The following is a 230,809-nucleotide window of genomic DNA, read 5'->3' as shown; positions in this document are numbered from 1 at the left end:
GAGTTTTTAAGGGGTTTAGGATCTTTAAAAGGATTTTAAGTTATTTTATAAGGGGGCTTAAGGTTTTTTAAGGGGTTTTATTTAGGGATTTTTAAGGGGGGTTTAAGAGTGGAGCTTTTTTGGGGTGTTTCAAGGGGTTAGAGGTTTTTTTAAGGGGTTTTAATGGGGTTTTAAGGTTTGAAAGGGGTTCTAAAGGGGGTTTCAGGTTTTTCAAGGGGCTTTATTTAGGGATTTTTAAGGGGGGGTTAAGGGAGTTTTAAGGATGGGGGTTTTTGGGGGTGTTTCAAGGGGTTAAAGAGGTTTTTTAAGAGGTTTTAAAGGGGTTCTAGACGGACGTTAAGGTTTTTTTAAAGGTCTTTATTTAGGGATTGTTAAGGGGAGTTTAAGTATGGGGGTTTTGGGGGAGTTAAAGAGGGTTTTTTAAGGGGTTTTAAGGTTTTCAAAGGGGGTTTAAGGTTTTTTTAAGGGGTTTTAAAGGGGGTTTCAGGTTTTTTAAGGGGTCGAACACAACTCCAGGACCGTTTCCCACCCGGGGCCTCTTTTCCTCAGCAAAACCCGGGAGGAATTTGGCCTCTCCATCCCCCAAAGCCGCAGCGGCGGCGGCTCCGGCTGCGCGGAGCCTGCAAATCACCGGCTGCAAAAACGCCGGAAAAAAGGGTTTGGAGGGTTTTTTTCCTGCCCCAAACCAGAACGGGGAGTGGGGCAGGGTCGGGGACACCGACTTTTTGGGGGCACCGACCCAAAAGCTGCCTTTTGGGCGGGTTTCACCCCGTTTCGGGGCCGTTTGGGGCTGTGGGTGCCCCGCGTGTGTCACGAGTTTGTCGGGCTCAGCTCCGTCGTGTCCTTGAGCGCGGCTCAAAGTCCGGCAGCGCCCGGGGAGGGGCCGGTGAGGGGGGCACCCCCCGGTTTGGGGGCTGGGCTGTCCCGGGTTTGCTCAGGGTGGGGCCGGGAAAGGGCGAGGGGCACGGGGGGAGGGGGCTTTGGGGCGGCGGGGATGTCACCCCGGGGGGCCGCCCCCGAGGGATTTGTGGGCCCCCTCCCCGCGCTCCCCTCCCCCCTCCCTGGGTGCCACAGCCCAGCCCGGCCCCGCTCCCAGTGCTCCCAGTGCTCCCAGTGCCCAACCCAGCGCCCAGCCCAGCTCCTGCCCCACTTTTGGGGTGTCTCCCTGGCGCTGACCCGGCTTCACCCCTCCCGAGCCGGGCCCGGGCATGCCCGCCCTGCACAACCTGCCCTGCCGCCCTTAATTACCCCCCCGGCTTAATTAGCGCCCGATGTACCGCCTAAACAGGCTGAGCTCCGGTCCGGGGTCACCGAAGGGCTGGGGGGGCTCAGCACCCCCATTTCCCGCAGCCCTTGGGGTCGCTGAACACCCACTACCCTTACTAATTGTAATTAAGGACAATCGAAATAAGGATAATTATGTGCTGACAGTTGGAGGAGGGGCCGGGGGGGGTGCAGAGACCGGAGCACTTCAGTGCATGTCCTGGGGCAGTTTTGGGGGGGTTTAAGGGCTGTTTGTTGGGTATGGGGGGGGGTGAGCCCCCAAAATGAACCCCGTGGGGCTGGAGGAGGAGGAAGAGGAGGAGGAAGCACGGAGGGATCGATGTATTTAATGCACAGCACACTCTGCTGGGGAACCGCCCCCCAGCCAGGACACCCTCCCCCTGGGGGAGACACCCCCCTATCACCTGGGGGGTCAGGACCCCCCCCTTTCCGTGGGTGACATCCCTGGGGAGGGATCCCTCGTGGTCCCAAAAAGTCATCCCTTGGGGTTGGAGAGTTCCTCGATCCCCTTGCGCAGCTGCAGGACAGAGCAGGTGGGACAGGAGCTTCCTCCCCCTTCCCCCCTTTTCCCCTTGCCCCCTCCCCTTTTTCCTCCTTCCCCCCTTTCCTCTCCTCCCCTTTTCCCCCTTTTTCCCCTTTCTCCCTTTCCCCCTCCCCTTTTTCCACCTTCCCTCCCTTTTCCCTCATTTCCCCCCTTTTCCTCCCTTCCCCCCTTCCCTTTTTCTCCCTCTTCTCCTCCCTTTCCCCCCCTTCCCCCACTCCCCTTTTCCCTCTTTCCCCTATTTTCCCCTCCTTTTTACCCCTTCCCCCCCTTCCTCCCTTTTCTCCCTTTCTCCCCTTTCCCCCCTTTTCCCCCTCTCCCCCTGCCCACTTTCCCCCCCTTTCCATCCCCATCATTCCCCCCTTTCCCTCCCATCCCTCCCCTTCCCCCCATTCCCCTCTCACCTCCGCCCACCCCACGGCTCCCACCAGGTCCCCACAGCGGGTGACAAACACTCTCTGCAGCTTCAGCAGCTGGCACAGGTGATAGGCCTGGAAGGTGACAGCAGGGACAGGTGGGGACAGAGCCACCCCGGGGGTGACACACAGGTGTGTGTGTGTGGGGGGGTCTCCCAGGACACGCGTCCCCCCCAAACCTGGTGCAGGGATGTCCACGGGGAGAACTGGAGCATGACGGGCTCGATGGCACAGTCGTCCCCGAGGGTCCCCGCCGGGGCCACCTTGGGCAGAGCAGGAGGGTTCGTTTTGGGGTGGAAAACCAGTGTTTTGGGCACGTCGGGTGCTCCCCCCCCGTTTACCTTCTCCCCCGGGGGGGCCTGGGGGTGCTCGTGGCTCTGCAGGAAGGTGACCAGCTGGGCCCTGCTGACGGTGCCCACCAGGGTGGGGGACTCTGGAGGATGGGGACAATCCCAGTGACACCCCCGTGGTCACAGTGACCCCCCTCCCACACTCCACATCCCACCTACACTGTGACCCTGGAGGACAGGGACAATCCCAGTGACACCCCCGTGGTCACAGTGACCCCCCCTCTGGTCACAGTGACTCCCCCCTCCCACACCCCACATCCCACCTACACTGTGTCCCTGGAGGACAGGGACAATCCCAGTGACCCCCACAGACACAGTGACACCCCCCCCAAACCCTAATTCCACTGCACCCTGACCCTCGAGGGTGGGGACAATCCCAGTGACCCCTCCCTGTCCCCCAAATCCCACCTGCACTCTGACCCTGGAGAAGGGGACAACCCCAGTGATGTCCCTCATGGCCACAGTGACCCTCTCATTTCCCAAATCCCCCCTGCACTCTGACCCTGGAGCCCCCTGGTTGGGGGTGTGTCCCCCCCAGCCTGGGGGTCACCGCGGGGGTCTCGCCCCCCTTTGGGGGTCTCCCCCCCACTTTGAGGTTCCCCCTTTGGGGCTACCACCCTCCCTTTGGGGTCCCTCGCTGGGGTCCTGCCCCCCCTTGGGGTCTCCCTCCCCCTTTGGAGGTCAATCCTGGTGACATGCCCCATTTCCCAAATCCTGCCTGTACTCTGACTCTGGAGGATGGGGACAATCCCAGTGACCCCACCCCCCCACCCCCCAAATCCCACCTGCCTTCTGACCCTGGAGAACAGGGACAATCCCAGTGACCCCCCATCCCCCAATCCCACCTGCCTTCTGACCCTGGAGAACAGGGACAATCCCAGTGACCCCCCATCCCCCAAATCCCACCTGCCTTCTGACCCTGGAGAACAGGGACAATCCCAGTGACCCCCCACCCCCCAAATCCCACCTGTGCTCTCCACCACGGGATACTCGGCATCAGAGGAGGCGTCCAAGGCCCCCAGCACCTCCTGGAAACCATCCCCCTTGGCCAGGGCCACCACCTGGCGCTGCATGAACTCCTCCACCACACCCTGTAGGAGCTGGAGAGCACAAAAAACCCCCTAAATTTCTATCCGACCCCCCGGACCGTGTTTTTGGGGGCGGGGCGGGGCGGGGGGGGGCTCACGCGGTGTGGCGGCTGCGGATGGGGGGCAGGTAGGGCAGGTTCTTGACGATGATGCCGCCGTCGTAGAAGGACGGCTGCTGCTTCTGCACGATGGCGTTGGCCACCAGCACGGCCAGCACGGTGGGCAGCAGGTGGCCCAGGTGGCCCGTGGCCTCGCACACCAGCAGCGCCGTGGACACCGCGTGGGTCACCGAGCCCGAGAAGGCGGCGGCGCCTGCGGGGGGGGAGAGCCCCGGGGGGGTCAGGGGTCGGGGGTGGGTGTCCCCCTCCCCGCCCCCGGGGTCGTGTCCCCACCCCCCGACTCACCGGCCAGGGCGTATCCCGCGGGAATGATGGGCCGGGGGGGGCCCTGGGGATGGAGCCCCCGCGGGAAGAGCTGGGCCACCCCCTCCCCCAGCAAGCGCCCGATGGCGGCTCCTGAAATGGGGAGGGGGGCGAGGGGGAGATACCGGGAGTGCCCCCCCAGAATAGCTGGAGGTGATCACCCTCCTGCAGCCCCCCGGGGCTGGATGCACCCCCCGATCCACAGGGCTGGATGCAGGGCTTGTACCCCCAGGATTGGATGTGGCACCCCCACACCCACCCCCAGGGCTGGATACACCCCCACACTGGATGTACCCCCTTCCCAGGGCTGGATACACCCCCACACTGGATGTACCCCCTTCCCAGGGCTGGATAAACCCTCTATGCCCCCCAGACTGGATGCAAACCCCCCCCCCCCAGGGCCAGATACACCCCCTGCACCCCTCTAGACCGGACCAGACTGGATGTAACCCCACTCCAGAGTGGGATATAGCCCCAGACTGGATGTACCCCCTTCCCAGGGCTGGATACAGCCCCAATACCACACCCCCCCCGACTGTGCCCCACTCCTTGCGAGCTGGATACACCCCCTGTGCTCCCCAGTCTGGATGTACCCCTGGATACACTCTGTACCCCTCCCAGGGCTGGATGTACCCTTGGATACACCCCTGTACTCCTGGATACACCCCTGTACTCTCGGATACACCCCTGTACCCCTCCCAGGACTGGATGTACCTGCCCTGAGGGCTCGACACCCCCCTAGTACTCCCCAATCCAAGGACTGACTGCCCCCCTGGTGCCCCCCTGATCCACCCCCAGCTCACCGTAGACGAAGATGGGCATGAAGTACCCGGCGGGCAGGGGCAAGGTGGTGGCCAGGATCAGCATCCAGAACTGGGGGGCAGCACGGACACGGGGAGGGGTCACCCCACGGGCACACCGATCCGGGGGCACACACAGAGCTCGGGGGGGCACGGCTACCTTCATGAGCAGGAAGAAGGCCAAGGTGCCGAAGATGGTGGCCGAGGGATGGTCCCACTCCTGCCAGAGTCCCCCGGGCTGGGCTGCCCACGAGGCGTTGGGGGCCTGCACCCCCCACGTGTGGTTGTCGAAGAGGGAGGTGAGATATTCCTTCATGGTGAGCTGGACGGACACGGGGATGGACAGACGGACACCCTGAGCGCCCACCAGGACATTCTGGGGTCCCCGGGGAGCCCCCTGTGCCCCCCACTCACCCTGGAGGCCATGAACTGCCCCAGCCCCGGCGGGAAGGTGATGGAGGAGAGGAGCAGCACCACCAGCGCCGTGTACACGGGTTTGCTGCGGGGGAGAGGGGCTGGACAGATGGACAGGGGACACAGGGAGGGACAGAGGGACAGGGGGAGGGACAGAGGGACACGGGGAGGGACAGAGGGACACAGGGATGGACAGGGGGGTGTGGGGAGTGACCCAGGGATAGTCGGAGGGGATGTGTGGATGCCTAGGATGGATGGGGTGGGTGGGCAGGATGCACAAGGGAAAAGGGGCACTCAGGGTGCAGGAGGGGACACAGGGACACCCAGGGTGCAGGGGGGGACACTCAGGGTGCACAGGGGGACACTCATGGTGCACAGGGGGACACAGGGACACCCAGGGTGCACAGGGGGACACTCAGGGTGCAGGGGGGGACACAGGGACACCCAGGGTGGACAGGGGGACACTCAGGGTGCACAGGGGGACACTCAGGGTGCAGGGGGGGACACTCAGGTTGCACAGGGGGACACTCAGGGTGCAGGGGGGGACACTCAGATTGCACAGGGGGACACAGGGACACCCAGGGTGGACAGGGGGACACTCAGGGTGCACAGGGGGACACAGGGACACCCAGGGTGCAAGGACACACACACAGACACTCAGGGTGAAGGGACAGGGTGCAGGGGGTGGACATGGAGGGTGCATGGAGTGAATGCTCAGGATGTAAGGGGTGGGTGGGAAGGGGGGATGGGGGTACATAAGGATGCTCAGGGTGCACACATAGGGTGCAGAGTGGACACACAGACAGTCAGGGTGGGTGGGATGGGTGGATGGGGGGGGAGGGGACATAGGGACACTCAGGGTGCATGAGGGGGACACATGGACACACAGGATGTATGGGGGAGGGCATGGGGTGGGCATGGGGTGGGGTAAAGGGACACCCAGGATGGGTGGGGTGGGTGGGCAGCAGGCATGGGGTGGGATATAGGGACACCCAGGGTGGGTGGGGTGGGTGGGCAGGGGGCATGGGGGGGATACGGGGACACCCAGGACATATGGGGTGAGTGGGCAGGGTGAATGGGGTGGGACATAGGGACAGCCAGGATGCATATGGGGGACACACAGACACCCAGGGTGCATGGGGTGGGACACAGGGACAGCCAGGATGTATGGGGTGGGTGGGCAGGGGCATGGGGGGGACATGGGGCCACTCGGGGTGCACAGGACGGACACACATGGGGTGGCACATGCAGAGTGTGTGGAATGGACATGTGGATACCCAGGATGCATGATGTGGGTGGGCAGGGTGCAGGGGATGGGATGCAGGGACACCCAGGGTGGGTGGGATGGGTGGGCAGGGGACATGGGGTGGGATACAGGGACACCCAGGATGTATGGAGTGAGTGGCAGGGTGCAGGGGATGGGATATAGGGACACCCAGGATGTATGGGGTGGGGGGGAAGGGTGCAGGGGGTGACACAGGGACACTCAGGATTTATGGTGTGCGTGGGCAAGGTGGGTGGTGAGGGACACACTCAGGGTGCATGGGGGGGACGTGGAGGGTGCATGGAGTGGACACCCAGGGTGGGTGTGTGGGGTGCAGAGGGTGGATATATGGACACACAGGGTGCATGGGGGGGACACAGGGACAGCCAGGATGTATGGGGGGGTGGGCAGGGGGCATGGGATGGGATATAGGGACACCCAGGATGTATGGGGTGGGTGGGCAGGGGCATGAGGGGGACATAGGGACACCCAGGGTGGGTGAGATGGGTGGGCAGGGTGCATGGGGGGGACACAGGGACACCCAGGATGTATGGGGGGGTGGGCAGGGGGCAGGGGATGGGATATAGGGACACCCAGGGTGGGTGTAGGGGGGCAAAGGGACACTCAGAGTGCACAGGGGACACACGGACACTCGGGTCAGATGCACAGGGGACACAGAGGGAGGACACAGAGTGCGTGGCACAGACACACGGACACACAGGGTGCAGACAGACGGATGGACGGACGTCCAGTACGGACTCGGTCGCCAGCAGCTTGGCCGTCAGCCAGTTCCTCTTGACAGCCACCATCGCCCAGCGCTGGCAGAAGAGGTAGGCACAGGCCACGAGCCCACACACCACCCTGCGAGGAGAGGGCAGGCAGGGCTGCAGGCAGGGCACGGGCAGGGCACAGGCAGGGCACGGGCAGCCCCCCAAACGCCCCCTCCATACCCCAAAATCACAAAGAAGAAGGTCTCCAGGAGGTCAAAGGGGAAACCAATTGTGAGGTCGACCTTAAAAAGAGCCACGATGGTTTCTGGGAGGGGGGAGAGGAACGAGTGGGTGGGTTTGAGGGTGGGCACCCCAGAAATGCTGACGGGGGGGCTGGGGGGGGCCCATCCTGCCCGCCCTGCCTTGCCTTGCTCGCTGCTGAGGACGGCGAGGAGGCGGAACATGAAGGCGCCGCAGGTGGCGGCGAAGAAGCCGCGCCAGTAATCGCGCACGGCAAAGTGGGGGGACATCACCTCGATGCTGAAAAGAACCCCTGGGAAAGCAGAGAGGGGGGTCAGGGCGAGGTTTAGGGGTCCTCAGCGTGGGGCTGGGGGGGATCCTCACCGCTGACGGGCGCCCCGAACACCGTGGCCACCCCGACGGCCTGTGCTGCCACCAGCATCTCGCGCTGCTTGAACTTGTTCTGTGGGTCAAGGGGGGGGTTTAGGCACAACCCCGATTTTTTGGGGGGGTTAAAATAAATCCCCCCCACTAGTTTTTTTAGGAGGTGGCACCCCCACCTCATACTCCCTCATGACTGAGGTCCTCATCTTCCCCAGGTAGGCCGCAGCCACAGCGGAGAGGTGGACGTAGGGACCCTGGTGCCAAGGGGGGGACGCGGCACTGAGCGTCCCCCCAGCGCGGCACCAACCACCACCACCGGCGATTTTGGGGGTCGGGGGGGATCCCTTACCACTTTCCCAAGGAAAAGGCTGCTGCCACACATCAGGGTGCAGGTCAGCCCCACCACCCTGGCTCCGAAGTTCTGGATGGCCAGGTAGTCCTCCAGCACCACACCCATCAGGATGGTCTTCAGCTCCGGGACGCCAGAGCCTGGAGTGGGGAGAGGGCAGCATCCAAATTTGAGGGGTCGTCCTGATTACCAAGGGGGAGCTCTGGGGAGCCGGGGAGGTCGGGGTGCAGCTGGCTCACCTGCGGAGTGCGGGGTGATGCTCTGGGAGAAGCCAGTGGAGAAGGTGGCCAGAGCCGTGGGGTACAGGGTCCACGAGAGGTACTTGAGCACCCCGATGTCCCCAACCTCTTGGTAGAGCCAGCGGTGGGCTGGAGAAGAAGTGTCAGCAGGGAAAACACACCCCCACTCCAAAGACACCCCCTATATCCTCGGGGAACCCTCAAACACCAGGTGAAGCACCTCATGGAGCCCCTCATTCACCTGCGTAGACCCTGGAGACGAGGTGGTCCATCATGAAGCTGATGGTGGCCATGAGGACTCCCAGGATGAAGAGGAAGTACCAATCCTCCCCGACACGGAAAAGCTGCCGCTTCACCCACTCCAAGCACACTGTGGGAGAGGAAAACACAGTGCTGACCCCCCCCAAAAACACTCATCCCCCAAAAAAATCTCCCTTTTTTGGTGGGGGTCTCACCTCGGAGCCTTCTCCGGGCCGTGGGGCAGGGTCTCCACATGTGCTCCGACACCAGCACCCTCTCCTGCTCCTCCTCCTCCTTCTCCCCCCAGAGCCCCCCAGGGACAGGGTGCTCCATCCCAGGGACCTTTTTGGGGACAGCACCCCCTTTTTTCTCAGCACCCCCTCACCCGTCCTCCCACCTCAGCCTCCGCTGTGGGACTGAGGTTGCAAACGAGCTCATTAAAAACGACCTTGACGAAGCCGACGGACCCGCTGGGGCCGGAGCGAGCCGGGTTTTCCCCTCCCTCCACCACCTCCGAGCTCCCAATCCCCGCGTACATCCCGCGGCGGGGAGGATTTAATAAGTGTTTTAATTAATTATCCCGATTATTCCTTAATAATAGGCACCGCATTCCATGGCGTTGAGGTGTGGGGGGGGGACGGAGCGGGGAAAAATTTCCACCGTCTCCGGCGCAAGACCTAAATTTAGCCGGTTTTACGAGAGGTCTGGCAGGCGGCCGGGAGCTTTAACGAGGCTTTAAAAAGCTCGTCAAGTCGAAACATCCCGAAATAACCGATCCGGCGTCGCCTTCGCCGGGAGGAGGACGAGGAAGAGGCTTCTGCTCCTCCTCCCCCGCGGGAGCTGGGGGTCGCAGGTGGGGGGGAAGCGGCGGGTGAAGGTGAAATGGAGCTTTTCGGGAGCTTTGTCCGGCCCCACGGTGAGCCCTTGGGGTTCCCAGGTGAGTTTGGAGGCACCCAGGAGGTGTCGGGGGGGGGGAATCCTCAGCAAGCCATGGCTGTGACTCCCCCAAAACCTCTCCAGCAGCTCGTTCCGGCAGCGCGGGCGCGGTGAAGACTCTGGGGAACACTTACCAGTTCACGGTGGACGTCAGCGACTTCGCCCCCGAGGACATCGTCGTCACCACCTCCAACAACCAGATCGAGGTGCACGCCGAGAAGGTGGGTGCTCCCTCCCTGCCCTGCTCACCCCCACGCCGGGGGACCCCAAAATCCTCAGCTGGTGGACGCGGGGACCCTCCAGCTCCCACCCAGCAGCCACAGCCCCAACGTGGTTTAATTCACCGTTAATTAATAATTAATGGAGACCACAGGGAATAATGAGCCCCCATCCTGCCTGCACCCCAAAACCACCCCTTTTTCACCCGTTTTTCCCCCCAGCTGGCTGCAGATGGCACCGTCATGAACACCTTCACCCACAAATGCCAGCTGCCCGAGGACGTGGACCCCACGTCGGTGTCGTCCTCCCTGGGGGACGATGGCACGTTGACCATCCGTGCCCAGCGCCGGCCGGCCAAGCACTCCGAGCACGTCCAGCAAACCTTCCGGACTGAGATCAAGATCTGAGGGGTCGGGGGGCTCTTTTCCCCCCCTCCCCTCCCTCGTTAATGATTTGGGTGATTTGGGAAGGAAGTGGGATGTGGGGTAGGGAATGGGAGCGCTCCCTCTGCCGTGGGGTCAGACCTGTCCTGAGCTGCATCCCGTCACTCACTGGAGAAACTCCGGAGGGGAGTCCCAGCTCCAGCAATTTTTAGCTGGCGCGTGTTGAGGGGGAAGATCCAGCGTGCCAAGAATCCTGCCGGGAGCCAGGTTCCCTTCCCAACCCTCCGCCGGAGCTTGTCTTTGTATATACAGCTTGGGATAAATTATTCGAGAACGTCTGCCTGCTGCCTTCTCCGTTTTTTCACGTTTCCTTGATGTTTTACCCCCAACCCGGGGTGTGGGTTCGGCCCTGAGGGGTGTCTCGGGAAGGGGTATTCCGCTATCCCGACAAAATCCCGCACCAGGAGCCGCTCCGGCGCCCGCTGTCCTGTTTATTTCCAGCTCAGGGTGACTCATTTCTTCCCCACCGCTCTATTTCTGAGCCATTCCCTCAGCTGCTCGGCTGCCGACCCACCTGGAAGGGCACCAAACCCTCCTTCTCCCCTCACCCACCCTCGCCCACCTGCCTTGGGATGCCCCACACGGGCCGGGATGATGGTCCCGCTGTAGCTGTCAAACCCAAGGGCTTCTTTTTGGGGGCCCGAAATGTCCCCCACGGGCCTGGCTCCATCTCCCTGTGTGTACAAACAACACCGAGGCGCCAGTTCGGGGCGAGGGACTGTTTATAGAAACCACAGAGCGCCCAGCTCGTGTTGCTGCTCCCGCTCCAAGGGCAGCTCATTCCTGTTCATCCCATAATGACTCGTGACTCCCATTAAACACCTGCAGCGTCCCAAACACGGCTGCTCCTGCCATCCCCTCCTCGGGAGGCTTGGCTCTCGCTCAGGGGGACTCCCCGCCACAGGGAAGATGGTTACAAGTTATTAATAAAGTTATGAATAAAGTTATTAGTGGCTATAAAAGCTCGGGAGATGCACTGCCGCTGATCCTCAGCGATGGGACGGGGCTGCTCCGTCCCAAAATGTCACCCCGGCACTCACTGCCGCGGTCACTGGTTGCCATCTAGTGGCCCTCGCTCAGGGAGATGCAATGGAAGGAGGAAGGAAATGGAAAAAACACGTTATTTCTGCTCAAATCGGTTGGTTTTGGATAGGGGAGATGTGGAGAGGGCGAAGGGATGGGTTAGATCCCAGTGCCGAACACAGCCTGCAGCAGCTGCGCCCCACTTGGGGCTTGTTTGTGGCAGGAAAGCTGGGAAAAAACCCCTGGGATCAGTTTTGGAAGCAGTTTAATATCTTTATGAAATGATCTCGATGATCCAGGGGCACCCTCAATCAGTTCCCAGTGGGCACCAAGCCGGAATGTGGATGTGCCGGAGGGCAGGAGCTCTGCAGAGGGGTCGGGACAGGCTGGATCCAGGGACAAGGGGGAGCGTCAACAGGGCCAAGTGCCAGGTCCTGAACCTGGGTCAGGACAAAGCCCTGGAACGCTCCGGGCTGGAAAGCCGGGAAAGCCCCGGGGGTGCCGGTGGCAGCGCTGGACACGAGCCGGGTGTGCCCGGGGGGGCGAGAGGCCGATGGCCCCGGGCTGGGCCCGGCCCAGGGGGGGCACAGGAACAGGGCAGGGCCCGTCCCTGTGCTGGGCACGGCCGGGGCACCTCCAGCCCCGGGGGCACCGCTGGGACCCTCCGGACAAGGAGGACCCGGAGGGGCTGGAGCGTGTGCAGGGAAGGGAACGGAGCTGGGAAGGGGCTGGAGCAGCAGGAGAGCTGAGGGAGCTGGGGGGGCTCAGCCTGGAGAAAAGGAGGCTCAGGGGGGACCTTCTGGCTCTGCAACCCCCTGACAGGAGGGGGAAGCCGGGGGGGGGGTCGGGTTCTGCTCCCAGGGAACAAGGGACAGAACGGGAGGAAACGGCCTCAGGAGGAGGCGTAGGTTGGAAATTGGGGAAAACTCATGGAAAGGGCGCTCAGGCACTTGAACGGGCGAGCCGGGGCGGTGGCGGAGGGGACATCGCTGGAGGTGTTTACAACCCCTGCGATGCGCCCGATGGGGACACGTTTAATGATGAACACGGCGGTTCAACAAGGCGACCCCGACCCTTCCCCTCGGGCCCCTCCCGCCCGCACTGTCATGGCGGCGCTGCTGAGGCGGCGGGAAGGGGGGAGGTCACGTGACCGCGGGCGACGCCGCTTCCGCCCGGCGCCAAGATGGCGGCGCCCTTTGTCTGGTCGGTGTCACGGTGAAGGCCGCGGGTCGCGGGCGAGGCCCCGCCGGGCCCGGCATGGCAGGTACGGTCGGGGGGGCCGCCGGGGCCCGGGGGGGGCTGCAGGAGCTGGAGAGGGGGTTTGAGAGGGGGCGGTTGCTGCGGCCCGGCTCGCTGGTGTGCGGTTTGGGGTCACCCCGGTGCGCGGCCCGCGGGTGTCTGAGGGGAGGCTGCGGGGGGGTCCTGCTGCCGGGGCCTGCGGGCCGGGGTCTGCCTGCTGTCGGGAGGGGAATGTCGGGGGACTGTCGCGATAGGACTGGGGCGCTGCCAGCTCTCGACAGGGGCGTTGGGGGCCGGTGGGAGGAACGGGGGGCTCTGCGTTGTCATGAGGGGAACGGGGGCTGTCTGGAGGGGAGCGGAGCGTTCCTGGCTGTCGTGAGGGGAGCAGGAGAGTCGTGGTTATCGTGAGACCAACCGGGTGCTGTCGTGAGGGGAACGGGGGACTCCTGGCTGTCGTGAGGGGAGTGGGGGGACTCGTGGTTATGGTGAGGGGAATGAGGGGCTGTCGTGAGGGGAATGAAGGACTGTCGTGAGGGGAATGAAGGACTGTCGCGAGGGGAATGAGGGGCTGTCGTGAGGGGAATGAGGGGCTGTCGTGAGGGGAATGAGGGGCTGTCGTGAGGGGAATGAGGGGCTGTCGTGAGGGGAATGAAGGGCTGTCGTGAGGGGAATGGGGCTGTCGCGAGAGCAGCGAGGGGGTCCTGCCCATCGTGAGGGGAACGGGGGCTCATGGCTGCACCCCCCCCTCCCCAGGGTGTCCGTGCCCTCTGTGACCCTCCCCAGCCATGGGGGGACCAAACCCCTGTCTCCCCCTCGGGGAACAGCCCCCACCCCCTCAGGACGCCCAGAGACCCCCGTGGGGGACAGAGAGTGGGGCTCAGACACATCCCCAACCGCCCTGGCTGTCACCCACACCCGAGGGACGGGGGAAACCTCAGGAAAAACGGGAATTCTCCCGTATTGTGGCGTTTTTGGCGTTGGGACAGCCCCCCCCGCTGTCCGTGCCCTGGCACCGATGACACGTTTCCCGGACAAGCTGCATTTCTTCAGTGTCATTGCTGCATCAGAGGCTTCTCCCAGAATTCCAGCCCTCAGCCAGCATCCCAAGGGCAGCTTTTCTCCGAGGGTTTGTAGCTCATTCCAGGGGGTTTTCAGGGCAGAGCTCAAACTCAGGCGATGTCTCAATGTCCAGAGCTGCACCAGCACATCCCTGTGCCTGAAATCCAAACAACCAAGGGATCTTTGAGATGTCTGTTCCCTGTGGAGTGTCCACAGTGTCTCTCCTCATCCCCCTCCTCATGTCTTTCTCATTTTAGTTCCTTTCCACCACATTTTTTCCCTGTTTGTGCTTATTTCCCCCCTCCTCACAGCTTGCCCTCCACAAGCTCCATAGCCCTTCCCTATTCCATGATCTGTATTATTACCACCTCCTTGGCTGCTCTGCTCGGATCAGCTCCTAACTTTATTTTTCCATGGAAAACCTTGCAGAATCCGTTCCTGGAAATGAGGACAGACCCCTGTGGGCAGAGGCTGCGAGGGTTGGGGCCACGTTGTTCCCTGAGCTGACACACGAGGAGGGAGATGACGGTAGGCAGGGAATAAACCCCCTCTTCCCTTTCATCTCCCCGGGAATGGATGGCTGGGTGGTGACAGCCTTGAAAGGCAATGTTTAAATCACAATTTTTTCCTAATTTATTGAGGTTTTGGGGTTTTTAATAGGTGGATGTTCCTGTGGCAGGGATGGGGAGAGGTTGATATTGTTAATTAGGGAGAGCTTAACGGAGCTGGCGTGGGAAGCTCCCTGGGACTGCAGCCGCTGTATTTGCTGTGTGTGGTGGGCGTAGGTGTGCTCATAATGAACTTTTCCATGATTAATTGGATAATGAGACACTCGACAGCCACGTCGGGAGAGGTCGGGAGGGGAATTTGCTCCCACGGGGTGAAATCCGGGGGTGCCCTGCCCTGGGTCGGTGACTTTGCATCTCAGTGCCTTCAACACACAAGGCTTGGGGGTTAAAATGGAGGTTTTCATCCCATTTTTCCCAGGATGGCTGCATAGAGACTGAGCTGAACACCTGGAAAGGGGGAGTCTCTGGAGGAGAGACACAGCCCTCTGGCCCTGGGTCCTCTGGATTTCACAGGGGTGAGCCCGTCCCTCCTGGGGGTTTGGTCCAGGGGTTTGGGGTTTTTAAAGCTTGGAGGCAGGGGTTTTAGTGGATGAGGGGGATCTTGGCTCTGGGTGAGGGTGATACAGAGCTCACCCAAACCTCCCTGCTGCGCTTCCGAGGAAGCTGGAACGCGAAGCTGTGGAGGAGACCACGGAAAATAGGAAGCGTTTTGGGAGGAGTCAAATTTCCTGGATTTTTACTTCCTTCACTGGGAAGCGAAGCTGAGGCGAGTCCAATCCTGGAACAACAAAAATCATCATTCAGATGCAAAATGCCTCCCACAAATTCCCAAAAATAGGCTTTTAGTGCCTCAAACCATCGTGATTCCTCAGGTCCTGCTGCGCTGAGCTCTCCGAGCACGGAATGCGTTGTTTATCCTGCTGGGAAAATCCTCCTCCTTCTTTCCAGGGCTTTGCAAACCATAGAAGGCCATACTATGTGGCAGTATTTTGATGAGTATTTTCATCCAAAGGACTGATTTTCCTGCCTCTCAGGGGTGCATTTTGGGACAGGCTGGGGGAGTTTGGTTAACAAGGACTCTGTGGTTTGGGGAGAAAGTTGTGCAACGAGTTCATTGCAACAACAAACAGGAGTGGAAATTCCTCTCTCCATGTGTGGTCCGATGCTGTTGGAGATGTCCTGGCTTCTCATCCATGCTGGGAATGACTTTGGAAGCTGAACCAATCCTTGGGTGGAAGATCCTTCCCTCAACATGTTGCTGGCACCCGCAGCTGACAGGAGGAGGCTCCCTCTGACTGTGCTGCTCGTGCTCCCACTCATCCAGAGGAAGGGACAGGAACTGGAAATGCCTGCTTTTATGGATCCAAACCTTTTCCCAGCTGGAGACTTCCCATTTAGGAGCTGGTGTAGTGGAAAAACAACTGGCATGGGCTGGAAGCTTTCAGAGACACACCGAGCATCGACTCCAGGAGTGCTTCCCCAGCCATAACCTTCCTGCTGCAGCATCCAGGGCTCTGGGGACTTCCTGCTGGAACAATAACTGGATAGTCCCTATTTCCTTTCTCCTCCCTACTTGCCCAATCCCTTGAAACAATCCCTTCAGCACGGGAATCATTGTTGGAAGACAAAGCCAAGTGAAAACCCTTCATTCACTTCCAGCCTGCAGGAGCAGCCCAGGACAGAACCTGATGTGTTCTGCTGACAAGGACCTGCTGGAAAATGGGGCTTTCAGAGTATTTCCAGGAGTTTTCAGCATTCCCTAGCCAAAGCCATGCTCTGAGAAGGGAGAACTCCCTCCAAACACATGGTAGAAATAAGAAACTCCTCAGTACCGTGACATGAGCAGGAGCTGGAAGGTTTGGATGAACAGCCCTCACACTGTGTCCTCAGCAGGAGCGGTGACACCAAAGGGACCATGGCACTTGTGTTTGTAGAGGTGACAGGGCTGGACCGGCTGGAAAGCAATAAATGTGTTTTAAATGCTGTCAGAGGGCTACAAATCATGTTGACTGTTCCATGAACTCCTTCCAGCCCTGTGTTGGCGTTGTGGCTGTTCTGGGAGAGGATTTGGGGTTGGGTTTAGTGGGGGACGAGCTGAAATTCACCTTTTAGGGCCCTGTTTTGTAACCAACAGGGCAATCACGTGGTGCTTTGTGTCCCATCCTTTGGACACAGCGCTGGGGGGTCTCAGCACCCCCCTGACCCTCCGTTTCCCTCCCCACAGCCATGGATTTCCCTCAGCACAGCAAACAGGTGCTGGAGCAGCTGAACCAGCAGCGGCAGCTGGGGCTGCTCTGCGACTGCACCTTCGTGGTGGACGGCATCGACTTCAAGGCCCACAAGGCCGTGCTGGCCGCCTGCAGCGAGTACTTCAGGATGCTCTTTGTGGACCAGAAGGACGTGGTGCACCTGGACATCAGCAACGCCGCAGGTGCGCCGGGAATTTGCATCCCGAATCCCGTATCAAACACGCTTTGGGTGTGGGGCTCCTCACCTTGTTGTTCCAAGCGCTTGGAGCGCTTTGAGGGTGAGAGCTCATTTCTGGTTGTGTCGCCTCCCTCGCAGGCCTGGGCCAGGTTTTGGAGTTCATGTACACGGCTAAGCTGAGCCTAAGCCCCGACAACGTGGAGGACGTGTTGGCCGTGGCGGGTTTCCTGCAGATGCAGGAGGTTGTCAGCGCTTGCAACGCTCTCAAATCCCTCTCCGTGCCCCCAGAAAATCCCCCTGGGAGCCAGCAGCCCCCCGGGATTGGTACGTACCCTCCTGCTTCCCCTCATCCAGGGACACCCAGAATTTATCCACTTCTGCTTCATCCAGCCCAGAATTTTTCCAGTCTAAAATTAATCTGTTCATGCTCCCTGGCTGCCATCCATACCCACGTCCCGGGTGTATCCGGTGTGCCTGGGTGGGGTTTGATCCCCTTGTGCAGCACCAGCAGTTAAAGAATTGCTGCTTCCATGAGTTTTGTGGGATTTGGGAATCTGCAGAAGCTGGATGGCTTTGCCTCTTCCCTCGCAGGAGCAGAGAAGGCCGTGCTTGATGACAAGACCTCAGTGGCAGAAGCACTGGGGGACCTTGACAAAGTCCAACCGGCTCCTCCCGACGCCGAGGGGAAGGAGGAGAAGCCGAAGGCTGCGGCACAGCCCGAGATGCCAGCCGAGCAGCTGCCTGGCCAGGAAGGTGAGTCACCAAGGGATGGCATCCCAAATCCTGCTGTCACCCCCAGCACACCCTGTCCTGACGCTTTGGTGTTCGTAGGGACAGAATCTGCCATCCAGGAAGGTCCCAAGGCCGAAATTCCCGGCCTCCCGCAGCCGTCGGAGAGCGTGGTGGGCAGTGGAAGCCCCACAGCGAGGGATGGCACCGGCACAGGAGGTGTGTTGGTGAGCAGGGCTGGGACAAATCAGGCAGGGCTTGATCCCTAATTTCCCTTGGAATTTTTTGTGCTAGTGTGGGTTTTGCCATGCACATGCTGCATGGCACAGAGCTCCTGGGAGCAGCTTTCATGGAGCAGAGTGAGGGGAGTTGGGAAAATGCTCCTCTGTCTGTAGAGGCTTTTGGAATTTAGGGCTAATCCCTTGCAAACCCAAAGTGATTCCAGGCAAAGGAGGCAATGGATGAGCTTTCAAGTCCCTTCCTACCCAAATATCTCTTTGATTTCCATGAGGCCCAATGCCAATCTCCTTAAGTTAGGAAATACAGATGGGTTTTGTTTCTCTGCTGCTGCTCCCAAACTTCAACATCCCCATTTTCTACCTTCCTGCAGAGATGAAGCTGGAAAGGAAGGAGGAAGAGGGGGAGATGATGGTGGAGGAGGAGGACGAGGCTAAAATCCCCGAGGAAGAGCCGCCCCAGTTGGAAAACGGAGAGAACGCCGAGGATAACGAGTCGGGGAGCACGGATTCCGGGCAGGAAAACTCGGGAGAGCCCCGGCTGCTGCGCTCTGGAACCTACAGCGACCGCACCGAGTCCAAGGCCTACGGCTCCGTCACACACAAGTGTGAGGTGAGGCCGGCACGGCTCCGAGCGGCACCTCCGGGAGCCTCGGGGACACCGGAGTGACAGTGTCCGTCTGTCCGTGCCAGGACTGCGGGAAGGAGTTCACCCACACCGGCAACTTCAAGCGGCACATCCGTATCCACACCGGGGAGAAGCCCTTCTCCTGCAGGGAGTGCAGCAAGGCCTTCTCCGACCCGGCCGCCTGCAAGGCCCACGAGAAGACACACAGGTGGAGGATGCCTGGAAAACATGGGGTTTGCTGGGAACGATGGGATCCTTTGGAAACACATCGCTGTGTTGGGGTGTCCAGGAGATTTGTCCTTCTGCCCTCGTCCTTCCCTTTGGTGGTGGTTTGTGGACTTCCCATCCCTGGTTGGTTCAAGGTTGGATGGGGCTTGGAGCAACCTGGTCTAGTGGGAGGTTTGGTTTAGTGGGACCAACCTGATCTAGCTGAAGGTTTGGTCTGGTGGGACCAACCTGGTCAAGTGGAAGGTTTGGTTTAGTGGGAACAACCTGGTCTAGTAGAACAAGATGAGCTTTTAAGGTCCATCCCAACCCAAACCATTCCATGGTTCCGTGGCATCCTGTGGGTCCGGATGGGTCTGGCTGGGGCGTGAAGCTCAGACTGGGGTGCTGAGACCTTGTCACTGGTTCTCCCTGTGGTTGTGACGTTCCCGTGTCCTCCCAGCCCACTGAAGCCCTACGGCTGTGAAGAATGTGGGAAGAGCTACCGGCTCATCAGCCTCCTGAACCTGCACAAGAAGCGGCACACGGGGGAGGCCAAGTACCGCTGCGAGGACTGCGGGAAGCTCTTCACCACCTCGGGCAACCTCAAGAGGCACCAGCTGGTCCACAGCGGGGAGAAGCCCTACCAGTGCGACTACTGCGGGCGCTCCTTCTCCGACCCCACCTCCAAGATGCGGCACCTGGAGACCCACGACACCGACAAGGAGCACAAGTGTCCCCACTGCGACAAGAAGTTCAACCAGGTGTGTTGGGGAGAGGGGGAAAGGGAGGGGTCTGTCCCAGAGCTGTCCTGAAAGGGAGGGTTATCCATGGGGTGCAGTTTGGGGGGCCCAGGAATCCTTTCACAAGGGAAGCTTATCCATGGGGTGCAGCCGGGGGTGTCCTGGAGCTGTCCTGAAGGGGTGGTTTATCCATGGGGTGCAGCTGGGGAGTCTCAGAGGCCATCCCAAAAGGGATCCACAGGGGTTGGGGTCACTCCAGAGGGCAGTGGGGTGATCTGGGGCTCTCTGCATCCCGTTCTCCATCCCCAGGTGGGGAATTTGAAGGCTCACCTGAAGATCCACATCGCAGACGGGCCCCTGAAGTGTCGGGAATGTGGGAAGCAGTTCACCACGTCAGGTAGCATGGGGATGGGGGGTCTGGATGGCCTGGAGGGGACAGGGAGTGCTCTGGTGGAGGATCAGAGCCCGAGGAAAGATTTCATCTCAGGTTTAAACCTCTCCCTGTGGTTGTGCTGTGTGAATTCCTGATGTTCCCCATGGGGTCACAGCCTGGGAAGGAGCTTTTGATCCAGACTCTGGGGATGGGGATGCCTCCTTCCATCTCCTCCCAGTCTGCTGCAGAGCCAGAGGGTTGGGATGCTCCCAGTGGACTCTACTGATCCCCTCAAACACTGGGTGCTTGTCCTGGCTGTCCCCACTGACACAATCCTGTGCGGCCACTTCCCTCGATCCCTGTGCAGTCCCCGCTCACTAAACAGCAACAGGCTTTCCCGAGGGAGTGCTGGGAAGGGGGAAAAGAGAGAGGGAGGTGCTGTGTCCTGCAGCTGAGCCTGCCCTGCTCGCAGGGAACCTGAAGCGCCACCTGCGGATCCACAGCGGGGAGAAGCCCTACGTGTGCGTGCACTGCCAGCGCCAGTTCGCCGACCCCGGCGCGCTGCAGCGCCACGTCCGCATCCACACCGGTACGGACACCCTCCCTCCCTGCCCCCTGATCCATCCTTCCCACCGCTCCCCACCACCTCTGCCCTGGCTGTTTTCCCCAGGGGAGAAGCCGTGCCAGTGCTTGATCTGCGGGAAGGCCTTCACGCAGGCGAGCTCCCTGATCGCCCACGTGCGCCAGCACACCGGGGAGAAGCCCTACGTGTGCGAGCGCTGCGGGAAGAGGTGAGGATCCACCTCGGGATTACCGGGATGGGCACGCCTGCCCTCACCCTCCACGCCCGGGAGGGTGGTTGGTTGGAGGTGCCAGGGGTTGGTGTGACCGGGGTGTTGCTCCCAAAGGTTCGTCCAGTCGAGCCAGCTGGCCAACCACATCCGTCACCACGACAACATCCGGCCCCACAAATGCACCGTCTGCAACAAGGCCTTTGTCAACGTGGGCGACCTCTCCAAGCACATCATCATCCACACCGGTGGGTCCCACTGGAGCAGCCCGGCTGTGCCTCCCAGAATCCCAAACCACCCCCCAGGTGACCCCCAGCCCCCAATCCCCCTCTGCTCCCCAGGGGAGAAGCCGTTCCTGTGCGACAAGTGCGGCCGGGGCTTCAACCGGGTGGACAACCTGCGCTCCCACGTGAAGACGGTGCACCAGGGCAAGGCCGGGATCAAAATCCTGGAGCCCGAGGAAGGCGACGAGGTCAACATCGTCACCGTGGCGTCCGATGACATGGTGACATTGGCCACCGAGGCTCTGGCTGCCACCGCGGTCACACAGCTCACGGGTGAGCTGGGGGCGTCCACGGGGGTCCTCAGAGCCATCCCAGAAGGGAAACTTAACCATGGGAATGCAGCTTGGAGGTCCCAGAGCTATCCTGAAAGGGAGGTTTATCCATGGGGTGCAGTTGGGGGGTCCCAGGAACCCTCTGACAAGGGAAGCTTATCCATGGGATGCAGCTGGGGGATCCTGGAACTGTCCCAAAATGGAGGCTTATTTATGGGGGTGCAGCTTGGGGGTCCCAGGAGCCACCCTAAAAGGGAAACTTGTCCATGGAGTGCGGCTTGGGGGTCCCAGAACTGTCCCAAAAGGGAAGGTGAATCCCTAAGGGGCAGCTCGGGGTTCCAAGAGACACCCCAAAGGTGAGATTTTTTTCCATTAGGGGCAGCTTAGGGGTCCCAGAAGCCCTTCCATGGGGAAAACTTACCCACTGGGAGCAGCTTGGGTGTCCTGGGGCTGCCCTGCAAGGGAGGTTTATCCATGGGGTGCAGCTTGGGGGTCTCAGAGCTGTCCCAAAAGGCAGGTTTATCCACAGGATGCAGCTTGGGGGGGGCCCCAAGAGCCACCCCAAAAGAGAGATCTGTTTGTGGGGGCAGTTTAGGGCTCCCAGAGGCCACCCCAAAGTGAGGCTCATCCACGGGGGGCATCTCGGAGCTCCTGGAACATCCCCCAGTCGCCAGAGGTTTATCCAAGGGTACAACATCCCGAGGCTGGGAAACCACATCCCACGGGAGCCCTTCCCGGGCCCAGGGAGGGGGGTCCTGCCCAGGCGGGACCCCAAACCTCGTCCCCTTGTCCCGCAGTGGTGCCCGTGGCGGCCGCGGTGACGGCGGACGAGACAGAGGCACTCAAGGCTGAGATCACCAAGGCTGTGAAGCAGGTGCAGGAGGCAGGTGAGCTGGGAACGCCGGGAATGGGACAGCGGGAACACCGGGAATGGGAACATCGGGAATGGGAACACTGAGAATAGGACAGCGGGAGTGGGACAGTGGGAACACTGGGAATGGGACAGCGGGAACGGGACAGCAGGAACACCGGGAATGGGACAGCAGGAATGGGAATGCCAGGAATGGGACAGCAGGAATGGGACAGTGGGAATGGGAACACTGGGAATGGGAACACCGGGAATGGGACAGAGGGAACACCGGAAATGGGACAGCAGGAATGGGAACACTGGGAATGGGACAGAGGAAATGCTCCCACCCCCTCCCAGCACCCCGTGGTGCCTCTTCCAGCATTGCTGACATTATCCCATGGCTCTGGTTTCCAGAAAACCTTTGACATTCCCAGCCTCTCAATTTTTGGGGGAGGGATGTTTATGTTTCTCTTGAGAGTAAAACTTTTACTTACGTGAGACGAGCGTCGTGTTCGAGCTCAGGGCACCTTCAATGGGATCATTAATGTCAACAAATACCAACATTTTATATTATATTAATTTTATATATTTATCTATAAAAAGAATTGTATAATATAAATTATAATACAAAATTAAACTGTAATTATTTAAAATAAAATATAAAAATACAAATTGATATTAAAAATATAAAAATAAAATACAAAATGTATGATATATAAAATACATATAAAATATATAAATAAAATATAAAATATGTATAAAATACATAGTATGTGTAAAATACATATAAAAATAGTTATAAAATATATATGTAAAATACATATAAACATAGATATAAATAAAATAAAATATATAATATATATAAAATACTTATAAAAATAGATATATAAAATATGTATAAAAATAGATATAAAATATGAAATATATATAAAATATAAAATATAAAAAATAAATATAAAAATATATATATAAATAGATAAATATGTATAAAAATAAACTATAAAATATATGTAAAATACAAAAATATAAATAAAATATAAAATATCTACATATAAAAATAGGTATGAATAAAATATAAAATGTATATGTAAAATACATATTAAGTACATAAACAAAATATAAAAATAGATAAAATACATATAAAATATATAAACAAATTATAATATATATAAAAATATATAAACAAAATATAAAATTTATATAATATGTAAAATTATATATAGAATGCATATATAAAATAGATACAATACATAATATATAATACATATATAAAAATGTATAATATACATTAAAATATTAAAAATGTAGATTAAAGGTAAACTATAATTATTACATTATACAATTACATTATAAAGTTTATGTTAATACCAATATGATTAATATATTTTATTATTATTATTATTATTAATAATAATAATAATAATAATAGTAATAATAATGTGGACTTAAAGGAAAGAAGCAAATATGAAAGAGCATCTAAAAGTTAATTATAAAAGGCAAGTGCTGCATGTTTTCCCAAAGTGCTGCCAGTGAGTCCCGAGCCAGAGCCCTCGGAGGGTTCAGCACCCCTGTCCCAGAGCCCGTCCCTGCAATCCCAGCTCCGATCCCAGCTCCAATCCCAGCTCCGATCCCAGCTCCGATCCCAGCTCCAATCTCAGCTCCAATCCCAGCTCCAATCCCAGCTCCAATCTCAGCTCCAATCTCAGCTCCAATCCCAGCTCCAATCCCAGCTCCAATCCCAGCTCCAATCTCAGCTCCAATCCCAGCTCCAATCCCAGCTGCAATCCCAGCTCCAATCCCAGCTCCGATCTCAGCTCCAATCTCAGCTCCAATCTCAGCTCCAATCTCAGCTCCAATCTCAGCTCCAATCCCAGCTCCGATCTCAGCTCCAATCTCAGCTCCAATCTCAGCTCCAATCCCAGCTCCAATCTCAGCTCCAATCCCAGCTCCAATCCCAGCTCCAATCTCAGCTCCAATCTCAGCTCCAATCCCAGCTCCAATCCCAGCTCCAATCCCAGCTCCAATCTCAGCTCCAATCCCAGCTCCAATCCCAGCTGCAATCCCAGCTCCGATCCCAGCTCCGATCTCAGCTCCAATCTCAGCTCCAATCTCAGCTCCAATCTCAGCTCCAATCTCAGCTCCAATCCCAGCTCCGATCTCAGCTCCAATCTCAGCTCCAATCTCAGCTCCAATCCCAGCTCCAATCTCAGCTCCAATCCCAGCTCCAATCCCAGCTCCAATCCCAGCTCCAAACCCAGCTCCAATCCCAGCTCCAATCCCACTCCAATCCCAGCCCCAATCCCACCTCCAGTCCCAACTCCAGTCCCACTCCAGTCCCAGCTCCGTGTGTGTTGCTGTCCCGCAGACCCCACCACGCAGATCCTGTACGCCTGTGATTCCTGCGGGGAGAAGTTCCTGGACGCCTCCAGCCTGGCGCAGCACGTGCGCATCCACACGGCGCAGGCGCTCGTCATGTTCCAGGCGGACGCCGACTTCTACCAACCCTACGGCTCCTCCTGGCCCCCCGAGCAGGTGCTGCCCGCGGGGGAGCTGCTGTTCCGCGCCCGCGACGGCCCCCCCGAGCCGCCCCCCGCGCCCCCCGCCCCGGAGCAGCCCCCCCCCGAGTGACCCCGGCCTCTATTTAACAGACAGCTCGGCACCGGTGTAAAAAGTGTATTTCTGGCAGGACAGAGATGGAATAAATGGCAATATTTTCTAACGCTGATGGTCGGGGATGGACGCCCCCCTCCCGGGTGGTGTTTTGGGGGTCTCGCAGAGCTGGAGCCCGCGGGGGGACTGAATCCAGTTCATCACTAACGAGGGCAGTTCATAGAAATGGGGATAAATGAGATGATAATGAAAAAACCCAAGGTGGTCAAAGGTTTGCAAATGGTGATTTTGGGGTAAAGCCCAGGGCGACCCTCCCCCTGCTGCCCCCTCACTGAAGGGGGAGGGGAGGGACAGGGGAGAGCTTGTTTTGGGGTAAAAAATGGACAGAAACATGCTGCGGGATGGAAGGGGGAAGGGAGACTGTCCTGCCCCCCCAGGGCTCTGGGGGCTTGGGCAGGGACACCCCACAAGGACCTCCTGGCCTCGCAGCTGGGAATGGGGCAGGGGGCTGTGTGTCCATCCATGTCTGTCCCTGTCACTGTCACCCACCCGGGTTTGGGGGGTCTGGGGGTTGCCCCTCCCCCCCCACGGGGGGCTGGGCTGAGGGAGGGGCTCTGGGGGGGAAGGGGCAGGAACCCTGGAATGTGTCCAACTGGATGGGCACCCCCTGCTCTGCTCCACAGGGGGGCTGAGGGACAGGGGTGTGTCCAGCCGGGAGTGGGGGTGAGTGGACAGACAGATGGACACACACAGGTGGCTGTAGGTCCAGCTGGACACACAGACAGCTCCGTGGGGGGGGGGGGTGGAGGGTTGGATAGTGACATGGACACTGCTGGGCACACAGTTCCACAGCCAGCTGGACACCTGGACACGTGTCCATCCGTGTGCCCACCCCTACAACCATCTGTGTGTCCGTCTGTCTCATCCCCCTTCCTCAGTCTGGGGCCCTGTGGGGGTTGGAGTATCCAGGGACAGGCTGGACACGTCCAGCCGGACACACGGACGGGTCTGTGGACAGGGACATGTTCAGCTGGGAACAGGGAGGGTGGCCCTGACTGGATGGACAGACGGATGGATGGATGGATGGACGGACAGACATGCAGGCAGATGGCCCAGGGCTCATCCAGCTGGACACACGGACAGTCCCATGTACAGCGGGACACACAGACACTTGGACGTACAGTTGGACAGACAGACACCCACCCAGCCAGACACTCCTCCACTCACGGACATAAATGCCCCTAAAGCATTTTTTTGCCCCAAAGGCCCCTCCGGAAAATCAGCAATTTTGCACCCCTGCCCTGCCCCCCCCACACCCCACCCCACCCCCGTCCATGTGTCTGTCCCTGCGTCAGTCCCTGTGTCCATCTCCCAGCCCGGGGTGCTGGGGGTGCTCAGGGCTACCCTGGCTCCAGACAGACAGACGGACACACGGACAGTGCTGGGGCTGGGAAGGGCCTGACCCTGCCCAGGGGGTGGCAAGTGTCTGGCTGGGTGGGTGTCCGTCCGTCTGTCCAGCTGCACATCTAAGTGTCCAGTGGATGCACACGTGTCCAGGTGTCTGTGCAACTGTCCGTGTGTCCGTCCACACATCCAGTCATCCACACAGCTGTCCACGTGTCCGGCTGGAGTCCAACTGTCCGTGTGTCGGGGTGGCCCTGACACCGACTGTACATCCAGGGGGACTGTCCGTGTGTCGGTCTGTCTGTCTGGACGTGCAGCTGTCCCTGAGTCCAGCTGGACCTGCTCCTGTCCGTGTGTCCATCCCACCCCTGTGACCCCAAGAGGGCACTGGAGCACAGAGCAGGGGCTGCACATCCAGCCAGACACACGGGCGGTTGGACAGATGGACACACAGATGGCTGGACATGCAGACACACGGACAGGGCATGCCCAGCTGGACAGACACCCACCCAGATGGACGCCCCCTTTCTGCATCCACAAAAGCCCCAAAAATGCACTTTTTGCCCCAAAGGCCCCTCTGAAAACCCAGCACCCCTGCCTTGCCCCTCTCACAGCCCCGCTGTCCCAGTGTCCGTCTGTCTGTGCCCCGTCCATGTGTCTGGAGCTGCGATTGGGCCCAAAACCCCCTCCCCCAGCCCTGTGACTGGGGGCTGCCATGAGGACAGACAGACAGATGGACACAGCTGTGGGGCGGGGGTGTGAAATCGCTGATTTTCCAGAGGGGCCTTTGGGGCAGAAAGTGCACTTTTGATGCATTTATGCCTAGCGCTGGAGGAGCAGTGTCTGGCTGGGCGGGTGTCTGTCTGTCTGGCCAGCTGCATATCCAGGTGTCTGAGTGTCTGGCTGGATGTACATCCGTTCTGTCCGTACGCCTGTCCATCTGTCCATTTGCAGCACAACCATCCCCATTTATAACTGAACCCCGTCCGTCTGTCCAGTTCCATGTTTGACCATCCACATACCCCCCTGTGCCTCTGGACAAACAGCTGTCTGTGTGTCCATCTGTCCGTGCAGCCATCCGTTCCCCTGGCTGGACAGGCACTGTCTGTGTGTCCGGCTGTCTGTCCATCTGTCCGTGCATCCACCCACACACCCATCGTCTGACCGTCCATGTGACCAGTGGACAGACACCTGTCTGTGTATCCAGCTGGACGTACAACTGTCTGTGTGTCGGCACCACCAAGACAGTGTCTGTACATCCAGGTGGACTGTCCATGTGTCCGTCTGTCCGTCCATGTGTCCGTCTGTCTGTCCCTGTGTCCGTCTGTCCGTCCATGTGTCCGTCTGTCCGTCCATGTGTCCCTCTGTCTGGACATGCAGTCATCTGTGTGTCCAGCTGGACGTGGGAGTGTTCACGTGTCCGGCAGCTGGACACAGGGACAGTCACATATCCAGCTGGACAGACAGACATTTGTGCATCCAGTCGAAACAATGGATAGACACTTGTACATCCAGCTGGACAAACAGATACCCCCCCCTCCATGGACATCCCTCCATCCATCCATCTGGATGTGCCCCATTCATGTTTCCAGCTGGACCTGCACCCACCCATCTGTCCCATGGAACACACAATTGTCTGTCCAGTTCCACATGCAACTGTCCATGTGTCTGTCTGTGCATCCATCCACATGTCCTCATGGCTGTCCACCCATCCATCCTTCCATCCATCCATCCTTCCTTCCATCCACCCACCCATCCGTCCATCCGTCCGTGTCCCAGTGCTCTGGGTGGGGTGGGGGATGGGCCCAGCTCGATGGCCAGTCCAGGCCCACCAGGACAGACGGACACTGCAGGAACACCCAGACACACAGACTGGTGCCCCCCACACCTCTGGAAAAGCACCCAAAAATGCCCTTTTTGCCCCAAAGGCCCCACTCCAACACCAGCAGGCTCAGGCCCTTTCCCCCGCCCCAATAATCCACGTCCATCTCTCCACGCCCCATCCTTGTGTCCGTGTGTCCATCTGTCCATCCCACCACAATCCCACCTCTCTGGGGCAACGCGGGAGGTCCGAGGCCCCATCCTGGCCCCCCCAGCAGTACCTGGGGGGATCCCTGAGGTGTCCCTGGCTGGGCTCCAACACCCACCTCCACCCGGGGGCACCAGCAGCACCTTTTTGCGCTGTTTTTACCCCAAAACAGGCTCTGTTCTGCCTCCCACCCCCTGCCATGGGCCTGCAGGTGCAGGGTGAGGATCTTCCCTGGCTTTGGGGCCCACACCCCAAATCCTCTCCTGAATCTCCTTTTTTACCATATCTGCTTGATTTTAACCCATTTGCACCAGCATTAATTAACTGGGGGGTTTGGTGGCTCCCACCGGTGCTGCTTCAGGTGGGAAGGGTTTGGCAGGATTTTGGGTGGGAAAGGAGTGAAGAACATCCAGATTGACTCAGTTTTGAAAGGCTGATGTATATCAGTAATTCAGGGATAATTTTCAGTAAGGAATTAGTAGTGAGATTAAAAGTGGGGTAAAATCCTGCAATTCTGATTTTCAATTATCCACGACACGGATGATAATAAAGAGAAATCTGGCCTAGTCCGGTAAAATTACCACTTTTTCTTCTGGTGCTTTTTGCAGAAGAAATGAGGTGGCCCCTCCTGGGGAGCCCCCAAACCTCCCTTTTGCCCTCTCCCCCCTCCCAGGCAGCCGAGGGACGAGGTCGTGGCGCCGACGTGTTTTGTATTTTTTAATAAAGTTCGTAATCCAATGGACACACAAAACAAAACTGCGCTGAGAAAAAAAAAAGAACCAAAATAAAACAAAAAAAACCCAAAACAAAACAAAAAAAAAACAAGAAACCAAGTTCCATAAATTAATTAAGTGTTAGGGGAGGCGAGGGGGCCGGGCAGAGTCTTTGTACAAGTGTATAACACTTCCACAGCTGATGAGACGAGGGGATGTTTAAATGAAGCGCACTTACAAATGAGTGACAATACAAAGTCTGAGTATGAAAATAAGATTTTTTTTCTCTGAAAACACATTTTTGGCACAGATTAAAAAAAAATGTATGTTGTGGGGATTTGATTTTTTTTTCTTTTTTTTTAAAGTCAGTATTATATATATTTATATATATTATATATATATTTATATATACACACACCCACTGAGTTCTGCATATCCCACCAGGAAGGAAAAAAAGCTCTCCCTTTTGTGTTTTTATTTTTTTTTTTGTTTGCTTTGTATTTTCTTGCTTTTTCAGTGTAAACTGTACATCCCAGATGAAGAGAAGACGGCTGCAGCAGGGGCAGGTGGAGGAAGAGGAGGGTTCAACATCCGGACAAAATAACCCCAAAAAGAAAAGAAAAATCAAAAAAAAAAAACAAAAGAAGAAAAAAAACCCAAAAAACAATGAAACAACCAATAAAATAAAAAATGCCTGTGTGAAATGCTCCTTGACCCACAAATGTCAGCAGAGTCCCTGCGGAACGTCCACGCAGCTCAATGTGTGTCAAGACATCCAGAACGTCACAGCGTCTCCAACTGTGCAAAGTCCGAGTCACTAATTTAGTGCAAAGGCAGTTCAGGTTCTTTTTTCATTTTTTTTCCTTTTTTTTTTGTTAAAAAAAATAAGCCATCCTTTTCTTTTTTTCTTTTTTTTTTTTTTTTTTGTGGTTTTTTTCGTGGGTTTTTTTGTATTTTTTCCCCAAAAAGGAGGCACAGGAACCCAAGCCCAGTCCACCTGCTGAGTGCATCAGTTGTCCATAAGCTAAAGCAACATGTAAACATACGGTTTGATCGAGGCCGGTCGGGCAGGAGGCTGGTTTCTGGCAGCATTTTTCTTGTTTCATAACCTTCTCTCTCCTTCTTTTGATTTAGTTTTGATTTGAAAATTAATATTTTTTTTTTTGTGGGCTGTTTTTTTTTTCTTTTTGGTAATTTTTTTTTTTTTTTTGCTGCAGGGCCTTGGATAAAAATTAAAAAATAAAAATAAAAATAAAAAATTAAAATAATAAAAAGTCAGTAACTGGTAAACAGCTCATACCGACGCGATGACAATCATGAGGTGAGGAGAGATGTTGGAGATGCTGGCGAGGAGGTCCGGGGCGAGGCGGGACAGGTGGCTTTCCGAAAATTCGCAGGGTGGGAAGATCTGCAGAACGTAGGCAGGCTGAGGGGAGGGGAAAAAACCACAGATTAGAGCCAATCCTAAAGCCAGGCCTAAAATGTTTAAAACTGGGACATTCAGGTGATTTTTTTTTGGTGTTTAAAGGCTCCTCGATTTTGTATAAAACAAAAGACAGGTGTGGTTTCCCAGGTGGGGAGTTTTCCACATGTAAGATGTGAGAGCTGGTTGGTTTTACTGGGAAAGGGAGAAAAATTCCAAATAATTAGTTATTTCAGTGGTTGCTCTGAGCGCTGACAGCTCATTCTGGGTTCTTTACACCCAGAATTAAATTACACACACAGGTTAAATTTGATTCGGGGCAGCAACACACCGGGAATAAACACTCCACAGCAACAAACTCAAATGTGTTTCCCAAGAAAACAGCAGGTGTCCTGGAAAAATCAGGATATGGGGAAGAAATAAGGACTCTACTTCAGAGTTGAAGAGGTAGAAAAGGGGTTTGGTTGGTTTTCATCCCAAGATGTTGGGCTGGGAACAAACTGATGGTTTTCATCCCAAGGTGCTGGGCCGGGAACCAACCAAACATACATTTGGGGTTGGTTTTCAGTGATTTTATCAGTTCCATCAATGTGTTTGACTGGGGATGTAAACGGGGGGGGTTCACTGCTACCAACAGGCAGCTCGAGCAGAACCCCAACCGAAGCTGGAGGGGGGGGAAGGACAGACGGACAGACAGACGTCCTGCTGTGGACTGGTCGGTTAATCCCTGGTGTTCCAGGGGTTTCTGTGCCGGTACCTGGTTGGAGCCGGGGTTGGGGACGTTGATGATCCCTGCAGCCTGTTTGGCCTGCAGGTAACTGATGAAGGCAGCCTTGAGTGACTCGGTCTGACTGACCACGTCCTCCTGGTCGCGGCCGCAGGGCAGGGCCAGCAGCAGGCAGTAATCGCTCTCCACCTGCCAGGGAGGACATGGGCTGGGTTAGATGCTGGATGGACACGTGTCTTCCTGCCATACACCCCCTATCTGGGGGGAAAATCCTGCCTTTGAAGTCCCTGATGTTACAATTTGTTCCCCAGAGAAGCTGTGGCTGCCCCATCCCTGGAAGTGTCCAAGGCCAGGTTGGACGGGGCTTGGAGCAACCTGGGACAGTGGGAGGTGTCCCTGCCCACAGCAGGGGTGGAACAGGATGAGCTTTAAGGTCTCTCCAACCCAAACCATTCTGGGGTTCTGTGATTTCAACACAGCAGGAGATGGTGAAAAGGACTGAAAACACATTTCCATGGCCACCCGAACTCCACGTTCCACCTTTCTCAGACACGCTGGAGCCAGCAGGAATTTGTCCCAGGGCTGAGGGATGAGTGACTTCAAAGGTTTCCCAACTCCACCATTCCTTTTTCCATAAATGCAGAGTAAGAGCTATTGCTCACCACTTGCAATCCACGGTACACACACTCTGGGATGAAGGAATCCCAGTACTATTACCAGAATCCCAAAATAGAATCACAGCATATCCTGAGCTGGAAGGGACCCCCAGGGATCATGGATCCAACTCCTGGCCCAGCACAGACACCCCAACAATCCCCCACCGTCCCTCAGACTGTTGTCCAAACCCTCCTGGAGCTCTGGCAGCCTTGGGGCTGTGACACTGCCCTGGGGAGCCTGGGCAGTGCCAACCACCCCCTGAGCGGAGAAAACAACGTGACAGCAGCTGAACTTTGTGGTTTTCAGTCCTGCAGCTGGTGAGACCCACCCAGTTCTCAGCTCTTCCCAAGCACACCTGCCTGCCCCCCCCCGCCCTCACCATCATCCTCCGTGCGACCCCCTCGAGCTGGGAGGCCTCGAGCCGCATGCGCTGCGCGATCCGCAGCGGGGGCCCCCCCTCGGGCGCCGGCAGCGACCGGTGAGCCAGGACGTTGTTCCCGGACACAAAGTGGAGCTGGACAGCGGCCGTGTCGTTCTTGAGGGCCAAGAGGCCCTGCCAGACAATGGGGTATTTCTGGGAAGAGAGGGAGAAGGAGTATTACACACAAAGGATGGAGAGGAGGATCCAAAATCCCGTCTGAGCTGCTCAGCTGCCTCCGATACTTCCATCGGAGCTTTATGTAACACCTGATCGTTCCTCTACATGTCAGCCTTGGTTTAAATCCTGCTAAACCAGGAATTCAGTCCCTTTCCTTCCAGCTGGCCAAGCTGCCTGGGTGGATCCCGTCATCACAATCCCTCAGTCTCCCACTCAGCACGAGGCTGTTGCCAAATGCTCTTTTCTCTTTTACAAATGGAAAAATTGAGAAATAACAGAAGAAGAGTAGCTTGAGGTTATATGGGAGGTATTTGGTGCTGGACACAACTCTTGGTTCCTCATCAGTGCCTGTTCCTGTCTCCCTCCTCTTCCTCATTTTCTAGGCTTGGAAGAACGTTTTTTTCAGTGAAATTAAATACACCGTCACTCTTCCCTGCCCATGAGGAAAACCTTTCCAGGAAACAGCTGACTGTAAAACTGACTGGGAACAGTGACACGGGTAAAAACCAGCGGGGACAGAACAGCCCAAAAACCAGACAGATGAAGCATTTGATGCAAGACAGGTCAGGTTTAGTGCCACGGGTGAGACAGAACCTCGTGGTTCCTCCCTGGACGAGCCGCACGAGGCTGCTCGGCCGGGAGGAGGTGACGGACGGACACTCACTGTGAGGAGCTGGACCATGTCCACAGGTCTCTGCGACACGGGGTGAGGCGACGGCTCCTGTTTGAGCCCGGCCTGGGGCTCCGGGCGGCTCAGGGGTGGCCCCGACGTCGTGGGGATAAACATGGATTGCTTGGGAACCGCCTGGGGCTGGTGCGGCGACGGAAGCTCCTGTTTCATGGAGACGGCGACAGGTGAGGGGTAGGAGGTCTGGCCCGTGTCCCCCTGGGCCCTCTGGAGGTGGACGTGAGGGTCCATCTGTGCCGCGTGTCTGTTCACGGCAGGGTGGTGACTCTGCTCCGGCCCCGCTGCCGGAGGGCCCTTGGGATCCTGCGGGATCTGAGGAGTCTTGCTGCGGACCGGCTGGCTGGGGTGCGAGTGCTCGCCCTCCGACAGACCCTGGGAAGCAGGAGGGGGGAAAAAGGGAAGCTTTTAGGCTGTGGGTGTATCAGATCTCATTAATTTAACAATAAGGCTGCCAGGACATCATCACATTCTAGGTGGAGATGTGTCTCCACACCCCAGACCTGCTGTGGTGGTACCTGGGCCTGTCCCCCACTTCCAAGTCCACCTGAGCTGAAATCCCACCCCCTGAATTCTGCTCCAAGCCCATCCTTAGCCTCACCATCCACCTGAGGATGCCTGACCTATGCAGCACCTTGGTGCTGACAATTCTCATGACAGCTCTACATCCAGAAACCCGCAGGCAGCTTCCCACCTCCTGCTTTGAGACCCAGAGTAGTTAAGGAAGGGATGTCTCAGCTTCCTCTGATGCTGAGCAGCGTTTGAACCCCATTTCCCAAAAAAACAAGTTCCTCTTGTACTGTGAACTTAAGCAGGGCCTGAAGACTAACCAGGGAGAGTTAAGCTCAGCTCTTATGACCACAGAGAGCTGTGTCACAGCCACAGTTAGCTCAGAATGCTCCAGATTCCAAGGAGAATCGAGCTCCAGACTCCAGGGAGAGGTTTTATTTCTCACCTGAGAGGGGGTCATGCTGCGGGAGGGCAGCCCGATGGGCGAGGCGCCGGGGAACTGCGGGTGCCCGAGCTGTGCCGCCGTGTGGTAATTCCTCATGTCGCCGTACACGGAGCGGTAGTCGTGGAAGGAGCTGCCGGCGGGATGCATGATCTGCACTCCATGTGGGACCACCACCGGCTGCGTCAGGGGCAGCCCAGGCAGTTGGGTGCCCGAGGGCACGCTCAGGAGCCGGGGCTCGCTGTGAGGAGAGTGGGCCACCTTGCCTTCGGAGGATTTGGGAGTCTCTTTCCCGGGCTGCGGGGTCTTACTGACGGGGGGAGTTTTCCCGGCCCCTTCGGGCGTCCGGGACTGCCGCGTTTCCGAGTGGTGCTCGCCCACGGCAGCCATGTGCGGGTGCATGATCATCCGGACATCCCGGGGCACGTTGTACTGGTCCAGCCGGATGCTGGTGGGGTGCATGCGGTAATCCGGCTGCATCACCAGCACGTCCGACTGCACCGGCGCCGGGCCCCGGCACACGGCCGAGTGGTGGAAGTGCAGCTCCTCCTCGGGGGGGTGCTGGGAGGACAGTGGAGGCATGACAATGTCCCGGATGGGGGCTGGCTGGGGCGTGCTGGATCGCTGAGGTTTGATCTCCATCTGGGGCTGCAGAGCAGCACGGGGCGAGTGGAGCGCTTCTGGGCGGATTCCGTACGGGATGCCGGAGAGAGGAGGGGTGTTCATCCTCACCTCACCCTGGGACAGATGGCCCAGGGACACAGTCTGTGTTACGCTGTGAGGGGGCATGATAACAGATTGCTCGGGATGCATGCTGGAGATGTACTGAGGAACGGGAATTCCCGGCGCCAGCATCACCGGGGTGCTGCTGGATAGAGCCGGAGACGAGGTACTGCCGGGATGACAGGCCCGGGGGAACGGCGACGGCGAGTGCCCGCTGGTGCGCGGCGAGTGCGGCTCCTGCTTGGCGACCCCCAGGTGGGAGATGGCCCGGTCGGTCGGGGTGCTGGGTCCCGAGCTGACGTGGTTTGCTTCCGAATGCATCTTCCCAGAGAGGGAAGAGTGGTGAGGACTCACTCCAGGACTCAAGTTGGAGGGTTGCAGAGTTTTGGTCTCCACTTTCAGAGCAGCTGGGTCGGACAGTTTTTTGTTCACAACCATCTGGTTATGGACCAGTACAGGTGGAGTGTTGACCGTCTGCGTCAGGACCTTGCTGGGCTGCGACGCCGGAGTCTGGACAGTGAGGTGGGAAGAGTCCGACTTGTCCAGTGCAGCGCGCTCCTGCTTCACGGAGGAGATGACGGGCGATGTGTTGTAGGGCTGCGTTCCGAGTACCAGCGAAGAATGGGTGGAAACAGTCCCGTAGCCCGTCGAGGTCTGGGAGCCTTTTGGCGCCGGCTGAGACGGTGTGATGGGCTCCTGTTTAATCTGAGACTTGGACACAGACTGCTGGAACTCGATGTCCACAGCACTGGCTGGGGGAATCTGGCTGATCTTGGCACTGATTCGCTGCGGGCCTTCCGTCTTCTGCCCCGAGTAACTCAGGAGCACCACGCCTTCCGAGGTGTTCACGCGCAGCCCTGGGCTGGACCCAGTCTCCACAGGCCTCTCCTCGATAATAGACATTGATCCTGGATGGAACCTGCTGTTATCATTTGTGCTTGACCTCTGCTTGAATTTCGGTGAGGGAGCGTTGACGAGGCAGGTCTGGGTTTGGGGAGCTTGTTTCACCAAGGTAATCCTGGGAGCCTCCTCCAGATCCACACTGTGGGGCATCCTGCTGATGACAGAAGTGGCTTTGGGAGCAATCACGGTGCTGATCTTCTCCTTCTCGCTGAACACTGGCGCTTCGGCCACTGGTGGGTCCAAGGCATTGGTGATGGGAACTGCCGGCTTCTCCTCCGAAACTGCCTTGATGGCCTCCACGGCAGGGTGGAGAGGTGCCTCCTCCAGACAGGGCGCACTCACTGGCTCGGCGTGCGTCGTTGTCACGTGTGTGGAGGTTATGCTCGTCGCAGAGACGTATTTGGGCTCCATGAGTATCTTCCTCAAAGTGCTGGAGTTTGTGTCAATATCCGACGCCTTTGTGTCCGGTGGGAGAGCGGGAGGGGGCGTGGAACGGGCACGGGGTTCCTCATGCCTGACCATCCACTCTGGCACCTTGGCAGCGCCGGAGTGAAGGGGGACGATGGCGGAGGGCACCGGGGTGGGCAGCTTGGCCACTGCCGCGGGGACAGTGGGAAGGGCTGCATTCGGGGCGCTCGGCGGCGTGATAGGAGCGTTCTCCAGGGGTGACCGGATCTTGAATCCGCTCTGACTCCCCTCATCTAGGGGAACCGGCGGGCTGCCCAGGTCCAGAGGAGCCGGAGCGAGTGCTTTTGGAGAGGTGCCGCTCTCAGCGACAGCCTCATGGGCAGCCACAACGTCAGCGGCCACAGCCTTGGTGGGGTCAGAAGCGCTTGGCTCCACGGATGCTGAGGGTTTAATTTGTTTCTCCTCCTTTGAGACTTCCTCAGGTTTTGCCTTTACCTCGTTGGCAGGGGGTGACCTGCTCTGCACCCTCTCCGGCTCAAAGGCATTGACCTCGGTGGCGTCGCCCTTCCTGCTCGTGCTCTTCTTGCGTCTCTGCCGTGAGGTTTTCTGACGGCCCTTTTCCTTCCGAGCAACTTCAGCCTCCTGCAAGGTCTCGGCCTCCTGAGCAGAGTTGGAAGATTCGCTGAAGCTGACTTCGGACTCCTTGCTCTCCGTCTCCAACGGGACAGAGCCGGGCACCGACTGCACTGCAGGCTCGACGGCTGCCTCAGTTTCCAGGATATTGTTCACTGCCTGATCCGTCTCAGGCTCCATCTCCTCCCGAGGCGATGGTAACACCAAGGGCTCTGTGGGGATTTCGGCTTCTGATTCAGCGGGATACGTCGGGGGTGCAGGGAAGCTTTCAGTCTCCCCAGAAATGTCATTGATGATGGAGCCGATGGCCGCTGCCAGCTCCGTTTCACTCGCCTGGTGCGCGGGTTTATCTGCCTCCTCCTCCTGACGGACTTCAGGCACATCTGCTGTCGGCTCTTTGTAGGCAGCAATTGTTGGAGGAGTTTCAGTGAGTTTTGCAATATTCTCCACCGCCTGCTCAAGCTCAATCTGCTTTGCCAACTGGGCGGCTTCGGGGGACTGCTTGGGCTCCCGTGTCACCTCCTTCTCCATTTCTGGGAATGAATCTTCTACCTCATTCTTAGCGAAGTGGGGTGGCAAGATGTCCTCTTTTGGGGGACTCTTCATCTTGGGCGGCGACACCGCCACCGGCTCTGCCTCCTCCTCGGTGGGTCGCAAGGCGCCCTTGACTTCGTCCACGTTCAGGCGTATTTCCACGTTTTTCAGACACACAGATGCTTTATCGACAACAGTTTTGGTATTTTTGTACCTTCCCCTTTTGGATTTCGTAACCTTTTCTGGCACTGGCTTCTTCTCAATGATCTCAACTGTGGGGATTTCGAGCTGGTTTTTCTCCACATCCAGTTCTTTCCGATCCCGTTTCTGCTCGCTTGCTGCTGGCTCTTTCTCAGCAGCTTTAGCTTTATTGCTGTTGTCTCCCATGCTCAATTCCTGACTGCTTCTTTCAGCAGCAGCATCTTCAGACTCAGCTGTGGTATCGGCTTTCGGTTCATTCTTCCCTTTCTTCCCCTGTTGGCTGGTAGCAGCTGATGAGTGACTGTGTGTGAGCTTCTGGGATCTAGGGGACCTCCAACCCTCTACAGGCTTAGGAGCTTCCACGGCATCTTTACTTTCAGCCTCCTCCACCTCTTGCTGTACCGGTTCAGTCTTTATTGGAGAGATGTCCTCCTCTGGCTTACGGCGGGTTTTCGGAGGTCTTCCCCTCCTCGGGGTCGTGGGAACAGTTGTTACTGTTTCCTGTGGTTCCTTTTCCCCTCTCTTCCTGGTGGATCTAGTGACCTCCATGGAGTCCTTCACTGGAGATGGGCCTTCATTGTCCCCTGTGGTAGCGTAGACTGACCTCACATTTCTGCGCCTGGTCCGGCCTATCGGCAGGCTTGGCTCCACATTTTCCGGCTCTGCAGCAGAACTCGGGGATTTAGCAGCATTCCTCGAAACCTTCTCCGCCTCCACTTTCAATTCAGACAGTTTCTGGGCCTCCCCACGAGGAGAGCTCGACCTTTTCAGCTTTTCACGGTCAATTCTTTCGCTCTTCCTCGTGACGGGCTTTTCCGTGACACTGGCTGCAGCCGACTGCACGGGTGTCTTGGAGCGTTTACTCTTGTAGGATTTCTTATCTTTTACAACCACTGGAGGTTCCACTTCCATATCATTGTCAGAAACAGGTGGCAGGACCTCAGCAGCTGCCTCCACTTTTTGACTCACGCCAGCATCAATGTTGGCAGAAGGTGGAGGATTTTCCTCTTTAGGTTCAGCAGCCTCATCCGACTTCTGAACCAGCTTGGGCGCAGGAGGAAGCAGCTGGGCAGCCTCAGGTTCTGGATCTACACTGATGTCTGCATCGGAAAATGAAGCCCCAGGAGTAGGAGGTTTGGTATCCAAGTATGAAGGATGCTCTGTTGCCACAGCATCTTCCTCCGGTGCCAGGGTCGTAGCAACAACTTCTTTACTCGCTTCTACAACCGGCAGAGGTTCCGTTTGCTCAGGAGGTTCCGTTTTGACAGAAACAGCGAGTTCAGGAAAAGGTTTTTGTTCCTCTGCTGCAGCAGCAGGTTCAGAAGGTTTCTCTTCTTTGACAGAAGGTGGTTCCACCAGGACCTTTTCGCTTGCTACCTTCTCAGGCGCGATGGGAGCTGGTTCCTGTGGCAGCACAGTGACCGATGAGGGACCGACCGAGGAAGTTTTATGTTCTGGTTCTTTACTATCAGGAACCGTTTCTGGTGTTTTCGGGCAGTTTTCTTTATCTTCCTGTTTTTCCACTTCCTTTGGTTTCTGATCTTTCTCCTTTTCTTTCTGCTGCATTCGTGTCAGCTCAACAAACCTGCTGTGGAAGAGAACCACTGGCTCTTGCACCAAATCGGCCGCGCTGTTCGTCCCGTCGGAGGAGGACTGTCTCCCATACAACCTTCCAGAGATGAAGTCCAGATCATCATCTTTCCTCTCTAAATGCTGCAGGCGCTTGGAGTCCTGCTCAAAGATTGAACTGTGCAAAAACCGAGACGCGAACAGTTCCTGCCGCTCTTGTTCTTCCTCTTTATGATCTTCTTTCTTATCATCCAGTTTTCCGCCTTCGGAATCTGTTCTGATTTTTTTCTTTTTCATGTACCAAGATGGAATAGGCCTCGGAGCCGAGTCAACCTTCTCTTTGTCTTTATTGTTTCTAAAACTAGCAAACCTTGAATCCCAGTCTAGAAAGGACCAGTTTTCCTCTCTGGATGAAGAGAGGGATTTAGCTCTTTCGAGCAAGGCCTTTGTGTCTGGTGTGATTGTCTTGTCCAATGCAAAAGAGTAAAATTTGTTTCTTTCTAAGGAACTGGACAGTCTTTCCTCTCTTTCACGTAACTTTTCCTCTCTGTCCCTTAATAAAAAAGACAACCTGGAACTCTCTAATAAGGACGAGGCTTTCGGGGAATGGGGTTTGTTTTCTCCATCGTCATCTGAATCCGAAGGCACCTCCCCAGGCTCCAGGTCCCGGACAGACCGTTTCCGGATGCTGTCTCTTTTGACGATGCTGCTTGGAAAGCTGATGTCAACTCTCCCAGGCTCCTGCTTCACCTGGGTTTCCCACCTGCTTGAGTCTTCCTCAGAACTCAGCACGGAGAGTTTTATTTTAGCCATTTCTGCCATCTGCTCCCTTCTGCTGGAATCGTAAGGATTGAATTTCAGCGAGTCCTCCCTCACAGTCATGTTTGAGTATGAAAGACCCTTTTCTTCTATTTTAGGTGACTCTTTGGTTTCCTTTAATGGCATTAGCCTTGGAGAATCGAGTGTGTCGTCATCCTCATGGAACGGGAAGTGTCTGATGCTCGGGGAACAGGACATCCTTTCTGAGTCCTCACTCACCTGACGAGAACTTCTGTAGTTCCTTTCTCTTTTAGTGCTAATTTCAAAGTCGAACTGGTCAGTCTTTTTCTTTTTACTCGGTGGAGAGTCATCAGTGACGTCTTGAGGAGGTTTTCCTACCTCGTGGACCAGGCTCCGCCTTTCATATTCATCCACATCTTTCTTTGGGCTGCCGAACTTCTCCGACTTCGCGATCTCCATTTCCAGCTGTTGTTTCAACCTGCGGCTTTGCTCCATTTGTTTCCGGTAGCTCTGCGTGTGGTCAATGTCGATGCCGATTTTCTCCTCCGTGTCAGCTGACTGAGGTTTCTCTTGGCCAAGTTTATGGTCTGGTATTTCTTCGGGAAGACCGGAGTAATTCTTCCTTGTGTCCTCTCTCTCCGTTCCCTGTTCGTCCAGCAACTGGACCTGTTTATGTTGGGGTTTCATTGGGTTCAGTTTTTTAGACGGGAGTTCCTGAACTTCCACGGATTCATCAGGTGCCTCCATCAGCCTCGTCTGCATATCCAGGGTGGGACGCATACCAATCCCACCAACATTAAGAGTGTCCTGAATTTCTTTGGGACTAGTAACAGGAATAAGTCTTTCCAGTTTGAGCTTTTTAGATTCCCTTTTAATCATCTCCTTCCTCGGCGGTTTCCTCTCCAACTCTCCTTCCCTTAACATCGGTGCTTCTCTGGACGATGCCGTCGCATCAAGCTGCTTTTTCAAGACCATGCGTGCATCCTCCTCATCCTGGCTGCTCCTTTTGACATCCAGCTTTTGCCTGTCAGGCTTCGGATTTGCATCGGCAAAACGCCTTTTACGAGCCTCCAGCTTGTCTAAATCAACTGTGTTGGCCCCCTCAGAAGTTTGCTCTGTCTTCAAGTGCTTTTTGGATTTCATTTTTCCCTCCTTATCCACCACTTCGATGTGACTGGCAAGGGCTTTCTCCTTCTGTACCTTGGTTCTGACAGGTTCCAGTTTAGACTGCTCAGACTTGGCTTGCTCAGCCTGGGATGTCTGGGTTTTCTGTTCGAGCAGTGGGGATTTCAGAGTGTCATTATCAAGCTTTGCTCTCAGTTTCTCCAGCGTGGGTTGATCGATAACCTTCCCTTCCTTTTCCTTCACGCGGGTCAGCACAACGCAGGGCATCAGTTCCAGGCGGTTTTTCGCTGTCCCTTCTTTGTCACCCCTCTCTTTGCTTTGTTTACTGTTGCCCTTCAGTTTTTCTGGGCTAGGCTCTCTCTCATTCTCCTGATCTGTTTCCGAGGACTGGGAGCTGGGCGAATGGATTTTCGCTTTTCGTTTTTGCTTATCCATTTTCTCCTTTTCAATTTTTTCCGGCTTCTCCTTCCTCACCAAGCGCTTCTCCTTGTCCACCCTCTCCTGCTCGAACACGCGCTCCTTCTCCACCTTCTCGTTTTTTGCGTACCGTTCCACGCGGGCCTTGTCGAGCTTGTCGTAGCGTGGAGGGGACAGGGAGCTGCAGCTGCCGCTGCGATCCGATGACCTGCTGTAAATCCTCCTCTCTGAGTCGCTCTGCAGCCGCTCCGACTGCGAGGGGGACGCTCCAGGGCTCTGCGGGCGCCGCGAGTGCGTCGGGCTCTGGCTCCGCTCAATCGGTCTCCGCTCATGGTCTCTGTCTCGATCGGATTCGAACCGTTCCCTCTCCCTCTCTCTCTCCCGTTGCCTGTAACTGTACTCCCGGATGTCCTGCTCATAGGGATCGCCCCGGTAATCCCTGTACTCGCGCGGGTCGTCATAGTATCGTGGGTCGTAGTAGTCTGCTTGGTAGGGATCCCACTCGGCGTAGAATTCCCTGCCCCGGGCCGGGTATTCTCGCCGAGGATCTTCGGGATATGTCCCCGGGGTCCGAACAGTCTCGTAGTAAGTACGATCAGGGGCGTATTCGTAGGATCCTCTTCGTTCGTCTCTGCTAAACATAAAAATAAACAGATTCTAGTTCTCCTCCTCAGCCAACATGCTGTGTTACCACCATCCTTCCTAGGTGAGAGAATGGTTTGGGTTGGAAGGAACCTTAAAGATCATGGAATCATTAAGGTTGGAAAAGAGCTTTAAGATCACCAAGTCCAACTGTCAACCCACCAGCACTACCACCATGTTCACCATCAAACCATGTCCTCAAGTGCCACAGCCACATGTAAGGGAATTTCAGGATCCTTTTTCCTAGGTGCATCAAGGCAGCTGCACACAGAGATTTAACAATGAATTGGTTTCCTCCTTTTCTATTTTTTCCAGTTCTCCCTTCCTCACCAACCACTTCTCCTTGTCAATCCTCTCCTGTGCAGTTGACTAAAAACTTTGTTAACTTATCAAACACCAAATGCAGTTAATTGGTCATTTCATAACAGCTCTCTCAAGTATTGTTTCACCACCCTTCATTTTTGTCAAATTCAAACCTTGCATGAAATGAAGGTAAAACCGACCCATGCATGGGCTGGGCAGGGTGAAGACACCCCATCTTCAGAACCCGAGATCTACCTCTGAAAACATGAGGCAAATCAAAATTCAAGGGTGGAATCTCTCTGTTATTAAGCAGTAAAGTGGCAGTAAGATTTCTTTAAAAACCCTAAGCCCTGTAAGTGATCCCTTAATTCCAAAATTAGCTCTTGTGCTGCATGTGACTTGCTGGCATTGCCTATTTACAGTAAACCCAAGTCAACATATATCAGGTTGTTTACGAGATCAAGTGAATTCATTCAGCAAAGTAAGTCAAGCAATTAATGTCGTTATCTCAATACCTCCAAAGGGCAAAAATAATTCATTTATAACACTAAACAGGGCAGGGAGGTGGCACAAAGCTGGAGCTCCAAACCCCCACCATTACAGAGTGTGTTGCACCTGGGGGGGGTTGGGCTCTGCTCCCAGGCAATGAGTGACAGGACAAGAGGAAACGGGCTCCAGCTGTGCCAGAGGAGGCTCAGCTTGGACATCAGGAGGAATTTCTTCATGGAAAGGGGGATTAAACATTGGCAGGGGCTGCCCAGGGAGGTGGTGGAGTCCCTCCCCCCGGAGGTGTCCAAGCAATGACTGGCTGTGGCACTCAGTGCTCTGGGCTGGGGACAAGGTGGGGATGGGGCACAGCTTGGACTCAATGATCTTGAAGGTCTTTTCCAACCTTATTTATGCTGTAATTCTGTGATTCCACATATTTGGCTTCACAGTTTATGTTTTATGTTAAAAGCTGGCAGCTTCCACCTTTTAAGAAACGTACAAAATAGAAAAAGAAACAAAACACTCCTCACCCTGCAAGAGAAGTGGGATGTTGTGGAAGGCAGCTGTGAAGCTAAAAACATTAATCAGGGATTTTCTTTGGTTTTTCATGCTTTTTTTCTCCGTTTGGGTCTTATTTAACCACAGCCCTGAGAGGTTTGTGCAGATCCCAGCATCACTGCAAGGAGGAGCTTGGAGGGGCACCAGAAGCTGCAGAATTACAGGAGTCACTGCAGAGCTCACTCTGTATTCCCAAGGATCTCGTAGTGACCGTGTGAGCAGAGTGACAGAAAAGGAAAAACCAGACTAACGTGCACCCAAACACCAGAAATCAACATTCTGCTAGGGATTATGACGAGCCCACCTGACTCCTGCATGCTAAAAACCATTCAACGCTTCTCTTGTCTGAATTCCACGTAGTTCTGAGGACACGCTCACTGCTGGCACATCTGGCAAGGCCTGGGAAAGGCACACTTGTATTTCTGTTATGCAAATCCCAAATTTCCAACCCTTTCTTGCTTTTAAATCTGGTCATATTGCATATGTCACACCGATGTATTTTGCTGCAAAACAAGACTGGATTTATCCAGCTCTCAGGTACAACTGGCGCCACGCTGGGCTGACTCCGGGGCAAACAGAGCCCTGACAATGAAGGCAACAAAATATGGGTGGTTTTTAAGTCAGTGGAGGAAAAAAGGCTAAAATGTGGAGTGTTTCTGTGCCAGGTCTGCAGGGGTGAGCAGGATGTGCATTGTGGTTCCAGCTGCTGCCGAGGGGTAGCAACACAGGACACACCTTTCATGTCAAAAAACAAACCAAAAATGCAGCCTCGCTCCTATTTGCTTCTTTTCTCAAGTTAACAAATTAATCTGCTGGAAAGGGGGAGGTGGAGGATCAGATTTTTCTCTGTGCTCGAGGGCTGAGCAGCAGGAGTTTATCAGACTATATTTACACCCACCAACACACACGTTGCTCTGTTAGAGATAAGCTGCTCTCTGCATTCCTCAGACGTGATGAACGACTCCCAGCTGTGTCCTGGTGACCCACCACAGAAACCGGACACTAAAATATGGATCACACAGACAGCTGAAACCTCCACCTCAGCAGGAATTCCAGTAACCAGCTACACTTGGATGTGTGAGATCCTGCCTGCCTTAATCTGCCCAGTTTAGGCCGACCTAAATTTCTTTTAAAAAAACAGTGAAAAGGTAAAAAAACATTTTAAAAATGCTGAACTGCTGTTAGGAAAACGTAAAAAAATAAGGTTAAAGGAACAAAAATGAGTGCTTGTTTAAGAATTATGGTCTGAAGAAGTAAAAAGATGTTTGATGATGATTGTAAGAAGATTGTGTAAGATGATGCCAGAAAAATAAAAAAAATTAATAAAGATATTGATACGTGCCTCCTTTCTGCCAGCATTTCGTAGAAGTCTCTGATATCTTGACCCGTTTTCTCCATGGAATGATAAAATGCCAGCTGGCTCTCCCGATTTGCAAAGTCCACCTGAAAAATAAAGGGGAAACCACGTTCAGTCAAAGGAACATCCCATTCTGCCAACATTTCCCTGCCTGCTGCAGGCTGAGGGTGGGAGCAGAACTGAAAATGGGGGTAATATTTAATAAAAAAGTCAAAGACTTCTCAGTTCTGGCCCTGCACATCCCCAGGAATAAAGATCTCTCTCAGCTCAGTGGAACTGTGTAACCACCTCCTTACTCTGTTGTTGTGGCTGCCAGCCCAGAGGCTTCTGCTCAGCAAAGCAGCAGGAAAAATACACATTATTATCATGGTATTGACGTTTTTAATGCCAGGACAGTTCCAAAGTCCCTGTTATCTCCAGGCACTGCTGCAGCAGGTCAGAATTACGAATCTATTCCAGACTCCACAGTGGTTTTCCAGGGTTATAGAGCAGGGAACAGAGCAAGTCTCCTGAACTGCAGCTCCCTGTTCCAGCTACTCCAAGAACTGGTGGTTTATAACCAAGGATGACAATATTAAGAAGCTAATGGGATAGGTAATGCAAAAAATTAAGGATTAGAACGGATTTAACTACATGTATGTCCTATACTGCTATGTTTTTAACATTCTAGATCCTATTATTTTTTAAATCAGCCCAGTCCTGTGTGTCACCCCAGCAGTGGAGCCCAGACACGTTGGGTGTTGCTTATTCCAAAGTCATTATTAAGCAGCAAGACCCACACAAGGCATGAAACTTTTAACTGACCACACATTTTCCTGCATCTTAAAGTGACTGATATCCAACCCCCGGGCATAGGAACTCCAGGATATCCAACTCCCAGCCCTGGGTGAAGTGTGGATTTAATAACTGAGATCATGTGTGACATCAGTGCCACTCTTTAGGAGAGGAGAAAGGAGGAGGAGGAAGGTAACTAAGAGGGTTGGCTGACACCTCCCATCCCCAGTTAGTGGCACTGATGGGACAGTCGGAACAGGTATCACCATGTTCACCCAAATCCAAGATATCCCTGCAAATGTCAACTGTTGCTCCAGGAAAAAAAGTATTTTCTGCATATTTTTTTAAGTGGTGTTTTTAGTTATTTTTAAAAATCTGTTGCGAGGAAGGACAAGATGATCTTTGAGGTCCCTTCCAACCAAAACCGTGCAAGTTTGGGTTGCTGTACCCCACGACCACAGTGTGCAAGTCACCTTGGCCAGGTCCAGAGCCTGGAGATCAGCACAGAGCCACTGGAATGCAGCCACATGTTATCCTGGAGGAACTCACACTCTCAGATCTCCCTTTTTTAACACAAAAACAGCCAAAAGTTTGCCTTGGATTGGGGTAAACGAGGCAGGGACACAGACACCAACACTCAGGAGCTCAGAGAGACAAGTTCAGTGAAACGAATGGTAGAATACTGGAAAAGGCTCTATAAACGACACTTCAAGATTCCCTGACATCTTGGTAAGCCGAGTATAAAATATAATTTAAGCCTTTGGTATCTGGGACACGTGTCCCGCTAAGAATTCCTCGAGTCTGCAATGCCAGTGTTTACGGGGGGAGGCCTAAATACAATTTGCTTCTCTTTTTTTTTTTTGCCTCTTTTGCTTTGCTTTGGAGGTCATTCTGCACACCTTAATTTTATTCCCACCGATTTTCCTCCCCTTGGTCTCTTTTACAGCTGCTTGTGCATATTCAATCTCATTGTAGAGAACCAGGGCCATGCCTTTTAAGCGGTCAAACACCACCTGTAAAAAACAAAAAAACAAAACAAAAACCAAATAAGAGCCTCATCCACAGGACTTAATGTCAGTCCCAACAAAATCCTAAGTCATGAGGATACCAGGGAGGAAATAATTTTTAGCAAGGTGAATTTCCAGGCTTTTCTGATGAGGCATATTGGAATGAAGAGACAATCGAAGGACACGGGACTGCTTTGAATTGTGGATATTGTGGCTTGAGGTATATTATGCCTTTATTTTGTTTTTCTGTGTTTTACTTTTAATGCTTTTTCTTTAGTGACTGAGTTTTGTAGTTTCTCTTTGTGTATTTTCAGATTTTTTTTGAAAAATTCTCAATGTGTTTTAGGGGGGAAAAAAGGTAAAGGGAACATTTAATCCCGAAGTAGAACCAGTTTTTTCATCAGTCTGCAGTACCACTTGCCACTTCCTAAACACCCAATTTCCAAATATTCCCTTCCTTTAGCAGCATAAATTTATCATTCAAAGCGACAACAGCTACAATAAAGAAAGTCAAAGCTGCAACACAAACCCACAAAAATTCTTTGGGGAGGCAAGACCTTGATCTTGAGAAGATTCACACACGTTGCTTAATTTTAAGCACATCCATGTCCAATAAAAATACACGGGACAACTCCCAGGCTCAAGTTTAAGTACGTGATAAATCACTTGCACTGTCCCCAGTGGGCCACGCGTTGCACCATTGCTGACTTCCTCTCTTCTTTCATGTGCTCTTTCCAACATGTCTGTCCTGACTGCTTTTAAAAAGTCATTTTCCTTGGTGTCATGAACTGTTTTTAAAAAGTAATTTTTCCAGTCTGTAGAACTGCTTTTAAAAAGTCATTTTTTTGGTCTGATGAAAAAAACCAGAGTTATGTCTAATTATGTAATCAGCAAGTATGAGCAACTACATAATTAGACTGCTGTTCCAACTAACATATAAAAAATTTTGTTGGGGAGAGACTGTACTGCACAAGAGCAACAAATGGTTTCCAATATTTAGTGTCTCGGCTCGTTCAAAATACTTATTTTTAGTTGCCTTCAAACCCCAGAAGCGACTGCTCTACGTCAGCCAAATTCCACCCCAGAGAGAATTTTTCTACCTGAGCTAGAAAGCCCTGGACAGTGGGGGTTGAAAGGACAGGATGGGAAGAAAGGCAGACAGTAACAGGGCCAGAGCACACGGCGCAGCCTGGCACGTACCTTCACCACGGGCCCGTATCGGCAGAAGTGTCGGGTCAGGTACTGATCCGTCACGTTGGTGGAGAGCCCGTCCAACCACACGCAGTTCGTAGGCATGCTCTTCCCAAACCCCAGCTGGACACAAGAGGGCAAAACTTCCATCAGTACAAGGGTTAAACTCCCCGAGCAGAGCCTAATTAAAGAGCTATTTGGAGAAAGCTGTTGTTTGTATGGATTTTATAAAATTAGCGTCTCGTGCAGGTGCGAGACAAAAATCAAAGAGCAATTAATGAAAATAATTCTGCATGTTTAAACAAACACAGTGTTTGACAACATTTGGTTCTTGTAGGGTTTGAATGTCTTGGAAGTGACAGGTTGACAGCTCTGGGGCCCCACAGGCTGTGTCTGCGGCGGGGAGCAGGATGGATTCCCAGCACAGCCTCGTAGGGCTCAGGGAATGTCAGTCTCCGAGTGCTCCATCCCAGGGCTCCGCGCTGAGAAAGATGCTGATTAATCCCAATTAGGTGGTGGTTGGAAGCCTCACGCTCTGATCTGATCTCACATTAAAAACCATCCTGCTCCCACCAACTCTGCTGCTGCCGAGCGACGCCGTGAACGGAAGGAACAAGGATACAGTCCATGGCAGGATTTCTTTACCTTGAGCCGGTTATTTCCAAGATATTCCCCATCCATCTTCTTAATGGCTTTGCACACACTGGCAATGTCACAGTACTGCAGGAAGGCGTACTGAGGGACCCCGTTCACCTTCTTAATGTCGATGTCCTGGCGACAAACACAAAACACAACAACCCCCAGTCAGCACTGTCAATCCCATCCGAGAGGGCTTTTTTTTTGGAGAGACACGTGGCACAGAAAGCTCTCTAATTAATACTTTCTTCACACAGAGGATTTGAACAATAGTAGACAGTTAGAACTTCACTGTTCTGTTGCATCTCAAAACTAAATCCTTACTGAGGCAGGGAAAGCTCTTCATCAGGCAGATTTAAAATCCAAGCCCACAGAACTAAGCCTGACCTGATGAACAAACAGCAGCTTTAGGCTGTTAATTCTCTATCAAGAAGAGGCAATTCAGGATCAAAGAAATACAGATTAATTTTCGCTCGCAAAGGCTCAAGAGAAAACAACCTGCTCCAATCCTCTCCTCTGAGCCAAGCAGGGCTTCTTTTCCAAATAAACATGATCCATCCTGTTCCTAGAAACACGGAGTGATGCTGGACTCATCCCTCGAACCAGGCTGGTTCACGGCAAGGCAAAAAGATCCTCAACTTCCATCCCTGCTGCTGTGTGAGCCCAAGCCACCCCGGGGCCCATCCACAAGTGCAGCCAGAGGCTCCCAAAGCCCAATAAATGTTGATTTTCCTTGATTTTTAAAAAAACCAGCAAGCCTGAAGCTGACATTTGGTTAACAAACGAGCTCAGCACTAGCACTGGAAAGGTACCCAAAGCCTCTGAACAAACTCACGGTGTTATGATTCATTCTGAGGTGAAAAAAGGAGCTGGAAGGTTTGGCTTTATTTGTTGGAATAGCAGGAGCTGCCTTTGTGAGTTGCACATGGATCTGAGCACAAATGTTCCAGCATCCAGGACAGCCTAATTTCATGGCTAATAAATTTAGGGACAAGGCAGCAGTTTGATATGGTCTCACCCAAGAGCTCTTTATCTGGGAAAACAGAAGTAAACAGGGAGATTTACAAAACTATTAAATTCCTACAGCCCTGGCCTAATGATTTAAGTGGAATACTAATAGGAAACTACACTTCCAAGTGTCTAAAGTAGCACAACTGCAACCACGGCAAATTATACTTGACCACTCACCCTGGGCAAGCAATTCCTTCTGACAGGCAAATAAAATATCATTATTGTGTTCATTACCCCTCAAAAAGGTTATAAAGCTGGTCCCTTCTGCACCTGAGCTTCCAAGCTTTCCTGGAAACTGCAAGGCAGTGCTGCTGCCCAATTCTGAGCCATTAATAATGCTGACAGGGCAGCAGCATGGCACACAAAAGCCAATTTACACTACCACTGATAAGCATCTTTATCAGGAGAGCTCTGCTGCTGTAACGCTGCAAAAGGGTTTAAGCCACAGACATGGCAGGAATTCATAAATCAGCACTGATGTCAAGGATGCAGTGCAGGCTGGATGCACAAGGGCTGCTAGACATCATAAAATGAGGGGTTTATATTTGTCCACATCGTTTATGGAAGCACAACTCCCCTTGTTTTGTGGGGGAGCAGGACTGGGGCTCCTGGTGTGTGTGACTGATCCCTCAGTGGTTACAAAAGCCCTTCAGAGCAGGTGAACAAGGCACAGCACGTTCACAGGCAGCCACAGCTTCCAGGAGAGCATGAACTATCACTGCTGAAGCTCAGATTCAACAGGAATCATAGAATGAACCCCAGAATGGTTTGAGTTGGAAGGGACCTTAAAGCCCATCCAGTTCTACCCCCTGCCATGGGCAGGGACACCTTTCACCAGCCCAGGTTGCTCCAAGCCCCGTCCAACCTGGCCTTGGACACTTCCAGGGATGGGGCAGCCACAGCTTCTCTGGGCAGCCTGTGCCAGGGCCTCACCACCCTCACAAGGAAGAATTCCTTCCCAATATCCCATCTAACCCTGCCCTCCTTCAGCTTAAGGTCATTCCCCTTGACCTGTCACTTCATGACCTTGTGAAAATTAATTAAACTGGCTGTGGATAGTTACACCACTTTTCTGTAAAATTTCTCTTAAATGCAACATTGATATGATTTGATAGAGAGTGGTGTGAGCAGAGCAGAGGGGGTTGACTGCTGCTCTGCCTCATCCAGATACTCCCTCTCAGCTGGAAACCCAAATTCCCCACGTGCCATCACTGATCCACCTGCTCCACTCCCCTTCTGCCTGGGCACGGGCTCTGAGAGCTGAGGTTGCTTCCACATGCACCAACCAAACCCTCTGTTGCAGCAAGAAACTCAAGATTCACACAGTTGTACTGATTCAACATGAAAACAACACCCGGCACATCCACATCCCAAAGAGCCCACCAGGCTTTTCTGCAAACACTGAGCTACCAGCAGAGACATTTGTCCATCTCCTGGCCCTGCACAGGCCCAACCCCAAGAGTCCCACCCTGTGCCCCAGAGGATCATCCAAACCCTCCTGGAGTGTCTGGTGCTGTGCCCACTGCCCTGGGGAACCTGGTCAGTGCCCAGCCACCCTCTGGGGGAAGAACCTTTCCCTGAGATTCAACCTGACCCTGCCCTGACATAACTTCAGGACATTCCCTGGGTCCCCACAGAGCAGAGCTCAGTCCCTGCCCCTCCTCTGCCCCTCCCCCCAGGAAGCTGGAACTGCAGTGAGGTCTCCCTTCAGTCTCCTCTTCTCCAGCTGAACACACCAAGTGCCCTCAGAGTCCTCACACGGTTTCAAATCAAGGCCCTTCCCCATCTTCATTGCCTCCTTTGGACACTCTCTAAGAGCTCGATATCCTTCTTGGGGATGGTCCTGTGCAGGGCCAGGAGTTGGACTCAAGGATCCTTGTGGGTCCCTTCCAATTGTGATTCTGGGATTCCTTGCAAACACTCCTAGCACTGTTTTTACTGCTAAGTTACCCCTCAATATCCATGTGCTGAACTCTGAATGCAAAGAGAAAGCTTTCAGGTATATTCCAGCAAGAAGAATGACTCAGATTATTACAGAAAGACTGAATAATCTTTGACACCATGATTTATCACCTTTCTTAGCATCTCACAGATCTGTACAGGAAGAAGGGCAGTGCCACCCCACCAGGGCACAATTCACATACCACTATTCCCCCGAAGCGCTGGAAGATGTTGCGAAGGTCGTGGTAGGTGGTTGTTTTCTCCAGGTTGCCAATGAACAGAGTTCTCGTTGCTTTTGGGTGAAACTCATCTATCCTTTCATCCAAAGGACGAAACTCGTTCTCACTTTCTGTTTCTACAATAAAAGAGAGTATGAAATTTGTAATGCCTGGAGGTGCTTTTCATGTGGGTTCAGTTCATGTTGGTTTGCTCAAGTCTCCTTCCTGATCTGAATGAGAATAACCACTGTCTTGGACAAAAATACCCAGTATTTCACTTCTGACTTGTTATTTATGTGTGATTTCAAATCTCTATGTTCCACTGAGGCATCTGAGCATCCTCAGGTGAAAGGGAGCTTCATCCTCCAACTGCTCCTCTGGAAATTTACTCTTAATGTGTTTTATTGCATGATTTCCAATAAGGCTTCAGTGGGGGAACAGCATGTGGCAGGAGTTTGTTTTCATGACTCAATTTTTAAAGCCACTGAAGTGCAGACTGAGAACTTCACCACATGCTCAGGGCTACAGCTCTCACTGGTCACTCACATGGGCTGTGCTGCCACAGTCTCAGAAACGGAGCCAGCGTTGGTTGTTTCCATTCAAAGGAGACCCAACGAGGCTGTGAGGACTCAGTGCTGTGCTTTCACCACCCACTGGCCTCTGCTCCACCAAGACGTGCTGGAGAGATCGCTCCTTCCAGCACATCCCAGTGTTTGGGAGCATGGCAGGTTTCCTTCTCTGAGGTTTAGGACTGGACTCTCTCCCTAAGAGCATCTAAATTTAGCAATCAGGATTCTTGCTCTGAATTTATTCTGGTGTATTTCTCTAAAATGTGTCTCATACTTCTACGCTGCCTCTTCACAACAGAACATGCCCAGAGCGGTCCCACATCCCACGGGAGAAGGGCACGGACTTACCTGGTCCTATCCAGGCTGTGACTTCAATCTGCATGCCAAAGAAAAGTTTTCCTTTGGAGGCATTTAGTGCTTTCTCCTGGTCCTCCTGCTGTCGGAAGAACACCAGGCCATACCGCTCCTCGGACGCGCCGTGGATCTGCACCGACGTCACCTTCCCGTACTTCTTGAATTCATGGAAAAGTCCATCTTTAAGGCTTGTATCTAAACCAACAAAGAAACATTAGTATTCCAATCTTTACCACCTTAGTAGCACCATAATAAACATGAAGACTCTGACTGTCCTTCTGAAATGTGACTTCGCCCTGTTTAACTTGGTCCTCACCCTTTTTTTAATTTGGGGTGTTAATTTTGCCAATGTCCCAAGTTTTTGGTTAATCTTTCACTTTGCCTGGATTTTTAAACCCAAGAAAATACAGACACAAGGCTTTACACCACTGAAGCTGGTGGTGGACAGTTATGGTTTCCAACAGACACCCAGGTGTAGATGAAGAGGAAATAACCAGTGATACTTCATTAATAATCCCACAGGGATACTGAGTACAGCAGGTTTCCAAAGCTGGGATGAGGCATCTGGAATGGAGACTGGAGTCATACGGCATTCAGTTCAGTCAATTCAGAAATACAACCAGGCAGAGCCATCAGATTTTGCAGAATCTAACTCAGGCCCACACAATCTGGGATCTGTGGGATAATCGTGTCCTTCTAAGGAATAGGACAGGAATAAAACCTACAGGAAGAAAATCACCACGTGAGGTGTGCTGCTCACAAGCTTAACAGGTATTTTAAATCAGCCAGTGGTTTTGCATCCATGAATCCTGTCACAACTGTTCCACAACTGATCCCAGGCTGTTCTTTCCTGTGGGATCTCTCTTGTTCTCAGCACAGGTTTCCTGCATTATTTTCCAGGCAATATCCACTGCCTTTATAAATATGCTCAGGGGTGTTCAAAAGCACTCAAACTTCAACAGAAAACCTTGAAGTTTTTGGATTAAAAAAGAAATTGAAGGAGGGTGAGAATAAACAATCCAAGTTTTAAATGAAAAAATAGAGATGGCTTCATTTTTTTCCCTGGGGAAACCCCCGCTGCAGTTTGAGAGCACCGGCTCCAGGAGCTGGGATTGCCCAAGTGCCCAAGACTCGGAGCTGGGACCAGCAGGACTCCTCACAGATGGTCACTAATTAAGCAATTTTCCCACTGTCACACAGGAACCGAGGCAGAAGCGGGAAGAGAATCCCGTCCTCGGAGGCCCCGCGTGGCTGCCGTGTCATGACAGGTCACTCTACTCACTACAGGTTACATAACCAGCCCTATCCCTTTTCCCCCTATTTCCCAAGTGCATGTACCTGTTGAGCGCACTGGAAGATTTTGAACCTTGATCCCAAAACTTTTCCGGGGCTCATCCTTCTCCAGCGACGGGAGCAGCTGGGAGGCGGGCGCGGGGACGGCCGTGGACTGCACCGACCGCGCCGGGGACTCGTCGCTGGAGCTGCTGCTGGAGTCACTGCTGGGGACGGCACGGAGGGAACCACACGTGAGTCCACAGAGGGGCAAAGCCACCGAGGGATTGGTATTTGATTCAAAATGCAAAATATCAGAGCTTCTGCTTGGCTACAGCCTCCCTCCTGTGCCTGATTCCTGCACCACAGCCTGGTTTTTCACAGGAATTTACAGTCTTTCTACACATATTCTCCTCCAAAGCCCTCAGAGGAGACAGGCAGGGAAGCAGGATATGGGTGAAATGTCAGTGAGAACCTGTTACAAGCCATGACAATGGTGGAGATTTAATGGAGTGTAACACCATGTTGGACCAGCTTGGGAGCTGGATGGGAAGACTGGAGACATAGAGAGGATGCACAGGTCTGATGGAGCCTCAAAATCCATCCCAGAGCTCTGATATGCAGAAAAGAAGTATTACTGTGCTCATGATTGTGCTCTCAGGCATCTTTCCCAAAAGGGGCTGTATTCTGAAAAGATCTCGCGTGTCAAAATCGTGGTTTTTTGGTCAACTGCTCAGGAATGGCCTGGGTAGATGTGGATGTTCACGACCCTGCCCATGGCAGGGGTTGGGATGAGAAGATCTTTAAAGTCCTCTCCAACTCAAACCATTCTGGGATTCTCTACGAACCAGCAAACACCATTCCCAGGCTCAGCCTCAACCTCCAACTTCAGGGTATGAAGAATCCAGCCCCAAGAATGCCTTTTATAAACAATAATTACAAGAGAGGAGGATTTGCATATTAGATCACAGAGGGAGTCGATCTAACGTGCGGCCTCGTGCCGGCGCGGAGCGTTGGATGCTTTGAGGAGAGGCAGAAATACAGAGAATAATGTTATTAAACTTGCCCAGTGGGGACACGTCATCCTGCTTCAGTGGCTCATTCCTTCCCCGAGGCACGAGGGCTCAGAACTGCACTAAAAATAATTTTGTCTGACATAACCCCAGAGACTCTCGTTCTCCATTACACGAGCAGACTTCGAAAAAATTCGGCTGGAATTTCAACTCGGAGGCTGGAAGCGGGGGGGGAGATGTGCCACGTACTAAAATAACCCTGTCAGTCTCGAAATTCGCTGCTTGATTGAATTTTTATGTTCCTCTCCATGTCATATTAGAAAAAATGATACGCAGGTTTATCTTTTTCTTATCTTAAATATTTCATAGGCTTCTTACAAACCTTCTTGCCATTAAACCACTTAACTTTTCCATTTCTTTTCTCAGGGAAGCCATTTCAGGCTTCTAAGCATTTCCATGATTTGATTTTGTGAGCTCTTCTATTACTTTTTTGCCTGTGTTTTCCTTCAAGCATTCAAAAAACCTGCTTTTCTTCCTGAACCTCTTGGTGTAATGGAGCACTGTGGAACGTTCCCAAAGCCCCTGGGCTCTGTCCCCAATATATTTGGAGGCGTAGAAGGGAAATCTCTGTCCCAGAATACTCACTAACAATCCAATGGGGATATAAAAACACACCAGACCAAAATAAACCACAACAAAAAAGGGCCAAAATGCAGATGTAATAATAAACACGAGAAACTCTCCTCCCGCTCTCACCCTCATCACGACCCTCCCATCCATCGAGTCACTTCACACGTTGGTGCCTTTCCCACACTCTCCTCCTCCTGGAGGAGGAAGTTCAGTGCTGCTTTGGGAGAGGAGAGAAAATAAAGCCATGCCAGGAATGGAGTGAAAAGCTGAGCCCTTCACCCGCCCTGCACCACCCAACCCCTCATTTCCTAGATAATAAATAGCATTTCCCTTCCCATCCCCTGTGTTTCCCAGCAATGAATCTTCTGCCACCAAGATGCCCCTTCACAGCCTCATTTTTCTGCTCAGTTTGTGACCCACCTTTATTTCTGCCTCACCTGTGCATCCTCCTTTTGTCCCCTCTTTATTAATGAATTATTTAACCACTAGAAGTGAAGCATGCAGCAATTCCCTCATCTTTATCCCACTCCCTCTGCTTCCACCTTTCTGCTAAAGCACCTCAAATCCTCACTAAATTCAAGTTCTTCTCTACAGCATTTTGGGAAGAGGAGGACAAACCCAACCCCAGGTGAACAGGCCCCCAGTAATCTCAAGGGGTGACATCAGCCATCGCCTGCTGCTGGGAAATAAACTGGCAAAGGACAGAGAAACGCCTTTAAACACACAAACACAGGGCAGAGAACGTGTGGGGGGAGAAGCTGAAAATAATTCCCAAGCTAGCAGCAGCTCCACGTGGTTCACCAGCCCCTGGGGGAGGCTAAAATAGGATTTTAGGGCTGTAGAAGCCTCTGCCCCGTGTGCATTTTTATTTTCCCTTCTCACACACCCTGATGCTCAATATCACAACCAACTCCGTACTCCTGAAGCCTTTAAAATATTACACTGTGCTGACATTGTATCTCTCAAGCAAGAGGTAGCACTGAATTTCTACTTTAACAGTGCTTTTGAAGGGGAAAAGGTTCTTTTTAGGTTTTTTTCTTTATGAGGATGTTTAAAATATGGAACACACTCTTAAAATCACAGCACTCCATTGGGGAAAAATATTATCTCAGGGTAACACCCTAAGACATCCAAGTGATGAAGCAGGAGTGGAACAGGGTGACAAATTCTACAAAGGAGTCTGAATTCCACCCAACTTTGGGAAACCAGGATTATGCTGAAAATTCCCCCTTCCCCAGGAAGTTTTAGGGATTCACATCCCTAAGCAAAGCAAGACTTTCTGAGACATTCTAGGAAAGAAAAAGTCATTATTTCCTGACTATTTTTAGAAAGGGAAAAAAAAAATGGCTGCAAGAACAATCCCCCTTTCTTCAGGGAAATCCCCATCACTTTTCCAGTTGAAGAAACATGGATATAATAATTCAAAAGTAAGTCAAAGGTTTGATGTTCTGTGAATGGGAGAATGATGGAAGAGTTAATTATAGCTGCCATGTCACCCAGTTCTAGCTCACAGCACAATCAAAATAAAGCATCTGACAGGGAATTATGTGGAGTCTCGAGCAGCAAAACACAACCCTTTTTCAGCTTTAAAAATATACAGAGCTGAAGCCCGAAAGCTGCTCAAGGACATGTTCCCAGAATATTAAAATGAGAATATGGCTTTGCTTTTGCCTGGGAGTAATTTTGAAAACAGCCGCCCGTTGCCAGCGCAGAAAATAAGTTATTAAAAATTCTTCTGGCAAAAGTTGGTCCATAAAGCTTTTAGAATGAGCTAGGGAAATTTTAACATGGGAATATAACAGGATAAACAAACAGCTCTGATAATCTCCTCCCTGAAAGTATTTCTAGTGTCAATAAGTTTTGGGGCAGGGGAAAAATGGTGCAAAACCAGCTTTCTTACTTGATTTTGTGTTTCCGCTACCAGCCTTAAACCAGGGGTGATTTTCTCCAGAGCGTGCTCTGGCACACGGCCTTTTCCCAACATGGGGAAACCTGCTCTTCCACATCCCTGTAAACTCAGTGGAGCAGAATGCCAGCATGAAAAACTAATCTCCTGAGCTGTCACAACACACGCGGCGCCGAGAGGGAGCCGGGAAGCGGCTCCTCCAACACCCCGGCTCCCATCGCCTCCTCCGTGCTTTGCTCTTCTCCTGGGGATGTGGGATCATTTGGGAATAATTTCAGCATTTCACCAGGATTTCAGATGCTCTTTTGTCCAGCTCAGATACTCCTAAACTCAGTTTCACTCCACGGCACCAAAGCAATTGAGAATAGAGATTTTTGGTTTTACTGTCAGCAAAATGAGATGGAAAAACGGAGCTATAAAGGAGATTGTTCCCATTTTAACAAGGACATGAAATCCTTCTCTTACACATGCCCTTTACTACAGGTGTAGTTTACAAGGCCTTTTATTTATCTGCACTCCATAATTGCCTGTGAGTATATAAGGATGTGTGTGTTCTTACTCGCACTATTTATGTATCTGTTTTCCATCAATCAAGATAAAATCTGTTCATAACTTACAGTATTTATCTATGGATCTATTCTCCATTAATCAAGATTAAATCTATTTGTAATCTAGTCTAAATTTTATCCATATGGGCTGAGTCCCAAAGACTCACCACACAGGAATCCAGCAATGGGGTTGAAATGCAAAATACACCTGGTTTCATGGAATCATGGAATATCCTGAGTTGAAAGGGACCCACAAGGATCATCGAGCCCAACTCCTGCTCTCAGTCCCCTGCAGCTGATTTAGCACACGGAATTTTCCTTTTCTCAGTTATAACTGTAAAAACGAGATTTCAAATCCTGACATCCCACCAACCACTCCTTGTTTCCACAGAAATATCTCATTTTCGAGCAATTACAGCTGGCAGGTCTCAGTAACGATGAAGTTACGCTGCGTTTATGTATGACAAATGAAAGCACAGGAGAACACAAAGCCAGCGTTCCCTTTGTTCCCACAAAAAGGAGATAAAAGGGAGACTCCAAACCCGCCGATGGAAGGGGAGACCCGCTGATTCCGTCAATGGCAGCGGCGCTGAATCGAGGGATCAAGGGAGCTGAATCAAGGGATCTCACAACCTGCCTGCACCCTTCTGCCAGTTCCAAATGTGGGACAGTTCTCATTTCTGCCCATTGATTTGAGAGCCGTGAGTCAGCTGCAGGCTGGGGACTCCCCATGGGAAACAAAGAGGGAAACAAAGTGGGAAACACGGCGGCCGTGGTGGAGGGCAAAGCAGAGAGAGGCATTAACACACTGCAGGGGCTGAGCTGCAACTGCAGCCTGAAAAACGGGTAAAAAAGGCAAAACAAAACCGGCCTGGTTTTGCCCAGAGAAGCTGTGGCTGCCCCAGCCCTGGAAGTGTCCAAGGTCAGGTTGGACAGGGCTTGGAGCAGCCTGGGCTGGTGGAAGGTGTCCCTGCCCATGGCAGGGGGTGGCACTGGATGGGCTTTAAGGTCCTTCCAACCCAAACCATTCCATGATTCTGTGATTCCATGATTGTACCTCTGACTGCTGGAGTAAGTTAAAAACAAAGCCACCTAAAATCAGTTCAAACCCTTTGCATTTTTCACACCAAAATTCAGCTGGGAAAAAACTAAAAATTAAGATTTTAAATTTTTTTTTTAATAGCTGCCTTCAGAAACTGTTTCACTAGACCCAGTAAATGATACAGGGTTTTTTTTTACAGAAATACGCAGTGATCACTTTTTCCCCTGCCAAAATTAACTGAAATCAGGAACTCTGCCTGGCTCAGCTCAGATTCAACACCCTGTCAGAATAAACTCCGAGTGAAGATTATCTCCTAGAAAGATCTACTGAGGACAGGCTCCCGCAGCACCATCCCCGGGTTATTCTCACGCCTGATGTCAGCAGCACGTTCCCAAGTCGGGTCAGGAAATCCAAAGTCAGCTCCGAACGGAAGCAACGGGAACCCTTGTTTTTCTCCTTGTCCCTCCCTTTCCAGATTCCAGTTAAATCACTGTAGATGATCTCTGTGCACAGAACACCATGTGCTGTATGATCAGCTCTACCCAAAAGACACAAATCCTTGGGATATTTCAGAGGTTTGGGGAGAAAAAAATGCAAGGTAGATTTTTTTCAACACCAGAAAATCGCTCCAATTTATCCTGAATGTACCAATGAGTTGTTTGGGAATAAAAAGTATTAAAAACACCTGATTGCTATCAGCCAAGACCCAGAGAAATCTGATGGCAACTGCTTAAAATAAAAGCTTAAAAAATGCATCTTATTCCATTCCAGCAATGGATTAAAGGATCTTTGCCTGTGAAACACTTTGACTTCTGGATGGAAAATGATATATTGAAATAATATGTGCACAGGGTTATTACAGGCTGATATTTCTGACCTGCTGCTAAATATTACACGAACCTAAAAAGGTATTTAACCAGCATTTCCCCCGTTCTCTACACATGTGCAAGTCAAAAAGGCACGGCACATCCCACATTCCTTATGAAGAACAGCAGTAACCCATTCCCACAGAACTCTGACACCACCTCCAACAATCCAATTGTTGGCTGCTCCAACAATCCAGACGGCTGTTCTGCCAGGTGAAAGGAGGAGATTTTGAGGAGAAATCACAGGATTCCAGAAGGGTTTGGGTTGGAAGGGACTTTAAAGCTCATCTCGTTCCAATGCCTTGCCATAGGCAGAAATAACCACGATGAAAATTCCAGAGGTCTGGGCACAGGGTGAGCAACTCGTTGTTGGAGCTGATTCCAACGCTGACCTAAATACCCACGTGAGCAGCAGGCAGTTGCTCTGCACACAGGATGTGTCCCACACCAGGGTGTTCCTAAGGGAAAAAAACACTTCTCACACCTGCGGAAACAAACCTGAGGGTTTTTCCTGGTTCAAAGGAGTTGCTGAACCTGAAGTTGAAGATGTCAGAAAACCCAGCCCAACCTCTAAGGTTGGTTTGTATGAAGAGATCAAGAGGTAACGAGTCACTGCCGTGTTTTGCTGACTGCGGATGAGCAGCGAAGGGGCTCAGCCCACGCACAAACCACACAGAGCCTCGTGTCACAACAAAGCTTTCCACTGGAAACATGGATAGAAGAGCAGGGGTGGAGAAATGCAGCTGGGGAGCACAGAGCTCAGACTCACTTGGTGTAATTACCCTGTGCCCATCGCCCTGGTCCCTCGGTCCCTGCGGAGCAAAGCTCGCCGGGAGGTGACTCCAGGACATTCCTGGCACCCGTTCAAGCCACTGAGAACTTGTCACCCAAGAACTTTGGTTTGTGCCTGTCACATGCCCTGAAGTTTACTAAACAATCCACTGAGGGAGCAAAAGACCAAACTTGCTGCATGGAAGCAGCAAACAGCCACAAAAAATACACAACAGATAAAACCAGCACTTACTGCTCTGATGAGAGATCATTAAATACTGCAGACTAATGAAACGAGGACATCCTCCTTCCCTGAACTCTTTCTGTCTTATCATGGCCAGAGAGGAGACTTCTGCAATCTCCTGTTGGGCTGGAATCCTAAATCTGAAGACATGAAGTGAAGTGATGTTTAAAGGCCAGGGGAAGGCAACACAAATCGGTGTCCTTTAGCTGGCCAACTAACAGAGCCTGTTTGCAGAGTTTATTTCAGTCTCTGACCAGTAAGTTTTTGAAGACACAGCCTCCAGGTACTATTTACCATATATTTACCCCAAGGCAAACATCCCATTTTCATCTCCGTGACAAGCCATACATTAATATATATAAATATATTTACATCAGTTGTTTTATCCTGACGTCTGACACCTGATCTTTGATGAAGGCTGGAACGCATAGTGGAAAAGATGGAGATGTTGCTCAGAAGGCCAGACTGCTCCCATCCCAGAACCACCTTCCCCTGCAGCCACATGCCCTTCGAGTTTCCAGACAGCCTTGGGCTCCTTTCAATTCTTCCCTGCCATTAAATAATCCATTCTGATTGCTAAGAATATGTGTGTTTGTATTAATCCCTGTCTGGCTGAGGAGACTGTGCCCAACCCACAGTTGGTGTTGACACCTCGCTCCTCGACCTATGTCCCTCTGTCCTGGGGCCTGAACTTTGTACAGCCAAGAATTAAAAACATTAACCTGGGGGAAAAAAAAGTGTTGGTTACAAACACATCAGACTATCTACGGAGCAAAGATCCAACTTAGCAACAGCAACAGCTTCCTACCGCTGGGAAGATGCTCCCAACCCCCTGCTCCCAGCGCTGGGTTTGGTGTTGAATTTGGGAGCAGCTGGAATTCCCTGCCCTCCCACCCTCTGTGAAATACGGATGCTCCCTGGGAACAGTGGGATCACTCAGGCTCCAAAAGCAGCTCCGGGAAGCCGTAGGAAATGCTTTCTCAGCAAACGGCCACGGTGACGGAGCTCGGCGCTGGGAAAGATTAAAGTCATCGAGGCCTTGAGGGTGAAGTACAAAGCAGCTCCTCGGCGCAGCTTTCCCACAATTAAACTTCCACCGATGCAAAGACGGAAGAAAGAGGGTGGGTGTGAGAATGGGAGAGCCCAAAGAGCCTCTGTTTAACATCACAGAGGGAAGCCCTGGGTCAGGAACCCTGGTGAGAAGTCCCACTGCAGTCACCCCCAACTCCCACCTCCTCCAGCCGCGCCAGGATTCAACCAAATTATTCCGAGCGCTGTCAGGACGTGCCTGAAGAAGAGCAGCACTGATCAGTCTGTGCTCGCAGCAGCTTTGAGAAGCAAACGTGGGGCAGACCCCACCGCCACAGTCCAGCAAAAATGGCTTTCAACCCTTTGGCCAAAAGCAGCGTAGTCCCATGAAAGCCAACAGCCTTTGCCAGCTGCCGGCAGATGATCTAAATCAGTATTTTGCAAATGACACCTCAGAGCACATGAAATCTTTAAACAAACCCCCCATTTTAGTCCCAGATTCATGGGAGGTTGGTATGTCCTAACATCCCTGCATTGCAGAGGGAGAAGTAAGGTAAGAAGAGCCAAGGGCTTTGCCCAAGGTCATTCCGTGAATCACCGAGGGAACAGGCTCAGGAACTCGATCTCCCGGCTTGTGGGAGGCCAAATCTTTTCAAAATACCAAGAGAGCAACACAGAATCATTAAGGTTGGAAAAGAACTCCAAGATGATCAAGCCTAACATTTAAAGGCAGTTTCCTCAACAACAACAGCTTTCAAGAAGGGACCTACTCTGCATTTTAGGAAAAAAACACCAAAACTCTACTCCAAGTGCTGTCCAGGAGCCAGGACAGTGAAATGCCATTTAAAATTCAACCACCACTGTGTCCAAGTAGGCTACTAAAGGCTTACTTGTGGGATAAAAAGTAACTTCTTTGCCTTAAAAGCCCCGTCAAATGATTTCCTGGGAATAAACACTTTTAAATACAATTTTAAACCCATTTGGCATTAACTAAGAGTTGAGCACTGGGCATCTTTCAGAAGAAAAGTCTTTTTCATACATATGCTAAAACACAAAAAAGCCCCAGCTCTGATTCACCCCCAGGTTATTTCTGCAGTTATTTTTTAACATAAAGCTGTCGGTAGATCCCAGCAAACAGCCCTGCAGAATTAATTCTGTCTTCCTGTTTTGATAAAGCATCACACCTTGTCTTAAAAAAACCCAAACCTGGCACTATCTGTCAGCTCTTCTTCCTCCTCCCAAGCCAAGGCACTGGGTTTTTTAGCATCACACAAAACACCATTTGCTGAAATTCCTGATTTGGAGCAGTTCTGAAGTGGTGCATCTCTCCTATAAACAGAATTGTTCCTGGGATGGGAGTTGCAATGGAAGGCATGCCAAGATACACAGCTGATCTACAATGCTGCTTAAGTAAATTTGGGAGCCTGCAAAGCTTAATATAGAAATTCCCTTTATGGCAGATAATGCTGGGGAAGTTTAGCACTTCTAAAAATGGTCACTATTGTCCAAAGAATGAAATCCAAAAGAATACGGACAGAGTGACTCTAGTTCTCCATCAGAAATAAATCCATTAATCAAGGGTGTTTTTCCAAGATAATTTCTATTCTCTTACATCTTAGATCATAGAACAGTCCCTCTGATCTAAGGTTCTAATAGAATCTTCTACAGCCTTTCAAGGAAACACCAAAGAGATGAAGGGAACAATCATTTTTGAGGTTTGTTTTTGTTTTTCACGCCCCTTTTTAGACCAACAACAGTAACTGGAAGAAGCACAGGAGTGCTCTGTAGAACCGGAATGGGAGCTGCTGTTCCGGAGTAAAGGACTACTTAAAATGGAAGGCCTGGGAAAAAAATGTCATTTCTGTGATCTCAGCATACATTAGAGAAGAGAAGACATTTGATGAGTTGTATGCTAAGGATTAATTTGCCATTTAAAAATGCAGAGAACAGATGGATCTCTTGGCTAGGACTATATTTGGGAATTACTTCATTTTGCTGCCCACATGCAAATAAAAATACAACTAAAAGTAGAACTTTTTGTGAGATTTCACATGGGCAGAAAATACTGATGTCATGAAAATAAAATAAAAAAGAGTGTTTGTACGGAACGGGTACAGTGCCACAGCCTGGTGAATGTATAAAGGGCTGGGGGGGAAGAATGTATCTTTATGTTGAGCAACTATGGGGAGTAATGCCAGGCCTAGAAATTAAAAAACAAACAAAACCAACCCAGGAAAACCAGTATCATATGACAGTGTTTGTCACTTAAGAGTAACTTCTGATAAAGCACCTTATTGTAATTTAATTCCGTGGTGTTTGTTACGATTTAGTGATTAAATCTCCACACATGGTCAAAAGTTCGCGGATTTTCCTTCCCAAAAGCCTGGGCCGGTTCCATCACATTGACCAGGGATTGTAAAGCATTGATGAGCAATTAATTTGTGGGGAAAATAGAAAAGTAGGGAAAAATACAGAAAACAATACCTTACACCCCCCCTAGATCCAGCGCCTGCATGCCCCTGACCTCCACAGCACATGGGAGCAGCTGGGAAAGGAGGAGCAGTGGAAGACGACAGGATGGAAGAGAAGTCCTCCAAGGAATTCCCACAGGCAAAGCCTGCGTGCTTCCCTGATGGGATCTGGTGCTTCAAGCCCCCAAACCCTGGCAGCCACACGTACAGTATTAATTAAGCACCTTCCTTTTTACGCACGTGATTTCTCCAAGTCGGAGGGAAACTGAATATTAAAAAGCAAACCCAACATCAACTCCTGAGACAACTTAGATACCATCTCTGTTTCTCCTCCAGCAACACAATGAGCCTTTCTGCTCTTCCCTCCACCTCAAAAACAAACAAACAAACTGAAAACTTCACCCAGCAAAGCCCCGGCCGGCGAAGGACGTCCCGGCGTATTCCCAGACTCCGGAACAGGGATAAGCACAGCTCCACGCGTTTAGAAAGCCAAGAGGAACAGAAAATCTGTACTAACCCAACAGCTCCCTTTCTGTGACTAGTCATCCTTCACAATCCAACAGGACACACCAGGCAGTAAACAAACATGGAAGGGAGGGACCAACTTCAAAGCAAGTGTGTAAATCTTACATAATTTGAGGGTTTGAGATCTTGCAGCAACCTCTTACCCAACGAGGTGTCAGATGATCCAAGGAGGTCAGACCTGTAGCAGCCACAGTAAGTAGGACACTTTGCATCTCCCTGAGCCCAGCCTGGCACTGTTTGTCTGCAGTGCCGGCATTCCTGGGAATTCACTTTCAGGGAGAACAGTGCCTTTCTTTCACACGTTATCGCTCTAGAAAAGCTCTCTACTCCCAAACGGATGAAAGATAATAAACACGTGAATGCCCTTAGTGCCAGGATCTGCTGGAGATGTGTCTTAATTACTCCTGATTCTTGAAGGGCTTAATGAAGTTCTCGTATTTTCGCCCAAGTATAAAAATGATGAAAATTTCTGGATATCTGTGGAGAATATCAGGCAATCATGAAATGAGATGGCCCTGAAAACCACTTCCCTCTCGTAGGAAAGATTCTCCAAAAGGTACTTTTCCTGCCATCCTGGATTTCAGAGTGTCTTCGAGTCAAAACCATCACTTTGAGCTAAATAAAGCAACTGCACATGGAAGCCCAGACATTTCTCAGAGAGAAGGAATTAAAAGGCTCCGCGTCTCACTTCTCCAGACAGGAGACAGCACTCGTGGTTGGAAGGACCAGAAATGAAACAACAGCTCCCTACCTTTGTTACGGGGCTGTTGCAAGGAGGGATCACAGAGAAGTCTTGTTTCCTAATGCCAGAGCTATTTTTGCTCTTATATTAGGTACTTAATGAATAATTATGCAAGGACTTGATTAACATGACATCTACATAGTGCACATTTCATTCTTCCTCCTTTTGGAAACTCCACTTTACTTCAAGGTTTTAAAAAATTAGGACTACATCCCAGCACATAAATTATTTCTCCACACAACACTGAAGCCCTCGCCTCTCTCCAAGTCTGTGATTTTCCACTCAGTGCCGCACTGCCTCCTCCTCTCCGAGTGGCATTACCAGCTGATGATCTGGAGTGGGATCCCTAATCTCCTGCTAAGAAGCTTTTTCACTTAAAACCTTGATGCCATCATTAGTGGTTTGGGCACTTGCGACGTCGGGAGGATGCCTGGACGTTAAGGACAAAGCTAAGCCCATCAGGTACACGGTTAATTCAACGGGCAAAGATTAGGGGATGATACTATTTTTTATTTTTTTCCCCCAATAAGGCTTATTTGCCATTAATTCTCATCCCTGTGACCTTATTTAAGCACAACCTAAAGTTGTTTTTAAGGCTAATGCCAGGTCGCTGCAAGGAGAGCTGTTCTCCCAGCCCTCAGGTTTTAAGGGGAAGGTTCTCCTGCATCCAGCCTCTGGCAGAGCCAGCAACACCCTCTTTGGGGGAAAAAAAAAAACCCAACCAACAAATCGCTGTATTTGCAAATCCAAAGGGACGCTCTGTCTAGGCTTTAATAGGAACACCATAGGGCTGAGCCCAGGCGGGGGCTGGATTTCTCTTTGATCACCGTAATGACGGGTATTTTTCAGGAAGCATTCAATACAGCCTTCCCCTTTTGCTATTCATCCCACCACGTGAATATTCATTAGAAATTATTAAAGTGCCCATTATTCCAAAGGTCTTTAGGACAGGAATGCTCTCCCCCACCTCTGGTGCCTGTGGTGTGTCTCCATGTGAGCTGTCTGACTCCAACATCGATGCAGACAAACACTTCCAGGCTCCGATCCCTCTAATCTATTTCAGCGATGATTCACATCCCGGTTGTGTTTCTCCCAAAGAAAGGACAATCTGGACCACTCATGCAGAGTGAGGGAGCCATCACAGCCTAAGGCACCCCACGTTTCCCTGTTTTCTTTGGCTTTTTCAGGCTTGATTTCCCCTTGCTCTCTCGGTGTACAGCAAATTTCTTCCTGCCTCCAGGATCCCTCAGACTAAGCCCAGCTTCTGAGCAGTAACACGGGCAGCTTCAACTTCCCTGACCTCAGCTAATTCTTTCCTTCCCTCAGCCTACTCAAGATGATTAAGCAAAATACTTGGAAGGAAATCAAAGCCTTAAAAATGCAATTAGAAGTGACCATTTTGTTAATACGCGCACGCACAACCCCAAAGTCAAACCCAATCCACCGACAGCACCTGACCTTTGGGGAAAACAGCAATTTTTAGCAGCTCCCACGGATTTAAGGAATAGCCCAAAGTCTCCCACAACGCTGGTGAGAGCAATGCCTTCCATACAGCTCAGGTTTTTCCCACCATTCCTAAATAAGGAGGTTAGGAAGATCTGAAATCGCCAAATCTCACACCAGATACCAGCTCCCACAGACCAGCAGCTGTCCAGGGGTGACTTAAAAATGTTATTTTTAACACACAGTGGGTCTTCCTCCCCCAGCAGAGGAAAAGGCAAGTTCACATAAGGATCTGGATTCAGCTGCCAGAAATCCTCATATTCACTACCAAAGACTCTGATCTCATTGCAAGAAACCTTTACAGCACTGAAAATAAAATAATAATCTCTTTAAGAGAATGCAAAACAATAAAATCATTTTAGATTATAAAAAGTTATCGTTGTAATAAAACAAAAGATATTTTTCTAGAGTAATTTCCACTTCATCCATCCCTAACATTATGCATTTTTAAGACTCCTTTCCTGAAATAAATTTGAAAAAAGATATGATTTTTTTTTCCTCTGCTTGTGAAGAATCAAACGCCACTTTGAGAAAGCAGTTGAGCTTCTGGGCCCCAACACAGAAACAAAGCCTGACAGCCCAGATTTAGATAAACACCTACTTCTGAACATTTAGGAAGCTGCTTAATTGCTTTGTCATTTAGAGCCAGCAATTACCAACAATTACTGGGAGTGCGGCGAGGGGTGGGGGTATTAATTGCAGCCAAATGTCCACTCTTCTTTGGGCCGCTCATGCCAAGAAAACGACGTATAAAATAATTAAAAAACCCCACTCGGTTATAATTTTTCAAAGTATTATTGCCAATGTATTTAAAAGATGGGGGATGAGTTCTCCCAGAGGGACTAACAATGTTAAATGTCTATTTTATTTTGAAATTGTGTGCTTTCACGGCAACGGTGGTGTTAGGATATGAGGACAGGCTCCAAAATAACCCCTTTTGGGGATTTTTGGGGCTCAGCCCTCCAGCAGGGAAACCGGTGCTTAACTTGTAGAGCATTGAAAAAAATAAAATAAAAAAAATAAATAAACAACCTAAAATTGGAAGGTTGAGCGGGAGAGAGGGCGGTTTCCTCCCTCAGAGCTGGCTCTGACACAGGCGCTGCTGCTTCCCTTCCCCGCGCTGTGTGAGGGAAAACCTTCACGCAGGAGCGAGAGCTGCTCCAGCGTTAAGGGCTGGGGGGTGTTCTGTTATAATATTTTAATTAAAAATGGAGGTTTTTTGTGGCAATCGCGGTGTTTTTCCGCGGGGTTCGGGCGGCCCCGCCCCGGGGGCGGCGCGGCGGGTCCGGCTCCCGCCGGCTCAGACCGGTTCTGAGCACAAACAACCGCCCCCCGCCCGCGGGGACACCGCGGCGAGAAACACCCGCTTCTCCCCCAAAAACAGACCTTCCCCCTCAGAAACACCCTATTTTTCGTCAGAAACACCCGCTTTCCCCAAAAAAAACACTCGCTTTTCCCCAAAAAACACCCGTTCCCCCACCCCCCGCCCAAACACCCGCTTTCTCGGGGAAAAGGGAGTGGTTTGGGGGGAAACACGCTTCCCCCCCCCCAAACACCCTCTTTTCTCTCAGAAACACCCGCTTTCCCCCTCAAAACACCCGCTTTCCCCCAAAAAAACACCCGCTTTTCTCCCCCGAAACACCTGCTGCTCTTCCCTCAAAACCACAACGTTTTGCCCTCAAAAACACTCGCTTTGCCCCAAAGAACACATTCTTTCCCCAAAAACAGCGGCGCGAGGCGCCCGCGCCCCCCCGGCCGCGCCGCCATTACAGCGCTGGCCGCGCTCCGCCGGCCGTGAGGCGAGAGAAAGCGGCGGGGTTTCTGAGCGAGATAAAAATCTTATTATGCAACGCACATTTTTAATAGATTAGTGCCGAGTCCAGGGGTGAGGTAATGCGGGCTGTCGGCAGCTGGGGCGGAGGCTGAGGGACGGGCGGGTTGCGCTGGTCCCTCCCAAGGGCACCGAGGCACCATTTCCTCACCGCCCGTGAGGAGATCTCTGATATATCGCATTTTTTCTACGGGAGGATCTATTTATGTGGTTACACATGTGCGGGTACGTCTTTTTCGCCAGATCTCATGTATAAAGGTTTGCTTTCCGTATTCTAGTCTCCAGAGCCATCTGAAAACGTTCTGCCTGTGCTCAATCTCAAGAAACTCGATACAGTCCCAAGGGTAAAAAAACCACATTTAAAGGATGGTCTCGGTTATATTTAGCTGAGCAGCAGCACAGGCTGAGACGAGCAGAAACACAAGGAAGAACAAAGTGGAAACGCTCGACAGTTGGTAACAAAAACCTGCGAGTATCTGAGGTGGATTTTTTTTAATTTTCCTTTCCCTAATTCACATTTCGCCGTGCACAGAGAACATCAAAGCAGCACATGGGTTTATGTGAACAAAAGGTAAAGATGAGGTTTCACCTGACTCTAACAGGATTTACTGTTGCCTTTGTGTAATGGAAAAGGCTTCCTACTCTATGAAGTTCTTTAATTTTCATTTTTAAATCTTAACCTAATTCTTTTCCCATACAAACAGGAGCGTGCTCAACCCTGTCGTTCTAACCAGAAGACATGAAAAATATGCAGCTCATCTCTACAGCGCAAAATTTATGTGGAATTACTGAACCTCGACAAAAGCCATCTCACAAATTCTTCAATAAAGACTAAACAGCTACATTTAACCTCATTTTTCCCGATTTTTCATCTGTTCTCAGCACAGGCATCTCCAAACCCTCTCAAAATCCCAAATCCCAGCTAAGTCAGTGATTCATCACTTCTGGCAGCGACGAAGCGGGAAGGAGGAGATGAAGACAATGGTAGGGAAAGGTTTGCATTATGTAATGAAACTAAACTCACTTTTTTCTACTTTCACTTCAGCTGTTGACGCAGGGTAAGAAAGTCCCATACAAAATAAAATACACAGGAGGTTTCAGGGAGCCTGTTTTTCCCATGATTAAAATTCTCTTGGCAGTATTTTCCATCAGTTTATTTCAATATTAAGACACACACGTATTCTATTCCAACTGTAACTCCTTGCTCCAGAAAGAATTTCATCTAAGAGAAATCTAAAATTAAAACCAATCTCTAATTACCTTATGCCTTGCCCACTTGTCATGAGAACTTTAAGTACAGCTATTAGAATTACTAAAAAAATTCAATTTTCAAACATCTATACATGCAACTGCTTCCCACTGCCTGATTTCAGCAGGGCTGGAATGACTGTGCTCACCTAGATCTTGGTGAAAATAAAATCAGTTTTGTGTCTAAGCTGAAATTGCAGTTTTAATTCCACAGTATCTATTTTATATTACAAGCTATAGGGAATTATTCATCCAACTCCAGAATCCCTGACACGACACAACCAAATAAATACTCTTAAAAATAAATTAAAGGTGACTACATTGCAAACTATATGAAATTATTCATTTAACTTAGTGAATCCTCCAGCACCCTTGAAAACGGACAACTAAGTAAACATTCTTAAAAAATAAATTAAAGGCAAAAGGAAATCTCAGGTCGCTCATCTGTACATTTACACACAGGGTGTTTCCACTTCCACATTCTGGACTTCACCTATAGGAAATCAAACGCTGCCAGGATTTTGTAAATAATTTAAATCTCATCCCAACATGGATTTTGGGAGCGAAACGTCCCACTCTGAGGTGGTTCAGCACATCCCTGCAGCAAAGCTCTAAAGTAATTACTAACACATGGAGCAGCAAGAGATGTGTCAGGCCATCTGACGTTACAAAACTGGATCAAAAAGCCCAGAAATTATTTTTAGTGCACTAGAGCACCTCAACAAGCAGCCTAGAAAAGAGCTTTTTCTACAAAATAAAAAAAAAAGGAGGCTGGTTGTTTTTTCCAGGAGGTTGGGCAGGGCACAAACAAAATCTGGTTTGCTTCCTATGGGATCACGCAGCTTCCATCCATATCCAGCTTCTTCCATGACACAGTGCAGAAAATATGTTTGCTAATGTATCATTTGTGGTCTGCGTCTGAATCACCAAAACGGAGAAATTGAGGCTTCTGGTGGCGGAAAATTATAATTTTCAAGGTTTTTTTACTCTTTCAAGGTGATAAAAAAATTCCATCAACCCTTCTGCACGATATGGGTGGGGAATGAGCAATCTCCTGTTAAGAACATTTCAAAACACACATTCCTCCTCAAATCCACACAGGAACCACCCACATCCAGCAGCTTCCCCACCTCAGCCCGGTGGGCAACTTCAGAGAGGCCACAAAATACCCCGAATAAAGCCCAGCTTCACAGAATATCGGTTATTTTTAACATGTTCTTTTTGGTTTTAGTTTCTCAATTACTCCCTTGCAGCTCCATTACCTGCAAAGGCCTCCAAATAGCAATTTAAATCAAAGCTTAGTTGAGAGCCAACACAACAAACTGTGAACACCTTTATGAAATAAAGGCTTTCTTTGGGTTGTTTTTTAATTTTTAAGCAATCTGCAGAGCAATTTTTCCGACGTTACTGTCCAGGAAAATCATCCCCATTTAATCAAAGCGTTATTTCCTTCACGCAGCTCTTGAGAACCACAAGCAAGGAAGCCCAAACTTCTCCTTTGCCACCTTTCTGCTCGTTTCTCACAGCTCACACAGGACAGTGCCAGGCACAAAAATTCCCACCGGTGTTGAACACCCACCGTGTGTCCCAAACACCCCCGGGGGAGAGGCAGGACCCACCTCCCTGAGGAAACACAACTTTGCCTTTTCCACCTGCCAGCTGAGACCGGAGTGACCAAGTTCTTCTGCTTCAGAAGAATTCAGTGCCATAAAGACCTTAATAATTTCATAAAATTGGACATTTCCACTTATAAAAAGGCCATAAGAATCTCCAGCTTGCTAAAATCCCTGAGAGTACCACGGAAATTGCAGGAAATAATTATTCTCCTGACAAATGAAACTGGATATATTGCACAGTGAGTGGGAGCAGAGTGAAAAGGGGGTGAGGCAGCTTTCGCTCGCCACAGGGTATGAGGGGCTTAATATTTACGTGGCAAAATTCAGAATGTGCTAAAAATTAAACAGAAAAAAACACTTGTGCTTTGAAAGGCTTCAAGGCCAGGTGGGGTTTTGCTTCCCAAAGTAAAGAGAGGTTAAATGTTTATTAATATCTCACCGCTTGCTGAGCAACATGTAAAACTGCTCTCTCTTCAAAATTAAATAGACAATCCACCAGATTCTGTTACTTGCTCAACTGAGCTTGATTTTACTATATTAATAAGAAAAAAATGTTTATTTCCTCCCTGAGTATCGTCTACTTTTCCATTACTACAACCAGAAATTGCCAAGAAAATGAAACGCTCAAGCACAGCAGACGCTGCTTTTCTTCTCATTAAATCTGAAAACTGAGTTCCAGTGGGATTGTATTTAGTCCTCTCAAATCCAGAACAGGATTTCATCCTGCCTTGACATCCCAACAATAACATTTTACAAATATTACAAGTTTCTTGGACTCCCTTCTCACTCTGCAAGAAGCAAAGGAGCACCAGAAGAGATTTCCCCCCCCCCCTCCTGCTTGGGATTTTTTTATTAAACCTTAAATGTAACCAGCCCTCCTTTCAAATCCATCTTCTCTAGGATTTTTTTTTTTTGAGACCTCTGGAAGTCTCCGGGATTTTTTTAAGTGATAATAAGTGTGAAAAGTCTTTGACAAAGGGTTGTCTTTATCCAAGTCTTAAGCTCTCATTGAGAGAGGTGTCAGAAATAAAAAACCAGACGCTTAAAGCAGCCTAAAAGTCATCTCAAATCTTCTTCACCTGCTCTCCAGCCAAGACACCACCTGGATTTCTAAATCCAGGAAGAGAAAACAATAATTAAAAGAAGTAAATAAATATTGGCATGATTCTTTACACATGAGGGGATGAGGAAATCAGACGATTTCCTCATCTTCCCTTCTGTTGGCTCTGCCCTGTGTCAGCCCATATCACCCTTCCAGAAGGTCCAACGTTCAAGCAGGAAAGATTTGGTGAGAATAATTACCTTGATTTATACCACTGGTAAATTCCATTCATGGTGATAATCACAGAATCCCAGACTGGTTTGGGTTGGAGGGACCTTAAAGGTCCCTCTTGTTTCACCCCCTGCCATGGGCAGGGACACCTTCCAGCAGCCCAGGTTGCTCCAAGCCCCGTCCAACCTGGCCTTGGACACTTCCAGGGCTGGGGCAGCCACAGCTTCTCTGGGCAACCCTGTGCCAGGGCCTCCCCACCCTCACAGGGAGGGATTCCTTCCCAATATCCCATCTATCCCTGCCCACTGGCAGTGGGAAGCCATTCCCTTGTCCTGTCACTCCAAGCCCTTGTGAAATCGAACACTAGGTATTTATTCTACTGATACACTTATTTACTCAATGAATATTTTCAGTTTTAGAAAAGACCTGGTATGCAAAGGGAACGCTGCCAACTCTGCAAACCCTCCTGAGGAGCAGAGCTCTTCACCAAAGAGCAGAAAACATTTATGGGTGCAATTGTAGCTTCATAGTTTCCATCTCAGGGTGAATTTACTCTTAAAAGGCTAAAAATCAGAGAGGCACTTCAACATGAATTTAAAAATTATTAGAAGAAATCAGGGATTACCTCTAGCACCTTCTTTCCACCCTGTAGGTATTTTATGAAGCCACACAAATACAGAACTATCACAGAACCAAGGACAAGGGTGCATCACTAGGAAGAGTAAACTTGGATTATTTCCTTTTAATTCTTCCAAGTCTACAATTTTTGCTGCGAGGCAACAGGGGAAAAAATGGGAAGGCGACAAATCAACCTTTTAAATGTCAGCGGTGACAGGGAACGAGAGGAGATGGAACAATACCAGTCACCTTTTCCCAAAGTACCTTCAACTGTGGCCTGTAAAAGTAGCTGACCTTAAAATGTGCTTATTCCCTCACTGAAGCACATAACAGTGACCCTGTTCTCCAAGTACCTAGAAGGCACACCGTTCTCCGAACACACCGAAGTCACACCATCCCCCCAGCTCACGGGCAGCGTGTCCGTACATCCCTGTTTTGCCCAGCCAGTGCCTTATGGACGCTGCACAGATCCACCATGGAAAACAATCAGTGATGCCAGCAGTGTTCCCCTCAGATCCATCTCATTCCATCTGAGCCTTTTTACATTTCACTCCAGTTCACTTCTCCATCAGTGACTGACGCTTTGCCGTGGAACACCCCACCATTCCACAGCCCGGGCTCACAACTCCTCGCCGCCTCGGCAAACGCCCCGCGCGCCCTCGGCACAGGGACCTACCTGTCGCTGCTGGTACTGCTGCTGCTGCTGAGGGAGTCGCTGCTGGAAGATCTGCTCCTGGAGCCGCTGCCGCTGGGGGAGCGGGCGGGCCGGGCGGCCTGGCTGGGCAGCCGCTGCGGGGACTGCGTCCGGGACTGCGACGAGTGCGGCGACCGGCTCCGGCTGTGCTGGTAATTCCGCTCCGGCCTTCGGCCTCGTACCTCCCGCGTAATATCATCCCTGTAGATATCCCTGTGTACCACACTGGGCAATGTAAACTGCTCCCGGGCCCTAGGTTCGTAACGGGGGTCGTGAGCGTCAAAACGGTTCGGACTTCGACTCCGAGAAGTGTAATAGAGCCCGTGTTGTAAGGTCCGCTCCCGAGGGTCTCTATAGTAATCCTGATCGTAATGTCTCGTCCGATCAAATCCTCCCGTCCCCCGCTCATGGTGTCCATAGGCACTATGTTCATAAGCACGCTCCCTGTTATCTGAAGCCCTGCATTTGGGAAGGGGGAAAAACATGGCATCAGAAAGGGGCAGGCACAACTAAAAGCAAATCATGCAAACATTCACGGCAGCACTCGGCTCATTGTGCGACTGCTTCTCTGCTAACCAGCAATGACCTACCAAGCAAACACTGACAAACTTCAAAACGTTTTACTTGACTCCAAAGTTATATTCATATACGATCAAGCTGAGCAATCATTTTGGTTTAATCACAATATGGGGCTTTCATGACCAGCATCTTGCCTACACAGGAAAAAAATTCTGCTTTCCAGCGCAGAATCCTCATTTCAGTTGTGTTTGGTTTTGGTTCTTTTAAGTTCAGTAAACCAGAAAAATTTCATGTTTGTGGAGATCATCATAACTTCTTTCTCCCCCCCCCCCCCCCCCAATTTTTGCTTAAGAGCTTCAACATTTTTTTTTCTGAGATTTGGTAATTACTGGAGCTCTTGTAATTATCCTTCTGCAAAAATGGTGTGGCAAACCAGGCTGTAGCCATGAAAGCCTCCGTGCAAAGCATGACCCAGAGATAAGAAGCTGCTTTCAAAAGGGGTGGCATAACCCATAGAGAAGTCCCAGAAAATCAGGGGTTTTCTTGTTGCTGTTCTAAAGTATTTCACCCTCTTGGAGGGAATTTTGGCCTCACCAGACTGCTACACTCACAGACATTCCATTACTAATGTTAGAACTGCAAGGATGCAGGTCCCCTGCACAAGGAGTAGGAATCCAATTTTCAGGAGGTGTTTTTGTTGCGATTGCTGCTGTTGCTGCAATCACAGAATTTCTATCTCCATGACTACACTGCTTTCCAGCAGCTACGGTCCACTTGGTTTCAGTATTTCCAACATTTTGGATGTCGACTGAGAGAGGCTCGGTGATGTTCTGAGTTAGTGTGATCTCTCAAATAAAGAGATAGTAAAACTGACAGATAAAGTTAAAGGAACATTACGAACAGCTGAGGAGTTTAATTTAGAAGTACCAGGATGGTACGTCTCAGTTACATCCACAAAATGGAAATCCAGATTGATTATGTTGAACATTTAAAAAATACTCGTAAAATTCTAAATATGTCAGGGTAGCCAAAGTTAATTTAAAAATTAATTATCCATCTTATGAAGGACACTTCAATCTTTTTTTTTTTTTTCAGCCCTCTCTCTTGGATTCTTCCTTCAGAATCAGTTATGATTCACTTCAATCCCCCTGAATCCTGATAACCCAATTCTGCCTAGTGCCTCCTCCTCCTCTCCTGCATCACAGCTCTAGTTCAAATGGCAGAAATATTTCAGGGATATTTTATAAACTGAAAATTGGATTTAAATCTTTTTTTGATTAGCATCTCAGGAAGTTCCTTCCATTCCTTCTCCAATGAATCACTAGATCCTTAATCCTCTCAATATATTCACCCTCTGTTGTAGTATCAAGCTTTCTATGGAGCTTGCTCATGTTTTGCTTGCATTTTTTCTCTCCAATTATATATAAGAAACTACTTTACTACTTTACCCATGCAACAGAATGTCATTAACTTTACATCTGCTTGAAATTCATTGTTGCCTTTCTACTTCCATTACCTCTTGCTCGCAACAATGGAATTTGGAAAGATATTTCAGGATCTGGTACAGAAACTTGTCTCTGTTTTTTTTCCCCCCTTTTGAAGGACCAAGATCAACAATTTTATAAACGATTGCATTTAGCATCCTAGGAGGTGTTAATCAGTGAGAGCTGATTTAATGAGGTCAGAGAAAAAGCAGTATTTTCTAGCGGGTTACTGCTACCGAGCTGACAGAAAGAACAAATCCTTATCCGTGAGAAGGACACAGAAGACAGACAGAGGAAGCAGAGCTGAACAGCTACTGGCTACAGTGCTTTCTTCATTTATCTATTAGTACTAAGTGCTACTGGAGTTAGTGGAAAGAGAGGGTTTGACTTGGGTTAGGAGAGGGGCTAATATACACAGGGCAGGACATACCAACCTTTTCCAAGTGTGGAAACACGACCTATATTCCCAATTAAATCTAGGGAGAGAATTGTGAACATAACTTCCCCAATTTTGGCCCCTCTTACAGGGGTAATCCACCTTCTTAATGGGCAAGGGTGTCAAATGATTTTTTAGATGAACCAACAAGAAAAAAAAAATCTTAGTGACAAGATACAAAAAAAAAATTCCACTGGACGGAAGTAGTCCCAGACTGAAACTGTAACTCTGAAACCCCCAGACTTCTTTCTTGAGACAGAAGGCACTTAAATAGATCCATTATTTTAACTTCCAGCCCTAAGTCTGAATCAAGCAGCTGGTAGAAGATTCCCCGAGGCCCGAGGGCCCTCACGCTGCTGCCCACAGGCATCCTCTGGCCGCCTTGGTAACCATCCAGCCCAGTCACTTCTCACTGGTGTATCCACAAATGGCATTAGCACCACGTCCTTAAAGCTAAAGTATGTTTAATGTGGAGCAGCAGAGAGCTTTTTAAGAGACTAGATAGTAATCCACTCCCCATGGCTACTGGCGTCTTGACTGTATACCATCCAATAAATTCAAGGCAGTAGTTCTTATCCCAGCATTAAAAAAAATAAAAAAAACAAAAACACTATAATTTCCAAAATTTAGTAATGTCCATCATCTCTTTTTGCCAATACCATCAGAAGGAATAATCCCAATAACTTGGAAATGATGTAGATCCAAAATGGAACCATCACAAGCAGCCTTCGGTCTTCTCCATCCAAGCGTTATTTCCACGGCTAAGAGTTGTCGGTAGAATCCAAGGGGCTGCATCGTTAAAGTCTTACTAGAAATTTTGTGGTGACAATCCAATTAACATACCCACTGCGTATAGTGAGAACTGAGGACTAGGCATCAAGCTTTCACCGAATTTTAGGTTCTAGTATTCCGAAGATACTCCACAGAGAACTTCGCCACGTTTTGTAGAGTAAGATAGCTCCATCTGGCAGCAGGGATACATCCAGCAAGGCCTTAATATTATCCAAGAAATGGGATCGTTACTTCTAGAAAAGAGTAACTCCAATATCGATGCTGGCCAAAGGAAATCTTCCATCTTAAAACCACCTTATTGCAAGTGTAGGTAGATATCCAACCAGCTGCAGGACACATCCTCTATGGATCCACAAGGTACCAGCCACTGGGATAGAAATCACTTCCGTTTCCAACCCAAAATAGGAAACATAGATAATTCCCAAAATTTTAAATCCATCTGGGGGCCCTAGATACGAGTTTGTGTTTCTCACCATATCAAATACAAAATACCTGCCTAGAGAAACCTTGGAACTTACCCATCAAGTCTCCGCTCATAACGTCCTTCCCGTGCATGAAGCGATGGGGGGGGGCCGTAAGTGGGCCCCCCACCACCTCCTCTGAACCCAGAAACCTCTCTACTACGAGATGCTATGGAAACTGTATCATCCAATCCCCGTGCAGCACTGGGAATGGTTCCTGGTTCATTATAATCCGTCCGTAGGTCTCTATCTCCCATTTTGTTGACAGAGTTGTGTGCCTTCTGCGCACTTTTGATGTCCACAAAATCCACAAACGCTGCCACTCCGCCTTCCGACCCCCTCTTAGGGAGGATTTTGACACTTTCGACACGTCCATATCTGGAAGAGAAGCAAAGCAGAGCACACAGGTTAGTGCTGGGGGGAAACTACCATGTTTAATAGCATTGTCTCCTGCAAAAGCAACATCCAAGCCTTTGCCCTTCCCACGCAGCAGCAAAATCAGTCCCTGGGAGAAGCTTTTCTAAAAAGAGGGGGAAAGGCTTTTGGAGAGGGGAAAGGGCCATTTAAACTTCCCACGGTTACATCTGAACTCCTCTTCTGGTGTGGGGAGCCGACCATGGGATCGCCCTTTTATAGCAAGAGAGCAATAACAGCTCTGAAGAAACAGAGAGGTGTTCAAACCAGAGCACCCTGTGTGTCACCAGTCTGACAGGAGAGCCACAATTAAAACAAAAATGGGTCACGAGGAAAAATACAGACAGCCCAGCCACCTTCTTAGGAAACAAATAACCTTGACACAGCAATTCAGCTACTCCCATCTGTATTTAATCCAGCCTTCACTGTGATCCTCATTCCTGATCTCTACTTCCAACACCTCCTGGGACACACAGCCCACACAGCACCCCCAGACTGGGTTGTGATGGGGTTAAACTTCCCACCCCCAGCATGGACCAAGCCACACGAGGAACACCGGTGGGAATGTGACACCACCCTACATAATGTGCCTTAAGTAACTGCAACACCGGCACTTAGGGATGAGTAAATGTCTATGTAAAATAAAGATAAACCCAAACATGTTTGTGTACACAAGGAAAGAAAGATGGAAAAACATATTTGAATAACTCGCATCAACTCACAGCAGAAAGGACAAAATGGGAGAGATGAGTATAGTGATGTTTTAACAGCCAACAAATGCACGTCGCATTTTGGGTGCTCGGTTCTCTCAGCCAAGAGATTCAGAGCAAACCAGGGAAAGGCTCTGAACTGCAGTGGGTAATCCAGGACAAAAAGAGGCAAAAAACCTTGCATTTTTGAATGTACTGACATAGAGGAAAGGGACACACAAATAAAAAACCCAGTCAGGAAGTATTTGTAAACTCCATGAAGAATTATTACAAGAATTTTCTATTCACAAAGGCAGCACAAGGCTGAACAGATGTAAACAGACCTTACACAGGCAGAGTTTTCAGCCACACACGAAGGGAAAAGGGAATCCAAGGGCCGGGCTGAGGCGCAGCCGCCGTCAGATCCCGCAGCTGCCTCGGTTTCATGCCTGGCTTTCCCTGCACCTCACAAGTTCATCATTGTTGTTGGATGACTAATCCTTAAATACGATCTGAAAGCCTGCCTCACTCACTGCTGCCTTCTCATTCCAGCCTGACCTACTACACTTACATATAACCTGGTTTGGATTTAGAGCCCTTTTTCCCCTGGTTTATACTCCACTGAACACGGATGTGTGCAAACAAGAGCACCTTTTGAGTCAAAAAGTGCCCTGTTGGGCATAAAAAGACACGGTTCCATATGGGGCACGTTCTTGCCTCTCAGCTCTCCAGAGCAGAGCTTGTCACCTTTGTACTCCTGAGTGCAAAGGGTGACATTAATTCTTGGGAGATTCTCAACCTGTGACACCAAACTGATACCCTGGTTATTTTTTCTTATTTATTTCTATTTTATTTAATTAAAAGTTTCAAACACTGGCAAATGGAACTGCTCTTCGAAGTTTGCACCCTTTGGAAGTTGGATATTGCTACCTTGCCTTGAAGGCAAGATTTAGAAAGCTCAGAAGAGGAGATGGTTAATAAAATCTGTGTGAGGGGAAAAAAAAATGGCCTAATTGGATGTGCCAGATGTAGAGAGAGAAGGAACAGGAAAGGAAGGAGGGGGAAGGAAAACAGGAAAGAGCCTATTTGAGCAAATGTTCATGCCATGAATGAACGTGACAAAAATAGGAAAATAATTAGGAATCCTAGTTAGGACCACCCTTTAACACATGTTTCAGCACTGGTTCTCTACAAATAAAGATGTAAAAGGACAGAGGGCTCCAACCCTCACATGCAGTGAGTTCTTCTAAACCACGTAGTTCCCAGTGTGACCGGGTAGAACACGTACTCTCCTTTTGCTGTTAACACGTTCAGTTCCTGGCAACACGAGCCCATGTTTGCCTACAACCTTCAAGGGGGGCAATAGTATCCTAAATGGTACCAAAATCCCTAAAATCCCAACTCCCTTTTACTGCAGTGACCACAGCAAACCTCATATGAAGTGCTGCCTGTGCTGACAACAGAACTGGGCTCTGACCTCAACAATTACTGCCCCATTCTGAAATCCTGACCCCTACATGTTACTATACATACACACAGTCAGACCTCAGTCAGTTTTCTTTTGCTGCAGAAGATCCAGAATGTGTTAAAACGTTCAAATATTCAAGGTAATGCTACCCAGAAAGAGGAAGATACAAAATATCCACATAATAAGGTTCCCATATACCATAAAAATCACCCGTCAAACGCACAACTCTTCCCAGTGTTAATGTTTACATTGGGAGAAGTGTATTTTGGTAATTAAAAAATTAGTATTATTTTTTGTAACTAAGAAATGCATGGGGGAGGCTACTCCTGTACTCCACTGCAGCCATGGTACTACATCACTCCCCTCGGAGATGGCGCCTTTTAATCCCCCTGTTGTTATCCAGACACACAAATAAACGCTGTGCTTTGGTGTCCTGCCCGTACCCTTGACGAGCCCTCGGGATAATCTGTGACAATCGTCTTTGCTGAGAGCAAGGGAGGCAGGCGGGGGGAGGAGAAAGGGAGCAGAAAGGGGGGGATGAAAGAAAACCGGCCCTGAGTATTCCAGGCCAGCTGCTGGAAGAGGAAGGTTGCATTTTCCCTGCGATCACAGACACCCTTGGGTCCCCACCGGAGGATGCATCTGCCGAGGGATCCGAGGGATCCGGCCCGGCCGCACCCATTGGCGTCTCTCCGAGCTGCTCCCGGCTTGGCAGATGCTGCCGGGAGGAGACCGGGGGGAGAGGAGGGAGATCTGCAGTGCTGCATCACCACAAGGCTTCACTGCAGCACAGGAACACGTTACAGGGAAAAAAAACACGCTACTTTCTGGAGGGCCGGGGGAGGAGAGGCGGCGACAGCCCCGCACTTCCTCACAGCGAAGCGAAGGCAAGATGGAGGCGAACGCACCCCGAGGGGAGACCTTTGTCCGGGCAGAGGGCTGGGAAGAGGGGACAAAGCCCAGGGGAGGCACGGCCGCGACCTTTGGCAGCGCTGGCAGAGCGGCTCCTCTCAACCTTCGCTCCACCTGCGCCTCAGCCCTTCCCAAGGCTGCGTGTTGCAATCGCTGCCAGACCAACAGAAACAAAGAGGCGCCTTTGCTCGGCTCCGGCTCCGCAGACTGAGGAAAACGAGGCGTTTTAGTGCCCCTTCCCGTCCGCGGCTCCGGCCCATTAATCATTAGCTCCGGTCACGGCGAGGGCCGTGTTTTCGGAGGGCTGAGGCGCAGCAGACGAGGCCGTGCGAGAGCTGTTATGTCACCGAGCCCCTCGCCAGCGCAGCCCCGGCTGTGAACACACATCGAGCGGCCCTGGCAGGAAAAAGTTGCTCAATAATCACGGCCCGAACAAAGCCTCGCTAATCCAGCTTTTCAGACAAAGAGAAGGAATTCATAATTTAAGCATTATCGGTTTATTCACTGTAGATCAAAGCACCTCTATATTCAAGCAGCTGAAATGTCCCTGGGCTCTTGGCACGGCTGCTCGGCGTGTTTCCCTCGCTCTCCAGCCCTTCCTCCTCCCCGGCTCTTCCTCCCGTACCGGCCGGGTTGGGAAACGCGCCTCCGCCAGCGCAAGGCCGGGCTGGTTCCTCCTCCCCAGGGGCGACGTGTCACCCAGACACAGCCAAAGCCAGCCCCCAACCAAAGCCAGCCCCCAACCTGCCCCACACCGGGGTATCAGCACCCCCGCTTTCCGTGTCCAACAGACCATTTCAGCTTTGCTGCAATATTCCATAAACTCATTAGGATTTTTACAGGATGATCTACACGTGATAAGAAAAGGTGGGTTGAAATCAGGGAGAATTCATTTTTTAATATAAACCAAATCCCACTTTAAATCACGGTACCTCCCGATTTCTCGCACTGAGCTCCCCCCAGGCTTGTGAACACCTTTTATACCCGACCATCTCCACCACTGCAGAGTTCTGCAGGTCAGCTCCATCCCAGCCTAAAAACCTTCACTGCATTTTAATTTCGAATCCGACACAACGCTACGCTCCAGATACCACTAACTGTAAGACACCCTGCAAGACCCAAAATAACCCAGCAGCTCTTTGTGCACGTCCTGCGCCGCTCATTACGAGCGTGATTAGACAAGACGCCCCGATACAGAAGGACATCCGAGTATTTTGCATTCACTTGGGTTCCCTTTGGCTACATCCAGATATCTTTAGCCATCTGAAAAGCTCGGCTGATTTTTCCGTGCCACGCTCAAGCTCCTTCTTCCTCCGTGATTATATAACCCCGGCAAGCCCCAGCCTGCATTATTCAGTAGAACGCTCGCACAGCTTGAAGCTTTCCTTGGCCAATCACGTTCCTCTGGCTTTGTTGTTATTTCATAACAAAATAATGTGACCTGAAATAGTACTTTGCCAGATGTCTGTGCCTCTTCTCCTTACTCCCAACTCCGGATGAATCCAAGTACCCGTGGTACTCCAGCCCTGCATTCCCCCTGCACAGAGCAGGTCTGGCTCCACATACGGGGAAATCCAAGATGTGGAGATACTACAGCTCCATAAAGCAGGATCCACCACCAGATCCACAGGGATTTCTAGCCAGGCTATGGATGTCTCTTGACTCCACAAACATCATTTCTAGGGTCTTCTGCTATCATGGATGTTCATTTCACAGCCTGAGAACTTGGCCCACCACAACAGCATGAGCAGCCACTTCCCAGTACAGAAAATAACGTGCCAAAGAGCAGCAGAACCCACAGCCATGCAGCCTTGCCACCAGCACCCACCACACTGGGATCTTACCAGAACACCCACACACTGGGATCTTACCAGCAGCAGGACATCGAGCCCTGGTGACAGCTGCCCTGCAGAAATCCTGCTCAGAGTTAAGCACCAGCTTCCAGCCCCACCAGCTCACAAAGAGCATCTCCGCCTGCACTGCTCACAAAAGGTGGTTAATATTCACCACTGTGAGTTCCTGAGCCAGCAACACAAAGGGAACTTTTGGCTCTTACACGGGTGTTTGCAAAGCTCATGGCACCAAAAGTGATCACAATGAGGGCAGTAATATAATAAATGAAATACGGAGCAGGTAAAACTCACTTATCTCAAGAAAATGACACCCTACCATGATCCAGGCTTTGTATTCATTCAAGCCACATGCTTTACTTGCCATGAAATATATTTACATACTTATATTTTTTTTTTATAAAGGGAATTTCATATCAAGAGTGATATGAGGTGGTATTTCACCACCCTCAGACGTGAGCAGCACAAGTCTTTGGAATTATACTCTGCCTCAAGTAACATAGAGCATTACTCAAAATCCACTCAAATCTGACTATCATCACGTGCTTGGCATGGAAGGAGACTTGAGGGCTGGCAGACACAGAAGAATAAAGGAATCTAAACAAAAAGTATTAAAAAATGCGCTATTTTATAAATACAGTAGCTGACCTGTAGAGAGTAAAACCAGAGACAGACTATCAAGAATAGTGTGCACAGGGCTGGGATGAAAATCATTCCAGTTCATCGAGATGGATCTCGATAGAAACAACAAGCCGAATTCCACAGTTCTGGAAAACTACACTTAAAATTAACTCAGACAAATGTGGGGAACTGTCACCTGTTGAGCCATGACCGCTTCACTCTGTGGGACTGTCGCTGAGCCCTGGTGAATTTGTCACACGATATCTCAAATGCTTCCAGACAAACACGGCCACGTCCCCGCGGCCGCCAGCCCTGGCAGCAGCTGCGCCCAGGGCACACCAGGAGCAGTGTTTACTACTGACAACTGGACACAGAGGCCACCAGGGCACCGGCCCCGCTTGGCTCCCTCACAGTGTGTCTTCCACACACTCCACAAGTCTCAAAGATGCCTCCTCTCCACTGGGTTGGTATTTCCAGCAGATGTGGGGTAGGTTGAAGTCCCCCATGAGAACAAGGGCCAGCAATTATGAGACTTCTCCCACCTGCTTAGAGAATATTTCATCTGCCTCTTCAGGACAAAATGGATCTCCTGGTTGGGGCATCCTGGTTGGGTAGTCTAGGAGAGACCCCCACCAGGATATCTCCCTTGCTGGCCTTCCCACCATTCTTCCCCATAAACACTGAACCCTGTCACCACCACCATGAAGCTCTAGACAATCCAAGCACTCTGTACTCCTACCATCTCTCCTTCCTTGCCAATTCCTTGTCAAGAGGTTACAGAACTCCAGTTGTGTCAGTCATCCCACCACGTTTCCATGATGGCAACTATATCATCATCTCCTGCTGTGCAATGGTTTCCAGCTCGTCCTGCTTGTCACCCATGCTGGGGGCACTATTGCAGATAAATTGCTGTGTCTGTAAAGGTAACCCCTGGTGAGCAGCTGGGACAGAGCTCTGGGCGACCACAGGTAGGAAAGCTCACCAGTAAATGATAAATCCACACGATGTGCAGCTTTGAAATCCTTTACCTTCCCCAGTCAGGCAGAATAAAAGCTCCTCGTATCACAAGGAGCGCTGGTTTTCCTGCCGCCGCACCGAGAGCAGACCTTGTGACAACAATGAATCAGAAACATGCCCTAATTACCAAGCTCCCATCATTTTCTAGATTGCAATCTGAGATGCTTTAAAACCTGTTTAGAGTGATCTTTATTGGCTCTGCGACCTTTGGGGGGAGAAAAACGATGTTCTTCAGGGCATTCTCTGCAGCTCTTCTCCAAGTAATAAAGATCTTCAGGGAAACGTCAAAATTCAGGAGCAGAAACAACCAACCAGGTTACAGAGCTCAGCCAGACAATCCTGGGGTGAATCCTGAGCACGATGCTCATATTTCTACCCTCCTGCCCCAGCACCCAAACCACTCAACCCCAGATCCCTCTGGACTTTGCAGCTCCCTTTACCCCCAGCAGCAGTGAACGGGAAATCTCCCAACTCCCAACTACAAACGGGGGTTTTGTTAATGAGATACAGCACGTGTTCCAGCCACGCACGGAAAACAGCCAGGGCTTTGTCTGCACTCGTAATCCCTCCCCGAGAGATGACAAAGTAGGAAATTAAAAAGCGAGCAGAGGCACATTCACCGATACTCCTGATCCCTCTGGTATTCAGGAGCAGATAGTCCGGAGATAACTCCATGTGGAACGAGCCCTCGCCTCTTGCTTTACAGCTCAGCTCCATTTTAAGACCCCAAGTAAGACTGATTCCTAATTAAGACATTTTGTTTATGTCTCTGTTGCAAAGTGACCTTTTGGATGCTGCTGAGGTATTAATATACAAATGGAATTATTATGTGCCACCAGAGAGGGAAGAAACAGAGTGTTTAGAACTGTTTACTCATAGTTCCCACTACCAGTAGCAACAATTTCATCCAACAGTCAACACACTGGGAAATTTTTCTGCAACCCCCAGGACAACCAGTTCTGCCACAGATCAGCTGTTCCAGCACACACACCAGGTGATAGGTGAATATAGGTGCATCCGTTCCTGAAATATCAGTTCCACTGGGACACCCCCACAACACAGAACAGCACTCAGGAGGAGTCCTAGTTCAAACCAGGGTGAAGATGAGGGAGGGGGAGCTGAATCCATGCTTTGGACATGGGGATTACATGAAGCTGGATGAATAAGAAACCCTCTTGGCACTCCATGCAATATCTCGCTGGGCTACATTTAATATCATCCTCACCCAAGTCAGCAGTTCCGCTGCCGGCAGCGTCAGGAGAAGCCAGCATTGCATCAGCCCAGCCACAGCCAGACCTCGACCTGGAATAAGGGCTCAGCCCAGCATTACCCACTGACAGCTGCCAGTGTCACTGCACGAGGCATGGCCACCTCAGCCACCCAGAAAAGAGGCGGTTCTGTTACTAAGGAACTCTTCCTAGTTGTCTCTTCAGAACAGTGAAGGAGAAGCATCCACAGCTCATTGGTATAGATATTATTTGGGGGGGGGGGAAGAATCAAAGTGGCTTTGTGAGCAGAACTAATGAAGACTCATTTCTTAGGGATGCGTGTCTTGAGGTCGAATTCTCCGGTGTCCAATAACTGCCAGTTCCCACTGCAGCTTTTCCCACGGTCAGGAACACCTCTCTCCCATGTGGATTCTTTAATGTCTAATAAGAGCTGCACTCTCGCTGCAGCTTTTCTCTCCATGGGGCCACTAATCAGTTCTCTCTCCTCTATTAAAACCGCTTGTTTTCACAAAACTCAAAGGAACGTCGTGTCTCTGAGACTGAAGATCCCATTCGCCCTCAGGTTTAGCTGGAACTGGCAAACAGGTTCAAAATTGATTAGGGAAGAAATGTATCCATGGCAGGAACACCTCAATCTTGCTCTCCAAGCAGATCAGAATAACTATCACTATTAGCAGAAGCATGAAAAGGTTACAGAAACATGTAGGAACTCTGCATGTTCAGCTGTGTTGTATCAAGCACGACGAGCTGTGATTCTTTATCCCCAACCCACACAGATGCGCTGTCACGTTCCTACACGCCAGACATGGAGCTGCCAAATTCCATCTCCAGGGCATTTTTTTTTCCTTCCAGCTTAAAGCATAATCTGCAGATTTGCTTCAGAAGCACCGGTGGTGATAGGCTGCGTTCAACGCTTTCTGCAGGGGAATTGCTCAAGCCTGTTCTTTTGCATGACTGATTTCAGGATTTGGTTGGATTTGATGTTACGAACACGCTGCATCGCAACCGTGTAGGGGAATCTCTTGATTAATCGAGTTTTTTCATTCTTACATGAAAGGGTAATTCCCCATCTCGATTTTGCTTCTCCAAGCTCTGCTCTGCATGTATTCAGCAGCAGATGGAGGAAAATGCAGAGTCACAACATTATGGTGTCCCTGCCATGCTGCAGAGCACTTGGAATGTGGATCATCTTAAAGCTTCCCAAGTCTTGGTGTTCGCTGGTTCAGACTCCTCCAATAAAGGACAAATGTTACAATCTCTTCACCAAGGTTTTGTGCATTTTACAGAAAATGGTATTTCAGAAGAAAATAAAATTTATCTTGTCCGCAGTCTCTGAGACCACCCCAAGTGATGGAATTACTCTTCCCCCTTGAACCACAACTTGGTCTGAACAAGCGACCAGTTTCACTAAGTTTGACAATTTGAAATTAACTTCTGACAGAAATCAGCCATTGCTCCAAGGAATCACAGCCCCAAACCCCAAAGTTCACCTGCTGCAAAGAGGTGAAACTGGGGAGGACAAACAGCCAGTTCCCAGCCGCTCCCGCTCTGCTGCACCAGCCAGTCACCAAACACAGACGTGTAAATGTTATTTCGTTGCTCTGTGACTCACCGTCACCATCACCCTGGAGAAAGTGCTTGTCCCTGTGACTAAACCAGCTCCCACAGTCCTCGGCAGGAGCCAGGTGTCAGCCCGTGGAAACTAATATTCCCCACTGATGGCCAGAGCCCGGCACACACTCGGGTGTGTTCTGTCTGCAGTGACTACCTGCGCTCCAGGCGCTTTCTCCACAGGCAAGAGCTTGGGACTTTCCACAGCTGAGCTCCTGAACCAGCCAGACTTTAATGGCTTTTCATTTGCTGCAACTCAAAGTCAAGGTTTTGCAAAGCCGAGCTGGAAATTTGAGTTTCATCGCAACAATGGGCAAGGTTTCACACCTCGGCTTTATGAGCCAGCCTAAAGGAGGCCTCACCACACCAAAGCCTTGAGCAGAGCCATATCTGGAGGTGTGCAGGGACTACCACACTGAGAGGGCTCTTCCTGTGGTTCAGGGATACATCCAGGTACACCAAACCACTACCACACAACCGGGTACACCAACACAACCACAGGGAAAGCTGCTCCCTTGTTTCGTGCCAGTTCAGGGATCAACTTCACCTTCGAGTGCTCATTTTGAAAGATCAGCCTGACACGAGCTAGGCAAGAGCACGAACTGCAGCACAACCCGGGGGCTGTAACCTCAGAAAGGATGTAGAGGAAGAGATGCTTCCTGAGCTCAACTGCTGCCAAAAAACGGTGAATCTCGCTGTGCCCACAACCAGATTATCATCTACAACATCGGTACTGAAGCCACTTTTATTTTTTAAACGTGGCAAAGCTTCTCTGCAACTAATTCTCCCAATGAGTTGTTTCAGAGTTAAGAAAAACACCAAAGGTTTATTGAGACTATTACAAGGCGGTGCCTGTGCAGACCGTTGGCTGTCTGGGTGCGTATCCAGCTGCCTTCCCAAGAGCAGCATCTCACAGACCCCCTGAAATTAAATCAGATGTTGATTATGTATACAAGGGAGATACTCATCCACCCTGAGCTTTTATTCCCCTCACACTTAGGATGCTAATGAGGCCGGAAGACTTTTTTTCCCTCCAAAGACGACTTCTTTAAATGTACAACTTGGCAATTTATTTTTCTTATTTTGCCCTATTAACTATTACAGGTGCCCCATAGCTGCCACAAAGAGCCTAAAGAGGGAACTTTGAAACAAGCCTCTGTGTCCTTTGGCAGCCATCACTGTCAGTGAGGATGGGAGGTATTCACCCGGCTGTGACAGGGACACCAAGTTACTCTCAATGAACCCCACGGACAACAAACACAACCAGCTCAGCTTTGTACTTGGAGGAAAACTGGAAGTGATTCACCATTGCTAAAATAAAGTCATTTACAGTCTGGCAGTTTTTACTGAGCTAAAACATCATTTCGAACCCAGCTTTGAGTGGGTACCTGACCACCTTTGTGACAGGAACTTGGTTTGAGCCCAGCTCTCATTTCCTACTGCACCTGAGGATAACAAAACACACGGAAGCTCTTCTGTTTGGATAAAGGGACATCCAGGAGGAACCCACACACAGGTCAGCACTGTCTCCATGCACAGAGAGAGCGGGTGGTATCCAACAGACAGCCCTGCAAATCATCCATTCACACTCCCAGAGATGCTGGACTTCCCTGGCTTTTCAGTGGAGAGGTGAGAGCACGTTCAGGGCGCTCTGGTCAGATGCGGAAGCTCACACTTCAGATCTAAGTGTGCTGAAACCAAAAACTGCTTTCGGTTTTACGTTGCTGAGCCTAATTAAAAAGGGGAAGAGAAAGAAAGCAAAAAAAGCTTCCTTTTATTCTTAAAAATACCCGAGCCTTTAAGCAGGACATTGTGACAGTGCTGCTCTCCTCCCACGATCAGTTTGTCTGAGTGGAAAATTGGTGTTCCTTTCACATCCAAATTCTGCTGCCTTCTCACCCAAGTCACCACGAATGTCTGGGCCTCAGACGAGGCACGGACATCCCAACTCTAATCCAGAGCCAAACACATGCAGCAGGACACGCTTCTGAAAAATCCATCCCCATGAAGGATGTTGATTCAACCTAATTCAGTTCAGTCCATCCTGCTGCCAGACCAGACTGCAGCAGGCCCTGGAATATGGCCTGGTGTATTTATGAAAAGCCTGGAACCATGTTTATTCTTTTACTGAAGGTTGTTATCTTCACACTGCAGGATTTCCAGATTGCAGGGGACGATTACAGAGCATCAGCAGGTTAAACAATAACTATGGAAATGCACAAAACCAAAGTAGTTGCCGTGTTTTATTCCTCATGCAGGAGTCTTCATCACGTTGGAATGCACTGCTGCAGAGCAGCTGTGGGGATGGGTTTCAGGAGATCTGAGCTGCCATCACTCCCCAGGCAGAAAGGTGAAACCTCCAAACGAGTGTGTGTAGAATCACCAGGTGGGAAACACTGACTTGTATCCTGGGCAACGACAGAAACAGCTTTTGTCTGATTTTCATTAACTGTCCAAGCAGTCTGCAGAACACCACAAAGACTCCAGCAAAGGTAAGCAGCAGGGCTGGTTGTACACTGTGAAATTCCATCTTCAGGGTCCTAATTCCTCCCACGAGATTCCTCGCAATGCCGAAGATGCAGCAACTCAGGATCTTATGGAGAGTCATCAATTCTTCTAGTTTATTCCTCAGTTCATTGTTTAGCAATGTTTGTCTGTGCAGTCTTCAGTTTCAGGGTGTTCTCAGACCTCAGCAAGTTCACTGAACTTAACGAAAAACACAAGTGAAATATCTCACTGGTGCTTATTTTTGGTATCTACCAAACCCAGAACAGATCCACCCCACTGGCAGCTCCACGACTCACACCCAGCAACTCTCCCGAAACCTTCGGCAGCCTAAAAGCAGCCAGGAGCAGAGACCCTCAGTTCCACCCCTTCCCAAACATCCTCAGCAGACTGTGTTGAGGTTTATTTCTCATGTGCAGAAGGCGTCTCCTCCTCTTCCTCACAAGCCAACAACAGTGTGAAACCACCACGACACTGAGAAGACCAAGGCTGTAGTTGTGACACAGCAGCTTACGAAAACAAAACTCCTGAGGAGCCCCAGGTCCATCCTGACTCACCTCCCCATCCAAGATCTGCAACCTGCCCTCTACTCATCTGGATATTTACTTCCTTTTTTATGGAAAGCCAGCAAGTGCCTCTTTGCCCTCAGCGAAGACAAGGACCTAACTGTGGACACACCTTAACATGGCAACAAGGTCACTTGCTCAAAGAACTTGGTGTGACTTCCTGGCCTATAAAAAGCAAGAAGGAATAAAAAAACCAGTCAATGAGGCTTTTCTCATCCCCTGTTCTGACTTCCTGAACGGACTCAGTACCTCTGTACGTCTCACAAGCACTGGTAGGTGATAGGAATCAAGACAGGAATATGTTTTGTTGTGCTCTGCAAGGATTATTTTATCCCTGTACCAAAGGAATTTACAGTAAGGGCAAGAAATACCAAAAGCCAACATCGTTCTGGAGGGGCTCAGTGACAACAGAGGCCGTTACATCAAATCACAAATAATCACAACTAAACACAGCCCAGACCTTTGAAGAAACTTCAGAGGAGAAACAATGCCAGCCAGGCTCAGCAGTGACAGAATTTTGTGACCAAGTGACATCAACTTATCTTTCTACCACAGCTCAGCATGTAAAACCACTTAATAGAAGCTTAGTCCAAATCTACTCTCTTGGCAGCTTTTCATCAAGTTTCTTTGAAATAATTACCCAGGCATTTCCTCGGCCAGTGTGGCGTCAACCTGCACCTCAAGTGCAGGCAAAGAGCAGCAGCCAGAGCAGCCAGAGGATTCCTGAATCTCCTGCTGTTGAGGAGCCATCCTTGGTGTGACTTGGCCTCGGGGGAAGGAGGAGGCGGCTGCAGACAAACAGTGCTGGGTGACACCCTGGGTACACCAGGAGGTGATGCCTGGGCTGCTCTGGGGCGTTTGTGGATTGATATTAGGAATAGAATTATTAAAGATCTAATGGAAAACCACCAGTGGAACCAGCAGCACCATCACCTCAATCACCCGCCTGACTGACGACCCTACACCCAGAGCAAGGCTGCCTTCCCAAAGGAGCCGAGCAAGGCTCCCTCGTGCCTTCCACACCCTCCCTCCCCTTCTCATTCTGGGCAATTAATTTAATCCCCCTGCCCCAGTCTCCCAATCAAACATCCTCCCATGGTGTCTGTATTCCACAAAACTACGATTACCTTATGGAGGTGTTTGTAAAACCAGCACAGACAAGTCCTGATGCTGCCCAATATTCCAGCAAAGCACACTGTACCCTCTCCCTTCTCCAAAGCTCTGAGCTGGAAAGGGCAATACCTCATCTGTGAAAATACTGTCACCTAAAGTGACACAAAACAAGAGACAACACAGGAACAGTTCCTTCTGCAGCCTTACTTCTGTATTTTCCTACAGTAAAATCACACCTGGGCAGGGATCTCTACAGGCACAGCTGAGTTCGGATAACCCTGTGTTTGCATCCCAGGATCATTGTTAATCAATGATCAACAATAAAAACCTAGGAACCAATTTAAGAGTTTTACTGGAAAACCAGGAGCGCTGTTCCTTCTGCCTCCAGCCTGTTCCCATGGAAAGCCACTGCCAGACCTCCCGGTGTCAGATGTGGGAATTAGGTTTTTCCTGAGTGCTCTACACTAGCAGTGACCAATGCTCTCCCTCCCACAGCCCGTATCAGAGCTACCAAAATCCCTCTGCGCCCCCTCAGCCCACTGCATTTACACCCCCAGCCATCAAGACAGAACATGTTGTCCCAAACTGACCAAATATTCTCTAGAAATCACCAAAATCAAACAGGCACTTGCTGTCAGGGCAGCTTTTCTGCAGTTGTGTTTCATATGCCGAGCACTTCTCCAGGAGGTATCCAAAGCATCTCCTCAGAAACAGACACTGGCAAAACCAGACAAAGTCCATTTCCCCCCCAAAAAACCCCTTAAAAGCTATTTGTCTTCTCCAAGATTGCTCCAATCCACAATTTATTTCTGTCAATTTTAAAGCAGAAACTTGTTTCCTGAAATCCAAGGTTTCTCCTGGGCTTGGTTACCACTGTGAATGTCCTAATTCTTCCCCCAGAAGAGGAGACAGCCCAGCACAATCACATGGTCCATAATTAAGAGGCTTTTACTCCTCTTTGCCCTCTAAAACACCGATAAAAGGGACAAAGTCACATTCTTTTGGATAACTGGAAGAAAACACAGGGAGGAAAAAAAAATATGGAAGGGCAGAACTTGTGCTGGGGACAACTGTTACTATATTTAGGTGCCTTGTTCTCCAAGCTGCCGAGCATCTGTTTCAGTTATGGTGAACGACGGGTTTTTTTCCAGCATTAATTAGGAGAACCCAAACCATGGCTCCCACTGCTTCCCTGAGCTCACATATCCCAGATCCCAACTCGGATTCACTGCTTATTCCACCTTAACAGTGGATCTCCAATCCTGGCACTGCCTGCTTTTCTATTTCAGGGTGCCTTAATAGCTCAGTTGAAAGAAAATATAGAGCATTAGTTTTTTAAAAGGGAGTATTTAGGTAAGAAACTGAAAAGCCAAAACAACTTCAACTCTTTAAAATGCAGAGAAAAATCTCTCCTTTGCAATCCCCTTTAATATCAAGGAAATAGATTTAGAAAAGGATGATTAAGGAAAAAAATAACACTGCTTTTAAGGAAAAAATAACACTGCTCACATAAGCCAGAGCTTCTTGAGACCAGCTTCAATATTCTCTAATTTGAGAAGAGGATTCATACGTACAGTGTTATTTCCATTTGCACTAAACTAAACCAATCAAGGAGTATTTGGGGGGGAAAAACCCCACATATAATTTCTTCAAAATGCCTCTTTTATCTTAATTCATCCCTTAAAAGAATTCCTTGTGAGGCTGCAAAGTCAATCAAGGTTCCCACAGCCAGCGATTTAGTGAAGGGGGAAGGAGAAGCAACAAACCCCTCACACTGAACACTCCTGCTGGGTTTGAAGTTCCAGGAGTTTTCCCTGAATTTTTACTTCTTCAGAAACAAGATGGTTGTTTCTCCAACTTGCCCCTGGCAGGGACTGAGCAACAGCCAGGGCTCCCATCCGGGCAGGGCAGTATTTCCCAAGCTCAGTGGAAAAACAAACACTCCAGGGGGTTGCACAGAGGCTCCGGGGTAACGCCGGGCCCGGCCCAGCGCACATTTCAGGCGGTATTTCCCCAAAATCTTCCCCGCACCGCTCCCATGGCTCAGCCTCTCCGCCCTATTCCCAGGCTGGGGGATGGGTGGGAACTGGGCTCTGCCAAGCCCCGCTCCATCCGAAAAGGCTTTCTCTCCCAACGAAAGGAGAGGGAAGCCTTCCCCATCCCACCTCCACGGCCTTCCTTCCCTGTGGATGAACCCACGAGCCGTGCAGTCCCCGAGCAGCGCGTGTCCCTTCCCCCAGGCGAGCCCGGGCATACAAAGGAAGCCTCGCTCCATTGTCCACCTCCAGCACCTACACAGCCAGAGCCTCGAACCCGGCCCCGCGCTCACCCCTCATCCCTCTGCCAGCCGCAAATACTCCCGTGGCTACACCCCAAAAAGGTCTGGAGGCAGCGTGTCACCCCCCTCCCCCCTTTAGTACCCGCAGCCGAAGGGCCGAAGTGTGTTTTAACTGTGTTTACTGGCCTGAGATCAGCCTCACCCAAACACACAAATCCCGGGTAAAAATCAGTTTGGAAAACCAGGGAGAAACTGGGAGAAATGCCTGGCTGCAAATCTCCTTCCCAAACCTCGGATCGCAACTCAACGAGGTAAAAACAACCAAAAAAAGGTAATTAATTCAGCGCCTGCCATTTTTCCCATCCATCTCCAAGCAACAGTACCATAGCAACTTTTTTCCTGCCTTAATACATCTTACAAAAGGAGGACTGGACAAAATAAAACCCAGGAATGTCAAATTTCCACTGTGGAGCGCCTATTCCCTCCACTAGTTATGGCTGGAATTAACCCAACAACCCCGGAGCAGAGGTTTTTCCCCCAAAAAACCCTGCCTTTGTAAAGCACTGGGTCACGTAACCCGGACTGAGGGACACGACAAACCACCTTGGATACAGATCCACCATCCGGCACGGACCGAGCGGGCAATCTGGGCTCGGGGGGGGCGGATAATAAAGGTGGAAAAAGGTGAAGCTCGATTAAAACAGGGCAATCTCGGAGCGATGAGGGTGTGCAGATGGGGTTTGGCTGCTGCAGCAGCTCAGGCCAGGAGGACGGAGGGGGATGTGAGACCCTCGGTCCCTTCACAGCGCAGTCGATCGGGAGCCAGGCAAGAGGCGCCGGGACCTTCCTTTTCGCCCCTCGGTGTCACCGCATCTATTTTTCCCATGGTGACTCATTATTAAGGACGCTCCGTCATTTTTCCAGCGCAGGAAGATTAAAGGAAGCTTCGAAATCCATTTTTTTCCTGACGGTGGTTAAACCAACCCGTCTGGAGGGGCCGTGAGCTGAGCAGGGCTTCTTATTTCCTTTTTCCCCCAAAATAAAACCAGCTTCCAGCGGGGGGTGCATCAACTTGAGAGCATTTCCCGAGGAAAAAGGTGTTGCTGAGGCGGCGGGGGAGAAGCCTCTTCCTCCTCCTTCTCCTCGCAGGGAAAGACGGAGGGAGGAGGAAAAAAAAAACACAACCATGCAAACAGCTACTACTTCCTTATGAGCGGGATTAACCTATGCAACAACAACAACAAAAAAAACCAACAAGGAAAAAAACAACCCAGCACGATATGAGTCCAAGGCGCTTCCCGCGTGGAGGATCCCGTGTTTTCTCCGTGGGTTTGTGTGATTTATTTATTTTAATTATTTTTGAGAGTCACGTTCTCGCAGCTGCAGGCGCTTTGGTTCCCACCGCCCGCTGCACCTCGGGGGGAAACGCAGCATCATCCAGGGGCTCCACACGGGAGGGAAACGCGGTGAAATGAGCGAAAATAAACAGAGAAAACTCCAAGCGTTGAAGAATAAAAAAAAAAAAAAAAAAAAAAAAAAAGGACTGGCGAACAAGCTGGCTCGGCGCTGCCTCCGGGCACTGGGATCCTCTCCGAGCCGGCGGCCGAGCTCCCCTCTCTGCCGCTCCGCCGTTTCGGGTCCATTTCTGGCCGTTTTTGTATTTCCCCGCTGCGGCCGCGCCGCCGGTCCCGCCATGGCGCGGGTTATTTACAGCGCTGTTTTCCTCCTCCTCTCCACGGGAACCGCCGGCCCCGCGCACTCCTCCCCCCCTTTCCCACGTTCTTCCCCCTCGTTCTCCCCACACCCCGCGGGCCGGCCGGACCCCCCGTCCCGGTGCCCACTCACCGCTTGAAGTGCTCGATGATCTTCTCCTCGCGCACGTTCTCCGGCAGGTTGCCCACCCAGAGGTGCCTGGTTTCCCGGACCATGCTGCGCGGCGCGGGCCGAGCCCTCCGCCCGTGCCCCGGCTCCCGGCCGCCGCTCGCCGCCCGCCGCCGCCTCCGCCGCGCCCTCCGCCCCTTCCGCCGCGGGGCCCGGCCGCCCTCAGCGCCGCCGGCCGCCGGACCGCACCATCCCCGCCGGGGGGGCCCCCTGCCCGCCGGGCCGGCTGCCGGGCGCCGGGCTCGCTCTCCGCCGCGGCCGCGCTCCCTCGCCGGCTGCCCCCGCCGCGCCGCCCGCCCGCTCGCTCCCGCTGCCTCCTCCTGCTCCTCCTCCGGCAGCGGCAGCGCGGCGCCCCCGCCGCCTCCTCCTCCTGCTGCTGCCCGCGCCCCCCCGCGCTCCCGCTGCTCCGCCGGCCCGGCCGCGCTCGCTCTCCCTCTCTCTCTCTCTCTCTCGCTCGCGCTCCCCCCCCGCTCCTTCCCTTTTCCCTTCCCTTGCCCGCGCCTCGCGCAGCGCCACACGGGGGCCCCCGCGCAGGCGCACTGCGCCCCGGGGCGCGCGCCGCGGGGCCGCCGGAGGGGGCGGGGCGAGGGCGCGCGACGCCCCACGCGGGGGGGCGGGGACGGGAGTGCGCGTGCGCGGGGGGGAGCGGGGGGGGTGAGAATCGTAATGGGGAGAAATGTGAGAAATAAATACAAGGGGGGGATATAATGGGGGAGTGTGAGAAACATAATGGGGGAGAAATAAATACAACGGGGAAATATAATGGAATGTGAGAAATAAATATAAAGGGGGGAAAGGTAGTGGAGGGATGTGATAAATATAATGGGAGAGAAATATATAATGGGGACACGAAATAAAATGGGAGAATGTAGGAAATACGATGGGGGAATGTGAAAAATAAATATAATGGGGGAATGTGGGAAATGTAATGATGGGTGAGCCACAAGGGGGGATATCGGAGTCAGGGGGCTGTGAGAAGCATAACGGGGTCTGCAAGAATTATGAAGAGGGGCTCTGAGAACTGGGATGGGGGCTCTGAGAAGCATAACTGGGGCCTTTGAGACATGTAATGGGGGACTCGGAAATGTCACGAGGGGCTGTGAGACAGAATGTGGGGCTGTGGTAGCTGGGGGGGTGAGAGTCATAATGGGGACTCTGATAAATGAAACTGGGGGCTGTGAGAATTGGGATTGGGGGCTGTGAGACTCTTAATGAGGGGCTGTGAGGAACATAATGGGGCTGCCCTGCCAGCACCATCTGCAGCCTCAGGGCACAGTCTGAGGAGCTGCACCCAGCCACGGGGCCCTGCTGACCCCACACTGACAGCCCCCGCCCTAAATCCCATCAGGATCCCCAGATCTTGAGGCACAAACACCTTCACCCAGAGGTGAGCACACAGCCAGCTCCTGGCCACTGGGAGAGCAAGTAAGGAATTAATTGAGGTGAGGGCCCCCTGTGGCTCTGGGATCTGTGATGGCTCCAAAGCCACAGCAACAGGAACCCCGAGTGGGGCTGGAGGGGGCTCACTGAGCCCCCCACGGCTGCCCCAAACACTCCCCTCCACCAAACTGGGGCAACCGTGTCACCTCGAGACACTTCCCATGGCCAAATTCCAGCTCAGAACATTGGTACTCTGTCAGTGCCCCTTATTAAATGAGGGAGACCACATTGCCCTGAGAACTGCACGGAAGAAACTCCCACCATGGGGAGGATTCACCCCCTGCTCTCCCACAGGGGTTTGCAGAGTTCGTTAATTAAGATGGGGTGAAGAAATCACCTGCTGCCGGTATCACCCTGCCTGGTGTCACACCATCCCTGCTCAAAAGGCAGCTCTGCAACATAGAACTCGATGGTTTTTAACCCACAGGGTCCTGTTTTCCACCAAAACGTGCCTCCACAGGGATAAAAGCACCTATTTCTAGCCCCAAAAGGAAAATGCCCAACAGATTCTCACTGTGAGACTCCGAGCAGTTTGAGGTAGGATAAAACACGCATCCACAAGTTTTTCAAGCCAGTTCACTGCTTTCACCACAGAGCAGACCCTACTTCAGTGTTTTCCATGGCCAAAGTCTCCTGACTGAGTTTTAATATTGATCAAACCCACATTTTATTTGTCAGAGCTGCCTTTTGCTTTTTGGACACTGCAACTTCCCAGCAACAAGTCCACCTCGCCAAGTGGTCAAAGTCACCGGGCTGCAGCGGCTTAACAAACATGCAAATCTCTTGATTTAATCACAGCTCTGACGCAGGGCCACTCCAGCCCAGCAGCCCCGAGCCTTATCCCGGCTCCGAGCCCACCCCTGGCTGGCCCCATGCCTCAGTTTCCCCAGCGATGACAGGCTCTGCCCAACTGGAATCTACTGATTAAATAAAAACCCCAACAACTCCTTACGCCCAAACCATCTATTACTTAAACATGTGATGGAGCCAACGTGCTCCACCGGTGCTTCCAGTGTGGGATTGGGCTCAGCTTTCCATTTTAACTGGTGGAAGCACGAGGAACAGTCCCTAGGTGTCTCTGCCTTTAACAGGCTACCCATTCGAGAGAGGAAGAACCCAAACCATGCACCAAATGGCTTTTCCATGAGGAATTCTCCCTCTCCAATGGAGGGTTCTTGCTGCGACAGCATTTCCAGCTGTTCCCCCTCCCTGCTGGGGCAGCATCTCCTACGGACACGAGGGAACCACGCTGGCTCCCAGGTCCTTCCAGGGAAGCTCCAGCAGGGTCACTGCTGTCACCCAGTGATCTCACAGGACATCGGGGCTGGAAGTTGTCACAAAGCCATTGACTCTGTTGACAGAAGAGAGGGTTGAGAGGAGCGCCAGGAGGGCTCCGTTTACACGACAACCAGCTGGAAGAGGAGCACAAAACCCGGCTGGTGACGCAAAACAAAGCGCTGGACCATCCCAGTGCTTTTCAAACGCTTTGTGGGGAAACTGTTCCCTGTTGCAACACACGAGCGATGCCGCTGTAACCGGATCCCTCCAGCTCGCTCGAAGATTTCAAAGAACACAGACCCAGGCTGGAGACCAGAGTGAGCAAAACCTCTCTCTCAGCAAAGGGGCCGTGATGAAGGGCTGGTCTCCTGCAGTAGCAACCACCACCACCCTTGTGACACACATTTGTGCCACTGTCCTGCCACGAGGGACAGCATGATGAGCATCCTGGGGGGAGACGTGGATGCACATCCCCGGTGTGCTGCCCTTCCCAGGGGCCAAACAGCCAAGGACAAGGGGACTTGAGCTGCTCTGCATCACCTGATGACCTTCAGCCTTTGGGACAATTTAAATGACTCCTGGCTGGGTGTAGCCAAGTGCCCGCAGGCGATCTCGGGCCATCTCGGCCAACCCCGTAGTTAACACATTTGGATGTTTCTTATCAGCACTTGCAAAGGATTAAAGTTCCAGGCCATATATTAGTGAGGGAGCAGGTTATAAACCCATCTCAGCTTGAACACCGTGTTCACATGAGGAAAAGCAAAGCAAGAACAGAACAGATCAAAAGAGAGCCATTAAAGGCGTGAGAAAATGGGGCTGCCATATAAGGAGCTAATAAAGTTAGCAGTTCTCCAGTTTGGAGGAAAAAAAAGGGGCAGGAGAAACAGGAAGCATCCTTGGGGTGTACACAGCAGCCTCACTTTGAGGAGGAAACACTAATAAACAGGAGTGAGCAGGAAAAACCCTTGAAAAGGCGAGTTTGCCCGTTTTTAACATGGTGTCTTCCCCGGGTGGCGGAGCTGCCACGTGTCGCTGGCACCACTCGCCAAACACTTCCAAAAGCAAAGATTAGATACTGAGCAAGGACAGCAACCAGGGCTCTGTTTGCTCAGGCTTCCTCCCCTCGGGTCTGGCTCAGCAATAGCTCTGTGTGTTGTGCTCCCAGCGGACGTGAGGAAAGGATACCACAGCACCCCAGTGGGCACATGATGATCGTCCCCACCAGGGTCCAGGGCACAGCCAGTATCTCTGCTTTTTATAGGAAAACAGGAGGTTTCCCAGCCAAGAGCCCCCAGAAACACTCGGAATGTTTCTTTGTTGGAGCCAGCCAGCTCCAGCCACCCTCTTGTCAGGATAAAATGTATTTACGTGCCTTCCCTGCTCATTGACTGTATTTATTAAAAGAACACTATGGCAGCTGAATATCAAATTCCCAGCTAGGCTTTTATCTCCTTTTTAAGCCAGCCTAAATTATTGGCCTAATTTTATTGCTTACCCATTCTGTTCTATGCTCATTTTCTCCAAGAAGGCACTGGTGTGTTTGATATTTGGGCTCATTTGTTGCCAAGACAGAGGCTCTCGCTTGGAACACAGAGCTGGGTTCTGGAGACTTAAGCAACACAAAGCACAGGATTTAGATTAATAAAGCTCTTGATTTCGGTTCTTTTTAGGGTCAGTGATCCAAATCTTCACGACAAGATGACTTTGTGCAGAAAACTCCCTCCCTTTTTGAAACCTAGCATTTAGTAATTTATTTTCTTAAATAAATTTTTCCCCGTGGTGTTCTTATCCACACAGTGCTGGGGATGGAAAATGCCACAAAATGCCACCAGTCACCTTCTGCAGCCTAGTAAACACAGCTCAGGAGCCCCTGGAATTCTGTTGACACTGAACCCATTTGGATCTCTGTATAAAAGCACATTTCTGTTTTCCAAATCTTTGCTACAGAAAACCAGAGGTTTCTTCAGCAACAGAGCACAGTGAGCTGAGCCATGCAACCAAACCCCAAGTGCCATCGCAGGACTGCAAAAAAAGCTTCCTCTCACTTTCAGTACAGCAAATATATGGAATAAATACCTTTTTTCTTGCCTGTTGTTGGGAAAAATTAGAGATATCCCCGTGCCAGCTTCTGCTCTGCTTCCCCTTGCCCCCCAACTTCTGTACAACCATGTGCCAGAGAGCAGTGTCCACTCATCTGACAAGGATTCTTCCCAAATCCAGGGCTTTCATCAGCTAGACAGGACTATGGTCTTCCAGGCAGCAAAATATTACATTTCAGGGGAAAACCAAAGAAAACAAATGTAAAAAATAAGCCATGTGATTTGATACCCAAACAGGAAAACTGCAAAGGATATAATCTGGTTAGATCACTGAATCCTGTACTTTCCCATTTATAACACCGAATTGTTGTATTAATTCACATCAAAATGTAATTTTTTCCTGTGTGCAACGCCGGGGAGGGGGGGGGGAAATCACAGAAATGAGGCTGGAAATGTTGCAGGACAAGGCTTTAACACAAACCCCCAGTCCAAACCTGTGAGCCTTAGGCTGCTCTTCCCACATTCCCCATTGGACTGATCAGCACACCCAGCACAAAATAAACACCGAGCCACCACCATCAGAGCTTTTGTTTCATCAAACACCATTTTGATACCGCAGCAACACGAGGGTGTTTAAAGGAAGCAGAGTGAACCCGTGTCCTTGCAGTTATCGCTCCTTCACTCCAGAGAAAGCACAAAGGGAAATATTTGTCCATCAAGACCTCTCAGAAGCCTCTCCAGCAACACAGCACAGAAATTTCTCATCTGCCTTTGGAGTTCATTTCACCTCTGCAGATCTCACAGTGCAGCATTTTAACTCTCTGGGATAACAGGAAAGCTTGCAAGACCATGGTTTCCCCCAGTACAGAGAAGGAGAGGAGGTTTGTATCACTTTTTGGCACCAGAAATCCAGGTTTTGTTTAGCTTGGAAGTGCCATGGATGTGGCTCAGGTAAGTCTTCAGGGTGGTAAAAGTTCAGTACTCATAAGGTAATTCTCACTCGTTTATCCTTAACTGCCAAAGGAAAGTAATTCCAAGTCCCACAGGGTGTGCCAGGCTGAAAAATGTGGAATCATCCCAACAGCCAACTTCTTGCTTCTCTGAACCTCCCTGTGATGAGCACGAGGCGTATTTCCAAACCAACACAGCCCTAAATGAGGGAATAACAATAATATCCTTGTCCATGCTGACTTATTCCAAGTACAAATGAGTCTTTAGGCACAGGAGCTACTGATGGTGTTCACACACCAGCTCCACCACAGGGAGCAGGGGATGAAATCTGGCCTGGCCACCTCATCCTCCCCCTCTGCTTAATTTTGGCCAAAAAAGCATAAAGCCATGGCTGTGCTACAAAACACTACAGCAACCAGGCAGTGAAATAATTTCTCATAAGGGGCTGCTCCAGCATGGCAGGGCCTGGTCTGCCAGAGGCATCTATGCAATCCTGATGCCGATATCCTCATTAAGGGCTAACGACCCCCAGCACTCCCTGTGCACTAATGACCACGGGAGCTGCGCCTTGAAGTCATGTGTGACCTGGGAGAGACCAGCACCAGGTGCCTTTTATTACCTTTGCAACACAACAAAAGGAATTACACCCAGTAAGGAAGCGTTTTCCTTCTTCCCAGGGAGTGAGGAATGGAGTAATAAACCAGCAGCATATTGTGGGAGCGAGTTCACAGAGAAAAAAAAACATAGTTCAAGGGGACCCTGATCTTCACCAACACAATTTAGGACATTCGACACTCCCTCCGACCTCCACTGCCTTCGCTTGAGCAAAATTAGGAGGAATAGACTATGGCACGTAGGTCTGTTGGCTTGGAGGGAAAGGGGCCCCACAGTTTTGCTCCCTGGAGGCACCCGCTCTCCCCACCCCTTTTGTGTGTATTTTTTTTAATGTGCCACACATCAGCACAATGCTGACAAGGGCTTTGTATGTTTTCTGCCTATGCAGCAGTTCAAGACACACAACTCTGGATTTTTTGAAAGGGGAAAGGGGGAGGGAGCTGCCCTTTGCTGTGCTGGTTAATTGCACGGTTCGCTCTTCTACGTGACCACAGGGAAGGGAAAAAGCACCGACGTTTAAACACAGAACCATTTTTAGCAGCCAAAAGGGTCAAACTCAGTCTTCTCACAAGATGCAGCAGAGCTCAGAGTAAAATCTACCACAGGCAAGAAAAGAATTATAAATCACCAGAGTTTCTTCTCTGGAGTTGGATGGGACCCCAGAAAACAGCTCATCCATCCTCGCTCACTGCAGTTACAGCCTTCACGTTTCCACACCTGCCAACGCAGGGATTCCAGCCCTGAAAAAATGGAGGGAAAGGGTCTGGAAAGCTGGACTGTCGGTTTTTCCACCTGCCAGGAGCAGCTCAATGGAGCCTGGGTGGCTCAGCTCCAAGGAGCAGCGAGCAGAGCACGTTACCAGCCTTCTGGAGTTCCCATCTCACACGCACATGCGTGATACGGACAGCGCTGGCAAACAGCTTCCTTCAAAAATAAGGATGACTAATCCCCAGCAGTGCCACTTCATTTATTTATTTTTTTTAAAAGGCCACAAGGCAGAGCTTTTTCCAGAAGCATCAGCCTTTGTGAACCAGCAAGTGGTGGGAAGGGGAAGCCCGGGGACCCACTCATGGTCTCCAGACAGAACTAACCACAGGAATACTGTGGGGTTTTGTGGCCTGTGTACGACACACACAGACACGGATGGAGCCCCACACTCATGGAAAGGCTGGATCCCACTGCCCAGGAGACTTGCAGATCCCTGCATGGTTAGCAGGGATCTGATGGGGAGAGGGGTTACACCAACAACCCACTATTTCCCTAGAAAATAAAAAAAAAAAAAAAGAGAGAAAAAATAAGGTATGAAACAGCTTTACCCACTGTAACACTGTAACATCCCCCCGGTGAGGGAAGGGATGCATGGAGAAAAAGGGGTGCAGGGATCTGGGATGAAGAGGAGCATCTGCATTGCCTGGTGGGCCCAGTCCCCCCAGCAAGGTCACTCTGGCTCCCAGGGAGACACATCAGTGCTTCGATGCAAAGCTGTGGTCGAACTGCAGCGGAGGCAGCGCTGCAGGAGGTCACTCGGGGACTGCAAAGAGGGAATGGATTAAAAAAAGGGAATAAAAAAAAAATCCATAAGCAGATGTTTACTGACGTGCAGCAAATCCACAGCTTGGCTCTGGAGAGCTGCGTGGTGGGAGGGAGAACTGTCCAGTTCCCAGGACGCAGCAAACAATCTGCATCTACAGATTTAGGTTACAGCTTTTAACCAGCCTCCCTCACCACCCCCCCTTAAAAAACCCCAAATTCGTCATCTTTTTAAGCTCTTAGAAATGTAGGTTTGCCACGGAGGTGATTTTGGGTGGTGGCACCATTAAAATACTTACCCACCTCACAGCCAAGGGCTGCGCAATCTGAAATTTGTGAGTGTTTGCAAATGGTTTGGAAAGCTTTCCAAGGAAGGTGCTGTAGGATTGTAAATCCTTCCCGTTATTAATAAAAGGGAGTTATTGTTCCAGCTCTAATCAAGCCTTGTCTCCAGCTGGGCAATTTTAAAACGCAATTCAAAACACACACAGGGAAAAAAAGATCGTGAGGAAGCTTCAAAAAAAAAACCCAAAAAAACCCACCAAAAAATCAGTGAGGGAGCAAGGGGAGGGGGGAAGGAAAATAAAAAATAATACTCCTGCTATTTAAAATGAATTCCAAGCAGAAGCATGCTGGGGTGGGAGGGGAATCCTCCCTCCCACCGCCTGGGAAAGGTCACTTGTGCCATCGGTGCCCTGGCCACGCTGCCAGCCCTGCCCTCATCCATCTCCATCAGCAATAGCTCTGCTTTCCATTTATTTAGGAAAAAAAAATAAAAAAAAAATCAAGTTGCAAACACCTCCCAGCGCTCTGTTTTCAAGGCTGGGGGAACGGAGCGAGAGGGAGAGGCTTGGAATGAGGCTCCCAGCCAGGGAGAGGTGGTGCATCCTCCGCATCATCCTCCTCCTCCTCCTGCCCGGCGCTGCGGCAAAGGCGCCGCAGTGGGGGCTCCCCGCCCCCGTGGAAGCTTCTGGAATAAGCAGCCAAGCTGGAGACAGGAGAGAAACCTTTATACCCGCAGAGGGGAAAAAACACGTAATAAAAGGGAGAGGATTGCACAAGGCCGGGGAAAAAAACAGAGATCTCTGTAAAAGTGAAGCCCCTGAGCAGCTCTGGCAGACCCGGCTCGGGGGTGGTGCAGCCCCGCTCGGCTGGAAACAAAACGCCCCAACAAACCACATTAAACAAAAAAAAAAAAAAAAAAGAAAAAAAAAAAGAGAGAGAGAGAAAAATGGTGGCGTTTGGAGCGCGAGATGGTGGGATAAAGGCGCTGATCCCTCCTCCCGGATCTACAGCAAAGCCGGCCATTGCAGTTCCATTTATCCTCTTTTTCTTGTGCAATGAATTGTCTGATCCGGACTATTCGGTTGCATTTGCAGCTTCATTTACAAGTTTGGTTTTGTGGTTTTGTTGTGCTTTTTTTTTTTCCTTTTTGTTTCTTTTTTTATTGGGTTGTTTTGGGTTTGTTTTTTCTTTCCTTTTTTTTTTTTTTTTCTTTTGGTGTATTTTTTCCTTTTTTTTCATTAAAAAGTAATCCTCCCCAAATCTCCCAAGGAAAATCTACCTCTTTGTGGAACAAATAAAATATTCAGGCACAAACTTCCGCCATGGACTGTAAAAAAAAGAGATGGGTTGTTTTTTGTTCTTTTTCTTTTTTAATTTTCACTTTTTTATGGCATTTTTTTCTCCTGCTTTTAGGATACATTGTAGTAGAAAGCCAATGGAGGAAAACAAAGGTAATATATATATATAAAATCAAAAATATATACGGGCCAAATGATAGTGATTATATATAATTAAATCATAGTTTTTAGGTGTGTGGGTTTATCTTATATTTTAAGCAGTCCCCGTAAAAAGGAGATATACATATAAATATGTAGTCAATATACAGAATATTTATATGTGTATGTAGTAAATATATAGAAATATTTCTATATCTGTAGAAATAATAGAGCATCTACATGGGCCTAAATCTGAAATTCCATGGGGAAAAAAGCAGTATTTTAGGCATGTAGCTTTTAACAAGGAAGGGGCAACACTGTAGCCTGTGACAACACTGTGATGCAGACAAAAAGGTAAGGCAACATTAAAAAAATATTAAAAAAAAAAAAAAAACAAGAAAAAAAAAGCGTATGTGGTACCTTGGCTGCAGCCTCCAACAACGAGCATGTGGATGTTACGGGATTTTGGTTTTTTATGGTATTACCACGTCTGATCACACCAATATATGATTTTAATTAAGCGAATGGCGGGCGAGCTGTCGTGGGGAGCAGGCAAGCGGCGATGGCTTCTTCCCACACCACTCCGGCTCCGAAGATAAATCAGTCCTCGGGTGTTAGGGGATTTCTCCTTGGTTTGTTTTTTTTCCCCCAAGCACGTTTGGGTATTTTCCATGCCGTGAGGAAAGCGGGAGATGGCGGCTCCGACCCCTGCGAAGGAGAAAAGCGGTGCAAGAGAACAGAATTAGGCATTAAACTACCCACCTCGGGGTGCTTGTGGTGATGATGATGGGGGACGGGGGTGGGGAGGGGGCGCGTGTGAAAAGCGGAATTTTGGGCCAAAAATGAGGCAAAAGATACAATATTTTAGGGGTAACGGCAGAGCGGGCGGGGAGGGGGGGGAAGGAGCGATGGCGCCTGAGGCGGGGGAAACTGGAGGGGGGAGCTGAAGCGTGAGGGGGAGACAGAGGGCTCCGCCATGGACGAGTGAAAATGCGCATTTCTGGGCATTTTCACATCCTTTTGCAAAGGCGGCGAGGAGAAAAGGGGAGGAGGGAGGGGGGGAAAGAAGAAGGTCAGGTTTCACCCGCAGCGCTTTCGCTGCCTGCCCGGAGGGAATTCGCGCAAGATCAGAGCCCCTCCGCCGTGCTCCTGGCACGGCCTCAGCCCGCGCCCGCCACCCCGGCCCCGCAGCCGCCCCTCGCCCATCCTTCCCCTCGCTGCCCGCTCGCCGCCATTTTGTCGCCTCACACCGCGGGCCCGCCGGGCGGCCATTTTGTGAAGCGAGGCGGGGGGGGGCAGCGCCTGAGGCGGCCGTGAGGGGCAGCCCCGGCCGCCGCTTCCTTTTGTCAGCCAAAAACCTCCTTTTAGCATTTGTTTCTCTTTTTCTTCACAAAACGTGTCGCCCTTAATACGCCATCAGGAGCCTGATCACTTCAGCAAGATCCGTCCTCGGACGAAGCAATCCAATAAATGAGATTAAAGCATATTCCCCAGGCTGGGCTGTAAGGGAAAGTTTAGCTGCCCAGAGAATTAGGAGATACATTATTATTATATATTTATATATGATATATTGATTATATATTTTATGCTTAACTCTTTGCTTTTCCACCGCTTTTCTCCTTTGCAGGGGTTGAAGCTGCCATTATTTATATACTCATCATCCTTCTCCTCCACCTTTTTTTCCCCAGTGATGAGCCCCCAAGGTCAATAAGCCGCCTTGACAAACAGGATAACCTCTGCGAGAAATATCTGGGATTTTTAATAAAACACCTCACAGGCTCTACTGGACAGTCCAGCAAAATAAAGATGTAACTTAAACTGCTCAAAGCCAAATCTGGGTGAAAATTGTTAATTTTCAGGAAATAAGGCTGCGGGATGCTGTAAATTGCTGATATGATGAAGGAAATCTGGGATACAAAATGACAAAACCTCCTTTGCAGGCATGTGCTGTGTGTCTATTTTCAGAAATAGGGTGGGTTGGGCTTTTTATCTGTTGGTTTGTTGGTTTTGTCGGTTTTTTTTTATAAATAAGCAGCACTTGCTTATTTATAAATAGCGCTTGCAGCCTGGTAACGCGCTTGCGCATCAGTCTGCATCCTTTTCCCCTTGTGTTATCAAAACTGATGTGCTTTAAAACTACATCAGTGGGTGGTTCACTTTTGCAAGGAAAATGGGGGGGGGAAGAATATTAGAATATTGCATTTTTCTTCTTTTTAATATATATCCCACCTGTGCTGCATAATGAAGCCGGAGAAATCTAGGGCTTGGCTGCTCCCAACATAATCCCTGCTGGTTTTCCCTTGTCTCTCTTACCCAGCAGGATCAGACTGCTTTTCATTTAAGAAATGTTGGATTTTTAGGTTGTGTTGGTGACAGGAAAGTGCAGGAAATAGATCTGAACAATCTGTGGGGAAGAATGTTACTGCAGCGAGCCAGCTGGGATGTGGCTGCCATTAACCTGGGACATCCAAAGGAAAACCCCTGTTTTCCTGTAGCTCTTTCCATCCTATTTGAGAAAACCAGCACCCAACCCTGCTCCCAGCGCCTTTTCCAGCCAGCAAAGCCCTGGGCACTGTTTCAGCTGCAGTTTCCCTTCCTGCAGTGTTTCCCTCTGCTCCAGCTCCTTCCCAGCACCCTGGAAGTCATGATGGCACAGCAAAGGCACACAAGGAATACGACTCATCCCTCCCTCTCCAGCTCATCCCTCCCTCTGCTTTTCCCATTTCTCCTAGCTGACCAAGGGGATGCTGGGGGGAAAGGCACTTTCCAGCCTTTTCCCTTTATCATCTCACATTCCTCGTGCCACACCAAAAATCTCCAATTTGCCAACAAAACCTGCAAAAAGGTCTTTTTTGCTACGAAGCCACACTTTAACCACTGATTTAAAACCACTGCACCCATGCCTGGCAGCTCCTTATTTAATTTAAATCCTCTTTTTAAAAGTCCAAGTTGCAAGAAGGATAATCTTTGGAGGTTTCTTATGGGATGCACCGTTGTATTCCCGGGAGCAACTTGGCCTCGCAGCAGAGTAGGATATTGGATACCTTTGCTGGGAAAGCCCGAGGAAATTTTATCCGCAGCCGCACCCAGCCTGGAGTGAAGAAATATTTGCATTTGCTGCTCCTTGGAGGGCAGCCAGGTCCTTCCCGCTCTCCTCAGCCTGCCAAGAGGGATTGCAAGGACTGCCGGGCTTATCCAGCAGCCGAGGGAAGGGCAGGGCCCAGCCAGTGGCGTTAAGAGGGGTGGGATCCTCTCTGCCCTTGTCCACTGCCACTGGGATGAGAGACCTCAAATGGTTTTTAAATCTGGGTGGTCTTGGGGGGCTCCACAAGGTTTTGGGGAATCCCAGCCCCCAAAAATCCTATTGCTCCACGTGGGATGTGTTCAGTTTACTTTTGCCAGCAAACCTGGGCACTGGCAGAAGTGCTCGTGACAGGGTGAGCAGCTCAAGGGTGGGCTGAGCCATCGCAGCCGGCGAGGGTTTGCTTGGCAGCAGGACGGGATCCAGCTCCCGCAGCCTCACCCCTGCAGGATCTCTCTCCTGCATGCAGCTTGAAATTCCTCGAGATCCTCCCGAGGGAAAACACGAGGTTGTGCTTTCCATAGTGACGCTCCCTGTGCCTCGGCTAGTAACACTTCTCCTCTTATCTGGGAAGAAAAAGGCTTAAATCAGCCTTTTATCCTCTTACCTCCGTGTCCATCCATCCCTGTCCCTTGTCATCCTCCGCTCTGGGAAAAACATGCCAAATCTGACCATTTCTGCATCCATTTGTTGCACTGCCAAACTCTCCAGTTGTGCCTTTCCTTTCTCCTCGCTTTCCAGGACCTTCTCCAAGGCTTCATGTCAATAAAAGCATTTCCCTGCCTCCCTCCAGCCAAAACTCACCACAGTCCCACTGCCAACAGTGCATCCCGGGTTGCTTTGTGGGGGAAATATCCAACCCCTTCCCACCATTCCTCTGTGGAGGGATAGCACAGCTTGGAATAACACATCCAAAACACCTCTCAGCGTCAGCACTTCCATCCTCCTCAAAAACCTTGCTTGGAAAAATACCCTTATTGCACAAAACCAAGCAACTCCTGGGGCTTCCCTTTCCTGCTCCCTTTGGCCACCACCACATCTTTTTACTTTTTTTTAGCATCATTTTGATGCCTGGTTTTCTCCACAGAATGACAAACTTTGGAAAGAGAGTGAGCTGACTTTGAGCACAGGAATTCCCTGGCATGGGACACAAGGTTCCTGCCCAACGAGACCCAAAGCCACCAACTTACGTGACCGGGACAAACCGCAACTTTAACATCTTATTTATAAATTTGTTTATAGTGAGTTATGAGCTGATTGATGGGCTGGAGACGCTCGTTAATGAACGCTGAGTAATCAGCTTTGTAGACTGGGAAGAGTCGTCAGGAAATAGTTGTTGATGTGATTAATTAACCATCATTAACCCCTTCATTCATAAATACAGCACATGACAGAGAGATGTCGGAGGTTACCAGGAGCCCAGAGCTGCTGCTCTGGTGGTGGTTTTCTTTGTTTACAGCTCCCTCTTTCCATCAGGAAAGCATTAAACATCATCTCCCATGCTCTTGCTATTTTCTGCTCTCAATTTGTGGCTTTTTAAGCACTTTCGGTTAAAAAGAAAGTTGAGATGTTTCTCTGCCTGGTTTGCAACGCCCTCACGAACAAAACCACCGAGCACCGGCAACATCGGTTGTGCAGATGTTGGATGTGCAGAGAAATGGTCTAATTTCTGCTGGTTTGGGGCTTGGACTAAGAGAAGATCAAAAAGTTTCTGATGACAGAGTGGTATTATCTCGAAAAACGTGCAGAAACGGGGCTGTTGGATGCATTTAGCTGGAGTTTTGCTGCCTGATGGAGGAATTTGCGCTCCAGCTGCCCTCTGCCGGCTCCAGGACAGACAGACAGCAAAAAAACCCCAAATCACCACCTAAAACCCTTTTATCAACGCCATGAAATCACCAAATCCCAAATACACTCCCAAAAAACAACCTTGGCTCTCCCCCGGGTGACAGTGGCATCTGCCAAATAGCCGTACCCCAAAATCAACTGTTATGGACCTGAATGACCTGACTTGCCACGCCTATAAAATCCAAAAAGTGGCTTTTTTCCCTTATTTTTAAACTCAGATTTGATAGGTTTGGAATGCAGGGCGGATGAAAGGAATGAGAGTTTTTAGACTCGGGGTTTTATTTAACTGCGAGTAACTAGATCAGTGCCCACTCTCTACAGAGAGAAATATTTCAGTGAAACCCCAAAGAAGCTCAAGAAGGAAGAAAAAACACCCCAAGAAAACCAAACTGGCCTTGAAGAAGGAGTTGTAAAAAAGAAATAAAGAATAAAACTTCTGCTCTGCCATTGCTGCTCTGTGAGGGCATTTCACGTTCATGGTGAGCGCAGAGCTGTGTCGGGACACATCCACGCTGCTCCCCTGGCCAGCCCTGGGTGTCAGGGTCCCAGGTACATTTTGGAGATGAAAACACCAGTTCTGCAGGAATCTTGAGGTGCAGCAGACACCCAGGGTCACCCTCAAAACACCCCCTTTCTGGTGGCTGGCACTGGAAGACAGAGATGGATGAGGCGTGGGGTCTCAGCAGGACGACTCGTTCCGCCAGCGGATGTGGCAGGACTTGCAGAGGAGGTGGCTGTCCAGGGGGTAGCACCCGTCCTCCGTCAGCTCTGGGGACAGTGGCGTCCCACAGCTCTGGGGGTGAGAGGGGAAAGGAATAACATGTTTTAGGGGGTCCTCACATTGCATCACATCCCGTTTTCCTGCAAAACCCACCAGCGCTTGGAAAAAGCACAAACTACATCAAAATCCTGCGAAGCCGAAGGTCTCCTCCAGACACATCATCACCACCACCACCTGATTGATTGATTTATTTCCCCCTCCCCATTGCTTACAAGATAAACTGTGGGATAACAAATAACCCCGGGGGCTGTGGACCCTGTGCCAGCCAAGGCTCAGTGCCCCCCCCCCAGCTTTGGGGGCCCCCAGCCCCGCCAGGGCTGTACCTCACAGCGGTAGCAGCTCTCGTGGAAGCTGCGTCCCAGGCACTCGATCTTGTAGGTGTCCTTGTCCTCAGAGGGGACGATGGGGCGCTGGCAGGCGCTGCAAACTGCGGCATATTTCCTGGCGGGGGCAAACAGCAGTGGTGTGAACCCTGTGGGGTGACAGGGACAGCCAGACCCCAGCTCCGAAACCCCAGCTCCCAAGCTGGGGGACGCTCCCCCGTTGCCAACCTGTAGAAGTCGGGCACGCAGTACACGTCGCCCTGCTCGTCCACGGCAAAGCTCTCGGCGCCGATGGCGCGGCCGCAGCCGGCGCAGGAGAAGCAGCCAGGGTGGAAACCCTTGCCCAGGGCACGGACAATGCGCTCCGTGATCAGCCCCTGGCACTTGGCACATTTCTCCAGCGTGGCCTGGGATTTAGGGAACACACGGCGTGAGATGCCAGCTCCCACCCCGAGGGTGCTGGCTGTCCCCAAGAGAGGATGGTACCTGGTAGCAGGTGTCACACATGGGCTGCCCATCCCTCTGGAAGTAGCGCTGCCCGGCCAGGAGCCGCTGGCACGTGCGGCAGGTGAAGCAGCCGGGGTGGTACTGCTTCCGCATCGCCTCCACCGTCGGCTCCCGCGGCCCCAGTGCTTTGTGGCAGAAGGCACAGATGTCTGTGGGAAGCAGGGACAGGGGTTCAGAGCTGCCTGACTCAGTCTCCCTAACTCGGGAGCTTTGTCCCCCTTACCTCTGGAGCCGTCCCGCTCCGGGTACCCGTTCGCATCCTGCCGCTGCGGCTTGTCCACTTGCTCCTGGCAAAGTTTGGGGGGCTTTAATTCAGAAGGGGCCCAGAGAGCAGGGGAAGGTGAAGCCACATTATTTATGCTCCTGCAGGTGGGGAAACTGAGGCACTGGGGGGTCTGCACCCCATTATCCTCACCTGGAGGGTGGCGGGTGCCACAAGGTCCAGTTGCTGCAGTGCCGGACACAGCGACTCCGCGGACAAGGGCTGGGGGGCTTCAGAGAGGATGAGGACCGGCGGGTATGAAGACACAGGCACAGTTGGGTGGGTTTCTGCAGCGAAAGACAGATGTGGGGGGTTTAGGGGAGCGATAATGTCCCACCATGGTAACGCCCTGTCACGGTAACGCCCCGTCACAGTAACGCCCCAACAGCTTTGCAGCAGCGCTCGCTGACCTGCCCCAAAAGCAAACGCCATCCCGGACAGAGGGGACAAACAGCACCGATAAGTGCCCGGCAATGGAGAGCAAACACAGCCCTTCCCTGCCAGCTGGATCCATCCCGGGATGGGTGCAGGGATTTTGGGAATAACTCCCAAAAAACCCCCACACACCCCCTCCTGCCTGCGTGCCCTTTAGCAAAGCATCTCCACAGCATCCTCAGCACCATCATCATCCTCTCGGCACCGCTCGCAGCCCCCCGTGGACACCCCTCACCTCCGTTGGGCAGCGCGGGGGGTGACGGCGGGATCCGGGGGCAGTGGGTGCCGGGGACCTCGGTGCACTCCGGCTGTGGCTCCTGGTGGGTTTTCTCCTTGGTGGCCACGTCCCTCCGTGGTGGCACCAGAGTGATGAAGATGGATGAAGCCATCCTCTTCTCTGCCTTCCCTGGCAGCATCCCTGGAGCCGTGGAAGGGCCGGACCTGGGGTTGATTTTAGGGAAAATAAGATAAAGCTCCCAGGCGCACCAGCAGCTCCTGCAGCCGTGCTGCCCTTCGGCATCAACCCGCCTCCCTCCTGCCGGAAAGGGAGAAGGAGCGACCGTCCCCGTCCCACGTCACGGCAGTAAAAGGTCTCGTGCCTGGGAGGACACAGGGCAAAGGGTCCTGGGGAAGCAGCAGCTGGAATCTCCCATTTTCACGCCTCTGTGGCCAAATCCCTCTCTTTTATAAGTGTTTTAACCCCCTTTATTTCCTCTTATTGCTCCCACCTGGGCTTCCACTCCCTGTGGGCAGCAGGAAAAACCCCACCTTTCCTCTTAAAAATGGGGTTGCCATAGGACTTTGCCTTTGCAACCCCTTTTTTGGAGTGTCTCTACATCCCTGTTCCCTCCCTCCTTATCCCTAATTCCCAACTAATCACTCCCAGCTCAGTGGAACCCCTTTATTTTTCCAGAAAATTTTTTCCCCTTTATTTTTGGGAAACTGAGGCACAGTGCCATGAATGACCACATCCCTGTCGCCGACACAGCCCCCAGCACAGCCCCAGCAGGATGCGCCCGACCCCGATAAACCCCGCTCAGGAAGGAACAGGGCTGTTTCTTCAACTTCCCAGTGGGAAAAACAGCCGGGGCGAAGCTTCCCCTTCCCAAATGGAATGGTTTGGAGGGGGGGAACCCCGAGGCTTTAGCCAGGGCACTGCATTGGTGAAGCAGGATTTGCCCCTGAGGTGAATCAGCAGCTTGATAAATACCTGTGTGATGAGTTGCCTGCTCTCATGCGGCTCCGCTCCCCCAGAATCCCGCTCATGGGGGTCAGCACATCCTCTCAGGGGGCAGCCAGTTCCCCTCGAGGTGAGGGAACAGCTTCAGGATGTTCCCGCCGGTGACTTCAGCCTCTGACTCAAGCAGGGAAGGGATTAAAGAGGAAAAAGAACCCCGAGCGCTTCTCTTTCTCCTCCCCTCCCTCCCCACCGGCGAAACCCCGGCCGGGCTCCGGCACTACCGGCCCTCGCCCAAATCCTCACCCTCCAGAGCTGCCGCTTTTCCTCCTCCCCAGCCGAGCTGCGGAAAATTAGGGGGAAAAAAGAATAATCTTAAAAAAAAAAAAAAACAAAACACTAAAAAGAAAGAAAGAAAGAAAGAAAAAAGATTTCTCCGGGGTTAATGGGAACCATGTGCTCGTCGCATTCCTCTTTGTGCCGGGGCTGACGGGATCCTGGCAGCCCCACGGCGGCACCCCCCGGGTCCCCCCAGAAGGGGCCGTCGGGCTGGTGGAGGCTCCAGGGGTGCAGTAATGGGGGTCCTGCCTCCGTTTTTATGGGGTTCCCACCCCTCCCCACGTAGCTCCATCCTGGTTTGGGGTGGCTGAGGCCACATTAGGAAAGGCCCCCCTGGCTTCCCCAAAATCTCCTGAGGTGGGGACTGAGGTGGGATCGATGAGGGGCCACTTTTGGAGCATCCTCACGCCCCCAAAATTGGGATGGGGCACAGCTCTTTACAGCTGTCCCCCAACTCTGTTTCCTGTCCCAGGGACCTCTGGGAGGGTGCTGCGAGGATGCCCAAGGAAAAAGCGATGGGGTGGGGGGACAGAGTGCTTGGTCCCTTTGTCTCCCCTGTCCAGTGGTCCCACTGTCCCCTTGTCCCTGACCCGGGGGTGGCCTTGCAGTCCCCCTCACTTATCCCCGGTCTCCCGCCGTGCAGCCCCACAGCCCCCTTCCCCTACCTGGGCGTGCCCTGTCCCCTATGGGGCGGTGGCCCTCCGTGACCCCCTGCCAGGGAGCCCCCCGTCCCCTCCCTGGGAGCGTCCCCAATCCCCTCCTTGGGGGTGGGTCTTGGTCCACTTGTCCCATCCCAGGATGGCTCTGTGGTCCTTATCCCATCACCTGGCGGGTCCCGTGTCCCATTTGGGGTGTCCCCTCTCCCCTCTTTGGGGGGTCCCCAATCCCGCACCTGGGGTGGTCCCTACCTGGGGGTGGCCCCAGTTCCCTACCTGGGAAGGTCGTACCTTGCGGGGGGAGGTTCCCTGCCCAAGGGGGTGTCGCCTGCCCGGAGGTGGCCCTGCAGCCCCTCAGGGGGTGGCCCTGTCCCCGTCCCTGTCCCGTACCTGGGGAGCCGGTGCGGGTCCCTCCGTGCGCTCCGCGGGCGCGGCGGGGGCAGCGGGGAGGCAGAGCCGCCCGGCATCACCGCCCCTTCCTCCCTCCTCCTCCTCCTCCCTTCCTCCTCCCCCCGCCTGCCCCACAGCCCCGGGCGGGGGAGGCACACGTCCTTAGGGTGCCCGGTGCACCCCGGGGTGCCTCACAGGTCCTTAGGGTGCCACATGTACCCCCTGACTGCTGCATGCACCCCAAAGTGCTCCATGGGACCTCAGGGTGCCTCGTGGACCCAGGGGTGTCCCATATGTCCCCACGGTGCCATCCAGCTGCCCCGTGCCCCCTCGGGTGCCCCTCTGTGCTCTGGGATGACCCACCTCCCCAGTTTGTCCCACGGACTGCCCCTGATCGCCCCAGGCACCCTCAGGGTGCCCCATTGCCCCCCCTCCCCGGGGCACGTGTGTGCCCCAATACAGCCCCATGTGCCCCCGGTGTCCCCACAGACCCCCAAGGTGACCCCTACATCCCTATACATCCCCAGGCACCCCCAGTGGCCCCCATGCAACTCCATACACCCCCAAAATGCCCCATACTGCTTCTCTGTACCCCTGGGACACCAATGTGCCCCCATAGAGCCCCAGGGTGCCCCATAAACCCCTATACACCCCCGGGTGCCCCCTGTGCCCCCAGCCAGCCCCAGGATGCTCCCAACACCCCCACCCCCCCTTCTCCTCCCCCCATCCTTTGGGATTCATGCCCAGGCAGCCAGAACTCCCCTCCCCAAACTGCACCCCACCTTCCCAGAGCCCATGGCCCCCTGGCATGGCACATCCATGGTGAGGAAACTAAGACACGAGGGCACCTCCCAGTCAGAGGGTGACCCCCCACTCTGTGCCTCAGTTTCCCTTTCCAGGAGGAACTGCACCACCCACCTCCTCCAAAAAGCTGCACCGTGGCCATCCCTGAGCCCCTCTCTGGCACAACAGGACCCCACCTCGCTCTGCCCACAGATTTTGCTGGAAAAAACTTTATTTTCCAAGATTTGGAGCCCGCCTGGAGCCCCTCCGCTGTGACAGTGTGGCGCCACAGCCAGTGAGGATGGGACATCCATCAGCATCCCGCGATCCCAGTGGGACCAGGGAACAAACTCCAGCAGTGCTGCAACCTCACGGGGTCCCCAAAAACCAGGGGCCACATGAGTCTTCCCCCCCGACCTCCTCTATCCCATGGGATGGGGTCGGGCACCTTCTGGAAGCCCTTTTTCCTTAGTCCCCACGGGGAGGATTTTGGGGGTGCCAGGCAAAGCCACCCCGGAGTTTCTGCTATCTGGTCACACCCCACAGCTCATCCAGATGTTTCCTTTGATCCGGATCCCGACTGTCTCTCCCAGTGAGGCTGCGGGATGGAATCCTGAGGGAGAAGGAAGAAGAGAAGCAGGAATGCCCCTCCCGTGGCCCCGGGGCTGCCGCCCGCCCCTCACACCGCCGTGGTGGCCCCGGGAGGTGCCCCCGGCTCACCTGCCCCCGGCAGGCCCGCAGCAGCACCCGGGCGTGGAGCAGGCACCACAGCTCCCCCAGCAGCGACACCAGCACGTGCAGGATGTCGCTCCACCGGCCCACGGTGAGGAGGAGGATGAAGAGGCCGCCCATCCGCACCAGGACCGTCTGGAACACCGGCCCCCCATCTGTGCTCTGCCGGGCCTCCTCTGTGGGGACACGGCGCTGGAGACACACGGGGGGACACTGTGCCCTCCCCAGACCCATCCAAGGGGACACTGTGCCCTCCCCAGACCCATCCAAGGGGACACTGTGCCCTCCCTGACCTCACAATGGGGACACCGTGCCCTCCCTGGCCCCACAAGTGGGACATGGGGCGTTCCATGGGGGAATATGGGGTGCTTCACATATACCACCCCCTACACCCCCAGGATGCCCCATACAGCACTGCAGACCCCCAAAATACCCCATAAACTGCCCCATATACAGGATCCCCCACTTTCTGACACCCTCCATTCACCCCAAACCCAATATATGGGATACCCCATATATCCCCCATACAACCCCAAAATACCCAAACAGCCCCATACACCCACAAAATGCCCCCCATACACAGGATCCCCCATCCTGTGACACTCCCCCTTCACTCCAAACTCAATACATGGGAAGCCCCATATAGCAACTATACACCTCTGGGACACGCCATACAGTTCCATACACCCCCAAAATACCCCATATACTGCACCATACACAGGATCCTCCATCCTCTGACACTCCCCTTCACCCCAACCCCCCCACCCAAACCCAATACATGGGAAACCTCATATATCCACCATACACCCCTGGGATACCCCATATATTCCCCCTACAATGCCGGGGGATGCCCCATACACCCCCATCCTGCATATGGCAGACCCCATATGCAGGATTCCCCACTCTCTGACACCCCCCTTCACCCCAAACCCAATACATGGGATGCCCCATATAGCCCCCATACAATCCCAGGATGGCCCATACAGCCCCAAAACAACCCCACTGCCCCATTCCCAGGACCCCCCACCCTCTGACGCCCCCCTTCACCCCCGGCCCCTCTCCCACCCTGCATGTAGACCACCAGCAGGGCGTAGCAGATGGTCAGCGGGGTCCAGAACCGCACGGCCTCGGCGGTCGACAGGAAATCCCTGTTGATGAGCTCCACGGCCGCCAGGTCGGCCACGGCGAAGGCCACGGCGAGGGCGCGGCGCAGCAGCGCGGGGACGCGGTGGCCGTCGGAGAGCAGCAGGATGCAGAGCCCGCAGTAGCGCTCCCGGCTGTGCAGCCCGTACAGGGCACACACGTGCCGCACCAGGCGCCGGCACTGCAGCGCCAGCAGCCCCGCCAGCCCCGCCGCCAGCAGCAGGTTCCAGCTCCGGTGGGGAGCCCCTTCCAGCAGGAAGCTGAGGCCGCAGGACACCCCGCAGCCCAGGGAGTACTGGCACAGCAGGTAGAGCTGGCTGCTGTGGGCACCCTGCGGGAGGGGACAGCTCGTGGAGTTCGTGGGATCGTGGAATCGGGAGGTGGGGAAAGACTCCAAGACCATCGAGTCCAACCATCCCACCGGCACTGTCACACCCACCACTAAAAATGTCCCCAGGTGCCACATGCACACACCTACTGAACACTTCCAGGGATGGGGACTCCACCACTGCCCTGGGCAGCCTGTGCCAATGCCTGAGTGCCCTTTCCATTAAGGAATTTTCCCAATATCCAATCTAAACCTCCCCTGGCACAGCTGGAGGCCGTTCCCTCTCCTCCTGTCCCTTGTTCCCTGGGAGCAGAGCCCGACCCCCCCCCAGCTCCCCCCTCCTGTCAGGGAGTTGCAGAGCCAGAAGGTCCCCCCTGAGCCTCCTTTTCTCCAGGCTGAGCCCCCCCAGCTCCCTCAGCTGCTCCTGCTGCTCCAGCCCCTTCCCAGCTCCGTTCCCTTCCTTGCACACGCTCCAGCCCCTCCGGGTCCTCCTTGTCCGGAGGGTCTCAGCGGTGCCCCCGGGGCTGGAGGTGCCCTGGCCATGCCCAGCACAGGGACAGGCCCTGCCCTGTTCCTGTGCCCCCCCTGGGCTGGGCCCAGCCCGGGGCCATCGGCCTCTCGCCCCCCTGGGTTCATGTGCAAAGTGACACATGGACCCTCCACAGCCTTTCCATCCCCCATGGGGGTTGAACAAATCCACCAGGCTTCCACAATTTCCCAGCTCCCTCCACACTGTGCCTCAGTTTCCCCCATCCCATCTCACCTTGCCGTGGGACAGGACGGTGGACACGGCGCGCAGGGAGAACTCCAGCACCACCAGCGCGGCCACGCGGGAGCCCACCAGGGCCAGGACCCCCGTCAGCACCAGCACGTGCAGCGGCTCCAGCACCGCCCGCTGCTCCTGGATCGCCTCCTTCTCCGCCTGCCTCTCCGGGTTGCTGGGGACAGCGAGGGGGGAATGCTGAGCCAGGTGGCACGTCACCCAAAATGGGGTGACAGCCCTAGAGACACCCACCCTGTGCTTCCCAGGCCCTGCCCTGCACCCCTGGGTGCCAAGAGCCACCCCCCTAACAGCAGATCCCAATATCAGATGCCCAAAACCAACCTCCCCCGCCCCGGGCGGCGCTTACTGCAGGCACTGGACGTAGAGATAAACCTTCAGGAGGCTGAAGAGCACTGAGACAGCGCAGGCACCCACCAGCCCTGTGGGGAAAGGCAGCAGCAGGTCACCGGTGTCCCCTGGCCTGTCCCTGAGCTGCCCCCGTGCCACCCCCAGGGCTCTCACCTTGCAGGAATGCATCCAGCAGTGCCCAGCCCCAGGCCAGCCCAGGGAATGCTGGCAGCCAGGACCCCAGGGAGAACATTTTCGATGGAGAGGAGCCACGGCACGGCCAGGCCAGGCCCCGGCTCCAAGGTCCGTGGGGCGGAGGCTGGGAGAGGCCACCCCAGCTAGTAAATCATTGCTGGGGCAAACGAGAGCAGCTGGAGCTCAGCTGCTCCGGCCACAGCTCCAGCTGCTCCATGGAGGTGAAAATTAGGGCGAGGAGAGGAAGGCAGTGATGGGATGCACGTGGAGGGGCTTGGGGACCACCAGCACCTTCAACCGCCTCCACCCCGGCACTGCCGTTCACCCCGAGGCATCGCAGCGTTTCAGCTGCCGTCCCCCCCCCCGCACCACCCCAAAAACCCCAAAACGACGCTGAAAATAGAAAAACCCCTTTATTAATGTCTTTGGTGGTGGTGGGAGCCCATCCTTTGGCCCCGGGGGCTGCTAGTCCCGCACCAGGTCCCTGAGCTTGTCCCAGAAGAAGAGGCTGAGGACGGTGTGGGGGCCGAGGCGGAAGTAGACGGCACCGATGCCCTTGTACAAGCCCAGCAACCCCTCTTTGTGGGAGATTTGCAGGATACAATCCAAAAAGCCCCGGTAGAGCTTGCCCTAGGGAGAGAGGAGCCAGCTGTGCACTCCTGCCAGACGCAATCCCGGCAAAAGCCATGTGTTCCCTCTGCCGTACCCGGAACGGCCTTACCGTGCCATCGGCGTCCACTGGCTGGTTGTAGAGGCGGGTGCTGATCGTGTCGAAGGGCGTCATCGCCACGGCCACAGCCACGCTGCTCACCATCCCCCCCGCCAGCACTGCCGACCAGCTGCCCTTCCTGAACCACTGCGGGGAGCGCCGGCGTCAGCTCTGCCCGAACACCAGGGGAGCGGCGGCCGGAGCGGCGCGTCCCCCTCACCTGGCGCTCGCAGACCCAGTCCTTGGCGGAGGCGAAGGTGGCGAGTTGCACGGCCGAGCCCACGGTCACGCGGGGGATGGCGCCCGTCACCCCCCGCCACAGCCCCACCACCCCGTGCTGCCGGTAGATGCTCCTGAAAGCGGTGGCGATGTTCTGGGGAAGAGAGGAAATCGGGGAAAAATGGGAATGGTGCGTCCCACACACGGCTAAAATTTCCCACCCTGGCAAAACTTCCCACCCCAGCGTCCAAAAGCCACGTTGGTTGTTGGTGACACGAAGCCACCAGGGCTTTGAAGGCACCGCAGGGGTTCTGGATTCGGTGTCCCAGCCTCACGTGCCCGTCACACCCCCTCTGTCCTCACACTGTTATTTATAGCATCGTTACGGGGCCAAGCGGCCAAACAACAGCTTTAAATTCCTGCTGACCAAAATAGCATCGTGCCTGCTGGGGCCCGGAGTGTGCACAGATAAGGGGCCACCAAATCCTGGGTGCCCCCTCAGCCCGATCCCCTCCCCACTCACCTCATGGTGGTGCTGGTAGCCCACAGCCATGGCCGCCACTGTCTGGGATTGGAGGTGGGTCTTGACCTTGGAGGGGACAATACCAGGTGACAAAACCCTGTTCAGCCTCAGCTGGGACCAGCTGCGGTCCCCCAACTCTTCTCAGCACATTTTGGGGGGTTCAGCCCCTCTGACAGATGTGGGGGGCACAGATGTGTTGCCAAGTGGCACCTCTGGGCCTTGAACCCCTCCCACCCCAGAGCAAAGGGACCCTGCAAACATCCACTGCTGGGACTCTGCAACCCCAAAAACTGGGGAGACCCCCTAGAAAGGGAGGAGGGAAAACACCCTAAATTTCTTTTGGGAAATTTTCCTTATGGGGGAGTTCTCTGGGTTTCAGGGGGGAGGATTTGGGGGAGATAGCGAGGGGAGAACATGCACAGAGCAGCCCCACATTTTGGGGAGAAGGGATGCACCGGAGCCGGTGTTTATAGGATGCAGCGAGCTCCAGGATGCCAAACCTTTGGCGGGGGGTGTGTGTTTCCCCAAAACACCCCCCCACACGAGGGTCCGTGGGGGCAGAGCAGCACTCACCAGGTACGCGGGGCTGCCCACGAAGGCTCCCACCGCCCCCGCCACGGCCCCGGCGGCCACGGTGCCGCCGGGATACCGCGTCCAGCCGGCGTCCTCGGCGTGGGAATAGCAGTAGAAGCGGAAGCCGTTCATGAGCGCCTGGTAGAGCAGCCCGGCCGCCAGCCCCTTCTGCAGCCCCCCCAGCCCGTCCGCCCGGCACACGGCGCCCACCGCCCGCAGCACCCCCCGGTAGGGCCGCGGGTACGTGCCCGGGGCCTGCAGCTCGCCCTGCAGCTGCAGCCGCGTCTTGACCACCTCCAGCGGGTTGGTGAGGAAGCAGGCCAGGCACCCGGCGGTGGCCCCCAGCACCAGGTCGGTGGCCGGGGGCACCCCCTTGGCCGAGGAGCTCCTCTTGGGGGGAGGGGGCGCGGGTTCCTGCGGGGAGGGGGATCCGGGGCCGGGGGCTCCCATCGCCATCCGGCACCTGCCCCAGGGGCGGCCCCGGCTCCACCTCCCGGGGGGACCGCAGGGAAAAACGCCCCGAGCCGGGGGGAGCGAGCGAGCGAGCGCCGCCTCCCGCAAACCAACACCGCCCCCCCCCCCCCCCCCAATCCAGCCCCCCGTTTGGGGAAGGGATGCGGGGCAAAGGTCGGGGCCGGGGGTGCGTGTCCGGCCCCCTCCCCCGGTACCGGAGCGCCCCGGCAGCCGCGTCCAGCCCGGCCCGGCCTCACGTGATGGGGCCGCCCCGGCGCAAATAGGGAAAAACAGGCACGAAAAAAAAGGCGGGATAAAACTGGAACAGAAGCCGGGGGAGAGCGGCCTCAGGGGGCACAGGCAGCCGCCCCCGGCCCGCGGGCAGCCCGGGCAGGGACGGGGACGGGCGGGCTCGTTGCGCTCGCGGCCGCCGTTCGGGGGCTCGCGGGGGTCTCACCGCCTCTCCCGGCGCTGATCCCTCTCGGGGTCGCCGAAATGCTTTGAAACTGGAGCTTTCCAGGGCAAAGAGCTCCGGGGGGTGTGTGGGGCGTGTCGGTGTCCCTCCCCCCCACCAGGGAGTCCTATTTTTAGGGCTGCACAGTGACCCCCTGGGACCTGTTCTCCCCCAAGGCCGAGGCACTCCGGTGGTTACTGAGGGGGTGGGGAGGTGTGAGTACTCACCGCGTACCTGGTGAGTCCACCCCAGTGGCTCCCCCATCCCTGATATACCCCCAACACCCCTGTTTTGATCCCAAAAGCAGAGGCAGGGTTTACAGGCAAGGTGGGTGATGCTGGGGGCTGGCCCCATAGCTGTTTATTTCTTGTCTAGACTAGGAATATCTCCTGGATCTGGGGATAAACGGGGACAGAGCATCCAGACTCTGTGACCTGACGGATAATTCTCAGCTGAAAAAGAGAACGTGCCCCAGCACAGGGTTAACACCACTGGGGTTCAGCGTCCTGCCCCAGAGCAATTCCACAGGCTCTGAAGTGACAACAGGATGAGGAACAGCAGCCTCGGCTCCTGCTCCAGAGCGATTCCACAGGCTCCAAAGTGACAACAGGATGAGGAACAGCAGCCCCAGGTGCCAGAATGTGTCGCAGGGCCAAAGCTGAGTTACCAGTGACTATTTATTTGGGGAGGGGGGAAAGGAAGCAGATGTATGTACATATACATTCAGTCACGTACGTTTCCTCCCAGAAAAAGGCCCCATGAACGTATATTACATGAGAAGGTCTCCGGATTATTATTATTATTATTATTATTATAATTCTTCTTCTTCCTATTATTATTTAAAAGCAGGGGTTGTGCCCCAAAGTGCTCGCTGTGGAGCGCAAGCGGCGATGGCTCCACGCCGGCCTCGGGTGCAGGAACCAAGGAGAAGGGGATGTGTTCGGTGGCAGCCACGTGACAACATCCCTCAGGATGCCTGAAGAACATGGGACTCCATCTCTTCACCCCCTCCCCGGCACACAGGACCAGCGTCCAAACCTCAAACCGGCTTCTGAGCTCTCCTAAAACCACGCTGGGATGTTTAAGGCCAAATTTTTGGCCCTGTTCCTTCTTAGCCTCAAACCTCATGGACAGGCTGATGTGCGGAGGCCCCGGGTGGGTTCTCCAGGAGGAGGAGGAGGCGGCGCAGCGGTGCCGTACTCAGTGATTGTATGAGCAACAAAACATGCACGGTAGCGATTGAGTGTTCCTGTCTCGCCCCCTCCACGCCCTGACCCTGTTCTAAAATGAACAAGTCCTCAGTCCTGTTCCCCGCCACAACGGGGCGATGCTCATCCCAGCCCACCCCACTCCCACCCTCTCCCTCACTACTAGTGGGACATTATTCCATGAAGGGCAAATCCTTTGCCCCGTGGCAGCTGGACGAGGAGGAAGGCGCAGGAGGAGAAGTGTCCAGCTGCTCCCAAAACGCGCTGGACGTCCTTGGCTCGGCGGTGGGCATGGGGTCCACGCTGCAGGCACGTCCCTGGTGGGGACTGAGCGATGGCAGGAGGTTTGGGCTGCCAGTTGGCCAGACACAGGCCCTGCTTCCCCCAAAAATGGGTCCCCATGAGCTGTCCTCCCCCGGGCAGGGTCAGCACCAGGGGTCCCGCTCGGCCCGGCCGCGGCACAGGCTGTCGCTGCGCTGCCACGCGCTGTCGATGAGGCTCTGGGCGTCCTCGCACTTCTTCTTGACAGCCACGTCCAGGATGGCCTTGTGCAGGAGCTCGACCTGGAACACACGTGTGGGGCGTCAGGAGGGGAACAGACAACTGTCAATTCTCCCTCTTGCTGTAAAACCACCTCAAATCCACACAAACTGGATCGTCTGTGTCATAAATATGGGCTGCCCCAGGTCCCTCCCACTCCCTTCGCCAGCGCGGGATGCTCGTGGCTTGTCTTGCCAGGCTCCAAATCCCACATCCTGTGCTTATATGGACAACAGAGAAGCTCTCTGCCCTTTGTGGGAAAGCTGGGTTCACCCTGCAGGGACGAATTCACCCCTCTGCCCTCCTTCACTGGATGAAGGGTGTGAGCCCCACGTGCTCACCTGGTAGATGTTCCTCCACGCGGCGTTCAGTGCCGACAGGAACCTCTCCAGCTCTGTAGTGCAACTAAAATAGAGGACCCAGGGGGGCAGAAACTCCTTGCTGTCCTGAGCAAACTCCTAAACACCAAGAGAGAGGCCGGATGTCACCGCTGGACCCTTGCCCAGCCCTGGGCCAGCCGGTCCCAAAGCCCCAAGCTCACCAGGATACAGTACTCCTTGCCAGCCTCCGTGGAGACGGCGGCGATGTCCGTGAGCTCGGCGGTGCCCAGCGAGCGGAAGAAGCTGGTCTGGCAGTCCTCGTGGCATGTGAAAGCCTTCTCATCCGTCAGCACAAGGCAGCAGGGAACACAAGGCGTGGGGGCAACACCCTGGGGGATCACCTGCATGGGGTGGGAAACGGGGGGTTAACGTCTGGCATGGTGGAGCCCCATCTCCATGGGGTGCCCCGTGGGGAAGCTCTCCTGGCTCAGGATAAAGCTGCCTGTTCCATCCCTGCCAGGCATCCATGCTCCCTTCAGCAGCTCCAAAGGGGCTCCAGGCAAAGGAGGGGGTCGAAGCACCCACGCTTGGGGCCCGTCCCCAGCTCACCCCTTTGGAGACAGCCTGGCAGAAGTACTGCATCCAGTCTGCCATGTCCTCCTCGTTGTCGGCGCTCAGCTCCAGGGAGGGCCGGTCCGTCAGGATCACCTGGAAGGAGTGGGGCCGGTCGGTGGCGTTGGAGCGTCGGCATCCCCCGCACTGCTCGCCGCTGGGAGAGAGGGGAGGATGGAGATCAGTGGGATGGATATGCCAGCACCAGCCCGAAAACAGCCTCTGCCTGCCCTCCCTGCACAGCACCTCAACCCTCTTCCCACAAACACTCGTTTCCCCTCTGTGACACCCCCTGGGATTGCTCCAAGGATGGCCTGTCTCTGCGTATTGTGGGAGAGCTGGAGTTGAGCACAGTGGGTCTCCCAGAATGGCTCTTAGAGGGGTATGTCACCCTTCAGAGGCCAATTCCCCATCCAAGGATGGGCTTAGTGTTCAAAAACTAGGAGGAAATGAGGCCATCTCCCACTAAACCTGGCACCAGCCAGGAGCAAGCAGGGAGTCCTGCAGCATTGGTGTAGGTCATGATCTGCCCCAGAACACCTCCCTGGACATCCCAAGGAGCTCCTGCTCCCCAGATCCCCACTGAGTCTGGGTGCCCCATCCCACCAGCCACTTACCCCATGTTGATGGAGAGCAGGGGGGTGACGTCGGTGCGATCCGGGTACTGGTACAGGATCCCGTTGCTGCCGTTTGGGAAGATGAGAGACGGAGTCACCGGAGTCAGCTCAGCTCTGGTATCCCCTGCCTTCAGTCCCGTGGCCAGCCCTGCCCTGTCCTCCACCCACACAGCCCCGTGGGGTCATGTTCCTGCTGCTGGGCACCCACAGCTGGTGGCTTTAGCCCTCCTGGTGACAAGATGGGTCCTCACCACCTCCCATGCAGCACCTTCTCCAACGGGCCCTGGCTGCCCCTGACCTGCAGCCCCAGCGCCCACCTGAGCACCACGAAGCAGGTCTTCCACTGCTCCTTGCCCAGGTAGGAGGTCCCTGCCTTGTAGTGCAGGATGCCGTCCTTGGTGACAGCATTTTCACTGGAGGAGTAGCTGTTGCTGGCGGGTCCCAGCGCCTCATCCATGGGGTCTTCCCAGTGAACGAGGCCGTAGAAGCGCACCACCACGTCGCAGGCCTGTGAGGAGCAGCAGAAGTCAAGGGAGTCTCCCGTGAGCCTTCGTCACCCGCGGTGATTGCGGCGATATCCAAACTCACCTCACACTTGGACTCCTGCGCCACGAACTTTGCGAGCGCCAGTTTCTCCATGGTGGCATCCGTGAGGATACTGGGGTACGGGGGCTCCCGGCACCCTTTGATCATGGCTGACTTCAAGGAGACCAGGAAGAACCTGAGAGGGAGGCAGAGATCTCTGACAAGGCCAGGGCAAACAGCCCCTCATCTCCCTCACACGCTCTGGTGCCCAAGGGGCTCCCCTTCACTGTGGGCCTCTGGGTCCCAAAATCAACCTACAGACCAGAGGTGATGGGGGGTTGCAGAGCCTGAACTCCAGAAAGGAGCTCACAGAACCACAGAATATTCTGAGCTGGAAGGAACCCAAAGGATCAAGTCCAACTCCTAAGCAAATAGCCCATACTGGCATAGACCCTGCAGCCTTGGCATTATTAGCACCATGCTCTAACCAACTGAGCTAATCCCAGGGCTGTGAGTAGGACTGGGAGGTGGACACATCCAAAACAGATCCCAGTATGACCATCAGCTGTCATACGTCCCTGAGCTGACCACACAGGCCTGGGGATGTGCCTTGGAACTCAGAGCTCGTCCCTGCTCATCCCAAGTTACACAAGGGACAAGGGGATCTGCATTGCCCAGACCCCTGAGGCTCAGCCTGAGGGACAGGGTGACTGCTGTGTTTATCCAGGGAAGATACTTTCAGTGTATGCATGCCTGAGGCAATTCCAGCTGCTTGCAGGGTTCAGCCAGAGGCATCAAACCAACCCCAAACCCCAACTGGTGGCAGGACTTTGTTGTGCAGGGCTGTCAGCGCCGTGTCCTGCACTCCCCACGTCCCAGGTGCCGCTCAGGGGTTCTGTCCCTGCGCTTACTCGGTGAGAGCCACGTCGGCGGTGTCCAGCAGGAACTGCTTCCTCCGGTTGGTGCACACCAGGGTCACTGTCTGCTGATCCAGCCCCACCTGTGCCACACAGGGAGGGTTAGGGAAGCCAGGCATGGCATGAGGGGCAATGGAGCAGGGCTGGACCTGGCTCCTGGCCCTGGGGAGAGGGTCAGTGGTCACTCCGCTGCCCACAAGCAAGGTGGGCACCCACAGAGGTGGCATTTGAGGGAGGATCACTTCCAGCTCTCTCAGTCTCAAAGACTCACTGGCCAAAACACTCCCCACGGACACAAGCACACCCCACCGTGATGCTCCTGGCACCCTCATCCCTCAGGCAGGAGAGGACTGTCCCAGCTGCCCTCCTGCTCCCCAGCTGCTCACCGAGATGTAATCCAGCTCGTTGTAGGACACGGCCTCCTCCACCATGTACGGCTTCTCCGCTGCCCCTGGCACAGACACAGAGAGCCACGTGAAGGGGGGCAAAGGACCCCCTTGGCAGCAGCAGCAGCGATGGACCTGCAAACCGAGCCGTGTCCCAGGCAGCACAGAGCCACGGGACACGTGTCCCAGGGCTTCCCGGGGGACAGGCCAACCTGAGCTCCCTACTGGGACATGAGGGAACTGGCAGGAACTGCCCTAATTCATGGACAAGCCTCCCTCCCTGCTGCTGAGCCCAGGGGCTGTTGGGATAGGGTACCTTTCCGGATCAGGTACACGTAACAATCCGTCAGCAGGACGTAGATCAGCTGCAGGTTCCCCTCCATGTGCCCGGTGCTCATTCGGATCATCTGCATGGAGACAAAAGAGCTCTCAGCCCTGGGCTGATGCAGGCACAGAGCTGGCCCTTCAATCCATGGTGACCCCCTTACCCTGAATAACTGTTCCTCGTTCTCCCGAAAGACATGGATCATCAGCAGGAGGAGATGGTTGTTATCCACCCTGTGGAGACAGACAGCAGAGGATGGACACAGACATGGGGCTGGGTGAGTCCAGGAAGGGCAATCCCCTTCCTTATTGAACATGTCCATGATTTGGGCACTTGTTATTCCCCCAAGACTTTCTCCTCCTGACCCCTTGTGCCTCCTTTTCACCCTGGAAAAGGATGGGCTTTGCCCCCCAAACCAAGGACAAAGGGGAAAGCACCAGCTTGAGCTCAAGATTGTTTGGAAGACGTTCTCCCTGCTGAACAAAGCCATCCTCACCTGAACTCGGAAGGATGGGTCAGCTCTGAGGGGCTGCCCTGCCCCTCCTCCACCCCAGAGTCCTCGGCACTGCTCAGGGAAGGGCTGGGCTGCTCCTTCTTGGGCTCACAGGGAGCCTGGGGCTTGGTGGTTTCTGTCTGGCCAGTTTGGAGTTCATCACTTGCCCTTCCAGACTCCTCTACTGCCCCAAATGCTTCTCCCTCTCTGCTTTCTTCTTCTTCAGGAGCCTCAGGGCTACCAGAAACATGTGGCGGTTGGCCAGGCCCTGGAGGGTCATGGTGGCCACCACCTGGCGCAGCAGCGTTTGGACTCTCAACGGTAAATCGGTAGAAGTCCATGGGGGCTGAAATCCCCTCGCTAAAGTCGCCAGAGGACGATCCATCCGGGGTCTCCCCTGGCGTGCCGGTCCGAAAGGGCTGCCCGGGGGGCTCCAGGGGAGCGTTCCAGCCCCCGGGGTCCAGTTGCCCGTTGAGCCTGTCCATGACCTTGCTGAGGGGCTGCCCCAGGCTCTCCATGGATGTGTCCTTCATCTCGGGGATGCGCAGGGCCAGCTGCCCGAGGGCCGGGCGCTCGCCCCCCTCCTCCGGCCCGCGCAGGGCAGCGGGACCCTCGTCCCTGGGCGGCTCCTCCCTGTCACTGAGCCCGTTGACGCCGCTGTCCCCGCTGGCCTCGGGCGCTGTGGGGGCCGGGCTGCTCACCACCTCCTCGGCCTTCACCTTCTTCTTCTTGCCCGTTTTCTTCTTCTTGGCCAACCTGTGAGAGACAGGAACGTCACTCACCTGTGCCTGCTTAGACTCTGCGATCCCGCCCTTTCCCAACAACATTCCTTTGCACTTTTCCCTATTGCAGGGAAACCCTATCGAGAACATCACTCGATGTGCAGTCACATAGAGCTCCCATCTCTGTGCCAGTTGTCACGAGACACAAGGTATGGACACTTTTTCCTACTTATCCCCAACAGAAGAGGCATCACTGCTGGATGCAGCACCTTGGGCTTCCTTTGGCTGCGAAGGGATCACAAATGGATGCAGAGCTAAGGTGACACGGGAGAAATCCCTGGCTGAGAGCAGGCAGCTGGGAAGGGAGGAGCTTCCTAGAGGTGGGACTGCCGTGTCCCCACCTGCCAGAAGAGGGAGATGCAGGCTGGAGCCTGCTCCAGCCAGTGGCACACCGGGATGTGCTGCGGAAGTGTTCTGGACACCCTTGACACCCAAACTGCTGTCAGGTCACCCTTGTTTGGGAAGTGAGTGTGCTGCTCCCCTTCCCTGTGTCTGATGTGCAGGATGCCACGTAACCCAGCTCCTCTGCTCCTCCCAGGAAAAACTGGGCACAAGAACAAAGCCCAGGTCTGCTGGGCGGGTTTTGGGGTGTCCCCATGGCTGGGAGTGAGCAGACAGAGCCTTGAGCTCTTTGTCTGGGTTCAGGGCTCCAAGGAACCCCTGGGGATCTCCTCTGCAGGAGTCAAATGCTGGCTAGGAACTCTGTGGAGACATCTCCCACAACAGGTTTAGCCACAGCTTGCTGACAAACAGGAGGAGGGACAGACCTCCTGCTGCAAACCTGCCATCAGCTGGAGAGAGCTCCAATTAAAAGCTCACAGGTTACTCTGACACACACTGAAAGGTGTTGATATGGAGTCAGCCCAAGGGACCCCAGACCAGCCCAGACCTACGAGACGAGCTGTGACACCTACAGAGCATCTGCTGGGGTCTGGACTATAAACCTGCTTTCTTATGACAGCTACACAAAGGCTCCAGCACAGACACCATCTGCACTGGGCTACAAGGGGTGGCACATCCTCCACATCAGGCCAGCAGCTCTGTCCCTACCTGATGACCTCCAGCTCCGTGCAGCTCTCAGACTGGTCCGTCCCCTCGGGAGTGGCCTCTGCCTTCTCCCGGGCCGCCGTGTGCACCGGCGTGGTGTCGCTTGAGGACGGCACGTCGGCCCTCTCCTCGTTGAAGGGGTTGTGGCGCTGGGTCGGGCTCTTCACCGGGGCCTTGCTGCCGTTGGCCTCCGAGGCGGTGGAGCGCGGGCAGCTCAGCGTGTCCGTCAGGTCTCCGTCTGCAGAGACAAGGTGGGGAGGGCGGATCAGTGCCCGCTCGGGCACCTGGATGGAGGCAGGGGAAGCCAAGCTGCGTGCTGGGGGCCAGGGCACTGCGTGGGCACTGCACTGCTCGCAGTGCCAGCGAGGAGGGACAGACTGGCCAGAGGTTTAGAGAGTGCCTGGAAACAACAGCTCGGCCACCCCAGAGCCGGCAGCCGGATTAGGGAGTAGAGGGGAGGGGTTTGAGGGGTTTTGGGGCCATGGTGTTTCTCAGCAAGACAACAGCGAGCAAGGAGGCTGCTGCTTCTCCCCCTGCCACGGGAAGGTGCTTGCCCAGCTGGAAGGGCAGACATGGAGCCAGCCATGGAGCAGCATTCCTTATGGAGCTGACTGCTCTCCTCTGCTCACATGGGACACAATTGGGGAGCTGGAAGTGTGGTGGAGGGGGACACAGCATTCCCAGGGGTCTGAGGACAGCAGGCAGCACAGACATGTGGGAGCACAAACAGCTTGGCCCGTGTTAGTCTTCAGAGGGAAAAGGAGCAGCAGGGAAGTGCTGCAGGAGTCATGCTCAGAGTTATCCATCCAAAATCACGGTTAAAGGAAGGTTATCCATGCCCTCCTCTTCTCCAGCACCCTTCCTGGTCTAGTGGAAGGTGTCCATACCCATGGCAAGGGATAGGAACGAGATGATCTTTAAGGTCCCTTCCAACCCAAACCATTCCATGATTCTATGATTCAGCCACCAAGAAAGACCCCTTGGGGAGGGAACCACAGCCCTACTTGAGAGGTGTAGGATTTGAGGAGGAAAATTAAACCTCTTCTAAAACTCTAATCCAGGCAGTTGGTGAGGGATGATGTAAAACACCACTTTGGTCCCACTGAAACTCCTGCCCCGGAGCGTGAGGGGTGTGGGCTCTTACCAGGGAAGTCAATGGGGTCGTTAATGTTTGCATTAAAGGGAAATTCATGGAATCACTTAAATTGGGAAAGACCTCTAAGATCATGAAGTCCAACCATTAATAAAATAAAACATTTAAAAGCTATTTCAGCCTGCACCACCAATCCAGTGTTACTACTTTGGCCTAAATCCTGCTGTTTCTGTGGAGACAAAACAATCTTTGTCCAAAATACAGAATTTTACCCCAAAATGCATTTGCTGAAAACAGGGAATGGCACAAACTTTCTTAACCTCTGCTCTGTGTTCCCACAGCAAGGAATCCATTAGTGAGGTGACCCGGTGGGGGTGACAATTTCCCTGTGGCTGAGGAAGCTCAGCTCAGAGCAGTGGTGGATCCCACTACGCAACCAGGACCTGCAGATGGGAGCTGTGCATGCCTGAAATCCAGAGGGATCTGCCCCAGCACCCCTTGGCTTCTCCCGGCCTCCACCCAACACCCACAGTGGAGCTGGGTTTGGAAATGTGGTTTGCACCTTCAGGGACAGGTTGAACCATGTCTGGGACATCCCTGTGCTTGGGGTAAGAAAGAAGATGAGAGGGAGCCCAAGAACAATCCACATGGAATTCAGGCAGATTTCCCCACGTATTCAGGTGGTATCAAGTCAATTCAGATCCAAAGCTCCATCAGGCTTTGAGCTGCAAAGGATGGAGTGTGGGTGTGTCTCCTCCAGGGGTAAAGCAAGGAGGGTCCTGCTCCCATGGCACAGAGAGGATTCACACAGGGGCTGCACGTGGAGGAAGGAGAACCAATTCCTCTAAACTGGGCACGTGCTCTTGGCCATAAAGGCCAAATGTAGCTGACAAGTTGGTTTAAAAAGTGGTAAAATAAATAAGAAGTGTAGTGATCCAAACTGAGCATGGCCACATGCTGGATGTTGTGGCTTCACAGATGTTTTGACACGGGACAGCAGGGCCCAGGGAAAACAAAACCTCCCAAATTAATCCCTGCAAAAGGCCCAAAATTAAAGGCAGCAGAATTAATTCATCTGTTTTCCAGGGCTTTCAGGAAATCAGTGATGGTGGATCAGTGTTTTTGATCAGCACCCTGCATGCTTTACCCCAAAGAGGAAATCCATGGTGTGTGGGCAGCTGGCACATCCCACATTTTGGAAGGACGCTGGTCCCTGCTGCCAGCTCCACAGCAGGGGCAATTTTCCAGCTTTTCTTTTGTAATCTGGACATGGAGGCATCGTTAGATGCAGGAAAACATCCCTCAGCTGTGGGATATGTGGCCAGGTGAGCCTCTTTGTGTACAGCAGGAGCTGGGGAAAGCTTTGCCCACGGCCTCACAGGTGAGACACACAACCTCCCACCTCGGGGGATCTTTTCCACTCCTTTCTGCCTGTACAGAATTCCATCAAGATGGAGCAGTTGGTTATTAAAGAAATGAATGGGGGAACATGCAGCAAAGCTCAGGTGGCAGCAATGCAGAGAGAAAACCAAAATGCTGTAAGAGATGAGTGTGTCCCACCTTCCCAGTCTCTGCTGGGCATGGTCTGCATTGCTGGAAAGACATCTCCAAAATCATAATCTACAAAAACGAGGGATAAAACTCAGGATTAGAAATACAAGTAGTGGGGAGGGAAGGGGGGAGAGGGGAGACTGTGAAGGGGGTTTGGGGAGGGAGATGGGAATGGGGAGAAACAAAACAATCATTTACTGGTATCTGAAATGCATGAGAAAGCTGTCAGGGAACGTGGATGTGAATGGAAACCTGCTGCACTAATGGCAGTTCTGCTGGATGGTTGTGTTATGGGAGCTACAACAGGACCAGGGAAGGATGAAAGCCCCATTATTCATGCTGCTGGGAAGCTAAACCAGAAAAACCATGTTGTCCAGGGCTTGATCTTCTCTGGGAAGCAATTTAAACACTCTGTGCCTCAGTTTCCCCACTTCACACTTACCTCCTGTAGATACTGTGATGTTTGACTCAAGAATGTTTGCAAAGCCAGAGCTCTGATTAAAGGGAAAATCTTGGCCTCTGACCCTAAAATCCCCAGCTCCACCTACACTCTCAGGGTAGAGAGATGCTCTTGTTGAAATGACGAGCTGGGAAATAGTTACTGGAGTTAAATTCCTCCACACCTGAGGAACAGCAGCAATTGCTGCCCTCCTGGGTCCTGGCCCAGCATTCCTACACCAGTGTATGGGGAAACTGAGACAGAGATCACAGCCACTGCCTGGACACATGGAACAGCCTGAGACGATGCCAAACCCAAAATGTAGCTCCAAAATCTCCTGGATCTCTACTCCAAACCCCTCTTCCCTGGAGCATGAAGCTGCTATCCCCCAGAAGCACAGCCAAACCAAAGGGACACCCAGTGAATAGGGACAGGCAGGAGATGTATGGCACCAATCCATGCTCTGCTGAGGGAGGAGCAGGAATACAAGCCCTGAAACAGCTGCTTGTGCCAAACCTCTGGTGCTGGACAACCTTCTTCCTGTGATTTTTATTTCCAGGCTCCTTGTGCCAAATCTCCAGCTTACCTGGGATGCTGGAGATTTGGCATAAACAAGTCCCCAAAATCAAGCCCTTTCACGAGTGCAGATGTGGGTGAGCCCAAATCAGTGCTGTGCTCCCAAGTCCTTTGCTAAAATGACTCTAATGCCCATCCCAGGCTGCTCCTTCTCATAATCTTTAATATCTGTAGGTTCCTGCATGTAAAAGGTGACCCTTGTCTCAAGGGAACCCATCTGTGTGTGGGCCCAGTCCTGAATTCACTGCATCCAACTAACAGTTCATTCCATTCCAATTCTATTCCAGAATCCCCTTGCTCAAACTGACATAAAGAATGGGACAGGGCCAATGTACTTTGGATTAGGAAGAGCAGCAGCAGAGCTGCTCCTTCATGTGAACACGGTGGGTGTGGGATGTGAGCTCCCTGCTTGGGCCTGCAGCAGGTTAAGGGGGCAGACACAAGGTACGTGTCTTCATGTTCATCAGGAACAACACCCAGCCTCTCTGACAGGGATAAGGGGATGAGGAAGACAATTTATGAGGCTGCTCAAGATGCATAAAGAGGAAAACTCAACACCTGTGAGACCACTGGCTGCCTTTCTCTCAGACTACAGACATGGAGAAGACTCTGGAAGCTATTGCCCCACCAGCTCCAGCATGTGTGGGTCTCTGGACTGTGAAATAATCAGTTAAAAAAGTTCCCCTGGAGCCCAGGGCCCCTGCCCTGCCCTGTCAGCCACATTCAGACACAGGCACAGCCTTCACTCCATGAGGAGATTCCTCCAGTTCTTGCTAAAACAAACCCCCAGGATGGGAACGTGGCCTGGGGTGACTGGCAGGGAAGGTCCTTCTCTCCCAGTCTGAGCCAAAGGGGCTGTTACCACCAAATCATCCCAGAATGGTTTGGGTTGAAAGGGACCTTAAAGTTCACCTAAATCCCCCTGCCATGGGCAGGGACACCTTCCACTAGCCCAGGTTGCTCCAAGCCCTGTCCAACCTGGCCTTGGACACTTCCAGGGATGGGGTAGCCACAGCTTCTCTGGGCAACCTGTGCCAGGGCCTCCCCACCCTCCCAGGGAAGAATTCCTTCCCAATATCCAATCTAAATTTCCCCTCTTTTAGTTTAAAACTCTTTTAATTTAAAACCATTTCCCCTTTTCCTATTTCCAAAGGAGTTAAGGCAGAAGAAACTCACAGCGTGGCTCCTGGGGTTCTCACTTTGGTCTCTTCCAGCCCATGATTTGCTCATACCTCATCCCAAGGGGATGTGGAGCACTCAGCCCTGGCTGCACCAGCCCCAAACAGCCACTGACCTTCGCTGGAGGGAGCGATGGCACTGTCGTCCCACTCCAGGTTGGTGGAGGTGACGGAGTTGAAGGAGTTGAGGGACAGGCTGTCGGAGCCGTGCACGGAGCTGGGCAGACGCTCCTCGAAGTCCAGCAGGTGCTGGGGCTTGTAGTAATCCGGCATGTACGGGGCCAGATCCAGGTATGGAGCATCCTGCAGGGAAGAGCGTGGGGTGAGTCAGGCTCCCAGTCACTGTTACTGGCACAACTGGGAGAGAGTGCCACCCCATCCTGTTGAATGTCCCCTCTGAGTGCCCATTTCAGAGGAAACCCAGCGGCTCTGCTGCGACACTGAGGGTTATCCAGGGGTTCTGTGTTTCCTGGAGGGACAGCAGTGTTCCATACCACACCTGCAGAGTTCAGTCCTTCATCCCCACCAATCTGCCCCACAGCTGTCATGTTCCTCTTTTGAACAGTGCAGAGGAATAACTGAGTAATCGGAGTAAATTCCATTGCTGGATCCCCAAAAGACCTGAAAGTCTTCCCTACAAGCATCAGCATCACGTTTTCAGCTGAAGGCCAACAAGAAGGTCCACCCTGGAGCAAGTGGTGGGACCTGTCCCACTATGAACTCCTCCTACTCCACATTCCCACTCTACCTGAGCCGAGAGAACAGATCAAACACTCACCACGTCCACCCTGGACTCTCCCTGCTCCACATTCCCACTCTCCCAGAGCAGAGAGAACTAATCAAACACTCACCAGATCTACCCTGGAACAAATGGTGGGACCTGTCCCACCCTGGACTCCCCCTCCCAGAGCCAAGAGGACAGATCAGACACTCACCAGGTCCAAGTCAAAGCGGATGAACTCCAGCCCAGACACCAGCGTTAAGAACAGGGTCAGATGATCGTGGCTGCAGACCAGGGCGTTCCTGCAGTGAGGGTAAAACAAAAGAGCTTTACAGATGTGGGAAGGAGGAGAAGCAGCTACAAGGGCCCTTCTGTTTCCTCAGTGGTGTCTCTGAGCTGCTCCAAACGGCCCCGGAGCTTGGGCAGCCACTACGTGCTGTCCCCAAACAGAGCTACAGCCTCATTTCCAAGTGTCCACCAGAGCTGGGTCCTTGGATAAGAGCTCAGCAGCTTCTTGGAAACCATGATAAATATGAAGGGGATTGCAGAGTAAAAGTAGGAACTAGGAGAGAGGCTTGCAGGTCTTCTTATCTATATAAGAGGAAAGTGTGTCCACATCTGGGACCTTTAAATTCATCACGTAAATCCCACAAGGACAAAATCAGACCCTGATCAACTTCTTGTTCCCCATTGACAAATTTGGGCTGGCTTCTGACAAGAAGGAATGCCAACCAGTGACCAAAGGAGAAAGAGCTGGGATACTCACTTGACATAGTACTTGTGCAGCAGGCTCAGGTTCTCCTGGAACAGCCTCAAGTAACTCTCCAAGGAATTTTCATTGAGGGCAAGGTACAGCCAGGCCCGGCCTGAGAACAGAGCAGCAGAGAGATTTATCTGTGGGGAAACACCTGACAAGTGAAACAAGCCTAGAAATAATCACAAATCAGTTAAAACATGCCAGATTGTTCATTTGTATCATTTGAGGGCAGCAACTGACAGTGGGGGAATTCTGGTGGGGGAAATGCCAGTGAGAGATTCGTGATTTGGAGTGGAAAGAGGAGTAAGAGTCTGGTTGAGGATCAGCCACACAACTGTGTCTGTGCAGCGAGATGGGAGCCCCGCTGGAAATGCCAGGAGACAGAGGTGGAGGGAGAATCGCTCTGAATCAGCCCAGGTGTGATTTGACACCAATTCTGGTGCAGAGAGAGGTGATGGTGGAGTCTGTGCTCAGCTCCATTCTCACCAGTAGGGGCTTGGGACATGGTGGGTGTTGGGATAATCTGGCAGAGAGGATCTGGGCACTGTCCTGCACCACAAGCGGCCTCGATGGTCCCAAACATCCCCTATGGACAACCCACAGCAGGGAAAATGCAGGATCACGCAGACAACAGCTACAGAGAGACACTGCGGGGCGAGAGGGGATGCTCCCATCTGCCAGGAACCTTTCCCAAGGGCACGGCCCCACAGAGCTCCCATTTCCCAGGAACCTTTCCCAAGAGCACAGCCCCACAGAGCTCCCATTTCCCAGGAACCTTTCCCAAGAGCACAGCCCCACAGAGCTCCCATTTCCCAGGAACCTTTCCCGAGGGCACGGCCCCTTGGGTTTCAGGGCAGCAGAAGCCTCAGCACCTGATCCTGAGGCATGGTGACATTATTTCTAGACACCTCATGTGGTTATGGCAGGACTCCCACCTCCTTGGAACAGGCTGCCCATGGAAGCAGTGGAATCACCATCCCTGGGAATGTTTAGAAAATGTGTGGATGTGACACTTGGGGACAGGGTTTAGTGGTGGATCTGGCAGTGCTGGACTCAGTGTTGGACAACTGGACTCAGTGATGAGAGAGGTCCTTTCCAGCTTTAATGATTCCATGACTCCTTGGCCTGAGCCAAGTGACCTGGGCTGTGCTGGCTCCCTGAATCCGTTGGCAGCCCTTCAGCACAACCTGCCTGGGCCTCCCCACGTGTCCCCAAGGCCAGGTTTGCCCTCAGAGCAGGGACACTGCGAGCACTCACTGCGTCCCAGGTTGGTGGCCACGTGCTGAAGCACCTCGATCTGTTTGATGGCTTCTCGCCGTGTGAAGTGAACGACCAGCACCCAGTACCCCGAGGAAAGGTCCTGCAGGCTGGAAGAAGAGAAAGTCCAGAGGAAAATTAAGCAAAAGCTTCGTTATCTCCTTCCCAACTCCTGCCTAGGTGGTTTCCCCGTGCTGAGGCTCCACACTAGGCTTTTTCCACGGGGAAAAGCAGCATTCCAGAGGCAGGCTCCAGGCTCACCCGTAGAGCAGAGCGTGGTCCAGGTGTTCACAGAGCCGCTGCAGGACCTTGTCATGGTTTCTGATGGCTGGTGTCTCATCCTCACAGGCAGCAAAGTAGCTCTGCAGCTGCAAAAAGGAGATGGGATGGCTGGAACACCCTTCTACAGCCCTCGAGAAGGTGGAGATGCCCAAATGCTCATAACCAGCCTTAAATAGCTTTTGTAATCTCTCAGCTTGCTAAACCCTGATGCAGGTTACTCACAGGGTGTAGCTGTTGGTTTTAAGAGTCCCCTAAAGGCTGTAACTCCAGGGAGAACCTCTCCCAGTGTCACCCACATCTCAGACACCCCAGCAGTGTGGTGGTGGCTGCACAGCCAACTTCCCCGTTTCCTCTTCCCTTTTCCCTCCCAGCCAACACCACAGTGGAGTCTGGTGGTTCCTCTACAGCCATTGCAAAGCGGTTCAGAACAGAAATAAACCCCAGCTTTGCCTGTTTCTGGTTCTGCCATGGATGAGGACTCTCCTCAGTTGAGGGTCCTGCCATGGGAAACCCTGGCTGGGGAGAGATGTTGCTTCCAGGCATAAAAGATGCTCCGAGTCCAGGAGCCTCACTCCTGCTGCACGATTGCTCTGTGCCAAATCTGTGAGAAGTCTCAGCAGAATTTTGGTGTCCTGGGCACAGACAGAGGTTTGATTGTCACAGGCAGCTCCAGTGGCCACAGCAGTGCTGGGTGTCAATGCCAGGCTGCCCCAGGCTTTCAAACACGGGTACAGATCTCCTGGCCACAGCAGCAGGACCCAGATGGAGGCAGGTGCACACGGAAGGCAGTTCCATAAATCCCAAGTCATTTCCCTCTGCTGGAATGAGGCTACATCGTGGAGTCCCAGAATGGTTTCAGTTGGGAGGGATCTTAAAGCCCATCCCATTCCACCCCCTGCCATGGGCAGGGACACCTTCCACTAGCCCACGTTGCTCCAAGCCTCATCCAACCTGGCCTTGGACACTTCAGGGATGGGGCAGCCACATCCCTACAATGTATGGTGCCACTTTCTCAAAACCCAGGCCCATCTGCCTCACTCTGGGTTAGCCCTGAACTCAGGCCTGGCCCTCGGAGGCTCAGCACAGCATAAATTGCTTTTCTGCTTCTGCAAAACCTGCTCGAAATCCTAGAAATCCCCTTGCACCCAAATCCTATTTCCCTTCCCAGCTGACCCACCGGCCTCCTGCTGCCCCTGGAGCTTACAGATCTATTTAGGCCCCGTCTCACACATACTTGGCATCCAGGCAGGGAGATTACTTGCCCAGGATGTAATCCCAGTGGGATATGCCATGGTTGTTTGCTGGCAACAAGCAAGAACAGCTCAGCTGAGCCACGACAATATTCTAGAGAGTACATATAATAGTTTAGTGACCTGATAGGTCTTTGCCAAACCTCACCAGTTACATGATAGATTTAAAAAATCCAAAACTTGACATTATTGTGCTCATCGAGTCCAACCTGTCCCCAGAAACTGGTTTCTCCTCCTGAATTATTACTAGAGAAGCTCCTGGAGAAAAATCATCCAGTCTCAATGTGAAGTTATCAAAGGGCCAGAGAACATCTCACAGCCCCTGGGAACTGACCCCAACAACACTCTTCAAAATATGAACACACGGAGCTCCAACACCCTCCTGCCTTGAAGACCTTGAATCCCTCTGGAGCTCTTAGGTAAGATGGGAGAGCCAGGCATGTTCCTGCATGGAGCTGGTCCCAGCCCTTACATGGGAAAAAACTGCTGAGCCTGAGAAATCCCAGCCAAATTCCCTGGTCCGATGGCACAGACCTGTCCCTGCCCTGCCTATTCCAGCAGGTAAATCCCCTGGGGAAGGAAATGTGCAACAGGGTGGTGTTTGCAGAGGCACCTGTGGGTGCTCCGGAGATCCACAGGGTTTTTCACAACACCCAAGTGAGACCTGAAGCATTTCAGCACAGCAGCTCCTATCCATTTTTGGGAAGAAGCCGTCCCAGAAGATTCTCACTATTAGTAGGCAGCCCAAATGCAAGCAGAGAGGAAAATTCCCTAAAATCCCACTATTCAAGAACAATTCCAGGAGCTACCTGCAGCCAGGGTTTGAAGCTGCACAATGACACAAGAGGAAGAAATAAAAACATCATTTAGAGCCATATCCCTCAGGATAGATAGAAGGAGCCATAGGGATGGCTCTCCAGAAGCTGGAGCTCACTAAAATATCCCATATTGGGGGGAAAGTGGGCAGGAAGCAAAGACTTCCCATGCCATGAGCCAGGATTTGAAGGCTGAAATTCCCAGCTTGTCCCAGCCAGGCTGTGGGCTCTGCAGAGAGCTGGGGCACCCTTGGAGGAGGTGCTGGGTGTTTCTGAGCTGGACTGGGGAAATGCAGCTGTGGGGGAGAGCTGGGGAAAACAAAAATAAACCAGGCACTTTGTTAGCTCACCACTAAAAAAAAGGAGACACAGCCTGGGGAGGTAAACGTGGAGAGGACTTGGAGCCCGTCTGACTGGAGGAATTCCCCGTGATAGAGACACTCCAAGCCTGGGCAGCAAAAGAGATGAAGAAATAGAAGCATTTCCTCTTTTTTCTTTCCTTCCTTCCCTCAAAATAACTCAGAACTTTGTCACACTCCTTGCTCCAGCCAGTTCACAGCTCCCAGCCTCTCCGTGGCTACAGGGACTGACCTGCTCCCATCATCTGAGGGTGCAAACCGTTAGCAAACAGTGGTTATCTCCATCTAAAAAATGGATTTATCTTCCCTAGAAAAGTCCAGTCTTCCCTCAAGAAGGGGTTTAGGTTTTGAAGAGCCCATTCTGTGTTACACCAAGGCTTGGTGTCCTTTTTAGCTGCTCTGCAAGGAGCACTGAGCCTCCTGCTCCACACAAACCAGCTCCCCGGCATCACATCCCCTTCCTGGGGAGGCTGCTGGAAAACCCATGGCCATATCCACAGCAAACCCTTCCCAAAAGGCTCAGCCCTGTCCCTTTGGCACAGAGCAGAGCCAGAGGATGAGCTGGTGTGACTGTGGTTTGCTCAGAGTCACGGGGTCACACCAGCCCTGAGCACATGGGACCCGGCCAGCGGGAAACACATACTCAGCAGTTTGGGATTGGGCACTCTGAGTCATGGCCTTTTAGGAGCTGTGGGTCACAGGGAAGCACACAAGGGCTTGCTCCTACCAAGACGTGCCACAACATTCTCCAGATGATGTTGCATCCAGGGATGGTGCTGTTTCCAGCATCCCTCCAAAATAAACACAGACGACTTCCAGCTGCGAGCCAAGGACGTGCACGGCTCACTGGAGCACAATTCCCAAAAGAGACCAGCCAGGTGAATCCCTGCTGAGCTCCCACGTGTCCAGGGAGGAAACAAGACAGAACAAGCCTCGGGATCTCCTGGGTGGAGTCATCCCTCCAGCCAGGGTGGGGAAAGACTTGCAAAAGCTGATGGGGAGGTGTTTTCGGCTTGAGAAGAAGAGTGAAGACACACGGGGGAAAGTTAGGAGGAAACGGCTTTCCCAACTGGGGAACAAAATCCAGCTGCATCCTTTCCCAAAGATCCAGTGCTCCAAGATCCATGTAGCTGAAAATTTGTAGGAACTATGACCAGGAGCATTGTGGGGCAGAGGATGATCTCAGCACCTGACCCTGATTGTGGTGATGGAGGAGTGATGTGGCACTGCCCTGAAAAATGGCATTTTATGGAGTGTTTACACAGAGTCTCCTGTAAATCGTTATAAAACGGATAATTGAACTGGCCTCTCCCTCATGGCAGCTGTTGGACCTGTCTGGGAGGTGGTGACCAAACTTCACGAGACATCCACAAAGCAGCTCCCTGACATTCCTGGGCAGTGAGCCGGGCTGGAGCCAGGGAAATCAGGAAGGAGGCAAGTAATTAGGTTAAAGAGCATTAACTGAGCGTGACATTGGTCATTATCTGAGCTTGACATTGGTCATCTCTGGGTTTTCTGGAGAGATGCTCTTCCCCTTGTCTCTGTGCTGCAAATCCAACAGGAAGGGCTGGCTTGGATGGAGGACTTGTGAGGGGCACGCCGAATGCCTGGAGCCCTGACCCAGGGCTATTTATAGACATTCCTGTGGCCAAAATAAGCACTGTTGGCATGTGGACGGCATTCCCACCATCCACCAGGACCACTCCGGGCTCTGAGCACCAGCATGGGACAGAACCTGCTCCAGGGAATGGGACAGAACCCACTCCAGGGAATGGGACAGAACCCAGTCCAGGGAATGGGACAGAACCCAGTCCAGGGAATGGGACAGAACCTGCTCCAGGGAATGGGACAGAACCCACTCCAGGGAATGGAACAGAACCTGCTCCAGGGAATGGGACAGAACCCACTCCAGGGAATGGAACAGAACCTGCTCCAGGGAATGGGACAGAACCCACTCCAGGGAATGGGACAGAACCCACTCCAGGAAATGGAACAGAACCTGCTCCAGGGAATGGGACAGAACCCACTCCAGGGAATGGGACAGAACCCGCTCCAGGGAATGGGACAGAACCCACTCCAGGGAATGGGACAGAACCCACTCCAGGAAATGGAACAGAACCTGCTCCAGGGAATGGGACAGAACCCAGTCCAGGGAACGGTCACGACAGCCCAACCAGTCGAGTTAAACACACTCGAGAGAACGTGGAGAGACGGATGTTTGTCCAAAGGGAACAGAGACCTGGCTGGCACAGGGGGAAATAATAACACCTCGTCCCACTGAGGAGAAGGAGGATTTAATTGCTGTTTATCAATCACGAGTTGATTTTTGGCAGTGACACCCCACCCTGCACTGGCACACACGAGGCCATTCCTTGGTCTATTTTATAACCTATTAATTGCAGTGGTTCTCAACGAGTGTGAAGCTTTCCAGGCCCAACTGCAGAGCTCATGTGTTGCAAGGGATGCTAACAAACCATCAGGGAGGTGTGCTGGGAAGCCCATTCCCAAATCTAATCATTCTTGTGGTGCACCTTTGAAATCTCTCCAAGAATTCTAAAAACTTATTAAAATATTGAAATAGTCTCCTGATCTGTTCAGGACTGGCCACAACCCAACTGAGTCTCTATCTCCCCTTTATAAATCTGCCCCACAGATGTTTCACCAGCAGCTTTCCAACACCAAGTTCATTTCCCTTGTTCTGCTTGGTATTTCCCTGGCAGGACAAACAGGGAGACAGAACAACAAACACTCCTTGCATTCCTCAGCTCCTTACCCAGGATGGGAAAGGGGAGAGGCTCTTCAAAACCCATTCCCACCCATAGCACATGGACTGGCGAGGGGTTTTCCCCAGCTGGAAGAGCTGAGCACCCTCAGAAGCAAGTCTGGAGCTCCAGGGAACAGCCTTGGTGGCAGGTGACTGACTTTGTCCCAAGCATTGGCAGCTCAGCACCAAGGGAAGAGGCAGTGGGAAAAGACAGGACAGACACCTCAGAACTGGTACCTGCTCATACCTGCTCAGGGGTCCAGACATTCAATGGCAAATGGATAAAAAGGAGTCTGAACCCCTGTGCCTGGAAAACTCCTAGTTTTCCACACCACTCATAAAAGCAGGCTCAATTTCAAGGCAGGGGTGTTATTCTCTCTCATACACTTGTAGGACACAAAGCCCTGAAACTCCAGCTCTAGCAGGGCCTTTTGGGGGCCACATATGTGATCTGACTCAACATTCCTTACAAGCAGCTTCCAAACCAGCACCAGCTTCCCATCCTGGACTGGGGCTTTTCCCTAATGAAATACACCAGCATCAGCACCTGGAAGCATCAGCATCAGCACCTGGAAGGCACCACGAGTGACTCTGTGCCTTCTCTCCAGGAGCAGCCTGGAGAGAAATGGTGATGGGCAGAGACAGGAGGCTGACACAGGTGAAGCTGAAACCCACAGCAAAGCTGCTCCATGCTGGAAACACTGAGCTTTGAAGCCTTCCCAGTCCAGTGCCAGGCTGTCACCTCGAGGGACACGCATGCTCCTCAGCTCCACACCCCCAGGGCTTTTCCAGGGCTTCCCTTCATTATTTCTAAGCAGCAAAGCTTGCAGCAGGCTGGACCCGTGTGCGGCTCAGCCAAGGACAGGGTTTTTTCCAGTGAGGATACTTCCACGTTGCAGGGGGAATCCTGTTCCTCTGTCACAAGAAGCAGAGCAGGGGATGGGCTGCTGCAGAACAGGATCTCTGCACGAGCCAAAGACACGTGGGAAGGTCACATGCTCAGCATAACAGAAAAAACAGATTTTATGGGAAGCAAAATCGAAGTTTGGTGGCAAACACAGCAAAGGCAAGCGAGGTGCTGCTCTCTCTCACACACCAGGTATCCACTGATCTGAGTCCCTCCCAACCACCCCGTTCCTCCAGCCCATGGTTATTTCAGTTCTTGGACTTCTCTTGGACCAGGTCACCAGATGTGGGGGAAGCTGAAATCACTCGGCCACTGAAATTGCACAATCGGAGGTGGAGAGGCTCGGAGGCTTTGCTTCAGCTCCTCCAAAGCCACAGCCAAAATTCACACTCCTAAACCGACCGCTCTTCCCAGTGAAACAGTTTGTCTTAGAGGGAGGAGAACAAGTGGGATTTTTTTCCTCCCCATAAGGTTATCACAGCCTTGTCCACCTGCAGCTCCAGAGCCGATCTGGGGGCTTACAGAAAGGCAAACATCAATTTAGGTACATGCAGAATCCAGTCCCCTTGAAATTGCGGATGATGAACCTCGTGTCATCACCAGACCTGTGGTGGTTTGAGTGTGAGTACCAGAGTGGCTCCTGGGTGGTCAGACAGGGAACTTTCCTGAGCACTGGGATAAGGCAAGAGGAATTTCTAACGAGACAACCCTTGAAATACTCAAGCAAACCAAGCAAAATCAGCTGTGCTGAGAGCAGAACCACAGCACAACAGAGACAGAACCCTTCAAGGGCCACCAAAACACAGCGTTGGAGTTGCACGTGTTCATCGACTTCTTAAAAGCACCTGAGTGACCTTTGTGCCTTCGTGGACAACTCATGAGCTCCGTGAGGTCACTGCTACCTTCACCCACAGGCTTCTGGCAGCTGGCAAAGTTCACACAGGTGGCAAGGGACATGCAGGAATACCCTGCCATGTGGGCCCTGCAGCAGCAACGGATGTAGCCTGGAGAGACCCGAGCGAGAGGAAAGATCCTGGCAGAGATAAAACCCCTGTGGTCTTTGAGCCAGCAAGGTGCTCCTCAACAGGGAGCAGAAGGGAAGAGACTATCTGGCTGTTTTCACATCTCCAGAATTGCTGCCTTTGTATCATGGCAGTTGGGCTAAATAAATTCAGCCTGGCAGAGATGAGCACATTCCCTACAGGATTTGAGGAGGAATGCTCCACTCCAGCACTCCCTGCTCCTCTCCAGGACAGTGGGCACTAAGACATCCCCAAATCCACCCTCTTTCACCAGGCAGAAGCAGAGATGTCACAAGGCAGAAGTCAGCAGCATGGGAGACTGCAAAGGCATTTCAAAGGTACAGGGCTAAAAATCCGAGCCGGAGACGGGCAGCAAAGGCTCAGCATTAACTCACTGTGAGAGCAGTGGAAACCTTCCCAAAGTCATGCAGAGCCAAAGCTTTTGGCAAGAACTCCTGCAGAGTCAGCAAAAACCACTGCTCCACCTGATTGACATGCACCAAGGATCAGCTGCTCCAGAGTTCATGGGAATGTGTGTCCTTCAAAGCCAGCAGAACAGCCTGAAAACCAGAGAGGAGCCCCAAAATCTTGGATTCTGATCTCTTTTCTGATTTTACATTCAGCTCCTGGAGTTGCCAACAATAACACTGTTTAAGGACTTTGCATTTTCAATACCAAATCCCAGGTGGGACAGCAATAAACCTCTGCTGAACCCACTGCAATGTCCAGGGAATCCCAACAAGAGAACACAATCCACCTACGCCACCAGCTCCGCAGACCAGGTCACCTGTGACGGCTCCTGGCTACCAGGAGATGGTTGGACAAGGATAGCTGTGAAGCTGCTGGCATGTCTGGTGTGCCAAGAATCCAACCAGGAGGCAGGTCTCATCCCACTGCTGTCACACGCAGCAGCATCTCCCAGAAGGAAACAAGCACTTGAGTGAACAAGGGCCTGCACGCTCAGCCATAACATGCCCATCTCCAGCCTTCTGCCTCAACAAAGCCCTAAATCTTTTAAACAAATATGGGTTAGGCATCAATTTGTGCAGTAATTTGAGCTGGAGCACAGCCCTCTCAGCAGAAAGTGAGATGAGGGGGAACTGAGTGGGAAAAGGGAAAAGAGACAGTCATGAGAGGGCAGTAACACTGTCCATGTGTGCAGAAAGCATCACCCTGGGAGTTAATGTACAGCTTCCAGGGAGGATACAGGGGACAAGCTGTAGATGGGAAAATCAACACAATGTTCCCAATTCCCTTGAATCTGTGTTTGGAATCAAAGCAGGGACCCAGCTCCTCAGTGCTGAGCTTTCCTAAACTCTCCTGAAGCCACCAAGAGTAGAAAGCTCTTGACATCTTCCCAGCTGGAAGGCCAATTTTGTCTAAATTGGGCGTTTTGCCTCTCTTTGCAGTGGAGGCCTGACCTCACACCTCTGAAGTCCATGGCAGAGCTATCACTGATCTCACACTGGCACCTGGGAACCACACAGAGAAACCCACAGGCTGGAATTACCCCCCCAGGCAGGTTTGCCACCTTGCATTTTCCATCCATGCTCCATCCCTCACACATTCCCAGGAAAATATGACAAAGAGTCCTGTTCACCAAGGTTTGAGGGATTCACTTGGAATCAAAGCACTTTTTTTTTGCTGTGGAATTGTATAGAACTTACCCACTGCTTGTGCTCTGACCCCTGAAGTTCAGCATCCCCTGGTAAAAACCGAAATCACGGCCAAGTACAGTCACAGCCCAGGTGTCAAACCCTGCCCAGGGCTGTGCTGCTGCTCCTTGCCTTCCCCATCCCGGGCACAGGGAAGCTGCTGAGCATGGGGTGGTTTTCCCTGGGTAACTCCATGAAAATAAGACACATCCAAACCCTCTGTTCCACAACTCACACCTGCACAGGTGGTGAAAGCAAGGGGTGAGAACCTACACAGCGAGGAAGCTTTCGAAATCAGGGGAGAGATGCTTGGAAAACTCCTCCAAGCCTCATGACGCAATTCCAGAGCCAAGGAGTTACTCAAGAGGAGAAGGAAGGAGAGCAGGATTTCCCAGCACAAAGCCAGCTGCTCCCCTAACCTACTACTTTACTCTTTCCCATGAATAGGGAAAAAGAATTATCAGGGATTTGAGGCTGAAGTTGGAGACATAAGTGCCAGAAAAAATTAGCAGCTCCATAGCAATTTTCCTGAGGAAGGAGAACTGCATCCCAGGGATATAAAGGAAGTTGGAATTTCACCATGGGCTGAATTTGGTTTCACTGGGATGGCGCAAATTAGTCCATCAGCCTGAATTTTCACACAGGTTCTTACACTTTTCTGAGCTTTGCTCTGAACAAGAACCAAGAGGCAGGATTGAAAAATCCCAAAATTTTCACTGCTGGACCAAGGTAGGAGTTGGCAGGGGTCAGGCAGGCCAAGGTTTGTTGGCAGATCTGAAGCTGAAGAGTCCTGTTCAATCGCAATAATTAAAATAAAAAACACGTTGATTTTTTAGCATTTCCAACAGGGATCCTCCAAGGATTTTCTGAATGCAAACAAATTATGTCCAACAAATCCTGGGTAGGAAGTTGTATTCCTTATACATCCAGGGAAACTGAGGCAGGAGTGTTGTGACAGCTTGGAGCAGGCTGAACATCCACTGATTTCCACATACATACAAGATTATCCTTAATTTTAGAGGATAGAAAGGTGAGAGACCAGAGGTCAGGGTCATCCATGGAAGAAAAATGCTGGGAGAGGTTTGCACATCCATCCTACATCCCAGAGGTGATCCCTTTTTAGAAGTACTATGAATTCACTCATGCTGGTTTTCCTAAGACAAGTTTTCATGGATAAATCCGTGTCAGGACACACTGCAGAGCACAGGAAATCTCCTATTCCATAAGGCAGAGGAAACCAAACGACTGGAGAAACAACAGTGAGTCCAGAATGCCTCCTTTCCCCCACAACTTGGGATGAACACAAACATGACTCAAACGGAGCAGGGGTTCTTTCTAAAGCGTGGCTGGAGCTCACATGTGGGCCAACGCAAAACTTCCAGCGCGTCCTTACAACTCACTCCCGTGGCCTTCCCAAAGATTCCAGCATCCAACACCCATCCCTCCGTGCCTGTCCTGGTCCCCTCTGTGCTGGCACAGACGTTCCCCAGCACCAGGATGGGTGTGAAGGAACACTCTCATGGTCAGATGAGTGAGGAGAAATGAGGGGCAGGGAGGAGGAGAAGGTGAGAGAGGGTATGAGGGCACACGTGTTGAGAGCCCTCATTTTGAGGGCACAAAGGTATGAACCACACATTCCCTGTGTCCATGGGGAGAAGGTTCCAGGTCCTGCCTCTCTGACCTGGCTGGAGGGAGGACCTCTAGAAAGATGGTTTTAGGCTGGACTGATTCACATCACCACTGAGAACAGTCCCAGGAAAAGGGATCCCCCCCATCCTGTCCACAGGAGACAGAAACCCTTTGAAAAGGGGGAACTCCAGGTGGGAGGATCCCGGTATATCCCACCCAGCTGAGACAGAGGGTCCTGGGTGTGATGCTTTGGCAGGGTGACCCCACAACCCCAGATGTGCCACCCCACCAGCAGAAGAGCTGCCTCCAACCTCGCCCTGCCAACACAGGGGACTCCAGGGACACCCCAAATTCACCCAGAAGAAGCCCTAAAGGTGTCTCTGCCTCTGACAGAGGGGATGCCAGATGTCCTTGACCCCACAGTCCCTCAGTGTCCCTGTAGTGTTCCCAGCCCCCTACCTCGGGTGTGGGGGTCCCTAAGGACAGTCCCCCAGCCCCACACCTCGGGCAGGGGGGTCCAAAGGGACTGTCCTTTAGCTGCACATCCACAGCAGTGATGTGCGCCTGGAGAGTCCCCAGGAGTGTCCCCCAGCCCCGAACCTCTGGCAGATGCAGTCCCCAGGGCACCTCAGGGCAGAGGGGTGTCCCCAGGGCTGTCCCGGGCCCTATTCCCCGGCAGACAGGGGTCCCCAGGGCTGTCCTAGGGCTGTCCCCAGGCCCACAGCACAGGCAGAGGGGGGTCCCCAGGCCCACAGGGAGTCCCCAGGGCTGTCCTACGGCTGTCGCCACCCCCGCATCCCCAGCACAGCGCTGTCCCCAGCGCCGTCCCCAACCCCAGCATAGGGGGGGCCCGTCCCCAAGGCTGTCCCCAACCCCAGCATAGGGGGGGTCCGTCCCCAAGGCTGTCCCCAACCCCAGCATAGGGGGGGTCCGTCCCCAAGGCTGTCCCCAACCCCAGCATAGGGGGGGTCCGTCCCCAAGGCTGTCCCCAACCCCAGCACGGCGGTGCCCCCAGGGCTGTCCTACGGCTGCCTCCAACCCCACCGCTCCAGCACAGGGGTGTCCCCAGGGCCGTCCCCACCTCGGCACAGGAGGGTTCCCACCCCCACATCCCCAGCACAGGGGTGTCCCCCGGGCTGTCCTACGGCTGTCCCCAACCCCCCAGCCCCAGCCCTGGTGCTCCCCAGGCCTAGTTCCCTCAGCGCCGGGGGTCGGTGTCCGCAGCCCCCGCCGCTGCCCCCCGCCCGCTCCCACCTTCTTGACGGAGAGGGAGATGTTCTCCAGGATGCGGTCCTTCACCTCCGCCGGCTCCATGGCGCCTCCGCCCGCCGCCGCCGCCCGCCGCGCCCGCCCGGCGCAGGCCGAGCGCCGTCCCGCCCGCCGGGCCCGCTCCGTCCTGCCGGCTCCGTCGTGCCGGCTGCCCCGGCCGGCCCCGGGCTGGCGGCTCCGCGGCGCTCAGCGCGCCATGGCCGGGCGCGGGCACGAACGGGCCCCGCGGCAGCGGAGCGGAGCCGAGCGCGGAGCCGCCGCCGCTCCGCCGGGAACTGAGGTCACGGGGAGGGAGGGACGGACGGAGCGAGCGGCGCTGCCGCCCCCGGGCCGGCGGCGGGACCGCCCCGCCGGCGACACGGGACCGGCCCAGCCGAGCCCAGCCCGGCCGAGCGGAGCCGAGCCCAGCCGAGCCCGGCCTAGCTTAGAGAAGCTGAGCCGAGTCGAGCCCGGCCCAGCCCTTGCCCGACCCAAATGGCGCCCGCGGGGCCCCTCAGGGGCGAGGGGGTGGAGGGGCAATGGCGGTGGGACCCTCGTGACCCCGTGAGGGAGACGGCGCTGAGCCCCTCATGAGCCACAGAGGGGATTGAGGGGGACGAGGGGAGATGGCGTTGGAGACGGTCATGGGATGTGAGGGGGAATGTGACGGGAGATGGCACTGAGTCCCTCTTGAGCCAGCAACAGGGACATGAGAGGAGATGACATTGGAGAGGTGAGAGGAGATGAGTGGGTGAGGGAGATGGCACTGGGGACAGTGAGGGACGTGAGGAGAGATGGTGTTGGCTCTCTCATGAGCTACTGATGGAACGCGAGGGGAGATAGCATTGGGGACAGTGAGGGGACATGAGGGGAGATGGTGTTGGGGACAGTGAGGGGGGATGTGAGGGGAGATGGCACCGGGTCCCTCGTGGCTCTGGGCTCTTTGAGGGGACATGGGAGGAGGTGGTGTGGGAGACAGTGAGGGCATGAAGGGAGATGGCACAAAGTCCCACGCAGCCCCAGGCTCAGTGAGGGGACATTAAGGGAGATGGCACTGGAGACAGTGAGGGGACATGAGGGGGGATGGCTTTGAGTTCATTATGTCCTTGACCTTGGTGAGGGGAGATGGCATTTGGGACCCTCATGACCCAGTGAGAGGACACGAGAGAAGATGGCATTGGGTCCCTCACAGCAAGGAGGGATGTGAGGGGGGTGAGGGGAGATGGTGTTGGGTCCCTCACAGTCACCTGAGGGGACAGGAGGGGACAGGGGTGTTGGGTGCCTGCTGAGTGGACACACAGTGGGTTTGGGGACACCAAGTGAGGTGGCCACCAACCGCCCAGCCTCTGGCTTTGGGGTGCTGGCCTCAAAGGAAAGGGAGATATTCTGTGGTGAGGGAAAAATGGGGAGTCCACATGGCACCCCACCATTGTGGGCTTCAGCAGTGCTTCCTTCAGTCCCCCTCCAGCAACTTGAAATAGGGGATCTAGCTCTTTGTTGGGGTCCATGTGCTGGGTGGCACCATGGATCCAAAAATGGGCCACATTAAGTGTTGCTTCAGCCTAAACCTCCATCGCTGGGAAAAGCTCCTAAGAAACTCAGATACAAGTCCTACTTGCCATCACAGGACAGAACCAGGAGCTGGCACAAAGGCTCGATGGAGGGGGGTTAAATAAATAAAAAATAATAATAAACTCTCCTCCTGAGATTGAGGTGAAGAGTTGTGACTCGAGGCTGGCTTAGTGCCTGCACCCGACCCTGGAACTGAAAATGGAACTGAAAGTCAAAGCAATTAAAAAAGGAAAAGCCAGCAGCTCCCCAGGAGCACATTCCCTGCCATTCCCACCCCTTCCTCTGTAAATAACCTGCTGGCAGGGAAGGAAAGGGCTGAGCAAGGACTTGGATAAAGAAACCACACCAGGCCAAACCTGCTCTTTCCCTGCAGGAACAGCCCAGCCAGTTAAACAGCTTTGGAAACCATGGGAGAAACTCCCAGGGAAGGGAAGAGAGCGCAGCTCTTTAGTGCTTGGGTTAGAAGTGAGCCAAAGCAGAAAACTCTTTATTTTTCCAGCTCCCCACCAGCCTCTAGAGAAGAAGAAACATTTTAAGTGAGATCCGAAGGATAAGAGCTTGTCTCAGCAGCTGGGGAGGAAGGTGACTCTCTCCTACTGAACTGGGGGGGGATTTGAGGGAAAGGACCCCCCTAAAACCCACACACAACTACTCCACAGCAGTCCTGAGCATGAAGCATCCAAGCCTGATCCCCAACAAGTCACTGGAGAGACTAAAGTCAGCTCCTTTTAAAGCAGCCCAACAGATCCCACACACTGTTTTATTCTTTGCTGGTGAATTTTAGGATTTAAAGCATGAAGTCTAAGGAAAATGAGCAACACCAGCAGGCATGTGCATCCATTTGCATTCCTCATCGCTCCAGAGGCACCAGGTGCAGCATCCACACCTGTATAATCCCATGGGGGTTGGAAGGAGATGATCTTTAAGGTCCCTTCCAACCCAAACCATTCTGGGATTCTATGGTAGGGCAGACTTCCTGGTCTCCTGCAGCTTTCCTGGATGCTTTGAATGCCCCAAGCATTTTACTCCCAGTAAAATGAGTTGGTTGTAATCCCTTAAAGCACCCACCACACAATTAGGGATTTACATGGAAAATTCCTCACTCCCAGCATTTAGACAGCTGCCATTCTCCTTAGACAAGCTTGGGAGGCTCCATCCCACTCCCTCCACATGTTGGGCTGCTTCCCACTCTCTTCCCAAGAGGTTTTTAACTCTTTGCTTATTATTTGCAGCCTGAAGTTGGCATGAATAACGTGATCCACAAGGAGAGGAGCCACTGGGCACTTGTGACAGACAGAGAGTGAGGAAGGACAGAAGGCTATCACCTCCTGAGCAAGGTGTGTTACATGCAAGATGCTCCTAAGATACTACCTAATGCAGTGCAGTCATAGGGCACTTCAATAATGCTGCCAGTGATCCAGGCAGGAAAAAAATTAGTATTAGGAAAAAAACACAGAAGAAACCGTTGGCTTATAAGTGAACACACCTCCATTTCCACAGCCAGGCACAAGTGGTTTGATTTTAAACCTCGTCCCATTTCCATTTCTTAACAAAGGGACTGGGAAACAGCCACTCCTTTGGCAGTGGCTGTTGTGAGGGATTTCAATCACCAGCACTCACATCCTTGTGACTCAGTGCTTTACTGGCAATCATGACAGCACCCTGTAATTAGTACACGTGGTTGTCAGAGGCAATTATGTCATAGTGGAGTGGTTACACTTCCAAGGGGTCCCTGCACCCCCAGCATGCCCCCAGGGAATGAGGCAGAGCAGATAATCCATGTAAGACCACAGTGAATCAAAAGCCGGGCTGGCCAGCAGGATTTCCCAAATCCCATTCTGGTGACAGACGTGCCCAAAAAGTGGTTCCCTTGGCAAAGGCACACCAGGCATGCGCCCAGACCATGGGACTGCAGAGAGGCCGGGCAGGGCTGTTGGGAGGCACTGCAGAATTCCTGAGCAATGGCTCGGTCACGTTCCTTCTGCTGAGCATTCCCTGAGTGTTCCGGTGCAACCCTCACCTCACCTCTCTGCACTCTGCTCTTAGCGCAGCCTCAGCGCCCACGTGACTGCTCAGAAAACCCTCAGCTGTTATTTTTAAACTCCAGACCTCTGTGGGGAGTTTTTAGGGGAGACCTCTACTCCTAAAGGCCCACAAAAAATAACCAAGGAAAACACACCGACCTGGAGCACCTTTACATTTATTGCACAGGGTGTGATCGTCTCTTGGCTGTATAAAGGCTGCAGATTTCAGAGTGCCAATACCCAAATTCACAGAATCCCAGAATGGTTTGTGTTGGAAGGGACCTTAAAGATCTTGTTCCACCCCCTGCCATGGGCAGGGACACTTTCCACTAGCCCAGGTGGCTCCAAGCCCTGTCCAACCTGGCCTTGGACACTTCCAGGGAGGAGGAGGCCAACCTACCCTCCTTCAGCTTTCATTCCCAATTCAGACTGGGACAATCCCAAATGTGAACACAACCATAACTGTGGTTAATTTTCACTTTTATATGTTACCAAAATAAAACCATCTTCCTCAAGCAGAAAAAACAAGGCCCAAGTGCTCAAAACAGTTTTGAACCAGGGCATTTAGTCTTTAAATCATCTCCCAGCAGAAAAAATCACAGTGAACGCTTTGGTCAATGTATGATGAGGCTGTAGCAACCCTCACATCAAACCCTTTCCCACCCTGAGAACAGGATTCAAAATGTAGTTTTGCCTCTTAATTAATGACCTCATGACACTAATGACCTCACTTGGCTCTAACACTGCCAACAGCAGCACATGCAGAGCTCTGAACATGTTAGGAAACTACTGCCAAATTTGTCACAGCAACTGATTCATAACCCATCGTGTCTGTGTCTCTCATCTGGTACCAACACTGACAACTTTTGATAGCGAGGACTTAAGACAGTCAAAACCTCAGTGTTGTCCCAAGGAAAAGTGCAAGTTTTTCCAGATCTGAAGAAGGAACTGCTGCTCCATGAGATGCTATCTTGGGGTTTGTCACTGCGCCCCAAGTTTCAGAGGAGGAATATCCTCTGCTCCTCCCTTCCAAAACCTGTTCTCTCACACTAAGAGAATGGGACTTCAAAAAAGTTATTTCTAACTACAACTGTCATGAGCTTTGCGGGGATAGAAATGCCAATGTTTTTAATGACCCAAGAAATTAAATTCCAGCTCCAGGAAAAGAAAACCATCTCCTAATCAGGCTGGAAATGAGGTATTTAGGCAGGAGACAAGGAGTGCCTTATTCATTTTTTCATCAGACAGAGCTGTGTCCAAGTGCTACATTTTGTGTTTATTCTCATGCTCTTCCACTTCCAAGTCCTGCCTGAAGGACCCATCAGCCCATCCCCAAAGAAGGGGAATACAGGAATTTCTCATGCCTGTTCTCAGGCCCTGCCAACTGGAATAATTTTACCCACAGATTTCTACTTGTTACGTTTAAAATGACATTTATGTTAAGGAAAATCCACTGGCTTTGGCAAAAAAGGCAGAGAAGGATCTGAGTGCAGAGCTGCTGGCCTCAGAAATACAGACAGACCAACCAAGCAACATTATGATAAAGTTTTTATTCATTTTTTTAAATATCAAATTTTCTTTACACATCAATTTTGTTGATAAACAGTCCCCCGATATTAAAAAAAAAAAAAAATCAAAAAAAGAATCAAGTGTGTATTACTCTGGGCAGAACCACATCCCACTGGTGACACACCCACTCTCCTCCCTTCAGCCGCCTGCGAGGCCGCAGCGTGTTCAGCCCACGAGAGTCAACAACACAAACGCAACCAGCTTTAGGATTCCTGAGTATTGATTCCCTCAAGTTCCCTAAGTGAGTCTGTAAAACTCTGAAGCTAAAAAGCATCAAAGTGTGACCCAAAGGTACATTTGGATCACAGACCAAGCCTCATCTACACAGTGCAGGAAGAAATCTCTTGAACACTTCAGAGGGGAATGATGTACACGAAACCGACCCCGTTTCCCAAGCTGACTTCCGAGAGAGGCAGGCAAAAATACCTCTGGATTTCTCCTCTTTGAATTCCTGTTAAAGTTCTGGGGAGCTGTTTGGCAAGAAATCCAAGTCTGGTGAAGAAACCTCTAGGATCTGCTTCTCCTTTTGTCAATGGCATAGCATCTTAGAGAAGACTGAAGTTAGCATTCAGCAAGTACACTTAAATATTGCTACTTTTGAGGAGAGGATGGCAAGAGGGAGAGACAAAGACAGGAAGAGAGGAACACAGAGAAGGTACAAGATTAACAGTCCTGGAGACCAAGTGCCTATGTAGAAAGTCAAACAGATGCAGCAACGAGGCAGATTGTCAGGGTAACAGCACAGCTCAGCTCTGTCCAGCAGCAGGAAAACATGCCAGGGACCATCACCAGGAATAATCCCTCCTCTTGTCAGTCACTTGTGCCCAGAAACTTCCAGATTTTGGGATTTCACTAAACATCCCTCTGTGCTCACCTACGGCCTTGCGTAGAGAAACACATGCTCAGCAAAAGGCCAAGGCCATTGCTTCCATATCTTTAAGGTAAATAATACATCCAAAACCAACAGTGGCTCCAGGGAACACCCAGAAACAATCTCTACAGACCCACCCGGTCCCACAGGCACTGGCAGCTTCACGAAGCAGCTTCTGAGCGTTGCTTTACTCTCTAGAGCAGGACTTCATGGTGAAATCCATTTGCTGATGTGACATTAGGACACTGGAGCACCGATTAATGATGAGGGGGAAGAGAAGAGAGCAAAGGTCTGATTTTAGGCCAGGACACACAGCTCTTTGGAAACCTGAAAAGCTTTTGGTGGTACCTTTATCCCCTGCTGTAGCCAACAAGCTGTAGCGCTCTGCCATCCCTCCTTCCATAGAAATATTCCCACTTTGTGAGCCAGGTCAGCACAGGACCAGCGAAGGGATTGCTGGAAGCTGAGCAGAGGACGTGTGTGTGCACACAGCAGAGAGGACACACATTGAAACAAAGACAACTTTTAGACAGCGTTCGCTAAACACACATTCTATTACATTTTATTTTAACCTTAAATACTCACCACTGCCCCAATTTTCTCCTAAATCTTGCTCCTAAAAAAATTATTCACTAATTCAGCAGCGCATAGCCATTCACTCAAAGCAAGGCTCGGAAATGAAGAGATTTAAATCACCAGGCTTGGACCTACTTGATAAAAGTTTTACAAGTATTTATCAGTTGGGGGTCAGGGTTTGTTTCTAGCAGTTGAGAGTTACCCAGGGAATTCTAGCACTATGGATAAATGCTTCCATACAGCTTTGGCAGGAGGGCGGGTTTCAAAACTTGTATTTGACAAGGAGTAAAACTGAGCATTGAAGCAGACTGGCTGATGCTCTAAAGCTTTTACAGCGTAAATTCCGTATGCGCAGCCTAAGTCGCCGTGGCCGTGAAACCAGAGCCTGTCCCCAGCCCGGTGCAGAGCAGCAGCTCCTAAAACAGAAAGGGTGAGCACAAGGGGCTAACATTGAGGAGCTAACATGAGGAGCTAACATTGAGCAGCCAACATCTGATGCTCTAAGCAGCTGGCAGTAGATCCACATGCAGACTAAAGGTGCAGGTTCAGCTCTCCTGCATCCAAGAGGGCCAACCTGTACCTGCTACCTGCGTTACTTTGCTCCCAGGACCACCTCACCCAGCCCCAGGGCACAAACTGGGAGCAGATTCAGCTGTTTGAAGTCACTCTGGATCTGAGAGCTGGAGCCTCGTTGCTGCTGCTTCTGATAGTGAACCAGATGCAGATGGGAACAGGTCTAATATATTCTATTTCCTAAGGCTTCTAGAGACCTGACGACACTACTCCTGTACCAGCACAGGTGCTGCCCTTCACAGAGGGGCTTTTGCTGATTTGAGGTGCTCACTGCAAGAATATTAAACCAAACCTTCAGCAGGGGGAACTCCACCACTCACACGGTGAAGACGAGAAAGCTGCAGTCTGGCCTCAGGAACTCATTTTGAGCAGAGCTCCAAGTGAATCGCTGGATGCTGCTCAGGCAGGGGGTTCCCAGCCAGCCAAGCACTGCTTCCCACACGGAGCAACACCCGCTGCCGGCATCACAAGCAGAGGGATATAAGCCAAACCTGTCTGGGAGCTCCAGGCCTGGCTGGGACTGCCCCAGCTCAGGGAAAAGCTCCCTTTGACAGTGGAATGCCTTAAGGCTCTTCGTTACTGTAAAGGATCTCCTGGCTGCCCACGTGTCTGAGACGAATCTGACACCAGCGCTCACTGACAGCAGAAACTCTTGCAAGGTGACAGATGAAACCAAATCTGGGTTGGTTTTAAATGCCACCTGCATGAAAACAGCCCAGCACACATGTAGGAAACCTGCTAAAGCAACAGGGAACACGAAACACCAGGACACAGGCCTGAGACAATGACAACACCACATGGAAGCCACAAACAAAAACACGTGTCTGGTGCTGCTGAGCCATCACTCCACGTTCAGCTCAGCGCAGCAAGTTCAAGATGAACACCTGACACAAAGCCACTTCTGAGATTTGCAAGTGGGACTAAATCAAAGTTCCTACTTAAATTTTGGTTTCAGCCACACTTTCCTTCTCCTTCCCCAGCCCCAACAGAGTTTTGGGGCTTTGCAGAGCATCATCCCCCCAAAAAAGCATCTGGAAAGGGCTTCCTACAGCACAGCCTCAGTGAGGCCTCACCACGCAGGGACTCCCCAGGGGTGTCCCAGAAGGCCACGACGGTTGTAGCACAGAAGCCACGTCAGTGCATTTGTTTCATGAACCCTACTGGGGAGCCCTCGCTCTTGAAGAGGTGTGAGATCAGCACCCCCAGCTCAGAGGCTGATCATCCCCAAACATCCAGACAAACCAGTGCAAAGCAGATCCTTCTTCCAATCACAGCCCCTCTCAGAGCACAGGGAATGCAGCCACCGAGATGAAGTTCATTCCTCCCCGGGCAGAGGAGGATTTGGAGCCATAACACATGGTTGGTTTGTTAAACAAATTCGTTGTTAAGGTTTTGCCTTTAAGTGGTTGAGCTTGTTCTTTCTGCATGGGGGAAATGAGATGTGGGCAAGGCTAGAAAAAAATGTCAAATACTCCTTTTCCCTCCCCCTGTCCCCTGCAATTAATACCAATGCATCTCCAAATAAGTTAAAATGTCTCTTTAAAGTTTTGGTAGCACCAAATTCTATCCCTTCCCTTCTTCTATCCCCATGTTGTAAACTGGAACACACTGGCCCAAGAGCATCACAGAATATTCTGGGTTGGAAGGGATCCACAAGGATCATCGAGTCCAACTCTAAATCTAACCAGCTTAAAAGGGTTTGGCAAAAATAAGCATCAGCCTTCCCCGTGCACACACAAAAACACACTCCCCAAAAAACCCACACCCCTCGCTCCTCTAACAAAGCCTTTTATGTCTGTGGGCATCTACACATCTTTAGTCGCTGCCAGGATGGTTTCAACAGCTGGATTTTGGGTTACAAAGAGCTACAACAAATCCAGAGTCCGTGTGGACTCCACGTGCACCTCCCATCCCATGGCCAATTCCTGTCACAACCCACTTTGCTCCAGACAGGGCAGTGAGCGCAACGGCTTCTGCTTTTTATTCGTAGCACTGGAGCTTATTCTAAAATTGTACATTTAAATAACCCAGTCATTTTAATCCAGTATGAAGAATTAAAAGCTATTCTGTCCACACAATGCTAGGATGTTTTCTTTCTTCTCAAAGGCCAAATCTATTAAGTAAAACAGAAGAGACAAGTTACTTTGGCTGCAAATAATTAAAAAATCTGGCTCAACATTCTGCTCATCCATTGTGGTGTGTAATTGAGATACATCCTGTAGAAGACCCCCCAGCCAGCTCCCTGTTACGTGGGAACGACGATACTCTTGGCCAGCAAAATGAGAAGAGCAAGATCTGCATTTCCATCCGCTTGTTCCAAGGCCTCGAGAGCCTCCCGCGGGGTGAAACCAGCACTGAGGATCCGGTCGACATCAGCCGCAGGGAAAGCAGGGGCTGGAGTGGCACCCGCGGCCAGTCTGGTGCAGGCAGCTGGTGGGTTCAGTGGTGGCTCCTCACACCCACCCTCAGGAGCAGCACTGCTGCTCCTCCCAGGCGCTCCCGGGAACAGGCCCTGCGTATCCTGAGGTGCGCCTTCACCCAAAGCAGGTGTGGAGGAAATGGGTGTGTTTTGCTCCAAAGTCGCACTAGCTGGACTCTGAGAAGCTTCTGCCAAAGCCTCCCCCTGCTCCAGGCTCTGCTGCTGCCCAGGTGTGGCTGCAGAACTCTCCAGGACCAAATGGCTCTTACCTGGACCCTTCTGCCTCCCTAGAGCCCCCTCCCCGAGTGCAGGCTGACCATGACCGATGGGCCCGGTGCTGACGTGCTCTCTGCTGGAATCACAGGGCTGGCTCCCCTCAGGCCTCACCTCGGGGCAGAAGCAGCTCTGTTCCTGGCTCACTGGATCTGAGCCTTTCTGCTCACCTTCAGGAAGCCCCTTCTCCACTGCTGCTGGCTCTCTGCGAACCATTTCCAGCTGGGAGACTTCTTCCGAGGCGAGAATCTTACATTCCCCTTTCCGACTGATAACCAAGAGTTTGTGAAGCTCTTTCAAGGCTGATGCCAGAGGGAAACATGGCTCTTCTGAAGGTCCTCCTGTGTTCAGCTCGTGGATGCTGGAGGGGGAAGAGCTGACTTCAGCCACCAAATTAGACAACTCTGCAGGAATTTCCCCAGAGCTTTTAGACTGCAGGACATCACCGGTGGGAAGCAGAGCCCTCGAGGAGGACGGAGACTTCAGCAGCTCCACCTCCATGGAGAAGGCGTCCGAGCTCAGGTCAGATACACGTCTGTCGTTGGTCTGCTGCTTCTGCTCCCTTGCTGAGCTCCGCACTTCAGCTGCATCCTGCTCAACTACATCGACTTCCATGGAGGCTTCCATGTGCACACGGGAGGCTGACAGCTGGATAATCCCTTTCGCACAGGAAAGACCTGCTCTCTCTAGTCCATCTCTTGTTTCCAGGGGAGGATCTTCTGGCTGGTTGGCTTCTGCCACAACAGGTTTCTCAAACCCACCAACATGGCAAGGAGGTTCTGGGTCAGTTGTCTCATTTTGCTCCTCCAGATGTTCCTTTTCTGGCTCTTTGCACGTCCGATGGTCTATGGGAAGCTCATGCTCTTGCTCCTGCTCCGAAGGCAAACAGACATCTTCATCCTGCCCATGCTTGGCAGCAGTGTCAGTCAAATTGTCTTTTGTCACTTCCAGAGGATGTTCCTGACTGTGATCTTGTCCTTCAGCATTACATTCCTTTAAAAAGTCAGCAATAAATGTTTCTTCGAGTGTCTTCTGTGAAAGGCAAGCTGGATTGGAGCAGGTTGCCTCCCCGGTGTGGGGAGACGGGTTATTTGCCAAGGAAGAGCTATTGGAAAGATGCTCTAACACCAGAGGATGCTCTTTTTCCGGGATTATCTGGCGTTCAGGTGAAGAGTCAAAAGTCTTGACGGCTCTGGGATGAATGGGCTCTGCGAGGCTGGATTCGGATGAGCAAATTGAAGCAGGGGCAGAGACAGAACGATCAAGTAATTGATTTGTGGGATTACAGATCTTGGAATTTAGTCCTGAAGACTGGACTGGATTTTGAAACCCATCAGAAGCTGGTAATGAGGGCATTTCCAGTGAGGTAGTTTCTTTGTCACTATTCTCTGGAGAAGACAGAAGGACAGGAGCAGTCAGGACACGGCAGAACCACCGTTTGCACCGCGGCAGCACAAACCGGAACGGGTGGCTGTAAATACCTGGTCTGTGGCCCACTCCAGCTGCAGTAAACACACACTACATGCATCAAGGCTTCCGACGTTCTGTTTGGATTAGGAAACAAACACACCAAACTCGTGTTAGCATTCAGAGCACACACCATGCACAGTCACAGCCCTGCTCAGCTCCGCTCCCGACTGTCCAGCGTGACAGTGTGGAGGCTGCAGGAGCTCCTGCCTCCCAGAAGGATTCTGCCTGGGAAATTCAGTACATCGAGTCATGATAACTCTGCCAAAGAACAATTTAAAGGTTGCTCTGTACTGTCTGTGCTGCAGAGCAGTCCGTGGGTGATGCTACACACTTGGTAAACCACACACGGCACAGGGCATGCATCTACTGCTCTGTTTTCCCTCTGGCTGGAGGTACTCAGGAGACATGTTTCAGGGATATGAGAATTGAGATGGCTACACCATTCTTGGGTTGTGCTCCCAGCAGTGCCATCACAGGTAAGAGAAGGCGAACCAACACCAGCCTGCTGCAAAAGAGTACAGATCCAAAGGGGAAAGAAACCCCCCAAAGGAGCTGCTGACGAGGCTGGGAAGAGCAAAGCAAACGAGAAACAGGCAGAAGCCAAGCCCAGCTCGCTGCTTCCTTCTCCCCATGAGACTGGATGAATAGCAGATGTCTACCAGTAGCACCACACACTGCTCTGGTTATCAGGAGAGGTTAAAGAAGTGACCTTATCTTGCTGACAGTCTAATCTAGCTGAGGTATCAGCACTCTCGTTAAATCACTCACCCGACCTTTGCGGTCAGATCAGTCCTGCCATCACAGCCCTGCTCCTCCCAGGTCACACATCCATATTTTGTGCTGCATGAGCTCCCTTTCCCCTCCCAAATTCAGTGGTCTTAAACACTAGTTTTCCTGAAGTCTTTCCCTTTCTACAGGAGTACTGGGGCACAGCTCACCACGCCCACACCTACAGCCAGGATTCCCTTTAAATTCCACAACATGGAATCTGCCTTTCTCTCCTCAGCCTCTTGTTCTTTTATTCTCTGTTAACTACTGGTGCAGTATGTGCCATGATACCACTGCTCATCTTTCCTAAGGGAAAAGCCTTGTGACACAGGATATGGATACAGATGAAAACCAGAGGGATCCTTGTTTCTGTGTGGAAGGATTACGTTCTCACTCTCTGTTCCCAAACCAACCCTTTAGGAAGGAAGCAGAACTGTCCTTTGACCCGTTGGATCATTAATGAGGGTCTGATCAAACCCGCCAGGGAGTTGCATTTAGGCAGCAGCAGGAGCTGTTTTTCTGCCAAGCACTGCTCTGTGTCATCCTCCTCCTGGGGCATCTACAGGAGCTGAATCCCAGCCCCATCAGGGATATTGATCCAGCTAATACCAGGAACAAATTCTTCCCCACAAAGTGCACCATCAGGGATAAATTCCTCTCAGGAATTTAAATCAGGAACAGCCCAAGTTGTGTGTGGTGGCAGCAACTTGGACTGAGGCTGCCTGGATGAAAAGCTGCATATGGGGTGACCTGCCTGGCTACACTTCCTTTTTTCCTCCTCAAACAGCTCCAGTTTTGCTGCTAGGTTTGTGAATCCCCCATGATCACCGAGTTTTCCAGTGATGGGAAATTGGCACAAAAGAGCATAAAGCCCTCAGAGATAAATGAGGACGTGGAGGATCTGGATGCCAGTGAACCACACCAGGGCTCCACCACCACCTCAGCTGCCTTCTGTAGGTCTGAACCACCAGCAGGTCAGCTGACAGAAGTCATGAGGCTCCCTTAAGTGGGCTTCAGGGATTAAATAAAGCTCAGGGATAATCCAGGTGCATTCAAAATGAGCACTTTAATAGCCTCCAGGTGCAAGCAGCCATTTGTGTTGTACCATCTCCTGGAAGGCAGCAAAAATTCCAGCTCTTAGGAAAGAACACACATCTTGTGGCGAGCTGAGCTTCTGTGGTGCTTCATCTTGTTCTCTTTCTCTCCTTCTTCCGTTTCCTGTTCTTTCCTTTCTTGGTTTTCCTGGTACCACCTAGCAGCAACTCAAGTTTTGGAAGAGAGAGAGAGGGAATGTGCTGACATTTTAGGATACAGCCAACAAATGCCTGTGGGCCAGAGGCTGGTCCTGTGTCAGGACTGTCACAGTCAATCTGAACACGACCCCCCCTTAGTCCTGTGTTTTGGTGTTCTGTGAGCATGAAGTGAACACACAACATGCATTTCCTATTCCCATAAATCTTTTACATTCCTCTAGGGCTCAGCATCAATGGAAAGTGGTCGAGTGCTGATTAGGCTGAACAAAGCCATGTGGTCCTTAGAACTGTATGAGGTACATAAGCAGCTTGGATTTAAGTCATTTCAGGCACTTCTTTTTCAAACACTCAACTAAAATGTTTTTATTGTAAAGACTCATAGTTTGAGCTGAGGGTTGCTTGTTATTCGACCCTTTCAGCAGAGAACTAACCCAACCAACTATAATGTCTCATCCAAAGTAGAGATATATTCCAAAAACCAACTCAGGCTCCATCAGGCTCCAGGTTTTAACAGGAAAAGAATTAATATTTACACCTGTCAGGTTATGGGAAAGAGACACGAGCTCAAGGTACTGAGCCCGAGTTTTAGAGACATCAAAACCTGACTGGAATGTCAAATATGGTTAAATATTAATATTTAAATATAGTTAAATATATATAAATATTAATATCTAATAAACAAAAATAAATTTAATATATTGTTAAATCTTGTTATCTCACTTCAATCTTAAATATGAGCATGCTAGAGTCTTAAAAAATTAGCAATAAAAAATGTTGAATCAACTTTATCAGCTTAAACCTGACCCAGCAAAGAGTTCTGCATGAGTGTAGAAAGTAGAATTTACTCTGTGCTTCCAGAGGGAAAATGAGCAGGAAGAGTCAAAGGTCTCCATAAAACACTTGGATATAAAATGTTATCTTTAAAAGTTTTGGAAAAGCCTAAGAAATACACTCTGAGGTATTCACAGCTTCCCTGTAACAGCAGGGAAAAAATAATGAATTCTTCCTTTAGCCAAAAGCTGAATTAAGGGAGGAGTTGAACAGAAAATGTGAATTTCAAACCGTTTGGCTCATAGCTCAGCTTTCAGCTCTTTTGGCTGAAAATAAAATTACTTCACTAAATTTTGCAGCCACTGAAATCTTCCCTAGCCCAGGCACTGCATCTGTGCAGCATTTGGATTCCAGGGGCACCAGGAACAAAACTACGGGAGAGTTCTCTTTGCAGATCACATTTAAGGCTGAGGATGCACATAGGGACGTGAATTCAGCTTTTGAAATTTAGAGCAACTACAAGAAGCAATTCCCCCTCCGAGGGCACGAGCACCATTCCAGGGAAAAATGCTGCAATAGTGCTGTTTCTAAAAATTGCCATGAACTTTTGTCACTGCCACAGCTGCTCTATTTTTCCACAGTGCAGCCATTAAGAGCAGGATTTGGGAAGCCTCCCTAAAGCTGTGCTTACACGAGGCTGCTGAAAAACCACAGCTGAGCCACGGCCCTGGCAGGCACTACAATGTGACACCACTGACCGGGTGTCACAGACAACCATTCATGTCCACACCTCAAGGACCAGGAAACCAGGGCAGGTGGGAAGCTGCAGGGAAAGCACCAATTAAACAGCAAACCCCCTCAAGTGCCTTCATGCAGGTTTTGCTGTCCAGAAAGGAAGAGAGAAGTGCACTTGGAGCAAGAATACAGCCCCTTCTCTGCACCCTTTGATGCTGCTCCCCAGAGCTGGAAGGGGAACTGCTCACAGACATCCCGACACTCAGCAAAACAACATGCAGGCTCCCACTTCAGCTGGGCTCCTCCTGGTACCTGCTTCCTCCACGGATTTCTGTATTGCTTCTGCCAGCTCCTGGTCCGCGATCTCCTCGGGCCGCACGTCCTCGCGCCCGGCGCCGTAGGCCAGCCGGGCACACTCCGGGAGCTCCCCCTCCGGCAGGAACGTGGTCTGCGAGCCCGTCGTGCCGATCACCAGAACATTCTTCTTGAGATCGATGGAGCACTGTGGAAGAGAGCCACACGTCAGGGGCCTGAGGGAGAGCCAGTCAGGTCCCAGAGACAGGGGAGAAACAAGGTGAGACAACCCGACTCCAATGGGAACAGTTCCCAGCAGGTAACGCTGGGCCAGGAGCATCAGCTCGAAGCAAAGGGTCCTGTCTGACTCGATTTGTAATAAATCATTCAGTTATAAAGCTTTGAGCATCTCTGATCAGAGCAAAAAGCTTCAGGCAGCAGCCAGGCACCCTGGAGCTGTCCATGATGGATGTAGTGTACGTGCTTCCAGGATAGAAGATATTCCAGCATCAACCCTCTCCAGGAAAACCCTACTGAATTGACAGGCAGGCACTTATGTTGCACTTTGCGCTTAACTTGGAAGAGCCAGTAACTGTTTCAGAAGAGATTTTGATACCTGATGCCTCTTAAGCATATCCAGTCCTAGGAGCATGTCCATGGGCTGCTCTTCCAGGATCGAGAAGGAGCACGCCAGGAAATCCCCTTCAATCTGCACCTGAGCTGAAACACAAGGGAGAGGAGTTACCACTACAGCACAACAAATCTGCTGGGGAAGGTCTGGGCACATCTGAAACCAGAGCTCTGACATACTGCTCTGGTCACAGAAAGTCCAGCCCTGTGCAAGCCCCAGGGACTGCCAGGCCTGTCACAGTCCCAGGTTAATTATTTTAAAAGCTGACATGCTCAGGAGCCTCAAGTCCTGCTTCTCTGACCCTCCAAACTCAAGGGGCTGTGAGTAGCTCATTAGAACACAAGCCTAAGCAGCAACAACAGTGAACAGAATTGATTTTTCAGTAATAAGGACACTCGTCTCCATCCAGAAAAGCTACACAAGAGCACAGAGAGGCTCCTCTTCCCAAAGGAACAGCACACACTGCACTGTGCTGGAGCCCTTCCTGAGCAGCTCTCCCTGCCCAACACTCCCACCCCAAACAAGAAAGGTCTTGGTGTTCCACATTCACCTCGGGTTTTGCCCCCAGAGAACGTGTTCTCTACACCTGCAGGAGCTGGGGACTCCCTCACCTCCAAGTGTTATGGTAATTCCACTAAAATAAAGCATTAAATGAGACAGAAAACAGAGTTCTGTGCCCGAGACAAACAAACACATTTGCAGATGCACTTTGATTTTACTCTGTGGGAGTTACAGCACCCAACCAGACACTCCTCAGTGCCAAGACTATGGGAAATGCAGTCAAACCCCTGCTAAAGCTGCCCCAGAAATGCCAGCACTTACCTAAGTGCACTCTGCCAATGATTTTCTGTGTCCCTACGCCCTTGGCGATGCCGGCCCACCGCCGATCCACCAGCCTCATGATGTTGCACCTCTCAGCACAGGCCTGGCTCATGATGGTCATCTGGGCACCTGCCAGCAACAGAATTCCTGCTAAATCCCCATCACAAATTAAAATTCTCTCCTGGAAGAGCTCAAGATCTGGCACTCAGCAGCAGCCCCAGGGCATAAAGGCTTCCTGGGAATCCCACTGTGCTGACCTGGCTGCCCACACACGGATCAGCACTGACTGTTACTGCACAGATGGAACAACCCCAAGAACTTCCCCTTTAGGGCTGTGGATGGGAACCACTACATTAAAGGCGTGTGAAATCCCCCTGTCTGCAAAATGAGATAAGACACACACACATATGGCAGTGACCTTCCAGGAGTGGGAGCCCCAGAAACTCTCCCAGGAGCCCTGATCCGGGGTGTTCACACGCTGCTTCTCTCAACACTTTGCTCTGCTGCCCTTAAACAATGCCCAGGCTGTGCTCAGGTGCTTCAACATCTTGTCACGTAGTGCTTTATTACGGGATTTCTGGGGAAAACTACTGGGACGTTTACTGTCACCCTCAGTGAGGGAGAGTGTGGAGAAGGATGAAAATGGGGTAATTCACCTGAGTCCACAAAGGCTTTCACGGGGTGCCCGTTGACTTTGCAGTTGATGTAGAGCATCACCACCTGCCCGAAGCTCTCGGGCGCCTCTTCCATCGCTATCGTCATGTTCTCTTCAATGTTTTGTTGCCTGAATTTCATGGAGAGAGAAAAATCAGAATTTCTACCAGCCAGGCCTTGTAACATCCCTCTGACCCACAGACAGACCTGGAAATCCCACCTGCTGCCATCCACCTTACAAACACACATTTAAACCACGGCTTTGTTAGTAAACACAGACCCTGGAGCTGAGGGATTGCTAGGAATGATCTTGGTGTATTCCAGAGATGCCAAGCTGCTCCCCAGCAGCCACTGTGCCTTCCAGCCCCTGCCTAACTCACACCACAGCTCCTGATGAGCTTGTGTTGGCCACGGGAACCTGCCACCACAGCGTTAACCCGGAGGAGTCTCGAGCAAAAACCCGCGTATTCGTTAGTCACACCGAGGGCACAGGGAGATGTTGCCAGGAGCTACATCCCTGGAATCCCACACAGCAGCTGAACATTAAAATCCTCCCGTTTCCCTGGTATCCTTCCTTTTCCAGGCATAGGAAGGGAGGGAGGTGAGCAAAACCACAGCGAAAATGTCACCACGAGCACAAGCCCTTGGTGTAAATTCAGGCCGAAGAAGAAATGCTCTTCCAGAAGCCCCTCATGGCCCCCAGGACAATCTTGGAAGTGATGGCTATCCACACTGACTGCATCTCCCAAAAAAGGGAAAAGGGCTTCTATTTTGATGCCATTTCATTTTTCACTAGGCAGGCTGTGAAATCTGGGGACTGCTCAGCCCAAAGTGTTCCCAAACAGCTGCACAGCCTTGGGCACATCCCCTTTATCTGTCCCTCATCTACAGAGAGAAGGGAGGCATTCCTGTGCCTCCAAGCAATGTTTCACTATCTACAAATGTCTGGTTTCTGCATTGCTGAGCATTTATCCAACACCAACAACTCTTATCACCACTGAATTTTGTTCTTACCAAGGATGAGTCTGTACCAGAGAGATACTTGGTTATCGGGGCAGGGGGGAAACCACCAGCCATGTCCTGACTCAAGGATTTATCACTCAGTTGAAGAAATCAAGCCTCAGCTCAAAGCAATTACATTTGGCAGGCAGCAAGAGGGAGGGAGCTGATGAGCAGAATGTGTTTCTGCAGAACATTGCTCCGACAGCGGTGATGTTGGAGACTGGAATTAGTCAGAGACACAGAAGAACTAGCAGGATGTGAAACCAAACCTCCAGGGCAGCTGGGAGAAGTGACGCCGCGTTGCTGTGCTGAGCTCAGCCCAGAGACCAACGCTGGCCCAGCCCTCTGCTCACAACACAGCTGAGGCGCCCCAGGTTCCACCTCTCAAGAGCAGATGTGCCTTCCACAAGCGCTCCAGTTTCAGACTGGACCAGCACAGGCAGCTCCAGGACATCACACACATGGACAGAAGTGCTGCCACCTCATATCATGGAGCCATGGAATGGTTTGGGTGGGAAGAGACCTTAGAGACCATTCTACCCCCTGCCATGGGCAGGGACACCTCCCACCAGCCCAGGTTGCTCCAAGCCCCGTCCAACCTGGCCTTGGACACTTCCAGGGCTGGGGCAGCCACAGCTTCTCTGGGCAACCTGTGCCAGGGCCTCCCCATCCTCACAGGGAAGAACATCCTATGCTCAGCTGGACACACTTCAGGGATGGGGTGCACCTACACATCCCAAATCCCAACCTTCCCATGTGCTAAGGTGGCCCGGAGCATTGCCCTGCAAGCGAACGTGCCTTCATACAAGGAGTGTGTTTAGATTCTGCCTCCTCCAAGGAAAAGCCACCATGGATGGCAGCACAGAGCAGTGTTTTCCCCAGGGAAGATCCCCAGAACCTGCAAAGCACTTTGGTTTGTTACCTTATGTCTTCTTCTATCTTGGCCTGTGCCTCGAGATCAAAGGGGTCAGCGGAATAGAGTCGGATCCTCTCCTGCTCCCGCCGGGCTCGGTCCTGCTGTTGCTCCAGCAACACCCTCGTGAATTTTTCTGTGGGAACAAAGAGATACAGAAATGCTTTTTACTGGAAATTACTCTTGCAAATCAAATTCTGGCACAGCAAATGCTTCCTTTGATGCCAGCTGAGGGGCAGACTCGGCAGCACACAGAAAAAAGCTTCCTCTGAGGGCAGCACGGATGGACCTCAAAGGATTGGGGGCAAATTTGGGAACCCGCTGAGATGAAAAGCAACTGAACAGAGTTCGTTCTCCTTGTGTCCCTTCCCAAACCCTGCCCAATCAAACTCAATTTCCTGGCACATACATTTTTATAAGGGAAAAAAGTGAAAACCTCACAAAGACTAAAGGTAAAACTTTCTTTAAACCCAGGGAAACCAAAGCCAGAGATTATAATCCATAAAGATGAATGCCTACCACTGGAACCTAGGCTGGACACTAAGTCTAGATGCACATTTTAAAACCACAGCTTTTAGATCCCCACTTTTTGGATGGTTTCTGACTATTTTTCACTACTTGGGTGGGATCAAAAAGGACGTGCAGTCCATGGAGGTCTGTACACGAGGAGGGTTGTGGGTTTGCTTCCAGGGATGCAGTTCCCAGGAAGCAGCTCTGCCTCAAGGGCTGTTACATGCTCAGGGAGGTTGTTTGGTACGTTTTGCCATTTTGATTTTTGAAATTAGGCTTCTGTACAGCAGGTGCCTTCGTCCAGCACAGCCACAGGGCACAGATCCATGTGGATATTTGGGAATCAGAGCCGAGCTGAACTGGATCTGTGCCCAAACACCGAGAGGAGCACCTGTGCAGCAGGACAAGGGCATAACCAGACCAAACCGCTTCCTCCTGAGAGCCCAGAGCAGCCGTTTGGGACTGAAATGGACATCTGGCTCCAAGTTTGATGTGCACAGACCAGGCAGAGCAGCAGAGGAGCCACTTTTGAGCGTCTTGGGCTTAACCTCTGGTTTCCTGTGCCAAGAATAGCAGCTCTGCTCAAGGTGATGGGAAAGACTCCCAGCAAGAAGTGTGAAGAAGCCCAAGAATGCAAAGAACATGGTTTTAACTCTGGATATGAACTAAAGCCAGAATTAAAAATTAAGTAGGCTGACAATATCCATGGAAGTTTCTTTCTGGCTCCCCTTAACAGAGGGAGATCACTCAGCTGTAACACTGAAAGTGGGAGAAGTCTCCTGCTAAAAGCTCCTTCTCTTCACTCATTTCTCCAAACTCAACAGGATTTATTTCCCAACTAACATCCTGCAGAGGTTTAGAAGCACATCTGCATGCCCAAAATTCTGCTCTTTCTGTACCAAAAGGACACCAGAGTTCAAAGCTTTCATTACAGGAAGAACGAGGGACCCACATCAGCTACTCACCTGCAGAGAAAGTGAAGGGCATGGTACAAGGCTTCAACTGTGCCCAAAACACACGGACACTTCCAAGATTAACAGAAACTTAAACATTTATGATTATTGTTATTGAAAAAGTTCCTGAGAGACACTATTTGTGTGTTGCTTTTCCTCTCCCTTTCTGAGGCTCACTTCCACAGCAGCCAATAACTACGGACAGAGCTGGTTTTGGAGCATGCTGCTCCCTGCTGAGTCCCAGCAGGCTCTGGCATGCAGCAAACACACCACCTTTATTGGAAAATGTGCATTTGGGAGTGTCTTAGTGAAAAAATCAGGAGCTGAGTCACCCATGTTCACAGACACCTGACTTATCTGCGCATCTGGTATTTCTGAGCAGGGGACAGAGGATATTAAAGAAGCCGAGCAGGAGAAATACACCCAGAAAGAGAGGAGCTCTGCCTTGAGTGCTCCCAAAGGCACCTTTCATCCACAGCCCCCATGAGCCTGCAGCAACCCCAGCTCGTTAAACACCCCTGATCAGCCCTCCAACAGCTCCGAGCCCGACTCACCGAGGTCCCCGCTCAGCAAGGCCTCAGCCAGGGGCGGGTTGCGCTCCTTGAGCAGGGACAGCTCGTGGGGGTTGGCCAGCAGCATCTCCCGCAGCAGCGCCGGGTTGTCCAGGCCCTGCGGGAACGCCGGCGCATCCGGGGGCGACGGGCGAGGCCGCTGTGCCGGGGGCTGGTGCTGCTGCGAGGACGTCCCGGGCACGGCGATGCTGCTGAAGTCTATCCTGGGCAGACCTGGAGGGAGGAACACCACAGGTGTCGTGGGTACAACCCGCTGGAAAACCACGGGGAGGATGAGCTGCCCTTAATGCTGCATTAGGGCGGATCCCGTGAGCAGCAGCTGAGTCGGAAGCGCAGCCACGGCCCCGGGTTACTGGGTTAGGAACGGCGCGTTTATGTAACTGGGCTCGTCTGTCTGCCCCATTTTTAATCCCCTGAAATGCACTTGCTGACTGGTTATTCCCAGCTTCACAGATGTGAATCCCTCATGGAGGGACCGCAGGGCTAAACCCAGTGGCTCCAAGGAACTTCGGAGTCTCTCGGGTTAAAAAAAAGCAGGGGGAAAAAAAATGTAGTACCATTCCTGCAGACCTGCATTGCAGGTACCCATCCTCCAGCTGAGGCAGGACCAGGACCTCAGCCATGCTCCCACACCCTTCTCAGCCAGTGGCACCTTTTTCAGGGATATTTTATGAGTGGGATTTGCTAGGAATGGCTGTGGAAGGCAGGAGAGAGGCACAGGGCTCCACTCAGACATTCCCGGAGGAGCCTTTCACGTGTACACACAATTGTGCCACTGGGTTTGGTAAGATGGGGCTTCTCAGGGAATTTGCCACAGGACGGTTTAGGACACATCCACAGGCACTGTTTCTGGGTCTGACATGGCTGTGCCATCATGCCCAGTGGGAAGGGAACCAGTGCTCATAGGAAAAGTCATACACCTTCACCAAAACTGTTCTGGACCCTCCTGGCTGCCTCCATATTTCCCCAAAACAACAGTAAAATGGCACTGGCTTCCTCAGGACAAAACAAACATTAAATTGGAAGCCCTTTAGCTAATTTAAAAGGCCCTGTGCCTCATCCCAGTCACCTTCCCTCCCTCACCCAGTGGGGTGTCAGACACTGACAGGAGTTGGATAAAGCCCGAGGAACCTCTGCAGGCTCGGAGCAGCAGCTGGCACGGAGCCTTCCTCACCTGGGAAGCGGATGGAAGGCCGAGGCTCCACCGTCTCCTTCTGGCGCAGGATCACCACGTCCCCGTCCTTCAAGCCATAGGAGGCCAAGGACCTGTTGTTGTCGGTCAGCGGCCGCTCCGCATAAACGATCTGCGCGAGGGGGGAGCGCCAGGAGAGCCACCAGCACCACAGAGCGGGCGAAAACCAAAAACATGGCAAGATGTTACTTTTCTGTAGGGAAAAAAGCGCTCCAGCAAATCCTCCAGACCCATGTCAAGCTTCAGAAGGGAAGATGTGATGTTCTCACAGGCCCGGCCAACACCCCTCGGGCACGGCAGGGCCTCAACATGTCCGTGGTTGGACAGCACAGGGTTGGACTTGCTGAGATCCAGCACACCAAAGAAGGGCTGGTCTGCCCTGATTAGAGGCCAAGATCATTAAGGGAAGCAAGCCTTGACCAGGACTGTCTGCCCATGTTTCCAAACTCCAAACTCTGCGATTACACAAGTCAGGGATGTTTTCTGCAGTGTGACCTGCCCCCAAGACAGCACCCACTGACCCTGGGCGTGCCGGCAGCACCGATCCGGGCATACCCATGGATGAGCCAGCCCAACATCTATGATCTCTGCCTCTTCCCACAACACAGCTCCCCAGAATAACCAGTTCTACAGGGACCTCAATCATTAGCTCAGTGCTTTCCAGTTCACTCCAGTGACGTAACTCTATCCACACTCAGAGCACCCAAAGGCTCTGCTCAGACTGCCATCAGTCCAGGGTGGGAAACTTCTCGTGACTATCAAACACAAAGTCACATCCATTTCTATTTTTGATAACCTGACTTAATGAAGAGTCTGCACATTAAACACAAAAACACTGAGATAAAGGTGAATAATCCCCATTGGACCATTTCCATTAACACTGGACCTGTAATACCTACAGAGGCCCTGAATCACAGGGAAGTAGGAAAAGTAAAATAAAGCTGGGCTTTATGGGAACAAATATTCCCAGAAATGGTACCAGCCAAGGCAGAGGTTTCTGTGCATTCTCTGGAGCACAGCGAGATCAGGTGGATCGGTCCGACCGATCCTGCCCCTGGCAGGAGTCCAGAGCAGGGAGCACCAGAGAACTCGGCCTAAACCCCTCGGGACCATGATCAAATTTCACGTTTACCATCTTGTGTAGCCAAACTGTGTCTCTTTGGGGCTGGAAAAGGCCAGTTCAGCAAGAACACGTTCACCACAGGTCGGGACTGGCCGAGCCGCATGGGAGAAGCTTTCTCAGCCCCGGCGTGGCCACAGCCCTGATGCTATCGCAGGGAGCAGATCCAACACGCTCCCAAAAACCCAACTGCTACGTGTCCTAAGGTCTAGACTACAGCCTTCCATTGCTTCACTCCAGCGACTCCAAAATCTTACACAGACTCTCACTGTGACATTCGAACAGCAGAGACCCACCACCAGCAGCGGTGCCAAAGCAGGGTAAGGCAGGAGGAGCACCAATAACCAGAACCCTGCAGGACAGCAGCCAGAGGCAGCAGAACTGGGGGAACACACGCGGTGGAAATGAGCATAAGCTTCCCCTACCTTCTCACTGATACCACCCTGCAGGTACTGCCCAGGCTGGGTCCCTCCCAGAGCCCCTCGGGCCGGGGCAGCGATATTGAGGTGCACAGTCCCTGCCCCACACGGCAGCACCGGATAACCAAGGTCAGCCCGCGCTGGCAGAGCCCCGGCACAGCTCTCACGTTACCGGCCGGGGTCGGCGCTGCCGCAGCCACAGCGAGCGTGTCATAAATCCCAGCTGCACACCCAAATCTGGAATGGCAGATTCCCTGCGCAGACACTCTGGGAGAGACGAGTTAATCAGTCTAAGTGAGGCTTTACCTCTGTCGTCTTGCTGGGATTGGATTTATGAGCATTCGGCCTCACATCCCAGACAATGAATTAAGCACCCAGCACTCGTGGTACATCCATTACAGCTCGGATTAATCCACTCCTGACCCCTTCTGCTCCACTCCTAAAACAGATTGGATTGTGCTGCCTCTTGATCATCTGGTTTGTGGTTGTTTTGCAGGCTCCAGACCTGGGCTCTTCTGGAGGAGACTTGGGCAGGGATGCAGGCACTGATGGATTCATTGTGCATGATGAATCCATAGGGTAGAACCTCCTCATGGAGCAGGGAACCCCACGCAGGAGTGCTGGATACCACCAGCAGGCAGCAATCAAGCCAAACCCAGAACCCATCAAACGTTCCTGAGCATGGCAGAGGACAGGACATGGAGGGCACAAAGAGAAAGAGAAACGAAGGGAATGAGGTGCTGCCAGAAGAACATGGCTCTGCCAAGAGCCTCCCTGTCCCTCCCCCTGAAAAGCCACGGCCTTGGTGCATGGAGGAGACCATAGGAAGCCCAATTATTTCCCCTCTCCTCACCCAGCTCCTCTTATCACCACAGCCACAGGCGCCGCCTCCATTATCTCACACTGACCTCAGACCCCTCACAGCTCCCTGCTCCACCCCAACCGGCAGCACCCGGAATTAACCTCCCAAACCAGCAGGGAGCAAGGCTGGGATTAACCCTCTTCCACACACAGTAATGGTTTACTCCACCCTGCATGACCCTTACAATGAAATTCATCCTCTCTTGTGCCAACACAACACCTTCAACGCAATGTCCATCCTGGTTGTGGGAAAAGGGCAGGAAACAGCTGAGTTTGGTAGATGTAAAACTGCCTGTTTGTGGTTTGAGAATGCAAAATCCTTCCGTACAATGAGCTGCATCACTGATAACTTGCATTTTTATAACTTTCACAGAAACACAGAATCATTTGCGTTGGAAAAGCCCTGCCAGCCCATGGAGTCCCCCCTGTGCCCGATGCCCACCTTGTCCCCCAGCCCAGAGCACTGAATGCCATGGCCAGGCCTTCCTTGGACACTTCCAGGAGTGGGGACTCCAAACCTCCCTGGGCAGCCCCTGCCAATGTTTAACAACCATGAAGAAATTCCTCCTGATGTCCAACCTGTTCTCCCCACTAAAGATCCTCAGAACACCTCACAAACACTGGGCAGAAGGAGCAGAGAGAGGAGCAATAAATAACTGCCTGGAAAGCACGGCACGACGCGGCGCAGGATGATGCACGAGAGGCAGATGGAGGAGCAGAAGGAAGGCAGAGGTGGCTACAAAAGCGCAGCACTGCTCCCGTCCCATCAGCTGGGGGGGAACAACTCAAACCAGGGAACTCCGGGCAAAAAACAAGCAGAAGCGACCCCTCGTTCTCCTAAACCAGACCTGGAGCTGCAGGTCCCTGTGACACAGGGGACAAAGCTGACAGGCAGGAGTTTGTGCTCCAGTTCACGCCTGGAGATGTCAAAGCCACTGAGGAGTCCCACATGTAGGGGCTGTCCCCAGATCTAGGACGTGGACACAGGATTTGCTGGAGCACAGAACCTTTATGTGAGGGGGGGGTTTCTCTCTTTCTGCCTGCCCAAAACCAAGAGTTCTTCCTCTAAAGGAAAATTCACCTCACCTGGATTTTCTACAGTTGCTCTGAGACTTTCCCCTCAACACCAACCTCCCATTCTAAAATTTCCCCTGCTCTGAGACCACTTCTCCCTCAACACCAACCTCCCATCCCAAAAAACAAGGCTTGCCCAAGGCAGAGGGAAAGCCAAGCACCATTGGGAACCTGCTGGATGAGGACAACTCCAACTCCAGGGCTGCTCCTGCAGCAGCTCTTCCAGCGCTGACTAATCTTGGCTTGGCTGGAAAAACACTTTGTTAATGGGGACTGGGAAAAGGCTCGGGAAGCAAAAGCCACCACCAGTAAACTCCAAAAACTCTGCCAGGCAGGGCCAGCGTGAAGAAAAGGAGCCAGCCCCGCCCTGCCCAGGAAAAACCGGGAGGAACGGCCACAAAAGTGGGACTGAACCCAAACTATGAGCAAACCCCAGAGGGACGGACAGATGGCCCAGGGCCGCCCCCACTCGCAGCCTCCCGCGTGTTTTGGCAGCGAGTGAGCCCCGAATCTGGGCTGAGAGGGGGAATATTTGCTGGGAAAACCACACGGATGCACCCGTCTGGTCCCCGTCTGGTCCCCACACCTGTGTGGAAAAAAGGGAGGAAAAGCCTCAATGTGCCCTTTCGGCCCCAGACCAGACAGGGCTTTGATGGGATAAACAAACCCCTTCCAAACATTTCAGATCCGTTCCCGAACATTTCAGGGGGTTGCGGATTCCACGGGCCACCACCTTCCTCACTCTCCGACTCCCTTTTCTCTCGTCCAAATCCTGCCCCGTTTAAACACCAAATTCCTACTAAACCTCAATAAAAACAACAAACCCACGTTATTCTCCCCCCCTTTCAGCCGCTCAGCGGGAGCAGACCGAGCCTTTTCCGGAGGCACCAAGTCACCGAGCACTCGGAGCCCTCTCCCGAGGGGCAAAACGAGGATTTTGAGGGAAAAGCGACGGAGGCGAAGGAGGGCGGCGGGGGAGGGCCCCCGACCCTGCCCAACGATCCCCAAACGAGCCCCAAACTCCGGATCCGCGGGGCGGAGGCTCCGGGGACCGCGACCCCGGGAAAGGGGGGGCACGGAGCCGCTCCCAGCCGGGGGGACCCCGCCCCTGCGCAGGGCAGGGGGCGCAGCCGCTCCCACCGGACCCGACCCCGGGGGCACCGCCCGGGGCCCTCCCGGGGGCGCCGCCGCTCCGAGCGGCGCGGGGGGGGCAGGCCCTGACCTGGCTCTCGGCCGCCGGGATGCCGGACTCCAGCTCGCAGAGGGCGCGGAAGTTCTGGAGCTCGAAGTCGGCGTCCACCTGGAGGCTGAAGGTGATCTCGGAGCGGTCGCGGCGCAGGCAGAACACGGTGAGCAGCATGGCCGTCCCCGCCGCCGCCGCCGCCGACAAGCGCCGCCGTCGCAAAGCGCCCGCCCCGCCGGGCCCGGCGCCGCACGTCAATCAGCGCCGCCCGGCCAATCGGGGAGCGCCGGCGGGGGGAGGCACCGCCCCCTCCTCAAGCCGGCACGTGGGAGGGGCCGGAGAGCCCCCGGGTCCCTGTGCCCGCCCCGGGTTCCTCTGCCCGCCCCGGGTCCCTGTGTCCCCAACGGTCCCCGTGTCCCCAAGGGGTCCCTGTGCCCGCCCGGGTCCCTGTGTCCCCAACGGGTCCCCGTGTCACCAAGGGGTCACTGTGCCCGCCTTGGGTTCCTGTGCCCATCCCGGAGTCCCTGTGTCCCCAAGGGGTCCCTGTGCCCTGGGTGTTCCTGTGTCCCCAGGTGGCCCTGTGTCCCTGGTGGTCACTGCTGTCCCCAGGTGTCCTCTAAAGTCCCTGCACCCCTGAGCATTACTGTGTCCCCGGGGGGGTGGGTGCCTGTGTCCCCAGCGATCCCTGTGTCCCCAAGTGGCTCTGCTGCTGGTGTCAGCAGGGGTTTCTGTATCCCCCAGGGGTGTTCCTGTGTCCCCAGAGTTCCCTCTGCCCCCCCTGCCGTGGCCCTGTGTCCCCTGAGGTCCCTGGGCCCAGAAGGGCTCCTGTCCTCGGAGCCTCTGTTGTGCTTTCTGGGGTGCCCCAAGCTCCCCTGTGCACCCCAGACTCTCCCTTCTGCCTTTCAGCATTCACCAGCCTTGGCACCATCTAAATGTTCCCTCCCAGCCCACCCTGGGGAACACCTGGAGCAGGTGAGGGTGATGTGGGGACACATCCCTCCAGGCTGGGGACACGTCCAAACACCCCATGCCATGAATTCACTCCCATCCAGGGTGAGAGGAATGAGACTTTATTTTGAACAGCGAGTTAATCTCCAATCCTAATCATTCCAACCAACTCCAATCCAAACCCTTCCCATGACAGAGCGAGACAAACATCACAATTCCTCAGTGAACACCAGAGGCATCCTGGTCCTGGGTTTGCAAACACTTCAGCAATGGATCCCCCCCCAATTTAATTTTCATTCCTATTAATCCCCCCAGGTGTCAAAATAAAAAGACCAGACGCAGCCCTGCAGCACATCCAGCACCCACCAGTCCTCACATGGACACACAGGGGGTCCGAGCACTGCCCGGCCCTGCCTGGCACCAGGAAAAGGCTCCTCCTCCCACAGGGAGCTCAGTCGGATTTCTCCTTCTCCTTCATGTGCAGGAAGACAATGCTGAACATGAAGAGCCCGACCATCATGGAGAAGGCACCGGCGTAGTAGGGATACGCCGAGGGGATGAACCGCTCGTACTGCGTGTGCTGCAGGGGCCGCACGGACACCTGGGGGACAGAGGGGCGGCCTTGGAGTGGGGGAAGCCTTTCCTCCCGGGAAACGGTGGGATTGGCTCCCGCCACACTCACCTGTGTGGAGGAGTAGAGGTGGGTGTAGCCCAGGCGGTTGTAATCCACCTTGAACTGGAACACGCCGTAGACGTCTGGCAGCTTGAACTGCACACTGTACTTGCCACCTGAGGGCGAGACAGGGGTGACACTGGGGTGACACCAGAGGCTGGGGACGGTGAGGACACCCCCAGTGTGGGGCTGGGGAAGCAATAGGGACCTACCGCTCCTCTGGAGGGGGACCCACCACTCCCCTTGTGGGAGACCTACTGCTCCTCTTGGAGGGGACCTGCAGCTCCTCCTGAGGGGCCTCACTGCTCCTGTGAGGGGCACGTACCGTTCCTCTTGAGGAAGGTCCTCACAAAGGGGTCGATGCGCACAAACTCCAGCTGGATGTCGTCCCCGTCGAAGGGCACCCACCTGCCGTCAGCAAGCTTCTCGATCACGATGCTGTACTCCTGGGACACACCAACGAGCAGCGCCTGAGAACGGACCTCCACCCACTCTGGGCTCAAGCGTTCCCAGATTCCTCTCCCAAGGCACCTCCTGTGTGCCCTCCTGCCCGGGCCAGCCCGGCCCCCTCACCACGAGGTCGGTGACGGTGTAGGCGTTGGGCGGCGTGAGCTCCCCGACGCGGTGGTGGGACACGGCCCCCACGCGCAGAACCCCCTCCTCCTTGAACACCCAGCGGGACAGGGCCACGGCCAGCTCATAGTTACCCGTCTGCGAGTACCTGCGGAGCAAGGGAGGCTGAGACAGCTGGGAAAACACACCCCGTGCCGAAACCAAACCAGGAATAAATGGGAAATGAACAAAAACTGAGCCAGGGTTAAAGGAGGGAATTGCTTCCCAAAGCACATTGCTCCATAAGGCCAAAGGAATGCGTCGCCCCAATTTACTTCAGGCTTTCTGCTCTTTCCCAAAACACAAACATTTGTTGCCTGTTTCCCAGGACTTTTGCCATCGAACCGCTCCCCAGCCATTCCCCAGCCAGGGACGCCAGGAAGCCAAGGCACCTCTTGGAGCCGGGAGTGGCCTTCTGCACGGCGGAGTTGAAGAAGGCGTCGCTGAAGAAGTCCAGGGAGCCGCTGAACACGACGCGGGCGTTGTTCCGGGCCTGCAGCCCCGCGATCAGCAGCGTGTTCTTCCCCACGGCGTGAGGGTACTGCAGGGCAACGAGGGTGCAAGAGGGTTTAGGCACTTCAGGGATGAACACAGAAGAGTTTCCTGTGCGGTGGGACAGTCTGGCTGTATCAGCACAGGCAGCAATTAAGGAGAAACCATGCGGATCAGAATAAGCAGGAATGGGACTCAGATTCCCTCTGTGGCTGGGATGGGACCAGGAGAGACACTTTATCTAGGCTGGACGTGTGTCCCTCACACTGAACACTTCCCACCAGCAGGAAGCAGAGAGGAAGATTCCCAGGGCGACACTGGGAAGCAGCCGACAGCCTGTCCCTCCCAAAATCAATCAGGAGATCCAGCATTTTCCCAAGGTGCAGAAATTTGAGGGACTTAATTGTGGAAGTACAGCTCAAAAGAGGAGAGAAAGTGAAGGAGCTTACCTGAGTGATGGGCTTATCTGGGAAGAAGGAGTAAGAGGTGGAAGAGCCAGTCAGGATATCCAGCACCAGTGGGTTGTCAGGATCAGCCACCATCCTTGCAGGGAAAGCCACAGTGAGCAGCACAAAGACCCCCAGGACCCCCACATCCAGAGGAATGCTCAACCCCACAGACCTCCTCACCGCTTGGCTGGGCCAAGAAACTAAGTATTTCCTCAAGATCTGTGGTCAAACTCCACTAATTTGTTAGGAGCCATTCCTAGGTAAACAACTAACTCCTTTGGAGAGTTTCCTTCCATTTTGTTTGAAATCAAGAGGAACTTCTTATGCTCACATGAGGAGTGCCAGCGCTGACCCTACGCTCAGCTCACAGCCAACACCACTGGTCTAATTCCACTTCCCCAACGCCCCCCATCTCGCCCTGTTCCTGCTCACCCAACTCCTCGGAACAGGATGGGGTTCAGAGCTGCCTTCCCCACGATGGTGGGGGCCTTCAGGAGATTCTCCGTGTCCGCCACGATCAGAGTGTGCTGGGAAAACAAGAGAGACCAGCGTGAGCTGTGTCAGGGTCTAATGACAGGCAGCAGCCTCTCAGTTAAAAGTTAAATTTATTCTTACAATCACAGCTGTTGGATGAATGTTGCAGTTAATTAAAAAGCAAAAACCCAGCATTTTTAATTATGATCAAATTAAATTAATATTGATCTATGAGGAAATATAAACTGCCTTTTGATAAAGACAGCAATACCCACAGTGTTTTACTTCCCTGTATTCAGCAACTTTCATCCTTAAACCAGGATGATAAAATTCTTAAATCTTAAATCAGGATCCTTAAATCCACATACTGCTTCAACAGTTTAATTTAAATAAAAATTAGCAAAATACATTTAGCTCAGACTTTTATATAGGCTTTGATTTTAAAGTGCTGGCTGACACAAAAAAAAATGTAGAAATGTGTATGTTTCTATACTGATCTGAAAATCCTTCTATTCATCTGAAAATCTTGATGTGAAAATTTGGGGCTGAAGATCTCCCTTTCCACATCCAAAGTGTCCCACTCAGGGTCTGGCACACCTCAACCAGAGGTGAAATGCCCCCCCACACACTTCAGAGAGGTCCAGAACCAGTGTTAACCACAGTGTCACTCAAACTACAATCTGAAGGATCTGAATGCTGCAACACGGAGTATTTACCACTTTCCTGGGAGGAAGGTGGGAGAGCAGAAAAGGGATGGAGGAAAAAAGGGAGGACAAGGACAGAGGATTTATCTCTAAACCTTTATGCTTCAGTTAAAGCTGCCCCAAAGGTGCAGGCAAACCATTTACCTGTCCAGGGTCGGATATATCATAGTTGTGATGGTCAATCACTGCTGTCCTCTCCTCGTCAAACTCAATCCCACACTCGCTGCCCAGCTCCCTCAGTGGGTCACCTGCAGGGACACAACAGATTCTCCATCACCATGACACATAAACATCAAAGAAAAAGCCAATTTAGCTTTAAATCCATATGTTCAGTGCTCTACAAGCCAAACCCCCAGGAGCAAAATGACCTCCCCAGCTAAACTGCCCCTGAACGTGTCACTCAAGACATTTATCACCCACTTCCTTCCAGGACAAACCTCGAGGTGCACAACGAGGAATGAGGAACTGTGTTTGCTCACAGTTTTTGTTGCAGGAACTCAGTTTTTGTTGCTGCCACAAACTCCTTCTCCCCGAGGAACGTCTGCACTTACCGATGTCTGAGCTGGCGGCCACGAGGACGCTGCCGCCGCCGTCGATGAACGCCGTGATGGTCTCCACGTTGATGTTCCCACCAAAATCTGAGGGCACACGGCAAGAATTCATGACTAGCGCTCAGAAATAACCCCCTGGCAGAGTCAAACCACGGCAAATCACCGAATCACCCCTCCCACGGCTGGAAGAACCACCAATAAAGGCCTGGAGACAGCTGCAGTTTGCTACTGGCTACATTTAAAGTGTCAAATTTAATTAAAACTCACAAAACAGCTGGAAATCCCCTTCCAAAAATGCCACCAAGCTCCAGAGCAGGGGAGTTTTCCCCTCCTGCACTTACCCTCTATGGATGGGGAGAAGATGATGAGGTTGTCGTACAGGAACTCCCCGTATTTGATCAGGGACAGGCCGGCGTCGTCCGCGGTGCGGAAGGTGAGGTCGAAGCCCCTGTCTGCAGCCACAACACAGAGGGGACAACTTGCCCATGGCAGAAAATCCACACATGGGGCAGCAAAGCACCAGCAGGATCCCGAGGTTTATTCCCCCAATAAACAGCAGTGTTTTGGAAAAACTGGCTTAGGGGCTTTCTGGGAGCAGCACTTGGGGTTCCCCTATAAACCCCTGAAGAGCCCTGATGTTGAAGGATGTTGTCACCTATCAAATGGGGACCAACATTCCAGAGGATCCAAAACACAGGGAAAACTGGGGAAACAACACCCATCTCCTTCCTCAGTTGGGCCAGGGGACAACAAACACCCCCATCTCCCCTAGGAACCCCAATCTCTTCCCTCATTCTGGCCAGGGGACCCCAAACACTCCCCCAGGGAACTCCCATCTCCTCCCTCAGTCCAACAGAGGGTTTCCAACCTGCTCCCTCTGCCTGACCAGGGGACTCCAACCATCCCCTCTCCCCCACATTGAACCCATATCTCCTACCCCTGGTCTCTGTTGGGTCCCCATCACCTCCCTCATCCTGACCAGGGGATCCCAATCTTCTCCTTCATTCTAAGCAGTGGAACCCAAACAACCCCCTCTCCCTCAGGGAACCCCAATCTCCTTCCTCAGCCAGGCCAGGGGACCCCAAACAGCCCCCTCCTCCCCCAGGGAACTTCAATATCCTCCCTCAGCCTGGCACAGAGTCCTCAACCTCCCCCTCTAGCATGGCACAGGGGACCCCAATCTCCTTCCCCGTTCTGACCAGGGCACCCAAATAACCCCTCTCCAACCAGGGAATCCCACTCTCCTCCTCTGCCTAACCAGAGGACCCCAACCTCCTCCCCACCTCTGTCCAGGAGACCCCAAACACCCCCCTCTGCAACCAGGGAACCCCAATCTCCTGTGTCTGACATAGGTGACCCCAATCTGCCCCTCAGCCCAACACAGGATCCCCAGTCACCTCCCTCAGCACAGTCAGTGGACCCTAAACACACAATCCTCTCCCACAGGACCCCCATCTCTTCCCCAATTCTGACCAGGGCACACCAAACACCCCTCCTTTTCCCTTGGGACCCCCAATCTCCTCCCTCAGCCTGACCTGGGGACCCCAGCCACCACCCTCCCCACGGGATCCCCATTTCCTCCTCCATTCCGGTCAGGGGAGCCCAAACACGCACCTTTCCACCAAAGGACACCCCTCTCCTCCCTCAGCCTGGCCAAGGAATCCCAATCTCCTTCCCCATTCTGACCAGGGGACCCCAAACACCTCCTTTTTTCCTCAGGTAACTCCAATCTCCTCCCCCATTCTGACCCAAATACCCCTTTTCCCTCAGGTAACCCCAATCTCACCCCTCACAGTGACCAGGGGACCCCAAACATCCCCTTCTCCCTCAGGTAACCCCACCCTCCTCCCCCATCCTGACCCCCGACCCCCTCCCCGCGCCCAGCCACTCCCTCCCCGTACCCGCGAGGCTGCGGAAGAACATGGAGTGCGTGTCGCGGAGGTTCCCGTTCTCCAGGAGCACCAGCGTGCGGGGCCCCCCCTCAGCGGCCGCCGCCAGCCCCGCCAGGAGCCCCCACAGGCACAGCGCGGCCGCCGCCATCTTGGACCCTGGCACGGGGCAGCGCCCCCAGAGGCGGGCAGCCCAGCAGCCAATCAACGACGGCGTCGCGCGGCCTCCAGCCAATCAGCGCCAGCGACGCGCGGCCTCCGGCCAATCAGCGCCCGACAGCTCCGCGCTGTCGCGACAGCGCTATCGCGACTCGGCGCAGCCGCCTCCGCGGCGACGGCGGCCACGGTGGCGTGGGCCGCTCACCCCCCGATGTGCTCGGAGTTATTGTCTGTACCCACAGACAGCTCATCTCACCTGTGGTACCCTCCTCTTACCTGTGGCACCATTCCCGTACCCGCAGCACCATCCTCTCAGCTGAGACACCATCTCCTTACCTGTGGCACCCTCCTCTTACCCGCGCTATCATCTGCTTACCCACAGCACCATCCCCTTACCCACAGCACCATCTTCTCACCTCTGGTACCATCCTCTCACTCACAGCACCATCCTCTCACCTGCGGCACCATGGTCTCACCTGTGGTAACCTCCCCTTACCTACAGCACCATCCCCTTACCTACAGCACCATCCTCTCACCTGCAGCCCTGTCCTGTCACTCATAGCCCTGTCCTTTCACCTGAGGCACCATTCTCTCACCTGTGGGACCATTCCCTTACCCACAGCACCATCCTGTCACTCACAGCACCATCCTCTCACCTATGGCACCATTCCCATACCCACAGCAACGTCCTCTCACCTGTGGTACCCTCCCCTTACCTGCAGCACCCTCCCCACACTCACAGCACCCTCCCCACACTCACAGCACCCTCCCCACACTCACAGCACCCTCCCCATGCTCACAGGACCATCCTGTCACTCTCAGCACCATCCTCTCACCTATGGCACCCTTCCCTTACCTGTGGTACCCTCTGCTTACCCGCAGCACCCTCCCCTTACCTTTCCCACCAGACAGGTGGGTTCTTTGAATGACAGGCTCTGGAATTTTCCAGCAGCCGGTTTCCTCATCCCAGACGGATTTGTGCCTGATCTTCAGGTCGCTGCAGTTGCAGTCACACCAGACGAGGGACTGCCCCGACCCAGGAGCTGCTGGCAGAATGTCAGGTCTCGCTCCTGGGAGCTCCTGGTGCTCAGGGAATCCACCTTCTCCAGCTCAAACCCCCACTGCAGGTCTCAGATCTCGGTCTCAGCAGCCCGGAGCTGGGACACAAAACAAGTTGTTGGGATTATAGGGGAGAGACCAAAAGTTACTGAGAGCATGGGAATCTGTGAGCAGAGGGATGAAAAGATACACAGAAAAGCTTCAATATTTGGCAAGATTTCTAGTTGAGTTAAAAATTAGATGAGATTTGTGTGGAGAGATTATTCCATATCTTAATGATTATTCCATGTCTTAATGAAAGATTTCCTGTGTTTCTCCACAGTGCCAAGTTTTGAACAGACTTGAAGTCAACCTTTACTAATGTGGTTTGTGTCCACTGATAACAAACTCTTGGGAGTTCCTTATTTCAGTTAAAAAGGTGAAATATTTCTTTGATAACCTGAATACTCAAATACAAGTCCTTCATGTGCAGATTTGGGACTGTACACACAAATGTCAATTTTTCTGAAGCTCCTCTGGTTCTGCCTCAAAAAATAAGAGCAAAACTGATTTTCAAGTGTTTCAAAATTGAAGATTTTAAATGTAAAATTCAAGAGCATTACTTTTATATATTTTATTCTTTCCCCCAGAAAATACCTGGGGTGCTCAGAACTGGCAGGAGCTGCAACAGATCCGTAGGTCAGTAGAGGGAGTTCCATCCCCTCCCATCCCAACACATCCTCCTCCAGCCACGTGCTGCTCCAAGCCCGGCCTTTAAAACAGGTGGGGTTGGGGGTTCAATAGCTTAATTTCCCACCCTGAGCGTTGCTGCATCTGGGATTTTTAAAAAAAAGCAACTCACACAAAGTGTGGTGTATGAAATATATGACAGAGTCATTCTCTGAACCTACTGCCCTAAACACGTCTGCTGCTGGATGGAGAAGGCTCTGGGGGTGCTGGTGGAAGCAGCTGAATGTGAGCCCAGGTGGGCAAAAGGCCAAGGGCACCTGGCTGGGACCAGCACTGGTCTGGCCAGTGGGCCCAGGGCAGGGCCCGTCCCTGTGCTGGGCACGGCCGGGGCACCTCCAGCCCCGGGGGCACCGCTGGGACCCTCCGGACAAGGAGGACCCGGAGGGGCTGGAGCGTGTGCAGGGAAGGGAAGGGAGCTGGGAAGGGGCTGGAGCAGCAGGAGCGGCTGAGGGAGCTGGGGGGGCTCAGCCTGGAGAAAAGGAGGCTCAGGGGGGACCTTCTGGCTCTGCAACCCCCTGACAGGAGGGGGGAGCCGGGGGGGGTCGGGCTCTGCTGCCAGGGAACAAGGGACAGGAGGAGAGGGAACGGCCTCCAGCTGTGCCAGGGGAGGGTCAGGTTGGACAGCAGGAGGAATCTCTCCCTGGAAAGGGTGGTCAGGCACTGGAAGGGGCTGTCCAGGGAGGTTTGGAGTCTCCACCCCTGGAGGTGTCCCAGGAAGGCCTGGCCGTGGCACTGAGTGCTCTGGGCTGGGGACAAGGTGGGCATTGGGCACAGAGGGCACTCCAGGGGACTTCCAACCTCAGCAATCCTGGGATTCTGTAACATAAAAAAATGAGGACATGGAGGTGGAAGGAGCCGCCCCCTCACCTTCTCCTGCAAATTCTCCAGCATCTTGCTCTGGGCTCAAACCTCCTCCTGGATGGAGTCGTGGACATTCAGGAGAACCTGCTCACTGCTGTCCTCGTTGGATCCCTCAGTGCAGCCACAACCTGCACCCACGTCTCTTTTCTGGTGTTCATGCTTTTCCTTCGGGTCCTTGTTTTTATCCTTCTCCCCCACAGCCACCTCTAGTGTCTGCAGCCTGGGAAAGGGAAACACTCCTCTGAGCTGGGTGGTGCCAAGAACCAGCTGTGTAAGCCAGGAGGACACACATCCTTTCCTGGACAACGTTCGGGGAGACACAGAAAACAGTGAAGATTTTCTGCCATGAGCAAACACGGCAAATTCCACTCTTATTAACAGTTTCTATCATAAATAGAATCCCAGAATGGTTTGGGTTGGAAGGGACCTTAAAGTTCATCTCATCCTACCCCCTGCCATGGGCAGGGACATCTTCCACTAGCCCAGCTTGCTCCAAGCCCCGTCCAACCTGGCCTTGGACACTTCCAGGGGTGGGACAGCTACAGCTTCTCTGGGCAAAATAGTGCACAAAGACAAAGTACAGGATATTCTGAGCACCTCAGTCAACAAGTATGTCTGAAAATACATTTCTACACTCACAAAATTCTCTTTAAAACCTCTGTTTTGTGGCATTTATATTTAAATTCTTATTGAAATAAATATTGAATATATTGCTATATTTCAGTTCTTATTTCTAGTTTGGAAAGACACACAAATGGTTCCAAAATTACACAGAGAATAATTTAAAATGGTGGCTGTGGGAGTGGTAGGGCTGGAAGCCACAGTCTGGTTTCCATTTTGGGGCAGTATCAACCAGGGTTGATGATTTGTGACCTCAGTGTTGCTAATGGAGCACTGGCACAGACCTGTATTTGAAATCATGCTCAGATATGGGAATAAAGCCGTGCTCCAGAGCCATTCCCTTTGTCTGCACAGGATCTGGAGCAGAGCAGTTTCCCAGGTTGGCCAACACTGGCTCAAACTGGCTGATAACCCCTTTGCTGATAACAGCCTCTTAATTATCTCCAAACCCTCCAAAATTGCTCATTCTCCCCCAGAACTGACCTGCTATTCTGCTGCACTGCTCCTGCCAGGTAACCTTCCCTTTTCTTTGCTTAATCGGTGGTTGAATCCCAGGATTCAGCCTTGCTCTGCTGAGCTGCCCCGGTGTGTAAAGCTTCAGCAGGCGGCTTTGAAATCCCCACGCCTGCAGAACCAAACCCTCCTGCCCAATCTGCACAGAACTGGGATTTAACAATGTAATTAGAAGAGCATTTCCCCTTGTTTGCCACAAAAGGAGTAGGATTATGCCCTGCTATAGGACCAGTCCTGCAATAGGACTGTTAACAATTGATATGTAATAAAAAGAAGGGTTTCTTTGGAGATCTCTGCATTAATAGAATTGCCCACAGATTACAAGCACTGCTGTTCTCCATTTCACAGCAGCTCCTTTTTGAGCCAGGAGAGGCCCAACAGAGCGAGCACACACCACAGGAAAGCTGGAACAGTAGTTAAAAGCCTACAGAACTTTGCACAATCCAACTCTGGTTGAGCATTTCTCATTTTAACATCTTTCCCCACAAAGGGGTAAGCGAGAAATCAGCAGAATTTGCTTAAATTGCATATTTCTGGAACAGCCTGAGCCCCTGTACTGTTTCAATATGAGGTGTTGAGGTCTGATTAAGGGATTTCTCTTGGGTCAGCTCTTGCCCAGAAGAAAACCCTCAAGCCAGGTCTCCTCCAAGATGAGCTGAGCTCGAGCCTCAAACCTGCACTTCCCACATCCCAGCCCTGAGTCTAACACGCCCCTAAAACGGGATTATTGGGAAATTTTGCTGTCAGTTCTGGCTGATGTGTTGCAAACACTTTCAGATGCACAAGTTGGAGGCAAAAGTGGCCTCAGTGATGGGGAGGGTCATGGAGCTCTTGCTCTCCTCCATCCACGCACAGCAGGACACCCGCTGCCTTACCTGGAGGGACATGAGAGAGCTCCATGTGCCCTAAAAGGACCTTTTTCAAGAGGAAAAGGAGCTGTCCCAGCTTTATCCTCTTCCTGAGGCAATGAAACCCCTCATTTTTGAAGAAAGCCCGGAGTTTTGCCCAGGTGGCTGGGAGTTTTCCCTGGCAGAGGGCAGAGGTCTCTGGAGGTGAGGGTGTCTCTGGAGGTCTCCAGGGTGTCTCTGGAGCAGAGGGCTGAGCTCCAGAGGTCACTGCTCTGTCCTGGTCCCACTGCACTCCCACACCCCAGCTGAGGGTGGCTGTGGCAGCCACTTCACTGCAAGCAAATGTGCTGCAGCACTTGTTCTCCACACCATCTCCTTGCTGGATGTGGATCCTCTCACATCCCTGTAAATTGTTGCCCCCAGGAAAGAAAGCCCATAACCTCAGTGTCTCAGGTGCAGATGATGGGCCTCCCAGGGCACTCTGTGGGCAGCAAGACCTTTGTCCTGGCCCTTTTTGTCCAGCAGTGATCTTTGGCTGTTGTAAGACCCCAGTCCCGAAGCCTCAAGCTTTACTGGGAGTATTACTTATATTTAAGATTCAAAAATTTTTGTTTCTTCATCCCTCTACTGTTCCTAACATCTTTGACTACTGCTTTCCTCCTCCCTATTTCTCCCTCCTCTGACAGTTTCACATGTAGTTACCTCAAAATTCTTCTTGGGAATCTATTCCAATCCACCTCCAGAGAGGTGGGAACTGTACTGAGGCAAAATGATGTTGTAATAAGGCCTCCATCAACACAGAGTCTGTCCATAGGAGAAGTCCAGGGTTCAGAAAATAGCAAGAGAAGTGTTCTGGAAAGGCTGAACCATATTTGTAATGATTGTTATGAAAAAATACAAGCTTTAGTGAAAGCCACTCTGGGATATCCCCTCCCAACTTCCTTTGATCAGCCGGGGTTTGAGGAGGGGAGCTGGATTTGCTCCCAGGGGAGCAGCCTCAGCAGGCAGAAACCCCACAGAGCAAGGCAGAAATAAAGATCACTGGCAGTCACTGGGTGGGATTGCCTGTAGAATTCCTGGAAAGAGAGCAAAGAACCTGTCTGCCAGGAAAGCACATGGCAATCCTTGTGCTCCTGCAATCCGTGCTCCCGTGCCAGGAGCTCCACTGCCAAAACACCCACTGGCCCAGGGCTCTGTGGGTGTGGGGAGAGGGGGAGAGGTTCAAGATTCAGGGGTATGAAAGTGAATATAATTATATGACATTTATAATTATAAATATATCTTTCACAGAGTAACAGGAGAATTGTTTCCAGGGCTATGCTACAGATTTGGGAGACAAAAGACGCTGGGAAGATGAAAGGTGCAAGGAAATTCCCTTCTTTCTTCACAGCTGTTTCTGAAAGGTGGCAGAAAGGGGAAAAAAGTCATCCTACAGCCTTATTCCTGTGCTGAAAGTTGCCCTTTTTCGGGGGATAATTCTCCAGAGTTGACCAGCTCCCTGAAAACTGCTCTTCCCCATTTGTTCCCACATTTGCTATTCCTGCTCCAGAGGAAAGAGCAAGTGCACTGGTGCTGGGCTGAGTCCTCAAGCACTGCCAGCAGGGCAAAACCTCTCTTGCTGTGTTGAAAGCTGAATGTAGGAAAAGAGGGACAGAATGCTCACCTTGAAAATATACATATACATATACTTAATAAAGAATTTTACAGTATTATTCCTTTTGCAGCTCATTTTTGCTCTACCAGCTGAAACCTCTGTTCTGGGACTGACCAAATTCTAGCCAGAGTGATGAAGAATAACCAAGGATTTGGATCGTGCCAGTGTTTTCTAAGAGGATTTGTCATTATTGAAAAGGCTGGATGATTGAGATGGTCTTTGCCGGTGGAATAAGATCAATTTGGCCACAGCAAAGGAAGAGTCTGTTACCAGAATGCAGAACTCTTCCTCCAACTGGCAAGGGAAAGGTTGAGGTGAAACCTCATGAACGGTTTGTGTGTAAAAACCTCTTTTTTCTGATATATCTCCTACCAGACAAATCACTCGTGCCCATCTGTTCAGGTAAAATGAGTTTTGTGGCCCTAAGGTGGTCCTGCTCCTGCTCATCTGCAAGAAAATAATTCCAGGTCAGGCTCTTCTCAGGAGGAAGCATCTCAACAGTTAAGAACCAGGAGTCTCTTGGCATCATGTCCTGTTCAAGCCCTGTTCTTTGTCTGCATTGGGGCCCTGGCTCCCTTAAGTAAATAAATATCTACTTAATCTTAACACTACACATTTCAGTGCTTTCCTGAACAGAATCCACAGTAAAAATTCATGCCTGTTCTTACTCTCCCAGTGAGCTCTGAACACCCCCCCACACACACATATTTTGGGCTCGATGGTTCCTGGGGGTCCCTCCCAGCTCAGAATATTTGGTGATTCTGTGATTTCCCCAGAATTTAGAATTTCAACCAAAGTCACACAATCAGACCATGAGTTTATACAACGTTTTTCCTTTTCAGATTGCTTCATGAAGGGAAACTTAGGTGAGAGATACAGAAGAAATTCTTCCCTGTGAGGGTGGGGAGGCCCTGGCACAGGTTCCCAGAGAAGCTGTGGCTGCCCCTGGATCCCTGGAAGTGTCCAAGGCCAGGCTGGACAGGGCTTGGAGCAACCTGGGCTGGTGGAAGGTGTCCCTGTCCATGGCAGGGGGTGGGATGGGATGAGCTTTAAGGTCCCTCCAACCCAAACCATTCTGGGATTCTGTGATTGCAGGAACTTGAACAGTGTCTGACAAGTGGAGAGAGAGAAAGGAGGAGTGTGAAATGAGGAGCCAGTGGGCAGCAGCTGGAGCAGGGTTCTATGGAGGGCACAGGCAAGGAGCAGGCTCCTGGCCTGCCTGTGTGACAGGGTGACAGGCAGGAAGGTTCCTCTACAGGCTGACGTAGAAAGGCCAGAGTAGACCTCACATTGGGGAACAGTTTCTCCATGAATGCTCAAACTGGGGCTTTTCTCAAGACTGGAATCCACCCTACCCTGGTCAATGGATGTATTCCAGAGGCTTCTTGCTGTGCTTCAAGAGAGAAAACACATCCTATTGAGGCCCCAGGAGCCAGGCCAGCTGTAAAATCACTCTGTGACACAGCTCCTACCCTGCTGCTTCAGGTGTTGGACTCATGGCATTCCCAGTGAGGGAGTAAAATGAAGGAACACAGGCAAGAAACAGGGAAACTGCAGAAAATCAGGACTGCTCCCAGCCCGAAGCACCTGGATGAGGAGATGGATCCCAGGGAGCTGCTGCCTTCCCACTGCAGGGCAAGAGCAGATGAGAGCTGAAGCTCCCAGCTGGCTGGACACACCTCACACATGTTATACCTGCTTCCTGACCTGCCTTTGAGGGGGGATTAACGTGACGAATTAATAACACACATTCCCTCTGATAAAGACAGGGAGCATCTGGTTCCTTTGGGAACCCCCCATTTCACTGGGTACTTAACTTTCCCAGCCTCATGCAGAGCAAAGGGTTGGACACACAGTCCTGGAACTACTGTCCTAAGCACTGGGCCACAGTTTTGGGTGTCCACATCCCAGTCTTTCCTGAAGATTGCAACCCAAATTCAAGGGAAGAGCTCCTTCAGCATTCCAAGCCCAGAAAGCATCAAGATTTTAACCAAATCCATCCTTTTCCAATCAGACTTCTGCAAAACCTGGATTGAATGGAGTCAGAGTTCTGTTTTATGGCTCTGGGCAATGCCTAAACATGAGCAATGAATCAGATGACTCATGGGGGAAAGATAAAGGTTCATACGTAAACACCAAAAACCTCTCAAATCTGTTGCCCTGGGATATTTCCTGTTACAACAATAGCTTGGTAACTGTGGAACTTAACGTTTGCCCCCGAGCAAACTTGTTTCACTCTGGATCTTTTTGGCATGTCAAGACATGGGAGAATTGGGAAAAAAAAAACCAAATGGATTAAAAATTAAACCACCCTGTCACTGCCTTTTCTGGGTGCTGGGGTGAGCGGATAGTCACAAAAAATAGGTTTCTAACTCCTTCCCTCCTTCCCCAAGTTCATGTAAACACTGCCAGGCAATTAAAAAGTTGTTTTGGTTCCTGTTGTTTTGGTTCCAGTCCTTTTACCCAGGGAGGCAGTTTGTTTCCAGCTTGGAGCTCAGTGGTTTAGTCCCCATGGTGTAACAGAGTCCTCAGACTCTTGCTAAAATGCCTCCAGCAGCCTGAAACCTTCCCCAATTCCCCTGCAGCCAGGGCTGGTGGCACAAGCACAGGCCAAATCTGCAACGTTTCTCATGAACAATACAATCCTTAATCTCTTTTTGTTTAAAGGAATGAAACACCTGTAATATGGTAGAAATACTGATGGTCACTTGGCCATTGCAGCCAAGAGCCTGGTATTTGCCATAACTCCTGAATTTGTTACTTAAAAGTGTAATTTAGTCCATATATTGCAGAGATCCAAAATATCCACTCACTTTTAAATTAGAATTTACTACAGGCTCACCCAGCAAAGAAGCTTGAACTTCTCTGAGCATCTCTTCACAAAAACTGCTTCACAACAGAAATACCAACTTCATCAACTATTTCAATTAATGATCACCCAGTAGAACCATCTGGTTACGAGGATTGTGCCAGAGCCCTCAATTTTCTCCTCAAATATCCCAGCTGTCTTTAACTGCCAATCCTGCAGGTTTCCCCACCTGCCATCCCATTCCATGTAACATTTTCAAAGCTTTAAATCAGAGAAATTCAGGTCAGATGAAGAGGCCTGCACCAGTCTGGAGCACAAAAGAGGAGTGTAAATACTCCCTTTTCCCTGTTGAGATTAAAATTGGGATTTTAGAGACCCACATAATGCATCCACTGTCTGTGAGAAATTCCCCAAATCCCACACATATGTTTTGGATAGTGGAAAATGAGGTACTGCCATCAACATCTGGAACCACAATTTAGGAAGACGTTGTGTAACTTTCCCCATGACTGAAACAGCTGAAGAAAACGAAGCCAAGCTGTTCCCAGCCAGGGTCAAAGACAAGGCAGAGATTAATCCTTTTCTGCTCCCAGAAAAGCCCTCCTGAGGTCTGTGTTCAGCTCTATCAGCTAAAGAACTGCCAGTGGAAATAAGACACTCAAGAAAGGAAAATTAGTCACTAAAACGTCATTAAAAGGTTCTTTTATTCCATCTGTAAAAAAGATACACAGAGCTCAATGAAGGGATCATTGGGTGAAATTATCTGACTTGCACTTGGCAGGGACACCTTCCACTATCCCAGGTTGCTCCAAACCCCATCCAACCTGGCCTTGGGCACTTCCATCTGGCTGCCACCAAAAAGCCTTGTTTCTGAAGGAGGAATAAAACCACACAAAAAGAGGGAAACACTGTCATGGCTCAAAAGAATTCAAGTTAAAAGTTGCTGGTTGATTCAGACATCCCCCAGGCCATGAGGAACCAGGCTCCTCCCCACCCTCCACCTCCTCTATTATTAAGCTGCATATTTTAAACAAAAACTTGAATACTTTTCACCTATTATGGCAAAGGCTCTAAGATCTCCTCAGTCATAGGGAGCTTTTTTTACTATCAAAGCACAGATTCAATATTCCCAGATATTGTTCCCTGTGCTTTGCTGAACCCTCTGCTCCGAGCTGGAGGCTTGAGCTCACTGACAACATTCCCAAAATCACAACCATCATACACAAGTGAACTGTCAAGTTTTTCTCCAGATAAGTTCATTTTTAAAATCCTATTCAGGCACCTGGGTTGAAACAGTGTTGAATACCCAACAGCACCTTCTCAGTAATTATCAACCACACAGATTAAAAATTTCATACAGAACGTTAATAAACAATGGAAGCATCCAAAATCCTGAATTACCCATCAAACCTACACAAAAATACAGAATAATCCAGAGATCCCTGCACTCCTACACCAGCCCCCTCCACACTGGGAATTTTAAATTAGCTGAATTAATTTTCCACAGCTTTGTTACGCCCCACGTTTGCTGAATTCATCACCAAAACTATCTTTATCGTGTCAGCTGGGATATAGAGATAGGGTTGTCATGGCTGGGTGTCCCAGAGTGACAGAGACCACGTTTGGCACTGAATTCCAAAGAGGAGCCTCAAATACTTCAGTGATGCTCACACCTCTCATCCAGCACCAGAGGACGTAGTCTCAAGCTGCTGCAGGGGAGGTTCAGGGTGGACATCAGGAGGAATTTCTTCATGGAAAGGGGGATTAAACTCTGGAAGAGGCTGCCAGGGGCAGTGGTGGAGTCCCCATCCCTGGAGGTGCCCAGGGAAGGACTGGCCGTGGCACTCAGGGCTCTGGGCTGGGGACAGGGCGGGGATGGGCCGAAGGTTGGACTCGATGATCCTGAGGGTCTTTTCCAGCCTCAGTGATTCTGTGATTCTATAAAATAGGGTTGTTAAAAAGTCTGCACACAACAGAGCAGAAGTGGCTGAAAACTAAACTGGGTGGGATTTAGCCTCATTCCAAAGGTGTGGCTGCCCAGGATGGATCCAGGTACAGCCACAGACCGACTGTTCATACACTGTGACTGGTCTGTGCTGCAGGAGAACCCAGGACTGGCCTGGCTGTGTTTGGGGGTGTCCCCGAGGAACACCCAGCCAAGGACAGGACAGTCACTGGGAGTGAGAGGCGAAGGAATGAACAAAAACGGGATTTTGGGGGAGAATTGGGGAACACAGAAGCAGGACACGACTCCCTCAGTTCCTCGGTGGAGGCAGCAACAGGCAGTGTGACAGTGTTACCCTGGAAACTGCTCTGCCCAGCTCCTGCCCTCCCAGTGCCAACTGCGTTGCCATGGAAACCCGTGTCACCGCCGATGTGGAACAAAGGATGGGAAACTGCAGCCAGAAGTCCCCTTCTCCCACCCTCCCTCCGCACACGACAGGCGAGGCACGCCTGGAACGTGAGGCAGAGAGGGGTTTGCCTCCCTCGGAGCCAGAAACCTCTCAAAAATACCTGCCCCATAAGTCAGTTTGGGTCTGTTGCCATCCCAGTGCATCTCATGGTGCTCCTGCCCTGGTTTTATTCACCAGACAAGTAAATCAGGACAGCAGATGTGCAGCTCCCTCCAGCAATACGTGCAAAAGGATCTGCAAAGCCACCAAGAGGTAAACTTAATAAAGATCAACCCCTTGATTAGGATTTTGGGAGAGTTTACCCTCCTGTGGTCCTGGAAACTTCCCCACACGTTCCCATGGGGAGTAATATCTGCTGTGTCCCCTCAGAAAGGATGAGCTCTTTTGGTTTAGGCAGATAATGAGATCATCCACGGCTCCACTGGATCAGATTAAACATGGATAATGCTCTGAATCCTCCTGCTTTAGAGACGACTGTGAGATGAAGAGGATGAGGAGGAAATTGCCCCATGAGCACTTTATTCCACCTTTGCCCAGTAAAGGATTTTCACAGAGCTGCTGCTGAGCTCCTGGCCACTGTCCCATCCCACTGTCATGTGGGATACACTGGGCACGAATGGATCCTGCTTCTGAACTTCCACCAAAGTCCCCCAAAATCTCCTCTTGGCTTCCATATTCCTCACTTGACTCTCGTGTTCTGGTGCTCAGCTTCCAACAGAGCACTTGTGTCAGTCATGGGAACACTTATCTGAGCTCATTAAAGCACTTAATTAAGATGCATTGATTCTGCCTCACCTCCAGCTTCTGCTTGGTGTCAGCTCCCAGAAGGTCTCACTGCAGATCTCCAGGTAGGAGGCTCTCCTGGGGAACTCGGCACTTCCAGCACACTGCAAACACAGGGAGGATTTGGGGTGAGGTTCTCCCAGCACAGGCACCCACGGAGCTGCTCCTGCAGCCGGGTGCCCACTGCCCTGCGGAGATCCCTGCCAGCATTTCCCAGGTGGAGCCACTCGACACATCCTGCAAGGGATCTTTTGCCTTAAACACCTCAGGTCCACCAGTCAGCAGGGACGAGGATGCAGCTGCTCTGCCTGTGTACAGGGCTCAGCTTTAGGGCAAGAGGCAGCACACCCCAAACCCCGTCCCCGTTTGTGCCCCCCTGTGCCATCCACACTCACTCCTTGGGGTGTGACACCCAACAAAGCCTTTCTGGTAAAACCCTCTCAACGGGATCTCTCTCCAGCCACCTGGATGCTCTCGAGGATGTGTTCAATCCCTCTGGAATGATCCCCTTCTGTGAGGAAGGATCCACGACCCCTGTGTGGTGAATGACTTCCCGCTGGCCGTAGGCAAAGATGGTGCCATTGTAGCCCTTGGTGGCACCCTGGAAATGGGGCAAACCAAATAAGATAGCCATCCATCCTTTGCCTAACTGGGAATACATCACCCAGACTCCATCCCACCTCCTGAAAGGTATTTTAAAAGAAGAGCTGGAAGTAAACATCAAACAACTGCCTGATCTTCGCTTGCCACCAGAGTATAATTATTAAGAAATTAGCATATAAATCAATGTTTTTCTCTCAAAACTGGAAATCTTGAAGCAATGCAGGTGTTGCAAAGCAGTTGACAACACTTAGAAAACCAGAATGTTTTTATGATAGGGCATAAAAATCTTATGAAACCCAGAGTGACAATAAGAACTGTGGTTGGTTGTGGAGGTCCAAAGGGATGATCTTTAGCTTTGAATGACTTTCTCTTAGCAAGCTGCTCACTGTCACTTCTTCCTATTTCAGAGAAGCATGGTAGGAACAGAAAATACTTGCATTTCTTAAGGTTTAAATAAAAAAATGAACCCATTAATCTAATAATCTGCTGTGTCAAACTCTGCTTGTTCTCACAATCAGGAACTTCTATCTTAAAGCCATCATGAGCCATCTAGTCCATGTTTCTTCTTCTAACAAAATTGGGTTTTTGAGGGAGGTTGGGCTTTTTTTGCTCAACTGGTTCTTTCTCATCCCGGCTGTTTTCCATGCTGAGGTGTTAACAAGGAAATAAAAAGATCCCCTCTCATTTTGTCAATCTAAGCCAGGCTGAGGTTCCCCATCTTCTCTAAGGTTTCTCTCACTTGACAGTAAAAATGTCCATAAAATCATCAGGAGTCTTGTTTGTCCCCTTTCTTCTCTAGGGCCTGTTCATGAGAACCTCTGCCCTGGAGCCAGGCTGGGAGAGCTGGGGGGGTTCACCTGGAGAAGAGAAGGCTCCAGGGAGACCTGAGAGTCCCTTCCAGGGCCTAAAGGGGCTCCAGGAGAGCTGGAGAGGGACTGGGGACAAGGGATGGAGGGACAGGACAAGGGAATGGCTTCCCGCTGCCAGAGGGCAGGGTCAGATGGGACACTGGGAAGGAATTCCTGGCTGGGAGGGTGGGCAGGCCCTGGCACAGGTTGCCCAGAGAAGCTGTGGCTGCCCCATCCCTGGGAGTGTCCAAGGCCAGGCTGGACAGGGCTTGGAGCAACCTGGGACAGTGAAAGGTGTCCCTAACCATGGAAGGGAATGAGATGATCTTTAGGGTCCCTTCCAACCCAAACCATTTTGGGATTCTACGATATAAACATCCACCTAAACCAATTCAATGTAATTCTCTTCTTGGTGTTCCTGCTGGATGCTAAAAATGGTTTTTTTCTTCCCAGAGGAGGACGCTGCTTGCCCTCCTCTGCACCCCAGGGTTGCAGCTAAACCTCTTGAAGTAGCAGACAGGGCTGTTTCTGTCCATAAGTCACAGAATCCCAGAATGGTTTGGGTTGGAAGGGACCTTAAAGCTCATCTCATTCCATGCCCTGCCATGGCCAGGGACACCTTCTGGTGTGGGGAAGGTCCAGGGGATCCTGTTCCACTTAGGGATCAGCTGTCCACCTACAGCTCCTCAGCCCACACCCCCAGCCACGTGTCCACAGAACCCTTCCTGAGCTGGAAGGGACCCACAAGGAGCATCCAGTCCAGCCTCTGGCCCTGCACAGACACCCCAACAATCCCACCCTGTCCCTGAGAGCTTTGTCCAAACCCTCCTGGAGCTCTGGCAGCCTTGGTGCTGTGCCCACTGCCCTGGGGAGCCTGGGCAGTGCCAACCAACCTCTGGGGAGAGGAGCAATCACTCCTTTTTCTGATATCCAACCTAACCCTCCCTGGCACAGCTCCAGCCGTTCCTTGGATCCTGTCACTGGGCACAGAGAGCAGAGATTGGTGCTGCCCATTGTGAGGAAGCTGCAGACCCTGATGAGCTCTGCCCTCAGTCTCCTTTTCTCCAGGCTGAACAAACCCAGTGCCCTCAGCCACTTCTCGTATGGCTTCCCCTCAAGGCCCTTCACCATCTCTGTAGCCTCCTTTGGACACTCTCTAATGGCTTAATATCTCTGTGGTGCCCAAAACTGCCCCCAGTGCTGGGTGTATGGTGTTTGCCTAGGTGCCCACTCACCTGCAGGAGTGGGTTGGTGATGTCGCTGTAGCTGTGCCCGGTGCTGTGGTTGGTGCTGTGCTCAGTGCTGCTCTTGCTCTGTGCTGTGCCCAGTTCTGTGCTTGGTGCTGTGCTCCTGACTGAATGCCCCGTTGAAGGTGAGCTCTCTGGGGGCTCTCCGGGGCCGTGGGGTTCGGAGGAGGCACCAGCCCTGTGCTGCCCACGCTGACGATCGTCCAGCACCCCCAGGGCTGCCTCCTGCTCGCTCAGGGCCCAGCAGTGAACAGCCACCTTCACCACCCCCCGGCCAGCGCCCCACTCACCCCACACACCAGGGTCACCCCACACACCAGGGTCACCCCACACACCCGGGTCACCCTACACACCACAGTCAGCCACACACACCCGGGTCACCCCACACACCAGGGTCACCCCACACATCTGGGTCACCCCACACACACCCCCAGGTCAGCCCCACACACCTGGCTCACCTTACAAAAACCCAGATCAGCCACACATAACCCAGGTCACCCCCCCACCAGGTCAGCCCCACATACCTGGGTCAGCCCAACACCCTCTTCATCCCCACACACCCGGGACACCCCACATACCCCGATCAGCCCCCCCCCGGATCGATCATTCCCACACACCCGGACCAGCCCCTCACGGTGAGGTCAGTCCGGTTCCCTCCACACTCCCGGTTTGGCCCCACAAGCGCTGGCTCGGCCGGGCTGGGGAGCACCGGTGGGCGGGGGAGGGTTGGGGCAACCCAAAGGCGGGGTCTGCTCCCCTCGGTGGGTGGGAGCGCTCCCCCCTCGCTGGGGACATGCAGGGGAAGAAGGTCCCCCGAGCCGGGGGGCTGGGGGAGAAGGGGAGAGCATGGAGGGAAAGAGCTGGGGAGGGATGGAGGGAAAGGGGGAAACTGGCAACAAACGTGAGAGGGGACTAGGGCAGGTGAGGAAGGGAAATCTGAGGGGGTCTGTGAGGGGAAACCCCGAGGGCAGGAAACCCTGGGGCAACTTTTGGGAGCCGGGACAAACCGAAGGGGGGTTGAGCGAGGGAAAATGAGATGCCGGTGCCGGGCAGGTCCGAGGGACCGCAGGGGACTCCGAGGGGGTCTGGTGGGCTGAGGGTCCCGAGGGGTGAGGGAAGTGCAAGGGCACACGTGCACGTGTGCAAGGGGGACATGAGGGTGTCCCCGCGTGTGACAGGGGTGGGCACGAGGGCAGGCGTGCAAGGGGGGGTGCACGGGGGCACATGTAAGGGGGGCACAAGGGCACTCGTGCGAGGGGAGGTGCACGAGGACACGTGTGCACGACACAGCGCACAGGGGCACCCCTGTGTGGGATCCCTGTGTGGGATCCGTGTGTGGGATCCGAGCGTGTGGTGGCACCGGTCCCCGGCTGTGCCAGTGCACGGGTGTGGCCCCCGCGAGGGCGAGAACCCGCGTGTGCCACCACAAGTGCGTGTGAGTGCACGACTGCAGCAGTGCGTGAGGCTGCAAGGGCGCCAGGGGCTGAGCTCGCACGCCTGTGGAAGTGCAAGTGCGCGGGCACACGGGGTGTGACAGCACGGGCACAAACACCCGCTGCAGCCGTGCCAGCGTGCGGGTGCATCACGCGAGTGTGCGGGGCTGCGAGTGCACGGGTGTGAGCTCCCGAGGGGGCACACGCGTGGGCACACGGGCGTGCGACACCGCGCAGCGCGGGCTGAGTGTGAGCAGCCAGCAGAGCCCCGTCCGGATGCACAAGAGCCGTTTATTGCCGGACAGCGCGCAGCCCGCGGGAGGCAGGGATGGATAAGGCAGATGGCAGCGAGTTAAAGCTCGGGGGGCCGGGGGGCAGCCGTGCACGGGGAGAGGGGGCCGGGCCTACCCTCGCTCATGCTGCACCCCGATGGGGGCAGAGGGGGCCCAGGCGGACTCCCCCCCGCAGGCGCCGGCCCCGCCGCCGGGGTCCCGCTCCTCGTAGCCGGGGTTGCGGTGGCCGGGGGCCAGGCGGCAGAAGCAGCCCCCCGGCGCCCCCGAGTAGTGAGCCAAGAGGGCGGCCACGCTGGCGAACTCGGCGTTGGAGTGCTGCCGTCGGCACCGGAGCGGGAGAGAGGGCAGAGGGGAGAGGTGAGCCCCCCGTGAGGGCCGTGCAGGGATGCCCACGAGCCCGTGTGCCCATGTGGCTCTGCACCCCTGGACTGAATGTACCCCACACCAAATACCTCTGTACCCGTGCACAAGCACACTCCACCCCAAACACAGACCTGTGCCTGTGCAGCAGATATCCACAGACCCTGGACATCCCCCGTGATTGTGCAGCAGGTACCCACAGACCCAAGGCACCCATGTCCTGGGCACATGAGTCGAACAGAGCCGTGCACCCCCTGCCCCTGTGCACGTGTATACTGGTGTACCTGTGCCCCGTGTGTGCACACAGCTGCCCCTGTGCACTGATACACCCACAGACCAAAGGCCTGTAGGGCTGTGAGTCAGACACACCCATACACCTGTGCACCACATACCATGCACAGATGTACTCGGGCACCCACGAATTGGATGTATTTACACACCAAAGTGTGGATACACAGGTGCACCCACACCTGTGGGTACCTGTGTGCCTTGCACAGATGCACCTGTGCCCCAATGCACCCACAAAACAATGTGCCCATGCCCTGACACCCCTGTGCACCCCACACAGGTGCCCTTGAGCACTGATGCCCTTACACCCACGTGCATCCCTGCACCAGGGCACCAGTTCATCATGGACAGATGGACCAAATGCACTTGCATGGGGCATCAAATGCATGGACACACCAGTGCATCCATGTCCCGACTGTATCCATGTCCCAATGTGCCAGTGCATCCATGCACAGGTGCACCGACACACCAGGGCATCCATGCACTAATGCATCCAGTGCTTGTTCACACCAGTGTATCCGTGCACAGACACACCCAAGGCACTCACACACCGGTGCATCCATGTCCTGATGCACCAACACACCAGTGCATCAGTGCACAAATGCACCAAAGGCACTTATAGCCCCAGGGCATCCCTGCACGGGTGGTCTCAATGCATCTACACGGTGTGTCAAATGCACATATATACCAGTGCATCCAAATGCCAACACACCAATGAATCCATGCACAGGCACACCAGATGCTTGTACACACTGGTGCATCCATGCACAGGGGCACCCAGTGCCCTCATACACTCCTTCCGTGCATCCATGCTCCACTGCAGCCGTGCACAGACGCACCAATACCCCAGGGCACCAATGCACAGACGCAGAAAATGCCCTTTTACCCCAGTGCACCCCCACAAGACACATCACGTGCACTTACCCAGGTGCGACCCTGCACTGCTGCAGCCCCGCAGCAAACACACTCGTGCACCCAACCCACCCTCACCCCCGGCTCACCTCCACGCAGAACCTGCCCTGGTGTGTCCTGAGGAGGCCGTAGGACACGACGCCGCAGGGCGCCCGCACCCACAGGCACCAGCGCTTGGGCAGCCCGGGCTCGGGGCGCAGCAGGAAGGCTCCGGGCACGTCCCGCCGGAGCAGCGCGACCCCCGCGTCCCTGGGGACGGGGCGGCGGGTGGGCACAGGGGGTGGGCAGAGGGGGTGGGCACAGGGGTGGGCACAGGGGGTGGGCACAGGGGTGGGCACAGGGGGTGGCACAGGGGGTGGGCACAGGGGGTGGACACGGGGGGTGGGCACGGGGGGTGGACACGGGGGGTGGGCACAGGGGGTGGGCACGGGGGGTGGGCACAGGGGGTGGGCACAGGGGGTGGGCGCAGGGGGTGGGCACAGGGGGTGGACACGGGGGGTGGGCACAGGGGGTGGACACGGGGGGTGGGCACAGGGGGTGGGCGCAGGGGGCGAGGGGCGGCCCCCGCGCACTCACCTGGCGATGCCGGCGAAGGCCCACACGCTCTCGGCCAGGACGCTCTCGTTCTCGGGCAGGAGGGCCAAGCTCCGCGCGCCTTTGCTCTCCCATCCCGCCGCCGCTGCGGGAGCCCGTTAGTCCCCTCTTTGCCCCCAGAGCCCCCCGACACCGGGGCCGCGGGTGCCCCCCTGCCTCGGTTTCCCTGTGCCACTCACCGGCGTCGCGGGGCGGCTGGTGGAGCTGCCCCTCGGCCCCGCAGTCCCGGTAGGCCCCCGAGCGCAGCACTTTGCTGCGGATGGCTTTCTTGCGCACCAGCACCGGGGAGCAGTAGGGGTTCCCCGGGCGCCAGGAGCCGGCTCTGCCCTCTGCCTCCGGCCGCCGGTCCTGGGGAGGGGATGGAGGGGCTGTGAGAGGGGCTGGGGGCTCTGGCCGTGGGGAATGGCGTGTGGAACACCGTGCGGGAAAAAAAGGCCGTGGAAGAAACGCCAACACCGAAAAGGCGACGCCGAAGGTGCGACATCAAAGACGTGACACCAAAAAAGCAACACGAAAAAAGCAACAAAGATGCTGCGCCGAAAAAGCTACACCAAAAATATGACGCCAAAAAATGCAACGCCAAAAACGCGACGCCGAAAATGAGGCAAAGATGTTACACCAAAGAAGCGGCACCAAAAATGTGACACCAAAAAATGCGACACCAAAAATGTGACACCAAAAATGCTACACCAAAACGCCATGAAGAAAAAAATGCTATGGGGAAAAATGCTGTGGACAAACTGCAACACCAAAAAGGCTGTGGAAAACACCATACAGGAGAAAATGTTGTGGAAAACACCATACAGAAAAAACGCTGTGCAAAACACTGTGCCTCAAAAATGCTGTGGAAAAAAACACAATAAAAAGCTGTGCAAAGCACCATGCAGAAAAATGCTGTGCAAAAAAAATGCAACATGAAAAAAGCTGTGGAAAACACCATGCAGAGAAATGCTGTGCAAAAACTGCAACAAAATGCAACACCGAAGATGAGACACCAAAAATGCTGTGCAAAACACCATGAAAAAACAGAGTGTGCAAAAAAAAAGCCATGTGAAAGACATTGGAAAAAATGCAGTGCAAAAAATGCTATAAAAAAAAAATGCAGTCAGAAATGCCACGCAAAAAACACCCTGCAAAAATCATCCAGCAAAAAATGCCGTGCAACAAAATGAGGTGTCAAAAAAAAGTGCAAGAAAGTGATGTGCAAACCATGATGTGCAGAAAAAATGCTGTGCAAAACACCATGGAAAAATACCATGCAAAAACCACCATGGAAAAGATGCCACGCAAAAAAAGGTCCCGCAAAACATGCCATGCAAACAAACCACCATGCAAAGGATGCTGTGCAAAAAAACCCCAACAATGCAAAAAGGACTGTGAAAAACCCCCACTGTGCAAAAATGCTCTGCAAGAAATGTCACAGCAAGACAGCCATGCAAATCACCATGAAAGAATGCCATGTAAAAAAGTTATATGAAAGAATTCCGTGTAAAAAAAATTATGCGGAAACACTCAGTGAAAAAAAAAGTGCAGTGTGAAAATACCAGGGGGGAAATGCCGTGCAAAAGTGATGTGAAAAAAAAATTGCTATGCAAAAAAAAAATTGCCGTGCAAACACGCCCGATGCCAAATTCCAGGCAGGAAAAGGCTGTCAAGGAAAAAAAACATCTAAAACAGAAGGTGAGGACGGGCTGTGCAGGGCGGACCCTGCAAATTGCACCGGGCAAAAATGTGTCCTTCAAAACGCGTGGAGCGCTGCACTCGCACCACCGTGCAGAGGGGACACGCGAGAAAATGCCGTGTTAAATCGGGCTGTTTGATGACGTGCTGAAAAGGCCAGGCAAGAGCTGCCCGGGAAAACGTGGGGCAAAATAAAAAAGCTCTGCCAAAAGCATCGTGCTGTTGTGAAAGACATGAGGTGATTCTCTGCTGGGCCATCTCTGTGATGGCCCTGGTGGGTCCCTCCCAGCCCAGAACATCCTGTGAAACGCCGGGCAAAGGAAAGGCCATGCGAGACACCGTGCAAACGTCGGGCTGTGCAAAAGCACGTGTAAGAAAACACTGCAAAAATCCCACTCGTGAGAGCCCCCGTGGAGCAGTCCCCGGGGAAGGGGCCGTGGGCACCCACCCCTGTGCCCAGCGAGCCGAGGCCGGCGGGCGCGGGCAGGCGCCGGAACGACACCAGGGCGTTGACGTTGCGAGTCACCTCGTCGGGGTTGAGGGGCTCCCGCAGCACCCCCGGCCCCGGGGGCTCCCCCTCGCCCGCCTGCTCCTCGGGGTGCGCCAGGAGGTGGCAGAGCTGGAAGCAGCGGCAGAGCAGGAGGTGCAGGGTCTGGACCTGGGGGAGGCGAAAGACACTGCGTGCAAATCTTAAAAATAATGATAATTGTGGGGGGGGGTTAGGGGGATGGGGGGGTTGGGCCGCCACCTCTCCCGGGAGCCCCACGAAGAGGTGGCAGAAGAGGGTGCTGGGGGGGCTGTGGGGGTTGCGGGCCACGAAGGCGAACTGGCGGTCGGCGAGGCAGCACGTGCTGTACAGGATCCGGCGGAGAGCGTGGGCCATCAGCAGGGTCTGGGGGACCAGAGGGGGGTCAGGGGGACCCAGCACCCCTGGGGGAGTCCTCCCAGTGTCACCTCTATTTGCCCAGAAGTTTGCAACCCAACTTAGAAAAGCAAAGCAGGTTTGCAAGCGAAAAGCTCAGAGAGGTGCAGCCCCCCTGGGGCACCTTTCCGGCAGCACCCAGAACCCAAGAGCCTCCCCAGCACCCTTGACCACCTCCAGCACCTCTGACCCCCCCTTCCAGCATCCCTGAGCCCCCCAGTACACCTGACCCACCCCACAGCACCCCACAGTGGCCCCTCCCCAATACACCTGACCCCCTTCCCCCCAAACACCTCTAACCTCCCTTCCCAGCACCTCAGCACCCCTGACCCCCTATCCAGCACCTCTAACCCCCATTCCCAGCAACTCTGACCCCCATCCCCAGTACCCATGACACCCCCCAGCACCCCTGACCCTCCCCAGCACCCCTGAACCCCCTCCCCAGCACCCACGACCCCCTCATCACCCCTGACCCTCCCTACCATCACTGACCCCCCCCAGCCCCTACCTCCCCGTCAGCGCCGTAGACCTTCAAACCCTGCAAACTGAACCTCAGCACCACCAACCTCCTCCTGGGACAGTCCTGTCCGGGGGACATGTGGCACTGGGGGGGCCGGGCTGTGGCACCCGGGGGGTCCCCCCCATGATTCGGGGTCCCCCCATTTCCCAGCGAGGGGGAGCAGTGGTGGATGCCCCACCTTCAGTGCCCGCAGCTGCTCCTCCAGCCGCCCCCCCTGCTGCTGCAGGTCCAGCTCCTCCACCACGAAGGAACCCACGTACTGGGGGGGCAAAACCCACCCGTGTCAGCAACAACCCCCTGATGCTGCAATTGCTGCCCCCCAAGGCAACCAGCCCCCCCTGAGACGATGTTTTGGGGGATCACGGGGATGTAGCTGCACTCAAACCCCATCTTGGGGTTTGTTTCCCCCCCCCCATGGGTAAGTCACCTCTGCCGGCTTGGTGACACCCCGGGCTCGCTGCTGGGGGGCCGCAGGGTCCGGCCCCCGCCCATTGGACGGCTTCTTCTTCATGGCAGTGGGGTTTTGGGGGTGAAGGCTGGATCAGGATGGGGTTAAGCAGCTCTGGTGCCACATGTGAATTATCCGGAGCCCCCCGGGGCGGTGGTGCTGGAGCACTCGGTGGGAGCCTGGATGTGGTCCCTGGTCACCGTCCCTGCGAGGAGGGAGGGGACAGACACAACCTGCCCCCACTGTCCCCTGTTTCCAGTCCCTGCACGGAGTTCCCCAAGTCCTGACGCCAATGCAGATGTCCCCAGGTCCTGTCCCCATCACAAGGGTTCTTCCATACTGGCCCAAACAAAAGGGTCCCGAAGTCCTGACCACAATCCCAACGTGAGGATCCTGCATCCCAGACCCAACACAAGGGTCCCCGTGTCCCAGCCCCCTGTGGCCTGTCCCTCTGTGACCCCAGGTGCCATGCAGGGCTCCCCACAGCCTGACCCCGACCCCAAGACAAAGGTCCCCGTGTTCCAACCCTGACACCACAGTCCCAGTGTCCTGATCCCAAGTGCAATGTCAATGTCCCCCTGTCCTGCCCCTGAGTTCCACGCGAGGGTCCCATAGCAGGATGCAGGCAGTCCCTGCGTCCTGACCCCGAGGGCAATGTGAGGAGCCCCAGATCCCAACCCCAAATGTGATGGATGCAGTCCCCACATTCCTCCCCCAAAAGAACCCCAAGAGATCCCTGCATCCCGAGTACACAGTCCGGACCAAGGGAGTTGCACGTGCAGCCTCACATCCCAAAATGCAGCAAGATTTTTTTAAGGTTCCCACCCCATCCTGCCCCTCTCCCAGCGCTCCATCCCCTGTCCCCGCTGTCCCTGCATTCCGAGACCCCGTGGCTGTCCTTCAGGGGTGATCCCCAAAACATCAGCGATGGGGGCAGCAGGTTTGGGGGTGCTTTTTCGGCCAGAGCACCCACCAAGGGATGCGCCCGGCCCCTCTCCAGACACCCCAAGGGGGTTTGTGCTTCGCAGCCCTCGGCCGGGCTGAGACCGGCGCAACTCGTGTCACGGAGACGCGGCCGCCTGGGTGCAAACACACAAGGGGAGTCCGGCTGCACCAGGAGCACCTAGTGAGGTGTGGGGGGGTCCCTCCGGTGCCGCCACCCGCGTTACAAGCTCAGGTTTGCCCCTCTCATTCCAGCGCAATTTGGGGGGTCTCCCCCCTCCCCCAGCCAATCCGCGGACAGGCAGCCCCCAAGCCCCGCCCCGCTTTTCCCACGCTTCATTCCTCAATGGAGCCCCCGGCCCACCGGCCACCCTGGGGGGCCCCAAGGGAGGGATGCTGACCCCAAAATTTGGGGTGCGCGTGAGCGTGTGCGTGCCAGCGGACACCGAGCATCCCCCGGGACCCCCATCCCGCCGGGCCCCCTCCCGGCTCACGGGCAGCTCTCGCTTGGATGGCTCCGGAGAAACGCAGGTGAAAAATTCCCGGTGCTGCGGGTCCTGGCCTCCGCTGGTTGTTTTCCCTTTGCCGGTGGCTCCTCCGGCAGCTCCCGCCGTGGCGCAGGGATGCTCGACCCGTTGGCGTCAGGCCCTCGCCGCCAGCCAGGCCCCGGCGAGCCCGAGCCCACGGAGCCCACGCCGGGCACGGGGCAGGCAGCGAACTCCCATTTCCTGCCTCCGATCTGCCCGCGATGAATCACCGCAATTTTCCTCCCCGGTTCTCTCCGTTTCTTGGAAGCGACGGCGAGCAGGAGCGCTCGCTCCGGCTTTTTGGAAAACGCGGCTGCGGCTGATTTTCTCTCTCCCTTTCCCCCCTCTCCTCCAGCGTGCCCGGCGGAGCAGCGATTTCTAGCCCTGACACGCACACACGTGGTCGCTCGCTCGCTCGCCACCCCTGCCCTGATGCTCAGACCCTTTTCACCCCAATTTCTACATTCGTTGGGGAGTTTTGCCCACTGCTGCCTGCTTTTGCCATAAAAAAATAAAGAGGGATGGCTCCGACCTCGCTGCAAAGCACCCACGTAACCCAGAGCCTCTTCTGGCCGGCTGAGGCGAAGCTGCTTCCAGCCCCAGGGATGCACTTGGCTCCTGGACTGGGAAAGCAGCAGTCTGGGGAGGTGATGGGGTCTAACGCCCTGGGATGCATCCAAAAATCCCTGTCTCGTGCCCCAGTGATCCCAAGGGTGCAAGGAAAAGCGTCCAACCAGTGGCATTCAAACCTTGGGTCACAGCCAGCACCAGCTGCTTCAAGACACCGTGAGATGTGCTGGCAGAGCCACCGGAACAATCGATAGCGTAGAAACGGGGGAAAAATGGAAAAAACAGGACAGATGGGGCTGAAGAAATAACATAACGGAGCCCAGTCTGGCCAGGAAGCGGAGACTGGAGGAGAGCGAGCGGCGGAGGCAGCATGAACCTCCCTGGATGTGCTTGCTGTGTTGGTAATGAAGGTTTTCCAGCTCAATCCCAGTCACAGCTCCTGGGAAGCAGGGATCAATCCTTTGGATTAAATACAACCAGCTCTGTGGCTTTCGGCTTTGGCTCAGTGTGCAGAAATCACCTAATTCAAACCACAGCCAAAGAATCTGGTGATGATCAAGGGAGCCAATGGCTCCACTCAAAGTTTGAGGTGCACTTGCTCAGGTGTGAGAAACAGGTGTCATCCAGAGCAGTGGTTTTTTTAAAAAAAACATCTGTGGCGTTGTTGGTGTTGGAATGTTACTGGGAAGAGGGAGGTGGCAAAATGCCCAGTGGTTGAGTGAGGACTCCTCATCCCCATAAATATCCTACCACTGAGAGAAGTTTCTCAGATTTGACTCACTGCAATGCCAACAAACCCCTGCTTTCAGCACAAGTAGCCCCAGGAACGAGCCATTAACTAATGTCTCTAATTGCTTTACATCCCTGTGGATTATTCTTTGATTGGAGCTTTCACTCTCTCTTTCCCATCAGCTGTGACTTTTAGCCTGCTGTTTGCACCCTCCTTACAGGGCTGGGAACAATTTGGGCTATTTCTATATGAATTTTTTTAACTCTACATTGTTAGAGGCAGCACACTGGGATGGCAACTGAAGAGAATAAATTCAATAAGGCTATTTTCTCCCTTTCTGTGTGTGCAATTCCCCTCCTCACAGCACGGTACGTGCACAGCTCTTTGCAAAAGCACGTTGGAGACTGTCAGATCCCATTGGAATTGCTGCCCTGGGCACGGCAGAGCCGGGGACGTGGAAAGATGTGCTTTGAAGGTGCTGCTGTGTTGAGCAGGGCAGGGGGAGGAGGTTTCAGCTGGGCTTTTTTTGTCCCCACTGATCCCACAGGGGGAAGAGGAGCGGCAAGAGGTTCCAACAGAGCTTCCTTCTTGCTCACCTTTGTCTCCAGAAAAACCAGGGAAGAGAAAGGTCAGGAGCTGGTCCAACTACAGAGCTTGGCAGGGGCTCAGGCTAAACCACGCTGGCACTGTGCTTTTAACAAAGATCTGCATCTGCAGCAATCTGTGGTGACTGTATTCCCTCCTCTCTGCCTTTCCAGGAGGAGAAGCTGTGGCAAGGAGAGAAAGGACACAGGAAGCAGGCCTGGAATCTAGTTTCATTTTATTTTAGCAAACCGCATGTTCTTCACTTATCAACATCTCTACATTAGCAATTGTATAGCTCTCCAACTTCTCTTTAAAAAAGGGTAAACAAGAGAGGACAAACTCAGGCTTTTTCATCTCTTAAAAACATCTGAAAGTTGGATTCAAGAAGACTTTGATATATTTTGGTTTCAAGGTAACAGATGTGGTGTGGAAACACTAATTCAAATCACCCGCCTGACGAGAACTGCCCCTTTTGGAGCCCCTCTGGCACCAGACCCTCAGGAGAGGCCGAAGATGCGACTCACCCTCGTCACACAGCCCTGGCTGGTTGGGAGGAGCTGGATGTGCCACCCCCTCAGCCCGTGGCTCTGAGGGAAGCAGCACCTCGGGGCTCAGTGCAAGTGCTGTATGTACACGGCTCCCCCACGGAAGCGCCAAGGCCCTCGGCACGCAGGGAGCTAGGGAGGACTCTTCTGCCGCGGCACCTTCTCATTAAAGAATCACATTCCCCCAGTCATCCTGTTCCTGCTGTCTAAAGATATAAAGATCTTCTTTGAAGAATTGTTTTAAAAGCCAACCCTCCCCCCGGAACCCACGCGGAACACCGTAAATGTACAGATTAGAGACGTCCTAGAAAAGTCCTAAAATTATTGCAGAAACTAAAGATGACTCGTTCCAGGGGAGGGGCAGGCACGAGGCACAGCATCGAGAGCTACCGAACGCTCGGGGCGGTTTGATTTAGTTTTCAGCTTTTCCCCCATCATTCAAGAAAACAAAAATAAAAAAAAAATTAAAGAAGTGTTTAAGCATCAGAACTAAAATACAAATGCACATTGACTTATAAAACAAGATTGTGGATTTGACCATGGGGTTCCCTGACACTGGAAACATTTTACTTTTTTGCCCGGAGAGATTTCCTCATGGTGGATTTGCCCTTAGCAGAGGGTTTCACTTCCTTCCTCCCGCTGGCTGCTGGTTTCTTGGAAGAGCTGCCACCAGAGGGTTTCTTGATGGCTGGGGCTGCTGGTTTGGCTTTCTTAGCAGGGGTTTTAACCTTGGGAGGGGGCTTTGCTTTCCCCCGGCGGGCTGCGGGGGTTTTCCTTGGCTTGGGTTTGGACTCTCTTCGCTTCATCGGAGGGGCCCTGCTCCGGGATTTGGGAGGTGGCCTCTTCTGCATCCTGTCAGGAAGAGAGACAGCACAGGAGCTCAGTGGAGGTGTGAGGGTACCAGGAGCAGAGCTGCTGTCAGCAATTTGCATTAACGAGGCAGATCTTGGCACCCCTGTTCTTCGCCACGGCTGCTCCTCCCGCAGCAGCACATTCCATGAGCTACATCCCAAACAACAAGAGCTCCTCAGCACATTCCATGAGCTACATCCCAAACAACAAGAGCTCCTCTGGTAGCTCTCACCACGCTGAGCTCTTCCCATCCCCACTGAGCTCTGCCAGTGAGGCTTCCAGCCCCTTCCTTAGGCAAATAAACAAATAAATAATGACAGTGAATCAGTGAGCTGTCAGAACAATTAAGAGCCCTAAGCACTCCCTCTCCTCTCTAAATGGAATTTCATTACTTAATGAACAACACTCATCTTAAATCCACATTCTGAGTGAGGGCAGGTCTCATCTGGCTACAGAGCTGCAAATAATACTGTAGGGAAGAGTTTTCCTAAGGAAACACTTAGGAAATACAAAAAGTCCCGTGTAAAACATCACACTTTATAAAGCAGGAGACTAAAGGCAATATGAAGAATAAACACAGGAGGAAGAAAGAGGAAAGCTTCAAATTATGGAAAGGGGGATATCAGTATCTCTGGAGCAAGGAATAATTAGAAACTTCTTCCAACACCTGTGAGTAACAGACCTGTGGATAAATGACCACACCAAGAGTCACCTGAGCACTCTATAGCTCTGACAGACACTTCTATTTCATCCAAAGGAGCCCACTCATCCCTCATGCTGCCATACCTCTTCTTTGGTGGGGGCTCTTCCTCCTCAGACTCTTCCTCTTCAGATTCTTCTTCCTCCTCAGATTCCTCCTCTTCTTCCTCATCAGATTCCTCGGAGTCCTCATCCTGCTGCTTCTCTGGGTAGAGCACATCTGGGCTACAAGAGGGGTCTGGTCAGAGTGTGATTTGTTTCTAAGGATACAACTCCAGGGTTGGCAGGCCTTAGATAAGCCTGGCTCTCATCTGACACAGCAGACTCCCCCTAAGGTTACAGCTTTGAGCCTAATCCAGAAATCCCCCCAGAATTCTGTGATTGCTGCTATCCCAAACCAACATTCCTTAGTCTCTGCAATGGCAGAAGCACAACAGCTCAGGAATGCCCCAGACTTAAGCTGCCTCTTCTCTGGCTCCCTCCCTCATTTCTCCTTCGCTGCAAACCCAGGGGACAGACAACAAAGGGGCAGGATCAGACTTCAGGGACTGAACGTGGGCTGAAGCTGTGAGGTCTCTGTGTGTGTGCAATAAAGGAAGGTGGGGAGTAGAGACTTTATTGACTGTGCTGCCATTTGGCTCTTCCTGGGACACCAAGTGCCCATCCCGGTGCTCCACAGGGCCCAGCACAATATCAGCTCCCAGCAGGAGCAGAAAGGCTGGTTTAGGCTCACAGCAGCTAATCTAGGTCATGCTCCCTCCTCCCATTCCTCTCCCTTCAGGAAGGCTAACAGCTGGGTCCTGCTCCTTAGGAGCAGCCTTGCACTGAGAACCCACCCCACTCCCTGCTCAGGTGAGTCTGTTTTAGCACTGGAACACTTCAAGAGCCCCAGCCTGCAACAAAAGCTACCTGAGAATACTGAGCCCAGCATTTTTACTGCCCTTTTTAAGGGCTTCCCTTGCTAATGAAATCAGCTTTATGCTCACCCACAGTCAGACACCCAAGCAATGTCATTATCCAGAGTAAGGGTGACAATTTGGCAGTTCATCAGTTACTAAACCCCCCACAACCTCCCTGTAAATAGAAGGTTGGCTCAGGAACCTCAGCTCTGCCACCTGACCCGTGCAATACTTCTCTTGAACATCATTTTACAGCCAAGCTCTTTACCTGGGATAATAAGGGAAGCAAAGCTGAAAGGTTCCACTGAAGCCCTTGCCAGAAATTTGCTCCATCCAGCCATTCTTCTCACATTTCTGCAGGGTTCTCTTCAGTAGATGCACTGTGAAAGAGAAAAGAAATCAGAGAAAGACTGTTACTATCTTTGTCCTCTTGTCTGACTTCACTGCTCTCTGCAGTGCCCTCTGAAAGCAGAGCTGGAGTCAGGATGGGAAATCCTCTCACAGTCAATTTTCAAGTAAGATACAAGTGTTTGTTCTTGAGCACGTGGCAAGTGTAGCTCTACATTCCCAAGGGAAGAAGTCAAGAATGGTGCATGTTTCTGATGTCATGATCAAGAGATGCTCCTTCAAATGCATTCAGCAGCACCATGTAACTTCTTCTGTCCAAATTTAACCCAGGTCTCAGCTTTCTTCACCCTGTCCTCCAAAGAGTTTTTTTAAAACAAGCTTTTTTCCCTGTTTTTGCCCTCCTCATGTTCTGAATGTCATGTCTGCTGCATCCTTCCCTGTTCTGTGGTTTGCTTTTTGTTTTGTTTTTTAAGGGGTAAAATATTTGGTCTAGAAATACAACAAATGCACTTTTTATTCCAGTCTGTCATTCCAGACTTTTATTTCAGCCATTCCATTGTGCACTGTGTAAGAATTGTAACTCAAACAGTAAGTACAGGGGATCTTTGTCTGTGGCAAAGGGCTGAGGTTGTTTAGTCAGTTCAGAACCATTTCCAGCTTGAATTAGAGGGGCCATTTATATATTGAGCTCCCTCCAAACCCAGGGAAAAGCAAGGTCTGCCCTCAAGCACGTTCCAAAGAGCTTTATGGTAATAACCACAAGGCTGGTTTTACTCTGGGTACCAAAGATCAACAGCAGCATGAAAAGGATTTGACTCCAGTCAAGTCCAGTTATAAGATGAGGTATAAACTGGGGAGGAGAGCTGAGCTCTGGCTCTGCTTTCTCATCTCATCAGATCTTCCTCCAGTTGCTCTCAGAACAAAGCAGAGATCATCAAAATTCCTTTTACGTAACGGAAGGAGAAAGAAAACAACAGATTGCAGCTGAGATTTCTTTATCTGCCTTGCAGGAGTGACAAGCAGTGGAGGCTGGCTCAGTGCAGCCCTCTAAGGACCAGGGACATTTCCATTCCAGGAAGGTTTATTCCACTTAGGAAGCCTGGAAGCTCTTTTCCCTGCCCCAAGATTAAGAAGTCACAGTTGACATCAGTCTCTAATTGGCAGAAGGCCTCAGGCAACTTCTTTAGCCCTGGAAGGTGTGCTGTGTATCAGTAAGCCCTGCACCAAACAGCTGTGCTGGTGCTGTGCTTCAGCTCCAAGTGCAAAGGGCAGGATCAGCAATCTCCTCTCCAGCCCCTTGTCCTGAGCACTGGCACCAGCTCTGTGACACCACAGGAACAAACTGATCTACCTTCAGGTTTGACTCGAGGAGAGACTGCTGGGAGCTCAGCCTGCTTCAGCTGACCTCCAGCTGCATCAGGGCTCAGCCCAAATTACCCAAATAAGCCATTCCAAGATCTGCTTTAAAGGCTCCATAGCACTGCTTCTGCTAAAGCAAAAGTCAAACCAGACATTAGTGTTGCTCCTGGGAACAAAGACATGCCAAACCTCCTCCCAAATACAACAGGATTAATTTCTCTCCTCATCTGCTTGACCTTTTAAAAATCAAAGCCAAACAAGGAACCTCAAACAAATCAGTAAGAGGAGTGCTCAGGAATTTTTTTAGAAGTCAGACTATGCAACTTCTCTAAATAAAAAGCAATTAGGAACTGCATTGATACCAAGCTGTTGCCTTTCAAAACAGAGAGAGACAGATGAAATCCACTTGGTGATTTAAGAACAATAAAGTACTTGAATACTATTCCCCCTTCCTGGCTATAGACAAGAGAATCATGCATTCTGTCTCAGAAACTGGCCTTTGTCCGGCCTGAAAGGGATTGATGGGAATTAAAACCACTGAGCATCTCTGCAGCACAAAGAGCTGAGCAGCTGCAGCTCCTGCAAGCTTGATGGAATAGTTTAAAGGTGCTGCACAGGCACATCTGCAGCTGCAGGACTCTCCCTCTCAGCACATCCAAGTGTTACATGGATGGGTACTTTACCCTGGAAGTTGGAGTTGGTCCCTGGGTAATTTTCCAGGATATACTTCTTCAGCGCTGTGGTGGAGCAGGTCTTCGGTTCGTTCATGGCCACAATAGCAGACAGGATGGCGTCTTCCATCAGAGTCCCACCCAGCAGGGGCTTCTCCCCTGATTTCTTCAGCTATTTTCCAAGGAGGAAGAGAAAAGCATCAAGACAAAATTCTCCCAAACCAGGTCAGGACAACTCCTCTGCACCAGGTGGGTCGGCGCTCCTGCATTAGCACAGATACGTTTAATATTAAAACACTGCACAGGGAACGCTGCTCTCCCAGCTTTAAGTGGGAGGCCAGGCCTAGTCACTCAGCTGGCCTGGGGGGCTTATCAGCAACACCTCATCCCAGTCCCCAAACACACTGCAAGTCTAAGGGCCTATCGCTCAGGGGAGGGAATAAAGCAAAACAAATCACATCATCCCCCATCCCACGGACCAAATGTACCCAAGGACTTCTGTGGCACAGACGTAAAAGACACAGCAGGCATCTGGGGTACCTGCTGCACTTCCAGTGAGGGATGGAAAGGAAGGCTTACCCCCCCAGCTCCCTACTGTGCTGGTGAGTCAGAGCTGAGGCAGCGTGTACAGCACGCTCAGCAAGGAAACGGGGGGTCTGCTCCTGAAATGGAGACCAAGAGGAGACCAAGAGGAGACCAAGAGTCCTACTGCTTCAGAGTTGGACAAGTCCTGAACGTGCCAGGCTGCTGGAGAAAGGGGTACCCAGTGATGGGGGGAGAGGGCGCAGTCACTGACATCCAAGGCTTGTGGTCAACAGAAGAGGAACTCAGTCTCTGACCTGGAATGTCCCAGACGCTCCTTTCCCTGTGATCTGCTCTAACTGGCCCTTCTCTACAGCTCTCTGCAGGGCATTCTTCAACAGCTGGGGCCTGAAAGGCAGGAGGAGAAAGCTTTACTGACACACACTGACAGCTTCAAAAACAAACAGAGAAACAACAGTTTGCAGAGTGTGAGCAGAGCAGTGCTTACCGTGCTGTCTGCCCACATCCAGACACGTTAAACGGAGACCTGTCAGCGGGCTCATGACAGGGAACACGGCAGTGCTCAGGAGCTGAGCTGCGGTGCCTGCTCGTGCCACAGCCAGGAACAGCACCTGCCCTGGGCAGGATTCCCTCCCTTGGAACAGCACACCTGGATGTGCTGGGCAGTCAGTCTGCTCACGGGTAACCAAGGGGCTGACACAAGCCCCTGTTAGAGGGGACACACGGGGTTCTCTTAGTTTTGCTTCCCAAGCCTCAACTCGCTCCCTACAGGCAAACTGCGAGATTACTGGACACGTGTGCCAGCTGAAGCATCCAGAACCAAGTGGGATGAGATCCTGAGCAGAGGCCTTCACATCCCTACAGCTAAGGGGAGGTGGTTTTGGCCAAGGTGTGCAGAGCAGCACTGCTGTCAGTGCCAGGAACAAAGACTGGGCGTGGAGGAATGCAGGAAAAGGCACCACTTTTCCTCAAGCTTTCCACAGGCTCTGCAGCTCAGAGCAGCACCTGGCTGCTTAAAAACAGGACTGAATCACCACAAAGGGAGGCAGAGCCAGAGGAAGGCTGAGTTTCCCTGCTCCTCTGCTTGCTAAAGGACTCCAGCACCTACCTTACATCTACTTTGAGTTTGGGGTAATACTGAGACACGTATTTCTTGATCAGGCTGTAAGAAGCTTCCTTGGGCTCACACAGGCGGGTGAAGGCCAGGGGCAGGACATCCTCCAGCTTCACCTGCTGCTCTGCAGTCGGGGCGGAGGTGCTTTTCTGAAACACACACACTTTAACACATCAGTGAGGCCCAAAACTCTGCATTGCTGCACCAGCAATGCACAGGTGGGGAGAAGTGCTCCTGACCATGGCCACAGAGCTGGAAAACCAGGTGCTGTAAGGCAGCTCTCTAAATTAACAACTTTAAAACTTTAAGTAAAATGGAGCAAATTTGGCTGAATTTTCATAGGAGTCTTAGGAAAGCTTTACAAATACAAATTGCTGAGTATTTCACATATTTTTAACTATTTCCTTCCTCTTTCTATAGAAATTTTTCCTCTGCTACCCTTCAATGAGACAGGAGAAAAATCATAGAATCACAGAATCATTAAGCTTGGAAAAGACCTTTAAAATCATTGAGTCCAACTGTTCCCCCTGCACTGCCAGGGCCACCAACTAAACAAGTCCCAAGGGCCACATCCACACATTTCTCGAACACTTCCAGGGATGGTGATTCCACCACTGCCCTGGGCAGCCTGTTCCAGTGCTTTACAACCCTTTCTGACACGAAAATTAAAACCCATCAAAGGCAGGACCCATTTACACAGATCAAATCTTCCCCAAAATGAGCAGCTAAACACGAGTCCATTTTTTTTGAGATAACACAATAAGATCTTGATTGAAGCCAACGCTCCCTTCTAAGTTTTCCTCCATCCCTTTTGTTACAACGAGAGAGGATGATTAGGAAAAAAAGGTCTACTCTTTATAGAGAAAATGTGCTGAAGCTCGGTGATTTGATGCTGAACAGCAGCTCTGCAAACAGTTCAGTGAGTGAGGGAGCTGCTCCCCAGCCAGCTGAATTCACCAAAAACATTTGTTTTGCTGCTACACAGAGAAAGGAACTACAAAGACACCAATAAGCTGCACAGAGAAGTGATGTGTCAGCAGGTATCAGGTGCCTTGCTCACACTTCTCATGGGGCCAGTGGCCTCTTTTTAAAGAGCTACAATGCAATTACCTTCCTTCAGTGCCCTACACCAAGTGTGTGACCATCTCCCTCAGTTTTAGGGCTCTTGGTCTCCCTGGGAGGTAAGAGAGGAGCACCAAGGTGTTACCTGTCTAAGTTCACCTGTCTAAGGCCCCTGAGGATTGGCAATTCCAGCTAAGGATTCTGTAACTGCAGCTTTAGGAATGTGTTTCACACACCCAGCACAGCACAGAGTGGAGAACAGCAGTGCTGGAACCGTGACTAACTGTGAGGCTCAAAAAACCAGCCCCATCACATTTGACTGCCTCAGAACAACACCCAACATCAGCAAGTTTCTTCCAGCAGCTTTAGGATTTTTTCTTCTTCCTCCCTCTGCCCTCACAGCTCATGGAAAAACGTTCACCTGGCAGTCCTGAAGACTGGAGTACTCCCTTTATCCACACAACAGATAGAACAGACACAGCAGTAGCATAAAGCTCTCTTACAATACCTGAGAGGCATCTCTCTCTACCAGGTAAAGACAGAGGAGGAGCTTCATGGTTATTCAGTTTTCTGCCTCTGAACCAAAGCCTAGGGGTTTAATGTAAACATTTTAAAACTAAGAATTTGATTATTCAACTTGGTTTTCAGTTCTCATAGTAGCTTTCTGATTCTGAGTGAGTGGGAAGGGTGTTTTAATTACTGTGCTTGGGGAGGAAAAGCACAGCAAGGAGGAGAACGCTCTTTGTGTAGGGGTTAGGTACATTGCATAAGGTACAAGTGTTTCAGTGCAAGATTTTTCAGAGTATGGTTTAAAATGGTCCATCTTACCTTTCTGTCTCTGGCTTTTGGAACAGTTTTTCCTGCATTAGACACCACCACAAAGCTCCCAGAAGCTCCCTTTCCTTTCACCTAGTTCAAAAGAAAGTCCATTTCAGGGTAACTCAGAACAATAACAACTTGAGAGAGACTCACTGATATCATGACACAGATTTTGAATGTACTGTCACCCTGGCGATGGCAGAGGCCTGATTTGAACCCACTGAAACTTCAGTAAGATCAGAAGCTGCAGCCAGACATTAACACAGACTCTGCTGTCCTGAGCAGGAGATCCTGGCAGATAACACAGGCATAAATTACAGTGTTAGAAACCCACGCTGCTGCAGAAGTGCCACTGCTGGACTCACGTGCTGCTGCAATGCTGTGACACAACCCCCAGAAACGGTCAGGAATTGCACAAAACCCAACTGTGCAAAGTAGCTGAGTGACAAAACAGTGCTGAAGTTCTGTCAGGGTCTAATAAAGTGGAGACAGAGGCTCATTAACCTCCAGGAGGGAGAACACGGTCAACCCAGAGACCTGCTAATGGAGTTAAGAAACTCCTGTGTAAGTCACGGCATCATGGACTGGTTTGGGTTGGAAGGGACCTTAAAGCTCACCCCATCCCACCCCCTGCCCTGGGCAGGGACACCTTCTACTAGTGCAAGTTGCTCCAAGCCCCGTCCAACCTGGCCTTGGACACTTCCAGGGCTGGGGCAGCCACAGCTTCTCTGGGCACCCTGTGCCAGGGCCTGCCCACCCTCCCAGGGAAGGATTGTTCACTCATATCCAACCTGAACCCACTCTCTGTCAGTTTGAGGTCACTCCCCTTGTCCTGTCACCACATGCCCTTGTAAAAAGTCTCCCTTCAGTGTTGCCACCTCCAGTGCTGCTCCACAAAGCAGCTCTTACCTGCCTAATGATCCCCCTCTCCAGCTCCCTTTTCAGTGCTTGCTTCAGGAGGTACCCTCTCCTCTCCAGCTCCAGGGAAGGGTATTTGTGGATGATGTATTTCCTTATTGCAACGACCGAGGCACCACTCTTCTGAAAGCAGGCCTGAAACAGAAAAAAAACATGGGTAGAAACCACCTGCACTGGAACAGTCCTGAGTGGGGCTGGAAGAACAGAGTCTGCACTGATGCACAGGGTGCCAAGGCTGGCCTCTTCCCCACAATGACTCAAGAGCTTAAAAGGACTAATAAAATACTTAACTTTTGCCTTCAGAGTAGCTGAAGAGCAGACAACACAAAAGCAGCACAGCAAGCACATATCAACCACTCCCCTGCTCTGAAGCACTGACATGGAATGGCTTAAAACAGAAAATACAGGCACCTTCTGGCAAACCAACAATGCATAACGGGTAAATCATTTAATTAACATCAGACAGAGGAATCACTAAGTCAGAACAAGCTGTCAATTAATTTTTTTAAGAAGATGGAGAATTGACATAATAAATAAGTACAAAATGCTGAGAAGTTCATTCTGAAGATGATATAGCTGGAAAGGCCATCTTGCAATTAAGGCTGGTGGAACCCAGGCCTCCTGTGAAGGCAAAACCAAGCCTTGAGGGGAGAGCTGCAGCACAGGAGGGACACAGTAAAGCAACAAGCACCCACCACTCTGGAATGCAGGTTTACAGTATCTCCTTCTGTCCTGAATCAGACTAAGGTAATGATAAAGAAAGAACACGTATCAAATAGATGTCTTAATCAAGATAAAGGAAGTCAAATGCATCTAGAAGGCACAGCAAGCAACTGATGACAGCAATCCACCAGGTTATGCCATCCTGGCTGTTTCTCATAATGTAATTAGGGAGGGAAATGAATTCTAAACCAAGCAATCAGCTACAGGGCCCTTCATCATCCTCATGGACTCCCATCTCAGCTCCATGGGCTGCCAGGCAGAAGCACACACACCTTACACACCAGCTTTCCTGCTGGCTGACGGCACTACCCCCTGTACCTCAGCAAGCTGAAATGGTGCATTTTAGGCACACACATTGTTCTGCTTTGCCACAGATGAACCAAAGACACGCTTGTCTCCTGCTCACCCTGATGGCCTCGGTTAGAATGGCATCCATTTTGGGCCGGGAGGTGGCTGCCATCTGGGTCTGCTTCTGTGCCCGGGCGAGCTGGCTGGCAGAGAGCGTGGCCCACGCAGGGATGGTCTTCTTCACCTTCTTCTCCTTCTCCTTGGACTGATCCTTCTCGCTTGGGAAGCGTACAGAGCAACAGTAAGACAAGAGGCACTAAAACAAAGCCAACAAGCAGAAGAACAAAACAAAAAAAACCCCACAGCCCAGAACGTCTGACATTGTTTAAATTAAAATAACTTATAGAATATTTTGAGGTTTCTATGAGTAAAAGAGAGCCTGTCTCAATATTCAGCCTCACATGTGTTCTGGAACAGCAGCTACATATGATCAGTAGCTTCTTCCTAACAAATATGAGCTCCTTAAGGGACTCTTCCCATTTCCCCCATCTCTCCCACCACCCTTTCTCTCTCTAAACCCTGACTTCCTTCAGAATCCCACCCAATTCCCTGAATTCAGCATCAAGCAAGCTTTACTCCTTTTTGGTTTCTTCTGAGGACTTTGTTTCCCCCTTCCCTTCATTCTCAGGTTCCTTTGGCTGTTCTGCTTCATTGGATGCAGCAGGCAGGGTTTCAGTCTCTTGTTCCTCTCCAACAGAGGCAGATTCCTCAGAGGTGACTTCTGCATCTAAAAGATGTGAAAAAGCATCAAGTTACTGCCCCAAACTAGCTTCTATTCTTCAGGAATGTAAAGGGGGGGAAAAAAAAGGCTTAAAACACACCCCCAAAATTATTTCCCAATGATTTCTTTTCTCTAATTTAAATAGATGATTTCAATGTAACTTAAAAAGTGAAGAAAACTACTGAAAAAAGCTTCAATAAAGTGCAATCAACCCCCACATGCCAGAAAAACTGCAAACAACATCATGTAGCATTTTCACAAAGTACCAATTCCCCCAGTGTTCTCTTCTTAACTCCAGGAGTTGCTGTTGCAGTTGTCCCTCAGCAGAGAGGCCTGGGAGGGGAAGGGGGGAGGAAACCACTGCCATGAAACACTGAGATCCTACCACTAGTTTGAGCACTAAGTGTTTTTAACTCAGGAAGGTGAAAAATACACATCTCTACAGGAAATGTAGACAGACACACAGGTAGTGGCACAGGTCCAGAGAAGCTGTGGCTGCCCCTGGATCCCTGGAAGTGTCCAAGGCCAGGTTGGACGGGGCTTGGAGCAACCTGGGCTGGTGGAAGGTGTCCCTGCCCATGGCAGGGGGTGAGATGGGATGGGCTTTGAGGTCCCTGCCAACCTAAACCAGTCTGGGATTCAATGAAGTAGCTTTGTTTATGACAAGTGGTTTTCAAACCCAGAAACACTTGAAGGGTATTTACCATCCCATTCTACCATCCCATCCCATTTGTCCAGGCTTGGAATGCTGCAGATTGCACATGCCCTGGCAGGAACACTTGTGTATCAGAAGAATCAAATCCAGTCAGAAATCAACTTAGCAAATATATATTTAGCTGAGAACAGGCCTTAGAGGCTGGGCTGCCTACTAGATAAGACGAATATAAACCAGAATTCCACACGTTTTGGATAAAGAGCTGCCCACCATCAGTGCTCTGTGCAGCTCAAGAATTCCTGGCACATTCCTGTGCACAGTTTTCCCACGGGGGCATTTAAAATGCACAGTGAATTAAGAGAAGGTTTCATATGTAATTCAGTTAATTGTGACACCAAAGAGGACAAAGTCAGTGAAACCAACTGTAATAGTGAAATGACACATTCTGAGACACTGAGGTGAAGCTGCTCAGCCCAGACACGTTAACATCAGACTGGATTTTATGACACATTGTGGTAAAATGTTTTTGTTCAGAAAAACAAAGAAAAAAATTAAATGCTTTGTTTTTCTATTCATTAACTCTACCTTTTGATCTCAAGCCATCATCCTGACACTACTGAAACTTCACAATTTCTTTACTCTAAAAGATGTGCAAGCTTAAAAGGGACTATATTTAGCCAGATTTTCATGTCTGGAGTGTCAGGACTTTGCCAAGGGGCATGAAAGACAAAACAAACGGGTTCAGGCTGAAAACAGTGTCTGCAAAACACAACTTCCCAATAATCCTGGAAAAGCCTGTGACAAGGAGCCAAGCATTAGCGATATTTTAATCTTGGTAATAGGGTTTTTCAGGAGTTTCAGAACACAAACCTGTGTTTGGATGTACTTTCACAATCCCCTATTGACCTGCTCCATACCTGCTTTGACCTCTTCCCCCTCGGCAGGTTTGCTCTTGGGAGGAGTTTCCCGGGAAGTGGAGTTCACGGAGCGGCGGATTGGCATCGTGTCGTCTTCGACTTTCTACAAAAAGCACATGAAAATCACTACAGATGCTGGGAAGAATCAGAAAGGTTTGAAATGGGACTAAAGCAAATCAAAGCAGCATAGGTAGAAATGTTCTGGTTTGGATTTTTCAGGATGTTAAAGCACAGTAACCCTCAAACCAGCTTCTTCAAAGCGTACTAGGAGAGGATAGATTCGTATTTTACGGTTATAAAAGAAGCAATTTCAATTCCAAATTAAATGAGATGAGGATTTTGAGAGATACATCATCTCAGGAAAGCGGGGGAGGGGACGCAGAGTTTGTTAGACTCCCAGTCGAGTTTCCTGGAAGCAGGGGAGAAAGAGTACTGAGTAACCTTCAGCAGGCCTGGAAGTCAAGGACTGATCCAAGGGCAAGCTTGGAGAAAGGGCCAGCCCCTACCTCACTTAACTTGTCCGTGTGGATCAGCTGAGCTCCCGTTAAGAGTGGAAGCGCCTTATGATGCACGGGTTCAGCTTCAGACAGATCAGTCGCCATTTAAATTAATTTCTAGCCCCAACACTGTGGAGCCCCAGGTTTTAACCCCAAGGAACTTTTTCCTAATGGTTTTCACAGTGCAGTGAGGAGTCAACCTAAAGTACAGAAAAGATGGGGTGTGAAAATTAACAAAACAAAAACATCTATGTCCACGTATCTATCAAACTAAAGATTAAAAAGAAAAGGGTAAATGGTTTACAGCTCGTGACTAACACAACTGACAAGCAACACTTGCATTCAACAGAGGGGCTAAAACGTGGATGGGAACTGCAGAGCTATGGATGGAGCAGAACTGGGGAAGGTGCAAGCCAGACCTGCTCCGTTAAAACATGGCTGAAAATTAAAAAGGCTCTTTAAATTCAGGGCAAGCGTTAGCAAAAAGCAGCCATTGCACTGTGGCCCTCAGTGACATTGGGTGAGGGCAGGAGCTGACACACAGAGCAAGGAATTAAACCATTCAGTCTGTTGGGCAGGAAACACAAACACTGGGGACCCAAACCATGCCCCCACCCCAAATTAAACCCCATGCATTTAAAGAAAAGAAGGAGTCTTTCGATAAAAACGATAACAAACAAAGCAGCATTTTCCATGCTTTCCACCAAAAAAGGTAAGACTTCCAAACCTCTGCTCCAAGCACACACACTGCCATGGATGCCAAACAGGTTAAGCTTAGTTTAACCCTCTCCAAGGCTCACTCCCTACTACTGTTACACTTTTACAGCCTTTCTTACCTGTTGCCCACCTGCCTGCCCTGGCCTCTCCTATGGAGAGGGGCTCCAGATTCCATCCCAGAACAGGGCTCATCACGAGACAGGCTCGTTCAGTTCCTCTCAGCACCCCTTTCACAAACCCCAGAAGCAAAGCCTCACCTCCAGCAAACCAGGGCTGACCCATCCTCCCCAGCTCCAGCCTCCAGCCTGTGTGCTTCCCTTCCTTACAGAGAAACAGCCAAATGCTCCCATTTCCCCTCTTCTGGGTGGGTTTTTGCTCAGAAGGCAGGCACTTCCCACACATTCTCACTTTTAATAAGTATCTTCCCCAACCTGAGTGTTTTCCTCCTGAACAGAGACCCACCATCACTGCCAGCCCTGCTTTCAAGATGACTTTCAGCACTTTTTCAGCACTTAGCACTGCTCTCCCCATTGCCCTGTACCACACCAACACCAGTTCTTGCCCAAAACAGAGTCCTCTCATTTTCCAGCACTGGGGATCCCTAATCAGAAGCACTTCTGACAGGAGCTGAACAGTCACTCTGAAAAACCACGGACTTGTCTCAGCACCAGGGAAAGCAAAGCCCAGCAGCACCGGATGTTTCCTTCTGAGACAAAACAGAAAGAATCAAAACACACCACATGCCAAAACCCAAAAAAAACAACAAAAAAAGAGATGAATGAAGCTTTCCTGTGAAATGTCAGGATGGGAAAAAATACTAATGGTCAATTAGAACATATGAACTACAGCCCAGCACCTTTTTGGTCTCTTTTAAGGAATAATCCTTCCTTAAGTGTGGAAAGTGAGAGGAAAAATGAAATTTTTCACCAGGCTTCAGCTCAATATCCAATGTTTTTTCAGGCACGCAGAGCCTGAAGTCCTTTAAAAAAATGACAACATTTTGAAATGACTCCTAAAACAAACAACTCCAAATCCCTCCTCAGGGAAATCAGTTGGGGGATACAAAAGGCACATTCCCTGGGATGACACACACACAAGCCACACTGTGGCTGACCTGGTCCTGGGTTTTCTTTATTTTTGAACTGTGTGACCTGCATGGCATATGCATGAAAACACAATACTCTCAACTTTGACTTAAAATTGCCTGAGTTCTAAAAATCTCTTTGTTTAGATCAGTGTACAAACCATTTGAGCCTTTTTGCTCTGAAGAATAAAACTTAACACAGCACAACTCCTCCCTTCTGTGCCTACAACGCAGGCAAATAAGGCAGAATCCAGCAGAAATGGTTGATTCCCTCTGCATGGATCATCTCCTGCTCAAAAGGGAATCAAGGGGGCAGGAGGATAATCTCCTCCTGACTTCAAAGCACTGAGAGTCTCCAGGGGCAAAGTCACAAGCCCCACCTTGTGAGAGCATCTCACTGCACCTGCTCAGCCCCTTTCCTTCCACACAGGGATCAAAAGTCGTTTTTCTGCACTGGGTGTGAAATGTCAATCACAAACAGGCCTGAATTTAGTCCCTCAAAAAGATGAAGCAAAAAACTAGGTGGCTTTGCAACAGCAATGCAGGAAAACTGATTCCCCCCTCCAAATAAAATAGATTCATTTAACAGAAAAATCAAGTTGCACAAAACATTACCTGAACACTCTATTTCAAAAGACAGCTCTAAACAGGAACCACAGTTACAATCACAAGCATCATGAACACTTAAATCTGGTCTGCTCAGAAAAATAAAATCACATCAGCAATGAAACAACCAGCAGGACTCACACTAGCACAGAAAGTTACTCCTCACACAGCTACTCACACCCATTTTCCTAAAGGTCCTTTGAACTGCAGGTTCACAGGTTCCCAAACTAAGATGAGCTAGTCATTCCAAAGATGGTAATCCAGCTGGGAGCTGATAAGCAACAAAAAACCCCAAATTTCTGGTTTTCTGGAATGTGTCCAGTCTCCCAGCTCAGGGAACGTCCACTAATGGAAGATCCAAAGGTACAGAGAGCTTTCCAGGAACTGTTACGAAAAACTATAGCAATTGTCTCCTGAGTTATCAGCACATTGTCAGAGCAAAAAGAGAGGCTTCAAATGAGACACATTTTGGATAATATTTCAGAAGTGTGGAGTCCCCCCCTAATGTAACAGACACAAGAACATTAAAAAAAAAATAATTTGAGGCATAGTTTGGCTGAGTCCTTGGATTTCTGCTGGCCATGAGATTTTTCAACTTATCTCAGCCTTCAGTCTCCCTTATAGGGAAAAGGTTTTGGGATAAATTAGGTTTGGAACATGGCAATCCAAGTGTGAGGCTGCTGGAAACACCAAGTCACAGGGACTCGGGGTAGGGTGAGCAGGCTGAAAGCAAATATGCAATGGAAAAATGAGGAAGCACATCCAGCCCTGAGCTGGGGGGTGTCCCCTTACTGCCACATGACACGAATGGGTGACTGATGCACTTAGATGGGACTGGTATAAAGTACATGATCCCTGTCTAGAAATGGGGGCAAAAAGGGGTAAAAACAGTTTTTATGCACTGCAAGCTGGCCAACTCTTTCAAGGCTTTTGGCCCCCTGAAATCCTCCAAGCTTATCCCCTAAACCCCAGCCCTGGTAGCAGATACTTTCCCACAGCCCTCAGTATCTCCTGGTCACAGTGTATATCCAGGAACACCTTGGATACAAACGTGTTTCACAAAATGTATCTGTCAGGAGTTAGCTGATGCTGTCACCCGCTGCTTCCCTGAGCTGTTCCAGCACTTATTGCTCTGCCTTTGGCTTTTCCAGCTTACTGAGCTGGACTTGGTTAAGTCAGGCCAGGAGTATTTAGTCATTTAAACCAGCCTAAAGTTGTGCAAGGGAATAAAATACGCTGCTGGATACAAAACACAAGTTAGTCCCCATTTCTGATCCTTGTTTGGCAACCTGCTCGGAAACCCCCTCCCATGTGGCCGAGCCCAGCTGGCATCCCCACCTCTCCTGCTGCCATTCACCCAGTTCTATCCCCATCCTCAGGGCCACTGATCTCCCGGGATGTGTCCCAGCTGCCCAGACTTTGCAGCTGATGCAGCTCCAAGGGCTGTGTTTGCAGCTCTCCCGCAGTGGAGGCTCTCAGGGATCTGTTCCAGGCTACCTGAGCTGCTGCAAAAAGCAGCTTGTTCCAATTAAACGGGAATAGTGGTCCAGGACACGGATCCAAGAGCTCTGAGGCAACACATTCCTTGGGCTGACTGTGGTACAGTGTCCATTTCCATCCACTCCTTCCCTGTATGGGGCAATGGGGGAACAACGAACCCCAGGGTTCAGGAGAGCACAGAGAAAATCCCTCATGCTTCCAGTGTCCAAACACAGGAATTCCTACACTCAGAGACCCAAAGGAGAGTTTTTCTAAGCATAAAGATCTATTTCCATTTGACAATACTTTCATTCTGGGTTGAATCTGGGTGTCATGGGTTTACTACCCCCCTGGGGGCCCATGACACTGGGCCTCTGGCTCCAAATGCTGTGAATGCAACCAGACTCACACCTTACCTGTCCTGATTTTTACAGAGCACAGCAAAAACTGAACCCTGTCCTTCTGTGCACAGAGATGCTGTTTTCACTGGGAAGAAAAAAAAAAAAAGAAGAAACGGAAAAGGAAAAAAAAAAAAAGAAAAAAAAAAGGCACAGAGTAAGACTGATGCTCCCACTCAGGGCTGAGCTCAGCACCTCATCCCTGAGAGGGACACCACCCACCCCAAGCCAGCTCAATCTGCAAAGAAGTTTATTAAAACAGAAGTAAATTCCTGCCTCCCCTCCACTCTTCACCCCAGCTCAGTATAAAACCACTCCAGGTTACAGATTGTCTCCCATCACTCTGTGACCTACACAGAAGGCACTAACAGCAGATCATCTCTGTGGCCTGGATTATCCTCCGTTCCTATATCCAAGAGTTTCTCCTCATGTCCCCACACACAGAGTCACAGCCAGTGTGAACCCTAAATTACACCACCAGCACACCCAGAAACTCTCCCAAAAACTTCAGCCAAGGGATTAATGAAGCAGAATTTCTGCTTGCACGGCTGTCTTAGTCTCTGCACTGATGCTCAGGGTTGTGACAGTGACAATCGCTGTGGGACAAGAGTTTGAAACAGTTTTTGGCTAAAATGATCCTTGATCCAGACTCTCCACAGGCTGCCACCGCCACAAGCAGCTGAGGGATGAAATCACCCCCATTAGAGTGCACAGGGTTCAGCTTCAGTTTAAAACAAGTTTAGGTCACAAACTTTAAACTACTCCAACATGAAAATCTCCTGCTGAAAGTTGCATAGTCTTGGATAAAATACCTTCATTCAGGATGCAGCTTTATGAATTTTGACAAACTGCTGACAATTGAATGCAAATTTAGGCTGCAAATGTTACATCTGAACCTTTTACAGGCCATCTCCTCCTTGTCTAGATAGATTAAACCTAAAACCACTGTATAAACCCTCCTCCCAAACTGTTACTCAGCCACCACTTATTATCCTACAGACAAAACTATACATGATAAAAGCCATTATTTCCTCGCAGTCTGTATAAATCTACCCACACCTTACATTAGAGTCCATCAATGTAAAACTTTTATTTCCTCTCAAAGAAGTTAAAATCCTCAGAGGACCTCAGGTCACTTGTAACAAAGCACTGCCAAAAGATTTACACATCACTCTCTGCTGAAAAGGAAAATACAAGAGGAAAAAACATTCTGGACGAAAATAATTTAATGAGCTTCTACGTGAGGAATGTGAATGATGCATTGAGGAGATAATTTAGCATACAGCTAAAGGGGAAAAAGCTGTAAAAGCCACTTTCTTCAGAGCACTTACTCCTCAAAAGAAATTATGTGTATTTCCTACCCCCATTCATTCCTGATTTCCAAGGATCTCCCCCTCTATCCACCAATTTCTTTGAGTCCCACCTGAGGAAGGTCAGTGCTCTCCTGCCGGGTCCATCAACCACCTCAGTTCTTGAACTGAACTCATCTCCCTCTCCTCTCACTGCCCTCGTGGAGGAGTGACAATTTTTGTAAACACGAGCACTTCCGATCCTTTTCCTCCTCAATGGGCCCTGCCTGCCAAAGTCTGCTGGCCAACTCTTTCTTGAAGATGCTAAAAATACTATTTATGGTCAAAACAAACAAAAGTCATGTGTTGGGAAAAAGAGTGCAACTCTTACTCAATAGTTAGATAAGAACTGGGAAGTGACACACTTGTTAACCCAGAGATAATTCGGAAAGGCTCCTGAAAAGTGAGAAATACTTGAGTATCTGTGAAATACCACAGATAGAAACAAACTACCCAAACTATCAGTCTCTGCTACACTGTATACAGGAGCGAACACACCCACAACCCCACATCAGCCAACTTGTCCTCTCCTCCAGTACGGGCTGAGTGGTTTGCAGACACTGGTGAATGGGGAAATAGTTAAAATACAGGTGAGAAGGATTTGTTCAGAGCAGTGTCCCTGGTCTGGAGCTGCCCCCAGGTGAAGCAGGTAAGCTGGTGGGGCTACACCAGCCGAGATTTTGGTAGCTGCTCCTTCTCTCCTTAAACCTTTGTGATGTTTTAGGCCAAAATAATCCCAGCGCAGAGTGTCGACAGGGATAATGACTGGGAATGGGAGCCTGTCTGGAACAGCCCCGTTCCCGAGTGGAACAGCCTTCTCTGTGCAGAGCCTGTGCACTAAGGGGAGGAGGGTCATTAACATTCTTTACCCAGGCTGTGGCCACCTGGGCTCAGGGAGGCTCTCGGCAGTGCCTGGGAGCCTCACGCAGGTCTGCAGCCTCACCCTGTAACCGCCGAGGGGTATCAGGGACCTCTTTTTAGGAAGCGCAGCCAGACAGAGGTTTCCCTCGAGCGGCGGCACTTCTCGGAAGTGACTTTGTGCAGGAAAAACACCCAAACACCCGCACGGCCAAAGCGGCCGGGAGGCGGGAAGGCCAAGGCGCTGCCTAAGTTTATAAATAGCGATTATTTGTTGTGTCGCGGCCCTGTCGGCCCCTTCCGCCGCTGACCTTCCCGAGGGCCCGCGCGGTGCCGGCGGAGGGGCAGCGGCGGCGCTGAGGCCGCTCGGGCCCCGCAGCTCCTTTGTGAGGCCCCGCCAGGCCCTGCGACACCCGGGGCCGCCCCTCGGGCCTGCGCCGGGCCGAGCCCCCCCGCGGCACCGCGCCCCGCCCGCGCTGCCTGTCGCGACACCCCGTCACGACACCCCCGCTGCCTCGGGCCTGTCAGGGCGCGGGGGAGGGGGGCTGAGGGCAGTTCCGGGGCCCCTCCGGCGGCGCCGCCAGGCCGCCCCCGCGCCTCGCGCGCACCACCCGCGGCCTCCCGGTGGCGGCCCCGCTGTCGCGGCCGGCGCGGGGCCGGGGGCGGGCGGGGCCGGGACTCACCGGGCCCGGCGGACACAAAGCGGCGGCGCCTCCAATGGCGGCGGCGGCGGGACCGGGGGGGGGGCGGAGGAGGGGGGGCGGTGCCGTGAGGGGAGGGGGCGTGGCCGCGGCGCGCGGCGGGGGGCGTGGCCCCGCGAGCCGGCGGCCAATGGGAGGCCGCAGGCATTTTTCGAACGCCGGCCCCCCACCGGCCCCTCCCGCGTGACGTGAGGGCGGGGCGGGAGGGGGGAGCGCGCGTGCGCGGGGCGGGGGGAGAGGTGCTGCTCGTGCGCTTCCCGCCGCCGGCGCGTGAGGTGATTGCTGCCCGCTGAGGGCGCGGGGGGGGCGGGGCCGGTCTGAGACCCGCCCGGGAGCCCCGACCGGCCCCTCAACATCGGCCCCGACCGGCCCTCAGCCCCGACCGGCCCCTCAACATCGGCCCCGCCCGGCCCTCAGCCCCGACCGGCCCTCAGCCCCGACCGGCCCCTCAACATCGGCCCCGACCGGCCCTCAGCCCCGACCGGCCCCTCAACATCGGCCCCGACCGGCCCTCAGCCCGTCTGACCCTCAGACCTCAGCCCTGCCCGGCTGGGACCGCCCCGCCGGACCCTCAACCTCAGCCCCACCTCACCCTCCGTCCAGCCGGACCCTCCACCTCAGCCCTCAGCTCAGCCCCGCCGG

General features: G+C 52.3%; 12 protein-coding genes and 5 long non-coding RNA genes across 39 annotated transcripts; 6 read left to right on the top strand and 11 right to left on the bottom strand.

Moving 5' to 3' along the window:
• Positions 1–1,590: 1,590 nt before the first annotated feature.
• On the bottom strand, positions 1,591–9,196 carry CLCNKA (chloride voltage-gated channel Ka). Its single transcript, XM_064678812.1, is given in 20 exon segments — positions 1,591–1,801; positions 2,230–2,316; positions 2,421–2,504; positions 2,583–2,674; positions 3,559–3,678; positions 3,681–3,691; positions 3,778–3,991; positions 4,084–4,194; positions 4,905–4,974; positions 5,062–5,223; positions 5,316–5,400; positions 7,339–7,440; positions 7,530–7,614; positions 7,717–7,842; positions 7,914–7,992; positions 8,090–8,167; positions 8,263–8,402; positions 8,502–8,630; positions 8,743–8,871; positions 8,957–9,196. Coding segments are annotated over 20 exon segments (2,064 nt in total). The 5' UTR covers positions 9,075–9,196; the 3' UTR covers positions 1,591–1,759.
• Positions 9,197–9,491: 295 nt separating this feature from the next.
• HSPB7 (heat shock protein family B (small) member 7) lies at positions 9,492–10,617 on the top strand. 2 transcript variants are annotated; one of them, XM_064678813.1, is made up of 3 exons: positions 9,492–9,678; positions 9,762–9,898; positions 10,118–10,617. In XM_064678813.1, the coding sequence occupies exons 1-3, from the start codon at positions 9,624–9,626 to the stop codon at positions 10,301–10,303; spliced, it is 378 nt and encodes a 125-aa protein (XP_064534883.1). In that variant the 5' UTR covers positions 9,492–9,623; the 3' UTR covers positions 10,304–10,617. The 2 variants fall into 2 exon arrangements, with proteins under 2 accessions (XP_064534883.1, XP_064534884.1); XM_064678814.1 differs by having other exon boundaries at positions 9,765–9,898; positions 10,118–10,446.
• Positions 10,618–12,503: 1,886 nt separating this feature from the next.
• On the top strand, positions 12,504–24,485 carry ZBTB17 (zinc finger and BTB domain containing 17). 2 transcript variants are annotated; one of them, XM_064678806.1, is made up of 17 exons: positions 12,504–12,626; positions 14,090–14,188; positions 14,648–14,744; positions 16,454–16,660; positions 16,795–16,980; positions 17,248–17,409; positions 17,488–17,604; positions 17,996–18,234; positions 18,315–18,457; positions 18,917–19,217; positions 19,506–19,593; positions 20,042–20,158; positions 20,240–20,360; positions 20,478–20,608; positions 20,702–20,917; positions 21,714–21,803; positions 24,132–24,485. In XM_064678806.1, the coding sequence occupies exons 2-17, from the start codon at positions 14,183–14,185 to the stop codon at positions 24,392–24,394; spliced, it is 2,484 nt and encodes an 827-aa protein (XP_064534876.1). In that variant the 5' UTR covers positions 12,504–12,626; positions 14,090–14,182; the 3' UTR covers positions 24,395–24,485. The 2 variants fall into 2 exon arrangements, with proteins under 2 accessions (XP_064534876.1, XP_064534875.1); XM_064678805.1 differs by lacking the exon at positions 14,648–14,744.
• A 4,028-nt stretch (positions 24,486–28,513) lies between these two features.
• On the bottom strand, positions 28,514–95,703 carry SPEN (spen family transcriptional repressor). 6 transcript variants are annotated; one of them, XM_064678792.1, is made up of 15 exons: positions 95,560–95,703; positions 77,499–77,819; positions 73,732–74,208; positions 53,246–53,406; positions 51,902–52,102; positions 50,970–51,121; positions 47,824–47,949; positions 47,188–47,301; positions 45,880–45,993; positions 44,192–44,292; positions 33,568–41,491; positions 32,592–32,987; positions 31,709–31,903; positions 30,703–30,861; positions 28,514–29,948 (listed from the first exon to the last, which is right to left on the bottom strand). In XM_064678792.1, the coding sequence occupies exons 1-15, from the start codon at positions 95,640–95,642 to the stop codon at positions 29,817–29,819; spliced, it is 10,656 nt and encodes a 3,551-aa protein (XP_064534862.1). In that variant the 5' UTR covers positions 95,643–95,703; the 3' UTR covers positions 28,514–29,816. The 6 variants fall into 6 exon arrangements, with proteins under 6 accessions (XP_064534862.1, XP_064534864.1, XP_064534863.1 ...); XM_064678794.1 differs by having other exon boundaries at positions 33,568–41,488; XM_064678793.1 differs by having other exon boundaries at positions 53,246–53,403.
• On the top strand, positions 67,775–72,222 carry LOC135425957 (uncharacterized). Of its 2 annotated transcripts, none has more exons than XR_010435804.1 (3): positions 67,775–68,871; positions 69,005–69,284; positions 71,008–72,222. It is a non-coding gene; the product is annotated as an uncharacterized LOC135425957 (long non-coding RNA). The 2 variants fall into 2 exon arrangements; XR_010435803.1 differs by having other exon boundaries at positions 69,005–69,294.
• Positions 95,704–97,560: 1,857 nt separating the features above from the next.
• LOC135425959 (uncharacterized) lies at positions 97,561–100,776 on the top strand. Its single transcript, XR_010435807.1, has 2 exons — positions 97,561–98,630; positions 100,261–100,776. It is a non-coding gene; the product is annotated as an uncharacterized LOC135425959 (long non-coding RNA).
• Positions 100,777–104,678: 3,902 nt separating this feature from the next.
• On the bottom strand, positions 104,679–115,031 carry FBLIM1 (filamin binding LIM protein 1). 2 transcript variants are annotated; one of them, XM_064678807.1, is made up of 10 exons: positions 114,970–115,031; positions 113,618–113,927; positions 112,643–112,848; positions 112,126–112,259; positions 111,934–112,015; positions 111,690–111,859; positions 111,432–111,610; positions 111,204–111,321; positions 108,859–110,892; positions 104,679–105,877 (listed from the first exon to the last, which is right to left on the bottom strand). In XM_064678807.1, the coding sequence occupies exons 2-9, from the start codon at positions 113,671–113,673 to the stop codon at positions 110,779–110,781; spliced, it is 1,059 nt and encodes a 352-aa protein (XP_064534877.1). In that variant the 5' UTR covers positions 113,674–113,927; positions 114,970–115,031; the 3' UTR covers positions 104,679–105,877; positions 108,859–110,778. The 2 variants fall into 2 exon arrangements, with proteins under 2 accessions (XP_064534877.1, XP_064534878.1); XM_064678808.1 differs by having other exon boundaries at positions 111,934–111,997.
• On the top strand, positions 105,844–107,002 carry LOC135425958 (uncharacterized). 2 transcript variants are annotated; one of them, XR_010435806.1, is made up of 2 exons: positions 105,844–105,937; positions 106,858–107,002. It is a non-coding gene; the product is annotated as an uncharacterized LOC135425958 (long non-coding RNA). The 2 variants fall into 2 exon arrangements; XR_010435805.1 differs by having other exon boundaries at positions 105,872–106,671.
• A 935-nt stretch (positions 115,032–115,966) lies between the features above and the next one.
• TMEM82 (transmembrane protein 82) lies at positions 115,967–119,525 on the bottom strand. Its single transcript, XM_064678809.1, has 6 exons — positions 119,241–119,525; positions 119,086–119,158; positions 118,719–118,893; positions 117,550–117,958; positions 116,473–116,660; positions 115,967–116,365 (listed from the first exon to the last, which is right to left on the bottom strand). The coding sequence occupies exons 1-6, from the start codon at positions 119,317–119,319 to the stop codon at positions 116,300–116,302; spliced, it is 990 nt and encodes a 329-aa protein (XP_064534879.1). The 5' UTR covers positions 119,320–119,525; the 3' UTR covers positions 115,967–116,299.
• A 136-nt stretch (positions 119,526–119,661) lies between these two features.
• On the bottom strand, positions 119,662–122,206 carry SLC25A34 (solute carrier family 25 member 34). The gene is made up of 5 exons (XM_064678811.1): positions 121,286–122,206; positions 120,713–120,778; positions 120,191–120,343; positions 119,983–120,117; positions 119,662–119,891 (listed from the first exon to the last, which is right to left on the bottom strand). The coding sequence occupies exons 1-5, from the start codon at positions 121,739–121,741 to the stop codon at positions 119,727–119,729; spliced, it is 975 nt and encodes a 324-aa protein (XP_064534881.1). The 5' UTR covers positions 121,742–122,206; the 3' UTR covers positions 119,662–119,726.
• Positions 122,207–122,851: 645 nt separating this feature from the next.
• PLEKHM2 (pleckstrin homology and RUN domain containing M2) lies at positions 122,852–149,760 on the bottom strand. 2 transcript variants are annotated; one of them, XM_064678803.1, is made up of 20 exons: positions 149,474–149,760; positions 137,798–137,904; positions 137,537–137,646; positions 136,289–136,388; positions 135,737–135,824; positions 134,918–135,104; positions 132,618–132,677; positions 129,968–130,202; positions 128,139–128,891; positions 127,806–127,875; positions 127,634–127,724; positions 127,318–127,382; positions 126,926–127,014; positions 126,078–126,210; positions 125,807–125,997; positions 125,490–125,555; positions 124,870–125,029; positions 124,482–124,661; positions 124,282–124,398; positions 122,852–123,963 (listed from the first exon to the last, which is right to left on the bottom strand). In XM_064678803.1, the coding sequence occupies exons 1-20, from the start codon at positions 149,531–149,533 to the stop codon at positions 123,826–123,828; spliced, it is 3,000 nt and encodes a 999-aa protein (XP_064534873.1). In that variant the 5' UTR covers positions 149,534–149,760; the 3' UTR covers positions 122,852–123,825. The 2 variants fall into 2 exon arrangements, with proteins under 2 accessions (XP_064534873.1, XP_064534874.1); XM_064678804.1 differs by lacking the exon at positions 132,618–132,677.
• A 107-nt stretch (positions 149,761–149,867) lies between these two features.
• Positions 149,868–156,141, top strand: LOC135425960 (uncharacterized). The gene is made up of 2 exons (XR_010435808.1): positions 149,868–151,621; positions 152,272–156,141. It is a non-coding gene; the product is annotated as an uncharacterized LOC135425960 (long non-coding RNA).
• LOC135425951 (protein DDI1 homolog 2) lies at positions 154,595–176,770 on the bottom strand. 4 transcript variants are annotated; one of them, XM_064678801.1, is made up of 10 exons: positions 176,581–176,760; positions 171,867–171,996; positions 170,675–170,905; positions 168,667–168,793; positions 166,745–166,872; positions 166,089–166,217; positions 165,252–165,355; positions 164,654–164,843; positions 160,826–160,888; positions 154,595–160,732 (listed from the first exon to the last, which is right to left on the bottom strand). In XM_064678801.1, the coding sequence occupies exons 1-9, from the start codon at positions 176,716–176,718 to the stop codon at positions 160,872–160,874; spliced, it is 1,194 nt and encodes a 397-aa protein (XP_064534871.1). In that variant the 5' UTR covers positions 176,719–176,760; the 3' UTR covers positions 154,595–160,732; positions 160,826–160,871. The 4 variants fall into 4 exon arrangements, with proteins under 4 accessions (XP_064534871.1, XP_064534868.1, XP_064534869.1 ...); XM_064678798.1 differs by lacking the exon at positions 160,826–160,888 and having other exon boundaries at positions 176,581–176,763; XM_064678799.1 differs by lacking the exons at positions 154,595–160,732; positions 160,826–160,888 and adding an exon at positions 162,630–162,844 and having other exon boundaries at positions 176,581–176,770.
• Positions 176,771–177,595: 825 nt separating this feature from the next.
• Positions 177,596–183,518, bottom strand: DDOST (dolichyl-diphosphooligosaccharide--protein glycosyltransferase non-catalytic subunit). The gene is made up of 11 exons (XM_064678784.1): positions 183,346–183,518; positions 181,786–181,896; positions 181,445–181,531; positions 181,038–181,141; positions 180,148–180,242; positions 179,716–179,809; positions 179,167–179,315; positions 178,736–178,883; positions 178,488–178,608; positions 178,172–178,278; positions 177,596–178,090 (listed from the first exon to the last, which is right to left on the bottom strand). Exons 1-11 carry the CDS (start codon positions 183,482–183,484, stop codon positions 177,941–177,943), a joined length of 1,305 nt encoding a protein of 434 aa, XP_064534854.1. The 5' UTR covers positions 183,485–183,518; the 3' UTR covers positions 177,596–177,940.
• A 9,754-nt stretch (positions 183,519–193,272) lies between these two features.
• On the bottom strand, positions 193,273–196,374 carry LOC135425949 (uncharacterized). Of its 2 annotated transcripts, none has more exons than XR_010435801.1 (4): positions 196,248–196,374; positions 195,796–195,887; positions 194,260–195,708; positions 193,273–193,456 (listed from the first exon to the last, which is right to left on the bottom strand). It is a non-coding gene; the product is annotated as an uncharacterized LOC135425949 (long non-coding RNA). The 2 variants fall into 2 exon arrangements; XR_010435802.1 differs by having other exon boundaries at positions 194,260–195,234.
• Positions 196,375–200,185: 3,811 nt separating this feature from the next.
• SH2D5 (SH2 domain containing 5) lies at positions 200,186–207,969 on the bottom strand. 5 transcript variants are annotated; one of them, XM_064678788.1, is made up of 10 exons: positions 207,368–207,969; positions 205,911–206,324; positions 205,662–205,742; positions 205,472–205,546; positions 204,790–204,933; positions 204,490–204,718; positions 202,541–202,709; positions 202,344–202,446; positions 201,857–202,016; positions 200,186–200,522 (listed from the first exon to the last, which is right to left on the bottom strand). In XM_064678788.1, the coding sequence occupies exons 2-10, from the start codon at positions 205,992–205,994 to the stop codon at positions 200,329–200,331; spliced, it is 1,239 nt and encodes a 412-aa protein (XP_064534858.1). In that variant the 5' UTR covers positions 205,995–206,324; positions 207,368–207,969; the 3' UTR covers positions 200,186–200,328. The 5 variants fall into 5 exon arrangements, with proteins under 5 accessions (XP_064534858.1, XP_064534856.1, XP_064534855.1 ...); XM_064678786.1 differs by having other exon boundaries at positions 205,911–206,136; XM_064678785.1 differs by having other exon boundaries at positions 205,911–207,969.
• A 1,534-nt stretch (positions 207,970–209,503) lies between these two features.
• On the bottom strand, positions 209,504–230,256 carry HP1BP3 (heterochromatin protein 1 binding protein 3). Of its 4 annotated transcripts, XM_064678781.1 has the most exons (14): positions 230,150–230,202; positions 227,278–227,347; positions 222,985–223,175; positions 222,479–222,581; positions 220,762–220,912; positions 220,244–220,403; positions 219,106–219,249; positions 218,206–218,286; positions 216,310–216,464; positions 215,498–215,588; positions 214,671–214,830; positions 212,549–212,660; positions 211,469–211,606; positions 209,504–210,682 (listed from the first exon to the last, which is right to left on the bottom strand). In XM_064678781.1, exons 3-14 carry the CDS (start codon positions 223,078–223,080, stop codon positions 210,397–210,399), a joined length of 1,677 nt encoding a protein of 558 aa, XP_064534851.1. In that variant the 5' UTR covers positions 223,081–223,175; positions 227,278–227,347; positions 230,150–230,202; the 3' UTR covers positions 209,504–210,396. The 4 variants fall into 4 exon arrangements, with proteins under 4 accessions (XP_064534851.1, XP_064534850.1, XP_064534852.1 ...); XM_064678780.1 differs by lacking the exon at positions 227,278–227,347 and having other exon boundaries at positions 230,150–230,254; XM_064678782.1 differs by lacking the exons at positions 222,985–223,175; positions 227,278–227,347 and having other exon boundaries at positions 230,150–230,236.
• Between the last annotated feature and the right edge of the window lie 553 nt (positions 230,257–230,809).

This window comes from Pseudopipra pipra, chromosome 22 (assembly GCF_036250125.1).
Source record: "Pseudopipra pipra isolate bDixPip1 chromosome 22, bDixPip1.hap1, whole genome shotgun sequence".
Lineage (NCBI taxonomy): Eukaryota > Metazoa > Chordata > Aves > Passeriformes > Pipridae > Pseudopipra > Pseudopipra pipra.
Note: the sequence above shows the minus strand (reverse complement) of the source record. Positions and strands in the feature narration are given on the sequence as shown.

Excerpts from the sequence above, each read along its gene's own strand:
- TMEM82 (XM_064678809.1), bottom strand. The coding sequence starts at position 119,319 with ATGTTCTCCCTGGGGTCCTGGCTGCCAGCATTCCCTGGGCTGGCCTGG. Across the intron at positions 119,159-119,240 it reads GCTGGATGCATTCCTGCAAG|GGCTGGTGGGTGCCTGCGCT; the intron begins GTGAGAGCCCTG and ends CTTTCCCCACAG. Across the intron at positions 116,661-117,549 it reads GCTGGTGGTCTACATGCAGG|AGGAGGCCCGGCAGAGCACA; the intron begins GTGGGAGAGGGG and ends GTGTCCCCACAG.
- HP1BP3 (XM_064678780.1), bottom strand. The coding sequence starts at position 223,080 with ATGGCGACTGATCTGTCTGAAGCTGAACCCGTGCATCATAAGGCGCTT. Across the intron at positions 219,250-220,243 it reads TTCTAACCGAGGCCATCAGG|GCCTGCTTTCAGAAGAGTGG; the intron begins GTGAGCAGGAGA and ends TTTCTGTTTCAG. Across the intron at positions 214,831-215,497 it reads GAGCGTCTGGGACATTCCAG|CTGAAGAAATCAGGGGAGAA; the intron begins GTCAGAGACTGA and ends CTTGGAAAATAG.
- SLC25A34 (XM_064678811.1), bottom strand. The coding sequence starts at position 121,741 with ATGGCGATGGGAGCCCCCGGCCCCGGATCCCCCTCCCCGCAGGAACCC. Across the intron at positions 120,118-120,190 it reads ACTGGGTCTGCGAGCGCCAG|TGGTTCAGGAAGGGCAGCTG; the intron begins GTGAGGGGGACG and ends CGCTCCCCGCAG. Across the intron at positions 119,892-119,982 it reads CAGTGGACGCCGATGGCACG|GGCAAGCTCTACCGGGGCTT; the intron begins GTAAGGCCGTTC and ends CTCTCTCCCTAG.
- FBLIM1 (XM_064678807.1), bottom strand. The coding sequence starts at position 113,673 with ATGAGCGGGATTCTGGGGGAGCGGAGCCGCATGAGAGCAGGCAACTCA. Across the intron at positions 112,849-113,617 it reads GCAGGCAACTCATCACACAG|GTCCGGCCCTTCCACGGCTC; the intron begins GTATTTATCAAG and ends AATCAACCCCAG. Across the intron at positions 110,893-111,203 it reads AGAGCTGCTACCGCTGTGAG|AGCTGTGGGACGCCACTGTC; the intron begins GTACAGCCCTGG and ends TCTCACCCCCAG.
- PLEKHM2 (XM_064678803.1), bottom strand. The coding sequence starts at position 149,533 with ATGGAGCCGGCGGAGGTGAAGGACCGCATCCTGGAGAACATCTCCCTC. Across the intron at positions 137,905-149,473 it reads TCTCCCTCTCCGTCAAGAAG|CTGCAGAGCTACTTTGCTGC; the intron begins GTGGGAGCGGGC and ends TCCTTTTTGCAG. Across the intron at positions 127,725-127,805 it reads ACGAGGAACAGTTATTCAGG|ATGATCCGAATGAGCACCGG; the intron begins GTAAGGGGGTCA and ends GTCTCCATGCAG.
- HSPB7 (XM_064678813.1), top strand. The coding sequence starts at position 9,624 with ATGGAGCTTTTCGGGAGCTTTGTCCGGCCCCACGGTGAGCCCTTGGGG. Across the intron at positions 9,679-9,761 it reads TGAGCCCTTGGGGTTCCCAG|CAGCTCGTTCCGGCAGCGCG; the intron begins GTGAGTTTGGAG and ends AAACCTCTCCAG. Across the intron at positions 9,899-10,117 it reads TCGAGGTGCACGCCGAGAAG|CTGGCTGCAGATGGCACCGT; the intron begins GTGGGTGCTCCC and ends TTTTCCCCCCAG.
- SPEN (XM_064678792.1), bottom strand. The coding sequence starts at position 95,642 with ATGGTCCGGGAAACCAGGCACCTCTGGGTGGGCAACCTGCCGGAGAAC. Across the intron at positions 77,820-95,559 it reads ATCATCGAGCACTTCAAGCG|ATATGGACGTGTCGAAAGTG; the intron begins GTGAGTGGGCAC and ends CTTCTCTTCCAG. Across the intron at positions 74,209-77,498 it reads TATGAGCGGAGACTTGATGG|GGCTTCAGATAACAGGGAGC; the intron begins GTAAGTTCCAAG and ends TCCCAAATGCAG.
- DDOST (XM_064678784.1), bottom strand. The coding sequence starts at position 183,484 with ATGGCGGCGGCCGCGCTGTGCCTGTGGGGGCTCCTGGCGGGGCTGGCG. Across the intron at positions 181,897-183,345 it reads GTTCTTCCGCAGCCTCGCGG|ACAGGGGCTTCGACCTCACC; the intron begins GTACGGGGAGGG and ends TTGTGGCTGCAG. Across the intron at positions 179,316-179,715 it reads CAGATAAGCCCATCACTCAG|TACCCTCACGCCGTGGGGAA; the intron begins GTAAGCTCCTTC and ends GTTGCCCTGCAG.
- LOC135425951 (XM_064678798.1), bottom strand. The coding sequence starts at position 176,718 with ATGCTGCTCACCGTGTTCTGCCTGCGCCGCGACCGCTCCGAGATCACC. Across the intron at positions 168,794-170,674 it reads CTTGCTGAGCGGGGACCTCG|AAAAATTCACGAGGGTGTTG; the intron begins GTGAGTCGGGCT and ends TTGTTCCCACAG. Across the intron at positions 166,218-166,744 it reads GAAAGCCTTTGTGGACTCAG|GTGCCCAGATGACCATCATG; the intron begins GTGAATTACCCC and ends TGTTGCTGGCAG.
- SH2D5 (XM_064678785.1), bottom strand. The coding sequence starts at position 205,994 with ATGAAGAAGAAGCCGTCCAATGGGCGGGGGCCGGACCCTGCGGCCCCC. Across the intron at positions 204,719-204,789 it reads TCGTGGGGCTCCCGGGAGAG|TGTCTTTCGCCTCCCCCAGG; the intron begins GTGGCGGCCCAA and ends ATTTGCACGCAG. Across the intron at positions 202,017-202,343 it reads GCCTTCGCCGGCATCGCCAG|GGACGCGGGGGTCGCGCTGC; the intron begins GTGAGTGCGCGG and ends CCCCGTCCCCAG.
- ZBTB17 (XM_064678805.1), top strand. Across the intron at positions 18,458-18,916 it reads GCCCACGAGAAGACACACAG|CCCACTGAAGCCCTACGGCT; the intron begins GTGGAGGATGCC and ends GTGTCCTCCCAG. Across the intron at positions 20,159-20,239 it reads CCACGTCCGCATCCACACCG|GGGAGAAGCCGTGCCAGTGC; the intron begins GTACGGACACCC and ends TGTTTTCCCCAG.